This window comes from Ascaphus truei, chromosome 13 (assembly GCF_040206685.1).
Source record: "Ascaphus truei isolate aAscTru1 chromosome 13, aAscTru1.hap1, whole genome shotgun sequence".
Classification (NCBI taxonomy): domain Eukaryota; kingdom Metazoa; phylum Chordata; class Amphibia; order Anura; family Ascaphidae; genus Ascaphus; species Ascaphus truei.
Window position 1 is genome coordinate 13,146,258 of NC_134495.1, and position 224,372 is coordinate 13,370,629.

General features: G+C 45.1%; 4 protein-coding genes, 1 long non-coding RNA gene and 1 other non-coding gene across 12 annotated transcripts; 4 read left to right on the plus strand and 2 right to left on the minus strand.

Moving 5' to 3' along the window:
• Nucleotides 1-39,764: 39,764 nt before the first annotated feature.
• On the minus strand, nucleotides 39,765-103,795 carry LOC142464915 (uncharacterized). The gene is made up of 3 exons (XR_012787752.1): nucleotides 103,654-103,795; nucleotides 43,716-43,761; nucleotides 39,765-41,208 (listed from the first exon to the last, which is right to left on the minus strand). It is a non-coding gene; the product is annotated as an uncharacterized LOC142464915 (long non-coding RNA).
• Nucleotides 103,796-109,862: 6,067 nt separating this feature from the next.
• Nucleotides 109,863-165,321, plus strand: TANGO2 (transport and golgi organization 2 homolog). 3 transcript variants are annotated; one of them, XM_075568579.1, is made up of 9 exons: nucleotides 109,863-109,951; nucleotides 122,089-122,191; nucleotides 128,969-129,057; nucleotides 129,385-129,504; nucleotides 129,813-129,927; nucleotides 152,147-152,217; nucleotides 156,784-156,937; nucleotides 158,964-159,068; nucleotides 159,746-165,321. In XM_075568579.1, the coding sequence occupies exons 2-9, from the start codon at nucleotides 122,136-122,138 to the stop codon at nucleotides 159,864-159,866; spliced, it is 831 nt and encodes a 276-aa protein (XP_075424694.1). In that variant the 5' UTR covers nucleotides 109,863-109,951; nucleotides 122,089-122,135; the 3' UTR covers nucleotides 159,867-165,321. The 3 variants fall into 3 exon arrangements, with proteins under 3 accessions (XP_075424694.1, XP_075424693.1, XP_075424695.1); XM_075568578.1 differs by lacking the exon at nucleotides 109,863-109,951 and adding an exon at nucleotides 110,898-111,011; XM_075568580.1 differs by lacking the exon at nucleotides 109,863-109,951 and adding an exon at nucleotides 110,898-111,011 and having other exon boundaries at nucleotides 152,150-152,217.
• A 1,957-nt stretch (nucleotides 165,322-167,278) lies between these two features.
• Nucleotides 167,279-185,509, plus strand: DGCR8 (DGCR8 microprocessor complex subunit). 3 transcript variants are annotated; one of them, XM_075568584.1, is made up of 14 exons: nucleotides 167,279-167,394; nucleotides 169,821-170,848; nucleotides 171,339-171,498; nucleotides 172,920-173,062; nucleotides 173,394-173,691; nucleotides 174,321-174,518; nucleotides 174,892-174,993; nucleotides 175,929-176,027; nucleotides 176,312-176,394; nucleotides 176,885-176,985; nucleotides 177,355-177,461; nucleotides 178,570-178,697; nucleotides 179,256-179,369; nucleotides 180,326-185,509. In XM_075568584.1, the coding sequence occupies exons 2-14, from the start codon at nucleotides 170,105-170,107 to the stop codon at nucleotides 180,407-180,409; spliced, it is 2,361 nt and encodes a 786-aa protein (XP_075424699.1). In that variant the 5' UTR covers nucleotides 167,279-167,394; nucleotides 169,821-170,104; the 3' UTR covers nucleotides 180,410-185,509. The 3 variants fall into 3 exon arrangements, with proteins under 3 accessions (XP_075424699.1, XP_075424696.1, XP_075424697.1); XM_075568581.1 differs by having other exon boundaries at nucleotides 167,280-167,421; XM_075568582.1 differs by having other exon boundaries at nucleotides 167,287-167,390.
• Nucleotides 184,805-198,996, minus strand: TRMT2A (tRNA methyltransferase 2A). 3 transcript variants are annotated; one of them, XM_075568585.1, is made up of 12 exons: nucleotides 198,766-198,996; nucleotides 197,261-197,896; nucleotides 196,621-196,729; nucleotides 192,908-193,089; nucleotides 192,285-192,399; nucleotides 192,075-192,190; nucleotides 190,596-190,707; nucleotides 189,438-189,560; nucleotides 189,026-189,101; nucleotides 188,392-188,508; nucleotides 187,010-187,106; nucleotides 184,805-186,591 (listed from the first exon to the last, which is right to left on the minus strand). In XM_075568585.1, exons 1-12 carry the CDS (start codon nucleotides 198,777-198,779, stop codon nucleotides 186,345-186,347), a joined length of 1,944 nt encoding a protein of 647 aa, XP_075424700.1. In that variant the 5' UTR covers nucleotides 198,780-198,996; the 3' UTR covers nucleotides 184,805-186,344. The 3 variants fall into 3 exon arrangements, with proteins under 3 accessions (XP_075424700.1, XP_075424701.1, XP_075424702.1); XM_075568586.1 differs by lacking the exon at nucleotides 198,766-198,996 and adding an exon at nucleotides 198,651-198,756; XM_075568587.1 differs by lacking the exon at nucleotides 198,766-198,996 and adding an exon at nucleotides 198,466-198,588.
• Nucleotides 198,943-210,412, plus strand: RANBP1 (RAN binding protein 1). The gene is made up of 6 exons (XM_075568588.1): nucleotides 198,943-199,209; nucleotides 202,702-202,838; nucleotides 204,055-204,212; nucleotides 206,803-206,931; nucleotides 207,490-207,555; nucleotides 208,358-210,412. Exons 1-6 carry the CDS (start codon nucleotides 199,195-199,197, stop codon nucleotides 208,480-208,482), a joined length of 630 nt encoding a protein of 209 aa, XP_075424703.1. The 5' UTR covers nucleotides 198,943-199,194; the 3' UTR covers nucleotides 208,483-210,412.
• Nucleotides 207,605-207,736, plus strand: LOC142465322 (small nucleolar RNA SNORA77). The gene has a single exon (XR_012787850.1). It is a non-coding gene; the product is annotated as a small nucleolar RNA SNORA77 (small nucleolar RNA).
• Nucleotides 210,413-224,372: the final 13,960 nt, after the last annotated feature.

The following is a 224,372-nucleotide window of genomic DNA, read 5'->3' on the forward strand; positions in this document are numbered from 1 at the left end:
CTAGAATGCATGTGGGCAGCTTAAAAATGAGATCAGAGACAGAACCCTAAATAAAGAATGCCCCGCACCCCCATGCGGAAGGTGTAGCATGACCACTATGGCACGACCCCTATACTATGTGCTTGAAGAAGGAAGGGGGGTTGGCAGCTAAGGAATTAACAGGTTGGTGGTACTGGTTCCGGGCTAAGGAAGTGGGCTGAAGCAGAGGGTGGAGGTGGGTTTGTTCGGCTATAAAATGAGGTGGATCTGCATTGGCTGATATAAGAAGAGGATAGAGTCATTAAATAAGGAGAACATCCTACAGCACTTCGTCTCAAGTTATATAACTCCCGGGCCAAATATCAGCTGAATTAGAGCCCGCCACTACAATCACCAGGGAACAAAAAAAAACGTATCTTGATGGAATTTTAATGGGATCAAAGCATTTGCCACAGAACACAATGAAGATGTCACAGCATAAAGCGACGCATTGCTGCACACAGATCTGTGCACGTCATTTTAGCATAGGCAGCTTTGTGCTGCGTCAGCACAGCGATCATATCCGCGCTGTTAGCAGAGGGGCTCGCGATGCGCTCGCCTTTGCAGCGGGTTGCAGACCTCTCTGGCAGAGCGAGGGTTAAAATCCAACCTTTAAATCTCTAGGCAAAGTTACAAAATGCAAGGTAAACACTAAATAAAACAATAAGGCCCAGCATCCCGGGGAAAAAAGTCAAGTAGTTTAATTATGTTTTTAGTGCATAATTAATGCCGTGCAGCGCTTCCTCCACAGCTGGGCTATGCGGTGACATCTCCTTAGAGGTAATCATGGGATTCGAGGCTCTTATTAAGTCTGTTCAAGGATTGTTGTAATGCAATAAGGAAATTTACAGTCAGAAGGATTTGTTCATGAATTAAATATTATCTGTTAACTGTTTGGTGGAGCCGGGTAGAGAAACAGATGAAACAACTGGAAATGATGAATACGGCACCGTCCAGTCGTCCAACAATGAACAACCTCGTCGGCCACAACAAGAACAATTCATGTTACGTGGCGCACACGTATGCAACATACCACCCTGGAACCGTCTTTTTTGACGCCATAAACTGGAGCAGAACCCTACATAACAGATGTAGGTTAATACCGAGCCACAAAAGGGGGATTCACTAAAGGTCGATAAATGAAATAAATGGCAATATTTGTATTGTACACCAATGTTACTTATCGGCCAATTCACTAAACCCATGTGACAAACTGTGCATGCAATGTCTTGTATATAATGTATAACTCTGTTCACTTAATGTAACTATGTGTTTGTAACCATGTATTTGTCATCATAACTCTGTGCCCAGGACATGCTTGAAAACGAGAGGTAACTCTCAATGTATTACTTAAGTATTAATCCCCGAAGACTAGGGCATTACTGGCCAATAATGCCGTGGGTGGAAGAGTTGAAGGCCCGAGGCACTGCAGCTATCTATATCCATACACTGCCGCCCCCTCTGTGTACACACACACACACACACACTGCAGCTGTACACACACACACACACACACATACACACACTGCAGCTCTACAGACAAACACACACACACACACACACACACTGCAGTTCTACACACACAAACACACACACTGCAGCTCTACACACAGACACACACATACGCACACACTTCAGCTCCACACACACACAGCAGCTCTACACACAACACAACAACTCCACACAAAAACTGCTGCTACACACAAACTCTGTAGCTACACCCAAACTCTGCTGCTGCTGCTGCTGCTACACACACATGCAACACTGCAGCTCTACATACACACACGCTGCTGCTACACACAAACTCTGCAGCTATACCCACAATCACTATGGCTGCTGCTGACACACACAAACGACAGACAGAAACAGCAGCTACAAACAAACTCTGCAGCCAGACACTTACTTTGCAGCTACAAACACACTCTCTCCCTCCTCTCACTGTGTCCAATTCTGTGCACGGAGGGAGGGGGAGGAGTCACTGCCTGGCTGCTGCCTCCTGACCAATCCCCTGCCCTGTCTCAGAGCTGTTCCAGCCTCCTGACCAATCCCCTGCCCTGCCTGAGAGCTGTTCTGAAAAGGAAAAAGCTGATTGGCTAGAAATAAAAACTTGGCAAGCTCCCAAAAATTCCGGTCATTACTGTATGAATAATGCCTGGAATTTTAACCGATCAGAGAGCAGGGATTTCAATAATGGCCGGAAATTTACAGCTTTAGTCTATATTTCCAGGTAAAACATTTTATAAATAAATAAATGTCGCGCCCCGCCCCCAAGGCTCAGCTCCCGCGTCAAATTACGCTCCTGCGCCCCCCTGCCTTGTGTTCCCTGGTGCTCACGCCCCCCCTTCGTTAAGTGCGGCGTCAAATGACGTCACCCGCAGCGTCATTTGGCACAGCATTGCTATGGCAAAGCACGTGTGACGTCACGCCGCATGACCCTGCGGCGTCATTTGCCATAGAGACGCGTCCAGATGCTGGCTGAATCGCGGTAAGTTGATGTTGCAGGGGCCTCACGCGATCCCCCGCCATTTAATTTGAATGCCTTGGGGAGGTGCGCGGGGCCCCTGCAACTGCCCGTGCCCCTCCAGAAAAATCTCCCGCCCCCCAGTTTGTGCGCCCCTGCACTAAATGGCTGTCGGTGCAGCAGAAGAGGACCAAAGATGTAAAGTTCTGTGGGGAAGATCATGTGACCAGGCAGTCACTAGATACAATTGGTGCACTGCTAGAGAGAGGGCAGGGCTCAAAAAGTGGTGTGCCAGAGCCTGTTTCAGAAGAGGAAGGGGATGTGACTCTGTAAATGGTTGCTATAGAAATAAAAAATGCTTGTTACATTAAAATACATTAAAAATGTCAGAGTGGTGTTAAAAAAGAAAAAAATGCTACAGGTATTTTCTCATAGTACAGATCTGATTTATTAAATAAAAAAAAAACACATGTAGGATATTGCTTGGTCTGCAGCTTTAAGTTGTGATAATTATATTTAATCTATGACCAACTCTTTAGTTGGCGCATGAAAAAGAACCACATGATCTGAAATGCGCAATCCTGCTGGCCATTGTTTTGTAAGCCGATGGATGATGGTCACACTGGTTGAATCTCTCCTTCTCCTTCTTCCTTCTCGTGAGTGGGACATCAGTGACACAGGACATGAAACGTCACTTAAATCCTGAGGTTGCTATAGAGACGGAAGGAGTTAGACTCCCTGTGAATTTCGCAGTCTGTTTTTAGGATGATTTCCAAAAGAAGCACATTTTTCAGCATCTACCGGGACTGCCAACTACCAATAAATATGCTAAGGTGTGCTGCTTTTTTTGACACTGCTGCTTTAACTTATGAAGGGACCTTCAAACCTGGTCATTAACAAGCAATAACCGTATACTGCGGCCATAAAGCAGAACAAAAACAGGCCTGTGAAGGTCAAAAACACATGCTAGGAGACTGCCTTCCGAGCTGAAATGTAAACCAGGTACATATGCTTAAAATGAGAAACGTTTCACCTTAAAGCTGCAGTTCAAGCTGTCGGTTTTATTAAATGTTTTTTTTTTTTTCATTCAATATGTGCATCAATACAATATGCACACTGACTAGTGATTAGCTAAGTTGCCGATCGATCGGCGAAGATTCGGCTCGGGGTTCACTAAATGCATCTTGGGTCCTCTTCTGCTGCACTGACAGCCAAAGTTCTGTGAGGAAGATCATGTGACCAGGCAGGTACTAGATTCAATTGGTTCACTGCTAGAGAGCGGGCACGGCTCAAAAAGGTGATGCTGCTTCAGAAGGGGAAGGGGATGTGACTTTGTAAATGGTTGCTATAGGAACAAAAATGCCTGTTACATTAGAATACATGAAAAATGTCTTAATTTTTTAATGCTACAAGTATTTTCTCATAGTACAGAACTGATTTATTTTTAAAAAACAAACAAACACATGTAGGATATTGCTTGAATTGCAGCTTTAAAGGGGCAATCCCACAAAGTTGTGCAATTACATTTCTTAGGGGGCATCTGAATGGGGATGTTTGTCAATCAATTGTTTCCCTTATCCCACCTTATCAGACACCCCAAAAGATAAGGGGGGGTGGGAAGAGAGGACTCTGGATGTACAAGCTCTTGCTGAAGACAGAACGAAAGGCAGCAGCCAGAGGAAATCACACCCCTCCCAGGTTTCACTTTAACAAATACATTATAAATACTTCTAGATGTCAGATTTGGGTAACACATGTTTTATCAATTACCCATTTAAGTACAATGGGACTGGTCACTGGCTTTGGAAAGAAAAGTTCTGAGAGGAAACATAGACAGAGTTCAAAAAAAGTTGACAGGTCTGGGACAACCAGCTAAACTGCCCAGAGAAGCAGGGCTCATAACGGAAAATGAGAGCACCTCTATAATGTAAGAGCCGCCATCATCTCGCTTCTACACTTAATCATCCCGCAGCTCTTTGTTCTACAAAGATGGCTGACATTTGAGATCATTTTGCCCTCAGCTAAAATGACCGAAATGGCGTCATTCCACTCTTACCCAGCATGGAGCATGTAATTGGCTGCGTCTGTTCCTGGCCTTTAAAAAGCAGACTTTCACTTATAGTTGGTGCATGAGCAAGGTGTCTGATCCCTGTGTTCCTGGACTCCGACTGTTTTCTGCAACGCTTTACCTTCGCGGAACCTTTGCCTGGACTTGGACTCTGTTTGCCACTCTCCTGCCCTGACCTTGGAACTGTGACCCCGACTATGCTACCACACCCTGCCTGACTTTGGAACTGTGACCCAAACTACGCTGCTGCACCCTGTTCAGACCTTGGAACTGTGACCGTGACCACGCTGCCACTCTCCTGGCCTGACCTTGGAGCCATGCCCCCGACTACGCTGCTGCTCTCCTGCGCTGACCTTGGAACTGTGAACCTAACTACGCTGCTGCATCCTGTCCTGACCTTGGAACTGTGAACCTAACTACGCTGCTGCATCCTGTCCTGACCTTGGAACTGTGACCCTGACTATGCTGCCACTCTCCTTCCCTGACCTTGGAACCGTGACCCTGACTATGCTGCCGCTCTCCTTCCCTGACCTTGGAACCGTGACCCTGACTAAGCTGCCACTCTCATGCCCTGACCTTGGAAATGTGACCCTGACTATGCTGCCGCTCTCCTTCCCTGACCTTGGAACCCTGACCCTGACTAAGCTGCCGCTCTCCTGCCCTGACCTTGGAACCGTGACCCTGACTAAGCTGCCGCTCTCCTGCCCTGACTACGCTGCCATTCTCCTGCCCTGACCTTGGAACTGTGACCCTGACAACGCTGCCGCTCTCCTTCCCTGACCTTGGAACCGTGACTCTGACTTCGATGCCGCTCTTCTGCCCTGACTACGCTGCCTTTCTCCTGCCGACCTTGGAAATGTGACCCTGACAACGCTGCCGCTCTCCTGCCCTGACCTTGGAACCGTGACATGGACTACGCTGCTGCACTTTGATCTGGCCTTGGAACCATGACCCTGCCCATGCTGCTGTTCTCCTTCCCTGACCTTGGAATGGTGACCCTGACCCCGCTGCCGTTCTCCTTCCCTGACCTTGGAACCGTGACACTGACTAAGCTGCCACTCTCCTGCCCTGACCTTGGAAACGTGACCTTGACAATGCTGCTGCACCCTGCTCTGACATAGGCCTGTGACCCGAATATTCTCCTCGATCAGGACTCAGCCCCTAGGCCTGTGGTCTTTTCTCATATCCTAAGGGTGGGCCTCCTGGTTAGAGACTAGCACTGTCACACATAGTACTTCATGCAAATCACAGCAGCCAGCTGCTTCATTATCCAATGTCAAGCGACACAAAATGAATGACTAACAACAATTATTTACACTGTATTTTTTACTTGTACCTGTTTCCCCACAAAATAGAAGCATTCAAACTGCACTTTGTATCCCTGAAATGATGAAAGAACAAATGTAGCTTGTCAATATAAAATATACCTAGTCCAATAAAAAAGGTGTAACAAACAACACAGGTAGATACATTTTATTCAACATATGAGAGCAGTAAAAGGCAATATTTTTATTTTTCAGAAAAAATGTCATGTTGGGGGCTGCAAACCAGGACCAACTCAAAGTATCTCAATATCACCATTTAGATCAGGGATGCGCAATCTTTTTCCCCTGCGCCCCCCTGCCGTGGCCACGCGGCGTCACGCGACCCCGCGGCGTCAAATATGGCGACGCGTCTCCAGAAGCCGCCTGAGCCAAGGTAAGGGACCTTACAGAAGCCTTCGCCGCTCCCCGGCATTTATTTAAACGCCCCCCCGGGTAGAGCGAGGGGCCTACGTAAGCGCCGTGCCCCCCTAGTTTGCGCACCCCTGGCTTTAGATGTTGGTCAAAAACAAACCCCCATACAAAACAGATTTTTTTTTTATTCTGAAAGCCAGAATTGAAATATTGAATCAGCTGTAACATTTTTCGGCAGCGCTGTTTTCTAACTAGATCCCATTAAACCAGTTCTAACTGGCTGAGAATGTGGCAAAGCAATTCAAAGATGTATAAAAGAAAAAAGTACACATTTTATAAACTGCTGCTCGTTTGGTTTTATATGCTGCTGATTCTGCCCTGCGGGGAAATCTGAGCCACACTGCGATAATTGAAGCGTCATTTAAAAAAAAAAAAAAATTAAACAAAAAACTTAAATCATTCTCAAGACAAAGGTACGACTGACCTTTTTAACCCTTCAGTGCTTGAGGAAAGCCTTTGCCGGACCTCTCAGCGCAAACAGGGTTAAAATATTAGCGTTTAGAACGTCAATGTGGAATCAAAATCAATATTATCTTCAACCAGTGTTAGGCTTCGCCCCCCCCCCCCCCCCGGTGGCCGCGGCTGTGTGCGTGCCGCACACAAAGTACAGCCCTCTATAGGGCAGGCCAGAGTCGGCGTGTCTGCGTGAGCGCACAAAGTGCGATTCTTGTCTTTTGGCGCGGCAGCCACGCCACGGCGGCGGTTCGGCCAATGAGGGTGAACCAGCCGCGTGAAGTCATCGCCTCACCTCCCCGTCGCGAGTTGCCTGGAGTCCATCAGATCGCGCTGATGCAGGGAACGAGCGCCGCCAGGCACCCCGTCACGCACTCGATGCGCGCACTGGGGCCGTAGCCGCACCCCTCACTGCTGCCAGAAAGGACTGCGTCTTTACAAGCGTCTCCAGTACTGTACAGACTGCTGCTTCTGGCTTACTTGTCATGTCCATCCTTCTACACCAGGAGTGGCCAACTCCAGTCCTCAAGGGCCACCAGCAGGTCATGTTTTAAGGCTATCCCCGCTTCAGCACTGATTGAGCCACCTGTGCTGAAGCAGAGATATCCTTAAAACCTGACCTGTTGGTGGCCCTTGAGGACTGGAGTTGGCTGCCCCTGTTCCACACAGTGTACAATACAAAATAGATAGTCACTGTCCAGTACGTGTGCCTTCTAATAAATGAAGCATCTCTGAAATGATGGATTGTGTGTCTCCTTCTTGCTGCACCATTTGTATCCATAACTCGACCAGTGTCCTGTATTGGATCCGTAGCATGCTCTCTGCATTGACAATATGTATAATAGGATTTTTAATGTGCCATTTAATTAAAATCTGGGTTCCCAGGCTGGACAGACAGCTGTGTTAGAAGAAAGAGTAATGGTGATTTCTCTGCAATGGGAGAAACCAATGCCAATTACATGGGCAGCAAAACTAGAGTGTAATATCTTTAGAAAAATAGTTTATTGTGCCTGTAGAAGCATGTACAGAGATCCGTAAAATTATAATTGTTTTTAATTTTTCAATTCTATTAACCAAACACTAAATGAGAAACTGAAGGAACAGTTCACAAACGAAACGAGTGAAAGCTCAAGTTTCTGTTTCTAGAATACCAAATCTCTTTCAAATGAAATATATTTAGTTAAAAATAGCTACGAGGTTACCCGAGGTCTTTCTGGTGTTGTGTAGAATTATACACTAATTAGAAAATGAATATAGAGTAGGAATTTCATTAAAGGTTTGTGGAATGTGGAATGATTTTATAGCATATGACTCGGTCAAGCCTGCAACGAGTTACGTTCGCACTTTGCACGTCCCATCTTTTTAATGGCTTTTTCACCGTTGAACCAACACTGCGGCGCTGTGGAACGTATACCTGGAGTGTACAGGAAACCTGCAGTCGAAAAAACCACTGGAAGAGTGCAAGCCAGTGCGAGGGAACTGGTGACACGGGGTCAAGATGTAGCTTCCTGGGTTATTAAATCCAGGCCCCAACACTAGCAGAGAGTCAATGCCGGCAGGAGAGACAATTACTGGGAATGACGTGTAATAAAGAGACACAGGGCAACAGAGGACTGGAATAAATGAAAAAGAAGTGGAATATGGGAGTGGGACAAGGTGTAAAGGATATGAGAATGTTGCTTCCTATTCTTTAAATCGATGACTCAGAGGTTTACTTAACTCTAACAGGGGTGCGCAAACTTTTTCCCCTGCGCCCCCCCTGTCTGCTCTTCCCCCCTGCTCGCGCCCCCCCCCCCCTCCTTACCTTGTCTCCGGCGTGCTGATGCGTCACGTTGCCATGGCAACATGACCTCAGGTGACCCCGCAACGTCGTTTGACTCCGTGTTGCCATGGCGACGTGTCACCAGAAGCCGCCGGAGACAAAGTAAAGGAATTTGCAGAGGCCTTGCGCGCGATCCCCGGCATTTAATTTAAAGGATTTCGGGAAGAGCGCGGGGCCTCTGTAAGCGCTACGCCCACCCCTACCCCCCCAGAAAACCTTGCGCCCCAGTTTGCGCATCTCCTGCTCTAACATTTGCCTGTTTCAAAAGAAGTGGCAACTGATTTCACTGGTAATTTAAAAATTTCAAGTAAAGTGTAATTATTCCTGTCCGTAAAGGAGAAATATAAAACGTAAATAAAATTGAATAATGACTTATTAAGAGCTGGTGGTGTGTACAGTCAGAGCCTCGGGGATATGATAATGAGCCCGTAGTACGCGGGGAGATGCTAAAAGGAAACAGTTCAAAGCTTCAGGAGAGGATGGAGTACAAAATGATGACTGTGTATATGTGGCTGAAGAATTCCTCTGTAATAAGTATCTTGTTGCATATATGTCTAGCTACAGGTGTTAGCAATTCCACAAAGCCGGCGAGCCATGGAGCGGGGTTACTTTAGCTGTACAGGCACGTACATCTTCATCAACAGCAGAACAAAATACACGAAGCAACTTTATTTCCCACTTGCAATGTAAACTGTACCCTGGGCGATCTCAGAGGCTCTCACACCAGAGATGTGTTAGGAGAATCGCAGATAATTCTGTTCTGCAGCAGGTTCTGGAGGAGCGGTTAGGAACATACGAAGGTTTGGCCCTTCAGGTCTGCTTGTTTTGTGCAAGACAGGTGTGTGACAGATTCTCAAAAACCCCATGTGCCCTTCGGCCAGTTGCAAAGAGAAAGAGGGGCCATCGAATCAGAGAGATTCATGATCTGCAAAGTGCACAACCAACGCAGACCATTTATATGTTACTCCACTGAAAGAGATCAGTAAATTATTTTACCAATCGGCATAACTATAACATAACTTACATTTTTTACTCTTTTATAGCATACTATAGAAATACTACTACAGAACCCCACAATACTATGGGCAATAGATTGTAAGCTCTCAGGATCCAGGGCCTTCATTACCCTTTTGTATCTGTTTATTCTTATTTGGTACGTCATTCTGTTTACCATTGTAACGTGCCGCGGAATACCATGGCATTGCTTGTAAATAAACGTTAATAATAGGATACTATTGTATTATACCTTTCTAATGGCAGTTCTTGCTATTCTGCGAATGACCGTTCTCCCCCCATTAGAGAGGTTATGAGAGCTTTTTGCAGGCGCAGCAGTGTTAGGACCTACAGATGGGCCATAGCATGACATGGTTGTAGGCTTTAAATACTTTGGCCGGAGAATTGAACTAAATGACTGTAGGAGGACATGTGCAGAGGTACACAATGGAGACTGTTGTAAGGTGAAATCATAACAAGGCTTTATTGTGCCTGTCGCTTAAAACACAGCAAAAAATCAACATAAGCGAAATAGTGAGCCAAACAAAGAAAACCTATCTCCACTTTGGCATATATGTATCTTTCTATTCCAGCCCCTTTTAACTGGGTGGCTACCCAGGCTATTCATCAGCCCAAGTCATATAGATATATATATATATATAGACAACAGTCAATGGAAAATAAAGTCTTATCTGTTTCCAGGGTTGCTGCCTTTTCTCCGGATTATCAGCATCCAGGATTAGAAGTCTTATTTGTCAGCTCCAGAGATCTGTGTTCTCTTGGTTAGTCTCTCCTGGGAGACTCAAGAACCTCTGCTCTGTTTCCTTGTTCAGCTCACACGTGAGCTAAGGAGTCTCACTTCCTGTCTCAAAAGACATGCTTTTCTAAGCCATCTAAATCAGGCAGGTGGTGTTAGTTAATTGCCTACCAGCAGTTAACCACCACACTGCTGGATTAGAGGCACATTTGTGAACAGGGATAAGTCCCCTGTTACAATGACCCTTGTTTATGAGAAGGTAAACAGATGAGTATTTAACTATACAGTATAATTTGTCAGATTGGATGTAGCACTGGGTCTTTTTGTCCTTTGTTCTATACACAAGGTCACAATCCTAGTGGCATGGCTTTTGACACAAATATATATGATGTGGTGGGTTTGGGCTCTGAGCTTACAGGGGGCTGTGTGTTTACTATTGTATATATTTATTAAGCAGCCTTCTGCCATTAGACACAATCTGGCACTGGTAGACACCTCAAAGACAATTGACTTGAATTGGCTTGTAATGTTTTGCCCAGTGCCAGAGTGTGTTCTATGACGGAAGAAAGAAACAAAGGGGCACATCAGAGACTACTCAACAGTGATATATTAGTCAGACAAGCACAGGATAAAGAGTGATCACATGTCCCGGTTTAGCCGTTTGTCCTGTGTCCCGACTTTCTGGTCACTGTCCCGTTTTTTATCTGCGTTGGCCTGTGCGACGTGCAAGTTCCAATCGCGCATGCGCTGTTGGCAAGTGTGGATTACCTTTGTGCGGCCGGCAAGTGCCCCATCGCGCATGCATGGCCGGCAAGCACCGTTCGCACATGCGCTGTCGCCGCTCGCCCATGTGTGGTCTTGTTCTCGCAACTGCGCATGCGCAACATTTGCCCTGATTTTTTCAAGGACAAATATGGTCACCCAAACCATGCACAATATGAGGCCTCACAAATAGGAACAAAAATTAGGCATTTCAAGTTTTAAAATCGAATGATAAATAAAGAAGATCTTTGAAAAAGAAGATTCTCTATAAATATGGACGCTCGCGTTCAAATATGACCCGAAGCGTTATGTGCAGCCTGTGACGGATTGAAAAAAATGCCGACCTTGGGCACTTACTCCTCCTCCAGCGTCGCGCCGTCCCTTTGCCATGACAATGCGACATCATGCTGCCGGCCGCGCTTGCGTGATCGGTGATTTCCAGCCACGCATTCGCCATCGGTGCGTGCCGGCCAATCGTGTGCATGCACAATCGCCACTTGCCAGTCCCGCAAGTGCGATCGACGCCTGCCGCGCAGGTGGCAATCGCGCATGCGCACGAGTGGCTGGCAAGTGCCGATCGCGCGTGCCGGGCCCAAATTCTGCCGCCCCAAAAAGTTGCCGCCTTAGTCCCGGGCCTCCTAATGGGAAACGCGCCATGGCGTGCAGCGAAGGTGACAAACTTCGTAGCTTATCATTTGAAGATATCATCAATGTCTTTGCTCTCCACAAATCCCGAAAGAAAATGTTTTAATATTGCAATGAATGTGATGGGCAAGCAATGCTCATTTTAGCTTCACACCGGCATCTTTGTCTATATATAACAACACTAATATAATGCTTTCATTCATTTCAGTTTCATGTTTATATTTTCCATGGTCCCTTCAGTCAGAATAATGCATCTATTTTTACTTTTTTGTGGGGCCTCTTAAACCTGACATAGCCCAGGGCCTGGGAAGATCAAAGTCCAGCCCTGCATGCACACTGTAATCCCCAAAATTAGCGTGACCAGCTCCCGTCGACTATGACGTCAGCATGTAGCGTGACATCTACGCGCTTTGCATTTAGTTTTCTCTTATGGTAAAAGACGGCTAACTAAATATAGTCCTATATCTTTCCCAACCACTGTTCTTTAAGGTCAAAGCTTTAGGCAAACATTTATTTTTATTTAACAACCCACAACTCACATACCATTTTACAAAAGACTTTAGCTGTTCTTCATTAAACGGCTATAGTGCCCCAATCGGCACTATCAAGCTTCAACAACATTGTTTTTTAGGATAACCACCAAACTGAATGCACAAGTTATTACCATTTATCAGCCACACAGAAATAAGTTTCCACTGTGCCGAACAACTATCATATCCCAGGACTAGATTTGGAAATAATGGATCCATGAATAATTTTCTAGTGCCCTGTATGCGGCATAGCAGTTGTGTAACCAACATGTCCAAAAGGGGAGGATTGTCGCATGGTTACCCATCTCCTGCTGTGCCTTATGGCCAACAAGTTAAATAAATTGTGATAGCAGCAAATCCCAGGAATGCCAACTTCTACACGCAAACTAGCAGATTGTGATTCAGCGGGATGTAAGCCAACACAAGGCATGTCATCAATATGCATGGGTCTGGCAATCATTGTAACCAAACTAATATTTTGATCATGTTACCCGGTAGCCTCTCGATGAAGCTATTCAGCCTTTAAACACCCGATGCTTTTGTGCCCATGAGCTCCGACACTTAAAAAATGACGAAAAGCAAAGAGGAGCAACCTATGGCATACAAATAAATAAAGTTATTTGTACGTTTTACCCGCACGGGAAATCACCAGGGATTTATCACGCGCTCCATGCTTTTACTTTATGGGGGGGGGGGAGTTTCCACCCCAAGCATGTCAAATTAATTGCAAGCCAGCAGGGGATGTTTCTACCTCTGATTACTGTGCAGTATTCATAGAAAATGGAATCCGACAGCTCTAAATAAAAGCTATCGAAGGCTAGGAAACTCACACCCACCGGCACACTGTTTATTTAAGCTTGCTGTGAAGTGGAATGAAAGCAGTTTGCTGGACAGCAGCTACTGAAACACTGCAGAGGCAGCATGCATCTCATTACTCTGCAATGGCCGGCTAGAGCCTCTGACAATGAGAGTAACATGGACAGGACAACTGACCGCAAACACGGGACATGTAACACTCCTAGAGAGGGAGTCCAAAAAGGAAACCGGCGCACAGCTGAAGAATGCAACTTGGACAGAAATGACCATTTGAAAAGTATTTATTAGTTAAAAAAAACATACAGGTAGAGTCCTGACAGATCCTCTAACATGTTTCACGCACAGGGCGCTTCGTCAGAGAGTGATCTTTGGCAATGTTTAAATACACACTCCCTTGCCGTTATTAGCGGGTCTGTCGGGGGCGTCTCACGACACATATACACGAGGAGAAGGTGATTTATTAAAGTGTTTATTTCTAAAGAGCGCAGCCATTGTCCAGCTTTAAATTCAACTTCAAAGTTTTTTGAGCACCGGATTTGTGGATTACTTAGAAGCCCACAACCATATATACATTTAACACTCCTAGACTGCCTGTTACTGTATTCCTCTCTCCTCCTGCTTGATGTCGAACTTGTATTCCATATTTCTGAACCTTGATGGTCTCCGTGTGCTTGTCCTTTGTGAATCTCTTTACTGCCCACCAGCCATAGTCAACGGTTATTTGACGAATCCATTGGCCTCCTACATTTCTGAAGTCAACTTGGCCGTAGTTTTAGGCAATCGGATAGATTTACTAACAAATCCAAGTATGTTTGCATGTGCAGATGGTGATTAGGGGAACTGCATGCACAAAAGAACCTACGCCGTTTAACCATTCTAGCTGCAGGACTGACTGTCCTGGCATTTATTTTACTCAAAAACAAAAAATATACACAACGCTTGTGTGTTATTTATCATTTCCAGTACTGAAGCACTCTGCTGGTCACCCACCCATCTACATACCACAATCCTCTACGGTGTTGTATCCAATCAACAACTTACAGTTGACAGCTTGTTCACGCTATTGCTTTACTGTGATTCCTTATTCTGGTTGCCAAAATATTTTCATATGGTCTTGCCCGATTAAATCCATGGTGCTTTGTATTCGGATCTGAAAGGCCACTTCCTTTCTTACTACAGTGTATCTGTTCATTTCCCAATCGCCTGTGCAATACTCAGAACTACTCTGTCCTGCTCATTTTCGTACAGATAAAACAAACTACTACTTTACAGCAGCAATCTTTTACAAAACCAAGTGCATTACTTTATAAGAACCAGCCCTTTGAGTTGTTCGGTTCACCTCCAAAGTTGCGGGGACACCCCGATTGGCAAGATACAGTATTTATCTTTTGACTTTTGAAAGTGCTTGCAGGGAAAAATAAAGATGGCCCTGGGTCAACCTTGGGAAGGAGCAGTGTCATCTAACGATTAAGTCACAGGTTTCTATTGGCTGCCAGATAGAAAAATTGGCAAAAGCGCTCCAATGCCAGGAAAGACAAAATATAGTATAGCCAAGACCACTTCCTCCAAAGGTATTTGTAATGAGTAATGGTTTTGATGGTAATATATAATAACCAAATGGGTACTATCCTCCTGAAGACAGGTGGTGGGTGGTGCAAGCCCATCCACAATCAGTCTCATTGGCAGGTTCCCCTGAATAATAGCTCACATACTCACATATCCTTGGCGTGGTTGACAGGCTGTGCTGCTTCCAATGATGATATTAACCAGAAGTGAAACGATGAATGGAGCGCACAAGCCAAATGGAGCAGGAAGGACCCAAAGTCAAAAATGAATAAAAGGGCACTTTAATGTGTCATGAGACCCATCCAACACGTTTCGAACGTCACAGCGTTCCTTATCTTGAGTGCCCCTTGTGTGTATACACGTGTTTGTCCCCCTTTTACACAAAACAAACCCTAGAATCCTAGTGTCAGGAAGAGCCTGGGCAAGCGGCAGCGCTACATAAAGGGAGCAGTTTGCCACAATATATATATATCTTATACTATATTAGTGAAAGCACTGTATGTTTGCCTGCCTGCCTGCCTGCTGGATGTCCGGTGTCCCTAGGGGAAATCTCATTGGTCCCTTGGGCCGCCCCCGCACACCTCTCATTGGCCTGAGGCGGAGTGACGGCCCAAAGGACACACAGGGACACAAACACACACACAGGGACACACACAGGGACACACACAGGGACACACACACGGACACACACACGGACACACACACACACACACACACACACACACACACACACACACACACAGGGACACACACAGGGACACACACAGGGACACACACACGGACACACACACGGACACACACACACACACACACACACACACACAGGGACACACACACAGGGACACACACACACACACAGTAGGGGGGGGGTGTACATTAGCAGCATGTATAACCCGGGGGGGGGGGGCCTCACATACCCGCCGGAGCCTCCGCCTCTTCCTCCCCGAAATCAGCCTCCACACCCGCGCGCACCTCCTCCTCTCCCCGTGTCTCCCGCGCTTTCAAACCCCCCCCCCCCCCCGGCGCCGCTACAGTCAGCGGAGGAGCGAGTGCCCGGGACACAGCGGGGGAGCGGCCACAACAAGCTGCCTCCCGCCTCAGTTCCACGTGGGAGCGGCCGGACGGGTGAGTGAGCGGCCTTCACCCACCCCTCACCCCCCTTCAAATCACCTCCCCTCCACCACCCCCCCCCCCCGGCGCCGCTACAGTCAGCGGAGCGAGCGAGCGCCCGGGACACAGCGGGGGAGCGGCCACAACAAGCTGCCTCCCGCCTCAGATCCACGTGGGAGCGGCCGGACGGGTGAGGGAGCTGCCGGACGGGTGAGTGAGCGGCCGGACGGGTGAGGGAGCGGCCTTCACCTCCCCTCACCCCCCTTCACCTCCCCTCACCCACCCCTCACCTCCCCTCACCCACCCCTCACCTCCCCTCACTCCACTTCCCTTCCCTTCCACCTCCCTCCACCCCCCCTTCACCTCCCCTCCACCCCCCTTCACCTCCCCTTCACCCCCCCCCCCACCTCCCCTTCACCCCCCCCCCACCTCCCCTTCACCCCCCCCACCTCCCCTTCACCCCCCCCACCTCCCCTTCACCCCCCCCACCTCCCCTTCACCCCCCCCCCCACCTCCCCTTCACCCCCCCCCACCTCCCCTTCACCCCCCCCCCCACCTCCCCTTCACCCCCCCCACCTCCCCTTCACCCCCCACCTCCCCTTCACCCCCAAACTCCCCTTCACCCCCCCACCCCCCCTTCACCTCCCCTCCACCCCCCCCCCCCTTCACCTCCCCTCCACCCCCCTTCACCTCCCCTCCACCCCCCCCTTCACCTCCCCTCCACCCCCCCCTTCACCTCCCCTCCACCCCCCCCTTCACCTCCCCTCCACCCCCCCCTTCACCTCCCCTCCACCCCCCCTCACCTCACCTCCACCCCCACCCCCTTCACCTCCCCTCCACCCCCCTTCACCTCCCCTCCACCCCCCCTTCACCTCCCCTCCACCCCCCCCTTCACCTCCCCTCCACCCCCCCTTCACCTCCCCTCCACCCCCCCCTTCACCTCCCCTCCACCCCCACCCTTCACCTCCCCTCCACCCCCACCTTCACCCCCCCTTCACCTTCCCTTCACTCCCCCCTTACAACCTCCCACCACCTCCTCACCACCTCCACCCCCCTTCCCACCTCCCCCAACTCCCCACCACCTCCCCCCCCTTCCCACCACCTCCCCCCCACCCCCCCCCTCCCCACCACCTCCCCCCCTTCCCACCACCTCCCCCCCACCCCCCCCCTTCCCACCACCTCCCCCCCACCTCCCCTTCCCCCCCACCCCCCTCCTTCCCACCACCTCCCCCCCCACCCCTTCCCACCACCTCCCCCCCACCCCCCCCTTCCCTGAGGTGGAGTCACGGGCCAAAGGACACACAGGGACACAGACACACACACACACGTAGACACACACACACACACACGTAGACACACACACACACACAGACGTAGACACACACACACGTATACACACACACACACGTATACACAAACACACACACGTAGACACAAACACACACACGTATACACAAACACACACACGTAGACAGACACACACATAGACACACACGTAGACACGCACGTAGACACACACACACGTACACGTAGACACACACACATGTACACGTAGACACACACACACATGTACACGTAGACACGTACACACACACACACATGTACACGTACACACACACACATGTACACGTAGACACGTACACACACACACATGTACACGTATACTCACACACATGTACACGTACACACACACATGGAGACATACACACACACACACATGGAGACATACACACACACACATGGAGACATACACACACACACACACATGTACACATACACACACACGTATACACTCACACACGTATACACACAGGTATACATACACATAATGTATACACACACACACATGTATACACACACATGTATACACACACACACACATGTATACACACACACATGTATACACACACATGTATACACACACACACACGTGTATACACACACATGTGTATACACACACACATGTGTACACACACATGTGTACACACACACATGTGTACACACACACACACATGTGTACACACACGTGTATACACACACATGTGTATACACACACATGTATATACACACACATGTATACACACACACACATGTATACACACACACACATGTATACACACACACGTATACACACACACACACACACACACACACACACACACACACACACACACACACACACACACGTGTATACACACACATGTGTATACACACACAAACATGTGTACACACACACACACACACACACACACACACACACACACTTATATACACACACACATACAATGTATACACACAAACATGTATACACACACACAAACATGTATACACACACACGTATACACACACACAATATATACATACACACAATGTATACACACACACATGTGTATACACACACGTGTATACACACACACGTCTATACACACACACACGTGTATACACACACACACACGTGTATACACACACACGTGTATACACACACACGTGTATACACATACACGTGTATACACATACACACACACGTGTATACACACACACGTACACATACACACACACACACATGTATACACACACACACATACAATGTATACACACAAACATGTATACACACACACACACCCCAGCACCACCACATCAGCACACCGGTATCCCATGCCCCCCCAGCACACTGGCATTCTCGGCTCCCCACCATTCCCAGCCCCCATCAACACCATCAGCACCCACACATCGCCACCTTTGCACCTCCCCCATCGGCACACCCACATCCGCACCCCCACATCAGCACCAAACCCTCCCAAATCAGCACACCAATACAATCACCATCAGTACAGCCAGAGCAGCACTACCACCGCACATGGGCCGCGTGGACCACTCCCCACCCAAATGCCACACCCACACCACAAACATCCCGGGCAACGCCGGGGCTCTCAGCTAGTATATATATATATCACAAGTAGCATTGCTGCTTTAAGAGGAATATGAATAAAATGAATGCAGAACCAGAGCAACTTAAAGTGCAAAGTAGCATAAAAATAGCAATCTGTAGCAGTGCCCTGTGGAATTTATATTAATGCTGTACAGCTGAAGAAGAGCGGTGGATGTCACATTGAAGCCAGATGCCATCAAGATTAGAAGACTTTTTCTTGCTGCACTGAGCACACACACTCAATAACCAGAGCACCTGCGCCATTTGTGTCATGATATAGGTGATAACGGCTTACCATATTGTTCACCACCTGCTTGTTAAAATACTTTCAGCTCTCAGACACTTCCTACAACACAGCTTATCAAACGCTTCAGTGCCCGGGGACCTGAAATCTCACTGTACGGGAATGGTTAGAAGACCCCATTCAGTCCTGAAAGGCATGGCATTATGCAAACAATATAACGCGGAAGTGCAAGATAAAAAAAAACATTAAAAATAATAATCTTCCCTGTTCAGTGTGGGCATTTTTGTTGTTGCTAATCACCCCTCCTTCATTATCCCCTGAATAGATTGCTCGCTGGCAGGTGCTCTGCTTATGGAGTCATGAGCAAATATCAACATCAGTGATGTCATGATGACCTAGAGGAAGTTCAACTGTGAGAGAAGAGGAAGGTATGACGAAAGCAACAATCCCGGGTCTAAAGATTGTTTTTTAATCTTACCTGCCGGTCCCCTGGAGCTCTTTGGTGGTTCCCCCATATCTGGGGGCCAGGGCCGGTATGCCGAAATTCAGCGCCTTAGGCAAGCGCAGAGAGCCGCCGCTCCCCAAGGCCAAACCAATTATTTTTCAATAAAACATAGACAGGGAAATAAAACACAGTATATTTGCATAAAAATCAAAACGTACATATATTTTAAAAAAAAAAATCAAACAAAAAAGAAATTATCTTCATAAACGTAACCTTCACAAAAATAAGCGCGTTTATTATAGGTATCAAAACAAATATAATAAACAATAATAAAGTATATGTTAAAAAGAGTCTATTTTAGGTTTATTCTACGTACTTTATCTGTCGCAAAATCATCAATCATGTCGTCATAACTTAAGTTGACGCCGTCTCAAGTTCAACTGCTAAAATTGTTCATTCTACATACTGTACCTATCCTGTGACATGGGTGACCTTAGGTGATTTTGAATCAGTTTTCATTTTGAAAATGACCGTTCACTGCTGGCAACATACACGGGAAAGGGTTAACAAAATACGCAGCGCAACAACAATGTCGGGACAATTCTCTACCAAATTATTTCCATAAATATAATTGAGGGCGTCTACGGGTGTCATTCCATCGTCCAATAATCGACAGTTCGTTCTGCAAATGTAAAGGTTCAATATCAGAATGGCCGCCATCTGTTAAAGCCAAGTGCAAATCTTCACTGAGTTAACATAGTGCACAAGATGGCGGACTCAAGCGATTCGAGAGGGAAAACTAAACACCTCTGGTCCGCTTGAGAGCTCGTAGCGTTATGCTGCAACAAAGCCCAACTCGAGCGCGGTGGGGAGACGCAGTTGTTCCGCGCGCACTCACGTCTGGTTTACACTTGGAAGCGCATGATAATTATTTCGCAACATTATTGGAGCTTTTATTCTTGATGTATACTTTTACATTTTGAAGATCAGCTACAATCCCTACCATAAATGATCGTTTTAAACTGGAAAACGCCACCTTAAGAAAGTGCGGCCTGGAGCCGTCGCCTCTCTTGCTCACCCCTGGCGCCGGCCCTGCTGGGGAACCCTCAGTTCTGGAGCGATGAGCCTGGGCCGAACCAAAGCACCCTTAAAAACTAGCAAAGAAAACTATTTTAAAATGTTTCATTACTAAAGTTAATTGATCGGTAATAACACGTTATGTTCATGATCTGTTTCTGTTCTCTGCTAAAGCATTGTATTTGTGTGTTTTGTGCCATCTGATATTCTTTATTCCACAGAAACTCATTCTTAAACAATATATTTATTAAATCCACATGTTGCACTCTGTTAAAAGTGCTAATAAAAAATGCTACAAAAATCAATTCCCCCATTTGTATATAATGTGTTAAGGAGATGGTCAATGATTTTCTGGTAATGCAGTCATGATTCATGCAATCTTATTTAACACAGAGCCACAGGTAGCAATTACCTTGCATCAGTAAAGAAAAGGAAAGAATAGGTTTTAATCTGAAATTCTTCAATCTCTGATTAGCATACCCAAGAATCTAGACAGACGTAATTACAAATCAATAGAAGTTTAGGATGAAATATACACCCTGATAATGAGACCAATGGATCTCTATTTCTCAAGCAATGTGGTCTTATTAGCAAATCAGTTTTCTATTTCAGCCTTTGGTCAAACTCCGCTAATATGGGCTGATAATCAGAGCAATATTATTCTATTGTCTGCTCCATTCCTTGTTTTAGAATGATAACAGAGCTTTGCACATTGTGTCAGAGTCTTGGGGTAAATGTGGATGAGGCATAATTCCTAGACATTAAGCCTACTTTATGTTCTGATTGTAGGGTTCGGTCTCTAGGACTTGAGGGTAAAAGAGGATATAAACATTTCTAAGTGGACGCAAAAACAATGTATTTTTAAGCTTTGATTTGTTTTTAACTGCCACATCAAAATATATATAACAATTTATCCTTACACTGCCTACATCCCTGCGATTGTATCATGTGTTGTAAATCTCCCCAATGGGTGTACATTATTGAAAAACAAATGTACAATCAACTTTGTTCATTAAAGAAAACTGTCATTGGTGGAGAACGGCTTCCCAGCCCTCGGAGACCGAGAGGCCAGGCTCCACCTCTCCGTCCTGCTCCCCGCCCTCCCTCCTCCCACCCGCACCAGGGGGGAGTGGTGCGGGTGGGAGTAGCCAGGGGCTACTTAAAGCCCAGCTGGTGGGGAGCGCGGCCTGTTCGCTGCCCATCAGCAATTTCCCACCCACCCGTCCCTTGTTAGGGTGAATCGTTCGCGGACAACCATGACAATGAAATTGATCTTATCTGTCATGGAACAGGAATACCCCTGTCTGCACTTCTGTTTCACCCCCCCGCCCCTTTTTCCTCGCAGCCCTGCTTGCCAGCATATTAGTGCCAGCTGTATGTGTTTGGTTCTGCACACAAACACAGTGCTTGTGTGATAAACACAGTGCCATTTCCTCCCTCCCAGCAGCTTGCTGTATTAAAGATGCAACATTATTGCTACATGTTGTAGCTCCCCCAGACACTCCTGTGAGTTGCCATAGCAGCCCCAGCCTTTCTCTCAAATGGGCTAGTCTGCTTTCTCCCCCTCTGCTCTGCCCACAGATGGTCTGTCCCCAGACTATCTTACTACCCAGCATACATTGCCATTTCCTTTCCACCATTCCTCTGGACTCGTGAGTACCTGGCTGTAACCACTGTAATGGTGCTGCAGGATTATCTTTTCACCTCCCTTTACTACTAAGCACACACAGAGATATTTAGACCTACACCTCTACACAAGAGACTGTTTTTACCTGCTTTCTCCAAAATAAAGTAAGAAAAGAAACAGACCTTGTCGTGCTTGGAAAAGAGGGCGAGTTGACACTATCTGAGCTAAGTCATCACCACGTGACCCTCTGGCTTCCAGAATATTATCGTTCACAATCGCCACTGTTTGCCTGTCGTATATTGCTTGTGAATATTGACGTTTCTCGTTGTTCTGCTACAGTGCGAAGTCTTTATACTTTTTCAAGAAAATCGAAGGACTGAAGTTCCTATGAGGAGGGGTCGTTTGACCAGTTGCTTTTGTCGCGGTGGCTTTTGGGGGGGTAGGTGCTTGTTCTTACCAGACTGGGAGCTGGGCTGTTAAAGCCCTGGGGGAGTGGGCAGGGCATTCGGACAGGACTTCCAGGAGCCCACTCGTGACAACGGCCGGCTCATGTGGGCCCGGCCGTAAGGGTCACGGGGTCAGCGGTTCAAGGACCGGCTGACAGGTCCCTCCCCTTTAAAGGAGCACTCTGGCAGGCAGTGTCATTTACTCTACTATTTATAAAATAAAACAGCCGCCGCCTTTATACCTCCAGATCCGGTCTCTGTCTTTATTTGTATGTGTCTATGTGGGTACTGGGCAAGGCGCAGAGGGGAACTCCCTCGCAGCCTCCCTGGTCAAGCATTGGCCAAACTCTCATCATTATATAGCAGTCACAGACCCCATCTCAATAGAACAAGCAGGTCAACTTCTACTTTGGGAGAAAACTGGGATTCTCCTTATGTGATTACAGGCTGCAAAGATATTCTAACATTTGGGTCTGTTAACATATTAATCTGGACTGTTATTCTCCACTGATCTGGACTGTAACCCCATATTAATATCACCAATATCATTTTGTATTAATCACGGTTTTCTGGATTTTGTAATAGTCTCCATTAGGAAATTTCTGTATTGATGTATTGATAACCCACTGCTGCATGAAGCCTCACTAAGGATCTTCTCTCTTATCTACGTACTCCACATTTTCTGATCTCATCCTCCCATATTACTTTTGGACCATCGTCTTGGTCTTTTAATCCCTCTTGGAATCCAGTCGAGTACCATCTTTGTCCAACGACGGTCATTTCTTCTTGTGATATGGCCAGCCCACCGCCATTGCAATTTCTTCACCCTTGTGATGATATCACAGACTTTTGTTTGCTTTCGAACACCATTCATTTTTTTCCCTGTCACCTTGATACCCAGAATACATCTTTGCATACTAGAGTTGCCTAAAGTTTCTGAATTATCTTCACATTTAGGCTCCAAGTTTCACAGCCATACGTGAGCACAGAAAGAATACGCAGGATGAAAACGTGAGGCACAGTGGAAGTTTCTTTCAAAAGATTGTCTTGTTTCTTCTAAATTAGCTTAATTCCATCTTCATTCTATTGATTTTGTTCAAAAGGTACCGATACATTTTGACTTGCTGGTCATAGTAGACATAGTCTTTGACTTCTTCTAGTTGTATTTCATTTATTTAGATTTTTGCAGAGTTGACACATTTCTTGATCACTTTGGTGTTGCTGAATTCCTACAGAAGCCCTCTTTCTTACTTGGTCTTCTGGGCTTGTGACAAAAGTAATGTACTAAACTGTACTATGTAGAAGAGTAAAAAAAAAGTGAAATATATAGAAGGGCCCAAAAAAGCAGACACACCAAATGGCACAATAAATGTCTTTACTAGCTCAACGTTTCGGCTTCCCAATGGAGCCTTGTTCTCTTTAAAAAAAAAAGGCTCCATTGGGAAGCCGAAACGTTGAGTTAGTAAAGCCACATGTATTGTGCCATTTCGTGTGTCTGCTTTTTTTGGCCCTTCTGTATATTTCCATTATTTTTTTTCTTTTCACTTTTTCAGTGTGAATACATTTTAGCGCCTACACTGACTTCTAGCTAAAACAATCTTTTGGCGTGCAGTAAAGGGAAATAGTTTGTAAATCCTGTATGCGCTGCCTCCAAGTAGGTTTCTAATTGGATTAATTAGTAGCAGACTGAATGCTTGTAAAAAATTAACCCCGTTCAGCACCAGAGTGAAGTGCAGAACGGACGAGTGGGTTTAATATGAGCTGATCGCTGCATATATACAAAGAGAAGAAAATGAAGTTTACTGCAATATGTGAACTGCTTTTATTATTATTTACTACTTTTAGCTAATTGTTATAAGACTTTAGAAATCTCACATAATCCAATGACCTGACTCCATTATTTTATGTTCATGTTCCGCTCACTGACCTGACCAATCTAGAAAATTACATTCTTTCTAACAGAATAGGCAGCTTCTGCAGTGATAACCGTACCCATCTGTCAAGCTCTTCAGAGCCACGGGTGAATTATATCACTGATGATCTTCCATGTGTGCCATTTACATTGTAAACCCCATCATATATGAAGCTCTGTGTGGTTTGGGCTATAGGTCTGCCCTCCTCCTAGCAGTAATACCTGGGTACGGGCAGGTTTGCCAGGAGCAATCATGGGTTTACCCCACTTCATGCAGTGCAGTGAGTCAGTGAAGGCAGTGTCATCAGGCTCTGTGTCCAATTAGAGACACAGGGATGGTGCCTGTTGGAGTTTGCTTAATGTACTGAAACTTCCTATTTAGTCAGTTGGTCCGTACCTTAATAGAGACAGGGTACCTGTGCCAAGCTGCCAGGGAGCTGGTAGGCTTGAGGCCTCCCTTAGGGGAGTTTGAGGTAGACCCATACCTCCTACCATAAAAAGGGGGGTAGGGGAAGCGCAAGAACCACTCTTGGTGCCCTTGGCCAGGAATGAGTTCAGGGACATCCTGAAGGTGAAGGGCCTTCTGTCTGCTGTGATTGAGACTGCTGCTAAAGAAGAAGACCAATAAAGACTGCTGCATTTTACCTATACCTCCTGCCTGAGAGTGAAGTATATTGGGAGGAGTGGGACAAGTTCTTTTGCAGATACTTCACCCCACACCACTGGGGGCTGCACAAGATGGAGGCGCTGCACCTGTAAGTAGAAATCAGACACAACCCCAGAAGCCTGTCCTGTTATTCCACTACAACATCATGCGGGAGACCCAGGGCCCCCTGTTGCCAGCAGGTATGCACCAACCAGACCGATGTAACAAGAGCAGTATATCCCCTAGGAGACCCTATGTTAGATTGGGTGGAGGAAACAGAGTTACATAAAGAACAAGGGTGCGCAAACTGGAGGGCGCAAAATTTTCCGGGGGGTGGGGGGGCGCGGTGGTTGACGAGGCCCGGTGCTCTTCCCCAAGGCCTTTAAATTAAATGCTGGGGTATCATGTGAGGCCTCTGCAACTTCCCTTACCTTGTCTTCGGCGACGCCATGGCAACGTGACCCCGAAAGACAAGGTAAGGAGGGGGGCGTGAGCAGGGGGGAGAGCAGGCAGGGGGGCGCAGACCATTCCATTTTCTACATTATGCAAGTTAGCAAGCTCAATATAGTAACGGAGTGCTCACCACAAACAAGGCGTGAGCGCGGGGCCGAGGTGGGGATAAATATATAACGCCACCCACAGCTGAGTGGGCGCGTCTGGGGTGTTAATTGGTCGAGGTAGCCGGGTCGGAGAAGTAAGGATAGTCAAAGATACTTGCCGAGTTCGGGGGTTGGAGAGGTGCGGATCGTTGCAGGTACTATAGCCAAGGTCAGGAAGGGAGAGATGCGGATCGTCGTGGTACTTTGCCGAGGTCGGGGTTGGAGAGGTGCGGATCGTTGCAGGTACTATAGCCAAGGTCAGGAAGGGAGAGATGCGGATCGTCGTGGTACTTTGCCGAGTTCGGGGGTTGGAGAGGTGCGGATCGTTGCAGGTACTATAGCCAAGGTCAGGAAGGGAGAGATGCGGATCGTCGTGGTACTTTGCCGAGGTCGGGGTTGGAGAGATACGGATCGTCGTTGGTAGCCGGGGCCAGGGGTATAGAAGAGCAGAGTCCAGAGAGATAGCCGAGGTCAAGAACATAGAGCGAGGAACCAAGGAGCAAGACAAGACTGTGGAGGCAAGGGTAGCAGTGAACACTTCGAAACAACAAAGGTTTATGCTCAGCCAATTTGCCAGAGGGCAGGCTGAGCATAGATAGGGAGCAATGACCAATGAGAACAGCAGGCTGTGAGGAGACACGTCAGTAAGGCTGACTGTGGTAGGCTGTTCAGATGCAGGAGACAGGTGTGGGGAGAATCCCTGATGAGGACAGGTGATGCGGTGCTTGCACGCGTTGGTGCGCTGCGCGACAGTGATGTCACCGCGTGGCCGCAACCTGGAGGCGGGATCAGAAGAGTCACTATTTACCTCCGCGCGGGATGCGTGCGCGCCCGTAGTGCAGCGGCTGGTAGTGGCTGGCGCACATGACATGCTGCAGGAGGCGGAGGAAGCGGAGCACCCGGTCGCGGGTTGGGGTAAGCGGCGAGCGCGCCGAGGGCGGCGCGGCGGGCGGATCCTTACAAATATATATTTAGCATTAAATCATTGTACTCAGAAATATTATGAAAAAGTCACACCTAACATCTACTGGAGTCTATTTGTATTACTATAATCCCTGACATTGCACCTACTACCCTAGTTTTCCTCTCTACCAACCATTCCTATTGTCCCAGTCCACTACTGTACAGTATGGGCAAACCATTACAATAGCATGATCGCGTTTTATTTGTGTAGTGATATTCTTCATGATCACGAAGCGACTTCTGCAATGAAAGGGTTACATTCATTACACTTTTGTATTTTTAGAGTATACGAATATGAACAACTGTAAATGTAGACGGGATCATGCTGGAGCTTTACCTGCCTGGCTTAATGGTTGCGTTACAACAGATAACGAGATGAAGTGTCAGAATACACTACTGCTAGGTTTAACATGGGATGTGACAGGTGAGCGGGGAGAGATGCTTAGGTGCACAAAACCTGCAAGCTCCTAATTATCACTGTTAAAGATGCTGCTGGCAAGCATTTTTCTTTTGAAACATGAGCAGGAATACACATTGTGACCATTTTAACAAAGACACAAACACACATATGCACCTACTGCACACACCAGAACACAGTCACAACTGTCACATCATTGCAAATGCCTTCATGTGTTAATAAGATCTCTCCTCTTTCACAAAACCTGAGGTGTTAAAACATTTAAAATGATGGTAAATGAATACAGTGCCTCTCATGGTGATCACATGAAATGTATGCCAACCTGCGAAGATTTATGATCAAAAGCCAACACAGCTGCAAACACTGTGAAGTACATTAACAGACACAAGAACACACACATAATTGATATAGTCTAGTAAAAGCGTCGGGATACATTTATCAAGCATGTAATTTCAACACAGGGGATAAATCATAGCAGGTTTAAACGTCCAGAAATCAACTACCATATGAAAAAAAGGTGTTTTTTTATTTTATTTTTATTTATTTGTTGGACATAGTACCTGAAAAAAAAAAAATTCCAGCATTTCCACTCTTGTATTGCAGTATCATTCACTACAGAGTAAGTCAAAGTGAAACCCGTAGTTATTAACACACGAGACTGGCAAGTTATTAAAAAAATCAGCTTAAAAAAAAACTCCAAAACGTTAATTTCTTCTTTTTCTGTAGCTTAGCATCTTAAAAACTTCCGCAGTTAGAATGTGGACTGAAGGCAGATATGAAAGAAATTCCTTCGGGACCCTATATGCAGGTAGAGCTCGGTATCTCATACTTTGATGAAGACACAGCCATACTATTAAAGCAGGTTTTCTGAATCTTTCTCTACAGTCGACTTCATGACAGTTCCAGCCAGGCATCAACATATCATATTAAAATCCTTTGACCATAACGTAAAATGCTGCAATGGGCTCTCTGTGCTTCCTGACAGCGCGACCTTCTTAACAAGGTTAGAAAACCATCAGCCAAGTGAGACAAGACCATTTTTAAAGTAGTCCATGTAAGCATAGCCTTTAAATCTATGTAATATAGATACTGTGTACTGCTTCCATGTGCGCACTTAAAACAGCATTTGCACGGCGTGTGCCTTTACTTATCAAAGTCTATTTCACAAGTTACACATATTGGTTTTATTACCTAGTGGATAGTCTCTTATCAAATTAGTTTCACCTTTCAAGGTGCGGTCTAGTCAAAATATTCACTTACCAAATTAGTGGGCTAAATCACTGGCTTACATGACTATCAACTCTTCAAGGTCAGCGACGAGCAGAAAATTCTCAATTGGCAGATCCTAAATAACAGTCATCAGGGAGCTCCCACATTACTAATGTGCTTAAAGCTGCAGACCAAGCAATATCCTATGTGTGTGTGTTTTTTTTTTTTAATAAATCAGTTCTGTACTATGAAAAAATACTTGTAGCATTAAAAAAAAAAAAAAAAAACTGAATTACATTTTTAATGTATTTTAATGTAACAAGCATTTTTGTTTCTATAGCAACCATTTACAAAATCACATCCCCTTCCTCTTCTGAAACAGGCACACCCCTTTTTGAGCCCTGCTCTTTCTATAGCAGTGCACCAATTGTATCTAGTGACTGCCTAGTCACATGATCTTCCCCACAGAACGTTGCATCTTTGGTATTCTTATGCTGCATTGACAGCCATTTAGTGAACCCCCGAGCCAAATCTTCGCTGATCGATCACAGGAGAATGGATGGATCGATTTGCAACTTAGCTAATTACTTATCATTGTGTGGATTGGACATGTTTGGGGGGGGGGGGGAGAAACGGCAGCTTGGACGGATGCTTTAAGAGAAGAAAACGTGTCCCTCCCCCTTTTAAATGTTTGCTCATTCGATGGATTTATAGGGGGAGTAATAGGGGGGGAAAATAGCATTTTATTGCCAAAGAGCAGGTAACACATTGTTTTATGAACCATTTCAACAACAATGGGTTTTAGTTAGATCTTTTGCTGCTAGTTAAACTATGTGCTTACAGAGCTCTTCAAAACCAAACATCTTCAAGCAGTTCAGAAACATTTTTACACGGGATATGCATTTCCGGGCGAACGTGCTAAACTTTGCACCAGCAGTGGATAAAGTTTTACTAAAACACCCCCCCCCCAAAAAAAACTCTACAGTTTTGGCTTGTTTTCCCATAACAAATGCAATACAATGTCAGCGACACATTTAGCAGTCTTTCATGCAAACACTCATGGAAACGCTGATTATGTGGGCAGCCACCATTGGTAACAGACACGCATTAAAGGCCTAAATAGCTCATTAACTTGCTTCCTGTTTCAAAAAGGGCAGCTGGCAGAGGAGCAGTTGCCGGGCTGAACCACAAAATCTGTGGCTCCTAGTATTAATTCCAATTATTTTATCATCAAGAAACGAGGCGTGTGATTTTCTCCTTCAAGGCTTCGCGTAGCAACGGCAGAATGCTGGCAACCTTCTCTTCTTGTGAAGATGTTGGGTGGGGGGGGGCGCCTTAGTGTAAGAAGTACTAACAGCCTTAAATTTGTTCTATCTATACCAGGCCTGCACAACTCGTAAAGCGAGAAGGGCCGAAATGCTCCAAGGAAAAAAAATTTAGGCCGCACGGGTAAAATCATCATCATCATCATCATCATCATCATCCTCTCTCCTCCAGCACCTCTCATCATCATCCTCATATCTTCCCCAGAACCCCTCACTATCAACCTTTGCGATACTCCCCATCTATCTCTCATACCCCCATCTCTCCCCCTCACCCACACACATAATACTCCCTCTCCACAAACACACAATACCCCCCTGCACACCACACACATCCCACCCACCCCTGCACCTCACATCCTTCTCCCCCCCTGCACCTCACATCATTCTCCCCCCCTGCACCTCACATCACTCTCCCCCCTGCACCTCACATCACTCTCCCCCCTGCACCTCACATCACTCTCCCCCCTGCACCTCACACCACTCTCCCCCCCTGCACCTCACACCACTCTCCCCCCCTGCACCTCACATCACTTTCCCCCCCTGCACCTCACATCACTCTCCCCCCCTGCACCTCACATCACTCTCCCCCCCTGCACCTCACATCACTCTCCCCCCTTGCACCTCCAATCATCCCCCCTGCACCTCCAATCACCCCCCTGCACCTCCAATGACCCCCCTGCACCTCCAATGACCCCCCTGCACCTCCAATGACCCCCCCTGCACCTCCAATCACCACCCCCTGCACCTCCAATCACCCCCCCCTGCACCTCCAATCACCCCCCCTGCACCTCCAATCACCCCCCCCTGCACCTCCAATCACCCCCCCCTGCACCTCCAATCACCCCCCCCCTGCACCTCCAAACACCCCTGCACCTCACCCCCTGCACCTCACATCACCCTTCCTGCACCTCACCTCCCCTGTACCTCACCTCCCCTGTACCTCACCTCCCCTGCACCTAACCCCCCTGCACCTCACCTCAATGCACCTCACCTCAATGCACCTCATATCACCCCCGGGACCGCGGGGAATCGCCGCCATTTTTTAAAAGTTTTTTTTTTTTTTTTTTAATCTTATTGCGGGCCGCACAGAGAGGCCGGGCGGGCCGCATGTGGCCCGCGGGCCGTATGTTGTGCAGGCCTGATCTATACAGTAGGTAGGGTTTCCAGTTGGCTTCTCCAAAAATAATGGACACAATGGTGAAAGGTGCGACGCGCTCGAGACACACACACATACACACCTCTCCATGCTGTTTCCTCCTCTTCGCACCCCCCGGGCTCCTGACACCACCTCCTGATTAGAGGCATTACCCAGCAGCAGCCAATCAGCATGGAGGAAGCGGCCCAGCCCCCTAGCAACAGCCATGCTCGGGGAAATTCTGTGCCCCCCCCCAAGCCGGTCCAGTCACTATGTCCCGAGAGGTAATACTGTCCTGTATTACCTCTCATTTTTTACTGGACAGAGTGTCCAAATACAGGACAGTCCGGTTCAATACTGGACACCTGGCAACCCTATTTAAGGCCGCGATTATAGTGCCCAGGCGCGCCGCGAACAAAAGGCCATACCTCTATGAGTCAGGCCATAGACTGCGCGATTTTTGAAAAATACAATTTAATTTGTTTTTTTTGCAGCGTGACGGCCACATCACGTGAGTGGTTCAGCCAATGAGGGCGAACCGCTCACGTGACATCACGGCCCCGCCTCCCGGTCGCCTCCAGCTAGAGTGCATGTTTCGTGCGCGTGACATCACGCACGCCTCTACTATAACCTTCGCCTACCCCTCAGCGTGTGGGCCTTTAATAAATGCCTGTGCTATTAAAGGTAGAGGTAGTGCACACGACACACTGACTAAAGAAAATAGCCACCCCAAAAACATTGAGCCTAAGCCATAATGACCTTTATTTATTTAAAAGATAAAATAAAAAGGGGTGTGCTATTTAGTTTGGCCACTGCCCCTTTGTTGCTTCTACCCCCACTGGTCACTCTTAAATGTGCAGCCAATATATCTTGTATATTTAACAATAACAACATAGCAACCTGAGGAGCGCCTCAGCTGGGGAGACTTCCAGAAACCTCAAATCACAAACTTTTTAGAGGAATGTTAACGGAGCACAAAAAAATAAACGCATTGTTTAATTGTTTCTTTGATCTAGGCCGGTCCCAGAAGCAAAGGTTCAAGCGAGTGTAATTTCCACCACAATCAGTACACACACCGCAGTGTTACGTTATCCTCAGCTAATGCATCACTGATTATTTCAGACACTTTTTCATTTCTTCAGTGTTACAGTGTCACTGTTTTGCAAAGCCGTGAAAGACGTCTGTTATTACTATTAGTATGACATGTTACATTACATCAGGGGTCTCAAACGCAGTCCTCAGGGGCCGCCAACAGGCCAGGTTTTATGGATATCCCTGCTTCAGCACAGGTGGCTCAATCAGTGGCTCAGTCGAAGACTGCCCCACCTGTGCTGAAGCAAGAGATATCCATAACACCTGGCCTGTTGGTGGCCCTTGAGGACTGTGTTTGAAACCCCTGGCTTACACAGTGAAGAAAGATAAGAGAAAATAAGGAGGTTATTCATCCAGGTTCGTTATAGATGAACGCACCCAAATGGGACTTAACGCCCGGTTGGGTCTGATAAACAGTAGCAGCTTGATGAACCTGGGGGTAAGATGGTACTAGAAGCGGAGGTGTTGCCATTTGAGACCAAGTACACAAAGTAAGTTATGGTGTGTAAAAAAGTGACAAAAACCCTTCACCGTACAGCAAATAAAAATAGCACTTATGAGCACATTCACAGGTCCACACACCCTGCCTCTCCCTATAATCACTCAGCGAACAATGCTTCCACTCCAGCCAGGGATTCTGGGTAATGTCACGTGCAATGCGGCAGGCATACATACATACGTTTATAGGGATCCACGTTAACATGAACAAGATGCAAAAAGTGACACACTGCAAGTGCTCATTTGCATGTCATTTCCCAGAATCCCTAGCTGCAGTGTATGCTAAGAGATAATGGCAAAAACGGTGACCTGTCTGAAACGTGTAAATGTGCTCACAAGGGATATTTTTATTTGCTATTTCAGACCCCCCCCCCAAAAAAATGAAGACATTCAAGAGCACTCCTTTTCCAGATTATTCTGTGTAGATGATAATTTTCACGGGAGCTCATCGCTCAAACACTCCCTGCCTCTCTGAACTAAAGTACATCCAAAAATCCTGTGGCATTTCCTGCAGAAAAAATAAACTGCTCATTTAAAAATTAAATAAGGAAGTATTTCTTCTTTTGGCGACTCCTTCTGCATGTCCTGCCAGAAATGAATCCTGCTTTGTCAGTGGGTTTTAAACAGCAAGAAAATAGTTCTGCAAGCAGCCAAAGGCGTGTAAACATAATTTGATCTCATAGAAGTAAGGGGGGGGGGATAATTTTTTTGGGGGAGGGTGGGGTTAAACGTACTTTGGTCAAGGAAAAGGAAATAGCAACCCCAAACATTCAGCCAAGACTGAGGAACTAGAATGACTGTTTACGGTCTGAAATTCTCTGATTATACTCCCTAGGAAACTGGTCATTAGCATAACTTTGAAAGCAGAAAAACTATCTTTCACTACTGAGCTGTAGCTATGGCAACAGAATCCAAGAAACTGCAATAAGTATGATACAGTGTCAATAACCAAGCCTTTTATATGGAAATGTACGGGGCGCCTTTTTTGGGCGGACTTGTTATTGAGGGCTTGCTGTGGGGCTTAAACCGCTTTCTTTAGAAAAATCCCTAGCAATATGAGATGTTTATTCTTTCAAAGCAGATCAAGTCCTTCTAAACTGTACGTGCATATGTTTAATATGCAGCTGGGTGGACGAAGTGTTGCTTAAACTCATTGCATTTCGATGCCAAAATCACAGAACTAGCAGATATGGCACAGTACAAATGATGGGTGAACGTTTATGCAGCCTGTAAGAGCTGCCTATATACAGGCATACCCCGGTTTAAGGGCATTCACTTTATGTACACTCGCGAGTAAGGACATATCGCCCAATAGGCAAACGGCAGCTCACGCATGCGCCTGTCAGCACGTCCTGAACAGCAATACCGGCTCCCTGCCTGTACCGAAGCTGTGCGCAAGCGGGGAGACTATAGAGCCTGTTACACATGTGTTATTTACATCTGTTATGCACGTATATGACGATTGCAGTACAGTACATGCATCAATAAGTGGGAAAAAGGGACTGCTTCACTTTAAGTACATTTTTGCTTTACATACATGCTCCGGTCCCATTGCGTACGTTAATGTGGTGTATGCCTGTACATAGGACATTCTTCCATTAGTAACCCTTTCGATATTGAAGCTCATTGCAATATTAATGGAAATATCTGCAATATTTATGCCAGTGTGTTTATTCAAATTATTTGTTTTATTCACGCAAGCAATGCTGTTGCCTAACGGTTTTCAACACAATAAATATATAAATGCTTGTATACACACCAAGTTCTGCAGTCCACTTAATATTGGTCAATGAAATAACTTATAACAATCGAGGAGCTATCATTATGAATGCTTCAATTCTGCCAACTTATAAAAAATATATACTCTGTGTAACGGCATGATCCATAGGCTTCACGGGCAAAACATAACGTGGGTTATTTCAGCATTTATATTCGACTGGCTGAAAGTACGGGCGTTGCTCGGGACTTCTAAAAAAGCAAAACATACTGAGATTTATAAATGGATAATTACATTTTTTTTTGTTTCTTAATCAAAAAATGTTTATGTATTTTTATCCTATTGCTGTTGGGTAAACTATATTTTTGGTTTTCCATCTGGTGCAAAAACATACCAATTTTTTTCCAGTTCCTACTATGGAGCATCCGACATAAAGTTGAGCAATTTGCAAAAACTGGATTTTCTCAATTCAGTCCAGCTACTTTACAATCCTGGCGAATTTGGTTTAAATCAGTGCAGTTTTGAAAGGTTCACTCCGCCATCTTGATTCAAAATGGCATCCAATTGTATCCAAACATAGACAACAACCTGCTCCTTGATCTCAGGAACCATCGTGCTAAATGTTGTTACGATATATTAAGAGGTGTCCAAATGCAGAGTGAACAGATACACAACGTTCCAAAATATCAAGCAGCTAATAGTTATAAGGTAATATTTACTGCAAGCCTTCCCTATATTACAAAGGGAAGCTCAAGCACAAAACATTACTATGCTAACACAGGTGATCTTATAGTTGATAACATGTTATGAGCTGAAGTCTTTAAGTATAAGAAGAAGCCACTTCACCAATCAATGTTGATATTTATGTTGCCTTATTCCTACATGCTCCCGTCCTCGCCTGCCACATGCAACTTCTACTCCTTCTGGTGTCAACCCCTCCAACCTCATATCCATCCCCTGCCACCCTCCCTCTCTCCCATTCTCCTGTGCCCTTTGGAATGCTCGTTCCCTTTCTAACAAGTCCCTCTCTGTGCACGACTTCTTTCTCTCTCACTCTCTGCTCCTATTCGCTATAACTGAGACCTGGCTGACTCAGTCTGACTCTGCTCTGGAAGCTGCCCTCTCCTATGGTGGCCTTTCTTTCTCCCACACTCCACGCCCTGATGGCAGGGGTGGAGGTGTGGGGCTCCTGCTCTCCTCTCTCTGCCGTTACAGAACCCTTCCTATTCCCCCCTCTCTTGCTTTTCCCTCCTTTGAGGTTCACACAATCCAGATCCTCGCCTCTCTCTGTCCACGTGGCGGTCATCTATCGCCCACCTACCTCTACTCATCCCCCTTCTGCCTTTCTCTCCCACTTTGAATCCTGGTTCTCTTTCTTTCTCTCATCAGACTCCCCTGTTCTTCTCCTTGGGGACTTCAACTGCCACATTGATGACCCCTCTCTTCTTTGGGCCTCCCGCTTTCTCTCTCTAACCTCTTCTTTTGGCCTTCAACAGTGGACTGCAGCCAGCACCCACAAAGATGGCCACTACCTAGACCTGGTTTTCACAAAAAACTTTTCTCTCACCGATTTCTCCATTTCTCCTTTTCCTCTCTCTGACCATCACCTCGTCTCATTTGCTCTCTCTCGCTTCTCCCCCTCTCCATCTCCATCTAGCCGTCGCTTTTGCAGAAACCTGCGCTCTATTAACCTACCAGCTTTTGATTCCACATTACGCTCCTCCCTCTCCTCTCTCAGTTCTGACTCAGATCCTGACAACCTGGTTAGGAACTACAACTCTGCCTTATCCTCCTGTCTCGATCTACATGCCCCGCTTTCTCTCTGCCGTCCTCGCCCTTCTAACCCCAGACCCTGGCTAAATTCCCACACTTGCATGCTGCGTTCCTCCACTAGCTCCTCTGAAGAAAATCTCAAACACTCGCAGACTTCGTTCACTACAGATTTATGCTGTCCTGTTTCAACTCTGCCCTCTCTTAGGCTAAACAAACCTACTTTTCATCACTAATCAACACGCACAAGTCTAACCCACGCCGACTCTTCTCTGTCTTTGACTCTCTACTCAGACCACCCTCGGCTGCCTCCTCTTCTTCCTCCATCTCACCTCAGGACTTTGCTGACTTTTTTAAGGAAAAGGTAGAATCCATAAGTTAGAACATCCCATCTGTTGCCGCCTCCCATCCCACACCGCTTCCTAACTCTCCTCCTGCCTTTGTTGACTCTTTTTCTGCTATCTCGGAGGAGGATGTGTCACTGCTGATCTCCTCTTCTCCCTCTACCACCTGCCCTCTTGATCCCATTCCTTCCCATCTCCTAAAACCTCTTGCTCCTTCTATAATCCCTATGCTCACACAGATTTTGAACTCTTCCCTCTACTCTGGTACCTTTCCATCCTCCTTCAAGCATGCAACCGTTATACCATTACTCAAAAACAGCAAGCTTGACCCTACCTGTCCTTCTAACTATCGACCTGTCTCCCTCCTACCTTTTGCCTCCAAACTCCTTGAACGTCTTGTATTCTCTCGATTGTTACATTTTCTCAACACCTATTCTCTTCTAGACCCTCTACAATCTGGCTTCCGCACTGCTCACTCTACTGAAACAGCCTTCACTAAAATAACCGACGACCTCCATGCTGCCAAAGACAGAGGTCATTACACTCTGCTCATATTGCTCGACCTCTCTGCAGCATTTGACACCGTGGACCACCCTCTTCTCCTCCACATTCTCCATACTCTTGGTATTCGGAATAAAGCTCTATCCTGGATCTCCTCTTACCTCTCCCATCGTACTTTCAGTGTCTCTTTTGCTAACACCTCCTCCTCTATTGATCTCTCTGTGGGGGTACCCCAGGGCTCTGTCCTGGGACCCCTTCTCTTTTCTCTTTACACACTCTCTCTAGGTGACCTAATCACATCTTTTGGGTTTAAATATCACCTCTATGCTGACGACACACAAATCTACCTTTCAACCCCTGACCTTACACCTGCTATACAGGCCAAAGTTTCTGAATGTCTATCTGGAATATCATTCTGGATGGCCATCCGCCGACTGAAACTTAACATGGCAAAAACAGAGCTCCTTATACTTCCTCCCAAACCTGGCCTTACTACCTCCTTCCACATTACTGTTGGAAATACGATCATTCACCCAGTAGCCCAAGCACGCTGCCTCGATTCCTCTCTCACATTCTCCTCTCACATTGAAAACGTTTCTAAAACTTGTCACTTTTTCCTCTGCAATATCACAAAGATACGCCCTTTCCTCTGTTACTCGACTGCTAAAACTCTGACTCAGGCCCTCATTCTCTCCCGTCTCGATTACTGCAACCTCCTGCTGTCCGGCCTTCCTGCCTCTCACCTGTCTCCCCTACAATCTATCCTAAACGCTGCTGCCAGAATCACTCTACTCTTTCCTAAATCTGTCTCCGCGTCTCCCCTCCCGAAATCCCTCTCCTGGCTTCCGATAAAATCCCGCATCTCACACTCAATTCTCCTCCTCACTTTTAAAGCTTTACACTCTTCTGCCACTCCTTACATCTCAGCCCTAATTTCTTGCTACGCACCATCCCGACTCTTGCGTTCTTCTTAAGGATGTCTTCTTTCTACCCCCTTTGTATGTAAAGTGCTCTCCCGCCTTAAACCTTTCTCACTGACTGCCCCGCAACTCTGGAATGCCCTTCCCCTCAATACCCGACTAGCACCCTCTCTATCCACCTTTAAGACCCACCTTAAGACACATTTGCTTAAAGAATCATATGAATAGCACTGTGGATAATCCTCGACATGATACATAAACCTTGGCCCCCTGCAGACGCACTTACTAGAATTCCCTCCTACTGTCTTTGTACGTTCTCCCTACCTACCAATTAGATTGTAAGCTCCTCGGAGCAGGAACTCCTCTTCCTTAATGTTACTCTTATGTTTGGAGCACTTATTCCCATGGTCGGTGGTGACGCTACTCACAGCTCTGAACAGAGAGTTCCAAAAAATAAGTAATAATAAAATGTTAGGTTGGACTACTGAGGTAAGCAACGAGGGAAATACAGACTGCCTTTTTACTTGATTGTATACACTTTCTGCTTACACATAATTATTTCCTATTTTCTGGCACTTGCTACCTCCAGACACGTGGGACCGCTATGGGCACATGCTTCGCACCTTCCTATGCGAATCTTTTCATGGGTTGGTGGGAAGCGACCCACGTGTTTGGAGATAGCAATCCCTTTCGGCACCACATACACTTCTACCGCCGCTTCATTGATGACTTACTGATAATCTGGAGCGGGACGGTGGAAGAACTGCAATTGTTTATTAATTTCATCAACACCAACACGTTTAATCTACACTTCACATCACACCATCACTCCACTTATATACACTACCTTGATTTGAAACTTTATGTAGGTTTGGACCAACGGATTCATACTGACATTTTCCGCAAGGATAATGCCAAAAATACCTTGCTACATGCAGGCAGTGCACATAGTCGTACTCTCATTAAGGGGATACCCTATGGGCAATTCATTCGTCTTAGGAGGAATTGCTCTAATTTGGAAGATTTTCATAAAAGATCAATCGAGTTAACCCATCGTTTCCTCGCTAGAGGATATACAAAAAACAATCTTCAAGAAGCATATCAAAATGCACTCCAACAAAATAGAGAGGGGATGATCAATAGATCAACAGAACAAGCTACTAATAGATTTACTGATAGTAATATCTCTAGAGAGAAAAATAACACAAACACAGACACCCCATATTTCATTACGAAATACAGTAGGCAAGCTGAAGCAATTCGAAATATTGTAAATCAACATTGGTCTATATTAACCATTGACCCCCTGCTCAGGAGCATTACCACCACGAGACCCAGATTTGTTTTTCAAAGATCACAAACAATAGGAAATATTGTAGCCCCCAGTGTAATTAAAAAGAACATATCAATTACAAAAAAAAGAATTTTTTCCTAGATTAAAAGGATGTTTTGCATGTGGGCGCTGTAAAATTTGCAAATATGTTACGAAATCCACAATTTTTACCAACATTGACAGTACGAGATCTTATAACATTCCTATGTTCATAAATTGTAGAACAGAGTTTGTGATCTATATGCTGACTTGCGGTTGTCAAAAGAAATATATAGGTCTAACGACACGCATGTTTAAATTGAGAATTCTCGAGCATATGCGATTAATACTTAAAAAAGATGAGATACATCCTGTATCAAAACGTTTTAGTGTATGCCAAGATGGTTCCTTAACAAACTTCAGATGCATAGCAATTGAACAAGTCCCCATACATTACAGGGGCAGTGACAGAATTAATACACTTTACATTAGAGAGGCCCACTGGATTTTTACACTCGATACATTAGTTCCTAAAGGGTTGAATACAGAGTGGGACCTTAAATATTTTCTTTAACATGTTCATTACTTTAGATACAAATTGCATAATGTTTATGAATATTTACATCTGGGTTTTCTATCCAGCATCTGTCTTATGTTGTGACTAACATTGTTTGGTAATCTTGTTGTTCATTTCAAAGCAATCACTTGTGATTATGTGATTATTTGTCTTATAGACATTAAGCATTATTTTATGATTGCTATGACTACCCTTTGTTATCCAATCATTCCACCGAATCAATCCCTTGTTATAATTCCTTCCCCCCCCCCTTTCCCTTTGTATTAATGGACTATACTATGTCGCTTTATAAATGTTATCACTATTATATGGGATTGCACCACTGAGAAAATACTCAAACATAAGAATTGTCTTTTTTTAATCCGTTTTTGTAATTATATGAATTGTTTTATTCTTTAATTACTTTGATTATTATTAAGCATTTTGGTATGTTCTCTTTAATTTTCATTGGTCATCTTAATATCCACAGGCATATAAGATGTTAAAGTTAGCCAATCAATGTAATATCAATCCATTCCAGCTGCGTGTTAATTGAACAGGAGGGGCTATATATATCAGATGTACTCTCAGTCCCCATTATCCCCCTTGAGAAAGGGCTCTGAGGAGCCTGAAACGCGTAAGGTTGTTATGTATTAGTTTTTTGTTTGTTTCCTTATTTTCATTTTATGTAGTCTTAATAAAACTTTTTTAGCCCTCCACTTGGTGAGCTGATGGTGCAATTTTTTGGGCTTTGGCGATTCTACCTTCCAATCTTCATTACATACACTTATTCCCATGACCTGTTATTTATATATTATTTGTTATTTATATGATTACAACATGTAGTACTACTGTGAAGCGCTATGTACATTTATGGCGCTATATAAATAAAGACAATACAATACAATACAATTTATTACAGCTGTCAGATAAGCTTATAATGGAAATTTGATTACCACTTCAACATTTGTCTCAACATTTTTAATATCAGTCTACTCTATGAAACATATTTCACAACTCACCATGACACTGCTCCGCTATAATAGTCTGGCTCCAATGACTGACCCAATTACCAAATTCACAGTGATAAGGGCAATATAGGCTAGCAGGACACATAGTGTCTCGGGGCAATCCAATAAAAGCAATGTTCATGATTCAGGGCCTTTGAGTGATGTGTCATAGTAAGAAACAATGGGAAAAGTATGATTCAACCTTTATCTATATTGTCTTGTAAGACTGACTACAAAACATTTGCCTGTGGCTGTATGCACTTAGCATGTGAAATTCTCAGACTCAGACTTGATCACAGAGGTCAATATCCTCACTTGATTAAATCTGCAAAGCAGTAGTGAGTTAATGTACTTGATAAAGTACTATTGTCTGTGGTAGTCCTGCTTTTAAGATGGACGATTATCCTCCTGAGCGCTGGCACTTAATGAACATTCTAAAAGTATTCAGCAGCAGATAACATTCCAGAGTCGCTTTTAAAATCTCGGCATCTGATAAGGATAGCCATAAAAATGATGTTAACACAGTACTGGTGGAAGATATTAAAATTCAATTTTGTTTTTGTTTTTTTTTTAATTTAAATGTGTAGTTGACATTCTCATATGACCAGCAACAGCCACCGTACCCTCCATTAATCTGTTCCGAGCACCTTATACAGTGTATCACATTGTCTGCTTTATATTAGATGCTGCAGTGATGATGATGGCTTTTCTTAGCACACGAACCATACAGGAAAGTCACTGCTAATGGATGCTTTGACAACTTCTGCTTAGTTTCTCTGTTTGAGAAATGTAAATGTAAACAAAAATAAAAAAAAAACAATTGATAATGTAGTTAGGGAACTGTATGCTGGAGAAGCTCATACACAACTTGAAACGTAAGGAACATTATGGTTCACGTTTATATGATTAAACACTGTAATATTCATTTTGAAAGTGGCCTTAAGAAATGTAACTTCCTCCATGACTCTGTGCCAAGCCATTCTACCACACAAATCACTTTTACTGATTAAAACTATGCAATACAGTGTTGTTGAATATTGATTTTAAAAGTACACAACACCAATGTGGAAAGAGTTTACAAATTCTTACTGAACGGTCATGTTTTGAGCCAGATCGGAATTGAAATGTTTGGAATCTGAAAGTATGAAGCCACCAAAACACTCTGTCTGGGGAGTTATTATATGTAAAGGTACCACAATTCTGGAGGGGTGAACCGGGAAGCAGGTAATATACTGGGGATTAGGGTCGCCGACAGGGGGGGGGGCAGCTGGTACTGCCGTCTCGGGCCCCGCGAGTCAAGGGGCCTGGCCTCCCTGTCAGCAACCCTACACTCTGCAAGCAAGCCCGACCCTCCTCTTTCCTGGCTCCTGGGCCCTCCCCTTTCCTGGCTCCTGGGCCCTCCCCTTTCCTGCCTGCCTCTTCCCTCCTGCAGGACTGAATTGCCCTCTCCTTTGCTCAGCCCCGCCCAACTGTCCCTCCCTTCTCCAGCTTCTTTGCCGGGCCTCTGCGGGCCTGCTGGGCTCTGCCTTGTTCTGGCCATGCTGCTCCAGCAGGCCCATCCAAGGGACCCAGGTAAGCCCATATGCCCCCTTATACCAGCCTGCCATGGGGGGCTTATTTGTGTGTGTGTGTGTGTGTGTGTGTGTGTGTGTGTGTGTGTGTGTGTGTGTGTGTGTGTGTGTGTGTGTGTGTGTGTGTGTGTGTGTGTGTGTGTGTGTGTGTGTGTGTGTGTGTAGGGGGGGCTTACTTGTGTGTGTCAGGGATAAATAAGGGATTGCTCTAAGAATGTAATAGCTGATCATTTATTTAGAGCAGGGGTGGCCAACTCCAGATCTCAAAGGCAACCAACACGCCGGGTGTTAAGGATATCCCTGCTTCGGCACAGGTGGCTCACTCAGAATGAGCGACCCACTGATTGAGCCACTTGTGCTGAAGCAGGGATATCCCTAACACCCGGCCTGTTGGTGGCCCTTGAGGACTGGAGTTGGCCACCCCTGATTTAGAGGGAGACCGTTTTAGGAAGCATTGGTGTTGCCTACTGGTATTCCTGACCTGTTTGTTCTTTCCCACAAACGTGCAGGGTGGAGCTTCCCCAGGTAAACCAGGTAAACCAGGACATTTGGTAGCGGTGTATAATGTACGTACATTCACAGGCATGCGCATGCATACACTATTTCAAATCCTTGCTTTGCAATCTAGCAGAGGAAGGGTTGATAAAAACAGATTCCCTCCAGTACGGATTGTGGTTGATTAAAAGTTGCTGCTCTAAGGGTTGTCAACTGGGATGCATGATTAATGTATTTGCTGTTTCACTCTGTACTAAGTGTCCTCTTTCTAATAACACTCAGACATTATAAAAAAAAAAACCTTTTGGCTCTTCTGTAGCGTTCCCTGTGTTATAAAACAACTGAATAATTACAATTAAACACAATCTCATTAGCCCCAAAGCGATATCTATATCATCATTTTAACATTCATTTGGGGGGTCTGTATTTTCTTCATGGAAATGTATCGGAGACACCTACAGCAGTCTATCTAAATACATTAGGATCAGGAACTATGGATAATTGCAATGGACCCAGATCACAAGATTGAGAAGGATTATCTTCTATCCACGAGAAGTGAATGAGTTTTAAATCCCTTTGCAGATTGTATTTATAGACCCAACGTACACATCTTGTGGATCACTTATTTAGTTCAGTACCCTATTGTTCATGCATCATTTCCAATTTGGGTCAACACGTCAGACACCCAGGGAGACCATTAGGTGTGCAGAACAAAGAGAGGGAATATCGCACAGAAAGCGGGCCAGGTATGGTTGCAGGCCATGCAACAAAAAAAACCCAGTATATCTAGACACATCACTGCAGAGAGATTTGATTAAGGGCACTGGAGTGTGACCATATAATTGTGTTCAAAGTCCATTCCATGTGAACGTTGCATTAGAAATATCAAGAGCGTCTTTGTGTAATCAGAACGAATCCGTTGCATTGTTGCATGCGAGTGGCACTTTTCACTGTATGCGATTTATATAATTGTATACATGAGAGAATACACGTATAGGTCTATGGAAACAGAGGTAGATTTGTGCACGTGGTACATGAAAGGTTAAGCTGGCCAAGTAAAGAAAGCAGGGGAAAGAAGGACACAGAGAGATGGTCTTAGACTTTATCTGGAAGTTACCGCAGTTTGAATGATTTCAGGTTTCTATAGGTTTCAGTATTACAGAGGAAGAAAATGTGCGTTAGTAGCAAGCAATGAAAGAGACACAAAGAACTCTTACCGTGGGTGTTACTTGTCTAGTAATGACGCCCGCGTGATCGGGAACTCTAGAGAGAGAGAGAGAATATATACAGTACATTAGAACAGGTAACTACCATTGGCTGCTTGTTAAATCCTTGGCTGCTGGAAGTGTGTTTTAGATAGTCAGCTCTTTGGGGCAGGAACCAACTTCCTATTTCTCAGCTGATATGTACTTTTTGCGTTATCGTCCTTCCTCGCACATTGTACTGCGCTGCAGAAAATGTTGGCGCCATGGGAATAAAAGATAATAATCCAAATATTGAAGAGCAAAACCTTACTGAGACCTTTCCGTTACCAAGGGGTTAGGGGAGGCATATATGAAAGCACATTGGGTTAAAGAAGAACTCATTGTTGGCTTAAGGATGCCCACAGGGAGCTGGGACCTCTCGCTCACATTATAATGCCAATACAATACTGTTTTGTTGCAGATGCAGTTGGCTGGCTTGATATACAAAAACGATCATTTAACCACAACCACAGTATATTTTCTTGTGCATGATGACATACAAGTCAGATGAAGTTTAGAGGTCTGAATGGCCAGCTCTGACATTCCTTCCATTCCAATACGATCAGACACCTATACATAAGTGGAGAAGGAGCGGCTCAGTGAGTAAAGACACTGACTGACACTGAGATTGTTGCAGGGGAGCCTGGTTCAATTCCCGGTGTCGGCTCCTTGTGACCTTGGGCAAGTCACTTTATCTCCCTGTGCCTCAGGCACCAAAAAAAAAAAACAGATTGTAAGCTCCACGGGGCAGGGACCTGTGCCTACAAAATGTCACTGTAAAGCTAGTAGCGCTATACAAGAACATGCTATTATTATTATTACATAAGACTTCAGATTCACTTAATTGACTGCTGTCTACTAGCAATAAGGTCTCAGGGGCAAGAATTCCTTCCCGTTGTGTGATTTTACGTTTGTAACACTTATTGCATTATACTTTCTTGAATTCTAGTCTATCTTTGTAAAGCTCTGTGCATTCATTGTTGACGGTATTTGAATACAAATACACACATTGCAATTTTATGGCAAAATATGGTGAATGTTACGGTAATATCCGGTGTACTCTTTATCTGCAAGTTCTCCAGGTGAGGAATAATGTTAGATATTTTTTTTAGGTAGGGTTTAACATGTACAGTATTACCCTCCTGTCAGTAATATATTAAGATTAATACTTTTCTGAGCTAATGGTGACTCTATAGTAGACGTGCCATGTACAGAATATATAGACGACGAGTAATACAACTTGTGGGATTCTTGAAGGAACGTGATTAAAATGGTTCATTACCCAACCCCCCTGGACAGAAAATAGCACAATTCCTTATTCCTTTTAACGGAAGAAGGAAGAAATCTGCCCATTTTCCCACGGTGCTGCAATAAAAGCCAAAATAGTCTATAAAAGTGAGTTATTGCAAGTCTATGATAATTTGCTCCATGCAGCCTTAAAACAATGAACATATATTGGTCTAAAGCAGTGTTTCCCAACGTCAGTCCTCAAGTAACCCCAGCAGGTCAGGTTTTAAGGATATCCCTGCTTCAGGACAGGGGGTGAGCCACTGATTGAGCCAGCTGTCCTGAAGCAGGGATATCCTGAAAACCTGTCCTGTTGGGAGGGTGGGGTACATGAGGACTGGAGTTGGGAAACACTGGTCTAATGCATTGTCAGGTGTTGTGATCCAAAGTTAGTTATCTAACTATATTATGCTACTTAGGGCTCTGCAGGACTGGTTTAATGAACTTGGAATATACCTTGGACCATTGGCAACGTACAGTAGGAACCACCTCAGACCTGAGCTGCCGTCTATTTCTGCTTTTAATACAAAGCACTTTGAAATGTGTTTGTTCCGAAACACTTTTTTTTTTCAGGCTTGCTCAACAGAGGGGAAAAGACAAAATGTAGCAAAGCTGGAGACGTTTTAGCTGCTTCGCTGAGCATGGAACAAATGAGCACAAAATTCTCTGTGGAGAGGTTAGCGTCACATGAAGGGCTTTTACCCGTGTCCACTTCACCAATTCTGCGCTTCTCCGATTACCTCCGTGTGGTCTTTAATAGCATTTAGCATTTCGCTACAGTACATGAATGTTAGCTATCAGATATTTTCCCCAATAGTCCAAAAGCAGGTAGTCCTCGCTATCCAACGTTTCACTTTACAACGAATGGCATATCCAACGCTTTACAATGCCACCCTAAGGGCCGTTTATCGACGCCGGAATGCGTTATCCGACGCTCACCGCCACTGATTAACATGGGACTCACTTTACAGCGGTGTCACTATCCAACGCTACTTCCAGAACGGGTTCCGTTGGATAACCGAGGACCGCCTGTACTACACTCATGTAGACGTGATAAACTGAGTGCAACATTTCTCACTTGTTTCTAACATAGTTTGCCAGGGTCATCTTCTTGGCTCTTATTACTAACTGACCAACGCATCCACCAATGAAAACCACGACCAATGCCTGGAGGCTTGTGAAACAATGTCATGGCCGCAGGTCTCTGGTGTGCGGGCCGGACGTGGTGTGCAGGCCGGACGTGGTATGCAAGCAGGACGTGTCCTGCTTGCTAGCCGAACCTTGTAGTGGTTATTACAGCCAATCTAATTAACAGATAAATAGGTATCCCATAGGTAAAAATGGGAGGGTGCACATCTGGGGTTGAACAATTTGAAGATGAAAGTTTCCTTGCAGCAAAATCAATGAAACATGCTGCTGCAACACATCTATACCTTTCCAATAAGTGTGTGTGTTTTAAAGCAGCAGTTCCATTTGTTGTTGTTGTTGTAATTCTGCTTTTTAAATGAAACTGAACCAGGGAGTACCCATGATCTTATGCATGGTGTCCTGAACTCGTGGGGGGCGGGAACACACGCTAAATATGGCCCCCAAACTGCACCTCGGTGTGTGCAGGCAGCATGGGGGGGTATAGCTGTTAACCATTGCGGGAGCTTCCAAATTCAGCGCCCCACAAAGTCTTGCTGCTGTGGGTGCAAAGCATTGTGGGGAGCGACTTGGGAAGCTCAGGCTATAATTGACAGCTGCAAGCCCGACGCTAAGGTGCTGTTTGGGGACCCACTGGCTCAGGAACCCGCTATACTGGCAAAACCCTTGGAGACACCTTACAAACCCCTAGAGGTTTGTGAACGCGCTTTCGGGAACACTGCTCTACGTGGACTCTTTCCTAAAGTCTCTTGGCTGCAAAACTTCAAAAACACCAGCCCAATTGCACCAGATTTGTAGAAGGGAACAAACTAATTGCTTTCAATGGGATACGTTTTTTTTTTTAAATTAATTTGGTAATCTTTCCTGTACTGGTTTTGCCGTAAGATTTTTAGTAAATAGCCCCCTTTGTTTTCTAAATATCTTTAGAACAAGGGGATCTGACTTTATAGGAACATTAGGTGAACCCCACACCGTCCAAATACTGTGTAAAGGGGGAAAAAAAAACCTAAAGTATTTCTAAGCGAAGCTGCTCAATGTATCCAAGGACAGCGCTGTGAATGTAACGTGCCGCCGTCTTCAGCGTTCAATAAAATAATGAATACATGTATGAAGGAATGATCAATAAATAATGATGTTGCTTATTAGTAAAGCACTTCCAAGTGTTGGTTTTATGAAGCTATAAAAAGATCCGCGTTATATTGCAGTAACCAGGCGATCACTCTTCGGCAATGAAATGCATTTTTTCGGGGGTTTTTTTTTTGTAGAAGATGGACATTATTGCAAGGATCATCAGAGAGCTCGCTAGTAAAATGGAAGTGGTGAAGGTTTTTAGCATTCGCTGCCCGAGAACCTCTCTGGTACAAGAGGGGTTAATAACGTTCTTTTATAGGCTGTTTAAAAGTCTTTTTTATCCTCCATCTTAAAAGAGCAATCCATTCCCCTTCTCTTTTCATTTTTTTAATACTGGTTTGAAATAGTGGGGGTCTCCGGAGCTGAACCCCATTCATTTCGGCACCGGGGAGCCCGTTTCCAGAGATACTTCCCTCCACAGGGGGTGCCGGTACCTCGGCAGTTTAAAGCTCCCGCGTCACATGGGCCAATAGGAAGCCGCACAGGGTGACGTCACGGCTTCCTGTTGGCCTCCATAATGTGAACCCTGGAATGCGAGCCGGAGCGGCTACCGGGCACCCACTACGGAGGTAACGAATTGTTACTTTAATGCCCTCTTTAGCAAAAGGCCGTCATGTCACAAGGCTGGTGGAATGTACAGATATATAACTTATCCGCAATAAATAGATAGCAAAATGATAAATTATGTTAATATCTCTTCCGCAACAAGCAGCAATAATCTTGGCCGGAGGGACACAGACAAATATGCATGCTAGAGTATTTTCATCTGCGACATGTCTGTGTAAACTATCCATTCCGCTCTCTCTCTGGGGTGTGTGAACAGCAAACTCAGAAATTCTTCGCATATTTGCATATGACCCAGTGCAGACTCATCGCTCCCCGGATCGAAAACAATCATTTTAGGATCTGTCATTTAATCAACTGGATATTTTGGAGATTAACTTCCGTACCAAGGTTCCATATCTTGGGTCTTTCACTGACTACAAAAGTTGTATGTCGTCTTCCAGGTAGGGGGAGCGTTTGTGGATCACGTGATGAAATATATGAAATAAAGAATACAAATGAATGGAGTGGCTCAGTGAGTAAAGACCCTGACTGGCACTGAGTTAGAGCAGGGGAAACTGGTGTCGGCTCCTTGTGACCTTGAGCAAGTCACTTTATCTCCCTGTGCCTCAGGCACCAAAAACATAGATTGTAAGCTCCACGGGGCAGGGACCTGTGTCTGCAAAATGTCTCTGTAAATTGCTACGTAAAACTAGCAGCGCTATACAAGAACATGCTAAAATAATAATAATAATAATAAAAAATAATTTCCTTGATCTCTTGAATCCCTCCTCCCCCCTAGTAACAAGTCTCAGTAACAGCAGTTTGACGTTAGTGTATTCTGTATATCTTTATATACAGGCTGGGTGAATGCTTATTTATTCATAATCTTTAAATACAGGTTGAGTGAAGGCTTATTCATAAAGAACCAGGTTGCATTTTGTACTGCATCAATATATTTATTTGTCAATATCTTATTATTTAAACATTTTCCTATTTTAATGCATTGCTTTTATTTTATTATATATGTTTAACGTGTTAATATAATTTTATGTAAGGTGTTTGGGATAAAAAAAATTTTTTATTGAGTTGTCGTTTATGTAACTTGTATTTTCGGTACATCTTATCAGCTCAATAAAAGTGATTGGGGAGGAAAAAATCTGGGGAAGATTTTTTTCCCCTGGTTCTGCAAATGGGAGACTTTGATAAATGACCCTTTAGTATTAGGCAAATATCTGCTATGTGACCTGCCAGTTTTTTTCATGAGCGTGATAACAATCCTCTTGTATTCCCTTGATCCCCGTTATTGTGCCATGTGCTACTTTTCACTTTATCAAAGCTAAACTCAGTCCTTGATCACATCACTTTTTTGAGGTGCCATAGTTTTGCTTTTATGCAGATTTACAGCTATCTCACACTACTGTGTAATCGAGTTGTCAGATTTCAGTGTTCGGTAAAATCGACGTGTCAAATTCCTTGCATTTCGAAATGTCCTTGAACATTCTTTTGCAAACTGTTCATTATCTTTGAGTGCTTCATTTTCTGCTTCATATCAGAATTTACAATTGAGGTAATGATGCTCGAATATTACCACCTATGGCACTACAGAAGAATTCCAAGTCATACCAAACTCAGCCACCACAAGTCCCCTTCCTTCACCATCTTAACCGAGCTGAATAATGTCCTACCTTGCCCTACAAGGCATCAGCTTTTGGTATTTCCTGACAATGCCATCACAGTCAAGTACTTTACGGGATTCGATGCTGATCTTTGATCCTCTCTCTAGAGACCTCAAATGGCCGAGATGTGACAAAAACAGCCACGTCCATTGCCACTTAAGCAGCCTACATGCACACCTGCTATTTCTTTTCAACATTCTGCTTTAGATTGGGTATCTTGCAACACACTTTTTGAAATTCCTTAGGCTGAGGCCCCACTACACGCGTCCGCACAGCCGCGTGCAAGTCACTGCACCGCGATCTGCGGTCTGCAGCTGACTTTTTTCAGCGCGGGGGGTGTGTGGCCAAGACGGGTCGGGGGGGGCGGCCATGACAGGGGGTAATGTCCCTCTCCAGGCAGTGCGGTACCGCGGATGTCACAGCCCCCCCCCCCTCCATATCTGCAACTCCCCACAAACCACAGCCAGAGAGAGACAGCGAGCGGATCTGTGCCGCCTCCCTCCCGTAGCCGCCTCCCCTCCTCATTGGCTGACTGCCGCATCACGTGACGCGTCAGCGCTTCTGATCACCAGAAGCTTGCAGCATCGGCCGGCAGACGCGTCACAGCTCGCAGTCAGCCACGTCGGAACGAGCCAGCGGGGACCTCCACACTGGAGGAAAGGAGCTGGTGGCCCGCGGTCGTGCACGCCGCCGACCGCAGCGGGTCCTTAGCCTTAGAAAAATGTGCGTGGGAATGCTAAAGAAAAACAACATATCATGCATGATAACAGAAATAATTCCATTTGCTTTGCAACGTGCCGCGAATAACTTTGTGTCATCTTTGAGAAAATAATTATGTTTCATTTTGTAAATATATTCCAGCCATATAGCAAAACGTGGGCGACCCGGCTTAAATCGAACATTACAACATGTCATTTTAATGGAAATGTATATCGATATTTTGGAAGTAACGCAAACAATGAGAATCTCAGTTACTGTATATGTGGTAACAGCTGTTGTTGACAGTGCAATTCTACCGTTGGTTTGTTTAATGCCTGCAGGAAATAGAACATGAGTTCAATTTTTTATTCGCTAATTTAGTTTGAGGAATTTAGTGAAGCAGCTGCTGAAATTTGAATTAAAATAAAAAGTCTTAACTTTTCTTTGATACCACACTCTTAAAAATGTGAGTGCTTCACAAATAAAATCTGATTCCTTCCATGTTGTGATCCCTTTTAGTAGACTGATGTTCTTCATAGATTCAATAATAATGCATAGTTTGGAAGCTTCACAGGTCTCTTTTTCAAAGGTGCAATAGAATCAATTAAGAACTCTTGTTGTTCCCCAAAAGGTATAACAATTTGCAATAATCCACACTTCTCCAGGACCAATACAGCTACGTAAAAATGGACATTTTGGGGATTGAAAAAATAAGTGTAAATGCATTCTCTGGGTACAACATTTCAAATGTCTCAAAACATGAGATGATGTGCATGTGTGTGACAAATCATATTCTTTGTTACATTACAATGTGCAAGGCATGTGCATGGCCCGAACAAAGATGGCGGTTTAGGTTTCGTGCTCTGTATAATCTCGGCATTACATTTAGCCTAGAGCAATAATCCAGACCCTGTCAACACCTAAACCAAACGGAAATATCGTATCAACAGCATGCCTCCAAAGGTGGATAAAACTAAAAAGGAAAAAAAAAAAAACCAAGGCGAACTCGTAGAGTTCTTTAAGAAGAAGGAGCTCGCCAGGTACCCACCATCAGCGGATCCCCAATCTCACGGATGCAATGACCGCCTCAAAAAAAAGGGTATTAGACCTCTATGGCAATATTAAGCTCCTGCTGCAGACAGAGGTAACTGGGAGCTGAAAGAAGACATAACTTCGTTAGGCGAGAGAACCGAACCCCTAGAATCCAAGATGGATGTCTCGATAAGAAACCAAAACCGCATGGACTTTGAATTATATGAGGTGAAATTACAGATCGGTCCAGGGACCATCATCCATTGAGTCCTGAGAAGTACTGCACAAGGCAGAAGCCTGCTTTGTGACTGTGTTGCACAGAAGACAATAAACCGTTCCTGTTATTATACCTCCTGCCTGGTGCGTGACCTTACTGGGGGGAGAGGTAATAGTTCTACCGTGGGAGATCACCTTCAGCTCCTGGAGCCTACGGCAGACGGAGGAGCTGCACTGCCAACGAGATAATGTAGGATATGAACTCCAGAAGCTTAGTCCTGTGTCCCCACTACCACCGGCGGACGACTCAGCCCTCCTGTTACCAGCAGGTATCATGCACCACATGGCCACATCTCCCACCGGGTGGGGGCAACACCGTTACATGTGATATGTATAATTTTCCAATTTCATGGCATGCAGTCGACCGCTACTTTGTGTATATCTTTTACACATCCGAATCTCTAAGGGACGGTTGACCAGGAATCTTTATTGTGCCAGGAATCCAACAGCAGTTGAAACCGGAAACAAGTTGTCAAGCTTATATTTCTACAAAGACTGACAATCTGCTTGTGTGAGTGATGTTGCAAAGGAACAATCAGGCACCGGCTACAGACTTTGCCCATTAAGGTTGCATTGTTTTGTAATGGTGCGTTTGCATGCATAAGTCAGGCTTTCCAAATATTTTCGCTCGCGATAGAAATCATAATTGCAGAATTCATTTTCTCTGAAAGGAACTGCTATCGTTTGATTTTTAAACAGCTGTCCCAAAGAAGCTCCCGTTTCACATTTTTTTATTATCTTTAGTCTGAAAGGTGGAAAGAACCAAGACAAAAAGAGCTGGTGAAGTAAGATTAATTGGATAGGATCTGAGCGGATTTCCCAACTGCTGCAAAGGTTTAGCAATTCCGGCACTTTATATAACTGGCATAAAGTAACTGGCCTCCTTGGAAAAATTAAATCACCGTTAAAGTGAACATTTTCTTCTTGGAGTCTATGAGAAGTATGATTGAGGTTAATTATGACATCAACATTGTTTATAACCAAATAACAATGCAGATACTGTAGTAATTTAGCTACACCAGTGTTTTTCAACAGGGGATCCGCGGAAATCTAAGTGGTACCCTGCAATTTTTAGGTCATTTGAAAATGGTACCAAATACAGAAGAATTTACAATGCATCAGATCTCAGGCGCACTATTAGAGAGGTGTGTGTAATCGGGTAAACAGGGTTAACCCATCAGTTGCTTCAGAAACAAAGTAGTGGTTGATGCACGTAGATAATCACATTCATGAGGCAAATCACGGCAAAACTACTATTAAATATATGTGTGGTCTCTCTCAGCAACTGACTCAGCTATGAGCACCAATCGTGTTGTGTTTCAAAGGGACTCACGGTTCTGTAGTTTAAGATGCCGAGCCTTGGTAATCCAGATGATGGTGGTTGCATCGCCAACCCTCTCGCAACCGTTCCGTCGCGTAGGGCGGTCACATGACCAGCGGTGATATCATCAGAAAAGCCAGCAACCACCCGGCGTGCTATCCGGAAGGGGAACAAGGTAAAAACTCCTCCCACAGGATCCATCAGCTGTACACTGTCGTCCAATAAAGTTCTTTAGTCACCACCACTGTTACCCTCGCTTCTTTGACGACTGTGCTCCGCTCCAGCCTCCTGTGGGAGGAGTTTTTTACCTTGCACTATTAGAGAGGGTTGTGGATCCTTACACTGCATCTGATCTCAGACGTGCTATTAGAGAGGGTTGGGGTTCCTTACAATGCATCTGATCTCAGACGTGCTATTAGAGAGGGTTGGGGTTCCTTACAATGCATCTGATCTCAGATGCGCTATTAGAGAGGGTTGGGGTTCCTTACAATGCATCTGATCTCAGATGCGCTATTAGAGAGGGTTGGGGTTCCTTACAATGCATCTGATCTCAGATGCGCTATTAGAGAGGGTTGGGGTTCCTTACATTGCATCTGATCTCAGACACGCTATTAGAGAGGGTTGGGGTTCCTTACACTGCATCTGATCTCAGACGTGCTATTAGAGAGGGTTGGGGTTCCTACAATGCATCTGATCTCAGGCGCGCTATTAGAGAGGGTTGTGGTGCCTCAGAATTTCACAATATAATTATAGGGTTCCATAACCAAAAAAAAGGTTAAAAAACACTGACCTATACAGTGTCAGCAGGAAAGCCCAGGAGATGGGCACTCTGTGTTGAGTGTGTGGTTAGTGACATTATATGTGTGGCTTATGTCAGGAAATACCCCCATGTCATGGTGTTCCCCTGAAAGGCAGCAGACTGTTGAACTACGGGCAACCAAAACTGGTTGGTGGCCTGCCATACAAAATCAAGCAATGCCTGCAGTAGATGCGAAGGTCCCCAATTAGTCTCATCATGAGATCAAGAGATATATGTACAGTATGAATGTATATTTCTATTTATATAGCACCAAATTTATACAGCGTTTTTGCAGCATAAACATTAAAATACAGGAAAATTATACTACAAGTTAAATAAAACATACAAGATTGTAATAGGACAAGGAATCCCTGCACCATTATTCAATTAATATTTCATTATCTGAATTACATACTAGTAAAAATGCATGATAAACCGATTTTATTTTAATCCTGTATTCACTGTTTCATTCTAATTGTTTTTTTTGTTGTTGTTTTTACCTGGTTCGTCAATGTTTAGTGAATGAGACCCTTACAAATACCAATTCTATCTCACTGGAACCAGCCGATATGTAAATTTGCAATTCAAACAATGTCCAACAATGTAATTTATAGTATGAAAATATTACACGTTCCTCTATGGAAAAAGCGCATTAAGAAAGCATTGCAGCAAAGTATACCAAATCTATTAGACGAGGGGGTACTGCATGGCATAACAATTAATCATAATTTGCTATGTGGAAACCTTTAAAGAACTATCTGTTATAATCTTCTTGCCACCATATTTCTTTCTGGATCAGTCACTCATCTTCTTGTTTATCAATGAAGGTTTAATTCCCTAGCGTGCACTAGCCATTGGTAGAGTTCCTCGCTGCCGCTGTATTACAGCTGTGCTTGGGAAGCACGTGAGGTCCTGACTACAAGGTCGCCTTGTGTTGCCCCGTGACGTCAGGCAGCATGCCCGTGGTGTAAGGAAGTGACTGCTTTAACAGTGTAGGAACTTCGTTTGTACCTGCAACGAGCCTCAGCAGAGCAGCAATGGGGAAGAAAAGGGTTGACGTATCCCTCACACCTCTCAACATAATGAATTGTATGTAGTAACAAAAAGAGGGAGAAGGACCCCGAGAGGTTGGAAAGCTTGTAACAGATCAACTACTTTTTGGTCCAATTAAAAGGTATCATACCCCGTACTCCCTCTCCCTCCTTAGTTACTACGTGAGAGAAAGGACAAACCCACCCTTCTTTGCCAACATAAATAGAAAGATGCAACGTACCACCCATCGAATAAGTAGAGAAAGGGTGACTCCAAAAATAACAAATGTTTTCTGGATCGTGTAAAACGGAGGTACATACGAACCAACATGTTTCCTGCCAAGCGCGTTGTCAAGGTCAAGGACGAACGCGGTGACCCACCCTTCTTTGCCAACATAATGAATGTGTCTGCCATGTGAAATGACTTGATCGCCCATTAATGATGGACAACGGCTTTAGCACCTTAGTAAAACGCACTCCTTACGCTGTGCTATGGCGACGGCGATGCGACCGATGATGTCACCAGTCGCCATTGCGATAGTTGTATTTTAAAGTTTAGGCGACATCGCTGGATACAAGGCCAGCGACGTCAGAAAGGGGGAGGGCAGAGGGGCGGAGAAGCTCCTGATTGGCCACATGGGGAGACCCTTTCTCGAAAAATCAAATAACAGTGACTACCACATTTTTGGTAGCGCTGTCGCTCCGTCGCGCCATCGCCGTTGGGTCCACTATAAGCGCCGACGACGGCGACAATACATTTGTTTTGACGCGACGTCGCGTCGCTGTCATCGTCACTATAAGCGCAGCCTAAGTTTCAGCGTTTTCATATGAAAAGTAAATCAGAGCTGTAGAAGCATTTACTATGGTACATATAGAAGCGCTATGTACATTAATGGCGCTATATAAATAAAGACATATATAAAATAAATATACAAAATAAATACATACATATTATGGTAAAACAAAATGGCCCACAGACACTTGTTGTTTTTTTACCATATATCTTCGTGGATTTTGACCTAGCAAGTCTCTGTAAGATGGTGTCTTGGTCTTTGCCAGAAAATACTTGTGTATGCCTCCTATTCACCGCTATTCAAGCCGTGAATCAAACAGTTTTTATGACAAGATCTATCATTTCTGTCCTTCCAGTTTATTAAATACTAGTTTATCAGGAAGTAAAACAGAATTCCCTTTTCTTTGTGTCAGCAGTAAAGTGGAATATCGATAATCAATTCAACAAGGACTTGTTTATGTGCAGCTGTTTGGTGATATATGAATTATGAAGTGAGAACTCGCTGTAAAAGTCATCGAGCTGTTAGCGAATACATATTGGTCAACCAAAGAAAGTAAACAACTTGGAAATACAATATCCTGCAATACTAGTCTGTGAATCCATAATGTGCGTGAACCTGAAGGCTACAATACATCACTTTTGTTCGTCGCAAACACTTCATTCAATACGGAGCTGCCAATACACAGTAAATATGCAGATAAGTTCGTTTTACTGGGCGAAAGTTACATAGTTACAGTACATAGCAGTTAAGGTTGAAGAAACACATGTCCATCGAGTTCAAGCTATGTTACATTTAGCCGACAGATGCTTATCCTATATTTGCATTTACAGTATATTGACCCAGGCAAACAAAAAACTCGCAGTGAAGTCCTTACCATAGGATGGATATAATGACAGAATACCCTAGCTGCTGCTGTGACGACTCTTGTGAGCAACAGCAGAGTAATTATCACAGCAGCCCTGACATTTTAAAGGCAGCACCTCACATCCTTTTTTAGAAGACAAGTGTCAGGAATCTGAATAACCGAAAGTTCCATGCAATGTTTTAATCATTAATAAAATGACTGATCTTTTTACCTAATTATTGGGAGTCAGGAGGTAGCGATCTTGGATTTGTGATGTCATTCCTGACATTTCATTAATAAGAGAGGCTGTAATTTATTGCGAGTCCTCGCTAAACCTGTCCAGATAAAAGAAGGAACACGCAGCTTTGTAACTCAGACAAGTCTTCAAGGAATCCCCATCCGTTTCTGTCTAGTTGCCGTTTCTCTAATAATATTTTGAATGCAAAATACGCCCTTCGTCGTGATCGCTGCAACCATACAAATCCTAATAACAGCATGTTCTTGTATAGCGCTGCTAGTTTTATGTAGCGCTTTACAGAGACATTTTGCAGTCACAGTCCCTGCCCCGTGGAGCTTACAATCTATGTTTTTGGTAACGGAGGAACAGGGAGATAAAGTGACTTGCACAAGGTCACAAGGAGCCAATGCTGGGGATTGAACCAGGCTCCCCTGCTTCACACTCAGTGCCAGTCAGTGGCTTTACTCACTGAGCCGCTCCTTCTCCTATCATCACATCGTCTCCCATCGGACGAGTTTCTATTCCAACACCATCTGAAGCCAAAGATCCTTAATGGCTCCGTGTGCTCAGATATCGTTGCTAACGTAAAATCCAAAAGGGCCCGGCAAACATATAAACCAGAGGTGGCCAACTCCAGTCCTCAAGAGCCACCAACAGGTCAGGCTTTCAGGATATCCCTGCTGCAGCACAGGTAGTGCAGTCAAAGACTGAGCCACTGATTGAGCCACCTGTGCTGAAGCAGGGATATCCTGAACCTAACCTATAGGTAGCTCTTGAGGGCTGGAGTGGGCCACCCCTCATATAAACACTACAGGCATACCCTGGTTTAAGGACACTCACTTTAAGTACATTCGCGAGTAAGGACATTTCGCCCAATAGGCAAACGGCAGCTCGCGCATGCGCCTGTCAGCACGTCCTGAACAGCAGTACCGGCTCCCTGCCTGTACCGAAGCTGTGCGCAAGCGGGGAGACTATAGAGCCTGTTACACATGCGTTATTTACACCAGTTATGCACGTATATGACTATTGCAGTACAGTACATGCATCGATAAGTGGGAAAAGGTAGTGCTTCACTTTAAGTACATTTTCGCTTTACATACATGCTCCGGTCCCATTGCGTACGTTAATGCGGGGTATGCCTGTGTTGCATACATGCTCCGGTCCCATTGCGTACGTTAATGCGGGGTATGCCTGTGTTACATACATGCTCCGGTCCCATTGCGTACGTTAATGCGGGGTATGCCTGTGTTACATACATGCTCCGGTCCCATTGCGTACGTTAATGCGGGGTATGCCTGTGTTACATACATGCTCCGGTCCCATTGCGTACGTTAATGCGGGGTATGCCTGTGTTACATACATGCTCCGGTCCCATTGCGTACGTTAATGCGGGGTATGCCTGTGTTACATACATGCTCCGGTCCCATTGCGTACGTTAATGCGGGGTATGCCTGTGTTACATACATGCTCCGGTCCCATTGCGTACGTTAATGCGGGGTATGCCTGTGTTACATACATGCTCCGGTCCCATTGCGTACGTTAATGCGGGGTATGCCTGTGTTACATACATGCTCCGGTCCCATTGCGTACGTTAATGCGGGGTATGCCTGTGTTACATACATGCTCCGGTCCCATTGCGTACGTTAATGCGGGGTATGCCTGTGTTACATACATGCTCCGGTCCCATTGCGTACGTTAATGCGGGGTATGCCTGTGTTACATACATGCTCCGGTCCCATTGCGTACGTTAATGCGGGGTATGCCTGTGTTACATACATGCTCCGGTCCCATTGCGTACGTTAATGCGGGGTATGCCTGTGTTACATACATGCTCCGGTCCCATTGCGTACGTTAATGCGGGGTATGCCTGTGTTACATACATGCTCCGGTCCCATTGCGTACGTTAATGCGGGGTATGCCTGTGTTACATACATGCTCCGGTCCCATTGCGTACGTTAATGCGGGGTATGCCTGTGTTACATACATGCTCCGGTCCCATTGCGTACGTTAATGCGGGGTATGCCTGTGTTACATACATGCTCCGGTCCCATTGCGTACGTTAATGCGGGGTATGCCTGTGTTACATACATGCTCCGGTCCCATTGCGTACGTTAATGCGGGGTATGCCTGTGTTACATACATGCTCCGGTCCCATTGCGTACGTTAATGCGGGGTATGCCTGTGTTACATACATGCTCCGGTCCCATTGCGTACGTTAATGCGGGGTATGCCTGTGTTACATACATGCTCCGGTCCCATTGCGTACGTTAATGCGGGGTATGCCTGTGTTACATACATGCTCCGGTCCCATTGCGTACGTTAATGCGGGGTATGCCTGTGTTACATACATGCTCCGGTCCCATTGCGTACGTTAATGCGGGGTATGCCTGTGTTACATACATGCTCCGGTCCCATTGCGTACGTTAATGCGGGGTATGCCTGTGTTACATACATGCTCCGGTCCCATTGCGTACGTTAATGCGGGGTATGCCTGTGTTACATACATGCTCCGGTCCCATTGCGTACGTTAATGCGGGGTATGCCTGTGTTACATACATGCTCCGGTCCCATTGCGTACGTTAATGCGGGGTATGCCTGTGTTACATACATGCTCCGGTCCCATTGCGTACGTTAATGCGGGGTATGCCTGTGTTACATACATGCTCCGGTCCCATTGCGTACGTTAATGCGGGGTATGCCTGTGTTACATACATGCTCCGGTCCCATTGCGTACGTTAATGCGGGGTATGCCAGTGTTACATACATGCTCCGGTCCCATTGCGTACGTTAATGCGGGGTATGCCTGTGTTACATACATGCTCCGGTCCCATTGCGTACGTTAATGCGGGGTATGCCTGTGTTACATACATGCTCCGGTCCCATTGCGTACGTTAATGCGGGGTATGCCTGTGTTACATACATGCTCCGGTCCCATTGCGTACGTTAATGCGGGGTATGCCTGTGTTACATACATGCTCCGGTCCCATTGCGTACGTTAATGCGGGGTATGCCTGTGTTACATACATGCTCCGGTCCCATTGCGTACGTTAATGCGGGGTATGCCTGTGTTACATACATGCTCCGGTCCCATTGCGTACGTTAATGCGGGGTATGCCTGTGTTACATACATGCTCCGGTCCCATTGCGTACGTTAATGCGGGGTATGCCTGTGTTACATACATGCTCCGGTCCCATTGCGTACGTTAATGCGGGGTATGCCTGTGTTACATACATGCTCCGGTCCCATTGCGTACGTTAATGCGGGGTATGCCTGTGTTACATACATGCTCCGGTCCCATTGCGTACGTTAATGCGGGGTATGCCTGTGTTACATACATGCTCCGGTCCCATTGCGTACGTTAATGCGGGGTATGCCTGTGTTACATACATGCTCCGGTCCCATTGCGTACGTTAATGCGGGGTATGCCTGTGTTACATACATGCTCCGGTCCCATTGCGTACGTTAATGCGGGGTATGCCTGTGTTACATACATGCTCCGGTCCCATTGCGTACGTTAATGCGGGGTATGCCTGTGTTACATACATGCTCCGGTCCCATTGCGTACGTTAATGCGGGGTATGCCTGTGTTACATACATGCTCCGGTCCCATTGCGTACGTTAATGCGGGGTATGCCTGTGTTACATACATGCTCCGGTCCCATTGCGTACGTTAATGCGGGGTATGCCTGTGTTACATACATGCTCCGGTCCCATTGCGTACGTTAATGCGGGGTATGCCTGTGTTACATACATGCTCCGGTCCCATTGCGTACGTTAATGCGGGGTATGCCTGTGTTACATACATGCTCCGGTCCCATTGCGTACGTTAATGCGGGGTATGCCTGTGTTACATACATGCTCCGGTCCCATTGCGTACGTTAATGCGGGGTATGCCTGTGTTACATACATGCTCCGGTCCCATTGCGTACGTTAATGCGGGGTATGCCTGTGTTACATACATGCTCCGGTCCCATTGCGTACGTTAATGCGGGGTATGCCTGTGTTACATACATGCTCCGGTCCCATTGCGTACGTTAATGCGGGGTATGCCTGTGTTACATACATGCTCCGGTCCCATTGCGTACGTTAATGTGGGGTATGCCTGTGTTACATACATGCTCCGGTCCCATTGCGTACGTTAATGCGGGGTATGCCTGTGTTACATACATGCTCCGGTCCCATTGCGTACGTTAATGCGGGGTATGCCTGTGTTACATACACGCTCCCGTCCCATTGCGTACGTTAATGCGGGGTATGCCTGTGTCACATACATGCTCCGGTCCCATTGCGTACGTTAATGCGGGGTATGCCTGTGTTACATACATGCTCCGGTCCCATTGCGTACGTTAATGCGGGGTATGCCTGTGTTACATACACGCTCCCGTCCCATTGCGTACGTTAATGCGGGGTATGCCTGTGTTACATACATGCTCCGGTCCCATTGCGTACGTTAATGCGGGGTATGCCTGTGTTACATACATGCTCCGGTCCCATTGCGTACGTTAATGCGGGGTATGCCTGTGTTACATACACGCTCCCGTCCCATTGCGTACGTTAATGCGGGGTATGCCTGTGTTACATACATGCTCCGGTCCCATTGCGTACGTTAATGCGGGGTATGCCTGTGTTACATACACGCTCCCGTCCCATTGCGTACGTTAATGCGGGGTATGCTGTGTTACATACACGCTCCCGTCCCATTGCGTACGTTAATGCGGGGTATGCCTGTGTTACATACATGCTCCGGTCCCATTGCGTACGTTAATGCGGGGTATGCCTGTGTTACATACATGCTCCGGTCCCATTGCGTACGTTAATGCGGGGTATGCCCTGTGTTACATACATGCTCCGGTCCCATTGCGTACGTTAATGCGGGGTATGCCTGTGTTACATACATGCTCCGGTCCCATTGCGTACGTTAATGCGGGGTATGCCTGTGTTACATACATGCTCCGGTCCCATTGCGTACGTTAATGCGGGGTATGCCTGTGTTACATACATGCTCCGGTCCCATTGCGTACGTTAATGCGGGGTATGCCTGTGTTACATACATGCTCCGGTCCCATTGCGTACGTTAATGCGGGGTATGCCTGTGTTACATACATGCTCGGTCCCATTGCGTACGTTAATGCGGGGTATGCCTGTGTTACATACATGCTCCGGTCCCATTGCGTACGTTAATGCGGGGTATGCCTGTGTTACATACATGCTCGGTCCATTGCGTACGTTAATGCGGGGTATGCCTGTGTTACATACATGCTCCGGTCCCATTGCGTACGTTAATGCGGGGTATGCCTGTGTTACATACATGCTCCGGTCCCATTGCGTACGTTAATGCGGGGTATGCCTGTGTTACATACATGCTCCGGTCCCATTGCGTACGTTAATGCGGGGTATGCCTGTGTTACATACATGCTCGGTCCCATTGCGTACGTTAATGCGGGTATGCCTGTGTACATACATGCTCCGGTCCCATTGCGTACGTTAATGCGGGGTATGCCTGTGTTACATACATGCTCCGGTCCATTGCGTACGTTAATGCGGGGTATGCCTGTGTTACATACACGCTCCCGTCCCATTGCGTACGTTAATGCGGGGTATGCCTGTGTTACATACATGCTCGGTCCCATTGCGTACGTTAATGCGGGGTATGCCTGTGTTACATACATGCTCCGGTCCCATTGCGTACGTTAATGCGGGGTATGCCTGTGTTACATACACGCTCCCGTCCCATTGCGTACGTTAATGCGGGGTATGCCTGTGTTACATACATGCTCCGGTCCCATTGCGTACGTTAATGCGGGGTATGCCTGTGTTACATACATGCTCCGGTCCCATTGCGTACGTTAATGCGGGGTATGCCTGTGTTACATACACGCTTCCGTCCCATTGCGTACGTTAATGCGGGTATGCCTGTGTTACATACATGCTCCGGTCCCATTGCGTAACGTTAATGCGGGGTATGCCTGTGTTACATACACGCTCCCGTCCATTGCGTACGTTAATGCGGGGTATGCCTGTGTTACATACATGCTCCGGTCCCATTGCGTACGTTAAATGCGGGGTATGCCTGTGTTACATACATGCTCCGGTCCCATTGCGTACGTTAATGCGGGGTATGCCTGTGTTACATACACGCTCCCGTCCATTGCGTACGTTAATGCGGGGTATGCCTGTGTTACATACATGCCTCCGGTCCCATTGCGTACGTTAATGCGGGGTATGCCTGTGTTACATACATGCTCCGGTCCCATTGCGTACGTTAATGCGAGGGTATGCCTGTGTTACATACATGCTCCGGTCCCATTGCGTACGTTAATGCGGGTATGCCTGTGTTACATACATGCTCCGGTCCCATTGCGTACGTTAATGCGGGGTATGCCTGTGTTACATACATGCTCCGGTCCCATTGCGTACGTTAATGCGGGGTATGCCTGTGTTACATACATGCTCCGGTCCCATTGCGTACGTTAATGCGGGGTATGCCTGTGTTACATACATGCTCCGGTCCCATTGCGTACGTTAATGCGGGGTATGCCTGTGTTACATACATGCTCCGGTCCCATTGCGTACGTTAATGCGGGGTATGCCTGTGTTACATACATGCTCCGGTCCCATTGCGTACGTAATGCGGGGTATGCCTGTGTTACATACATGCTCCGGTCCCATTGCGTACGTTAATGCGGGGTATGCCTGTGTTACATACATGCTCCGGTCCCATTGCGTACGTTAATGCGGGGTATGCCTGTGTTACATACATGCTCCGTCCCATTGCGTACGTTAATGCGGGGTATGCCTGTGTTACATACATGCTCCGGTCCCATTGCGTACGTTAATGCGGGGTATGCCTGTGTTACATACATGCTCCGGTCCCATTGCGTACGTTAATGCGGGGTATGCCAGTGTTACATACATGCTCCGGTCCCATTGCGTACGTTAATGCGGGGTATGCCTGTGTTACATACATGCTCCGGTCCCATTGCGTACGTTAATGCGGGGTATGCCTGTGTTACATACATGCTCCGGTCCCATTGCGTACGTTAATGCGGGGTATGCCTGTGTTACATACATGCTCCGGTCCCATTGCGTACGTTAATGCGGGGTATGCCTGTGTTACATACATGCTCTGGTCCCATTGCGTACGTTAATGCGGGGTATGCCTGTGTTACATACATGCTCCGGTCCCATTGCGTACGTTAATGCGGGGTATGCCTGTGTTACATACATGCTCCGGTCCCATTGCGTACGTTAATGCGGGGTATGCTGTGTTACATACATGCTCCGGTCCCATTGCGTACGTTAATGCGGGGTATGCCTGTGTTACATACATGCTCCGGTCCATTGCGTACGTTAATGCGGGGTATGCCTGTGTTACATACATGCTCCTGTCCCATTGCGTACGTTAATGCGGGGTATGCCTGTGTTACATACATGCTCCGGTCCCATTGCGTACGTTAATGCGGGGTATGCCTGTGTTACATACATGCTCCGGTCCATTGCGTACGTTAATGCGGGGTATGCCTGTGTTACATACATGCTCCGGTCCCATTGCGTACGTTAATGCGGGTATGCCTGTGTTACATACATGCTCCGGTCCCATTGCGTACGTTAATGCGGGTATGCCTGTGTTACATACATGCTCCGGTCCCATTGCGTACGTTAATGCGGGGTATGCCTGTGTTACATACATGCTCCGGTCCCATTGCGTACGTTAATGCGGGGTATGCCTGTGTTACATACATGCTCCGGTCCCATTGCGTACGTTAATGCGGGGTATGCCTGTGTTACATACATGCTCCCGGTCCATTGCGTACGTTAATGCGGGGTATGCCTGTGTTACATACATGCTCCGGTCCCATTGCGTACGTTAATGCGGGGTATGACTGTGTTACATACATGCTCCGGTCCCATTGCGTACGTTAATGCGGGGTATGCCTGTGTTACATACATGCTCCGGTCCCATTGCGTACGTTAATGCGGGGTATGCCTGTGTTACATACATGCTCCGGTCCCATTGCGTACGTTAATGCGGGGTATGCCTGTGTTACATACATGCTCCGGTCCCATTGCGTACGTTAATGCGGGGTATGCCTGTGTTACATACATGCTCCGGTCCCATTGCGTACGTTAATGCGGGGTATGCCTGTGTTACATACATGCTCCGGTCCCATTGCGTACGTTAATGCGGGGTATGCCTGTGTTACATACATGCTCCGGTCCCATTGCGTACGTTAATGTGGGGTATGCCTGTGTTACATACATGCTCCGGTCCCATTGCGTACGTTAATGCGGGGTATGCCTGTGTTACATACATGCTCCGGTCCCATTGCGTACGTTAATGCGGGGTATGCCTGTGTTACATACACGCTCCCGTCCCATTGCGTACGTTAATGCGGGGTATGCCTGTGTTACATACATGCTCCGGTCCCATTGCGTACGTTAATGCGGGGTATGCCTGTGTTACATACATGCTCCGGTCCATTGCGTACGTTAATGCGGGGTATGCCTGTGTTACATACACGCTCCGGTCCCATTGCGTACGTTAATGCGGGGTATGCCTGTGTTACATACATGCTCCGGTCCCATTGCGTACGTTAATGCGGGGTATGCCTGTGTTACATACATGCTCCGGTCCCATTGCGTACGTTAATGCGGGGTATGCCTGTGTTACATACACGCTCCCGTCCCATTGCGTACGTTAATGCGGGGTATGCCTGTGTTACATAGACATGCTCCGGTCCCATTGCGTACGTTAATGCGGGGTATGCCTGTGTTACATACACTGCTCCCGTCCCATTGCGTACGTTAATGCGGGGTATGCCTGTGTTACATACACGCTCCCGTCCCATTGCGTACGTTAATGCGGGGTATGCTGTGTTACATACATGCTCCGGTCCCATTGCGTACGTTAATGCGGGGTATGCCTGTGTTACATACATGCTCCGGTCCCATTGCGTACGTTAATGCGGGTATGCCTGTGTTACATACATGCTCCGGTCCCATTGCGTACGTTAATGCGGGGTATGCCTGTGTTACATACATGCTCCGGTTCCCATTGCGTACGTTAATGCGGGGTATGCCTGTGTTACATACATGCTCCGGTCCCATTGCGTACGTTAATGCGGGGTATGCCTGTGTTAACATACATGCTCCGGTCCCATTGCGTACGTTAATGCGGGGTATGCCTGTGTTACATACATGCTCCGGTCCCATTGCGTACGTTAATGCGGGGTATGCCTGTGTTACATACATGCTCCGGTCCCATTGCGTACGTTAATGCGGGGTATGCCTGTGTTACATACATGCTCCGGTCCCATTGCGTACGTTAATGCGGGGTATGCCTGTGTTACATACATGCTCCGGTCCATTGCGTACGTTAATGCGGGGTATGCCTGTGTTACATACATGCTCCGGTCCCATTGCGTACGTTAATGCGGGGTATGCCTGTGTTACATACATGCTCCGGTCCATTGCGTACGTTAATGCGGGGTATGCCTGTGTTACATACATGCTCCGGTCCCATTGCGTACGTTAATGCGGGGTATGCCTGTGTTACATACATGCTCCGGTCCCATTGCGTACGTTAATGCGGGGTATGCCTGTGTTACATACATGCTCCGGTCCCATTGCGTACGTTAATGCGGGGTATGCCTGTGTTACATACATGCTCCGGTCCCATTGCGTACGTTAATGCGGGGTATGCCTGTGTTACATACACGCTCCCGTCCCATTGCGTACGTTAATGCGGGGTATGCCTGAGTTACATACATGCTCCGGTCCCATTGCGTACGTTAATGCGGGGTATGCCTGTGTTACATACATGCTCCGGTCCCATTGCGTACGTTAATGCGGGGTATGCCTGTGTTACATACACGCTCCCGTCCCATTGCGTACGTTAATGCGGGGTATGCCTGTGTTACATACATGCTCCGGTCCCATTGCGTACGTTAATGCGGGGTATGCCTGTGTTACATACATGCTCCGTCCCATTGCGTACGTTAATGCGGGGTATGCCTGTGTTACATACACGCTCCGCGTCCCATTGCGTACGTTAATGCGGGGTATGCCTGTGTTACATACATGCTCCGGTCCATTGCGTACGTTAATGCGGGGTATGCCTGTGTTACATACACGCTCCCGTCCCATTGCGTACGTTAATGCGGGGTATGCCTGTGTTACATACATGCTCCGGTCCCATTGCGTACGTTAATGCGGGGTATGCCTGTGTTACATACATGCTCCGGTCCCATTGCGTACGTTAATGCGGGGTATGCCTGTGTTACATACACGCTCCCGTCCCATTGCGTACGTTAATGCGGGGTATGCCTGTGTTACATACATGCTCCGGTCCCATTGCGTACGTTAATGCGGGGTATGCCTGTGTTACATACACGCTCCCGTCCCATTGCGTACGTTAATGCGGGGTATGCCTGTGTTACATACACGCTCCGGTCCCATTGCGTACGTTAATGCGGGGTATGCCTGTGTTACATACACGCTCCCGTCCCATTGCGTACGTTAATGCGGGGTATGCCTGTGTTACATACATGCTCCGGTCCCATTGCGTACGTTAATGCGGGGTATGCCTGTGTTACATACACGCTCCCGTCCCATTGCGTACGTAATGCGGGGTATGCCTGTGTTACATACATGCTCCGGTCCCATTGCGTACGTTAATGCGGGGTATGCCTGTGTTACATACACGCTCCCGTCCCATTGCGTACGTTAATGCGGGGTATGCCTGTGTTACATACATGCTCCGGTCCCATTGCGTACGTTAATGCGGGTATGCCTGTGTTACATACACGCTCCCGTCCCATTGCGTACGTTAATGCGGGGTATGCCTGTGTTACATACATGCTCCGGTCCCATTGCGTACGTTAATGCGGGGTATGCTGTGTTACATACATGCTCCGGTCCCATTGCGTACGTTAATGCGGGGTATGCCTGTGTTACATACATGCTCCGGTCCCATTGCGTACGTTAATGCGGGGTATGCCTGTGTTACATACATGCTCCGGTCCCATTGCGTACGTTAATGCGGGGTATGCCTGTGTTACATACATGCTCCGGTCCCATTGCGTACGTTAATGCGGGGTATGCCTGTGTTACATACATGCTCCGGTCCCATTGCGTACGTTAATGCGGGGTATGCCTGTGTTACATACATGCTCCGGTCCCATTGCGTACGTTAATGCGGGGTATGCCTGTGTTACATACATGCTCCGGTCCCATTGCGTACGTTAATGCGGGGTATGCCTGTGTTACATACATGCTCCGGTCCCATTGCGTACGTTAATGCGGGGTATGCCTGTGTTACATACACGCTCCCGTCCCATTGCGTACGTTAATGCGGGGTATGCCTGTGTTACATACATGCTCCGGTCCCATTGCGTACGTTAATGCGGGGTATGCCTGTGTTACACACATGCTCCGGTCCCATTGCGTACGTTAATGCGGGGTATGCCTGTGTTACATACATGCTCCGGTCCCATTGCGTACGTTAATGCGGGGTATGCCTGTGTTACATACATGCTCCGGTCCCATTGCGTACGTTAATGCGGGGTATGCCTGTGTTACATACATGCTCCGGTCCATTGCGTACGTTAATGCGGGGTATGCCTGTGTTACATACATGCTCCGGTCCCATTGCGTACGTTAATGCGGGGTATGCCTGTGTTACATACATGCTCCGGTCCCATTGCGTACGTTAATGCGGGGTATGCCTGTGTTACATACATGCTCCGGTCCATTGCGTACGTTAATGCGGGGTATGCCTGTGTTACATACATGCTCCGGTCCCATTGCGTACGTTAATGCGGGGTATGCCTGTGTTACATACATGCTCCGGTCCCATTGCGTACGTTAATGCGGGTATGCCTGTGTTACATACATGCTCCGGTCCCATTGCGTACGTTAATGCGGGGTATGCCTGTGTTACATACATGCTCCGGTCCCATTGCGTACGTTAATGCGGGGTATGCCTGTGTTACATACACGCTCCCGTCCCATTGCGTACGTTAATGCGGGGTATGCCTGTGTTACATACATGCTCCGGTCCCATTGCGTACGTTTTTAAATGCGGGGTATGCCTGTGTTACATACATGCTCCGGTCCCATTGCGTACGTTAATGCGGGGTATGCCTGTGTTACATACATGCTCCGGTCCCATTGCGTACGTTAATGCGGGGTATGCCTGTGTTACATACATGCTCCGGTCCCATTGCGTACGTTAATGCGGGGTATGCCTGTGTTACATACATGCTCCGGTCCCATTGCGTACGTTAATGCGGGTATGCCTGTGTTACATACATGCTCCGGTCCCATTGCGTACGTTAATGCGGGGTATGCCTGTGTTACATACATGCTCCGGTCCCATTGCGTACGTTAATGCGGGTATGCCTGTGTTACATACATGCTCCGGTCCCATTGCGTACGTTAATGCGGGGTATGCCTGTGTTACATACATGCTCCGGTCCCATTGAGTACGTTAATGCGGGGTATGCCTGTGTTTACATACATGCTCCGGTCCCATTGCGTACGTTAATGCGGGGTATGCCTGTGTTACATACATGCTCCGGTCCCATTGCGTACGTTAATGCGGGGTATGCCTGTGTTACATACATGCTCCGGTCCATTGCGTACGTTAATGCGGGGTATGCCTGTGTTACATACATGCTCCGGTCCCATTGCGTACGTTAATGCGGGGTTATGCCTGTGTTACATACATGCTCCGGTCCCATTGCGTACGTTAATGCGGGGTATGCCTGTGTTACATTACACGCTCCCGGTCCCATTGCGTACGTTAATGCGGGGTATGCCTGTGTTACATACATGCTCCGGTCCCATTGCGTACGTTAATGCGGGGTATGCCTGTGTTACACACATGCTCCGGTCCCCATTGCGTACGTTAATGCGGGGTATGCCTGTGTTACATACATGCTCTGGTCCCATTGCGTACGTTAATGCGGGGTATGCCTGTGTTACATACATGCTCCGGTCCCATTGCGTACGTTAATGCGGGGTATGCCTGTGTTACATACATGTTCCGGTCCCATTGCGTACGTTAATGCGGGGTATGCCTGTGTTACATACATACTCTCGGTCCATTGCGTACGTTAATGCGGGGTATGCCTGTGTTACATACATGCTCCGGTCCCATTGCGTACGTTAATGCGGGGTATGCCTGTGTTACATACATGCTCCGGTCCCATTGCGTACGTTAATGCGGGGTATGCCTGTGTTACATACATGCTCCGGTCCCATTGCGTACGTTAATGCGGGGTATGCCCTGTGTTACATACATGCTCCGGTCCCATTGCGTACGTTAATGCGGGGTATGCCTGTGTTACATACACGCTCCGGTCCCATTGCGTACGTTAATGCGGGGTATGCCTGTGTTACATACATGCTCCGGTCCCATTGCGTACGTTAATGCGGGGTATGCCTGTGTTACATACACGCTCCGGTCCCATTGCGTACGTTAATGCGGGGTATGCTGTGTTACATACATGCTCCGGTCCCATTGCGTACGTTAATGCGGGGTATGCCTGTGTTACATACATGCTCCGGTCCCATTGCGTACGTTAATGCGGGTATGCCTGTGTTACATACATGCTCCGGTCCCCATTGCGTAATTAATGCGGGGTATGCCTGTGTTACATACATGCTCCGTCCCATTGCGTAAGTAATGCGGGGTATGCCTGTACAATGTTTTTCATAAACTTATATTTTTTATGTAAAAACTCTTGTGTTGTCCTCCCTCAATGGACATCAAAGTACTGAGTTTTGTAGTCGTTTTCTCCAGAAACGCTTGATTTACATTAAAAAAAAAAAGGGCAAAATGCTAATGGAACTCAATTGAAGTATTATGGGCTCGTTTTGTAACATATCAGTAATAACAGGAGACTATACATTAAAAATAGATTTACTTTTAAGGAAGAAAAAAACAAATAAATGCCATTAATATGAATAGTGTCACCAAAGACATTTTGTGAAATTTCACATTTAAAGCAGCAGGTCTGCGCTGATCGCCATTTTTGTTTGCTTACTTTATACTTTACTTACTTTAAGGTAACTCGTATTGTCCTTTGCACAGCTGTTTGTATTTATTTTTTGATTCTGATGCTTTGTTCAGGAGGTATAAGCATTTGAAATATTAATAGAAAATTTATATTATATTAATAGAAATATTCATTTTAACCGGGAGGTTACAATGAAATTCTCCCCAGAGCGCAGAGCGGTCTAAAGATTACCAAGGTAACCTCGGACGCTAGAGATTAAGAAAATCGCGTGTTTTTTTTAACACTACGAAAGCGTTTTCTATATCAGCGGTGCGCAAAGTGGGGGGGGCGCTAGAATCTCTAGGGGGGGGCGCGGCGGTTACAGGTGTCCCGTGCTCTTCCCTACGGCATTTAATTTAAATGCCGGGGGAGGCGGGAGGCCTTTGTAACCCACTTACCTAATCTCTGCCTGGTCTTCTGCGACGCATCGCTGTGGCAACGCGGCGTCATTGGTCATGACGTCAAGCATCGCCATGGTAACGCGCGTCAAATGACGCGGCGGGTCACATGATCCGCGACGTCATTTGACGCCGAGTCTTAGGAGAGTGGGGGGCGCGAACGCTGAAAAAGTGAGTGCAGGGCATTCTAAGTGAGATAAATGCCTTTATTTCTCAATATTGCGTGCAGCGTGATCGCAAAGCAGTGATAACACTGCAGTATCGCGCGTAAAAGGCTTTTTATCATCAAAACACAGACATTGCTAAAAAAAAATGCGCCATAAATTGCGCCACAAAGCACTTATCTCACTTACAAACACTTATCACTGCTTTGTGCATAATCCCCTATATGCGTTAAACTCATCCAGGCTTCTGAGAGGGGTTGCTGCTTTCAAAATGAAATTGTCCCCTTATTTAAAAGTAAAAAATCGGTAGTATGATACCTTTGAACCAATAATGTGTTACTGTGTCCCCACTTCTGAGCCTGACAGGTTCAGGGCTGGCAGTTGTAACGCAAGTCAGAGATTATATGCAGTTTGCCTTATGATGATTTGGAGTGGTAGTTGGAAGAGGAAAATATGCAATTGAGAAACATTTGGGGTTAGTACGTTTGAAAAGTAATGTAATTATACTACAGACAAACTAAAGTCAGGATGGACAGAAATCAAGGAGACTGAGACGCCCACAAGTATACATACATAGATTCACACACCATGTTTGGGGAAAAAAGGGACCCCAATTGTTTTTTCATCATATCGTACATATTTCTCGCTCCTTCCCCATGAAAATTGTAGGTCTGTTATGTAGATTAACACTACATAAGAAGCACAATGTAGACAATCAACTGAATTGATTGTTGTCACTGTCTTATGTCAACAAGTACCAGATACCCTGCGGGAGGTCAATGTTCAATAAACGAGAAATAAGAGGTTTTTCTTCATGTTTCGTAAATGTGTTCCATTTCAAAATGTCCTCCACCTACAGAAACGCGCGCTTGAAGACGAGAACGCCTGTGATTGTATAATCGATAACGCGTTGATCCAGCGGCTCCCACTGCAATACGTTGCTTTGTGAATTCGTCTTTCCAGGCCTCTGAGCGACCGTCCTTCATCAGGAAACATTTTATGGACGCGTTTTGGACTATAATTCTTGCTCTGTCTCAAGCATTTTATAACTTGCTTATCTTCTTCGCTAAACACCATTTTGTAACTATGCACTTGATAAAGTCACCACGCTGTGCCCAATTCTAAAGAATATTTATTAGATTATCACATCATTCTGAGATGTAATAATCTATTGTGACAGACCTGTAATTTTCATGAAGATTGAGTGATTTTTCTGACAGCTATGACGAAAAATAAATGGGATCCCGTCTTTTCTGAACACATTGTGTGTGTGTGTGTATATATATATATATATATATATATATATATATATATATATATATATATATATATATATATATATATATACAGTGTGTGTGTGTGTGTGTGTGTGTGTGTGTGTGTGTGTGTGTGTGTGTGTATATATATATATATATACACTCTTATCTCATTTGAGCAAATGTCAGCAAGCCAACCTCACACTGATGATACCCATCAAGGTTGAAACATGTCTGTGAGTGGGTTAACTGACTTTGCATCTCCCAAGTCCTTGCTTAAAAGCTGTGTTTAAAGCAGCATGCATTGGCTAAGGGTTGCTCATGTAATGTGAGCATGAGATAAAAAGTGGCACTGTGTGCTCGTTTGCATGTCATTTCCCAAAATCCCTTGCTGCAGTAGAAGTGCTGTTTGCTGGGTGATAATTGTGAAAGACAGGGTTGCAGACCTGTCTAAGACATGCAAATGAATATACAGGAATATTTACAGTTGCTATATATATATATATATATATATATATATATATACATTCATACATACAGACACCAATGCAGGTCTGCACCCCGGTATGTACGGTATATGTACAGTATATCTATGTATATCTATGTCTGTATATTTGTGGATGTCTGTCTCCTAGGTCCCTGCCCATCCTGACTCCAGTTTGTCTGCAGTGATTGCATTCCAGAAGACGTTGTCACTTATTCCTCCTGATACTTTTCACGCGTAACTACATACAGTACATATATGCGCAGCAACACATAGAAACACATACACACTCATACTCAGATAGAAAAAAAATGTGTGTGTTTGTGTATCTTACCACCTTGTAGGTTTGGGAAATAAACTGAAACTTAAAAATGTTTTGCATTATTGTTTGTAACCCGAAAACAAGCAGTGGACCGTGTGCTTGTTGGGAAAAATAATTTGACCAGTAAATGTAAACATCGGGTTTTTTTTTTAATCTTTTTACATGCAGGAGACCATAACATTCATGACCTGAACTGTTACTTTTATGTCTGAAGCACTTCTTCCCTTTATGTGTTATTTGTATGATTTGTTATTTATATGATTGTCACGTGTATTACTGCTGTATACATTAATGGCGCTATATAAATAAAGACATACATACATGACCTTTGATAACCACATGACACCACTGTATTGTAAAACTGTAATACCAAAAGCAAGCCTTCTGCCAGCAGCCAAAGAATGGCTCGTACTCCCAGAATGCATCCCATTCATACAACTCTGGCTCTATTCCTGCTAGATTTAGTGCTCCTTCATAGTGCTTCTGCCACTTTGCCAAAAATGTAAGTGGAAGGAAAGAAAGAAATATAGTACGTCAGATTTGATGAGGTAATCCTATCCATTCAGGGTAACTCACTGCAACAGAAAAAGTCAACAGGGTAACAGGAAAACAGAGAGAAGTAAAACAACTACAAATCAGTAGATTCAAGCATATTTGACTAATCGCAGGCACCAGAATACCGCTTCAGTTCCAGTAATGTGCATGCAGATTTTCTTGAATTTAATCTCCCTTCCACCTGCTGCTTATGAATAAAATTGATAAAGTCATGGCATTTAGAAAACAAGATTGTTTAAGGCTGGGAATACAAGAAATCTGGCACCCGCTCTATCTCCGGCCAACAGGAACACTCAAGCTTATGGAAACCAACAGCGGGCACACGTAATAACAAAGAAAGTGCATGTCTCTGCCTCACAGCTGTCATATTGCTCAACGTTCGTACATCTTAAAGATAGCAGCTCAACACTAAACTCTCTGTGCAATCTCCCAACTTCTCACAGCAAATCCAGTCAAATAGTGCAGAGACAAAGCAAAGCTTCTGTATGTTACTGTGCATCCATCTTTAGAAGCATATTGATTGAGAAATCAATGTTATAAACCCTAAGCAGAAATATTTCATGAGTATTATAGACTGCCAGCTCCAGTTATAATAAGGCCGCAGCGCGTGCGTGCGACACGAACAACATGCAGCACTTTTATGAGGCCGGCCATAGTGCGCGCGACGCGAACAACATGCAGCACTTTTATGAGGCCGGCCATAGTGCGTGCGACGCGAACAACATGCAGCACTTCTATGAGGCCGGCCATAGTGTGTGCGACGCGAACAACATGCAGCACTTCTATGAGGCCAGCCATAGTGTGTGCGACGCGAACAACATGCAGCACTTCTATGAGGCCGGCCATAGTGTGTGCGACGCGAGCAACATGCAGCACTTCTATGAGGCCAGCCATAGTGTGTGCGACGCGAACAACATGCAGCACTTCTATGAGGCCGGCCATAGTGTGTGCGACGCGAAACCCATGCAGCACTTCTATGAGGCCGGCCATAGTGTGTGCGACGCGAACAACATGCAGCACTTCTATGAGGCCGGTCATAGTGCGCGTGACGCGAACAACATGCAGCACTTCTATGAGGCCGGCCATAGTGCGTGCGACGCGAACAACATGCAGCACTTCTATGAGGCCGGCCATAGTGTGTGCGACGCGAACAACATGCAGCACTTCTATGAGGCCAGCCATAGTGTGTGCGACGCGAACAACATGCAGCACTTCTATGAGGCCGGCCATAGTGTGTGCGACGCGAACAACATGCAGCACTTCTATGAGGCCAGCCATAGTGTGTGCGACGCGAACAACATGCAGCACTTCTATGAGGCCGGCCATAGTGTGTGCGACGCGAAACCCATGCAGCACTTCTATGAGGCCGGCCATAGTGCGTGCGATGCCAACAACATGCAGCACTTCTATGAGGCCGGCCATAGTGCGTGCGACGCGAACAACATGCAGCACTTCTATGAGGCCGGCCATAGTGCGTGCGACGCGAACAACATGCAGCACTTCTATGAGGCCGGCCATAGTGCGTGCGACGCGAACAACATGCAGCACTTCTATGAGGCCAGCCATAGTGTGTGCGACGCGAACAACATGCAGCACTTCTATGAGGCCAGCCATAGTGTGTGCGATGAGGCCAGCCATAGTGCGTGCGACGCGAACAACATGCAGCACTTCTATGAGGCCGGCCAAAGTGCGCGCGACGGCGTTTTGAACTGACAAAAGATTTCGATTTTTCGTGCGACGGCCGTGTCATGCGTTAATCAAAGTCCATTCATCGCTCAGGCGACAGGCGCGCCCGACTCCCTGCGCACCGTCGCGCACCTGCAGTATCTCCGAGGCCGAACACTTGTACAGTTTTATCCGTATCAGTTAGTTTAGTGAGTACAGATACAACCTAAGGCCGCCCTTATAGTCCTTGCGACGCTGAAAAAATCTAATTGAATTGACTTCCAGCGATCGCGCCGCCGCATCGCTCCTACTATAAGCGCACGCGACGTATTCAATACATTTGTTTTGACGCGACGTTGCGTCGCCGGGACTATAAGCGCGGCCTAACATTGTGTGGGAGACTGCACAGCTTAATGAGTTTATCATCACAATCTGTGCTCTCCCCAATAAACTCCCACAGATTAAATTGTAGCGTTCAGGCTTTGCACCAAATAATCGCAAGTAATTTCTCCAGAATAATTTACAAATGCGGACAGGGACAAAGACTGGAAGCGGGGTACAGTATGTTCAGGGGTCCCACACCACTAGGAAAACTGTAGGACTGCGCTGAAGTGGTGTTAGATTTTTTGCAGGTCACTGTCCAAGATCATACAAATACATAGAGAAACAAAAGGCACCGGGACACACTGCAATTGTTATCAAAACACAAGTTACATTTTATTGAAAAATTACACAGGGACAGGCTGGCTTACACAAAAAATAATCACGGATGGTTTTCAAGCAGCAAAACATGAAAAAATCTGATATGTTTTTATTTTAAATAAATCAGTTCTGCAGTATTAAATACTGTCTGCATTATTTTTTTTTAACTCTTACCATTTTTTTTATTTTTTTAGTGTACTGATCATCCTTTGGTTGCTACAGCAACCATTTAGCAAGTCATACCCGCTTCCTCTTTTGAAACGGGCTCTGACACACCTTTTTGAGCTCTGCCCTTTGGCAACAAAGTATCACAAACAGATCTGTCGCTGTGTTCCAAACAGCAGACTGTCTATTACTCTGAATGCTGTAACAACAATGTGTTACACGTAGTAATATAATGTTACATGTCAGCTGCAGCATTTCACATACTGCAGTGCAAAGTTAGAAGGCGGCCATTTAGTTAGGCACATAAATCAGGATTTTGACAGATTGTTAACAGGAGCACCAGATGACTGCCAGCTTAGGTAAGAATGTAGAATTATACATTGTCTCACGCTTTAAAGAACGAAAAGAAGAAGAAAAAAAAGTGGTGGGGGGGTGGGGGTTGGGGAGGGTTGAATTGCTGCATTCAGCCTACACAACCTAATTCCATCACGGCTCAGCGGGACCATAATGCCACTTGCCTTAGGATTGTGAGATTCACAATTAGAAGTGTATCTATCACAAATCAGGCAGCTCTCACTGTGCAGGCTATTAAATATCAATTCAGTTTTGAGCACTAACAGGAGCTGATGCAGAATGCTATGTGTTTCCCCTTTAACCTTCTTACCACCTATTGTTTTACAGGTATAACAACAGAGAACTGCTCGAATGGAGTCATTGTAGGTGTATGTATTCTGTTTACACAAATTGGGTTATCAAAACAATACGTCACCTTCAGCTCCTTTTGGATATTTACATACAGTACAAATGAAGAAGTGGCTCTAGTGGGCATTGCCAACTTAAATCAGCATATGTCTATACATTTGGTTACAATATTTAAAAATCATTCATACCTGTTAAGGTCTAACTCAGGGGTGGTCAACTCCAGTCCTCAAGAGCCCTAACATGTCACATTTTCAGGATATCACCGCTTCAGCACAGGTGGCTCAATCAGTGGCTCAGTCGATTGAGCCACCTGTGCTGAAGCAGGGATATCCTGAAAACCTGACTCGTTGGTAGATCTTGAGAACTGGAGTTGGCCGCCCCTGGTCTAACTATTGAGACTTGTATGTTTCTGTACAAATAATCCATGCACTATCCTACATGTGGTTTTTTGTTGTTGTTTGTTTTTTAATAAATCAGTTCTGTAGTATTAGATAATACTTACTACATTATAGTTTTCAATTCAACTCTTAATTACATTTTTAATGAGTTTTACTATACTTAGCATCCATTGATTTCTATAGCAGGTTTAACACACCTCCCCTGCAGTGCAAGATCATTGCAACAGTTTCCTGTTTGTGATAATTTGTTGCCAATATTCCCAGCAGTTTGAGCAGCAAACTGTAACAATAGATAATGTTACTGTTGAAATATCAGGATACATTGTAGCTGCTTAGTTACACTGATTGAAGGATTGTTTGAAACTGAAAGGCGGCCATTTAGTGAACCCTGGGAAGCAGGAACTTTGCAGATTGATCACGGGAGAACTAATCGATCAGCAGCTTAGGTAATTAACTTTCAATAAAGGTAATCAAATGCTGTCTATATTAAAACAAAGATATACATTTCTTTAAAAGTGCCATTTGGATTGTCTCTTTAATTGAATATTTCAGAAATCCGTGGAGGAGTATTGATGCTAAAACTGCTTTACAATTACAGAGACTCGCTCCAAGTTAAGCAGACACACATACACAATGTGAGTTTAGAAACCTAATCTTCCAAACAATAATTAGATTTTCAAACATCAATATAGAAAACAATACATGAATGAACACCATACGCACTGTGGAATGAATAGCAGAGCTGTACTGATAGTCTGATTAAGATCTGTTATAACAGCAATACCATATCCAGTGGTCTAAATTCGGTCCAGAGCTGTCTAGCATTAATAGAGAAAGTATACAAACAAAATGTAAGCCGATGTGGTAATCTTGCCAACTTTAAACTTCTATTTCAATGCTTTGTATTAGTAAACATTTTTCTCATCTTATTAATAGCTTTGCTTCCCTCGCACAGTAATTAACAAAAGGCTGAGAGAGAACCTCCCCCCCCCCCACCCACCCCCTGCATAATTCCTAAACCAGGCTGTTTGCAGAATTAGCCAGAAATAACGTCATGCTATTGTGTGGGAATTCATAATAACCTCAGGAAACTGTCTGATGTGCGTTCAATTTGTGCAATCAGTAAACAGGACGCATTGTTTACCCACATCGGCATGGAGGGGAATGTTCTTTCCCGTTAACATTTCATTACCAGAAGGCCGAGAGAATAGAAATGTAGTCACAACGCTAGGGTCTTAACGGGGACCGATGTAAACTAGTTTGCTAGAAAGATGCAAATCAAGGACCATCTGTGCAACTACACACACACAAAAAAATGAACTTTGCATGCTTTCTACACTGATTCTATAACACTATTCGTTATTGTAAAAATTGATGCTGTAAGCAATTATTCTAATGTAGACTGATTAAGTGCATATCGTATGGTGCCTCCCGAGACATTTAAAAAGAAAAACAGAGCACACAATAGCATTCACGCTGCTTTCCTGTCAATCCCATGTGCATTTCATGTGCCGAACCCTCTACTGACAGACCCCTTGAAGATAAACATGTTGCATCACACATGAATAACAAGTAAGACGTGTATGCTTTGCCTTACTTCAGTGGTGTCTGATTCAGTTTGTCAGGACAAACTGTACTTGAAAATAAGATTGATGCCACAGTGTCAGAGGGAGGTAATGGTAACATATATTTTAAAATCTACAGCTCAACCCCCTTATAACGTTGTGCTTGGGGTCCAAAGAATCACATTGCGCTATAAGCAGATCGCGTTAGAAATAATGTACAGTTGTATGCATTGTACAATAAAGTATTTAAGACACCAATAATCGTGGTGTAAAGTATTCATCAATACGAAAATTGGGAGCCGTGCTCGCATCGCGTTATAAGCGGATTTGCGTTGTAACGGATCGCGTTATATCGGGGTTTAGCTTGATTAGTAAGGGTAGTTTTCCATAAAGAACAATGCAACAAATAGGAAATCTCAACATCGCGACAACACAAAAGTGCATAAGAAAAGCTACATTTTATACGACCAACAGGATAATAAAACAGTGAATGATGCTAAAGCAGCGGTGCACAAAGTGGGGGGCGCGATACTCGCTATGGGGGGTGCAGGGTTTACAGAGGCCCCCACACGCTTCCCGAATACAGTTAAATTAAAGTCGGGAGGGGGTCATGTGACGTTGCTTTGCCGTGGCAACGTGACGGCATGACACAATGACGTCTGAAGCAATGTAAGCAGGGGAGGGCGCGAGGAGAGGGGGACAGACAGCAGGGGGGCGCAGGGGAAGAAAGATTGCGCTCCTCTGTGCTAATGTACCTTCTTTCAGGTCTTACCTACACACTATTTTCACCACCAACAACGGGGCGCATGTATAAAGTGCTGCTAAAAGTCATTTGGGCATCAAACGAACGCAAAGAGGATTAGGAAATGTGAGTGTCGTGGTGCGCCAATGTACAAAACCAATTCTGATGTCTTGTGCGGTAACGTATTTCACAAAGGGGGAAAAAAATGACGCTACGGGTTGGAGTTATATTGTATTGTATTGTATGTCTTTATTTATATAGCAGAGATCCAGGGTTTGAAGGGAGCGAAATTTCAGGAACTCCCCAGAACAGAAAAGATAAAATAATGGTGCAGTAGAATCACAGATGACTGCACCATTATTTTATCTTTTCTGTTTTGGGGTGTTCCTGAAATTTCGCTCCCTTCAAACCCTGGATCTATACTGTAACCATAGGGACTGTGTACATTTCCCTCTGAAGGTCGAGAATGTTTCTAATTCACCTTACAATTTATTTTATTATTCACATCACCGTATTCATTATGAATTTTGCACATTGTGTTGTTTCGCGCCGTTCTAAATCACTTGGGTTACTTTATTTATATAGCGCCATTAATGTACATAGCGCTTCGAAAGCCGCGTTTAGATGTTGTCGGTGGCACACACATGTAAACGACAGGCCTATGTAATAATACATTACAAGGATGCACCACGTCTGTGCAGCATTAAACGCGTCAACACTGACAAACGCAAGAATACACCGACAATTCCTAATGCATCCGTGTGTCTGAACTAGTGATGTACCGAGTACCCGGAATTACCCGGTTACCCAGCGTTACCAAGCAGGTTTTCAGCTACCCGGACATTACCCGGTCCCGGCAACTGAGAAGTGGGCCCGGCGCCGGGTAATACTCGGCGTCGAGTAATGTCAGGGCAGCTGAAAAATACATCATCACTTACCTGCTGTCAGCGATGGAAGGCGAGGAAGACCCGTGAGGAAGACGGCGGCGACATCTAGGAAAGTCAGCAGCGGTCCTGTGGCGGTGGCAGCATCAGCAGTGTGTGTTCAGCCCGCGCGGGAGCTGCAGGAATCCATAGCAGTGTGAGCTGGGGAACCATGCGACCGGAGCAGGAGCAGAAGCGTTCCTATTGGACAGCCGGCTGTCCAATAGGAACGCTCCGGTCACATGGTTCCCCAGCACACACTGCTATGGATTCCTGCAGCTCCCGCGCGGGCTGAACACACACTGCTGATGCTGCCACCGCCACAGGACCGCTGCTGACCTTCCTAGATGTCACCGCCGTCTTCCTCCACCCCCAGGTAAGTGCCAACCGGGTAACCGGGTAACCGGCCGGGTAGATCATTTAATTTTGTCTGGGTACCAGTTACACGTTTTTTTTTTTAAAGTAGGACCCGGTCCAACACTAGTATGAACATAACACACACTGCAAAGAATAGGAAACCGTGCGCCAAATGGAACAACATGAATAATGACAACAACATATCCCGCTAATGATTTTAGGTGAGAAGTTGATTTGTTGACGCCCCACCGTGCACTCTTTCCAATTTATCTTTTAAAAAAAAAAAAAAACTATTCTGTATACGTAGCTTTCAACCTTTTTTTACATTTACAACCTGAACACTATCTCTAAGAGGGAATAGTCCTGTCGAGAAACAAGCCCTATATTTTCTGATAAAGATGTTTAAATTATAATATCGTAGCAATAAATATATTATAACCAGGAGACAATGATCTCCAAAAACCTTTCTCCGACCAAGAATTTAGCTTGTAATACCGCATTAGACATTCTTCAGGTCAAAGAAGCAGATTTTTGGCACAGGGCTGGAACATCTTGTTCCTTATTAACTACTTTTCCTATAACGAAAAATGACATTTCCTCGCCAATTTTTACTTGTCACTGAGCCAATACTTCCAAATCAAATACCTAAAAATAGAATATATATCTATATATATAATTTATATATAGAGAGAGGGTAAACAATATTGAAACATATTTACTTTCTCAAAACATTGTCCCTTTAGATTGGTAATGTAATTTCTAATACAGAAAGCGTTATTGATGTTACTCTGCAAACAGATTCTTCACTACTCACAATTTTTCTTATTAAATTACATATTTCTTCTTGGAAGTATTTATGCAATTTCAATAGCTTTGCAGCTACATTTAAAAAGGTGTAGCCTGCCTTTAACTGCCTGTCACTGAAGCCATGATTTTGAAATATACATCTCATTCCTCTAACATCTCACATAAACTCACTTAACATCATGTTGTATGAAAGAACCATAACCCAGTGTGAAGAATTGAACTGGGGTACAGTAGGAAAACCAAAATCACAGTGATATTGGACTGCATTACCATTTTTACAATTGTCAATTCATCCGTTTCTATAGTAGCTGGAATGCAATAATGTTACCTTATTCTGCACATACAAATCTCATTAACATTTTAATTAATACAGCCACATTGGATAAACGATTAGAGCTTAATGTTAATGTAGAGCAAAACGTTGATTTATATAGCAAAAATAAATAAAATAAAAGGATATCATATAGTCAAATAAATGGCGATGTCAATATTTTGTCTGCCAAATATACTACGGTGAGAATGTATTATCTAACCGTAAAGCCGGTTAACACCTTATTATGCGTTTATCCTTTGTATTTCACTGAGGTACTTGGTCCGGATTTGCCATTTTATAATATAATATATATATTTTTTTGTTATTGAAAGTTTTTAATTGAATAATTATTGTTACAGAAGGAAAGATAAGGTGTCGATAACTCTCAAGGAAAAGCATTATTTGATATCCTTTTTTCTTTTCTTGTGTAAGGTCCAATATAGATTATTCCATGGGGCGACACCAAGTACAGCTCAACCCCGTTATAACGCGATCCGTTACAACGCGAATCCGCTTATAACGCGATACAAGCGCGGCTCCCAATTTTCGTATTTATGAATACTTTACAACACGATTATTGGTGTCTTAAATATTTTATTGTACAATGCGTACAATAGTACATTATTTCTAACGCGATCCGCTTATGGCGCGATGTGATTATGGCTGCTTGGTGCAGGGTTTCTCAACCTCTGTTTTCACGGAGCACCCCTATTGAGATGATCCAATTGCAGGGGTACCCCATTAATTTTATGATTTGTCACATTTATTTAAATTCCAAGAACACTGGCTAGAAACTGCAAATATGTGTCGAATGACAATATAATCTTTCACTTACAATTACAATGTTACCTTGATGACTTTTAGTAACTGTAATTAAACATTTTGTAAATGTAAGTGTAAAATTCAGCTTTTCTCCCTAACACAGCAGATATCTTTAGGCCACTGACCTTTAAGCACCTTCTTTTAGAATACCACAGAGCTCCGCCCCCCAGAGGCCGCTGCTGCTGCAAGCGCTACGGCGTGCACGTCACACACCAGAGCACTGGCCTCTATGGGGCAGGCCCCAGTAGCCGTGTGTGTAGGCGCGCAAAGCGTGATGACGCGTCCGCAGGCAGGGAAGACAGGAAAGCTTCTAAAATGGGTGTTCAGAGCAACGCCTCCATTTTGTAAAAGGTCATTTATTTAAAATGATCTAAAACTTTCAGTTCAATTTTTATTTCAGCACACACTCTGCCCTCCTTCCCAGGCAAGGAGAAGGAGCGACTCAGCGACTAAATACACTGACTGGCAATGAGTTTGAAGCAGGGGAACCTGGTTCAATTGCCTCCTTGTGACCTTGGGCAAGTCACTTTATCTCACTGTGCTCAGGCACCAGAAAAATAGATTGTAAGCTCCACATGGCAGGGACTATGTCTGTAAAATGTCTCTGTAAAGCGCTACGTAAAACTAGCAGCACAATACAACGTTATTATTATTATTAATAATTTCAAGCGATGAAACCGCCAATTTAAATTGCTATGTGAGGTGTGAAACCCAAATAAGATGTTACTTTCGCGGATCCTTTTACATTCCATTGTTTGAATATATTGTACCTTGCATGAAAAACCCACCAGAAAGACAAACAATATCTTGTAGACACAAAGTATTTACTATGCTAATGATTTACACGCATTAAAGACCTCATTTCCTGACATATTGCATACTAAATTGTACAAGAGAGATCATTCTCAAAGCTAATTACTGTGTATGGGTAGTGATAGTTACAGTATATGATCATAACATAGGGGAAGCAAGTATAATATGGATGTAGTTTATTCATAAAGAGACATTTGTCTACTGTTCGTGTTCCAGTTATAAAACGTAAACAGTTTTGGATAGAGATGTTATGAATATGCATTTCAATACAATCTCACTAAAAGCTTGTCATGTATACTATTTACATTTCCAGCTCATGTTTGGGAGAAGATGGGAAGGCAAATGTCCCCACTTTATTAAACAGTCAGTGCTGCAGAGTACAGTATCTGCCCCTGAAAAGTTCCCCGTACTTCATATGGGTAAAAAAATCTTGGCAGCCGCCAAAATTACCACCAAGCTCTACGTCATTCCAACGCAGAAATAACGGAGCTGGTGATACCGAGTCCCAAACACTATATTATCAGATACATGAAAACAGTGGAAGAAAGTACTCACACAATACAATCTGGGTAATTACTAAAACAGGACTTACTACTCCACATTGTATTGTATTTTATGTCTGTATTTATATAGCGCCAAAAGTGTACTCGGCGCTTCACACAGAATACAGTACAAGGGAATTATAATAATATACTAAGCGCAGCAAAATGAGACAATAGAAAAGGAAATCCCTGCCCCGGAGAGTTTGCAATCTAAGGCTGCGTCCATAGATGGACCAGCCGTGCTGAGGCGTGCGGACGCTCAGGGCTGAGCCCCTGCATCTTCAATGAGGATGCCTTGAGAGGGGGCTCACGCGAGCGTCCGCAGGCATGCTCAGGCTTTGGAGTTTTCAGCCGAGCGCCAAGCTGTTTTTCAGCGCGCTGTAGGCTGAAAACATCCAATCAGCCTTCAGCAGCGTCAACGTCACGGCGCGGTGACGTCGGCGCAGTGACATTGACGTCAGTGCATCGCGGGCGATTGGCCCAGCGACGTCACTGCCCCGCCTCCAACCACCTCCCCCCCGGCTCCCTTCGTGCACGCTGGCTCGCCTGCAAGTCCGTGCAATCGCGCTGACTGAAGCAGGCGAGCCTCAGCGTTAGCGCGCCTCCGCTCTCCCCACCCCTCTATGGCCCGGGCCTAAGTGGTATGATGGGAGGCTTACAGAGACAGCAGGTGAGAGAATAAGTGCTGTAGATGGCAGCGCTTGGCCACAATGGTTGGTAGGAGTGACTGTGGGTGTGGGACAATAGCCATGAGTGCAGGCTGTTGGGATGCTTGATTTGTGGGGTGAGTTTTAAGGGTAGTCAGTATTAAATCAGAAGGTTAACACTATTTACAGGGGAAGAGATGGCAGGGAGGCATGGGTGACATTGGTAAGTAAAAGTAAGACTACTTACTGGAAGGGGGTTGTGGCTTAAAGTATGAATAGCCACTTTGCCCCTCAGAAGAGCAGATTAGCTGCAGGTTGATAAACATTTTAGTTGAACAACATGTGAGTTCTTTATCATTTTAAATGGTAGGGTACAGAGCAATGAATCTAGAGGAAAGTTGGTAACATGGCTAATATAATGTTCTCTCTATTTCCTGTGTGAAACTTCACAAATACTTCACATAATTTGGGGCATTGTAGGAGGACTGACCTGCAGATGAGGTCAAAGAAACATATAGACGCAGATCTTGTGTTTAAACAAGCCCTTGGCAGGGTTTATTTACCACACCAAGCAGCATAAAGTATCGGGTACTGTCCCTTTAAGCCAAAACATAACGCATAAAATCAAAAGCCTACTCCATTTTGGAGACTATCTTCCTCCATAGAGGAAATTGTAGATACAGTACAATTAAACATCTGAAAGACAACAAGGCCCCAGGTCCAAACAGGTTTGGAAATTCATATTACAAAAAATTCAGCAACATTTTGGAACCTCATTTGTTTAACAAAATTTGAGATGGAGCCCAATTCCCGCCCTCCATTTAGAAACGAAAATGATCTTAATCCCCAAAGGAGGTAAGGATCCTGCTTGCTGTAATAGTTACAGGCCCATCTCATTAATAAACGTGGTTCTAAAAAAATAATAATTCCAAAATGTTCCTACCGGATCTAATTCCCACTGATCAAGTAGGCTTTATCCCAGGACGTCAAGCAGCTCACACCACTCGCAGGGGTCTAAACCTCATTCAACTAGCCACTAATAGGCGGACACCTACAATGTTGCTATCCCTAGATGAAGAAAAAGACTTTGATCGCATAGACTGGTGATAAATGGTTGAGGTTCTCAGAGCTTTTGGTCTTAGAGGGACATTTTTCCAAGTAGTCTCTTCCTTATATAAACAACCATCGGCTAGAGTTGGCTACCAAAATAGGCCCGCAGAATCTATATCCATCCAGAATGGTACCCGCCAAGGATGCCCTCTTTCATCGCTTTTTTTCTCCCTATCTATATGTAAGGACCATGGAGTCACGCCGCCCTCGGCACGCACCCCACTCACCTCCGCTCTCCGCTCCCACCGCTGGTAGGGACGCCGCTCCGTCGGGGACTGCTCCGCGGGTGACTCACTTGCGCGCACCCCGCTCCAGGCTTTATGCCTCCACTGCTGATTTGCGTTCTCGCGCCAACGTCGGGGGCGCGCAGAGCGCGCACGCAGCACATGTTCAGCTCCCACAGGTCTCTCCTCCTCAGAAATTATCAGGAATCCTCTTCCCACCTGATTCTTGCTCCGGATTCACCTACCACGTCCCTCGCTGCTGACGCACCTCCACGCTGCTGGTTGCTCGCTCCTACTCATGCTCAGCAGCCCCATTGGCAAATTGGCTGAGCATAATTCAATGTTCCGTTGTGTTAATTGTTTCCTAGCCTCGCAGTCTTGTCCTCTTGTTCGCAGTTCTCTGTCATTGACCCGTCTTGTTTTGGACTCCAATCTTCTGTACCCCTGACCCCGGCTATCTACGACAATCCGCACCTCTCCAACCCTGACCTCGGCAATCGTACAACGACCATTATTCTCCTCTCTCCAACCCAGACCCCGGCTAATAGTACCTGCAATGATTCGTACCTCTCCAACCCAGACCCCGGCTACCTCGACCAACCTACACTCCAGACGCACCCCGCGGCTGTGGGTAGTGTTTATATCCATCCCCACCTCGGCCCGCGGCCACGCCTTGTTTGTGGTGAGCACATTGTCACACTATAGAACCTTTGCGGCACATATTAGATTAAATGATAACATTAGAGGATTCCAAATGAAAGAACAATTCTATAAACTATCCCTGTTCGCAGACAACATCACGGACATCAGTCCGTAATCTTTTTGCTCTCATGAACGCTCTCCTAGCTATGTTTGGTTTAAGAATAACAATAATAAAATCGGAAGCATGAAATATAAACATACCAGAACTCCATGTAAAACGTATTTCTCTGAATTTAAATTTTAAGTGGAAGCCTCACGTGCTCAAGTATTTGGGTATCTTTCTCACGTGCTCCCCGTGGACCATCTATGAAGCTAACTAACCTTACATGATTTCAAAAAAATGAACATAACATCTTGAAGAATGGTTTAGGTATTAGATCTCCTGGACAGGTCGTGTGTAAGGAATCCACACCTGAGTTTACTGGTTACCTTTGCCTTGCAGACCTGGGCAGTCCTGGAACACTCCCCCTGGTATCTACAGCAGCTGTGCAAGCTATTTACTGTAGCTCCAGCCTGTGCTCTCTCATTGGAAGAAAGCTCTTACACTCCCCATTCTGAGATTGGCCCGCTGACTTTTAAATACTGCATTCCCCACAATCCCTCTCTGCCGAGCATAATCCTTCTTGGATGTTACCTGTGTTTTGCCACAAGCCGCTGGCTTGTTATCCCTCGTTACGTATCTCTCGTTATTGTTCTAGTTCATTGTACTCGTTCCAGTTTCCACCAGGCCTGCTGCTGCCATGCTGAGGCCTGAGTTCCTGGTTCACAGAGGCCTGTGTTTTGCCTGCCTGGAGTCTACCACCTGCTGCATTCACCCCCAGCAGAGGTATTGTTTGGATGTCGTGGCCTGCTGCTCTCTCTCCCTTTGCAGAGGCCTGCTTGAACTTTTGCGCTGAAGCACGGGGTTACCAGTACTGCCTGGCGGTGTGCCCACTCCCGTCAGTCTTCCCTCTCCTAGACCGGCACCATGGGCAGAAGGACCAGCTTGATTTCCTATTGCCGACTCCCTGCTTGGACCACGGCTATCCGAATATCTCCTACCCCGACTCTGGCTCGTCCAATGACTACGCTGTTCTCTCCAGCCCTGAACCCGGCCTGTTTGACTATGAACTTCGCACTCCAGACCAGTCTGCGCAGTCTAAGGTCGGTGAATATATAACCCCACCTCAGCTCCGCAGTCCGGCCTCAGTTTGTGGTGAGCACAAACGTAACATCATGATATTTCGGTCAAAATGAACCTCCTGCCCATTGTACCTATTTCATACACTACCCATACCAGTTAAATGTAGTGATATCCAAGCTTTCCAAAAAGGTATATCACAATGAATCTGGAATAACAAAAAACGAAGAGTTAAAAACACCTTGCTATAGCAACCCACCAGTTGTGGAGGATTGGCGGTACCGGATCTAATGCCTTATTATTATGCAGCCACTATATAATAACTCGGACATTGTGCCGGGTCTCTCTTCTTGTGAATTTGGGAAATGGAGCTATGGTGGGGGTGGGGTTGGGGGGGGGGGGGATACTGAGAATTTTACATCTATTGCAAAATAGAGAGGTTAGACAATTTGAACAGTGGGTCAGAATCTTAGGGCTTCCACACTCCAAATTCTTTCGTTTCCTCCAAGAATCAGCATTCGCAAAATCAAAAGCCCCTTTTTTTAGATCTAACATAATTTGAGGATTTGTCTATGGTTACGGAACCCCGGAAGGGACTAATTTCCCAGGTATACAAGCTCATAACACAGGTTGACTCAGCAGTCAAACCACGCTTTATGTCGAGATGGGAAGATGATTTAGGGATAGAATTAGACTCCGAAGACTGGGAGGATATCTTTGAAGCAGTAGCAAAAAGCTCAATTTGTGTGGCTATTAAGGAAAATGCTTTAAAACTTTTACAACAGTGGTATCTTACACCCCTCTTACTATCTGTTATTTACCATACATCTTCTCCTCTATATACCAGAGGAGGTGGGCTCCTTCCTCCATATGTGGTGGCAATGCCCAAGAATGAAAGCATTGTGGACAATAGTCCACGAAATGTTACAATATATCTTGGATGTCTTGTTCCGGCTGGATCCTTGGTCGGCCTTGTTATGTAGACCCAATGTCATGCTTAATAAGAGAATAAACTTATGGTATATATCTACACCGCCACGAGATGTGACATAGCGGTGGCATGGAAGAAGATTAATGCCCCATCCATGACCCAAATTAGAGCTAGGATATGGAGAGTTTTCAGAATGGAAACATTGACCAGTATACAATCAGAATCTTTACATAAATGTATAGGGGTTTGGGAACCGTGGCGAGTTTATATAGGTGCAGCTAATTTTAAAAAAATGTCCTGGGGGGACTACATGACCTTTCTGGCGCCGGTTCCATCTTCACTAAAGCTTGGGCGTGTAGGGTTTTTTTGTTGCTAAGTGTGTACGTGGTCCCAGTCTATGATCGAGCACCATGGAGGGAAATACGTATGAACACTTTTGTCAGGCCCAATAAGACCTTTAATGTAATGTGTTTATGGGTTTAAGCACTGTAACCTTTTGTTTTGGTGTTCCCTCTTGTGTATTATTCCCGTCTTTTACCTTCTGTGTCCCTTTTATAACTTCAAAAGAAACTTAATAAACATTAAGGTTAAACAAAAGTATTTTAAGTTTCCCGGCTACAGAACTGGGGCAAAAAAAAACTGCCCCAGGGTGATAAAGGAAAAGATGTCAATCAAAATGAATGGGATTTTCTTGATGATTAAATCTGTTGCTGTCTTTTTCCACTATTTGTGCTTAAGTTGTGAAGCTGGGAGACTTTGATAAACTAACCAATTGCACCCTACCAATAACCCCTAAAGACTTTAGCATTATGCTCTACTGCAGGGGTGCGCAATCTTTCTCCACTGTGCCCCCTTGCCGATTCTCCCCCCCCCTTCTTACCTTGGCTCTGGCATTCTGACTTCACGACGCCATGGCAACGCAGCGTCACATGACCCCGCCACGTCATTTGATGTCGCGTCGCCAGAAGCCGCCTGAGCCAAGGTAAGGGACCTTACAGGGGCCTTCGTCGCTCTCCCGGCATTTAATTTAAATGCCTGTGGGAAGCGCGTGGGGCCTTTGTAAGTCCTGCCATCCCCCCCCCCCCCCCGGAAAATCTCACGCCCCCCACTTTGCGCACCCCTGACCTACTGCATGGCAGAAAGGGGCTTAATTAGTACAGTGCAAAACGGTGGGCAGTAAGCACCAGGTGATCCAAACCAATTCTGTATAAACAGCCAGTGTTTCTCAGTAACTTTGCGTCCCTGATTTCATGCACATGTTTAACCCAGCTGGCAACACTAGCACAGCAGGAAATTGCACATCGGGCCTATGCCGTACTGCACATTTGGGAACACAAGGTTAAAGATTGACTTCACTTCCAGTTGTTTTCATGTTGTGAGTGAGAATAGATATGAGGTTTGCTGGGTGAGGATTGGAGAGGATTACAGGATAACAGGTTAAAAAGTAAAGTAAAAAAATATCAAAATAACACAACCCCGTTTTCATTTCGGAGGTAGGCTTCAGGGATTCTTGCTCAATATTCTTCTGTTGTTCAGGTCTCTAGTAACCAATAACAATGATATTAGGGGCTGATTAAATAAAGATGAAGAACGCATTGAAAGTTGCTGGCAGAAAGAAGGCGAGATGTATCTATTCCCAGTTACTCTTTATTGATTAATATGAGGATATTATATTGCAGAACCTCGGGTCACAAATAGGCTTTGGCATATGCTGGTCCAATAACTACTGGATCTATTCAACTGATATTAAAATATACATCAATCAGTACTGCGGCATGCGTGCTTGGTGAAATGTAGCTACATCCCCTAAATAAGCTGGCCCCCTCTATATTTACCAGGTGGTCTAAGACAGCGGTGCACAAACTAGGGGGGCACAGTGGTTACTGAGGCCCCGCGCTCTTCCCCAAAGCATTTAAATTAAATGCCGGGGGAACGCGCGAGGCCTCTGTAACTTCCCTTACCGTTATTCAGTCGGCTTTGGGCAAAGCGTCGACATGGCAACGTGGTGTCAAATGATGGCGCGGGTGACGTCACTTGACGCCAGCACAAAGATAAGGGGGGGCTGCGAGCACTGGGGGAGAGCAGGCAGGGAGGCGTAGCACCAAAAGTTTACGCACCCCTGGTCTAAGACATTTTGCCGCGACCAAATCTCTGCTGGTGTTTAGCCGCTACTCACCTCGCCGCAGGGACATCTCACTTCCAAGGTAAATCCCTAGCCTTACCCCTCACCCTAAAAACCCATCATCTTAATTTAACTCCTTAATTTAACTTAATCTTAACTACTTTCACCCCTTACCCTAAAACCTCTTACCATAAACTCTTACCCTAATCCCCTACCCTAATAACCTAACTCCTTACCATAAAACCCATACCCTTAACCGCCATTAACCCTTAAATTAACTTACCCCGGCAAAGCGGTCGGCGGCTGAGTTTTTAGCAGTGGAGCAGCTGCAGCGGAGTGTCCCCCTGGGGCTGAACGCGGCGGAGAATTGGTCGCGGCGAGATGGCCGCGGTCTAATGTCTAATTCCGTTACCCGGATGGGAAGCAGGGGGTCCTTCCGCTGTTCAGCTCTGGGAGACCCTCTGGTTCCCATGATACATCCCTGGAAAGTTGCCGTCAGTTCTTATTGGTTTCTTAAACTCACACAGGCCAATAGGAATATGGCATTGCAGCTTCCTACCGGGCCACGTAAGGCCCGTAATATAGTGGGCGCGCGCGCTGCACCGTGCGCGCGCAGCTGTTATAGTTGGCTGTGGTTAGCCAGCCATTGTATGCTAGGGCCGCGCGCACACGGCAGTAAGCGTGGAGCCGGGCGATAGCGGGGAAGACTCCGAAAAGTAAGTATTCGTGCCGCTACTGCAATGTATGTGTGTGTATGTGTGTGTATATGTGTGTGTATGTGTGTGTATGTGTGTTATGTGTGCACAATATTAATAATTTATTCTCATAGCATGTTTTTTTTAATTTGTAATATACACACACACACACACATATATATATATATATATATATATATATATATATATATATATATACACACACACACACAATTACACACAGTGACTTACACACACAGTACCTTCCAAGCCTGTCGCTCACAGCAGCACGGACTGTACACACAAAAAGTGTGCGTCACGTGCACGCGCGTTCGCACAGGCACGCGCGCGCCCACTATATTACGGGCCTAACGCCGAAGATGTTTTGCTACTGGCGGCACCTACCCGGTACGTATCTCCGAACCAGGGGGGCTCGGAGGTGAAATTAACACGGTTTAGGCCGGGGACCCTCTGCTTACCATCTATGCAAAAAAAAGGGATTTGGAAATTAAAAGAAAAAAAACAAAAAAAAAAAAACAACAAGCCGAGAGAACTGCATCTTATTCAGAGAAAAGTATTCTCTGACACACCTCTGAGGTCAATATTACTATGGATAAAAACAGGCTGAAAATCAATCCCAAAATGACTCTCTCTTGGCTTCATTCTATGCTCAAGAGCAAGTTTCTGCTACTATTACTATATATGGTTCCTGTTCTATAAACCAAAAACACTCACAATAAAAGTAAAATATTTTGTAGCAAGTGCTACCTTTTAATAGAGCAAAATAGGAGCTTGTCATAGATGTAGTGTGTAGATAGCCATTCGATAGCTCGCGTTTTTTCCCTCTGGATTATCTCTTTGAAAGCTCTTAAACAAACGACACCCATTAGGAACTCGCACGTTGCTTCATTAATAAAGAGCGCTGCCTCGAAGAGAATCTAGTTTTCTTTCAAATCAATAAAGGTGTAAGAGAGCTTCCGTAGTCATCCTGACACAAGCACTTACAGAAAAAACCTAGGACATACCAAACACACAAGAGACGTTTCCACTTGTAAATGATGTTTAGCATCATAATAAACACCACCAGCAGTTCCAGATGTAAAATCCGCTGCATACGTCTATAAGACAATGTGTGCCTAAGTCAGGGTAGCGATTGACTGTTAAAAATGCACAAACAGCTCCGGTTCCTAACATTAAACCCAGACGTGTGCAACTCATCAACCATTTCCATCTTATTGATTATTAACACGGCTCCCTTTATCAAGCAATTGTTATTCATCGCACATCATATTAAATCATTAAATATTCAAAGCTCTATAGTAATACAGCGGTGTTAGTGGAACAGGAATAGTCTGCATTTCCCATATTACTTGTAGTAGTATTTATTTTTATATATATATATATATATATATATATATATATATATATATATATATATATACTTAGAGAGATTTTATATGATATATATATATATATATATATCTTATACTATATTAGTGAAAGCACTGTATGTTTGCCTGCCTGGATGTCCGGTGTCCCTAGCGGCAATCTCATTGGTCCCTTGGGCCGCCCGCCCCCGCACACCTCTCATTGGGCTCACACACTCACACCACCCCCTTGGCCCGCCCCCCACACCTCTCATTGGCCTGAGGCGGAGTGACGGGCCAAAGGTCCAAAAAAACACACACACACACACACACACACACACACACACACACTGTTACATACATTAGCGGGGCTCACAGTGTTAGCAGCACATCTCCCGCTCTCTTCCCCACCGGTCCCGGAGGCTCCGCCTCTTCCTCCGTCTCTCCCTGTTTCCCGCGCTTTCACCCCCCCCCCCCCCTCCACGTGGGAGCTGCCGGACGGGTGAGTGAGCGGCCGGACGGGTGACTGAGCGGTCTTCACGTCCCCTCACCCCCCTTCACCTCCCCCCACTCACTTCCCCTCCACCCCCCCGGCGCCGCTACAGTCAGCGGGGGAGCGGAGTGATCACCTCCCCTCACTCACTTCCCCTCCACCCCCCCCCCCCCCCCGGCGCCGCTAGTCAGCGGGGGAGCGGAGTGATCACCTCCCCTCACTCACTTCCCCTCCACCCCCCCCGGCGCCGCTACACTCAGCGGGGGAGCGGAGTGATCACCTCCCCTCACTCACTTCCCCTCCACCCCCCCGGTGCCGCTACACTCAGCGGGGGAGCGGAGTGATCACCTCCCCTCACTCACTTCCCCTCACTCACTTCCCCTCCACCCCCCCCCCCCGGCGCCGCTACACTCAGCGGGGGAGCGGAGTGATCACCTCCCCTCACTCACTTCCCCTCCACCCCCCCCCGGCGCCGCTACAGTCAGCGGGGGAGCGGCCACAACACGCTGCCTCCCGCCTCAGATCCACGTGGGAGCTGCCGGACGGGTGAGTGAGCGGCCTTCCCCTCCCCTCACCCACCCCTCACTACACTTCCCCTCCCTTCCACATCCCCCCCACCTCCCCTCACCCACCCCCTCCACCTCCCCTCACCCACCCCTCACTACACTTCCCCTCCCTTCCACATCCCCCCCCTTCACCTCCCCTCCACCCCCCCTTCACCTCCCCTCCACCCCCCCTTCACCTCCCCTCCACCCCCCCTTCACCTCCCCTCCACCCCCCCCCTTCACCTCCCCTCCACCCCCCCCCTTCACCTCCCCTCCACCCCCCCCTTCACCTCCCCTCCACCCCCCCCCCTTCACCTCCCCTCCACACCCCCCCTTCACCTCCCCTCCACCCCCCCCTTCACCTCCCCTCCACCCCCCCCCTTCACCTCCCCCCCCTTCACCTCCCCCCCCTTCACCTCCCCTCCACCCCACCTTCACCTTCCCTTCACTCCCCCTTACAACCTCCCACCACCTCCCCCCCTTCCCACCTTCCCCCCTTCCCACCTTCCCACCACCTCCCCCCCTTCCCACCACCTCCCCCCTCTTCCCACCACCTCCCCCCTCTTCCCACCACCTCCCCCCCCCTTTCCACCACCTCCCCCCCCTTCCCACCTTCCCACCACCTCCCCCCCTTCTCACCTCCCCCCTCCTCCCCCCTTCCCACCACCCCCCTCCTCCCCCCTTCCCACCACCCCCCTCCTCCCCCCTTCCCACCACCCCCCTCCTCCCCCCTTCCCACCTCCTCCCCCCTTCCCACCACCTCCCCCTCCTTCCCACCACCTCCCCCTCCTTCCCACCACCTCCCCCTCCTTCCCACCACCTCCCACCACCTCCCCCATTCCCCTCCTCCATCTCCCCCTTCCCCTCCTCCATCTCCCCCTTCCCCTCCTCCATCTCCCCCCTTCCCCTCCTCCATCTCCCCCCTTCCCCTCCTCCATCTCCCCCCTTCCCCTCCTCCACCTCCCCCCTCCTCCACCTCCCCCCTTCCCCTCCTCCACCTCCCCCCTTCCCCTCCTCACCTCCCCCCTTCCCCTCCTCACCTCCCCCCTTCCCCTCCTCACCTCCCCCTTACCCTCCTCACTTCCCCACCTCCCCCTTTCCCCATCCCCCCTCTCCCCATCCCCCCTCTCCCCTCTTTCCCCCCCTCCACCCCCTTCCCCCCCTCCACCCCCTTCCCCCCCCTCCACCCCTCTTTCCCCCCTTTTCTCCTCCCCCACCTTTACCCCCTTCACCCCTCCCCCCCTTCACCCTTACCTCCCCCCTTTCCCCCACCTCCCCCCCTCCCCCCTTCTCCTCCCTCCTCCCCCACCTCCCTCTTCCCCCTTCCTCTCCTCCACCTCCCCCTTCCCTTCCTCCCTTCACCTCCTGTCACCCCCCCCCTTCGCCTCCTGTCACCCCCCCCCCTCCCTTCACCTCCTGTCACCCCCTCCCCCCCTCCCTTCACCTCCTGTCACCCCCCCCCCTCCCTTCACCTCCTGTCACCCCCCCCCTCCCTTCACCTCCCGGCAACCCCCTCCACCTCCCGTCACCCCCCCTTCACCTCCCCTCCGCCCCCCCTTCACCTCCCCTCACCATCCCCCACCACCCCTCCCTCACCACCCATCCTCACCTCCCCTCCGACCTCCCCTCCGCCCCCCTTCACCACCCCCCACCACCCCTCCGACCTCACCTCCCCTCCTTCAACGCCTTTCGTCCGCCCTCCCGCCTCTGCCTTTCGCCCACCCGCACTTCTGCCTTTCACCCGCCCACCGCTCACATCCCCGCGCCACACAGCCGCCGCACGCACTCAACAGACACCCGCCACTCGACACACACCCGCCGCCTCTCACCCACCCCACACACTCGACACACACCCGCCGCCTCTCACCCACCCCACACACTCGACACACACCTGGCGCATCCTGCCCCTACGCAACAATATCACTGACCAGCTGTCACCCGCACTCGCCACACACCCTAGCAGGACCCCCACTCGCAGACAGCACTCACAACCCACGCGCCACCCGCCGCCTCACACCCTAGCAGGACACACGCCTCACATTTTCACATCACTTATGTCACCAAAATATACATTGTACTGTGGTGTGTTTGCAATAAACCATTTTTATACAACATCGTATTACATTTTCTTCCATCTTTCTTTTCAACATTATTATCCAACCTTTACAACAAATAGTCACCTATTGTTCCACCATTTATAAATAATACTACCTATTACGCATTTACATCCCGGGCAACGCCGGGTCTCTCAGCTAGTATATATATATACACAGCTCAACCCCCTTATAACGCTGTGCTTGGGGTCCAAGAAATCACATCGTGTTATAAGAAGATCGCGTTAGAAATAATGTACAATTGTATGCATTGTACAATAAAGTATTTAAGACACCAATAATCGTGTTGTAAAGTATTCATAAATATGAAAATTGGAAGCCACGCTTGCATCGCGTTATAAGCGGATTCGCGTTGTAACGGATCGTGTTATAACGGGGTCGAGCTGTATATATATATATATATATATATATATATATATATATATATATATATATATATATATGTATAGGCATCAGTAACGTGTTAGCCGAGCTTTAATAATCAAAAATGAACAGACTATAGCTTTCTGTGGCTAACGAAATGCTTTTATTTGTGCGAGCTTAATATATATATTATATATTATATTATATTATATATATATATATATATATATATATATATATATATATATATATATATATATATATATATATATATAGTCAGATAAAGCAGTTGGCACTCCAATAGGTGCTGGTATCCCCCTGAGGAAGGTCCCATTCTGTAGGACCGAAACGTTGGGTTTCTGGATGTATTTTTGCTATCACTAATACACTTTGATTTTCAACATTGAGTGCTGTCTCTTGTTTACCAATCCTTGGAACGGTAACGTATAACTATATATATATATATATATATATATATATATATATATATATATATATAATGTATGTATACATATACTGTACTGCAAGAATACATAAATACACACAAATAAACCAAAGCTCAAACTAAATGAGAGACATGTTGATCTGTAGAATAGTCATTAAATAATAGACTGTTCTAGTTAATTAACAAATCTAAATCCTGCCAGCATGCAAGAGTAAAAATGATATGGGCCTTATACAACTGGTGGCAGTTCTTTATTAATAAATAGTCTTGTCCTTATAAATAAGCACAGTGCTTACAAAAACGACAACTTTCAAATACATAATTGGTCACATCTGTGGTTGTTGATACATCCCACATGGTTTACTAAAGTTTAGTTGTTTATTTGTAACACAAATGACATCTATTCTCAACAAGCTTCCAGTAAGAATTTGTTGCAAGAAACTAATGGGGAGAAAAAAAATCACTTTTTCACCAGTGTCTCCATTCTTTATTGCAATAATCTGCGACTGCAATACCTAGTGACGTGAGGATAAACTACGTTATGAGCTGTGGGAAATGACAGGTAACACTGAAACATTAATAACAGAATCAGCTACCTGTCTTGAAGTGGATGATCCTCCCCCACATAAGGGATGCAACTGATATGAAATATACTATGGAAGGCAAGGAAACAATTAGCCAAAACTGCCTGCGGCAGTTACTGTCAATGCTGGCTACAAATTGGACAGAAGTTTTGTCACCCCTACAGCGAGTACATGGCAGCAAATTTACACAATTAAAATAACTGCTGCAATGCTTGAAAATATTGCAACGCATCACATGCACTTTGAATCTGAACTTACTAAACATGTTCCCACCTGCTGAGATCTAAACAGCAGAAGGCATATGAGTTTATCACAAAGATACACATAACTATGTATTTAATAAATCCCAAAAGTGCTGTACCGTCTGGCACTAATTGCATGGCAAAAAGAGTCCTGGTGCGTTGAATGCATCTGACTGTCCTTTCACTACCATAGAGAAATCAAGGGGTTAAACAATTCTGCGTTTCTTGCAGGCAATTACAAAGGCTTAGAAGGATGAGTACCTACAGACCTCTATTAAACCAAAGGGTATTAGTACTGTAGGTAGCAATTATTAGCTTTGCAGTTGCATTATGGTTGATCTGATACATACCGTGTATCATCACGTACATTTCTATATTATCTGAACCATGCTACAATAAAATCCACTAATAAAATAGAGTAAGCATAAACCTGACAGCTACACATCAGCCTGCAGCTTCACTTTTATCACCATCGCCAAATTAATTTATTCCGCGTTTAATTAAGTGCAAATGTCAAAAGTAAGCATGAGTACCTTCTAGTGGACAAAGCACAAATAATATATTAGAAAGTCCCATTCATTGAAATGCACTCTCACTCATCGTTAGTATCCCAGATCTAAGACTTCAATTAAGTCTCACTAACAAGTCAAGATTTTTCCATATAGATGTGTTATGGGGGATCACGCCTTTGGGTCATTGGACTTTGACAGCTATGGATATGTTGGTTTTATTAGGTATAAATATTTAGTATCACAGCTTGCAGATAGAAAGGAATACAAAAAGCAGAAGCAAAGCTTTGTAACCTCATATAACGAAATGTAACAAAACCTCCAACATATTGATCTGAAATAAAAATTCAACCAACACAATAATCCTTGTCACAATCTGCTCTTCATCCAGCAGCTAGATTCTAGCTCTTTCACAACAAAGCTGCATCTCCATCTCGTTTTTCAAAGGAATGAGGATATAGGGGTACTCTGTGAACCCCACACCCAGCTCTGTGCATCCTCCTTTACTGGGGTGTTATGCAGCATGAGGTCTCCCCCCCCCCCCCCCCCCCCTCCGCATCATCGCTGCAATATTGCTGTAAGCTCCACTAACCTCACATCCACAGCTGCTCAGTTTCCTCTCCAGCCGCCTCCCAGCATCTCTCCCCTGCTCCTGTAGCATGGCATGGAGGCGGGCTTACAAACTGACAGCAGCGTAACTGTCAGGGCTACCTCCCCCTCCAAGCATCAACTGCACAGAGGCTACCTACCTCCCCTCTGTGTATAAAGAGCCCTGTACTAACCACACAGAGGCTACCTACCTCCCCTCTGTGTATAAAGAGCCCTGTACTAACCACACAGAGGCTACCTACCTCCCCTCTGTGTATAAAGAGCCTTGTACTAACTACGCAGAGGCTACCTACCTCCCCTCTGTGTATAAAGAGCCCTGTACTAACCACACAAAGGCTACCTACCTCCCGTCTGTGTATAAAGAGCCTTGTACTAACCGCACAGAGGCTACCTACCTCCCGTCTGTGTATATAAATAGCCCTGTACTAACCACACAGAGGCTACCTACCTCCCCTCTGTGTATAAAGAGCCTTGTACTAACCACACAGAGGCTACCTACCTCCCCTCTGTGTTTAAAGAGCCCTGTACTAACCACACAGAGGCTACCTACCTCCCCTCTGTGTTTAAAGAGCCCTGTACTTACCACACAGAGGCTACCTATCTCCCCTCTGTGTATAAAGAGCCCTGTACTAACTACACATAGGCTACCTACCTCCCCTCTGTGTATAAAGAGCCTTAAAAAATGGTACATGGGCAATCTGCCCACCCCTCCATGAATAAACAGCTTAGAAATAACTGCACAGAGACTACCTACCTCTATCAACCCCACCTTGCAGGATCCACCGAGAAGCTCCCATCCATGCACAGAGATCACACCCCACATACCCCATACATCACTGGTTACCTTACTCCAACTTCTGGATTTAATTGTAAGCAGTTGAGAAAAGGGGTGTGCGTGCCCACCAGGAACTTAAACGCAAATCTCCATATTATACCAATGAAACCCTGCTTCACACATGCCTGCCCCCTGGATGGATGGGGGTCACTGCAGAGCTCTCAATCTCAATTGATCCCCCAAAAATCTGAGTACCACAAGCCCCTTTGCTAGGGTTGCCATGTGGATTCTTCAAAAATACTGGTCACAATGTCAAAAGGTGAGATGCACTCTAGACACACACAGACCTCCTTCCTCTTTCCACTCCATGCTGTTTCCTCCTCTCCTTGGCCCCACCCACAGGCTCCTGACACCTCCTCCTGATTGGCTGCATCACCCAGCAGCAGCCAATCAGGATGGAGCAAGCTGCCCAGCCCCTAGCAACAGTCCTGCTCTCTCCCTGCTTGGGGAAATCCCGCAACCCCCCAAGCCGGTCAGTTCACTATGTCCAGAGACGTAATACCGGACACATACATTTCCAGTATAGCCTCTCATTGTTTACTGGACAGTGTCCAAATACAGGACAGTCCAGTTCAACACTGGAAACCTGGCAACCCTATCTACCAGGGGGGGCCAGAAATATACTGAAGGCCATTCTGGGAGAAAAGGCCTTCTTGGAGTAATGCTCATCTCCAAAAGTGAAACCCCTCTGAAGTTTATGGGGTCTATTTAACAAGCTCCAAAAACGGGGTCCCCAACATTGAATAGACGCCAAGAAAGTAATTTTGGAATAAACATCATATAGGGTCAATTTATTAAACTTTACTCCTTACCTGTGTATGCTTTACTAGTGATTGGCGTGGCGTTACATGGAGTACAAGGAGAGTCAGAGATGTTATGATATATATTGTATTACAGGAGAGTCCAAACTTCCCCTGCTGCGCCCCCTGCCTGCGCCTCCCCTTCCTGCTCGCGCCCCTCTCCTTACCTCGTCTTCTGTGTCAGATGACGCCGCGGGGTCATGTGACGTCACCATGGCAACGTGACTTCATTTGCCGCCGCGTTACCATGGTGACACGTCGCCGAAGATTTGCGGAGGCCGCACGCGATCCCCCGGCATTAATTTAAATGCCTTCGGGGGAGAACGTGAGGGGCCTCTGCAACCGCCGCGCCCCCCCTGAAAAATCTTGCACCCCCCCCCCCCCAGTTTGCGCACCCCTGTTGTATGATATAGTTATAGTTCTGTATTTAATTTCTCTTTTTTTGTGTGTGTGTGTGTGGGGAAAACAAACGTACCAGGTAAAATCTAAAACCAAACATATCTGCATCCAGAGGGGTTCGTCTGCAGGGTTACATAAGAGACGTGGATGAAAAAAAGACATATGCCCATCAAGTCCAGCCGATGCTAAATGTAGACGACGGATACGTATCCTATATTTGTATTTACAGTATTTTGATCCAGAGCACGGCAAACATGGTAGAGAAACTTTATTAAACGAGGTTCCAAAATGAGATATAGCTGATAGCGGACAGAAGAGGATGACTTTGTTGCACATATCCAGAGCTTGATCAATAGAGCCCTATATACAGAATACTCTGTGAAGACATCTTCCCCTTGTTCAGGAAGATTTCCGCTCTATTTATCTGAAAGGGGAAGGCAGCTTCACAGTACATGGAAACCCAATGAGAGCTTTGATATTCAGACTCCCTCCAAGTGACACTTCAATGGCATGTGCAAAATAAAAGGGAACATAATACAAACTACCATGTTGTCAACATTTTACTTTTATCTGCTATTAATATTCATATTGTATTTTCTCATAATTATTCACATTTATCTCATATCACGTGTTCTCAAAGGGTGGTCCCTTGACCATCAGTGGCCCAACAAGGCTTCATTGGTGGTGCTTGAAAGCCTTTCAAATTGAGCTATGGACCCGGTTCGAAACCCAATGTGAGACCTTGGGCAAGTCACTTAATCTCCCCGTGACTCAGGCAATTAGATTGTAAGCTCTACGACACAGGGACATGCCTGCAAGAATTATATGTATAAGGAAAAAAAAAACATTATATTATAAGGCTACGCTTATAGTGCCGGCGACGGCAACGTCAGGCTGCGGTCACTGGAAAAATCAAATAGAGATGACTTCCAGCGATCGCGACGGCGGCAATGCATTTGTTTTGACGCGACGTCGCGTCACTTTCTCAAGTGCATCGCATAATACATTTAATACATACATTGAAAGCTATTAATGACCATAGATAGGCAAGTCATTAAAATGGCCCATCAAATGATTAATACCACTGTTAATGATATGGAACATGTTGAGCATCCCTCTATTAAATATTTAATAGAAGCTATTTTACTGATTTTTAGTATTTACCTATTTGTTATAGTGATTTAGATTTTTTTTTTAAACAATAATAATAATCTTTTTTTGTTCATTGGTACTCTTTTGTGTTTTTATAATTATCCTCCTGAATATTATTCTCCTGTTTCCCATTATTTACATGTTATATGCATCATTATCCTCCTGATTCCCAGTATTTACATGCTATATGTATAATTATTACACTGATTCCCAGTATTTACATGCTATATGTATAATTATTACACTGATTTCCAGTATTTACATGTTATATGTATCATTATCCTCTTGATTCACAGTATTTACATGTTATATGTATCATTATCCTCCTGATTCCCAGTATTTACGTTATATGTAATATTATTACATAGATTACCAGTATTTACATGTTATATGTATCATTATTACACTGATTCCCAGTATTTATTTTATATGTATCATTATACTCCTGATTCCCAGTATTTACATGTTATATGTATCATTATTTCACTGATTCCCAGTATTTACATGTTATATGTATCATTATTACACTGATTCCCAGGTGTACATGTTATATGTATCATTATTACACTGATTCCCAGTATTTACATGTTATATGTATCATTATTACACTGTTTCCCAGTATTTACATGTTATATGTATCATTATTACACTGATTCCCAGTATTTACATGTTATATGTATCATTATTACACTGATTCCCAGGTGTACATGCTATATGTATCATTATTACACTGATTCCCAGGTATACATGTTATATGTCTCATTATTACACTGATTCCCAGTATTTACATGTTATATGTATCATTATTACACTGATTCCCAGTATTTACATATTATATGTATCCTTATTACACTGATTCCCAGTATTTACATGTTATATGTCTCATTATTACACTGATTCCCAGTATTTACATGTTATATGTCTCATTATTACACTGATTCCCAGGTGTACATGTTATATGTCTCATTATTACACTGATTCCCAGTATTTACATGTTATATGTCTCATTATTACACTGATTCCCAGTATTTACATGTTATATGTCTCATTATTACACTGATTCCCAGTATTTACATGTTATATGTATAATTATTACACTGATTCCCAGTATTTACATGTTATATGTATCATTATCCTCCTGATTCCCAGTATTTACATGTTATATGTATCATTATCCTCTTTATTCCCAGTATTTACATGTTATATGTATAATTATTACACTGATTCCCAGTATTTACATGTTATATGTCTCATTATTACATCGATTCACAGTACTCCCCAGCATAACCCTAGTGATTCCTTGTGGTCTTTACTCTTTACCTACATTGGTGTGTATGTGTGAGTCCCGGTCCTCTCCCGGTCCTGTCCCTCCCCTCTCACGGGCCGGTCCTGTTTTCCTGTCAGTGCCTGCTACCAGGCCGGCCCCGCCCCCTCCTCCCAGGCCGGACCCGCCCCCTCCTCCCAGGCCGGACCCGCCCCCTCCTCCGGGAGCACAGCGGCCTGCCTGTGAGGGGCGGGGCTCCGCGGGGAATCACTCACCAAGGGGGTGGGTTTTACCCGTTACTAATTAGCCCACGTCACGTTCTCTCCTTCCCGCCCCGTCACCGTGGCGCCAGGGCAACCGCAAGGCTTGTGCCCGCCCCTTTCTGCCTAGCAATAGCAATAGGATGGGCAACTTCAGTACCTCTCCTGCCTAGTGTTCTCTTTCTGCCCGTTGATTGGTTACTGTACATGTCCGTCATAATTTAGCCCACTTTGATTGGTGGAAAGTGGCAGCTGTCACTGCAGGGAGCCCGCTTCTATGTTAAGTCAAAGTCGGTAACAGAAGGTGTGCAGGGATACAATACAGTGTATTGAATACACTGTGTCCAGCACCTTACACCATGAGATACAATGTGTATACTTCATTAGGCTTGTTTTATAGTCCTCGCTGCTGCGCGTGCTCCCGGCGTTGCACATGGCGTGCGCGTTTAGTTGGTAGGCTGCAAGCGGTGACGCGCGCGCGGTTAGGGGGTGTGACTCTGACGTCACAGCATTAGGCCGCGCTGTGATTGGTTCGCGGCATGGCAGCTGCGCGAAAATACAATTTGATTGTGTTTTCCCTGGTCAGCCGCGCCACCGCTCACGGCCGTGCGCGTGCGTCCCTAGTATAGAAACGTCTGGCTAACACAGCCAAGTATAATTGACGCGCGCGCACGGTGGAGCACGCTCGCGCAATTTATTACACGCCTTGGGCTATGGCCCCGCTCACTGCACGTGCCGGCACACCCGCCATGCGTCTGTAGGGAGCCGTTTTGAGGCGCAGGGGTGTGGCCAAAACGGGTTGCGTGGGCACGGCCATGACGGGGGGCGAGGCCATGCTGCACATTTTCTGATCCATGTGTGTGTGTCCGTCCGTCTGTGTGTCCGTGTCCAGCATTGAGGGCTGAGCATGGTTGAGGAAGGATCCACCCCCCCTGCCAGCGATCTCCCCTCCTCATTGGCTCCCTGCCACACCACGTGACGCGTCGCCGCTCGGGATCACAATCCTGCTGTAGCCCCTGCTGGCTGACGCGTCGCAGTGCGCAGTGAGCCGGGGAGCGAGGCGCCACAGGGGACAGCTAGGGGCTGGTGAGAGGCACGCACCACCGGCTGCAGCGGGGACCTAGCCTTAGGGCCAGCTCAGACAGGATGGAACATGCGCGCTTACGTGCGCGCGCACGTCCGTCGCAATTTTGGGTTCGGTGGGAGTTTTCAAACTGAAAACTCCCACCGGCGACAAAGTGCAGCGTTGTCGCTGCGACATTTTGCCGCCACAACCCGAATTGAAATTTGGTGCTACTGTCGCGTGACGTGAGCTGGTTCAGCCAATAGAGGCGTGTCCGTTACATGCCCCCGCCACGTCCCCAAACACCGCGACCCAACGCCTGCAGTTTGAGCAGAGATCGCTGGGCTGCAGGAGCGCGCGGCGGAGGCGCCAACGCAAGCACGGTCCCGCAGCATCCTGTCTGAGCGAGCCCTAAGGCTGCGTCTATACTTACTCAGACGGAGCGGAACGGAGGGGAGGCGCAACCACGTTGCGCGATCACATGTATTGTCCTCTTTGAAGTTGCCTATAGATGGCGCCAGCGCTCACATCAGACAGAGCTCAGAACGGCGCAAAATTCAAGAAGACAGAGACAAGTGATTTTTTTGCGCGATGGCATCGGGATGTGAGGTAGGAAAGTGACGTCCCCGCCGGAACGTCATTGACACGCCTCCAAATTTTCATTGCCACGCCCCCAAATCGCGCCCGCTGCATACCCTGCAAAGCCATGAAAAAGCACAGGCTTTAGCAAGAGTATTGCAGCGTGTGTGCGCCTCCCCTCCGCTCCGTCTGCCTGAGTATAGACGTAGCCTTAGAAAGGTGATTCCACATCCATGGCCTTTTAACCCGTTGGTGGCATTGCAGGCCCCTCTCCCTGCCAAATAGATTAACGAGACAGTGAGACGTGGGTAACAAACAGATAACAATGCATTAACTCCTCTCCCATTCAAGCAATTGAAATGAGGGATTCAAAACAACAAACACCGGAGAAACACAGCCAATCCTCTTGCATTTCTGTAGTAACACATGTAGCAAACAGCACAACTTGATCCAATATGGATAAAAGTAACACGACAAAATACAATACTTGATGCCCAGGACACACTTGAAAACGAGAAGTAACTCTCAATGTATTACTTCCTGCTAAAACATTTTATAAATAAAAACAAGGAGGTGCGATGGGAACACACAGGGGCCACTCCGTTCCTAAATCCAATACTATATACACGAAAAGGGACCCCCGCGCTCACTTCATCACCGAGAAATAAAGCAATGGGGACGAGGAGATCATTACTGAAAAATACCATCTTTACTGAAGTAAGGGAAAGAATTTAGACATAAATACAGACAAAATATAAATAAACAACATATGTTGCTCGGCGGCGGCGCAGGGTGGCGTCACCGGATCGCGCTGCCGCTCAACGGCATCTGGTATAATCAAGGCCTAAGGCTACGATTGTACCAGCTCCGGCTGGGCGGCAGCGCGATCCGGTGACATCATCCTCGCGATGCCGCCGAGCGGCATGTGAACTGCAGGCGGGAGACAAGCAGAGGAGGCAGGGAGGTGTGGTGGAGGCGTGGCCGTGAGCGGTTCGCCCTTATTGGCTGGATCCGCTCACGTGACGCGGCCGTCGCCTGAATAAAACACATTTTCAAGTCTGTTGCACAGTCTGCCGCCCTGCAGTTTGGCGCTGCGCGCGCTTCGAGCACAATATGTTCCCTTTAATTGGATTTCTGCATTTTGTTTTTGAGCCGCAGGCCGAATTTTGGTATAATCACGGCCTATTGGATCAAGTAGTGCTGTCTGCTACACGTGTTACGAAAGAATCTTGCACTTCTGGTTAAAACCAATATTAGCATCATGACAGCAAACATCATTTCCTATCTCGCAGCAGCCCGGGCGGAAGTAGAGACAAGGCCAAAACAAGGGGAGTATGGAAACAAAAAAAAGCACTCGTAAGCACAGAATTCAAATATATGTCAATGTTTTTTCATTGCTAACACTGATAAACACTGATTTTTAAAATAAAATAACTGTGTGTTTACACAACTTCTTGCTACATTCAATTAGATGGCATGTGAAAGGGCAGTGCCTGGCCCAAGAGCTCACAATCTAATTTACCCATTAAAGTTAGAAACCTTTTTTTTTTTATTGGCGTTTCTTATGGTTCCAAAAGCAAATTAATTCAGATCCCTTTTCCAAGAGTCTGCTATTTTACCATAACATTGTCAGGTTGTTTCTGTACCATGGTATAAACAATATAGGGAGAGGCAGTGGCTCAGTGAGTAAAGACACTGACTGTCATTGTGTTTGAACCTGGTCCAATTCCCGGTGTCGGCTCCTTGTGACCTTGGGCAAGTCACTTTATCTCCCTGTGCCTCAGGCACCAAAAACATAGATTGTAAGCTCCACAGGGCAGGGACTTGTGCCTGCAAAATGTCTCTGTAAAGCGCTACATAAAACTAGCTTCTATACAAGAACATGCTATTATTATTATAGAAGGATGTAACAATACATTTGATTTGTGTAGGAGCTTTGTATAAAATATTTAAACCGGCTTTATTTCACTTCGTATGGGATAGCTTTTTTTTTTTCTGTGAGTATTCAGTGTGCTAAAAAAACAAAACATTGATTAACTTATTAATCTATTTAACTGCGCAATATTTTATTTATAACCAAATTCTATATGGCCGGGAGAACGGTATGTCTCCTAGGGACCACATTGCTGCATAGTGTTGTTTCGGGAATGTACAATCCATTAATATTATTCTTGGACGTAAAAGGGGGTTTGCTGAAGATATTGCAAACATTGAATTAAACAGAGAGGGGACACGTTAATGCTTTCTTGCTTCCTGTGTGTATTCATTTCAAAGCTCTGCCAGACAAATTATTAATCCTCAACCAAAGCTATTGCCATTCAGACCTGAAGATTCAGTCAGTGTGGTGTTGGAAAGCTGATCTTAGGTAACATCTATTCATCATTTTCATGTTGATCCAATTAAATGTGTCGCATGATGCAGCCACATTTCACAAACCTCCTCTTCAAACGCCTTTCACTTAACAGGTGCACGTACCTGGGGAGCTTGACACTCGCCGGCTGTTTCATGTATGTCAGAGGCAAGAAGAAAGATACAATAAAGGATTAAGATGGTCAAGATAATGGCGCTCATGTATCAGTTTTCCAGTTGTTAAACTGGGGCAACAAAGGTACAACAAGATTTGTGCAGCAAAATCCTAAATCCAGATGAAATCGATAGAGTTTCTCTTTGATCAAGCTGGTGGTATTATTTTGCCCTAGAGTTGAAGCCGAGAGACATGATAAGCAATATCTCATATATGTCATTGGTAATAAATGTTGAAAGTGCACGTTTTTAGTAATGTTCCTATCTTTTCTCATACGTATGAAAAAGGGTCCGGTCAAGTCAAGGATTTGCATTTAAATAAAAATGACTTATTAAAGAGGGTTTTCATTTCACCCCCGCTGTTTACAAAAACGGCATTTTATGGTCTAGTGCAGGGGTGGCCTATTCCAGTCCTCAAGGGCCACCAACAGGTCAGGTTTTAAGGCTACCCCTGCTTCAGCATAGGTGGCTCAATCAACAACTGAGACACTGATTGAGCCACCTGTGCTGGAGCAGGGATATCCTGAAAACCTGACCTCTTGGTGGCTCTTGAGGACTGGAGTTGGCCACTCCTAGTCTAGTATGTCAACAGTGATGTGTTACATGTGTGTCCAGGTTTGCCAAAATATTCAACATGCACATACATTTGATGAGAGTTTTAAGTGAGGGAAATATGTTAGGGATCCTTCGTGAGGTGCGGGCCTCATTAAACCCTTTGTTTTAACATTTAAAAAAAAACTCGTTATAAAACCCAGCTGAAAAGTCACCTCTTAAAATAAGCATCTCATTAAATGATTCCTGATTTTCACTTTTAATAAATGCCGTTGTACTGCTAGTGTCTTAAAGTGTCCCAAAATCTTAGATTGTAAGCTCTTCAGGGCAGTGGCTTCATCTTACTGTATGTTGTCATTTACTTGCTGTGCCTATATCCATTGCTTGTACTTTATTTCCCCTGTATTGTATTATTTATTGGGTTTTTTATAGCGCTGCGTTCATTGTCTGTGCTATGTAAATAAAAGTATACATTACACATATAAGTGCCCCTGATCCATGTAATCAAAATATAACATCATATATATCCTAACTATGATGTGTGCTTTTCCGCCACACTTCTGGTGGACAATTCAGTAAACAAAGTATCTGTCCGCTCCTCCTCCTCATACCGTGCACCCCACAACTGGAACAATCTACCGGAGACTTTTCTATTCTTTTGTTACCTGACTTAATATATATATATTTAGTACATACTGAGCGTGTCAGTCTCTTTTTGTTGAGTACTTGGGATACCTTGAATTTGGATAAGTTATTCTGGTTGGGTTTATTTCCTTGTGCACCATTTCTAGACATACATACATACTTGCATGCACACATACTGCTTTTGTGTAGTGCTGTCTGAATTTGCATATATTAACAAATTCAGTTCTCCCTATGTCATGTTTTTACTCTTACATATCCTGTACATGTTACTGTATGTCTTCTTTTGTATGGAACAGTTCAAAAGAATAATAGGCAATGGGAAAATATTTGTTTCTAGACCTGATAAGTTGCTGCTGTTTCTGCTGTTTCTCTAGAATAAACCTACTTTGAATTGGACTAATAAGAAGCTTGTAAGTACAGTAGTGATCTACTTTTGCTTGGGGATAGCTGTCCCTTGTTTTTGTATTCTCTTGTATGGTGAATTAAAAAGACTTTGGCCCAATAAAGAAGTCACTTAAATAGGCTATAGGCGTCTTTTCCAAATGCCCTTTGATAAGACTTCAATTGTGCAGATAAGAACATTTTGTAACACTTTATTTCTTGAACTCCAGCCCCATTGCTCAACATAGCAAGCCCAGCTGGTGCATTGTGAAATGTTTCACATTTTATTTCTCCTAAACAGCTAAAAGCCTTAAAGAGAAACCGTGGAAGGCGCAGGACGTCAGGAAATCACAAGGTAATCAGTAGAGTTTGTTAAGCTGTTGTCTTTGTCCCGCAACTTTCTATGGGAGAATCTGACACCCTAATTACCTATTTGTCATATAGTGCAAAAAAATGTAGGCGTCTTTGAAACGCCACCTTGCATTGTCTGTTGTGTAAACCAGCTCACAAAATAATTTGCCAGCCAAGCACATAACCATCGCCTGTATGGTAATATATGAAACTAAAAAGGTTAAAAAGGTAAGGGCTTGCATTCACAGGTTTATGGTTAGTATATCAATCCTTGTTCTCTGAGGTCAATTGGTTTTTAATATTTTTGTATCCAATAAACATAGTGATCTATTGTCCTTTCAGAGGTTGGGGTTGGATCTGGCTCAAAAAAGAGAATTAGTACTATTTTTTTAAGAGGGTTATGTCCTCCATCAGGTTATCACTTACTTGCTGTATAAATACCTAATAAAGACAAATGTTTATTCCAGCAAATATTACTTTGTGTTGGACAGAATAGCAAAATTAGGTTTTTTTTTTACAACGTAGTGCAAACAAAACATCAAGGTTGCATTAAAATGACAGATCTTAAAGAGCCAATATAAATGATGAGAGAGAGAGAGAGAGAGAGAGAGAGAGTGTGTGTGTGTGTGTGTGTGTGTGTGTGTGTGTGTGTGTGTGTGTGTGTGTGTGTGTGTGTGTGTGTGTGTGTGTGTGTGTGTGTGTGTGTGTGTGTGTGTGTGTGTGTGTGTGTGTGTGTGTGTGTGTGTGTGTGTGTGATTATTGCTGATGCTGACTCTGTGGGGCTGCCCCTCAATTCAATTGATTGACATCTGTCACAACCACACCAGCGTGTATTTTGCAAACTATCTGGAGCTTTGAGAGACTGCAGCAGCAACCAGTCAGACGCGAGGGAGGCGGGGATAACCCTTCGCTCGCGCAGCCTCACAAGTAACGCCCCCCTCTCTGTTGCTAGGCACCTCGGGGAACCAATGGGAAGGGCTGTTGTTGCCGCTCACCAGGGGCAGGAAGTGCATGGTTTGTGTGTGGCTCTCACCTGGTGAGGTCAGTGCGGCTCTGGATGTCCGGTGAGTGTCCGGAGCGAATAATTCGTGCCAGGTCAACTCCCCATCGAGGAACTGACCTCTCCCCTCTCTATTATTACTCTGGCAGCCTATAGGGGAGGTAACGCAGGGTCCCCTGGCAGTCAGGGGGTTAACAGGCTCCCTTCCAGCTGCTACACTCTATATAAGTTAGCTGGTATTGTTTATGGTATACACTCTTAGATTGTTAGCTCTTCGGGGCAGGGATGTATGGCTCCCGGCGGGCCCTCCGTTTTGTTTTTTAAAAAGTGTTATTTCACGGTCTTATATGTTCAGTTTATATGGCGCCAACGCATTTTGCAAGCGCAGCACGAAATCGAGGTAGGGCAAGAAGTAAACGTCAAGTACGTACAGTTCAAAACAACATGTAATGTGGTCCCTGTTGATAAGCTGACGTCCTCAGAACCGTAAGGTTAAAGTGAAGCCGCTAATGGTTAAAGAGTGCAAGCCCTCAGAACCATATAGGTTCTCGAAGGATTTTTTTTTTACGGATATATTTATATTGGTGGACAAAAACAGGGGTGGGGCGCGCGGGAGGGGAGAATTGTTACTGCCACTGCGTTCCCCATTCAAGGCTCTCGGTGTGTGTTACAGATATTTGCACTGTTTGAGACCCACACACACACACACTCTCTCTCCCACAAGGTAACTGCAGGGACACAGTCTCGAAGTGCTGCTCCCCGCTCCCCCGCCAGACTTAAGCAGTGCAGTGCTAACACCTGTCAGTCACCACTGCAGCCGGCATCGCCACTCCCAGTCAGTCTTTGCGCTTGCATTAGGCTAGGGCCATGGTGCCGCAAACCGTATGGACGCGTCCGCACACTGAGCAATCAGACTGCCTTAAGGCAGTGATCGCAGACGGGCGCGGGTTGCGCAAGTAATCAGTTGAAACTGACTTATTGGCGTGACAGGCCGTTCACGTGAGCGGTTCGCCCAATGAGGGCGAACCAGCTCTGTGACGCCCACTAGGCACGCCCCCATGGCCAGGGAAAGCACCCGCTTCACGTTGGTCACTTCCCAGCCTCCGCACGCCTTTGCGCGGGCGAAGGCACCATGGTCCCAGCCTTAGTAAAGCATGACTGAGCGTGCTGTTGCTGGTCTCAGTGGTGACGTGTCAGTCTGCACTGCCAGCACAGAAAAGTTAAGTGACCAGGCGTTCGAGATTTTTCCATCCTTTGCCTTATATACGTGTGTGTGTGTTCAGATAAATATGTATGAAGAAGGGACCTGCGTGATCCTGAAAGTTTGCACTTTTTTTTTAACCATTAGTTCGCCGTTAAATGTATCGCTTCTACCTTACTTTTGTTCTGTATATTCACCCTCTTTGTCATTATCCCCTCAGTGAGAACATGCGTGTGGCTCGTTTGAACCATATACACACATCGTTCGTTAGCACCGTATATGCATTTAATGTGTTACAGCAGACGCATACAGACCAATTTACATGCAGTATGGGGATAGATATTTTAACCCCTTTGCTGCCAGAGGGGGAAAAGTAATGCATGGCAGGCTCCTCTGACAGCGAAAGGGTTAAATGTGAAGGGAAGCCTGGGGGAAAGGTGATCTATGCTCTACAAAGATTACACTTTACATAAATACACACACACACACACATTAACAAAACTGTTCTCAGCCTGTGATACGAATACCTGCAAAGTGAGATACAGAGAATGGTATAACGTAAATAACATTTAAAAATATACTTTGCATTAGTCAACTTAAACTAAGGGAAAAATAGTAGATTTTAGGTATGCTTTAAATATTGACATCATACCCTCCAACTGTACTTTTTTTTTTTTTTTAAATAGCAAATGCTGTACCTATTTAAACCACGTGTACTTAATTCACCTATTTCTGCCTGTGTGTGAGCACTCCACTGTCTTTTTTTTTAAATTTATATACATACACCGGCTTATGCTTGGAACCAGACTAACAAGAATGTCAAACAAGATATTGTGAAGTTTCTCATTCCTGATATTTGCCGTTTCTGATTTAACGAGCAGAGATGCAGTGTCCTTCTTAAGCAGCAGTCCATGTGGATTACTGTTGTTTGTTTTGTATTTTAAGAGGTGTCCTGTTGTCCCTTTCCACAGCTGTTGTTATTTTTAACATCTGATGCTCGGTTCAGGAGATGTAAGCATTTGAAATATTAAGTTTCCGGGCGGTTAAAATGACGTTCTCACCAGAAGTCTAAAGGTTACCACGATAACCTTGGAAACTAAAGATGAGGAAAATCATGTTTAACACTAGATCTAAAAAAATAAATAAATAATTTTTTTTTAGGGGAGAATGTCTTCATGACTCTATACAGAGTATTTCACTTTTAATGGCAATTACAAAAATACATGAAAAACAAACTCGTCAAGGAGATTTCATACTGCTTGTGTCCTGCCCCGATATTCTTTGGAATTCTTAAACACGATCCCAAATGTATAGAATGCAATGTGCAAACACTCTGACATTCTGCTATTACCCAGTCCACTTGAAAATAAGCAGCATGCTCATTGCTGTCTGTTAGTAGTTTACCTGTGTAGAGGTTGGACTGTAAAGTGTTGCCGTTGTGGGCCTGCACTTGTAAGCACTAGTTTCTAGGACACCCAATGCATTCTCCGTATCATATATCAATATTTGACGTAAATAAACTGCAAAAGGCTTTGTCTTTGGCTTCCTACTCCTGTATCTCCCATTGGTCCCTATTAAATATGTTGGGAAGTTTGAGGTCCCATTTGATGCAGAGTAACACCCATTTGTGGTAATTGAAATTGTCAATGTATAATCAATAGGGATTTTTATTGTTGCCTAGAAACGTAAGAATAGACCACAGATAATGACCATCTGCCCACCATGTCTAATTCGCCCTACTTGCTACAAAATCATTGACTCCACTAGAACACTGTGTGTATGTGTATATATGTATGAATGTGGAACAGGGCTAGATTAAAACATTATAGGATTCTTGGGGGGAGGAGTGGGCTGCTTTGAAACCATTTATCTTTATTGCGGGCTTCTGTGGGAGTAAATATTATGGCTTGTTGTTTTGTGATGAACTGGTAAAGGTTAATGGTTACTTGGTTTAGGATAGTATACAGAACTGCTTTAGTTAATTCACTATAGAAATATTTACAGTAGCTGTGGAAGAAACATACATGATCTGTTTGGGGGTTGTTCTGTATAGCTATTTCGGCTTCTAAGATTTTTACATAATGAATATAACACTGAGCTTTATTATGCAAGCGTCATTAGGTCCCGTAATTATTCTTTTATCTTTTGAGTTGTGCCCGTGTAATTTACAATGCTTTTTCATATTTTTTCCCCATTCCTTTTATTTTTTATTTTTTAGTTCAGTAGTGCTCTACATGTTGTATTCTAACATGCAACGTACCCCTTTAATTGTTAATATATCTAATTATTTAGGAAGCCTTTGAGAAACGGCAGGACATCCATCCTTGCCTTCTGCAAATTAGTCTTTATAATTTGTAGACATAGATGTTCTAATAGACTAAAAAAAACAGAAATGTTTCCTATTAAAGTAGCAGAACAGGCTGGTTTGCGTGTTAATTTTTTTTTTTAAATTACAGTTTTGAAGCGGGGGGGGTCTCCAGAGCTGAACGGTGTTTATCTCAGCTCACCTTCTGCTTCCAGAGATACTTAACTCTGTAGCGGTGTCAGTATCTCTGTAGAGTTTAAATTTCCCGGCCACGCTGGCCAATATGAAGCCTCCCTGGATGATGTCACGGCTTCCGATTGGCCCGCATGACGCGGGATATTTAAAGCCGCCATTATGTTAGGCACACAGTGCCCTGCCTAGATGCTGGCACCACCTACAAAGGTAAGTGTCTCTGAAAGCAGAGGGTCCTCAGAGCTGAAATTAACACAATTCAGCTCCGGAGACCCCCTGCTTCAATTCTGTATTTAAAAAAACATATTTTTTATAATACTCAATGCAGCTTGTTCTGCTGCTTTAACTCACTGAATGCTGGGGGTTGAGGGGAGGGGAGGGGGGGGGTGGTGTGGGAGTCGGGCAGCAAAGATGTTCAGGAATGAGTGGTAATAGTCTTGCTTGGAGCCCGGTTTCCTGTTGTATTGCAGATGCTGTAGGTGAGTGTAAGTCAGCCAGGTATTCTGGCCTTTTTGCTCTGCACTGTCAGCTGGTTGCTCCTGCCTCAGCACAGGACTTGGTTTGCCAGACACGTAATAGGCACAGCGAGAGGTCTTATGAAGCATCTGTTACTAGCACCCTATAAATTGTGTTACACTTGCAATGTTTACGACCATAATATATTTCAGTAGAATAGGACTCCTGGAAAACTCGGCCACAAAATAACTTTTAGACAGTTTTATGAAACAAAAAATCTGTAGGGGAAGCTTAATACTGTAAAATTAAGTTGTCACCACATACTGAAAAAAATCTGTTGCAGGTACAACTATGCTGTATTTTTATTTTCATTGGTACATTGAATTACTCGGAGGGCTTTTGTTTTGAAGAGTAGCCGTACCAATTAAATACATGTCAAACTGTGTGATGGCTGAAAATGTCAAATGCACGAAGTAAAGTAAGTGATACCTTTATAATATTGGAACAAGGTGAAAAGTACCTCCCTAACATTTGATGTGTGCAAGCAGTGCGCTGCATGCCACTCTAGCACTGAGATCTGTGCAGTGCCGTGTAACACTAATTGAACCTGCTTGTATTTTTCTTCATCAGCTAAGTATTTAATCAAATAGACATGTTTTTCTTGGGTATGGGCCTGAGATAAAGCTGTGAGAGCCAACATTTGCTTAGTACTGTATGATGGCTGATAAGGTCTCCGGCGTTGTGGTGCTTAAGGCCTGGTCCCCGCTGGATACTGCAGCGCCCGCTGTGGCGGACGCTGCAAGGACGAGAGCTCTCCCCTCAATGGCGCCGGGCCTGCTGCGAGGGGGGGCCGCAGCGCTGTGGCGAGAGTTGCTCCTGCTCTCAATAGAATTGATCGCTCTCAAACGTCAGATCGCGGTGCAGTGAATTGCACGCGCCGCCAGCAAGCAAGGCAGCCGTGCGGGCGCGTGCAGCGGGGCCTTAGCCTTAGGCTGAGGCCAAAGTACCTCCGCTATTCATGCAAAGTGCTTCACTAGTTTTTATCATCTCCAAAGCTTCCCATGTGTCAGTGACATCTTGAAGGGTTAGTAACAAATAGTAACTTGTAGTAGAAAATACAGTTAAAATATAGACTGTCGCACACAACTCTCCCAGCAAATTATTTTCTTCTGAGATGTATCTGCTGACAGAATAGCTCTAGCTTCCTCTTAGAATTAGTTGCAATAGAAGTCATATGATGTAGAAAGTCAAACTGAGAGGCTTCAGGATATGTCTGTTTCAGTTCTTTATGAGCTCCAGTTTTCGAGCACAGTAGAAGACAATTGTCTGTAACCGTTTCCTCTTTGCAGGGTGACCTTAGCCATGCATTTCCTTTTCCTTTTGGCCCCATCCACAAGGGAGACATATCAGTTAATTATGGTGCAATGTACCAGAAACTTTCAGAAACCAGAAGGAGATGTCCTGTTCTACACAATATTGATCATATTAAGCATAATAACGATAATGTTGTGAAGCAAATGGTGTGAAATGGGAAGTTCTTTTATATGCCAAGCCTAATGGAGCCATAACCTGTTGACTTATGTTGTGTGTGTCCTAGAAAATGAGGACTAAGCAGATACATTGGTAACAACATCAGTATGATCTTGGTTGGGTATCATTAATTTATTATCATTGCAGTGTTTCACAGGCATCTAAACGAAATAGTTTGGCATTAGAGAAATAAACAGCCATCCCATTGGAAATTAATTTAGATTTCAGTTTAGGTTACTCTGTCTTGGGTACCTGAGCCAATAAAGCAGCATTTAAAAAAACAAAAACATTAACTAATGTTTTGAAGGCCGAATACTGTGGGCTGATTGGATTGCACTTGGAGAAATCCTATATTCCCTGGCCTTTTTTCAGGGTGACACGTGCAGGATTAGTGCTGTGGGACGCGCAATAAATTATATTGGATGGTTTTCAATTTCCAATCTCTTTTCGGGAAGATGTGATTATAAAAATGTGTCTGTAATACACATGAATGTAGATATATATTTTTATATAATCTGGCAACGTTAAAGTGGATTTCTTTTTTCTTTTTCAGCGACGATAGCTGCCGTAAAATGCCATGACTTCATTGGCGGAGTATAAAGAGCTCTCAAACAATGTTTTATATTAAAGATACGTTGAGAGAATTAGGAGGAAAGATGGTCTCCTGTCCGATTTGGACTCGTACATTTCGTTTTAAAGTGGCATTGGCCCTGTTGCCTGCGCGTGCCGAATTCAAATAACTAAAACGGGATGTGTGCAGAGCACGCGCGTTCCAAGTGAAACTTCTTTGCGTTTTGTCACTGAAACTACAATTTCTGCGACTTTGGTGCGCACACTTTTTTTTTTTTTCAATTATTTTTTTTAATTGTATTTTTTGAGACATATACCTCTTTACATTCCAAAGGGAACGTCACACTAGAGACGGTACACATTACACAAAATATTTTCAGACAATATTAAGATCCACAGTTAAGGTATATAATTAGTCACGCACAACATTTCTAACTATAGTTTAGCTAAAACATGCTGAGCATTGCCAATCTAAAAATCACACTATTAAAATAAAAACAAACTATCCCTAACTGTATCCTAACCAATTGCATCCTATCAAGTCAAGACTATAACTGAGAATGACAAGAAAATCGCAGAAAAACTACACTAAAGCTACAATTCTAAATAAAAGCTCTTGACTCGTGTTGCTTTTGTTTAGTTTGCACTGGAATGTAAGTATGAAGCGTGACGCATTTAGCTAAAATCAAGAAAACCAGTAATTTGGGTAGTTTGATTTATGTCTCCTCCAAATATATACCTACATGCCAAATTTAAAGTTAATCAAACAATTCCCTGAGGAGGCAGAGTGGAAAAAACCCAAAGTTTTCACAAACATTTGTTCGAGGGCTTCCCGATGCTATGGGCCTAGCACACCCAAACCCACCTACGCTGTTCCTTTTGATCCTATTACATAGCACGCCAAGTTTGGTGGCTCTACGATTTAAGCGTGTGGATTTGTGTAGCCGGACAAACCAATGTTCTGAATTATAGTACAGTATAGGTAGCAGCCCCATGTCCATTTTCCATCGTACGTTTCTGTGTATGCAATGTTTTACCAAAGCTTCCTGTGCATGCTAATGTCGCTCTCTTTTATATACTGCTAATGACGACTTTGCAAGCCATGTTATCCAAACTAAATATGGCTTCCATTCCTTTTCAGAAGAAGAGTTTTTACACCCTGGCAATTATAAAATAGATATTATATGTATGTATATCTTTTTATAGTGCTTCACGGCAGTAATACACGTGATTATCATATAAATAACATATGATGGGAAGCTATATAGGATTTCTAAAGACAAATTGCAGACCATGGTAGGTTTGCCGTATTAGAGGCCGCCTGCTTAAAATGTGCAGTTTTGTAGGAAATCCACTTGTTTGGCAATAGAACAAATTAAAAAATGTGTGCTGAAGCACCTTGTCAGTGCACAGAGGACGAGAGAGTGGAGGGTGTGGAGCCCTTAAGGTCGAGAATCCCCCGCTGAGGGTAGAATTAACACATGCCTGAAATGGTCCAGCTGAAGGGCCTATGGGAAAGTGATATGTATCATCTCTATCCTCTTCAGGGATTCTCTTTGCATCACCACTTAATGCATTATCTCTCGCTGGGCCAGATGCAATAAACTCCACTAAATCAGGGCAAATAACAGGTTACCTAAAATAGCAATGGAGGTTACGTCCCTGAATTTAAAGCATGCCCACAAACGTAATTATATGCAAAAACAAAGGTCGCTGTTTAACTCCTTAGCATAGGCTTTCCCGTCAGGTTAAATTATCACTGCCTTGCGCTAGCTTCAAATAACATGGCGTAAAAGTTGCGTTATTCCCATCCAGGCCACCCCCAAAAATACATAGAGAGAAACAACTGGGTTTATGTTCGGTTATTCCCTTTTAGTGGATAGGTGGCACTACTAAATAGCCTAACGTGTATCTGGGCTTCTGTATTAGTCGTTTCTAAATCTCTCTCAGACTTCTGTGGGTATGCTCTTATTTCTGTATTCAGCTTGAAGTATTTGTCAATGGGGTTTTGAAAGTCTGGGGACATTTTCCATTGTAATGGTTTAGATTAGGGATGCTGAAGATGGACAGCCCCGTGATAATGTCATCAAATATATTCCTACCCCCTGCAAATACTTTGAGTACTCTCTTTCTACACTCTCAATCTTCTCCTAGTTTTATCCTATTTAAGGTAGCGATGCCATTGGATTTAATTTGCTCCTACGTGAGACTGACCTTTTCAAGCAACTTGTCTGTCCCACAGGTGGTGTTTCTCTGCAAGTTTGCTCACAGTTACTAATATTGTATTTTACGTAGTGTTTTACGCCCTAGCAGTACATTATTAATGCTTTTTGTTATTCGGGAGAAAATTGTACAACATCTTAACCCTGCCACGGCCCCTCCGGCACATCGCGATCACGTGACCGCTCTGCTGAGCATTCTCGCGATGGCAGCGTCACTGATTACAGAGGAGTAGGCGTCCCGTTCTTTCATTTCCCTGCGGGACAGATCTAGAAAACCAGCTACAAAAAAAAGTCTGTTGTGTAGTGTCTACAATCATGGACCCCATGACATAGTGGTAACATCATGAGAACTAAAAGGGTTCAAAGACCTCGGGCCACACACAATCATCTTCTATAAACGCAATCCACCTCTGGAACTCGCTGCTAATGGAGGTTGTGACAGCAAATGGCAATTAAATGGTTTTGAAAGAGGACTGGGTCTATTTATGCGCAGGAAGCCCATAAATAAATACATTAGTAGCATGGAGGTATCTGGAGGCAGGGCGGGGAGTGATGCTTCCAAAGCTTGCCACTGAGGGTCTGGCCTAGTATTGGAAGTTCCTGTGCTCCGATGCTGTTTTCTGGAGCAGTGCACGGGTTAATGCCGGGATTCTCTCCCGGTTATGCTGGCGGAAAATGAGATCCTCCAAGTTAGTGAAGACACATTTATTATTATTATTATTATTATTATTATATTTCTTCCTGGCAATTTGTTCTGCCGTGTTAGACGCGCACACTTAGTAATTCTGCAACGTGATGTGACGGGGGTTCCTGCAGGAGGCGGGATGTACGTGTGCAAAGGGGTACAGATGCTGGGCTTGTTCCCTTCACCCTGATGCTGCAGATTATGGAGAATGTCTCGGGATAGAAAGCTGAAAGCAAGGTGGGGAGAAACAAAAAAAAAAAAGAGACCCTCCTGCACTGGATCATTAAGTACTTTGTGATATCTAACCAATCCTTAATCAGAGTAAAACGCATTTAGGCTGAAAATGAGCAGGTCGGACACACTGTCTGATTTAAATATACCTATGCACCGCCAGACTTATTGGGGACGATTCATTAAACTGCGATAGTGCCGATCAGGCATTGACTTCATTGAGAGTTGCTGTGCAAACATGCCCCAATCCGCACTATCCCAGTTTGATGAATGACCCTTTTGACTTATTACTGTGTGCGCTCATTTGCATGCCACTACCCAGAATCCCTGGCTACAGTGGAAGCACTGACATGCTAAGAGATAATGGGGAGAGGCAGGGTTGCAGACCTGTCTGAGACGTGGGAATGTGCTCACACGCGGCATTGTTATTGTACTGGAGTTTCCATGGAAGAGACATGTCTATTTCTTATGAAGCCTTTGCCCACATGCAGCAGCTGCAGGATCTCTCCGACATTCAGTATATTGGCGCACTATGTGAATTCCACTAAAGTCTCCATAATTAGGCGTGAACGTACCATTAACCCTTTGCGCGAACCCATGATGTAGTTACCACGTCGCGGCGTCTGGAACGCCCTATACGTCCTACACTATTGGCTCGTTTTCTGGGGGAGTTAGTGCTGAACGTGATCATGCCGGCTGAGGCACAAAGGAAGAGCGGTGGTCACGTGATGATGAAGTGCCGCGAGGGGCTGCTGCCTCTCCGGCACTCAAAGCGTTAAAGCGCCACGCCTGCTTACTATTTTTTTTTTTAATATATATATAAATTGCTTCTGCTCCATTTTTTAAATATTTGTTATTCTTTCATTCTGATTACGCGCGCCACAGGGAACCCGTCCAGCGGTTTTTTTTTTTCGTTTACGTGAAGATATCAAATATTTTCTGGTGGGGCTCTTAAAGATGGCTGCCTCTGTGATTTTCTAAGAACGACACTTGTACTCCTGTTCTTGTGACTTTGGAATCGCTGCAGCATTTATTTCTGGATTAGGTTTGAGACCCTTGGTCGTCACATCATGTGCGTCTATTGGTCACATTTGCTGCTGCGCTATTCACAGGCAGAAGGGCTTCGATTCACCTAGCTGTTAAACATACCTAAAATTGTGCAAACAAAATGTTGTGTGTGTGTGTGTACGCACATACATACCCTATGCCTGGGCAAATCTGATTTTATGAGTGAGAAGGTAATGTATTGTACTTTTTATTTAATTTTTATTTTTTTAAAGGCATCAGGCCTGAGATGTCTGCCTTCACTCCCTCCCCCTGCCTCATGCTGTAAGCACTGCTGGTCCCTGCAGAATAGTATATAACACAATCTCCCAGGAAGAACAAGGTGTGAAAGTCTGGAGAGAAGCAGGTCTCAGGCTCATTTCTGATGAAGAAATTACAATGCGCCAGTCTCTCTCTGAGGATTTGTTAATATTCACCTGCCAGTGTTTTTCTTAGAAAAGCACCATATTAAATTCCCATTTAAGTGAAACTGTAAGAATGCATTGGCTTAATACAGATAAATGCTGCTCATTAAGACAAATGTTCCTTTGGTGTCCTGTTGGTTTTAAAATTGAGTGCTGCTAATGGAAACAGTGGGAAATTTAAGCGCCTGCACTGATTGAAGGTGATATTTGTTTTTTTATTTTAAATCTGAGAGTAAAAAGCATGTCTTATTATTTCTGTTTATTTTTTTTTTGTCCACAGACCTCTGAAGGTTTCTTCTTGCAATAACACAAGTTGAAAAATTACTGATGTGCATCATTTTTTTAAAGTTTGATCCTCGCCCTGTTTCCAAAAATGCATACAGGTAATTGAACATGCAATCCCGTTTTTACGATTGTTGTGAAGGTTGTTGAATGGGTCTGACAAGCTTGGAGTGGCACTCTAGGAGTTGCGGCTGCACTTACTGTAATTGTATACTTTGTATTCAGATGAAATTCCCATGAAAAATCGCTGTTTTTTATTAGTATTTGTGGGTTTTTTATTTCTACATACAGTATATTTAATCAAGAGTGAGTGACCGTGTATTTTCAGGCTTCTAGCTTTCACAGGTGTTTTTGTTTAAAAAAAAATGATCTTCCTTTGTTAATGACACAAGGGAAAATGTGGGCACACTGTAAAATGCACAAATACTCTTATCTGCCGGTGCCCCAATCCACGGGGGCATCCAAGGTCCTAAAAGATCAGCAGTGAAGATGAAAATAAGATGGGCACACAGACTTGCTTATCAGAATTTATTCTGCCAAAAACTCCAACGTTTTGGCTGTGTACCAGTCTTTATCGAGGGGAGGGCAACCTCCCCCTTGATAAAGGCTGGTTCACACAGCCAAAACGTTGAGAGTTTTTGGCAGAATAAATTCTGATTATAAGCAAGTCCGTGTGCCCATCTTATTTTCATCTTGCTTTGTTTAATGACATACAAGAAGAATTTATTTAGTGTTGCTGTTTTTTAACGTGAATTCCAAGTGGAGAAACTGTTCAGAACAATTCGTGGTAGTTCCACTGGGACCTCTGTTTCGCGATGGTTTTGGAACAACAATATCCATTTTAATTGTGAGATGTCTGGAAGCAGAGACTCTATATTTATTGATTACATGCACCTCATAGACTAGTAATGAACATTATAATAGGGATAAACATATTGCAATTAAGAATGTACCGATGAGGCTTTCATACACATGTCAACCTTTCACGTCCACCTGGCCATAAAGGGTCCCTCTCCAGTTAACACATGTAATTGTTCTTGGTTGTTTTTTCTGGACCACACCGCTTTTCACAGTACATCTTGTTTTGTCTTGGCGCAAAATGCCTCTTAACATCTCTACTCCCGCATCAGTGCATTTATCAGAGCGCTTAATTGCGAACAGGTGCAATCTTGCATAGGGCAGCCAGTTGTTCAGTGCAAAGACTTGATAGGAGATGGCACTTCTAAGTTGAGAGCATTTGGCCTTCGTTTCACCAACCTTGCATATTTGGGCCAAGTTTGTAGTGAGCCAGTGAACCCTTCCAAACAGATGGGCATCCGCGTAGACTGCCAGAATGTGTATGTAGTCGCGCCGTGAAGCTATATTACTGATAGAACTGTCTACCTAAAGGATGTCTTCCCACAATGGTAGAATATCATGTAAACACACTACATTTTCTGAAATGACTTTTAATCATTGCATCTATGGTGGAACAATATTGACCAGGGTTCTGCCTCTGAAAAGCTTGTGGGTTATACCCAAGGTCATATGAGGTCGTTGAGCTTGATTCTTGTCTTAACACCAGATTTAATTTGTCCATTTATATAAAATAGTTGAAAGAGAACTTTAATCCAATTCTGCATTCTTTTCAACAGCACAAATCATGTTTAATTTTCTGAGTCCTGGAAAGAAGGAAGTTGGAGATCATTTTATTGGAAAGAAAATTAAACGTTAATTGAGATTAAGCCCATAACGTATTAAAGATAAAACAAGTCGAGTCAATGGTTTCGGTAGTTCATTATTTACAGCTACATGGAGCCTCGCTGAGAATGGTTTTCTTATAATTACTTTTGGAGTAACAGGGAATTGCAGATGAGGGATAATGATCTGATAACAAGCGAATCCCCTTAATAATTAAAAAAAGGAAATTGCTCAAGGAACATGGACCATCATATAAAACCGCTTAATTTGCCATTTGTAGCCACCTATATTTTCTGCAGACTCCGTCTACCTGTCAGTTACACGTTTTCCTGAAAAACCGTTGGTAGATTAGCAAAGGTTGGGATTTCCCAGTCCTGCAGCAAATTGCAGTAGGTTCCTTTTTGAGGAAACAAGGAGGCTGAAGCCTGTTTTACTGCAGTGACAGATTTTGTAGGAGGCTTTTGCCTCCACTGCGGTTGTACATATACACGCCTACTTACAGAAGTAGCCAGCTTTATTGCTCCCGTTATCGTGCGGTAAGCTACATTCATTTGTGTCATTTTGCAACTTGCGGCTCCTTTGTAAGCAATGACGCGTTAAAGCAGCAGTCCAACCTGCCGTTGTTTTTATTTTCCCACTGTAATATGTGCATCAATACAATCCACACAATGATACGTAATTAGCTAAGTTGACAATCGATCCGTTCTCCCGTGAGCGATCGGCGAAGATTTGGTTCGGGGGGGGGGGGGGGGTTGACTAAATGGCTGGCAGTGCAGCAGAAGAGGAGTAAAGATGCAACGTTCTGTGGGGAAGATCATGTGACCAGGCAGTCACTAGATACAATTGGTGCACTGTTAGAGAGAGGGCAGGACTTAAAGGGGTGTGGCCTGTTAAAGAAGAGGATGGGGATGTGACTTTGTAAATGGTTGCTATAGAAATAAAAAATGCTTTTTACATTATAATACATTAAAAAGTCAAACATACAGATACCCAACAAGCTCTGAGAAACCCCAAACATTACCACATAATATATGTATATAAGTGTCAAAAAGAGTGCTAGTGGGTGTGGCTACATGTATAAAACAAATACAGATGCCCAAAGCTACTTCCAATGTGACAAAAATACACAGTGCAATACCTATATCATATGTATGATATGATTATTCTTCCTGTAATTATACCGGTAAATAAATAAGAATTTTTACTCGGGGAGTGTTAAGACCTGCTAACGGTCATGCCTTTAAAGTGGCAGCAGGGTTAAACTAAATGACCGTTTTTCAAGAGAATATATAGGTATTGCACTGTGTATTTTTGTCACATTGGAAGTAGCTTTGGGCAACATGAAAAAGTCATTCAGAGTTGTTTAAAAAAAATACTACAAGTATTTTATCATAGTACAGACCTGAATTATTTAAAATCCCCACATGTAGGATATTGCTGGGTCTGCAGCTTTAAAGCTGGCACCATGGGAAACACGGGAACTGTTGGTTACATCTGTAGGTGCACATCTTGTACATTGTCATGTGGGTTCTTATAATTTGAATGTAACCGTGGCATAGCCGTGATCTAAATCGGTGGTTCTCGTGCCACTTTTCAGTGGTCACTGGCAACACCATATAATTTAACACCTACCTGTTATAAGGGTATACATTGGTTGTCCATTAAACCTTATTTGGGTCAGGGCCCTTAGGAGATTTTAAGGTCTAAAGTCATTAGACCAAAGACTCCATCAGAGTTCAGAGCCAAGAAAGGTTTGCTTTCTGTTTTTGGCCTCTCCAGCCAAGTGTACATGGTACAAGGACTGTATATACCGGGCTGCAAGTTGATTTCATAACATACAAGACTTTATGCCCCCTCTCAAATATCATGATATGACTGCATCCTTAACTAGGTCAGTTTAGGAACTGTTTTCAATATTAAAATACTGTTTTTCCAACTCTTCTTCTTGTTTCCCTCTTTTTGTGATAACAACATTATAAATGTAAGGATAGAAACTGGTTGCATATGTATAATGTGAATGTATAAAGATCTTTAGATAAATACAGGTTATCTCCAACATTTTCTCTTGCTTTTTTTTTTTTAATTACCCTCTGAAATTGTTTAACTATCAGATAATTCTGATCCATTATCACACACACACACACACACACACACACACACACACACACACACACACACACACACACACACACACACACACACACACGTACACATATATACGTGTACACACATATACGTGCACACACATGTACGTGCGCACACACATGTACGTGTGCACACACATGTACGTGTGCACACACACACGTGCACACACACACACGTGCACACACACACACGTGCACACACACACACGTGCACACACACACACGTGCACACACACGTACACGCACATGTACGTGTGCACACATGTACGTGTGCACACACACACACGTGCATGCACACACACACGTGCACACACACACACGTGCACACACACACACGTGCACACACACACACATGTGCACACACACACACATGTGCACACACACACACATGTGCACACACACACACATGTGCACACACACACACATGTGCACACACACACACATGTGCACACACACACACATGTGCACACACACACACACACACGTGCGCACACACACGTGCGCACACACACGTGCGCACACACGTGCGCACACACACGTGCGCACACACGTGCGCACACACACGTGCGCACACACACGTGCGCACACACACGTGCGCACACACACGTGCGCACACACACGTGCACACACACACACGTGCACACACACACACGTGCACACACATACACAGCGTCTCCGGAGCAAGTTAATTTCAGCTCTGGGGACCCCCTAGTTCCTGAGATGCTTATCTGACGGTTCCCCCGGTACCATCTCCTGCTAGGGAAACAAAATGGAGTTTTAAATCTCACGCGACCCAATAGTAAGCTGCAATGCCTGTTGTGTTCCATTGGGCCGTGTGCCGTGGGGGCTCTTCAGAACCAGGAAGTACCGGGCAGCACCTACGAAGGTAGGTATCTTGAAGAGCAGGGAGTCCTCGGAGCTGAAATTTAACGCGGTTAAACCCCGGAGACCCCCCTGCTTCATACCAACTGTATGCTGCAAAAATATACGTGGAAAGAACCTTTTAACTAAGCTCCACGGGCGGGGGATGTATTAGGCATCTTCTGCCAGTGCTTCGGTTTTATTTTTAATCCTGCAATAAGATATGATCATTTTAATGCCAGTGTATTTTGTGTGTGTGTGTGAGTGTGTGTATACTGCATTGCTGCAGCCCACTTGGAGCAGAATAGCAGCCACAACAATTAGATCAGTCATACTCTTCTGAGGCCCTTTGAACATCCTTTTATCCCCGCTCATTGTTGGCACCCTGCGCCAGCCTAACAGGAGGTCGGCCTTGTGTCGGCGTTCAAACAAACGCTAGGACAGACTCCTTTATCAGTTTGCCAGGAGACGGATAACGGCACATTCCGTGTAAGCTTGGCAATCACACGGGTTACCAGCGTGTAGCTTCAAAAGCTGTAAATTAGCAGATTATATCATGGATCAAAATATTCTTCCTTTTCAGCAGAATGCAATGTAGTATTATAGCAACTGTACTGGTCTTGAAAAATAATCATTGTGATGGTATTGATACCTTCTAATGCCTTTGCTGCCAGAGGGCAGTAACATAATGCTGCCAACACAATAATTTGTCAGGGATCCGGCTGTTACATTTTTATAGGATGCCATGCCTGCGTTACACACAATGTCATACAGTATCGGTCCCAAAGACCATAAAAACTAATCACATAATAAATCAATTAGTACAAAACCACTGCCTCTTCTATTATGAAACAGGCAAAGATTTGAATCCGTGTGCTGAACTCAGTCCGGTGTATTCAAGGCCTCTGGTGTATTCATGATAATTCTTTATCCCTGGGGCCACAATCGTAAAACCAGGAGATTGGATGGTTTTGGTGTAATTTAAAATACACCGATCTCACGTTCCAGTAGCACGGCATCGCCAAAGATTCCTTCGATTTTGCCAAGAAGAGCCTGGTTTTACCAACTAGTAAACCTGTCCATAGATAAACCATGACGATGACCACTTATAAGGCCGCGCTTACAGTGCCGGCGACGCGACCGATGCCGTCGCCACTAGCGAAAGTTATATTTCAGATTTAAGCGCCGTCGCTGGTGACAAGGCCAGTGATGTCACGAAGGGGGCGGGGCAGTACTCTCGGGTTTAGAGACGGTCAAATGTGGCAACTGTCTCTAAAAAATCAAATTTACCCTGGTTCAAAATTTTTGGTCGCTCCGTCGCTGTCGCGCTTACTATTAGCGCTTGGGACGGAGTTAATGTATTTGTTTTGAAGCGACATTGCGTCTCCGTCGCCAGGCACTATAAGCGCAGCCTAAGAAAGCTGTGATGGCGCTGCTACAGAAGAACCTAGCAGCTGATTAATGATGTGCTTTATTCTAACAATAAAAAAGGTTAAGGCCCTAAATTTAAGGAAAAGGTCCCAACTCTGTATTTACTTATCGTAATGGGATGCGCTGACTCGAGCATCAGATATTACTCCTGATGCGATCAGCAAAGACCGCATTTCTAATGGCCATTACCGCTGAAAAAGAGTTGGAGCAATTCAGGTGCTGTCGTGTAGAACCTCGCCTTGTTTCACCAGGACAAGGTAGCACTGAGAATGGGCAAAATCCTTCTTGCCAAAATTTGTATCTATTCCATCCCCCCCCCCCTTCACCTTTTGGATTTTGGAATTCACGTGTCTATGGATTGTCCAAGAGAACAGTAGTACTTGGTTAGTGAATGTGTGGTGCTGAAAGTGCCTGCAATTTACTTAAATGCAATTTAATTTACTTGAAGGTGAAAGAACTTCTTGACGTAACAATTGCTTAAACACACATTGGAGCATTGTCCGCCTTCTTATTTTTTTATTTTGTAATGGCTGCTGAAATCCAGAGACCTAAATGAGTAAAATTTGGGTATTGGCTCAACAAATAACACTTTAGAACTACTCTGTCATGTACACACAGGTCCATGTTTATGAAGTGGTAATATGCTAGGCATCTTATAGAATAGCACATCTTGGTAAATATGGGCCGTATGTCTTTTTGCTGTTCTCATTTTCTTGTGGCAGTGTGCTCTCACTGATGTTGATTCATCTGTCTGAATTTCAGGCTCATCCTAGCAGCCAATCGGGATGAATTTTATCACCGGCCTGCGAAGCCAGCCGATTTCTGGGGAAGCAATAATGAGATCCTTAGTGGTTAGTATAAGCTTGGCATTGAAAAAAATACTTTCCTCTGTTCAGTCCACACATACTGTAGCATAATTCCATGCTCACTATCCTCTTAACTACAGTATTTATAATCTTCTCCCTTCTTATCCTTGCTCCCACCTCTCCAGTATGCAGCTGTGCCACCTACCTGATGTTTGTTAGGTGGTATAGTGGGTGATACTAAACACAGATATTCTAATCATGGCAGTACAGGCTGGCACAGTGAGAAACAGCCCCACTCTCTCTCAGCTTGTCTACCCACTGGGAAGGTCTATAAATGTCTGCTGTTTGTGGTTACTCTGTCTGTCTTCGCAGGTTTGGACATGGAGCCCGGAAAGGAAGGGGGGACTTGGCTTGGGATCGGTAAGAGAGGGAAGCTGGCAGCTCTAACAAACTACTTGCAGCCTAAAATTGATATTCATGGCAAGGGCAGAGGTAAGGAACATCTTGCCTAATGTCACCTAGCATACTGACACGTTACAGACAAGAAGTTAATCATGGTTCCCCTGCAGTCAAGCACAGATACAGATACACTTACTGTATGCTCTTAATCAAGCTGCACACACGGATCCGATATACTCACAAAATCTTAGTAGGAAATGTGTTGGGTAACACATTTCAGAGAGAGAGTTGGAAAATCTGGAATGCCCCTTTGTTTCTCGTGACTGCAGCTTGTTTACACAGGCACTGTGATGGATTCTTAGTGTATACATTTGTTCATGATTGTGGTTTCTCCTCTTTAGGTGCTCTAGTGACCAACTTCTTGACATCAGATCTGGATAGCTTTTCATACCTGAAGAAGGTATCTGCAGAAGGACATCTTTACAATGCCTTCAACTTGATTGCGGCAGATTTTAAGTAAGTCCAAACCTATTTAGCAGGACAGCGCTAAGATAATTGAAAGTTAAGGACAGATTACAAGTCTGAGACACACACTAAAGGCTTTGCTAATGTGCTTGTTAACTCCTTGGTAAAGAATGCAAAACGAAAGAAAATACTTCTATATCGATGCACCGTCTATAATCGTTATGATGTGTAAAATTAAAACATAACCTTTATTGATATTAAGATGTAAAATAGGTGGTAAGAAAATAAGGCCATGTAAACGAAATAAAAAAAAGTTTTAATGCATAAAAGGAAAAGTGACAATCCCTGACCTTGGGATCCGTTATTCTCGCTATATCTTATAATGACAGCATTTCTGTATAGCTGAGCTGGCAGTGCCATGTCTCCACGCATGGGACTCATGTTTCTGTTTCCTTTTATGCATTAAAACAATTTATTTCTTTTTTGTTCAGTTTACATCGTCTTATTCTCTTACCACCTATTTTATCTGTAAATATCAATAACGGTTATGTTTTAATTTTACATCATAACTCTATAATAGACTGAGTGCATCGATAAAGTGTTTTCTTTCATTTTGGCTTCTTTGCTACGTTTACACATTTGCTTGCAAACCTGCTACACCCCTCCGGCTGACACGCATAGTGGTTCTCTTCTAAGTCCTTAGTACTCAGAGGACTGATCGCCTGCAGCTATGATACCTTTGGTTTCCTAGTCTAACAATCAATAGTTGAACAGTGCATACTTTTAACCAATCAATAAAGAAACGACCCAGGAAAAGACCCTCATTGTGTTTTATGCCACAGATTGAGACTGTCAAGAGAATGGGAGATCGATGAGCTAAGGCAGGGCTGGCCAAGTCCAGTAGTCAAGGGCCACCAACGGGCCCGGTATTAGGGATATCTCTGCTTCAGCACAGGTGGCTTGATTGAGCCACCTGTGCTGAAGTAGGGGTATCCTTAAAACGTGGCCTGTTAAGGGTGCTTGAGGGCTGGAGTAGACTACCCCCGAGTTAAGGAAAGTGTTGGCTTAAGTAGTCTGTGTTCCTGTCATCGTATAATTAGAGAGTGATGCCTTCTGCAACTTTGAAGTAGTAACATACTATAGAAGAAGTATATAAAACACATGGTCATAGGCACAGTAGGTTAGGAGGAATTTAAGGTGGTGTTGGAGAGACGGACTGATTGAAATGTGGCCCGGGCATTTTGCCTCCTCCCCAGCCTCCTCCCCAGCCACCTCCCCAGCCTCCTCCCGCGGTGACGCAGCCTCACATGACATCGATGGAGGCGGGCCGCTCCTTTACCCAGGCTCCATTCTCGCCCCCGGCAATCGGTTTAATTGCTGTGAGGAAGAGCGCGAGGCCTCGGTAACGGCGATGCATAGCGCAGCACCAGTCTACAGCAAGCCCCGCGGGCATGCTGTGGCACCGGGCATTTGCATAGTGTCCCGATGGGCCAATCCGCCCCTGGTTTGGAAAGACTGGACACACGATGGTGTTCAGTGACACTCCAGCTTTTGGATTGGACAGTGTCTTGTGATATCAGGCTGCAGAGGCAGAGGGCCACATGAGCTTCCTTAAACATATGATTATATTATTATTGTTAATTAACTGAAGTTGATTGGCTTTTGGTCGGATTATGTGAAATATCCCATCTAGCCACTGTAGTTATTCTGGTTTACTGGTGGCGGACTGCGGCCATTTTCTTTCTCCCCCAAAAGAAATGTGCGTCACAAAAAGAAGAAATATCATCCCTTTAGGTAGAGCGTTCCACTTAATTAGCTTGGTGTTAGTGCACCTGTAAGGGCTGTAATATACAGGATGCGGCCGTGCGTTTCTATGCGAACGCGCGTGCACATACTGCATGCTTTTCCTGTATATAGTGCCGGGAGCTGCAGGTAATGTGTGTGTGTGTGTGTGTGTATGTATGTGTGTGTGTATGTATGTGTGAGTATATATGAGTATATGTGTGTGCATGGGTTGTGTGAGTGAAAGTAAGTCCTAGACAAGATTTTTTTTTTTTTTTTTTTTTTTTAAAGAAAAAAAACTTTAATAAATATTTTTTTTTACTTCTGCAATTATTTACACACACACACACCACACACACACACACCACACACACACACACACACACACACACACACACACACACACACACACACACACACACACACATTTGAGAGCAGGCAGCGGCGCAAAAAGATGAATTTCCTCATCTTCGCCGCTGTCTGTCGGCTCCCCTCTCCCTGTCGTGCGCGCGCGGCCCTTCTATAGAAAGGCTGACTGGCGTCAGCCAACTAACAATCCACGGGCCCGGCACTATAGAACGTGCCTAAGCCAACCAGTGCAGAATGAGCTTGCTGTATAAAGCTTTAAGTGTCCCCCCTATACTGAAAGTGTTCGTGTGTTGCTTATTTTTGTGTCGTTTGCCAACCAGGTATTCTTTAAAAAAAAAAATACACCTACACACACCTACACACACCTACACACACCTACACACACCTACACACACCTACACACACCTACACATATATAATTTTTTTTTTTTTTTTTGAATCTTGGATGTGAGTGTCTGGAGACCATTTGATTGGTCCGTCGGTCCGCCCGCCCTCCCTCCCATGGCTCTCATTGGCTGGTGTCTGCGCCCCCCCTGTGTCCCGCCCCCCCACGGCTCTCATTGGCCCCCCCAGAGCACGCTCTCTCCTGCTCTCTCCTCCCACATGCCGCTCCCTTCCCCCGGCTCTCACCCTTCCCCCGGCTCTCACCTCCCACAGGCCGCTCCCTTCCCCGGCTCTCTCCCTCCCCCGGTGCTCTCCCTCCCACACACCGCTCCCACTCCAAATCCCCCCCGCCCTCACACAGAGCACGCTCACTGCGGCTCTCTCCCTAGAAGGGCATGTTCAACGGCGGGGCACAGCACCTCCTCACCGGAGCTTCTCAGCCTCGCCTGGGGTCACGGACACCGCTGAGGAGCCCGAGGTGGAGGAGGAGGGCGGCCGGTACCCGGAGGAAGAGGAGGAGCGTGGCCGGGTGCAAGGTGAGGAAACGCAGGGGAATGGGTTCTTTCACGCGTCCCTGATTTTCTCTTCTGCTGTAAAAGTCACGACCAATAAGGCCGGATTCATGGATGCTAATGGCACATGTATTTTTTTTTTTCTTCCTTTTATTTATTGAAGTAGATTTAAAATAAATAAAATAAAAAAGAGCAGAAGTAGGACTAGGCAGGGCCTGGGATAAGATTAACAAGCACCGCATTGTTCTTCCTTTTTTGTTTCATGTTCTTATTATTAACATAATCCATATGGTAAGGTAGTGCTCGGGGAATGAAAATTGCTTCCGCAGTATTAGGAAGCAAGATTTAAAGCCCCTCCGATCCGGCTGCTCTCGGTTATTTGGCATTGAAGCCAGTGGCTCCCTTGTGATATTTCTGGATTTGAGCAGTAGACGTTCGGTTAACCCCTTCACTGCTTTTGCTGAGGGAGGGAGCTAAAGCTCTCTGTCTAATGCAGTGTTTTTCAACAAGGGGTTCCTGTAACACTTGGGTTCCCCGGGCATCCCCTAAAGGGTGCCCTTCAGTTTTCAGGTAATTTGAAAATTGGACCAAGTACAGAAGAATTTAAAGTGAATCTGATCTCGGACGTGCTATTAGAGAGGTTTGGAGTTCTGCAGAATTGCACAGTCACAGTATAGGGTTCCTTAACCAAGAAAAGGTTTAAAAAAACAAAAAACGGGGATCGAATGAATCAGAAACCTGGTCGAAGATCCAACATCAGTTTCAGTGGTTTACATTCTTAGAGCTTAGATTGCAAGCTCTGTGTGGTAGCCTACGGGTTTCAAGGATACGTTGTTGGCTGCATTACATTGCATACAGTGTATACTACATGTAAACACATACTATTATTATTACTGCTATTTATATTATTCTGCTAATTGTTTCCGCACTTGCTCCACCACTGGTCAGTCTGTGTCAGAAGTAAAATCTCTTATTGCCTCCCTTTTTCCACTGCCCATACTTGGCATTGCAGGGTTAATTCCTCCAGCTCTCTTTCCATCACATGGTCCTCCATTCACAGCCGGCACAAATCCCCCCTCCCACCCCCCTGGTGAGTGTGACCTGTCTGTCCTGTAAGTGAAGGCGCTGGCTCCAGCGGGAGAGGCAGACCTGAAAATAGAAACAATTAGCCCCATCATGCAGATGACCGAGGGACGTGTCGGGCAGTCCGTTTCTCTCCTGTGTCCATAATAAGAGTCGGGAATGGCCTCACATTTCCATTACCCACACATGCATCTCTGTGCCGTTTTAAAGGGCAGTCATATTATTTATTTTTTCGCCATGTAATTAATTTTGCTGGAAAGATTCAAGCCCCCCTCTAGAGCAGATCTTTCACTCGCTGCTTGTATAACAATGGGTCAGATTCTGTTTTCTTCTGGCCCACCTGATATGAATGTTATCTGGTAATTATTGTTCTTTATCATCATCTCCCGAAAGCAGGGGGTGTGCAACTCCAGTCCTCAAGGGCCACCAACAGGTCAGGTTTTCAGCATAACTCCCGGCTTCAGCACAAGTGGTTCAGTCAACGACTGCACCACCTGTGCTGAAGCAGGGATATCCTGGAAACCTGACCTGTTGGTGGCCCTTGAGGACTGGAGCAGGTCACCCCTGCCCTAAAGTAATGGAGCTGTCATCATTAACTGAGAGACACGTGAGCGAGGGAAGACTCTGGGGGTATAATCTCCCTGCAGTATACAGTGTTATCACAAAAGGTATTTAACATATGGGAGGTGTGGTTGTATAGGAGGCAGGGGGTCCCCACAGGTGACCCACGTTAATGTCAGCTCTAGGGACCCCCTGCCTGCGGGTACTTTCCCCCAAAGGAGAGGTTGAAAGTTCCCCCGTGCCCTAGGAAGCCGCTATGTCACCTGTCACGGCTTCCTATGGGGAGCGGGGGGAAATAAACCTCCATTTTGTTTCCCCTGAGATGGACCGTACCGGAGGTAGGTGTCTCAGGAAGCAAGGGGTCCTGCGGAGAACCTCTGCTTCCTGTACAGTTAAAAAGGGGGTCTTTGTTCTTGGAATTCTCCTTTAAACATCTTCCATTATTTCACTAGGTGGGACCGCCCCTTTATCTTGCACACAGAAAATATTTAAAGGTCCAAGAAGTGTGTTTTTTTTTGTTTTTTTTTTTCAATTTTTTTTATTGTGTTTCGATCGTATAACATGTTTTTTTTTTGTAAACTTATTCTTTATTTGTTTTTTGTTTTTGTTTTGTTAAGAAAAGTGGGAGTGGGGTACAAAACACAAAAAGGGGAACATGTTACTTGCGAGTCACATACAGTTGTATCATATGGATAACACATTCAATGGGGAGACAATAATGACATCACTGTTATTACAGTGTTTAAAGTAATGAATACAGAAAATTAACTCAAAAGACTTAAAAGGGGAAAAAGAAAAAGAAGGAATTGTCATTGCTTTTATAATATTCATTTCTTTTGTTGTCATACCAGCTTAACCTCCATGCATTTGTAGAGCATCCGACACTGGATACTGGATACTGGATACCCTCCAGGCCCACCACTGCAATCTACACCACTACGACTCCCATCACACCAAGGTTGTCTCAGTAGCGAAGCTCTTGATTCTTTTTTTTTTTTTTTTTTTATATATTTTTTTTTTTTTTATATAATTTCCCTAGCTAGTGTGTTTTTGCCTCACCCATTTCTTGATTTTCAGGACTGGAGAGTAGCCCTTGAAAGATATCTATTTCCTATATAGGTTCTCCACGGTTCCCAGACATCTATGTATTTCTGTACTGTGTCGTTTTGTATCCCCGTCAGTTTTTCCATAAGACAGATCCTCCATAATCTTGCTTTTACAGCGTGTATGGCCGGCTGCTGTTCCTGTTTCCAGGCTTTGGCTATTTCGCATCTGGCAGCTGTGTATATGTGTGTCAGGAGTTTGTCATCAGTTTTTTCTATGTTTTCAATTGGCCTGCATAGCAGTACCTTCCAGGGGTCCAGGGGGAAGTCATACCCAAGAATTGTCTGCGCCATATCATGTGTGGCCCTCCATAGCTTTGTTACCTTTGGGCACGTCCACCACATATGTATAAACGATCCCTGCTGGCCACACCCCCTTGTACACACTGGGGACATGTTGCTGAAAAATTTGGACAATCGTAGTGGGGTGTAGTACCATTGGTGGAGCATTTTATATGCATTTTCTTTTATTGATACACATGTGGAGCTCTTTGCTATTCCTTCATATATGTTATCCCACTGCTCTTGATCTAGTTCTCCCAGCTCTTCTTCCCACCTCGTCCTCCATTTGGTCTGTATCCCCAATTCCTGTTTGCCTTCTGCAAGTATGCTGTATACTTTAGAGATTAGGCCCTTTTTGTCCTCCCCCATGAGGCACAAATCCTCAAATGTTGTGAAGTCGCTATACGGACCTGACCTCTGTATGTGATCTCTCAATTGGAGATACCTAAAAAAGGCCGAGTCAGGGAGGCCATAGTCTCTCTTTACTACCTCAAACGTCTTTATAGCATTGTTTGCCCATAGATCTTTTACCCTTATGATATCTGCCTTGCTCCAGTCTTTAAACGCTATTGGTTCCGTGCCCGGGGTAAAGCTAATATTTTCAAATAGTGGTGCCATCTGAGATTTGTAGGTGGTTAGCCCGTGTTTAAGTTTCAATGAATCCCACATGGTTAGCGAGTGCGTGATCGATTCCAGGGGCACCCTCAGAGCTGGTCTTTCTTTTTTTGTTAACCACAGTATCATTTCTATGGATGACCCAGATATCACATCGGACTCAATTTCCACCCACTTTTTCCTCTGTTTGTGTGCATGCCAGTGAACCAGTTGGCCTACATGCGCCGCTTGGTAATATTGCCACAAGTGTGGCAAAGCTAGCCCTCCTGACTGTTTGGATCTATATAATGTGGGCAGCTGTATTCTCGCTTTTTTGTTATTCCATATAAATTTTGTGATAGCTTTCTGCAGCTCATGCATGTCCCTGGCTCTGACCTGTACTGGAAGTGTGTGGAAAAGGTACAATATTCTTGGCAGTAAGTTCATTTTTATGGCATTTATTCTACCCAACCATGATATATGATATCTGGACCATTCTTCTAATTCTTTTTTCAGCGTTTTTATTAGTGATGGGTAGTTGGTCTCGTATATAGTGTCGGGTGAGTTAGTCAACCATATTCCCAAGTACTTTATGGCCTGTGTCTTCCAAGCGAAATCAAAGTTTATTTTTATTAGCTTTAGTTGTTCCTGAGGGAGGTTTATATTTAGGGCTTCGGATTTTTCGTTGTTTATTTTAAATCCCGATAGTTTCTGGAACTCTGACAAGTTACTAAATAAGTTTGGGAGTGAGGTGAAGGGTTTTGAAATGGTTAACAATATGTCATCGGCAAACAATGCCAGTTTGTATTCTTTTTGTTTGACCTTAATCCCCCCGATATCTGGGTTTGCCCTGATTTGGGCTGCTAGCGGTTCTATCGCCAATGCGAACAATAGGGGCGACAGCGGGCATCCTTGTCTTGTGCCATTCCTTATGTGGATTGTCTCAGACTGCATATTAATATAGGATACTTTAGCTGTGGGTGTGCCGTATAGTGATGTAACAGCATTCATAAATTTGCCTTTTACCCCAAATGCTCGAAGTGTCTCAAACATATATCCCCAGTCAACACGATCAAAAGCCTTCTCCGCGTCTAAAGATAGTAGCATCGAAGGCGTTTTATTGTGTTTGGCTATCTGGATTAAGTCAATTGTTCTTCGTGTGTTATCCACTGCCTGACGACCTCGTATGAATCCTGCCTGGTCTGCGTCTATCAGTTGCGGAAGATACGTATTCAATCTTGTGGCTAATATTTTGGAAAATATTTTGAGATCGTTATTGATCAAGGATATCGGTCTGTAGCTTTTGCATTGGGTGGGGTCTTTTCCCTCTTTATGTATTAATATTATTTTTGATTCCAGCATCGTTTGAGGAAACTGCTCTCCCTCAAGAGCTTTGTTAAATATCTTTAGTAGTTGGGGAACTAATATGTGGGCTAATTTTTTATAGTAAATGTTGGATAGGCCATCTGGTCCCGGGGCCTTGGAGTTCTTCAACCCCTTTATTGTATCTAATACCTCTGTCGACGTAATTGGCTGGGATAGTTTTGTTATATCCTGTTCTGTGAGTTTAGGCAAATTTATTTTTCTGAGAAATGCTCTCTGTTTTTTCATGGTGGAGTTCCCTTTTTCTACTTTGTCTCCATTGTATAGCTCTTTGTAATATGTGGTGAATTCATTAGCTATTGTCTGTGGGTTTGTTGTGCACACTCCGTCTTTTCTTCTGATGCTATGTATTCTAGATTGAATTCTATCCTTCCTTAATCTTGTGGCCAGCATTGTGTCGGCCTTATTGGCCTTCTCGTAGAATTTTTGTTTTGTCCATGCTATGGCCTTCTCAGCTTTATCCGTAAGTAGTAAATTTAGTTTCCCTCTGAGGTCCCGCAATTCAGTCTCCCTGGCTATACTATGGTCTACTTTATGTGCCTCCTCTAGGGTCTTTATCTTTTCTTGCAGGCTTGTTGTTTGTTTCTGTCTCTCCCTCTTTCTATGCGAAGCGACACTGATAAGCTTTCCTCTCACCACCGCCTTATGGGCCTCCCAAAGGATATAGGGTGAGTTCACGCTACCTTCGTTTATTTGGAAGTAGTTGGAGGCCTCGTCACTGATCTCAGCTATGACTTCTGGCATCCTTAATAGAGACTCGTTTAGTCTCCATGTCCCTTTACTTGTTTGTTTGTGTATGTCGACAATGTGCACTTCAACAGGACCATGATCTGACCAAGTAATAGGGTGTATTGTAGCCTTTGTAATTTTTGGGATCAGTAAGGAATCTACAAATATGTAGTCTATCCTTGTGTATACTTTGTGGGGGGCTGAATAGAAAGAGAAGTCCCTTTTCTGCGGATTCATCTCCTTCCATGCATCCCTTAAATCAAACTCTTTAAGTCCCTCTCTGAGGGTTTTTCTCTCCCCCTTTCGGGCAGCCATTGTCTTAGCTAGGGCAGGTTTAGATCTGTCTTGTTTTTCATTTAAGGCTATATTAAAGTCTCCCGCCATGACCAGGCGGCCCCGGGAGGTTGTGCCCAGCAATCGAAACAATTTTGTGAAAAATATTCTCTTATTTTCATTTGGTGCGTAGACATTAACTAGGGTTATTTGTGTATCTTCTATGCTCCCCGTGATTATTAGGTATCGTCCTTCTGGATCCCTTTTTACCCTGTCTACCTTGAATGGAGAGTTCCTTGTTAGGAGTATGGCCACCCCTCTTTTCTTTTCGTCCTTTGCCGAAGCTGTGTATGTCTGGGGGTATAATTTGTCCCAATACGTGGGGGTGGAGCCAGCAGTGAAGTGCGTTTCTTGTAGGAATATTATGTCCCCTGAAAGTCTCTTATATTCTGTCATGGCTAGCTTCCTTTTTACCACATTGTTCAATCCCTTGGTGTTATGTGATATTAGTGTTAGTGTCATTTGTATTTACCTGGGTGTGAGGTCTTCTCCTCTAGTGGATTCGTTTTCTGGTGTCCCTTGAGGGTCGGCCCGGAGGGTATCTTTGCACCTCGTACAGTAATGACAACATTCAAACATGTAAACATCAAAAATAAAACAACATATATAGGGTAATCCAGGTGACTAACATAGCCTGGATTTGTGTGTTCACTGGACGTGAACGAACTTTCTCTGCGATTGCGCAGTAGCGCTAATCCAACACCCATAACCTTGGGTGTGTACGGACCGTACTGCGGTCCCAGGCGGCGGGCCCGCTCAACAAATCAACTTTTTTTTTTTTTTTTTAACAGTTAACATTTCTATCCCTTTTTGTTTATTTTTTATTTAATATAGTAGACCTTTCTTACCAAATGTGTACCTCTATACCATTGTGACCAGCTTTATATAGAGCAAGCATGACTCAGCAGTCGGGATCATATATTTACCCTATCTTGTCTACAACTCCCCCCTCCTACATTTTTTCTGTTTCATTTATTTATTTTTGCCTAGCTACATGTATTCTGCGTACTGTACCAGTACTTCTACTTCTACCTTACGGGTTACCCGCTCAACCATGGGGGAGGGAATGACGCTGGCCCCTTCTTATTTCTTATCTGGATTTATATAACACATCTCAGTCTATCATTTGGGCATAGTTCCTTATGTCGGGATTTACGGGTCTTCTTCACTTTAGCAGGTTTTGCATAGACCTAAGATTTAAGATTTCTGGGGTTCCTTTGGATTTCTTCTGTGTGGAGTGGCTCCTCTGCCCACTTCTTTCCATACGGGTCTGACGGGAGGCGGTCTGTGTTCTTCGCTGGACATGGAGTCTGGGGGTTGCAATCCCAGTCTTTCTAGGAAGTCCACTCCCTCCTCAGGAACCCTCATGTAGGCTTGCGTTCCATTCCTGGTGGCGATGAGGCGGAATGGGAACCCCCACTTGTATCGGATTTCGTTGTCTCTCAGGACTTTTGTGATATGTCTCAGGGCCATCCTCTTCAACAGCGTTGATGGAGCTAGGTCGTTGTACACGTCTATCTTCACATCTCCCCATTTCAGCCCTCCTTTTTCCCATGCCAGTTTAGAAATCGCTTCTTTAGTTTTAAAGTAGTGCATCCTCACCACTACATCTCGAGCTCTATCTCCGGCTTGTGGTCGCGGTCTGAGCGCTCTATGCACCCTGTCCAGGATCAGTAATGCTGGGGGCGTTTCCGGGAGAAGGGTCTGTAGCCATTCAGTTGTTGCTCTCTCCAGATCTGTGACCGTCTCTGGAATGTTTTTGAACCTGAGGTTGTTTCTTCTTGCCCTATTTTCTTGATCTTCCTGTTTTTCCTCCACGGCGGCCATTCTGGCTCTTAGGGCCAGGATCTCCGTATCCATAGTGGTCTGGTTGTTAATGGTTTCATCCACTTTATGTTCCAGCGTATCTGTGCGTTCTCCTATAGAGCTGACCTCTGTTCTGAGGTCTTTGAGAGCGCTTTGGAGCTCTTGGTGGAGTAAGGTTTTTAGGCTTGCATATAAGTTCTCAATGTCTTTTTTGGTTGATGTTTGTTCACATACCTCAGGTTCATGTTCAGTGTCTGACTGGGTGGGAGATGGCGCTCTGCTGTCTGACCTGCCCGCTTTACTTTTCTCTTTTGTCTTGAAGAAGTCTTGCGGCGTTGGTTTTTTCGGAGCCATTCTAGGGTGTTGTATATCCAACGCCTCCAATCTATGCGTTTCCTACTTCTTTTGTTTTGTTAGATGCTTTGGTATGCCCGCCGCCTCATGGAACCCGCTTTAGGCGGTCATTGTGGACTGCGCCACGAGCGCATCTCCGAGAAACATATTAGTGTTATGTACTCTTGTTTTGGTAATTTTCACTTGCGTAGGGTGCTCAGGGACGGGCCCCACCAGCTGTAGTAGTGCAGATGAGATTTAATTATTATCTTTAATTTGTTTGTCACAGATGAGATTTAATTATTATCTTTAATTTGTTTGTCTGTCTCTTTTCTTGCTAATGGTGGGTAGCCCCAGTCAATCCACAGTCCTTTGGCTTGGTGAGGCTGTTTTTTTTATTAAATTTTCTGTTTTTTTTTTTTTTTTTTATTCTGTGGGGATCTGCACCTTTAATTCAAATCTGCGGCGGCCATCTTGGATTTTGCTGACACGCAGTCTGGAACGCATGGAGCAGGCGGCTCCGCTCCCCGCAGCAGCTCCGTCTTCACCTCAGAGGTACAGGCAGGCGGGGGGTGCGGGGGGGGCGCAGGTAAGCAGGGGGTAGGTTGGTACAGCTCACCCCGAGCGGCCGCCTGCCAGGAGAAGTTTCTTTTGATAGTGGAGTCAGCCTCGGCCGGCCGCCATTTTAGGCTGCTCTGAGACCGGAGCCCCACGCTCAGTGCTCTGAAAATGTTCCCGCTTGTTGAGCACCGGAGCCCTCTATTGCCCACCGCCTGTGGGGAGGCAGGATCGTGTGTCCCAGCGGGGGGGGGGGGGGGGGGTACTGGCAGGTCGGATGTCAGCTCCTTTCTTTTCCTCTCCCTACACATTAGCGGCCATCTTGTTAGCCGTCCAGCACCTTGCGAGGCCGCCACAGTTCGGAGTCAATGTGGGGGGTGGGGGGGGGGGGGCCGTGGGACAGCGCCTGGACCGGCGATACAGACCTCCCGGGAGCGCACTGGCAGCCCTTTTCTAAGGGGTAAATAGCTGCTGCGACCCCTCTCTAAGCTTGCCTGTCTGCAGGGGATGAGGGATGGGTCTCTATGTCTAGCTCTGGAGAGTGCTCTGTGTGTGGCACAGGACTCAGAGCCGCAGTGAGTTGCAGGTCCAGATATAAGTTTCTGCAGCCCCTTCTCCTCGTTCGCCTCACTCTCCCACTCACCTCTGTAGCAGTTGATGTCGGGCAGGACAGGTTGCTCTTCTATGGTGGAGCTCGATAGGCCCCTGGAGCCACTGTTTATTTTTCTTTACTTTTGTTTATCTTTGTAATGTCCATGTATTACATTTTTAGGCTCAAAATAATCTGTATGGTGTGAGCTGACCAAATTCGTGGGAATTTAGTTTATTTGGCTGGCGATAAGCAAGGATTGCTGTGGATTGCGAGTTAAGGCTTGAGGAGCTTCAGTAAAATGCGGCCATCTTGGTCTGACTCCAAGCCACGCCCCCCGTATAACATGTTTTAACATACATCTGTTACAACTTCAAATTTTACAGCGAGAAGAAATATTAAACCTTTCATTACACCATAAATCGCATTTTGTTGTCTTCATTTCTTACATATTTGTTTTCATCTGTTGTATTCTACAGAACTTTTGTTATTTTGTTTTCAATGTTTACAACATATTGGGGAAGCAGCCGCTTCCAGACATATCTCTCAGAGATAATCAAGAATAGTGGAGAGAAAAGCAAGAAAAAAGAGGGTGGGAAGGGGGTGAGGAGGGATAAGAGAGAGAGGGGGGAGCTGTCTTATTGTCTCCAGATTTGTGACCCAAGGGGTATGTTTTAACCCTGGTGGAAGTCCAATTCTGGCAGGCCTTTAAGTATAATCTTTCTCTCTGATATTTAGTGATTTTGGGGCCTGGCTGCTTCCTCCTCAGATATTTCTTTTCACCCTGTGTTGTGGAGCAAGTCTCAGCTGTTGTTGCTTTTTTGTATAATAACCATACTATGGCTGGACAGAACTGAGCTAGGCAAAGGTATACTGACCTAAAGAAAACAACACGGTTGTAATGAGGCTTTATACAGAGTCCGTAGTCCACAATAATGGCCAATCTCTATTCTGAATCACGGATTCTGCAGGCACACTTTCACGCTGCTAGTGCAGCTGCTGATAATGTTTGCAACTGGGAGGAGGTGGGAAAGTGATCAACTTTATTGCCAGATATATATATTTTTTGGTTTTTAATTATATTATTTGAGCTTTATTACTGTCAATTAAAGAGAATTACGGGCGGTAGAAATCCTGTATGTCAGTGCTGTGGCAGACACTATCTGATGCTTTATCACTTCCTAGTACAAGTGGTCTCCAAGGGATATAACGGGGCTGGATTGGAGATTGAAGAGAGGCCTGTAAAGGTGCTCAGACCTGGATTTATCAGCTGCTGAAAGTGGAATAGGGAGGGGTCAGAGCAGATGGTGAAAATATTTGAACTTCTGTATAAATTAATGTACAATAATACCAAGTAACTATGCAGCTTCCAAAAAGACCTGTCTTTTTAGGGAACATTTAATCAAAGGTGTTGATTTACGTTAGTAATAATAGTTTTTTTTATTTTCTTATAAAGCACTGGCGGTGTATGCTGTGCTGTACATATAATTTTGCTGGCTCAATCTGTCCCTGTCCCGTAGAGTTTTCAATCTGGTGTTTTGTGCCTGAGGCACAGGGAGATGAAGTGACTTGCCCAAGGTCACAAAGGCAACGTCCGCAAAAGCCCACATATAGGTGAAATCCAGCTAGCAGGCTGTATGTATGAATGTCCAAACTGCAGCGGAGAGTAAAACGACCCATCACAACGCGGTTGGATTGCGTCACTGACCCTGAAAGGTGGAGGGCCGTTTTACTCTCCGCTGCAGTTTGGACATTCATATATACAGTCTGCTAGCTGGATTTCACCTATATCTGGGCTTTTGCGGACGTTGCCTCCTTGCCTGCAGGAGGGAAACCGTCTGTTCCGCTTCCAGTGAACATTGCTGCAGGGTCGACATCATTCCTGATGCAGCTGACTGCTGGATATTATAATTCACAACTGCTTATCTTTCATCTACCCTTGTGAGTGCATTTGGTACTCTTTATATTAAAATTGTTCACACAGATTTACCCTATGGAGGGTGCGCTTTTATATATTAATATACTGTACCATATCTCGCCTTTCTCTCTCCACACTCCTTACAAGGGAAACAAATAGCTCACATTGGCAAGTCGATGTATAAAAAATCTGTAGACCATAGAAGGAGGCACAGGAGTTAGATGAAAAAATGAATTGAATACTTATCCAAGGGTTTCTGAGCCAACTCTGGGTGTATCTACACACCCCACACATTAAATTCAAAGATCTTCACTCCCTATTTGCGATATGCTGCATTCCACTACCGGTGCTACTACATGGTTCTTTAATGCCTGTCCAGCGTGCAATCGATTTGACATTTCCCCATACGTCGTCCTTTAACTAATGACCTGTGTTTGGCTTCGGAATAGGCTAGGTCCCCTTTTAACATCTAAGCTGCATTTGTACATTCCCCTCGGGAAGGAAATGTGTATTTAATATTTTTGGGATAACCATTGCTTTGATTAGAACTGGCCTCCAAAGTTTGAGGACCTATTTTGACATCCTGCATTGATCCCCCTGTAAATAAGAGAATCGGCTCACAACGTGCAGCCACCTTCAGTCTGAGTAGCCAGAAATATTCCATTTGGGTCCCTCATTTGCACTAACCTGTATAACCAAATGATTTGCAGTCTCACATTGCATATAACTCATAAACACATAGACGGAGAAGCAGAATCTCTTGTCAAACGGGTGCTGTTGTTTGGGCCATTTAAACGCCTCTAATGAATTCTGCCTCTCGTTCGCAGCAATGCTAACCAAGTTATGACCCAGCCATAAAATGCCTCGCACGGGCTGTAAACTATTCACAAACGCTCAGGCTTTTTCTCCCCTTTGATTTTTTTGAGCTGGAAAAATGATTTGTACCCTAAGCTTCAGGCCCATAATTTATCGGTAATGCAGCAGATATATCCGAAGGGTCTGAGATGTAGTAAATTATTAAGTGTGTGTGTGTGTGTGTGTTTTGTATATATTCTGATCTGCTTCATAACTAATGGTAATTGCATGGTGTACAATAAAATAGGGGCCGAGCAGTTTAATTTCTCATGAGGAGTACATGTAGGTGCCACTAACACAGGGGCATGATGCTCAAAGTTAGTGCACGGGCAATTCTTGTTACATTGCAGAACACTGGGTTTCTTGGTTAAGGGTTCTGGTATATGTATGTGTATCTATATTTACATCTATCTCTATCAGACCTCAACCGGTGAGGGCCGAAACATTGATGCCCTTGATTTTAATAAATGTGCACCCTTTTCAAGTATCCCTGAGTGCCTGTATATAACTTTTTTATTTGTTTGTATGTATGTCAATAGGTGGGCAGTCTCGAAGGTGCAATTTGGTGTATCTCAAGATACAGAATGTGCAGACAGGGCCGCCAACAGATTTTTCGGGGCCCAGGACAAGTTTTGACTGGGCTCCCCCTTGTGTCAGCAGCCTTGCAAGCCCCCCTTCGCACCTTCTTGCTCACCCCCTACTCTATTCCCCCGTCCCCTTCTCCCCGTGTATTACTATCCCCCCCTTATCTCTCACTCTTCCCCCCCCCCCTCTCTTTATCACTCACTCCCTCCCCCCCTCTGCTATCACTCAACTGCCCCCCTCTCACTCCATCCCGCTCCCTCAAGCCCCCCACCTCGTCACACTCATTTCCCCCCTCCTCCCCCTTGCCACACTCACCATTCCCCCCTACAATAATACACACAACAATACCCCCCTACCCCCCCACACACACACAATACAAACACTACCCCACCCCCCAAAAAAATACATACAACACACACTTACCTTGGGAGGGGTTTCAGGCCTCTGGTGCCCCGGCTCTCCCCAGTTGCTGAGGGCCTCTCTCCCACGCCAGGCCTTTCTCTCCCGCCCAGAGTGTGCACCAGCTGGAAAGAGAGGCAGGCCCGGCAGGAGGCTCAACGTGGCAGAGCGACCCGGCACAGCTGGGGTCTGTGGGCAATCAGAGGCCTGGCAACTGGATGCAGAATTTGGGCCTGATCTGGGGCCAGGCCCAACTTCATGCAGCCACCGGGCCTGGGACACTTCTCTCAACTCTATTCTCCTGTCGGCAACCCTGTGTAGACGATCACCCTAAATACCCACACCCAACACCCAAGTGGTGTGTTTTTCACATTATGGTTTTTGGGGGATTCCATAAAATGATTATTCTTCAACAAAGACCTACGAGTGTGTATGTATACAGTATATCTACTCTGTGTGTAGATAACCCCCCTCCCCCCCCCAACCCACTGGATTCTCTCAACATGTCTTGAAGCTTATTTACAACAGGTGTGTTTAATTCACAGGGCAGCGTGTTAACCAGAGCTTCATGGAGCAATTGATAGGCAGAGATTAGAACATGACAAGTCTGCTTTATGGTGCATGATTACAGCGACCATTAGCTCACTGAGGCTTAAAACAAAAAGCGCTTGTGGGAGGAATATTGCAAACATGGATATTGCTAACTGAATACGTATATGCCAATGCAAGCAACAGTCCATATCTAGAAACCGCCAGTGACTCTTATCCCATCCGCATTCCTCAGCGTTGGCGCACTCTATAAATTAGCATCCTGCAATATATAGCAGTGCTGTGAATGTCTGTACATTTGAAACCTTTAAATTCCACAATGCATTGACTCCAGACAGAAATACTAATCCCGTGTCGTCTCTCTCCATTAAAGAATCCCCTCTTTTTTAGTCTCTCACTTATTAGACATAATATTTATAAGCGCATTATTATCTTGTTAATTAACCATACGTTGTAATTATCAATGCTTTTAAACCTACTCGCTGCCAAGCTGTCCTGTAGGGACAATGCTTGCGATGTTGAAGAGCGCCTTGCAGGTACAGACAATAACTTGCAGACTTTTTAAAGAACTTGTGTAGGACCTGCCATCTTGATTTAATGAGCGCTGCCGTCTGTGATGTGTAGTGGAATCAGAAGCCGGCTCTGTGTTAGGGCTGCAAAGCCTTATAAGGAAAGGTAGCGGCTGCCGAGTGCCCTACCTGCTCTGGCACCGCTGTACAATACTCTGTTTCCAAGGTTTCATTGCGCAAGCATGCAGATGGATTGTAATCACTTGGTGCTATCTGTATGTGTGGGGGGGATAACACTGTCTGGAAGACGTAATCCACGAACAAACAAAGTTACCGAGCAATGTTCTTTGCTTTTTACCTTTCTACGAGGTCACACTCTTGTGTATTATTCTGCTGCCTTTCCGGGACAATGGTATGCTCTCCAAACACAAGAAAATATTGATTTAACGAAAGCTGTGTTAAGTTAAATGACCTACAATTGCTACAGTTTATGCCCACTTTCGGAAATGATCTGGTGTGAGAAAACGGTTTGCATGTGCTTTATTTTCCTCCATTAAATGCCACAGCACATAGGAATACAATTCTGTCTCCCTAAAGGGAATCGTAGCTGTAGCAGCCTGTTTTTATTTTCTGTGTTGCCTGTTTGTTAGGCATCAGTTCACATTTGTTTTAGACGTGATAATTCTTGTTGCTGTACTTTATAACCAGACCGTATGAAAGTTATGGTTTGTAAGGAAAAGTGACAAAAAAAGCCCTCCGCCATGCAGTGTACAGCAAATAAAAATCCTACTTGTGGTGCATTTGTGTATCTCAGACAGGTCTGCAACCCTGTCTTTTCCCATTATCGCTTAGCAAACACTGCTTCCTTTGCAGCCAGGGATTCTGGGTAATGACATGCAAATGAGAACAGTGCGTCACACTTTTCTACTTATCCATTTTAACACGGACCCCTATAAGCTTATGCCTGTTACATTACACAGCTTTTCAGCACGGCCTGGGTTAAAGAAGTGCAGAGCCTGTAACCCTACTCACAGACAGGTGTTTGAGCCTTTTTGGGTCTCATCAGTGTGAAGTTGGTATGTGTACTTTAGAAAGATTTTAGCAAGATTTGGACTATAGAAACAAAGTTGTAGAAGATTTAAAAATAAATCCCCTTCTTTAAAAAGAATGTGGAAGTAATAAAAAAGCAGTGTCCTGTAACTCCCAGCGCCATCACTTTTGACCACTGTTTAACCCCTTTGCTTTCAAAGGGAATGAGTTGTAGCTTAAAAGGGTTCAAATTTCCAAGGTGACCAATGGAAGAGCGTAAAATATGTAACAGAGCAGCATATTGCATCGGTTTCAGCCGAAAAGGGGTTAACGGCCCTTAGCCCTGACAGAGGTTTTGAAATGGACACATGGCTATGTCTGATAGAGAAAAGGGAACCCGCTCACAGTCGCATTGGTCATTTTCAGAACCCAGCTCCATTCAGCTGCTGGTAATCTCACTCCTGGGGTTTCTGGCAGCTTGGAGATTCTGCATGGAGGTGTCTGAATATAAGGCGGGGGCACAGTGTTACAAGTGAGACATAATAGGAGGACAGAAACTTTAATAGAGCCTGGAATAGTACAAGATGATGGCGCACTCAGAGCATGAGATTGTCTGTCTGCCAAGTAGGTAATGTTCAGCACATTACATTTCTGCTGATGGGATTTCATTCATCCCATAAAGTCAATTGGTTTCTCTGCTTTCACCTAATAAGAAAGGCTTGAGTGTCTGAAAATTGCCCTCCGTAGCTGCTGCCTGCATTCTCTCGCCTAATGCCAGACCCAGTCACTGTAGAGAAATGTTCCAACAGACTGTTTTCAAAACACAACACCTCCAACTTGGCTGCCCTCCCTCCACCAATAACCAAGCAGTTGTAGACCCCTAATTTGGACAGCGTCCTTCCTCCTAACCCAACAGTCTTATACCACCTAGAAAGAACTGCCGGTATTCCATCAATCTTTACACCCTAATCTTAGCTGCCTGACCTCCAACTAAAACCCTACAGCCGTGTCCACCCCACTCTCCCAACCACTAGGAATGTAACCCTTCCTTTACAACATACCTATGTCGACATTTCTCTGCATTAAAGTTTTGGCAACAAATGGACATATTTTAAGGTGTTGCTGCTTCAGGATGTTGTGTCTTAAGGGGTTCGGTGTAGGCACCATAAATAATGGCGGAAAAAATAACTTGACTATCTGTTCTCCAATGATTCTGAGAATTGGGAGTATCCTTTTTGCACCTCTCTGCATCTAATTATTCCCCCCCCCCCCCCCCTAAACAACGGATCTTTGTGAAGAGGTGTTTAGATAACAGGGCCATATGTTCTGCAGGCTCGTTGTAAAAGAACACTCACATTTGTCCCAATGAGCAAGTTCTCCCCATATTCTCTGCGATTTGTAGTAGGGGCGTATAATGACTCGGGTCTCTCGGGTCACCAGCTCAGGTGAGAGAGAAATTCCTGATGTAGTCCTAACATAGATTGGAAGATCTGGGCAGGGACTGTCTGTAAAAAAAACAATTCCTATGTGCTGTGCTGTGCTGTGCTGCGTACCGCGCACTATACTGTAAGTTTGACGCGCTTTGAGTCCCATTGTCAGAAAAGCGCTATATGAAATTAAGTTATAACTCCCTTTTGTACCCCCGGGGGATTTTGACACATTTTAAAGCAATGTGTTCCACACCCCCCCAGCACAGAACAATTAAAGTAACTCCTCCCCTTATTTTTTTTTTTTTTTACTTTTCTCCTTTCTGTACCCACCCTCTCCAAAATGTTTTATTTTTTTTAACTTCCCATGAAAATCTCAATAAAAACTCTGTTCTAAAAAATACAAAAGTAACAACTTGGGCTGCTCTGTCTGCTCACAACAAACCTAATTAGGATTTTTGAACCCCTGCTTTTGTGTGTATGTAGCGTCGTAGACTGCTCCCCAATAAATTCTAGTTCACTCCTTGGCTATACACGGTATAGGTGTCGTTCTGCTTCCTGGCTTCAAATCTTTGATCCCGATTTACACCCAGTATGTATATGGAAAGTTACCAACACTTCAGTTGTTTTTGTGATACTTTTGCAATGGACTGACAAACCTCTGCTTCCTTCGCTACAAGGTCAAGACCTCCGGGTTATGGCCTAAATATTCTGTGTGTTGGAAAATAAAATGTGCAGAACATTCAGTACGTGCTCCTAATCTCCGTCCTGATGAAGGGGAAAAGGGGGCTCGGCAGTGTCAACTGTTAGTGTTAAAAATGTATCCCGTGCAACAAATGAATGGATCCATCTCCTCCTCTATACCTGATAGATTAATATGGATATTACATTGTATGTTACTTAAATTGTGAGTCTTCCATTAACTTTATTTGAAACATGTTGATATTAAATCTATTTGGAAGGAGGCGATCACATATCCACCACTGTGACTTTCTAAAAAAACTGCTTTGTTACCAATTACTGCAAATATATGCTTGCTACGGCATTATTTCTGAACTCGGGGATGAGTTTTTAGCAAAAAAAAAATATTTATTGAATGCCATGCAAATTTTAACCTGAAATCAAAATGGCAAAGTTGTTAAATAATGCCTTTTAATTATGACGCAACAGCTATTACTGTACTGGTAAAGGAGATACATGGTTGGAGACCAATATATGTTACTAATTGTGACTGCGTTCCCGCCACAGGGCCGGTAACGAAAGTATCTGCACAAACAAGAGACTGGTAGAAGTGATACAGCTGAATCCCGTTATAAAGCGGTGCTCGGGGTCCACATAATGAGACCACGTTATAAACGGGATCGTGAAATGGCCGCCACAATCAGCAAGGACTTACCCGGCATCTGGAGCTCTCTCCTTTCCCTGCTTCATCAGGCTGCGTCCACGTGCGTGGCTTTCAATTTGACTTTCGAGCGCAGAGGGTCACATGACCCTTTTCTGACCAATGACGGCCCAACAGTGAATTCATTTTTATATAATGCACATGAAGGAATCGAGCCCATAACCCCTCATATGCTAGTAGCAATTCTCTAGCTGCGACACCACAGGGTTGGTGGTATGATGAATCTGACTCTCTAAACAAACTTAACATCTACAGCACAATGCAATCCAATAGATGTTAAGTGTGTTTATAGCGTCGGATGCTTCACACCAACCCTGTGGTGTAGCAACTAGAGAAACGCTACTAACATATGAAGTGTCATGGGTTAGATTCCTGCATGTGTATTATATAAAATGCATTCACTGTTGGGCTGTTATTGGTCAGAGAAGGGTCATGTGACCCTCTGCGCTCAAGTCATTGAAAGCCGCGCACGCGGGTTAAGTCAATAAATCATTGAATGTTGTTATTTTTTTTTTTAAACCTTGGAGATGTTTATAAATCGGGAGCCACACTCAGACTGCGTTATAAGCGGATCCGCGTTGTAGCGGATCACACTAACGGGGTTGAGCTGTACCCTTTTAACAGCTAACTAGTGGTTAAAAAGCATGCTTGCTTTTAGGATCACAGCGGTCTCTTTTTCAGGCACATTGTTAGACATGAAGCTGTAATAGCATGTCCTATTTATACAGGAATTTATATCCCGGTGTGTCTGAATATACAAAGTAATGACAGTGCAAAATGTGCTGCCTTACACAAACCATCTGCCTAGAGACCTCACGCCAGTAATTCCTGACCAATTGCATTTTGATATTGCTTGTATATCACACTAATTAACATCTGTATATCCAGGCATAATAGGATGTAATCCTTGTACAAATGACATGCTATTTTAGCTATTCACATCAAATGGAAAACCGCTCACCGTGCTATTTTACCTTCATTTCTTACAATCTGCCTGAAGAAGAGACCTGTTGTGGTCCTGAACGCTTGCACTCTAATCACTAGTTGACCAGGAAAGGTATCCCATCTACCCTACTTTTGTATGTCTATTCTAGGACTAACACTGTACCATCCTATATCTGTGCATGTATCTAGTGTCACTCCAACACTTCTGTCTTCACCATTCTGCTTGGAGAAACATGTTTCTATTTTTTTAGCAGCACGAAGGGGGATGTTATTTACTATTACGGATCCAAAGGAGAAGCAGAACCAGTCCTCTTAAAGCCCGGTGGGTCACTTCCGCAAGTTATTTTGATATGTCTGCTTTTGCAACGAGAATTGGCATTAACACAACTGGCAAAATCGGTGGTAAACTAACAGCTTCAACAGAGAAAGTGTTGACGATGTTGTTTCTCACTGGCAGCATAATGTGTTCTGTTTTGGTTATAACAAGTAACTGTTTAGTAGATTAATGTGACTGCATTTTATTAATTATTTAACCGGTAATAAGAAGTCACGGAGGCTAGCCACACTATATCATGTCGCCTTTAGATGGCGTATCCTACAAATTAGATGGCGTATCCTACAAATTTGCATAACATTACATGTAATGTGAAAATAGGAATGGTTGAATGGAAGTGTTGTGAGACCATGTCATGTTTTGCAATGCACCGGTAAAACGGGTTGAAGACGACACACAGATTCTGCCCCGTACCTCGGGTAGACGAATATGTTCTTTCCTGTGGGTATACTACTCTAGCAGTCCGATCCCAATGATTTTTCAGACGTTAATCGTAAAACGTTGGTTACAGAATGCACATCGCTTCTGAACCCAGCTGTAAAAAGCCAGCTTCTCCCGTTGCGGAGTCCCTGAGCTCCAGCTTTTCACATTGCTAATAAAAGTGCTACTTGGGCAGACCATTATCTGAAAGGGGTAGAGTTGAGGCTTTAGCCCTTTTACTGCTAGGTGGGTAGAAGGGTACGAAGCATTGCTGCCCCCCCCCCCCCCCCCAACCCCTCCTGGCAGCAAACGTGTTACCAGGACACATTCACACCTTCCTACATGGTATTCCTGTTTCATGTTTAGTGTTCATTTATAAGCAGATGTTTTCATGACATGTTTATTGCACAGTGTGGGTATCACTTCTGTATGATGTGTTCATTGTGACAGTGTTATGATCCCATTATATATAGTGTGTACGAGAGAGAAATGTCAGGCACTCGCAGGTCTGACATGTGGAGGATAAAAATGTTGTTTGAACAATCAACATTTCGGTTCGATCGTTAACCTTTTCTCAAGGTGCTCAAGATGGAACCAAACGTTGATCCACTTTTCAGACCTCTGAGTGCCTGGCTTTTTTTCTATGTATTCATTGATCTACTATCCAGTTCCAGTCACAATGCTAGTGTGTGTGTGTGTGTGTGTGTGTGTGTGTGTGTGTGTGTCTTCATGGAACTCCAGGGAAGACACACGTTAAAGGCTGACTGGGTTAGATGCCTCCTTGGTCTTGTCCTGTGTAGAGCATCATGCGTCTCGGCAGTTATTACACATTGCAGCCTGCATGAAAGCGATGGCGTCCTGGCATTGCATATAAATAATTTCACAGGAATGGTAATGCTCCTTAACAGCAGCTGTGGCATCGGAAGCAGAAACTGAATGGAAAATATTACATAGCATAAGAGCTTTGTGCCAGACTTGTAAACCCCTGTGAGGCTAAAGTGGCATGCAACCCCAACAGAATATATACAGGAATAGTGTATAATATATATACCTTCCTTTTAAAAGAAGGTTTCTGAACAAAAATCTATTGGTGCTGAGTGATACTGTATCATTTAACTTCAGCCATTGTTTATACGTGTAACCAAAAAATAAACGCGTGTGTCCACTTTCCAATGTGTTGGGAAGCAGTCTTCCCCTTCAAATGAACCTAGCTGAAATCTTCCCGAGCATGGGGAAGACACCTCCAGCACTTATTGAATAAGGGGCCCTGGTGATGGCTGCGCTGCTTGTATACAGTGCTAGCATACTTTGCTAATAGTGCCTGTTCGGCTTCATTCCGACACAAGCAGAAGAAGCAGGACGCCTGCGCGCAGAAACCTGACCCCATCCGTAGCAAGTGCTGCTCTGTGCTGTCACCCTGCAGCAGGATCCCACAGACCGGAAACCTGCAGAGTAACAAGATGTGAGGTAGAAACCCATCCAGGATGTAGACGGGTACCGAACACGTTTTGACACATCCTCTAAAATAGTTAATCCTTTTATTTTAAATAAATAGTGCGTGTTTACAAGATTAGGGAAGTGATCTACTGTACCCCTTATCCTCCCAACATTCACTAATTGTTACTCAGACTCACGATTCCTCGTTGCCCCATCACGCTCAAATGTATCCGTTTATCCTCTTCTCTGGTGGAGAGGGGCTGCCGATGCATTTCTTTACAATGAAGGTGCAAGGTTGCCTGGGACTAAGCGGATTTCAATATGGGCAGTTCAAATGAATAGGAGAACTAGCAAGAAAAAGGATCTTGGTCATCCCTGATATAGGGCACATTAATCTACTATGGACACAGGTGCATCAGGAACCCAACACCTGTAGTGCCTTATAGCCAACCCAGCAGTGCAAAATAAATTATAGATCTATTCACAGCCTGACCAGGATCAGGATTATTCTTTGCAGAAAGCCACACAAAAAAAAAGAACCAGAGGTATAAGGGTTAATTTCCGCACCATACAATACACGGTCACCAAGCACTGCTCTTTGTGCAATCCAATCTACCGCTTTTCTAAGGGCTGTATGTTTTATAGCACACCTAATGATAACAAGATTAGCTGGGGAGCCATTGGAAGGATATTCAATTTGGGGACAAAATGTTACCTGACACCAGTAAATGAGGAAAGAAGACTCGAGAACGATATGGATTTTCTCCTGATTGTTTCTCTTTCCATCACGGATGTCCCTAGACGCTCTCTATATTTGCAGCTCACCCACACACACCGAGAGCGTTTAACTAGTCTTATTCCCCCTGGGAAAAAAACCCACAGTTGATTAGTTACAATTTGTGATTCCTGTTGATCAGACCCTAGAGTTGACTTGTGTTTATATGAGGCTGACCGTGTGCTCAGCACTTTAGCAGTTAAACTTAATGCTGGCAGGTAGAACAACTTGCATTTGTAAAGACTTTAGAGCCATCGATGCAGAAAGCTCTGGGGCAGGGTTATTTCAGCACATTTTCACATCCCCTATGGCAGACTCGCAGGATAAAAATAAATTGTTACTGTTACTTTGTTACCCAACTCAAAATGGCTATGTTAAGATACATGGCAGTGTTAATGACCAAAGCTGGGCCTGACCCCACACGTTTGTGAATACAAGTACCCCAACAATCATATACTATAATACCAATATTCCAATAATGCTATATCTATCTCAAACAAAGTACTATGGATGTGTGTGAGCAATTGGTAAAATAGCTTCCAGGTGTCACAGAGAAATCTAAGTATTTTATACTTCCTCCTAAGAGGGTAGTTCTTGGGAAAGATTAAAGAGATCCTAGAACTGTCAAGCGACACATTAGCCTGGGGGAGGTGAGTGCTAAACCCAGGCCCATCTCATTTCCGACTCCCTAACCATGAGCTATCGGCTCCCACCTCCTAAGTAGATCGTTGGAAGTTCAGTATAAGTCTTAGCTGAGGTCTCAGGGCTTTATCTTCATTCTGTGCAGGTGGATTCCCACTGGGACTTATGACAGGCCATCTGATTGCAGCTGTTCCAACGACATACATCTTCATATTCAGTTTTCTTTTGTTATCCCTTTTATGTTCTATCCGGCTTTCTTTCCCTCTATTTATGGTTTCTATGTAATGTACTGCCACTGTTTTCATGTTGTTAAATCCTAAAATGAACCTGTTCTGTCTTTGTCTACTAAGAAACCTTTTCACTCCTGAGGGAAATTGTTGGCCCGCACACCCAAATAATATTTTCGTGTCTTTTTAGTGCAGAGAGGTAGCACGAAGCACGGTGTGTTTTTAGTCAGTTTGTGCAAGCAGGGGGTTCAGGGGTGACCAGGGACCTTTCGTGGGAGGGCTCAGAGTAAGAGCACTCAGGCAGACAGGGTCTAGGGTAGCAGCTTAAGGTACACCGGTACAGTTGTCATTGGTGGAGACAGTGATTTAGAGGGAAACCTGTGAGTTTTGGAGTGTCTGTTTCCTATAGTGCAGGGGTGACCAACTCCAGTCCTCACGGGCCACTAGCAGGTCAGGTTTTAAGGATATCCCTGCTTTAGCGCACGTGGCTCAGCGACTGAGCCACCTATGCTGAAGCAGAGATATCCTTAAAACCTAACCTGTTGGTGGCCCATGAAGACCGGAGTGGGCCACCCTTGGTACAGTGTCTCTGTGGGAGGTAACGGGAAGGCGATCATGATGAAAGCAGTCGGTGCGTGTGGCTCTTCCTAGCCGGAGCGCATGGTGGCAGTGCTCCTTCGCACATACAATCAGAAAGCGAACTCCCTTTCTCCCAAATAAGCTAAACACGGTAATGACGTGTAACAAGCAGAAGTACATGCGAGTGCATTTACTCCGCGTGGCATAGCTCAGAGCAGCAAGACTTGGATTAAATGATACATTAATAAGTGATCGGCCAATGATACTTTCATATACTTGGCTGATTTTCTCCCCCCTTCTTGTTAAAGCCTCTGGTTCTTGGCTGTAAACCCTTGTGCTGCCAGGGGGAGCGTGGCCCCTCTGGAAGTGAAAGGGTTATGGCTGTGTTCCCCCCTCCCTGGTCGTGGCTCTGTTTCCGTCCCACTTATGCCATTTCCCTGACTCTCCCTCCGTTCTGTCTCTCGGTACCTGCAGGTGTGTACGGCCTGAGCTGCAGCCTGCTGGACACCCCCTGGAAGAAGCTCCAGCACGGGAAGCATCTCTTTGCTGACACCATCAGAAAGAGCCAGGACACTGCCAGGGAGGACCTAGTGCAAGAGCTCATTAAAGTGATGAATAATGAAGAACAGTAAGAACAGAACGACCCACATTCCCCTCACAAAGTGCCACGGCAGCATTTCTCTCCACAGGTCCCTGGCACACCACTCTGTCCTCTAACGCTGCAGTCCCCCTACGCAAAGGTTTTATTGTCCAGAACTTCCCACTCTGTACCCTCGCCCCTAGAGGGTACAGACAGGCTGTCCTGCAGGACGCCAGTAATCCCTGTGATGGCACACTGCAGAGGGGTCCAATACAAGGCTCCCTGGCATAAGGCAGATGTGGCACGTTTACTGGTTAGTGCTAGAGGTAGATTGATTCAGCTGACTGCCCTTTGACCTAGGTACTTGGATTAGGGCAGGCGTGGATAACTCCAGTCCTCAAGGGCCACCAACATGTCAGATTTTCAGGATATCCCTGCTTCAGCACAGGTGGCTCAGTCTTTGTCTGCATTACCTGTGTGAAGCAGGGATATCCTGAAAACCTGACCTTTTGGGGGGGGGGGGGACGGACTGGAGTTGAGCACCCCCTGAACTATAGCATGGTAATGCTAAAGAACACTTGGCACATTCACGTCTGACACGTTCCCGGCAAACCTGCCTTACCCCATAACCACACAACATACAGTGTTCACACTGCAGCCAGGTATTCTGGGTAATATGCAAATGCGCTCACGCAGTGCATCACTTCCTGCTTCTTATCCAATGCATTGTGGAGTTCTTTCAAGCGTATTATGGCTGCTGTGTAACACGCCTTGTAAAGCAAAGCCTGGGTCTGAGAAGTGCATGGCCTGGTTTTGCTGTGAAAGGTGTGTTTTAACAGCAGGCATAATCTCCAAGGGATCCGTGTTACAGTGGCTATGAAGCCAAAATGGATGCACTGCCAGTGTGTCATTACCCAGAATCCCTGGCTAAACACTGCATGTTGTGTGGCTATGGGAAAGGTACAGGTTTGTGGACCTCTCACAGACATGTATTTATCCATTTCTGTACTCTGTACAGTGGAGGGGTTTTGTCACTTTTTTTTTTACTCGCCATAACTTGTTTCTGTGTCTGGAACACTACCATGAAATCACTGGTATTTGGAGTCAGGAGGCAGCCATCTTTTGATGACATTTGTGACCAAATCTCAAACGTTGCAGTGCATTCATAGTCCTCACTAATCACTCCCAGGGGTTCTCAACTCCAGTCCTCGAACAGCCCCCAACAAGTAATTTCAGGATATCCCTGCTTCAGCACAGGTGGCTCAATAGGTCCTTGCTTCATCACAAGTGGATCGACCAGTCCCTGCTTCAGCACAGGTGACTCATCAGTGGCTCAGTCTTTGAGCCACCTGTGCTGATGCTGGGATATCCTTAAATCCTGACCTGTTGGGGGGGAGGGGGTCTTGGGGACTGGAGCCGAGAACCCCTGCTTTAACCAGATCCTGCTCTCACACTCCAGTATTACACGATAGCAGTACAGTATTACCATTGTATGTTCTGTTCACCCTGTGCTATCATTCTACCATATGCCGTGAGTGCCATCTAGTGCCATTTACGGAGCACGACTCCGTGACCTGGCGCCCCTCTCCGAGCTTCGGTCCTTGACTTGTACAGAGGGGAACATGCATTTTTGACACTTCACATACACGCTTCTGATGGGATCTGTACATAGAGGAAGAATCTTTGTACAAAGTGCGTCAACGCAAATAAAAATGTATTTGAAGAGCATCATGAATGGTAAAATATGCGGTTTCTCCTCTCTAAACCTGGAAATTTGCTTCGGGGCCACAGTATGACCTTTCAAATTGTGGGCAAACCATGGGATTAAAAACTGTTCTGGAACATAAGTCATTGAGGAGGGTAAACTATTTGGGTGATGTCCATGAATTACACACTTATATTCAGCTGTTGGTGATCAGCGTTGTTGTTTTTCTCCTTTTGGACACTCGCAAGCCGCACCTCACTATGTAATCTCCAGCATGGCCAATTCTTCCTCTCCCAGTGCAGCCTTTTGGGTTTTTCAGTGGGAGGGTTCGAGACGTTCTCTGTAATACTTTGTGCATTTGTGTTTCAGGCAGTTGCCAGACCCAGCTATTGAGGAGCAGGGACAGGATTTTGTGCGGCCAATCCTTAACAGCTACTCCGCAGTGTGCGTGCGCTGCCCGGGGTATGGAACAAGGTATGATGGGGCATATTTAAAGGTACATGGTGCCCTAATGAAGTCTCTGTATTCTAATGCTGTCAAACTGGACCCATAAGCATCTGCTTGAAAACAGCAATATGTTACATTCTGTGGCCACTGGCATTCCTATGCAAGTCCTAGAAATATGCCAGAGAGGTGACGGCTGCACACGGCCACACAGACTGATCACCGATATGAGTGTGACCTGGTAATTATGGGGATGGAAGACAAACACTGGACAGACGTACAGGAAGGAAATTCAAACATGCTTGGGATAGACATAAGACTAAATCATATATAATCACAGATCAAGTGGGACTGAGTCTCTACAGTAGATTGGGAGATGGTAGGTCGGTTAGGTGGTTAATATTCTGTTTCCATATAACATTGTTTAAGTGTCACAAACGTCCGTTTTGTTCCCAAATTGACACCGAAGTCCATATTTATTAAATGGTGGTCACACACTAATAGTTTAATGGGCTGCTAGGAAGGCTACCACGGTTTGAGTGAGGCTGGGGGTTAAATTTGATGTTCCATCAGTGTATGAAGATACTCATTCCCTATTTAATGTATAACAAATGCAGCTTCCACCTTTTACATTTGAACATTACTGTCACAGCCCATTTAATCTGTGCCTTCTTTTTGTACTGTTATAATATTCTTTATTTTTAAAGGACCAACACGATTGTTCTGATTGATGGGGAGGGTGAGGTGACCTTCTCAGAACGCACCATGCTCAACTGTGACGTCACTCAGTGGAAAACCAGCACGTATCAGTTTAAACTGCAGCACTAGCAGCTTTCCACGCGAACAGGTCTCCGTTAAACAGGAGAAATACATATATACGGAATGCAATGAATTCCAGAGGTGCTCTGGAGCCTGAAAAGCTAAGTTAAAGCAAACTGAATTACTGATGTATCCAATCAACCAGCACTGACCACATCACAGACCCAAAAACAGGTTTTAGCACAAGATAAAAAAAAATACGCAATGCAGCTGAAAGCAAAATCACCCGACCACAGGTTCTGTTGGCAATTTTTATTTTATTCCTCAGCTGCTTAATTATTTTTTTTTTTTTAAATGCATTTTCTTCTAATTTAATCTTCTTTGCATAGCAACTGCATCTAGCAGTGCAGGGGTTAACAAAATGGTAAATATGCTTAAACGAGACAAGAGTGTTAACACATTGCGTGCCCCAAATTCCTACTTTTTTCGGGGCAAGAGCATCAAATGATCTGGTTCCTGCGGGTTGAGTGTTAACAATGACTGAACTAGATTACTAGCCTAAGGCTATGGCCCAGTGCTTAGTGCCTGTTATCATAGTGCGGGGTTCTGTATACCTTCAGTTCACGCAGAAGGAATGTATATAACGATGAGTGTTATCTTCTGCAGTTCATTGGTAACAGCAAAGGGTGAAATGCGTCGGTTTAAATTATATTCCAACCCACACTGCCAGGTAGGGTTAAGGAAAGTATACTTGGGGAAAAAATTGAGCTGTACTTTTAAACACAAGTACTACCCGATGAATACAGAGAGGGTGTGAAAATGAGTAGGTGCCATCACGCCCTTAACATGCTTCAAACATATATATGTGTAACCTCAGCTTGCACTGTTTGCTGTGGAATCATGCTTCAAACGTCCAGGATTTTTATCTTTACGATTTGCTTTTGGGTATTTTGAATTATACGTATTTAAAATGTTTCCTGTATTCAGCGAACAACCTTTTATTTCAGATTTTCGTTTTATAATCATGTTTTGCTTTAGTTTTTACACTGTACTGTCACTGTAAATAAGCAGTGCCTTATTGCGTATGTATAACTTATCCTCATGTTAATCACTCCAGTATAGGTATTGGGGGAGGGGGGGAGAGGATATGTATATTACATCTTTAAAGGAGACTCATGAGGTTCCAGATTCTGTTTAAACAACATATATGGAAAAAGTTAATGTTGATCCATTAAATGTATCACAACAACAAAGATTTCTCCAGGACCAATACAGCTGCTACAACTACACAATGTAAAATAAATTGTTGATCAGCCCTATCGGATATTATTTGACGTGTCACAAAAATTACACACAATTTTACAGTCGCCTTTTTGTAAGTCCAGAAAATGTTGCATTGAAGGAAAGGTTGTGCATGTTATTTGCATGCTACATATGTTGGTGTGAGATCTGTCCTAAATCTGTTTATACAGGCTGACTGACGTAGCCGTAACCGGAATACCCACAGGCCTCCAAGAATTCCCCAAATCGGTCAGCTTTACCAGGGATTTCGGTTTTCAATGTTTTATTTCTTTGTAAAAAAATCTGTGTTTTTCAGTGTTTTCATTTTTTTTTTTTTTCTTAAACTCCTTAGTGTAAAGGGGAAAAAAATTCTCACATTTAATTTAAATGTGATGCTTATCTGTTCACTTGTGTTCGTTTTTCAGACTTACTCCTGTGTTTGCTACCAGAGGTGGCACACAATGGAAATTATGCTTAATTTTGAGGTTAAAGAATAAAAAAAATCGGTTTTAACCGGAAGGGCACAGGGATTAATCTGTGCTGTTTTTCCGTTAAATCCTAACACCGGAATCTCTATGCGTAACAGTGATCTACCGACACACACTGCCACTATCACAAAAACTACCTCTGAACTGATGTAGCCGGGACAAATTATTGCAGTTGCTGGCCCATCTGCTATTAAAGGTGTTTAATCAAGATGTGACAGGCATGAGCTTTTGAAGAAAGCCCTGTAGCACTGCGCTGTAGTAAAAGGGATGGATCCCGCATTTAAAATCTATTTAAGTAAAAAGAAACATACAGAAGTGGCTGCAATTCTGCTTAGGAAAGCTGGGGGTAGGAAGGGATTCCTTGGTGTGGCAGCGAGAAAATAATAATTAGCATGTTCTTGTATAGCGCTGCTAGTTTTACGTAGTACTTTACAGAGTTTACTTTGCAGGCACAGGTCCCTGCCCCTTGGAGCTTACAATCTGTTTTTGGTGCCTGAGGCACAGGGAGATAAAGTGACTTGCCCAAGGTCACAAGGAGCCGACACCGGGAGGTGAACTGGTTCCCCTGCTTCAAACTCGGTGCCAGTCAGTGTCTTTTTCCCTCTCCTCTATTTATAGCTGTTTGCTATAGATTCAAGGTAACGGCCATTCATGCTTTTCTGCCACAGTTTCGTTGCAGGGACTGATTGAGCCACCTGTGCTGAAACAGGGATATCCTTAAAACCTGACCTGTTGGGGGGGTTTGAGGACTGGAGTTGAGAACCCCTGCTCTATTGCTTCTTTGTGGACGATTCTCTAGCCCAGTTTAGCGCAAACTGGGGGGCACTATATTTTCAGGGGGGGGGGGGGGGGAGCGCAGCAGTTATAGTTATAGGTCCTGCGCTCTCCCCCCAGGTATTTAAATTAAATGCCGGGGGACCGCGCGATGCCTCTATTGGTCTGTGGCTAGATCAGGGGCGCTCCGACTTTTCCCCGTGCGCACCCCTGCCTGCTCTCCTCGGTGCTTTGCGCCCCCATCCTCTCTCCCCTGCCCCCGCTCGACCTTGGCAGTGGGGTAACGTGGCGACGTGATGTCATTTGATGCCAGGGGGGGGGCGCAGAGGAGAGCTGGTAGGGGTGCGCACAAGGATATGTTGGCGCACCACTTCCCTAGCCACAGACCTACACAACAGCTTGTTAGTCAATGTTAACAAGCCAACCTGTTGACGATTTACCCCACAATAGCCACAACCCCCTTAACGACCCTTATTCTGGAGGCTGTGAATACGCTCCTCTGCCCCGGAGAGCAATTCACTAAAATGAGTGGGACTGCAGTGTTCTCCTGCTAGGCGGTGTGGCATATTTAATACAGGGCTTGGAGGAAGTGCACCAAATGAAGACTGGTAAATAAAATATGTTTTGGATTACTAGGAAATCACAGCCCAGCACCGTGTGTTGTTTTTAGTACCTGCTTTCAGCAAACGTGACTTCATTTTCATCCGAGCAGGGTCCAAATCCCAAACGATCCTCTGCAGGATGTTCGTTAGATATTGTTCCCCCCGGTGGCATGTGCTTTTCGTGTTTAAATTATTAGGGAGCAGATGTTCAAACCTGCCACAGGCGAGACTGGCACTTTATCAAATCAAACACATTGTGTTCTCACTGATAACCACATTAAAACAAATGTATGCTTCAATAAACGTGTGTACTTATTGTAAGAGTATATTTTAGGTAGCGATAAAAACGCCAGAAAAGCAAATTTAAAAAATCTATCAATGAGGACCCCAGTCTGGGCCGTTAAAGGCGCAGATCTTTGAAGAGGCCACAATTAACAAATGGCAAAGATGTTACGTTTGCCTTTCTCTGGAACAATATACTGTAAGTACGGATATAGGATAACGTATCTGTCGTTTACATTTAGCATAGGTTGAACTTGATGGACGCATGTCTTTTTCCAACCTCATCTACTATGTAACTGTGTTGCAGAGGTGCAATCCGAGTTTGTGATCACGTTTTTTGCGCAGTATCCTTTTAATGTGCGTTTCTAAATATTGGAAGCTGAAACATGGGAGGGGTTTCATGTCCCCCGGCTCCTCCGTTCCGTATGATATCACTAAGTTGAGAAGGACCCTGCACTGACTAAGTTCCCCCTATTGGTCCTATAACAGGGATAGAATGGGCTGAAGGTTAAAGCTGTACCCAACAATAACCTACATGTGTGTTTTATTTTAAATCAGTTCTGTACTATGAGGAAATGCTTGTAGCATTTTTTTAAACAACTCTGAAAGTCATTTTTAACGTATTATAATGTAACAAGCATTTTTTTTTTCTATAGCAACCATTTACTAAGTCACATTCCCTTCCTCACCTGAAACAGGCTCTGGCACACCCCTTTTTGAGCCCTGCCCTCTATCTAGCCGTGCACCAATTGTAGCTAGTGACTGCCTGGTCACATGATCTTCCACACACAACTTTGCATCTTTGGTCCTCTTCTGCTGCACTGACATTTAGTGAACACCAGAGCCGAATCTTCACCGATCGATCACAGGAAAACAGATCGATCGACAACTTGGCTTATTACTTATTGTGTGGATTGGATTGATGCACATAATAAAGGGGGGGGGGATAAAAAAAATTAAACGCCAACTTGGACTGCAACTTTAAAGGAACCACTTGATTTAACATTTTCCCTCATTCAAATTCCATGTTGCAAAAAAATGTATTTCTAAATGTTTTTCTTTAGCAAGTTCACATTTGTTTTTAGGAAGCAAAGGACAATTGGTATCTTTGTTGCAATATTTTTTTCCTGTGACCCAAGATGCTAAATCGGGGGTGGACCACGGCAGTTCTTAAGGGCCACCAAACAGGTCATGTTTTCAGACTATCCCAGCTTCGGCACAGATGGTGGTCTTTGACTGAACCTCTCATTGAGCCACCTGTCTGAAACAGGGACTGATTGAGTCACCCCTGCTGAAGCAGGGATATCCTTAAAATCTGACCAGTTGGTGGCCGTTGAGGAATGGAGTTGGCCGCCCCTGTGCTAAATCAACACTTTAGAAAATGTCTTATTCAAGATGGTGCAGGATTTCATTAAACCGTGAGCTACATAAGTGTCCTCATTGAATGTCTTCTTTCCCCCGTACAAATATATTTGCTTTGCATATTTATTTTTGTTCTTGGTCAGCCTCACCTTCTTGATCCCTTTGGGAATGAGTAGCAAACTGGTTATTACCTTTTAGCGTTTGAAGTCTTCTGATTGAAAATAAAAATTGAAATTCATCACAGGGATGTGGGATTTGCGCATGTAGCAATATCATTTCCGATTGTAACTCAGGTCTCATCAGGATGTGTGAAGGGAGCATGTAGGTAAACGTTATAATTACTGCGGCTGTCACATTGTAGTGACCATTGCATAAGTAAACATTGGTGAGAAATTCCGTGAGGGACGAAGTAAGATTAATACAATCTGATGGATCATTTAAACATGTATTTTACTTTTTGTACTGCTTGTTGTTTTTACATTTAAACTACTAATAGTAAAAAAAAAAAAAATGTCATTACGTGATGGAATTATTAATGGTGTGTACTTTAATGAAGGAGATAAATGTTGCCCGGTAATTATCTGTAGCCTAGAAACTGACAAGCTTTGTTGAAGCCTTATTTCTGTTCAGTGGGGCAGATTTAGACTGCATTGGGTTGGCCACGGAGTTACCCAAATAGAAATGTTTTTAATGCAAGTGTTTTACAACCAAAATAAAGTTGCTACTCCAAATGTATGGCTGTCTAATCTCTGTTTTATAGGACAGTACTAGTACATTGATCCATCTGAGGCCAGAAACTGCTATTTTATGCAAGCTACATGTGTAATGATCTACCCAACAACTGTAGGGTAACATTTTCAATAAGAATAAAGCATCATATTCATTTGACGCCCAAATATTCCATGTGTAAACTGCACACACTGAGACTGGTCAAATTGTCTCAGCTCAGATGCTTATACAATGTATTCCAAATCTGGCACAGAGTGACGATACAAATGTGCAAACTAGAGAAAAGTATAACAAAGAAAAGGGGAGGAGTTTTAAATAATCCCAGAGGAAGCATGTTCTAAATCAGGTGACCGAGCCTGGGGTAGCGAAGTGCGCGTCGGAAACCGTTTCATATGTATGTGAGATTCTAGGATGCATAACAACTTGTGGACTTCTTCACACGCCTATCATCACACCCTGCGCTGTATATAGTGCTTGTAGGTATAGCAGACACTATTTAATAAACTAGTATTATAGCTGAAGTAGTTGTGCAGGCCCACTTTCTTATTTATTGATTTGACAACACTGCAGTGACTTGGGATACCTATGGAAATATATATAGAAAACTTTACATTAAGGGAGACATTTGCCTGTTTTGTTGTTTTTTTTTTAACAAAGGAAGCAGGGGGTCTCCGGAGTTTAGCTGCATTCATTTAATCTCTGGGGACCACCTAGTACCTGAGATGCTCACTGGTGAAGGTGTTGCCATTATAGTCCTCTCCATGGACTACTGAATTGAGGTTTAAATCTCCCACAGGACGTGAGCCAATTGGCCTGCATGGTGCAGAGATCTTAAACTTCCATGAAGTAGTGGCAGTACATTCTCCTCCGGTAAGTCGCTCGAGAAGCAGGGGGTCCCGGGGCTGAAGTAAATGGGGTTCAGTTATCGAGACCGTCTGCTGCACTCCTATATTTAAAAATAAATAAATAAAAAACCGGTAAGGAATGGAGGAGTGGTGGAACTGGTACTTTAACCATTGCTCTCAAATGTGAAGAAGAAAGTTATGGCACTTGTAAGCTCCAGTCTCACAAATGCTGTTTTCCCAGCAACTTTCTGAGAGATGAAGAAGAAAGTGCAGTTATTTTGTGGTTGTAGGTTGCGATACCTTTTAGCAGGCCAGTGGTGGAGTTCTTTGTAGATTAAAGTGTGTTGAGCGTTCAAATTGGGTGTCTCTTGTGAAAGCTCTGTACACTTTAACCCTTTTGAGTGCCCCGCGAGTTTTGCTGCTACGTCATGATTTCTGGCACCCTGCGTTACCTCATTATCGTTGCTACGTTTATTATATTTTAAAAAAAAATGAATGCTTGTTCTTTTTAGGGGAGATCGTGTCTTGATCTTCGACGCAATCTGCATTGATGGTAAGCAAAATGGTGATGACACTATCTGGTCTGTCATCAGTGATATAACGATCACGTGACCGTGAGTGCTGCAGGGGCCATGACACTGGCCATGTGAGCCCCCTCTGGCACGGAGAGGGTTAATGTAACTTGGTCTGCTAAAAGGTATCACAACATCCAACTGATCTACATTTATCCAGGACCAATACAGCTACTAGATCGATTAACTACATCTGGCAATTATTAGGAATGATGTTCCAATACTGCTTTTTATGCCACCAAGTATTTAAAGATAGATTATTTGCTGTAGTTAAGATTCGAGTTGGGAGGTGTGTGATACAATGTATCGCTCAGGGTCACGTGGTGCCTAAAACACCTGCCCACGTGCAGTCCCCATGCTGCTCCCTATGACTTCCGAGGTCATCGAAGCCACGCCTCCCCATGGCACCTATTGGTTGTCTTTACCCAGACGTCCCGCCCCTAACGCTTTTTTTTTACTTCGCTATTGGGGAAGAGCGGCCACAGACAGGGCGCCCATTGGTGGAGAGCGGTCACGGACAGGGCACGCTCTGCGTGCCTATTGGTGGAGCGCCCTCCGCTCCGCCTCCCTGATTGGAGGTCGGATCGATGCTTCTGTCTAGAGCCGGCTGTTCGGTCCAAGATGGCGGCGGCGACTAGGAGATTCTGCCTGGAGCCCAGTGAGTGAGTGGCGGTCCTGAGTCACGGGAGGTGGGTGCGAGATCGGGGAGGCAGGCCGCTCACAGCGCTGGGGGTGGAGGCTGGAGGAGGAGCAGCGCCGGAGGGTGACCGGAGCGGGCCGCGGCCGGTGCGGGGCCCGAGAAGGGAGGAGGCCGCATAGTATCATCTGTCTGTCAGCTTCAAACTGTGTTACATTCAGATTGTGTGCCGAGAAGGTGGGGGGGTGCTGAGGGAGAATCGGCGGGGGTGGGGGTGCTGAGGGAGAATCGGCGGGGGTGGGGGTGCTGAGGGAGAATCGGCGGGGGTGGGGGTGCTGGGAGAATCGGCGGGGGTGGGGGTGCTGAGGGGGGAGGGGGGATGATGAGGGAGAATGGGGGAGGGGGGATGGGGAGGGAGAATCGGGGGGGTGCTGAGGGAGAATCGGGGTGGGGGTGCTGAGGGAGAATCGGGGGCGTGCTGAGGGAGAATCGGGGGCGTGCTGAGGGAGAATCGGGGTGGGGGGTGCTGAGGGAGAATCGGGGGGTGCTGAGGGAGAATCGGGGTGGGGGTGCTGAGGGAGAATCGGGGTGGGGGGTGCTGAGGGAGAATTGGGGGGGGTGCTGAGGGAGAATTGGGGGGGGGTGCTGAGGGAGAATCGGGGGGGTGCTGAGGGAGAATTGGGGGGGGGGTGCTGAGGGAGAATTGGGGGGGGGGTGCTGAGGGAGAATTGGGGGGGGGGTGCTGAGGGAGAATCGGGGGGGTGCTGAGGGAGAATCGGTGTGGGGGGTGCTGAGGGAGAATCGGTGTGGGGGGTGCTGAGGGAGAATCGGGGGGGTGCAGAGGGAGAATCAGGGGGGGTGCAATCTCGGGGGGGTGCTGAGGGAGAATCGGGGGGGTGCTGAGGGAGAATCGGGGGGGGGGTACTGAGGGAGAATCGGGGGGGGTGCTGAGGGAGAATCGGGGGGGGGTGCTGAGGGAGAATCGGGGGGGGGTGCTGAGGGAGAATCGGGGGGGGGTGCTGAGGGAGAATCGGGGGGGGGTGCTGAGGGAGAATCGGGGGGGGTGCTGAGGGAGAATCGGGGGGGGGGTACTGAGGGAGAATCGGGGGGGGGGTACTGAGGGAGAATCAGGGGGGGGGTGCTGAGGGAGAATCGGGGGGGGTGCTGAGGGAGAATCGGGGGGGGTGCTGAGGGAGAATGGGGGAGTGCGGAGGGAGAATCGGGGGGGGTGGCTGGGTGCTGAGGAAGAATGGCTGGGTCTGTGACTGTCTTTTTAAGGATGCGCCAGCTCCCCTAAATTCCACTTGCTTACATCCCCTGCACCTTGAAACCTGTACAGGTTGTGGGCTCTGTGACAGGATTCAGTTTGTGCGCTGTTTAGCGTAGGAAGATTTTCCAAAACACAAAATAAAGCTGTCATGCAAATATGGGGTTCAAAATGTGAACATTTGGGTGCCATTGCTGCCTGCACCTCGTGTGTCTGTGTTTTTATTAGTGTTTAGTATTTGATATTAAAAAGGGATTAAGTACACTGATAATGCTATAAAATAACACATCTTAAGGGGCCGAGAGAACACGCATGACACAAAGCGCCTGCGTGGAATGGAGACCGTGGCCTAATCACATCTAGGTGGCCTGCCGTGGATTACTAAAAGTGCGGTCATAGCTTGACCCCACTTAGCAGATATCTCTAGATAAGAAAGATGCAGGTGCTATGAACCAAAGAGAAATAATGGGGGGGGGGGCTTGGCTGCAGACCACAACATACATTAAAAAAAAGCATATTGCAGACAACGTCCCTTTATTATAACCATTACGTCACCGTTTTGTTTCCCCATGGACCTTTCTCAAGACCTGGGGGCCGGCACATTGTTGTAATGATTGAATACATCTCACTTTATTTTGTGTGGATGGGGCTGTGCCTGCAGATGTACACTCGCATATACACTTCTTTTATTGTGTCTGTATTCCGGTCGGTAGTGTTAGAAAGTGTGGAAAGCGGCACCTTGTTTAGCATGTCGGTGACTTTATGTGAGCATAATCTTTAGCTATCGAAGACTATTTTAGCATCCAAATTAGCCATTAAATTAATGCCTAATCTCCCAGGAAAGGCTAATTGTTCTTTAGGACTCATCACTGAGAGGTTGTATTTTACTTGGCAACAATATAAATATAGAACTGATGCATATGTACTTTTAAATGTGTACAGTAGTTGATATACAAACACTAATCACTGTCCGTGTACCAAAAAATCTTTACGCCTGTAAAGGGTTAGACCCAATTTAAAGCATGTTACATTGACTATTCTTCGATCTATAACTGGAGTTTTTCAAGTAGTATGATGAAACAAAGGTATATTTTCTTATGATTGTTTATGATTGTTAAACTGGCATTCAAACATATTGTAACGAGATGAAGGTGAAATATATATTTTTTGTTATCCTTTTGCAGGTTGAAGAAAGCTTCGAGGTCCAAAAAGATGTCTGCTGGCTGGTACTTGCTGTCCTTAAGATGAATACATTGTGATTTCCAGTAATAGAGACAGTATTTCTGAAGGCTGTCTACATTCATGAAAAGAGCAATGTAGTCAACTTAACTGAGTCATCGGTGTTGCCTATTGACAAAGACATGGTGCATACATATTGCTGGACAGTTGCATGTTAGGACTATAGATCACATACGTCTGTTAATAAGCTTTTTGTTTTAAATTTAGTTGTGATAAATTAGTATTAAGTATGGAGCAGTGTGAGGAAGTATCCCCGACCGTGCAAGGAGATGACCATGAAGTGACTGAGATAAGTCCTCCTTGTCCCCCGCCTCCGCCACCCGATGAACAGCCTCCGCCACCTGATGAAGAGCCTCCACCACCTCCCCTGCAAACGTCCAGTGACGCAGAGGTAATGGACGTTGGCTCTGGTGGTGATGGACAGTCACAAACCCCAGCTGAGGACATACAGCTAAACTACGCCGCACAGCTTCTCACTAAAGGATCTACTTCGTACAAGAGTCGTCTTACAATGCTAGGTCCCTCTCACAATGACCCAAGTCCCAGTACAGCTCGCCATGCACCACCAGTTAAGAGGTTTACCCCCGATCTTAAGTTGCTTAAAGATGTTAAAATTAGTGTAAGCTTTACAGATAGTTGCAAGAGCAAAGACCGGAAGGTTCTGTACACCGGAGTAGAGTCGGAGGGTAAGGCAGACAAAGATAGCAATAAAATAAGTGTCAATGGAGACTTGCATGTTTGTCCTTTTGCCGGTAGTAGCAACGGTAATGTTGCATCTCAAATAGAGAATGCAAATAAGGAAACCGACGAGGCAGAAACTGATCAGGAGAAGAAAGTGGAATATGCCGTTCTGGATGAGCTGGAGGATTTCACGGAGAACGTGATGGACGTAGATGAGGAAGGAGTAGAGTTTTCCTCTGAAACCATTCTTCAGAGAGATAAGGTTGAAGAATCCCTGATATACTCCTACGAGGTATGTCTGCAAACACTTAACACCAGACTCCCCGTCCTCCGGAGAGACACCCAATGCTAAATGTGTTTTAATTCTGCTCGTGTAGTTTCCCAGCATATCGTTTCTGTTTGGACTTGTGCTAACGCATGCAATGTAAATTAACACCCTCCAGCCGTGCGCAAATCTGCTATATTTTAGCTATCAATTTGCTTTTAACCCTTTGGCTGCACCATCGGTCAGCAATACATGGTATAAGAATCCTTGTCTATGCTCCAACTCTAGATTGGAGGGGCATATGCAGTTGTATAAGCCCCCTAAACTAACAAGTTACTATTAATGTCTTTAAAAAAAAAAATTATTATGTGTTTTTTAAAGTAAATTAGTGTCCTATTTTGTGTGATCGTATATGTGTTTTTTGATCACAAGAACGGGTTGTTAAACGCTGGCAGGAGATCTCGCCTCTCCTAACGGCCTGCGGGAGAGGGGACGTGTCTGACCGTTTGTTTTATAGGATGATTTTGATAACGACGTGGACGCCCTATTGGACGAGGGTCTTCACGCTCCCAAGAAGAGAAAGCTGGACGACAAATACGAAGGCGAAAGTGACCATCATTCAGAAGGCGAAACAAGTGTGCAGCCTATGATGACCAAAATAAAAACCGTTCTGAAAAGTAAGCTGCCGCGGGCAGACTCCTTTACGTCTGCATGCTTTCCGTACGTTTATGCGCAAGACTTTCCTTTTGACATGCAAGAATAGCACCGTGCTCTCTTCTTCACTGAAAATGTGGTGAGTGCTAGGGCCAGTTTCCAAGCAGAGGTGGCCTGGGCAAAAAAGGCACAAAAACATTCCATTGGGCCCAAGTTAGTTTTTAAAGCAGCAGTCCAAGCTGCGTTTTTTTATTTTATTTTTTTGAAGTGAATCTTCTTTACTGGCACCTACAGGGTTTTGATAGGAAAAATCCCATGTGTTGTAACAAAATTCCATACCGGAAGTGATGTCACTGCTGGCAGAAGATGCCATCAGCGACTTCTGGGGAGGGAGAGGAAAGGGACACACACACCCCTCCAGCCAGCCGTGTTCCCGCAGCAGTGTTGCCAGCTTCCCCAGTGCGGATAAAGGCAGCGCTGGGTCCATGGGGGGAGAGAGGAGACACACACAATCTGGCCGCCGTGTACGCAGCTCCGCCGGTGGGAGGAGAGGGGCTGGCTACGGCTGGGCATGCCTGCGCAGTAGGCTCCAGCGCACCTGCAGCAATACGCAGAGACCACATACTGACTGGCGCTCGCGCGCTGGCTGACACTCGCTCGCGCTGACTGGCGCTCACGCGGTGACTGACGCGCACTCACACCATAGTTACTATAAATATAGAAGTGCAAATAACTAAAACATGCGTTCTAAGTCAAACTTCTTTGCATTTTGGGACTAATGGTGATGTTTTTAATTAAAAATCACAAATACAATTTGTGACAAAAGACAAAAGTTTCACTTAAAAAGTGCGTGTTTGGCACACACTTTTTGTCCCCTTTAATATGTGCATCAATAGAATCCACACAATGATTAGCTAAGTTGACGATAGATCCGTTTTCCTGTGATCGATCGGCGAAGATTCGTCTTGGTGATTCATTAAATGGCTGCAGAGGAGTTTTCTGCATTCCAGTGGAATGCACATGAATATTAATATGACTGTTCTGTGGGGAAGGTCATGTGACCAGGAAGTCACTAGATACAATTGGTGCACTGCAAGAGAGGACAGGGCTCAAAAAGGGTGTGTGCCAGAGCCTGTTTCAGAAGAGGAAGGAGATGTGACTTTGTAAATGGTTGCAATAGAAGCAAAAAATGCTTGTTGCATTATAATACATTAAAAATGTCATTCAGAGTGGTTTAAAAAAATGCTACAAATATTTTCTTATAGTACATATCTGATTTGCAAAAAAACCCACAGGTAGGATATTGCTGGTCTGCAGCTTTTAAGGGGTTAGGAAGTAGGCAATAAAAGCAAGTTATAGGTAGAATCTCTACAGGTTTTACAATACAGAGATGTCAGACGATCATCAGTTGCTTCAATGTGTCTTTCTTGGGTTTTGCATGAAGGTCGTGGCCGCCCTCCCAATGAGCCGTTACCCGATGGATGGATCATGACATTCCATAACTCCGGCATTCCTGTATACTTGCACCGAGAAACCAGAGTGGTCACCTGGTCTCGACCTTACTTTTTGGGGACTGGAAGCATAAGGGTATGTACCTGAAAAGGCCACAGAGCGGTTTCTGCGATTTGTGATGGAGATAATGTTTACAGCTCAATTACGACGAGCTTTGCAGTTACACTCCAGAGACGTTCTGACACTCTTATCTGTTATAGCAGAGTATGATATGATCTTCCAACCCTAGACTGCCATACACAGAACTCCATCTTTGTATTATTCACATTAAATTCACAGTAACGCTCGCTGTAAGCGCGCATTGAATCGTGACACCTCGGGTGACGGAGGTACGCGCGACGTGTTGGAGAGGGCTTAAGGAGACAATTGTGCACTACTATTCCTGACCTGTCCATTGTCCCTGCAGAAGCATGATCCGCCCGTCAGCACCATTCCTTGCTTACATTACAAGAAAATGAAGGACAATGAGGAGAGGAGCCACAGCATTGACATCCCCCCTGCCCCGGGCTCCCAGTCCCCTGGGAAACCTTCGGAGGAAAGTTTAGTAACGGACGTCCAGGTGGAGCCGGACATCCAGGTGGAGCCGGACTCCACTGCTGTCGACACTGTGGCCGCTGATGACCGAGAGAGTGTGGTTGAGGTGGCACGGGGGGGCCTGTTTCAGGTGAAGGCCAAGGTGGAAACCTGCAAGGATGAATCAATTGGTGAGTAAATGTTAGGATGGAGCTCTTAACCCCTACTGTGCTGGGTCTTGCATTGGATATAATTGGAGCTTAACATGGCGGCAAGCAAGTCATTGGCAGACGTCATTGTGTTAACATTGTAGATCTTTTAGCTTTTTGGTTATCAACGGTCTTGAAGGCCAGCCACGTCGGATTTTAAGAATAATCAATGTAGAAGCCTGAAACTGCATCACCTCGATGACGAGCAGAGTACTGCCTGGTTATTCCCAGAATGCACTGTGGCTCCTCGGGGGAGATTGTTTGAAACCAGTTTCTCGTTGGCATGTCGGCTATAAACCTATGGGTGTAGAAGAGGTGGAAGTGTAGTGAAATACTTCACTGAAAAGGTGGAGATTAAATGAAATATTTCTCCCGACCCCCCCCCCCTGCAGCAAGTGGCTGTGACTAACAATTAAACCATACACTGGAGAACCATCAAAGCGGGGATAGAGATTCAAGCCAGAGACTGTATGGGGGGGTGGAAAGGTCTCGTGTCTTCTTTAGCAGTAGCTGCAAGTACCTTCATTATAATTTCAACGCGTTCACACTGTGCATTTCCAATACTGCAGTTACTTAAACGTCGCTTATTTTTTCTATGTGTGTATATATAGACCTAGAAGATTTTCGGAGCTACCTTGGCAAGCGTTTTGATTTTGAGCAAGTTACGGTGAAGAAATTCAGGACCTGGGCCGAGAGGAGACAGTTCAACCGTGAAATGAAACGGAAACAGGCCGAATCCGAGCGGCCGATTTTACCTGCCAATCAGAAACTCATCACCTTGTCTGTGCAAGACGCCCCTTCAAAGAAAGGTTGGTTACCATTACAAAGGAAGGCGATGGTCCAATCAGATTACCTATAGCCGGTGGAGTTAAATTCCACTTCAGCCTGGGACCCCTCTTTTCCCTTCTACAGCCCACAAGACCTACATCTCATTGCAAGTTATCTTCTATTGAGCTGTTATTGATCATAGGGGTTTTTTTTGTTCAGCTATAAAAGCCCAAGCTGCTGTCCCAGGTCGTTGACCTTTTATCTCTCAGGGCTTCCAACACCACATTTTGACGTTGCTTACCTGGGATTACAGAAGGTTGCGTCTCGTCTTCAGGATAGTAGTCATTGCAAATGTTAGAGCTTGTTCCATTAGTTTGGGTCCACCGACTCATCGTGATCTGTTTATCCACGCAGAGTTTGTTATTAATCCTAATGGGAAGTCTGAAGTCTGCATCCTACACGAATATATGCAACGAGTACTGAAAGTTCGTCCTGTTTACAACTTCTTTGAATGTGGTAAGTTGGTAGGAGAGGGTGTTGGCGACGTGATGTGCAGAATGGCAGCAACCTGCCTTGTATTCTAAATACTAATGTCAAGGACTTGGGGAGCGCAGATAGTGTAGCCAAAAACTGAAAAAGAATATAATATAGTGCATATAATATAGTGCAGTTTGTCTGAAACCCCCCAAAAAAGATGTTTTGGAATTGATGGGGAATATACTCACATTCCCTAGTAATAAAGAAGAGAACCTTTCCATAGAGGAGACCAAATAGTGCAGACTGTAAAACTGTTTATAACAATGTAAAATGTAACACTCACATTGTGATGAAAATAATAAAGAATGGGTGTTGCACAGACCGCAGAGACCGGTAGGGGGGATACACATTCTAAATACTAAGAGATCATTACAAGAGCTGGGGCAGAGTTAGGCTTCACAAAGGGTTAGAGGGAAATTATAAAGTCGTTTTAATGATTCTGGATTGAATGTTGCCTTCTATATTTTTTTTTTTTTTTTTTTTAATCTGTAAAATTGCAAAGTACTGCAGCGAATCGACTTGTATGTCTCTAAATATTGAGACATTAATAAAGATTTGGAACTGATTTAAAAAAAAAATACAATTGTTCCCAAACACTTTTTACCAGTTTATGGCACATACACTGACACCCCATCATTCAGTGGGGGGCAGGGGGGGGCGCCATCTGGGCAAATATAAGATGAATTCACCGAAAGGGAAGGGAACATTTGTATTCAACAAATATACATGTGAAAGTGGTCTGCCTCTATTCACAGCAGTATTAAATGGGATGATGTTTTGTAATGCGTTTATCTTTACCAGTAATAGATTATTTATTTTTTTCAACATTTTTATTTTATTACTCTTCATACATTTAGCAGACAAACTGTACTTCTGTTTAAGTGCTGTCTAAGGATCCGATTGATGTTTTGTAGAAAACCCAAGTGAGCCTTTTGGAGCGTCTGTGATTATTGACGGAGTGACGTATGGTACCGGAACTGCAAGCAGCAAAAAACTTGCAAAGAATAAAGCTGGTAATGTCGTATTCTGTTGCAAACCAAGTACAATACATCTGGATATTGTTTTCTTTATATGCGTCTGCTCTATTTGTAATCTCCATTTGTTATAAAGTCCCCAAAACCTTGTAACCTCACGGTACATGAGTACCAAGCCTTATTTTGTTTTCCAGTTGGTAAATGAAGTTCTTTTTATGCATTGCATATTTTTTTTTCTTTTCTTGGAGGTTTTTATAGTCACCGTTGACAGCATGTCCCATTATTTTTAACTAAATGTAACATTTGAAGTGATTTCTTTTCAGCCCAAGCTACACTGGAAATCCTTATTCCGGACTTCCTTAAGCAGACCACGGTTGAAAAGCCCAAAGACAGCGATGAGCTTGAGGTGAGCGCGGCAGCGCTGAAGTTTGGGGAGGGGAATGCCGCGTGCATCCGTTAAACATGCATATCACTTTGCTGGCAGGAAAACCTGTGCCGTTCATTGCTCAGTCCTCCGGCTTGTAACCATAGAGCACGGGGTGGGCCAACTCCAGTCTTCAAGGGCCACCAACGGGTCAGGTTTTCAGGATATCCCTGCTTCAGCCGTCATAATGACTGAGCCATCTGTACTAAAGCAGGGATATCCTGAAAACCTTACCTGTTGGCGGCCCTTGAGGCCTGGAGTTGGCTGCCCCCTGCAGTAGGACCTGCTTACCTTTTAGAATATCTTTTAAAATGTTTTCTGATTGGTGTAAAAGGGGCTCTGATTGGGGTCGAGACGTATAGCAGTTGTTACAGAATGATGGCGAGGGCCCTTTTTTTTGGAAGGGACGGGTGGATAACACGTTGGCCGGTGCATGGGGCGTTCATGGCTGCTGTTTCTGTTTTATTTCCAGTATTTTAACCATATCAGTATTGAGGATTCCCGAGTTTATGAGCTGACCAATAAAGCTGGCCTGTTGTCTCCTTATCAAATCCTCCATGAGTGCCTTAAAAGGTAAAGAAAGTGCTCTCCTTCCAGCTTGCTTTTTCCATGTTGCGATGTGGGACAGCCTGTCCTGTTGGTGGCCCTGGAAGACTGGCGTGTGCCACCCCTGTCCTGGCTGGTATATAATCTCCATCCCAAACCAGTAGTAAGCACAGTGACCGTATTTTGCACTATTCTTGCGGTTTGTGCACATCTTTTTTCTGGAAGCAGCAATTTGGGGTATTTGGAAAAGGTTGCCATAGATTCTTCATTCGGTAATACCTCCATTTACATTAACATGGATAATATAACACATTGGGGTATCTTGATAGAGCTACATAGAGCATTTGAATGTAAGTTGCTAGTTGTGCATCGCGTCTCTATTCTTTCTCCTTACAGAAACCATGGAATGGGTGATACGGCAATCAAGTTTGAAGTGATTCCTGGCAAAAACCAGAAGAGTGAATATGTAATGACTTGCGGGAAGCATAGTGTGCAGGGCTGGTGTGAGTACTGCTGTGCCTGCCCCCATATCACTGGACCCGGTACTGCTGTGCCTTCCCCCCATATCACTGGACCCGGTACGGCTGGGCCTTCCCCGTGTGGCCGGGCTCGGTACGGCTGGGCCCTCCCTGTGTCACAGGCCTCGGTACTGCTGGGCCCTCCCCGTGTGGCCGGCCTCGGTACTGCTGGGCCCTCCCTGTGTCACAAACCTCGGTACTGCTGGGCCCTCCCTGTGTCACAGGCCTCGGTACTGCTGGGCCCTCCCTGTGTCACAAACCTCAGTACTGCTGGGCCCTCCTTGTGTCACAGGCCTCGATACTGCTGGGCCCTCCCTGTGTCACAAACCTCGGTACTGCTGGGCCCTCCCTGTGTCACAGGCCTCGGTACTGCTGGGCCCTCCCCGTGTGGCCGGCCTCGGTACTGCTGGGCCCTCCCTGTGTCACAGGCCTCGGTACTGCTGGGCCCTCCCCGTGTGGCCGGCCTCAGTACTGCTGGGCCCTCCCTGTGTCACAGGCCTCGATACTGCTGGGCCCTCCCTGTGTCACAAACCTCGATACTGCTGGGCCCTCCCTGTGTCACAAACCTCGGTACTGCTGGGCCCTCCTTGTGTCACAGGCCTCGATACTGCTGGGCCCTCCCCGTGTGGCCGGGCTCGGTACTGCTGGGCCCTCCCTGTGTCACAAACCTCGGTACGGCTGGGCCATCCCCAGTGTGGCCGGCCTCGGTACTGCTGGGCCCTCCCTGTGTCACAGGCCTCGGTACTGCTGGGCCCTCCCTGTGTGGCCGGCCTCGGTACTGCTGGGCCCTCCCTGTGTCACAGGCCTCGGTACTGCTGGGCCCTCCCCGTGTGGCTGGCCTAAATGTTGGAAAGGGGATATTTCTTCTGACACACCCACCAATGTTTAATCACGGGGGGAAGAATGGTCTCGGGTCCTCCAATATTTTATATGCCCGTTTACTTAATAGTAAAATGACTTATATATGTTTGTCCGCAAAGCTCCGCAGCACATGCGTTCCTGCTTTTGTACAATCTCCGCCCCATTGCGGTCATTCATGGAAATACTTTCATGTTTCGATTCCACAGTGACTGAGTTTCGCCTTTCCTCCTAGGTAAGAACAAGAGGGTGGGGAAGCAATTGGCATCTCAAAAAATCCTGCAGCTGCTTCACCCTCACGTGAAAAACTGGGGCTCCTTACTGCGTATGTACGGGAGGGAGAGCACCAAGATGGTCAAACAGGTAAAGTACTTTGCGTTGCACGTGCTAAAATACATTTTGTCGTAATCGTGGCACACCGCAGGTTAACGCATGAATGCGTCCTAGTGCGCCAATGTGTAACACAGGCGTTGATGTATTGTGCACAGTCTCACGTTGTGTTTTACAAAGCAAGGCGTTGGAGGGTCGTTTGTGGCGCAAATAACACGTAATCTTAAACTTCACGTATGCACCACTTCAAGTTTTTTTTTTTTTTTCTTATTTCTTGGCATACGACAAATGCAAGAAGACACAAACCGTTCTTAATGCGTTTGTGTGTAAACGTGACCCGCGCCACACACACACACAGAATAAAGCGCGTGCCACATCTAAGAACATGAGTAATCACCTACCAACGTGTCCATTTTACCGCTAGTGATTTTAGGTGGGAAATGTATTTGACGCAATGCACTTCAACCATCCATTCATTTCCACAGATTATTTATACACAGCCCCATAAATCTGCAGGTACAATCACAGGGGCCTCAGAATTTGGGAAATGTATTGTTGAGACCATGGTGCTGACTGTTTGTCTGTACTCAGGTAACCAACGACAAGAGTGTGCTAGAACTTCAGCAGTATGCCAAAAAGAATAAGCCAAATCTGCACATCCTGAATAAGCTACAGGAAGAGATGAAAAAGATGGCACAGGAGAGGGTGAGTGGCGGGTGTGCGGGAACCTTGGCATTTTGTGGCACTATTTATATTTGGCCTGTTAAGATTCTTCTTGGGCGGGGTAGCCAACTCCAGTCCTCAATAGCCACCAACAGGTCAGGTTTTCAAGATGTCCGTGCTTCCGCAGTCTCTGACTGAACCACCTGGGGTGAAACGAGGATATCCTGGAAATCTGACCTGTTGGTGGCCCTTGACAACTGGCGTTTGCCGACCCCTATTCTAGATCAGCTCAGTTTTATATGTTTGCTGTCAAAAGCATGTTTGGTCATTTTTAAGAGTTACAGCACCAACAACTCAGTCCTCTCTCACCTGTATGTGAGATCGTGTGTGTGTGTGTGACCTGTATGTGAGATCCCGTGTGTGTGACCTGTATGTGAGATCGTGTGTGTGTGTGTGACCTGTATGTGAGATCGAGTGTGTGTGTGTGTCTGTGACCTGTATGTGAGATCCCGTGTGTGTGTCTGTGACCTGTATGTGAGATTCCGTGTGTGTGTGTGACCTGTATGTGAGATCCCGTGTGTGTGACCTGTATGTGAGATCCTGTGTGTGTTACCTGTATGTGAGATCCCGTGTGTGTGACCTGTATGTGAGATCCTGTGTGTGACCTGTATGTGAGATCCCGTGTGTGTGACCTGTATGTGAGATCCCGTGTGTGTGACCTGTATGTGAGATCCCGTGTGTGTGACCTGTGTGTGAGATCGTGTGTGTGTGTGTGTGTGTGTGTGTGTGTGTGTGTGTGTGTGTGTGTGTGTGTGTATATGTTGTACCTCCTTGCCTGTGAGCTTATTTTAGCTGGAAAAATGGAATTGGTGGTTCTTTTGGGGGAATGGGGGAGAGGAATGGATTTTCCTTTGACACGACTAGATAATTACCAAGTGTACTAATCTTCTTCACGTGGGACCTAGAGGTTAAAATACGCTACGTCTCTTGTGTTTAAGGAGGAGACTCGTAAGAAACCCAAGATGACCATCGTGGAATCGGCACAGCCGGGGATTGAACCCCTGTGCACCGTGGATGTCTGACCAGTAAACATAGGGGAGCAATAAGAAGTGCTAGAGACTATTCAATGAACTTGCTATTCAAGCAATGTTTAGCGCAGGCGATACTACTTACAGACAGGCTACTTTCCTTATGCATTGTCCTTTTTTTATTTTATTTTTTGCATCATCTCTGGGCAATATTAACAGAAACAAAAAAATGACCTCCTATTTGAGCGATGTTGGCTGTGGTTTTTTTTTTTTTTTTGGTCTTTAAGCGATCCAAAAAAAAAAAAGCAATGCTGAGACATGTACAAACAAGGGGCTTATGCATCACGTAAATGACACCAAGCACTTTTTCTTCCTCGAAGTCATTTAGTGTCTTAAAGCATGTTTTTTACATTCTAAGCTGGATCCTGACGTGTAACATTACAAAGATGTGTGTGCGCGTGCTTTCTCTCCCCCCCCCCCCCCCCCGCAGAAATGGAAGGGTCTGTTGCATTTCACTATTCGCTTTACACAATGCACTGAACAGAAGGTTGGGGACGCACGGTCATTTCAATGAAGTTTTACTTGCACAGCCCGTGGGGCAGGTATGCAGGTGCAGTTATATGCACACACCTGTAATGTTTCTTTTTATCAGCCCTATCATTTGTGTTGCCCCCCCTTCTAACCCAGAGGCGACCAACTCCAGTCCTCGAGGGCCACCAACCGGTCATGTTTTCAGGATATCCCTGCTTCAGCACAGGTGGCCCTTGAGGACACGCGTTGGCCCCTCCTGCTCTAACCCTATTTTCATGCTGGAGAATACAGCAACATGTCAGATTTTAAAGCAGCAATTTCCATGTTCTGAAAGTTGGTTATTGCTCTACATACGATGAGGATACTTACAATGCATGTCCTGTTATTGATCCAGATGGCAATAGCCCAGTGTAATATTTTATCGTGGTTCCAGTAAAAGTATCTTCACCGCAGACAAGATGTTACTAAAACATCCTCTGCATTACTGTACACAATCAACACAACGCGGTGGCCAGGATATAAAACGCCGCTGCAGTCCCTTGCTCTGGGGGTAGGAGGGAATACAGCACAAAGGTCAAAAGCGACCAGTCCTACTGATACTGGAATGGTAACATTTCAGTTAAAACATACCATGCTGCTCTAAGCTTATTGGGTATATATGCTGACTATCTGAAAATTGCTTTGTTTTTGCCACATTGCCCTGTGGGTGCGCCTGCATCCCAATTCATTTTGGTCTCTCACATGACAGGTTTTACTTGGGAAACGACATAATAATAGGCTTGTAAGCACAGCCCTGCGTGCATACTGAATGAATGCTATTGTCTAACCAGGGGGGCGCAAACTTTTTTCCCTGCGTCCCCCTACCGGCGGTCTCCTCAGTCCCACGCCCCCCCCCCTAACCCCCACTTACCTGCGCTCCGGCGTCATGACGTTACGTTGCCATAGCAACGTGATGTCACATGACCTCGCGGCGTCATTTTGACGCCGCATTGCCATGGCGACGCAGGAAGGAAGCCGCCGGAGCCTAGGTAAGTAAAGGTTTACAGGGGCCCTGCAGCTCCCCCGGCACTTAATTTAAGTGCCTTTGGGAAGCGCGCGGGGCCTCTGTAAACCCCGCACCCCCCCCCCCCCCCGTTTGCACACCGCTTAGACTCTAAGCCCTGTAATAGCTGCAGCAGTCTGCAATGCAAAGCTCGCTCTGTTAGTGGCGCAAGCTGTGTGTGGGGTGTACAGAAGGGCCTCGGTGCTGTCACACACTGCCTTGTATGTTAGAGGTTGCCTGAGAAGAAAGGGACAGTAGAAAGGATGCGGTTACTCTAGCAGCTGTTTAACTGATGTAAGCACATGGGAGGTTCCCACACCCATGTTAAAATCTAACGGTACAACAGAAGTATCCAGTGAAAACATTGAAATATTAGTTTATTGATGACGTTTTTGTTGCATACAATGAGCAGTTCCTCAGCGGCATGTTAACGCAGCAGTCCCTGGCACTGATCTTTTAGCCAAGGGGTGGCCGTCTCCAGGCCTCAATGATTGAGCCACTTGCGCTGAAGCAGGGTTATCCTGAAGACCTGTTGTTGACCCTTGAGGACTGGAGTTGGCCACTCCTGTTTTAGCCCATCAAAGGGAGCCTTTAACTATTTGGGATTTCCAGTCATTCTTACTGGGGGTTAAAGTGAAATGTCCTACTTTCACAATCAAGGTCTGTAATTGTAGAATATAGGGAATTGGTGTGGGCCATATATAGGATGTGGATGTCAGCCCCTATATACCCTATCAGCATGCTTAATACATTCTGCAGCATAAACTGTAAGTAATAAGATTGACTGTTTGTTAGGAGCCATGGTGGAGGGATTTCCAAGTTAGCAAGGAGTGTAGTAAAGACCTGGTGTGATTATCTGCACAAGCCCAATGAGCCCCCTATGAGCAGACACACGGGAATAATGGGGTTATTAATAGGTACAATAGGGCACAACTGCATGATAATGCCTACTTAAGTTGTGTGGTAATGCCGGATTTGGCATTAGTGCACGTTAATGAATAACACCCTTTTTATTTATGCTCCGTTTTTTTTTTTAATCTGAATGTGGACTGCTGCTTTAATCGAAAGCTTTTGTCTTCTAATTTTTGGATTTAAACACTTCCTGCAGAGTGGCGGCAGTAATCACTGCAGTACTTGCGAAGCACAAAGTAAATCCAATGTTCTGATTTAGGTTGGGGGGGGTGGGGGGGGGTGTTAAAGCACTGACACCCTCAGCCCCTGAAATGTAACTGTACACTGAAGATGTTGATTAGAGTAATGCCCAGTGTCAGGATGGTGAGTACAGGAGGCCTTTGGTGTGCGTTCTGAGTTATTTTCCATGAGAGCACACTGACACTTCCAATGTATTGTCTCTTCTGAGTGTTTCCTAAACTAATTGTCCATGTTTGGGCCAAAGGCTAGTGTTCTTGGTATGATGCGCTGTACGAATGTAACCAACCTACATGAAACACTGCTACTACTGTAGATCTGATACCGTGTACTTGTATTAGTCTGCTTTAACTACTTGTGAAATACATGAAGGAGACATCATTTCTGTGCTTAAGGATCATGAAATATATTAAATCTGTAAATGGTGTTTTTATGAACATTACACATCAATTGCATAAAGTTTAGAAAGTAGGCAGTTTTTGTTATACTTATGTATCATTGTTATTTTTTACATGGATTAGTGTTGCACTTGAATCATTGAGGTAGACATGCTGCTAAAATTAGCTTAGACCATTATAAATGCTTTTTTTTTTTTTTTTTCAGTATTAAGAGACCCGTTTCTCTGCAGTTTGACACAAATTACGTTGCAGAAGTCTTTCATAAATTATAATATTACTAAACGTGTCCTTTAAGTCGCACTGACTCTTACTAGCAGAATGTAATTTTCAGGAGGCTGTTATATGGGGGGATACTTTGCTCTGGAAACTCCAGTAATCTGCCCACCAGTATATCAACAACTCAACCTTAATGTATTCCTGCGTTTGTTATTTTGCAATCTGTTAAGCAATGCAAAACATGCCTCCTACAGGGTTCAAAAGATGAATCCCTGCCTTTCTGAAACATTTTTGCTTTAGAAATCTGAAGACGCATGCCTTTTTGACACTGTGCATTTTGAGCATTGCTGTTGGTTCCTTACATACAAGTTAACTCCCCGTTCTCCTTTCCAAATACATGCTAACACCAACCAAAGCTTTAAAGGAAAGCCTGGGATGAGTGGCAGATTTGTGTTGTGCCATGGGTGGGCGGTAAGGTGAATGGGTAGAATACAAAAATAATGCAATAACTGTTTGCCTAAATCTTAACTGCTGTTTGTCATTAGTGTATTTGTGAAGTATTCATTTGTGTGAAATGATTGTGTTTGGACTACACGTCTGCATTTGCACACGAGCAGGTTCAATTTTTAAAAGTGCAGTTCCATGCAATTCTCCTTACTCAATGCTTTAACTTTACCATTTTCGTACATTTCTTGTGACCGTATCAAGTAGGTTTCTGTTTTAGAGAAATGTTGATACAATAATCCATTTTTTTGTGGATCCTCTAAAAATGGCGGTCTTTGAATATTGTAACGGCCTTAATCACTGCAGCGACTGTGTGTTTTTATATTCTCTAGTACTTGACACAGGTTTTCAGGCCTCTTACAAAACAAATGGTAATATTAGGTGTTACATGCTTATTTGTTAAGTTACACTGCACAATTTAAGACCTGCCATTTGTTTCTGTTGCATGAATAGTTTGACCGTGTAATGCAGACTTTTTTTGCTTTCATTTTGTTGGACACTTATGAGTATGGTATCGTTCCAGCATATGCAAAATTCTAGAGTATTATGAGTTTCAGGCATTGCAGTCAACTTGATTTTAAGAAGTGTTGTGCTTTTTTTTTTTTTCCCCCCCTTTACCTGATGCATCAATTTGAGTATATTTGAAGTCCTTTGGATGTGGTAACGCAGTCAGTGCTACAGCTGCATGCAAGGCAATTCCAAGTCTGAAGGTGTCACGGTAGGGTGACCAGTTTGCCACGGTGTACATACAATGCTTGTGTGGTTTGCCTTGGTTAAAATAGTACGTTGTATGCATTGACATGTCTGGTCCTGGCCTTGCTATAGATGTAAGAATTCAACACTCGTGGCTTTTTGAAAGATTTTATTTCACTTAAACACAGCCATTATCTGGCAAACCTCTCTGCCGTTCCCTACACATTGCGATATGTATTAGGACCTCTCCCCCCCAAGGCCCAGGTTGAACATAGTGGGAAAGCTTACAGCTTTTCTACGTTGAATATCATTTTGAGGGGACTGTTCCATAACATTGGATCATGTAAACATGGCTGAATTATGTCTCGGCAAGACTTTCAAAGTGGTTCTGTGACCAGTAAAAGTATTGTGTGTCAGTGGGTGAAAACTAATACATTAATTATGCCCAGGTAAATTTAATGGTTGCTGTATGAATTGTCGAGTGATTGAGTTATTAAACGTGTAAGCCTCTTACAATAGGTCTATGCTTTCAGCACTCGTAAACCATGTGTGTTTGGTCTAAGTATTGTGTTAAAGTTTTTTTTGTTTGATTAGTTAAGCAATAAAGTTTGATATTACAAAGTGGTTTGTCATCTTTACATCCCAAAATAAGAGAACATGTTAGATTAAATGGATTTGATTTTTTTTTTTTAGGTTGTCGCATTATCCATATGTATTTGCTTAAGACACTGGTGTGAGTATTGCACCAAGTCTGAGTTTGTGATATTATGTAGATGGAAGTCTAACTTCTCTACAAAACACTTGATTCTAGCATTTAATTTAAAAACATGGAAATCAACTTATTGAAGTGACACTGAGTAACACTTCAGCAATGAATGGTCGCCTCTGACTTATATTCTACAAGTGTCTTGAACCCTGAAAATCAAGAACTGCTTCTTGTTAGACCTGCCATTTGCTCAGACCTCTGCAGAAACCAACCAAGCAAGTAAATACATTTAAGTGAAAACATTCAAGAGGATATTTTGACTTGTTTCTACATAGCAAAATGTAGAGATCACCCGTGTGTACATACTAGAGACTTTGAAGATCAAAACAGCTTAGAACTAATACACGTTATAAAACATTTAATCCAATGATTTCCTTTTCAAACATTGTGGCATAATTACATTCACTGCTGGGGGAGCAGCTAACAAGAAATCTCACTGCGGCTCCTCAATCACTATTACATCCCACGAGGATTATGCAGGAAGACATTGATAAATGCAAACATAATGTCTGGGTAGGGCATACTCAAGTTAATTTGAGAATAGGTCAGAAATAAATGCCTAATTTTGGTCCGATGTGCTAAGACATTCTAAACAAATGCATTTAACGCGGGTGGGGTGGAGAAAGGTGAAAAAACATCCCACACACTGCCCCAAGAAGCGGATTTAAAAAAAAAAATTGCACCCCTAGTTCAATGCCTGTTCGCACTGCCTTCTGCAGCGTTCGCACTGCCTTCTGCCAGAGGCTCCGCCATGTTGCTGTGTTCAGATGTTGGCTCTGGGATAGTGGCAGCCTCGCTGGTCTTATCGGTGTATTCCAGCCTCTCAAACAGGATGAGCATCTCGCAGTGTGGCGTCTGCGGAAAGAGATCCACCGCCATGGCTCGGATGGGGCGGAAAGCTCGCCCTCTGACGCGGTTGGAAGGAGCACGACACAGACTGGAAAGTGGGAGAAGGATACAGGTCAAGTCTCGATCCGTGAGACCGGGATATAAATAGTACAATGCAAGGCCCATGCGTTTAGGTCATTTTCGTATCTGTAACAATGACCTCACGCTGAGTGGAAGACAGAGGATGGGCACACTTTATTGTAAGATAACTGTACTTATCAATATACAGACAATGCAACGAAGGATGCGGGATACAACATGCATTAAATAAACTTCTGCCATTGGGGTCAACACCATATTGCAGCCCCTGTAGCAGCTGAGGAGTTAAATACTTGTAAGCCAATTCAATTAAGCATTGATCTGGTCCCAGTTGTAAAGAAACCGCTAGTAACCAGCACTGTAACGCACGGAGTGAACAGGTGGATGTGCATTCTCGCACTACACATTCTTAAAACCACAGCACTTACTCAATAAAGTTGCTCATTGCAGCTTTGGGGTTGCAGGAGACGTAGATCAGCCTCTTCAGATGTTCGGCTCTTCTGATGGCAATAACCACCTTGGAATCTGGAGGTTTGATCACACGACAGGGATTCAGGGGAGGTCTGCTGGTCACAGTGTAATCAAGATGAAACGGTTACTGGGAAATGCTTTCAGATGCGAAGAGAAAGAAACTCCCCATGTGTAATGGACTCTGAAGTGGGACCTGGGCTTTAATCTTGTGAAACAGGCAGGAGACCAAGTGAAAATGGAATTGGAAAAAAGTACAGAAGAGCCACCTAATTAATAAAGGGGATGGATAATCTGATTTGAGGAGAGACCAACTAAATTAGATTTGTTTACATTAGAAAAGAGGTGCCTAAGAGAACTATATACAAATATATATTGGGGTCAATAAGGGAACTATTCATCCGAAGGGCAGTACAAAGGATGGGGACATCCCTTATGGTTGGAGGAAAAGAGATTTCACCAGCAGCAAAGGAAAAGGGTTCTTTATAGTAAGGGCAGTTACAATGTGGGATTCATTACCCATGGAGACTGATGGCAGATACAATAGATTTGTTAAAAAAAAAAAATGGACATTTTTTTTTTTTTTTACAAAAAAGGAAAAGTTATACAGGGATATACCAAATAAGTAAACATGGGAAGGATGTTGATCCAAGGAGTAATCTGATTGACAATATTTGGAGTCAGGAAGGAATTTATTTTTCCCCTTATGAGATCATTAGATGATGTCACTGGGGTGTTTGTTTGCCTTCCTAGATCAAAATACTGCAAGTACAAATATAGGATAAAGTATCTGACGTCTAAATTTAGCATAGGTTGAACTTGATGGACATATGTCTTGTTTCAACCTCATCTACACTAACTATGAAAACACAGTAACTCCAGCCATTATTCAAGTCGAGTCTAATTGAGCTAGTGGACTGATCTGAGCAGAAAGGCTTATAAAACCTACAGGTATTTTCTTTTATTTAATGATGGCTACCGGCATTAATAAAATGTTATTATTAACTGGCGTGCACATAGTACATCTCGGTCATTATTTTAAATTGTTACACTGAAATAAAGGCTGCAGATACAATAGATATAATAGTAAGGCTATTTAAAGAAGACCAGTATAGGGACAGCTGTCAGTGTTATTCAGCCAGAATAGTGATGCAATAAAATGTAGTTCCAATTAAAATGAGTGGCAGGTGACAATTATTTGGCTGCCTCATACCCGGCTTTCCACCTCGATATAACTGGGCACAGATGGAAAGATGACACTAAAGCCGTCTCCTGTGGATTCTAGGAAGGCTGGCAGGGTTGTGTGGCGGACAGCTAACTACCGAGACAATGCAGTACTTACGCAGGCCGGCTCGAGGCGGGTCCACAATAGCCACAGGGCTCTGAGACGTGAAGGAGTTAATTAAAGCAGGAAAGATGTCCTCTGCTTTTCCGCATCGAAATTCCACATTGTTCAGATCTGCAGAGGGGAGGTTACACAGCAGGGGGGCTCAACGCCAGTCCTCAAGCCCCGCCCTCCCCCTAAAAGGTCAGGTTTTCAGGATATCCCAGCTTCAGCACAGGTGGCTCAATCAGAGGCTCAGTCAAAGACTGCACCACCTGTGCTGAAGCAGGGACTAATTGAACTACCTGTGCTGAAGCTGGGATATCCTGAAAACCTGACCTGTTGGGGGGACTGGAGTTGAGCCCCCCTCGGTTACAGTATTCTCAGGGAAGTTTAACCCTTTTGCTACCAAAAGGGGACAGCAAACACATAATGAGGCCCTCTAGTTGAATGACTTCCCCCCACCATCAGCAAACCTTCCAACATATATGTATCTTTTCCACTGCTTCCGTTTCTTCATCCGTTTCCCTCCTTTGATACAGGTTTGGCAAACATTTTAATACAGCCGAGCAGAAATAATCTGCAATTCCCAGCAGCGCTTCTACGCAGATGTAAATTTGAGGACGTGAATAATATCCTGGGCACTACTTACTGTTAATCTGGGCATTAGCTTTGGCGTCTTCAACGGCTTCCTGGCACAACTCGATTCCAACCACCTTCTTCACTTTCTATTAGAGGAAAGCCAAAGCCCTTACAGGTGTGTACATATTAAATAAAAAAAAATCAACGCTAGCTTTCAAGTGCAGGTAACACCCTAAACCTGGACACCCAACGGTTTGCCAGGTGCATGATACACTTCTATTCATTTTACTGCCATTTTCAAAAGGTTACAGTTATATTATTTAGTATTTGCCCACTCTTTCTTGCTGTAACTTTATGGCACAACTGGATGAGAGTGAGATGAGAATGGATGGAGCCGATCTCTGCTCCAGCTCTGGGAAGCAGGTTCATTGTACATTGAATACCAGTCTTCATGGCAGTATATATGTTTACACATCACTCACCTTGGCCAGAGAAATGCCAATGGTTCCTGTCCCACAGCAAACGTCCAATACGGTGCTGTCTTGGTTCAGCTGAGCCCAGTCTGCGATGGCGGAATACAGAACCTCTGCTGCCAGTGTATTAACCTGTTGGTCACAGCACATGATGCAGCAACGCTCTTATACTGGGGTGGCAAATTCCTGCCCTCAAGATCCACCAACAGGGTTTCAGGATATCCCTGCTTCAGCACAGGTTGCTCAGTCAACGACAGTCAATATCCTGAAACCCTGACCTGTTGGTGGCCCTTGAGGACTGGAGTGAGCCATCCCTGCCCTTATATAAAATCACTATCGCATCTACACTCTATATGATGAAACAAAACCACACTGGCAGTGCAGTAGCTAACATATGTCATGCTCTCAGAGGAAACTACAACACAATGCTTTGTAGGACCCTCAGACAGGTAAGGGGGCTACAACTATGTTTCATGCTTGCTACAGAGGTTCCTTTTCGTATCATGTAGCTGCCTGGAAACAGAGAGGGGTGTCATTTCCTTTTGTGAAAGTCACTGGAAATGTGTATAGCAATTCACTACAAGGCCCTGTAATAAGAGGTTAAAAGGAACATTCCACCAACAATACACACACTCTTTTTTTTTTTAATAGCTAGAGAGCAGGGGGTCTGCGGAGCTGAATCGCATTAATTTAGGCCCCCCGAGATACTTACCGGGGATAGTGCTGCCAGTATTTAATGGGGGTTTTAAGTTCCTGCATCACGCTGGCCAATAAGAAACGGCGACAGGTAACGTTGCAGTTGCCTATTGGCTCCTGTGCCGCGGGACATTTAAACCTCCCTAGTCTTCACCCAGCCTGGGTTGCTACTGACATGGCCTACGGAGGTCAGTATCTCAGGAAGCTGGGAGACCCCTGTGCCAAATTAACGCGGTTCAGCTCCAGAGACCCCACCGTTTCATATCTTTTTTTTCCCAACCTAGGCAGAATCTGACATTTATATATTTCTATTCCACCTTTAATAACGTTGCTGAATGATTTGTTTTATTGGCTGGAGTAGCTCAGTGGTATCGCCACATTCGAATCCCAGTGTTCGCTCACCTTGTGCTCTTGGCCAAGACCCTTTTAACCCCCCCCCCCAGCATGCAACATAGAAGAGCCTGGGAGTACCTGGAAGAAGGCGTGGGGGGATATGCGGAAGGTGAGCCCCAGCAGCTCCTCCTGAATGTATCGGTCTCCAGCCACATGCTCCACGGGTAAATCCTCCAGGTTTGGCGACTTCCTACAGGATACACACAGCCGTCACTTTGTGCAGGTGGGAAGCGATGGAAACAGTTGAAAGAAATGAGTATTCCCTGTTACTTGGCCCAACCCGACCCATGCCACGGGTGGCTGGCATTCCTGTGCCATGATTACGGAGCAATTCAGTGTTAAACCCACTCACTGTTAGAGGGGGCTGCAATGCATTGATTTGGGGTTTCAAATCCAACCCTTCCCAAAACCTGAGCTAAACACACTATACTATTAACACTCTGTGGCTACTATTTCATCTCCCAGAATCCCCAGCTTGTCTCACACTCGCTGTATAAATATAATCTCTCCCTCCCAAGTGACATTTTCAGACTGGAATTTCACTTTCTGGTTCGATGCTGCCATGTTCTATCCCAGGTCACAATGGATTTCCGGTGGGTGGGGGGTGGGGTGTGGTGTGGTGTGGTGTGTGTGTGTGTGTCTCCCTCCCCCCACTTACAGAAAAGTTCCAAGAAAGTTTTGTAGAGGCCCGCCCTACAAAGGGAAGGACAGGCTTCTGAGAGGCCCGCCCTACAAAGGGAAGGACAGGCTTCTGAGAGGCCCGCCCTACAAAGGGAAGGACAGGCTTCTGAGAGGCCCGCCCTACAAAGGGAAGGACAGGCTTCTGAGAGGCCCGCCCTACAAAGGGAAGGACAGGCTTCTGAGAGGCCCGCCCTACAAAGGGAAGGACAGGCTTCTGAGAGGCCCGCCCTACAAAGGGAAGGACAGGCTTCTGAGAGGCCCGCCCTACAAAGGGAAGGACAGGCTTCTGAGAGGCCCGCCCTACAAAGGGAAGGACAGGCTTCTGAGAGGCCCGCCCTACAAAGGGAAGGACAGGCTTCTGAGAGGCCCGCCCTACAAAGGGAAGGACAGGCTTCTGAGAGGCCCGCCCTACAAAAGGGAAGGACAGGCTTCTGAGAGGCCCGCCCTACAAAAGGGAAGGACAGGCTTCTGAGAGGCCCGCCCTACAAAGGGAAGGACAGGCTTCTGAGAGGCCCGCCCTACAAAGGGAAGGACAGGCTTCTGAGAGGCCCGCCCTACAAAGGGAAGGACAGGCTTCTGAGAGGCCCACCCTAACAAAGGGAAGGACAGGCTTCTGAGAGGCCCGCCCTACAAAGGGAAGGACAGGCTTCTGAGAGGCCCACCCTAACAAAGGGAAGGACAGGCTTCTGAGAGGCCCGCCCTAACAAAAGGGAAGGACAGGCTTCTGAGAGGCCCGCCCTACAAAGGGAAGGACAGGCTTCTGAGAGGCCCGCCCTACAAAGGGAAGGACAGGCTTCTGAGAGGCCCGCCCTACAAAGGGAAGGACAGGCTTCTGAGCTTGATGGTCAACTGTATCAGGAGGCGAAAACAACCGACCTTTGACCTTCTTGAACAAAATACAGGGAGGTAACGCCGCTGTCCTTTCCGGATCCATCCATGAAATCCTTTGCCAGAGAAACCTTCAGTTCCGACATTTCTTCTGTGCTCAGTTTCTGCAGGGAAGCAAAATCCTAGTGTGTAAAAAATTATTTTTAATCTTACGAACAGTAAAAAGAAAAGAAACACCCAGAGAAAAGGATTGTGCACCTGGGGGTTAAAGTACACGATGGCCATAACCTGCCCCTTCCTGCTGCTACGGACAGTGAGCTGCTTCCAGTGGCCCTCATACGATTCAGGGCTGTACACGGCGTACGGAGTTGTCCTGCGTGCAAAGAAGAGACGTGTTATCCTGCTCACCCGAGCCCTGAAATGTACCCTAGTATCCGTTCTCATCAACTGGGCAGTTTCAATGCACATTTAAGGCTGCGTTTATAGGCGCGTGCGACGGAACGCATGGCGTTGCGCATGCCTGCCGCCTGAGCGATGTGTGCACCTTAGATGGAGGCAATGGGGAGGCGTGGCGGACGCGTCACCAGACTGGTTCGCCCTCATTGGCTGAACCGCTCACGTGACACGGCCGTCGCGCGAAAGTACAAAATAAATTGTATCATAAAAAAAAAAACTGCCACACGGTCGCTCTTCATCGCGCTCGCACGCACTATGGTTGGCACGATAGAGCTGCTGCACTTTGTTCACGCATCACGCAGACTGAGCCTCTGATTGAGCCAGCTGTGCTGAAGCTTGGATACTTTGAAAACCTGACACGTTGGGGAGGGGAACTTGAGAATTGAGCCCTCTGCACTAGAAGTTATAGCAGAGCTGCACTGCACCTGATATATTCCTGGAAAGCCTTCACCACCTTCTTGGCGACAGTGGGAATGTGAATAGTGTCATACGGCTCCACAACGGCACACGTCCCACCCTTATACTTTCCAAGGCGGCAGCCGACGGTTTTATCTTCTTGATTGACACCGACACCGATCAGGAATTCACATTTGTTCCGATACTCTGTCTGCGATGGGCGAGAAAACAAAATCTTGACATAGCCTCGTGTCTGGGACTCACAGGCAGGGGCGGCCAACTGCAGTCCTCAAGGGCCACAAACAGCTCAGGTTTTTTTTAGGATCTCAGCTTCAGCACAGTTGGCTCAATCAGTGGTTCAGTCTTCGACTAAGCCACTGATTAAGCCAGCTGTGCTGAAGCAGTGATATCCTTAAAACCTGACCTGTTGGTAACCCTTGAAAACTGAAGTTGGCCGCCCCTGCTCTAAGGTATATCCATATAAAAAGACCACCGGTCTTTAAACCAAACACCTCCAACTGTTAACCAGATAGAACCTTATAGGTGCTGCTCCTGATAGTTTGCTAATATTTTGATAACAATTTAATGTGGGAGGAGCGGCTCAATGAGTAAAGACAGACCCTGGTTCAATTCCCATATCAACTCCTTGTGATCTTGGGAAAGTCACTTTATCTCCCTGTGCCTCAGGCACCAAAACCATAGACAGTAAGCTCACCTGGGCAGGGACTGTGTGTGTATACATTCCTATGGTCCCGGTTGTAGGTCTGGGATGGGTGTTCTCCCTAAATTCCTGCATACGCCCTAATACAGAGTTTCTTGGCGAGTAGCGCATTCCTTAAAATGTAACCATGTGTATAGCAAATACATTCAGTGATTTTAATTTCCTTAAAAATTAGGATACCTTCTTATTTGGTCCTCTGAATGAGGGGGGAGGGGAATGAGGTGCAGGTCAATTAACCCATAGGCCACTTCAGGAGCTAATAAAGGTCAGGAGGGAGGAGAGTGGGCCCTTTCCTGTGCAAACCCCTGTTGAGCACATTGGGATTTCACACAAAAGGCAGCAACTAGGACTCCTTAAACCCGTTACTGCCATTGGTTTATTTAATTAGTAGGGTGGACATTTTGGATCTCCTATAGTGCAGGAGGGGGAGGAAAACAGGCATGGGGGGTATTTTGATTCCTCTCCTTGAACATACAGAAAGTATGAGGTATAGGCAGCACTACCGTGGGTGAGGATGTTACAACTAAATGTAAGGAATAGGTGCCCCCAATTCTACCTAAATAAACTATACAACAGAACTGGTGTTCCCAGCACTCCAAATAAAAGACTACAAGACGTGTGTGTATGCCACAAAATAACTTGCATTCAAAAATATTATACTACAATGCAACAAACAAGGGCTAAAAGCTTGGTGCAGACTCAGGCTGAGGGAGAGTGGAACGGGATGTCACACACAAGGGGTATTCCCCCCCCTCCCTCCTCACCTTGTCTGCTTATTGCATATGGTTGCGTAGTAGAATACTATTTTTTTTAATACACGTTATATTTTTCAATTTTCAATTTGGCCCAGTATCTGAAGGGGAGATTACACAAGTGCTCAAATTAACTAAGCAGCCAATGTGGACCTGACTTACTGCAATCTAAGTTCCTAAGACTTGGTGCCCCAGCCATTGCTTCCCTAGCCAACTCTATCCTGTCTGCAGGCCATATCCCTAAGTCCTGGAAAACTGCCAGAGTTGTCCCAATCTTCAAAAGTGAGGACAAAAACACAGTCTCAAACCACAGGCCAATCTCTTCTCCCAATACTATCCAAAGTCATGGGAAAATGTATTCACTCCCAATTAAGCGATTACTATACCAAGACAAATTTCCCTAGCCAATTCCAATCTGGCTTTCGCCCCAAACACTCCACGGTAACTACCCTGCTAAAAAGTTGCAATGAAATCCAGTGTGGAATGGAACTGGGACAACTCACTGGTGCAATATTCCTAGATTTTGCAAAGGCTTTTGATACTGTTGAGCGTGTTATCTTGCTTCACAAACTCCAGTGCTCTGGAATAGAGAAGCATGCTTTAAACTGGTTTCATTCCTACCTATCTGGTAGATCCCAACATGTGTCTATCTCAGGCTCTAACTCCAACCCCTTGGATAACACATGTGGTGTCCCGCAAGGCTCTGTTCTGAGGCCCCTACTCTTCTCAGTGTTCATCAATTATCTTCCTACAGCTTGTAAGGGAGCTTCAATACATGTAAGCAGATGACACAATCTTATATGCACACCGCCATAGCCTCTCCGACCTTGAACACATACTTCAGTCTGACTTTTTGAGACTTGAAAACTGGATTTCCCAAAACAAATGGTTTTTAAACACTGACAAGACTGTAACAATGGTATTTAGGACCAAGGCTACATTTTCAAAGCTTCTAATGACTGAGCTCCAGATCAGAACTAACGCTAATACCACCCTAACTTATGTTACTAGTTTCAAATATTTGGGCATATGGTTTGACTCCCATTTAACATTTTGGATGCACATTGATACCCTGACGACATCTAAAACCTATGCCAAATTATGTGTAATTTATAGGGGAAAAAACCTCCCTAACTCTGCTGGTCAGGAAGAGCATCGCACAGATGATACTAATGCCAATTATCGAATATGGGGACATATTATATGACTCGGCACCCCAAAACCCACCTTAGCAAACTTGATACCCTCTACAATACAATATGCCATTTTGTTCTCCAATGCAACAACAACACACATCACTGCGAAATGCTCAAAGAACTAGACTGGTCATCACTTGAGTCTCGGCGCAAAGTTCATCTTTCCTGTCTTGCCTTCAAATACTTTCTGGGCAAACTACCCGTCTACCTGAACATGCTCCTCACCCCTACCACATGCAGCACTTATCATCTGAGATCTGACTCCAAGAGACTGTTCATGGTCCCAAGGTTCAACAAAGTATCCGGCCGCTCCTCCTTCTCTTACCGTGCACTGGAACAACCTACCAGAGACTCTCACATCCACCACCAGTCTAAGTTCTTTCATAACTAAAGCTGTCTCACATTTTAATCTGGTCTGTAACTGTTACATACGCCTATAATATATATTATCTCTAACTGTGCATGCTATGTCTTGTATATAATGTATACCCTGTTCACTTATGTAACTATGTATTTGTAACCATGTATTTGTCATAACTAGGACATACTTGAAAATGAGAGGTAACTTTCAATGTACTTCCTGGTAAAACATTTTATAAATAAGTATTCCATAGGACCTCCCATTGGTAGAAAATCAATGTTTATGTGCAGCCTGACTGTATACATATGCCACTACAGTATGTAAACTGTATCTTCAGCCTGCCTAGTACTCTGGAATGTGAGGCGACTAAATACAATGTTAACAGGTAGAGATATAAATATACACACACATATACATACAGTGGTCGACAAATCACAAAAAAAATCTACTCGCCACCTAGTACCACACACGTGTGCTGCTTGGGCCAATAGGAGCTCGCCACGATGTTAAATCCACTCGCCCGGGGCATGCAAATGTATAGGTTTGTCGAACACTGTATGTATATATATATATATATATATATATATATATATATATATATATATATATATATATATATATATATCTCAAACATTGATTCTTTATTAAAAAATAAATTTTAAAAAAAGACGCACCCTCATACAAAAAAAAATAAACAAATTGTGGGGTATACCTGTGTGGGTGATGGTCTCACACCCTCCAGGGGACAGCATATTTTATCGTATTTCTGCTTCTGTACAAAGAGCCAGGGTAAGAGGGCTTTATTGGTGTTACCTATTTCCCTGTAAAACACAGACACACAAATTACATTGGTTGTTTTAACATCACATCAAAGACCGCAATTGAAATGTAAGAGTTTGGTTTCACTAAATCTAGAACAATGTCTCACAAAAAATATATGTATATAGCAGTTACAATAGACAGAGCCCTGCCATGTGCTATTTGTTGTGCTATTTGTTGTCAGAAGTTAGAACACATTTTTTTTGGCAGTTATATGAATGGAATAGATGTACCAAGTGGTTCTCATCTGACGTGAAATGTCGCCCCCTTGTTCTGTAACCTCCGTCGTCGAACCGACACGATCACATGGAAAGACCAATTGACGAACTGCCCTAAGCAGTTTACAGATGAAGGGCCTATGTTTCCATGTAACGATATCAGCACATCTGATAATCAGAGAACTGATGTGTTTGTGTCTGCCTTCTCTGAGCAGTATTAAACGCTGCTTCAAAGTTCATGTAAACTTTAGTCTTTACAAAGCAGGACTAGAATTGTTAGATCTTGTGTATGAGAGAAGAGGGAGCCCCAATTACTTTGTTAGCTTCTGCAGCACTTGCTCGCACTCTTGTTCCTTCCTTTTCAGTTGCAACTCGTACGGAACTTGCCACAGAGGGGTCACCACATCTGCAATCTGCTTACTGAGCGGCTCCTCCTCTGTGCCCTCCAGCACATGCTGGCGCTTACTCTCCGGCTGCTCCTTCTCATCCTCCTCTTGTTTCCTCTTTTTCATTATCGGATCAGCTTTGGGTTTTGCCAGTCGGACGCTCAGAGCACGGTTCTTCCACATGACCCTGTGTATGACTTTCATTGCCTTGTCCCTCTCCTCCTCGCTTTTAAAAGTCACAAACGCAAAGGTCTGCTTTCTAATAAGTTTTATCTTGTGAGGGGTCAGGCCGTACTTGGCAAGGAATTTCTTGAGGTCATTAAAGCCTATGTACTTTGGCAAGTTCTGTATTTCGACTTTGAAAATCTCTGATGTGAAAAGATCTTCCTTGATGTATCTGTAAATTCCAGCACTACCTGTGGTGTCTTCGCCCCCAGCGCCCTCAGTAGTGTCTTTCACTTGCCCTTCTGGGATTATGTTGTCATCTTCTGGGGAGCTTGTATTTTTCTGCTCTTCAGGAGCGCAGACACTTCCAGCACCAGGGACTTCCATCTCATGTTCAGTTCTGCAACGGTGAAGATTTACAATGAGCGACTTTGACTGAGCAACCGGCAGACAAGACGCACCATATCAGATAACTGCCTGCATCTCATACAGCACGTGTGCCTACATCACATACAGTGCGTGCCTACCCCTGACTACATCACATGCAGCACACGTGCCTACCTCCAATCACATCACATACAGTGCATGTGCCTACATCACATGCACCTACCTCCGCCTACATCACATGCAGCATGTGTCTACCTCCACCCACATCACATGCAGTGCATGTGCCTACATCACATGCAGCACGTGTGTCTACCTCCACCCACATCACATACAGTGTGTGTGTCTACATCACATGCAGCACGTGTGCCTACCTCCACCCACATCACATGCAGCACATGTGCCTACCTCCACCCACATCACATGCAGTGCGTCTGCCTACATCACATGCAGCACATGTGCCTACCTCCGCCTATATCACATAAAGCATATCTGCCTACCTCATGTATACAACAGGAAACATCCTCCTAAAAACAAGAAGAATTTTAATCCAGACAGATCAACATTTCAGTCAAACACACTGACCTGTGACCGAAACGTTGATCTGTGTGGATTAAAATTGTTTTTTTTTTTTTTGTATGAAGACCTCTGGAGTGCGTGATCTCTCTGCACCTGAGGCAGTTACATAAAACCAGCGAGTGCACCGAATTCTTTCGTCTACCTCCTGTATACCTACATCACATTCAGCGTGTGAGCCTATATCTACTTACATTAAATACACTACACAAAAAAGCCAACATGAATCAAACAAAGCAGCAACACTCTCTCGCAATGCTCAATAATACTCGCTCAATAATACTCGCTCAATAATACTCGCTCTCTCACATGGAAGCCGCCATGTTAGTGACGTCACAGGAAACTGATTAACAGTTTTCCCGGTCGCCATCTTGTAGCAGAACCGGAAGCTGCCCGCTTTTTGTCGCCAAACAATCGATTAATTCGTTCATCAGCCCCCGACGGATACCGAAGCGCCGTGACGTCATCAGCATATCTGCCAATATTTATTATTATTATGTATGCGTAATTAATTATGGCGTTGGCGCCGCGGAAGGAAGGAAGTGACGTCAGCGCGCTAGGGGGAGGGGAGACATAGTTCCGGTGGAGGGAGGCGGCGCGACGCACGTTACGCACGGAGCTTACGCACGCGACGCACAGAAGGGGAGGAAGGGAAAACAGCGCGAAACCCGTGGAGAGCACTGCGAGACAGAGAAGAAGCCGCCGTCGCCCGCACAATCCGACTCCATCCTCCGCCCGATGGCTGACACCAAGGTACAAACCGGACCCCGCGGCTCACACACTCCCCCGCTGCCACCGGGGCGCTGTATTATCCCGCCCGGCGGCTTCCTGTGCGTGCTCCGGCCCGGGAGGGGCAGCCATCCCGGCGACCGGATACACTCAGGCATGATATGTATATAGATATACACCCACGTGTGTGTATATATATATATATATATATATATATATATATATATAAAATGAGGTGTGTGTATGTATATATATATATATATATATATATATATAATGAGGTGTGTGTGTGTATATATATATATAATGAGGTGTGTATATATATATATATATATATATATATATATATATATATATATAATGAGGTGTGTGTGTATATATATATATATATATGAATATGATGTATGTGTGCTCACTACAGGTCTGGGTCTACTCTATAGACACGTGTGTATGTATATATAGCTATCTATATATATATATATCTTATTCCTTATAATCCCCGAAGTTGATGTATAAACCAGTACAGAAGTCTTCCCAATCTCAGGTTTGTTTGTACCACGCCAGGTATATGTGCCACTGCGAGAGATTTATGTTGTTGCATCTCTCCCATGAAAACTGTGTAGAAACCTCTTCAATTCTCTTCTGCTTGTAATGTGCTTGCCCTTCCCCTTTAATGTGCTCCGTGTGATTTATATATATATTTGTACATACAGAGCAGAGGCTCGTGAGGTCCTTCAACCTGCACTGGTGAAGGAAACCTCATGTGCCTGGTGTGCTGGTCACAATGAGGTCTACAGAGCATTGCACGCCCTATTTAATCCATGAAAATCCATGAATAACGGTCTTCTTAGCCCTGTTATAGGTCGCACCTACGAGGAATGTAGACTGCTACAGGATGAGTACAGCTTCCAAAGGGTTTAATTACATGGCCAGTGGAAAAACAAGTCTTTACAAGTTGTTATAGCAGATAATTGCTCCTAATCTAATTGTATATGAGCTTTGCACCTATAACACTCTCCGCCACCCCCATATAAATATTTGTATTTTCACTATACCTGATTTGGGGTCCCCTGGAGCTGATCGTTCCTCAACCTTCAGGTTCTCCCCCTTGTCCCAAAGATATTGTGGTTTTGACACTTAAACCAAGCCACAAGTATTACCACAGATTCACCTTCCAGTATTCTTGCCTGGTGGACAAACCTAGTTGATCAGGAATCTGGTGGTCCATGTAGGTTAGGGGAATACTAATCAGCTCATGAGGGAGCCCCATGATGCAGGAAAGCTAAAAAAAAAAAATATATATTGACTGGATATACATTTTTAAAAGTAGAGCGGTGTGGACTTCTGCTTCCAGAACCCTGAATATATTATGCAAATGCATGTCTCTAACAGGTACAATATACAGCATATAAATAAGATACAGGCAGTAGAAACTGTGAACATCTGTTCCTGGAGGTTTTCTTGTTCATTTTGTACTGGGCAGGACCATATCACATTGTGCTCCTCTGAGCATCATAGGGGGTGTCTAGCGTTTTGATACATGAAGGGAACATATAATGACCCGCCTTCCATCATTCAGAAAATAAAACCAAAGCCTATCGTGTTCTGTAATACACATCATACAGTTTACATTTATTATCTACCATTTCAAGGTCTCTAGACAACCCATTGTGTAATTAATGGAATCGTTTCTCATGGGTTGACGTTTAGCACTGTGTTTCACTGCATGTTCATCACGCCTGGCATCAGTAATGTAATATAGAAGCCACTGAGCCAACCTGACCTCAGAAAACATAGCTTACAGAGCCTCATTCATTTCTCACCCCCTCACCACTTGCAACACTAGTTATGATTTGATCTTTTAACAGAAAGAGGCATTTAATGTCCAAAATCTCTTAGTGTGAAATAACTTTAATGGAGAATCGTAAAGATGGCAACCGTCGTCAATTTTGTACTGAGTCGTTTGGTTCAATGAAACTTTCAGGGTCTAGAGCCGGGGTAGCCAACTCCAGTCCTCAAGAGCTACTAAGAAGTCAGGGTTTCAGGATATCCCTGCTTCAGCACAGTTGGCTCAATGAAGTCGAAGACTGATCCACCTGTGCTGAAGCAGAGACCCAGAAAACTTGACCTGTTGGGATCTGTTGAGGTCTGGAGTAGGCAACCCCTGTTATAGATTGAACCTGATGTTCTATAGTAGCTGTGCTGATCCTGGAGAAACGTTTTGAAGGACTAGCAGAGTTCTTCATAGATGCAATTTGTGTCTACTGGACTTGGCCGAAGTTTGCAGAGCTCCTCATAAAAACAGTTACAGAGACCTAGGTGTAAAACGTTGTCTGAACATTAAAGTTCTTCCCTATTGCAGCATAGCTGTATTGATCAGAAGGATCACACATTGAACACTTGCTGTGCAATGTCTTCCAGGTCCCTTTGGTAGCAAAGGGGTTAATGGGAGGTTAGTGCTGCTATGCCTTTCCTACAATACTCTTGTTCATCCTCTGCTATTCTGTTGACAGAGCACTGGGTCAGCACAATTCCTGTTGAACTTTTTGTTATCACTGGCTGGAAAGACATCTGAGTGGTATCTGCACGTTTTCTGCTTTGCTGTGGGCAGAAAATTGGTGTTGGGGATGGAAATTAACAAAAATCAAACACTTTCAAATGTTGGGTTCATTGACCAAATGGACAAGCCTTCCAAGCTCGTTGGAATGGCCCAGCAGCTGAGACCTCGTCTCCCCCAAGTTGAAACTATTGTGGGGACACCCACATGTTATTGGTTGGATGTTTAAAAAAAAAACTGAATTTTGGGTTTAAGACTGGGCTAAGTATGATCTTCCAGTCCTAAACACGTTTCTGCAGTTTGGCGACTTTCACGGCCTGAAATGGCAATATACCATCTGCCAATGGCGGGTCCATTCGGTCACTTAGTCTAATGCAGGGGAGTGTAAACTTTTCCTGCTGCGCCTCCCTGTCTAGCTTGCCCCAGTAAGTCCTCCCACCTTACATCCGCGTCAAATGACACTGCGGGGTCATGTCACGTGACCCGTGGCGTCATTGGACCCACGTTGTCTTTGACGCCGGCGACGCGTAACACAGCTGGCTGAAACAAGGTAAGTGGAGTGTTGAAGCCTCACGCGATCCCCCGGCATTAAATGCTTTGGGGAAGAGCGTGGGGCCTCTGCAACTGCCTGTGGCCCCCAGAAAAATCTCCCGTCCCCCTGTTTGCACACCGCTGGTCTAAAGTAACATGTTAATGTTGGGCCAGTAAAGCTTGCCGGGCTCTTGTTTGATTCGGAGGCGCGGCTATTCATTCTGCAGCCTTTGTAGAAAGTGCGTCTCCAATTCTTTTGGGGGCAAACTGATGTGTTTTGGATATCTGAAAGTGTAATGGTGGGAAACTGATGCCCCTGTCTTATGGAAGATCAAAAAAAAAGCCAATGGCGATAAGACTGTAAATTAGCCTGTCATGACTAGTAGCCATTTGGAAGAGAGACAATGCATGTCTTGTCTTCGTTTTAGGATTCTAAAGAGGAGCTTGAAACCTCTACTGACAATACAGAGGATACCAACCACGACCCTCATTTCGATCCTATAGTTTCACTGCCGGAGCAAGATATCAAGACACTTGAAGAAGATGAGGAAGAGCTGTTTAAGATGTGAGTAACACTTTCACTGTCTCGGAGCCTTTTTTTGGATTGGTTGTTGAAACCACTTTATTGCAATTACATTACAAGGTGAAGCACAGTGCCCACTCGGTTATTGCAGTTAGTGCTTCTCTGTTCTGCTGTTAATGCAGAAATCGTACCAAATTTTTTTTGTTGAACCCCAATAGTTTCATGGTTCCCAAGATACTCTGATGTGCCCACGTTCTCCGAGGTTTTTTAAATGGCTGCTCAATAGGAATCTGCAAAGGATGGTATTATCGTTGATTTTGTGAAGCGCCAATATATTCTGCAGCGCTGTACAAATGGGGTACAGAGTTATGTATACAGCCGGGCCCCGCTTTTCGGCGATACGGCGGTGCCGTGAAGGGGGCCGCCATGATCGCGCATACGCAGAACGGCGCATTGCCGGTCTGCGCATGCGCACCTAACGAAAATCGCCGGTTCCACTTTATGGCGATTTCCGCTTTGCGGCGGGTCCTCAGAACGGAACCCGCCGTATTAGTGGGGCCCTGCTGTATTACATAAATGGTTACATACAAGTGAGGATAAACAAAGGTAATCAGGGCCTGATCTTGAGAGCTTACACTCTAGAGGGAATGAGGGACAGTGTTTAAACAATGTGAGGTGAATGCTCCATTGTAGGATCAGGTGTGGCTCTTGTTAGAATATATCACACGGTTCAACTGTAAATTACGACTTTAAATTTGTCAGAGTGTATGCAACTCTCGTAACCATGTTTTATTCCTTATTTCTTTACAATAAAACATTTAACTACACGAGGAATAATATGAGTTACTTGCACCTTCAATATTTGGGTTCTTTTAATTCTAACACATATAATAATGTTTTTCTTAATGGTACCATCTAGCTAAATTGTCATATGGATTTAAATAATTTTTTCCCCTGTTAGAGGTGCTATTTTTATTTGCATACCAATTATTTAGCGATGAGGCTAATTTCAGAATTGGCACAAAGTAATGTTAATACCTGCAGAGTTTTTGGGGTTCCCATGTAATACGTGCCTTTGACGGGCACGGTAACCAATCATCCGCTTTTGCACATTGGGGAACTGGGCGAGCTCCGCTGCATTTTGAGTTGAGAAATGGGCATATTGTGTTTGATCAGCTTAAACTTCCCTGCTCGCCTAAACCAATACAAGTGCTAAGCCTTCTGCTATAAAAGTGCTAACCTGCTCTTCCTCCTGCAGGCGTGCAAAGTTGTTTCGATTTGCGTCTGAAAATGACCCACCTGAGTGGAAGGAACGAGGCACTGGGGATGTGAAACTGCTGAGACACAGGGAGAGGGGGACAATTCGCCTCTTGATGAGGAGAGATAAAACCTTAAAGATCTGTGCAAATCACTATGGTAAGGGTTTGTTGTTCAGGAATCTCAGAATGTGGGACATCTCCCCCGTGTAATGGGCAGGCATTGTGCAGCAGCGGCGTTTTGGGTGATAATTTCTATGCGGTTTTAGGTCTGTTATAAACCAGTATCATTTTTTTTTTTTTTTTTTAATTGTAAGGGTGTGCAGCAGTTTTCCATGCACGAAACTTGGCATATACAGCTAAACCCCGTTATAACGCACCTCGCTATACCGCGATTCGGTTATAACGCGGTTTTCCTGTGGCTCCCGTTTTAAGTCATGCAATAGCAGTTCTCTTGATGAAATACAGCTGAACGACATGTATGTTTTTTTTTAAAATAAAGAAACAATCCAAAACTGAAAGTATTGCATGTAAAAAAAAGTGTTTACAAATAATTACAATGGTGTGTTTCTATAGCACAAATAGATTACAAATGACACGCTTACTATGAAATTGAATTATGCATACAAACTGGTGCCACACACCTCTCCCACTATACACATTTTGCTTGCACAGCCTTATACTGGCATTTTGTTTGCATTTTGCCAAAGACTTTAGAAAAGGTCTACGTGCACAGCATTGATGTGACATTAGCCTAAATTCCTATATCACGGAGCAACACAAGTGCAAAGACAGATCTTGTCCTTTTGTGTCATACAGCTAAGAACGGTTATACATGAACAAACTGACAGATATCCAACTCCTCCTATCGGAGGGGCCCAGTCGGTCAAACTCTTCCCCCCCTTCTAATAAATAATGGCAGCTGTCTGAAAAACATTATAACAGCTGGGCAAAACAGTCAACTCGAACATGAATAGGTTTACTAAATGAAATCTCGGAAAGCAGACAAAAACAGCAGCTCACGGCAGTCCGCTGCGTGGCTTTCTACCTGCAGTTGCATAAACTGACGCTCGTAATCTGCAGGACTAGAAAATTCATTGCAAAAGGAGGGGGGGAAAAAATGGCTGCAGCCGTGAGCTCAGCTAGCTGCTCTGAAAAATATCTCCACTGTATGTCAAGCTATTAACTCCCTGAAGCCTGCGCTAGCTACACTGCCTGTCTACACAGGAATTGATCGCATCCTCAGTTTTTTTCCCCTGCATTCTTCTACAGACTACAAAGGGTCCTTAACTCCTCTCTAGGCTTTAAACAAAAATGCAGGAACAGTGGTTGAGTGGTAAACAAAACAGGCTGAAGGGTTGGAGCAGTAAGCGACACTTGATTAACTCTTGCAATGCCTTGTTGCATGTGGGATTTCAAAATGCATAGACCACCAAGTAACACAGACAAACCTATTTACAACAGAAATGCGCAAAGAAGGCACTAAAGATCACATGTAAACCATTCTACTCTCATAAATTCACTACAAAGGAAACTGCATTGCCAGTTCACCTTATGGAGTAAAACTGCCTTGAAATAGAAGAAAACATTTCTGTTTATTTTTTATTGAACAGCACAAAAAGCAGACAAAGGTTTAATGTTAAACTGCTCATCACTTGACCTAGTCAAGAGACAGAGATATACACACATGTAGAGAGACAGAGATACACACACACATAGAGAGAGACAGAGATATACACACACATAGAGAGAGACAGAGATATACACACATATAGAGAGACAGAGATATACACACATATAGAGAGACAGAGATATACACACATAGAGAGATAGAGATACACACACATAGAGAGACAGAGATATACACACACACACACATGCTCTGACCTCCCCGGCAGGCTGCCATTGAAGAAAAAAAACCACACGGCTGCCGGAGGGGGCTGGGAGGGAGAGGGGAGGGGCTGGGAGGGAGAGGGGAGGGGCTGGGAGGGAGAGGGAGGGAGGAGAGATGAATCGTCGCCATTTGTAGGGCTTCCGGCCACCTCTTCCTTCCTTCCCTCCTCACTCCCTCCCGATCAGGTGCGCGGCGGCCATTTTTTTTAAAAAAAATTAGCGCGACCCCGTTACTAACGCGGTGGTCTCGGGGTGGACCCCGAGGACCGCGTTATAACGGGGTTTAGCTGTATTCATAAGTTTCTAATTACAAGTGAAGTAATGATGTATTACAGCAGGCCTGCACAGCTCCAGTCCCTCGGGGGCTGCAAAGAGGCCAGGTTTTCAAGATATCCCTACAGTCGTACTGAGCCACTAATTGTGCTAGCTGTGCTGATGTAAGGATATCCTGAAAACCTGGCCTGTTTGTGTCCCTCGAGGACTGGTTGTACAGGCCTGTATTACAGTATCATTATACGAGGTGTCAGACCAAGAGCAGATGGGGAATTTTGCTGACTAAATACCGGGTACCAAGTTGTGACATGTTGAAACATGATTTTTGGCAGAGTAAGCGAATGCTGGTGTGTGTTTAATATTTGTATTTTAGAAACCATTGTCTTAATAGCTAATAATGAATGGTAATTAGTCAAGACAAATCACTAATGGTGAAATAGAAACTTCATTGGAGTGTCACACCCAGCATTGACTGCACATGAACTCCTGGTAGCTTGGCAAACCCTCCAGGTGTGTTACTGTTGTAACCATAATGCATTCTTTAATGATCCTTTGCAGAAAATACATTCTCTCCTGTCTTCTAGTTACACCGCTAATGGAACTGAAGCCCAACGCGGGAAGTGACAGGGCATGGGTCTGGAACACATACGCCGATTACGCAGACGAAGCCCCTAAACCAGAACTCCTGGCAATTCGCTTTTTAAATGCAGAAAGTGAGTACTGCTAAACAGAAGCGGTTCTCTTAATCCAGGGGTGCTCGACTCCAGTCCTCAAGCGCCCCCCCCAACAGGTCAGGATATCCCAGCTTCAGCACAGGTGGCTCAATCAGATTGATTCACCTGTGCTGAAGCTGGGACTGATTAAGCCACCTGTGCTGAAGCAGAGATCATGGAAACCTGGTGTGGGGGGGACTAAAGTTGAGCACCCCTGTATTAATCAACTCTTGTGTTACACAATGCCACGGGCTTACAGAATAAACTATTAATATTCCCCTCTTGCACAAGACCTCAATTTAAGTGTCCAGGTTCTGTATTATTGTGTTGGATTCTTGACCTGGAAAAATATGCTACACAAATAGCAATTCTTCATTTTGACTAATTTATAGAATACCTTGGCAGGGCCCGTGCAGATGCCTACATGCCCCAACGCTATAACTTTCCTATCCCACCTTAAACCCGCGGAAACATGGTGCTTTTTTTTTTTTTTTTTAACAGTAGGATGCAGAACCGTTTTTTTTTTTTTGTTTTCATTTATCTCCCTCTAATAACCAGATGCCCAGAAGTTCAAGGCAAAGTTTGAAGAATGCAGAAATGGTGTGAAGGAGAGAGGACCGAAAGGTAAGGAGGATTCAAGGTCACCAGGTCGACCTTGGTGACCTGAACCATTGCAGACTCACTCTGTGCCCAACTGCAGCCTCCAGTTACGGCGCTTTTTCTGTCTGCTAAAGAAAGTCCAGGATCTTCAGAACGCTTCTCCTGATCTAGAGGAAAGCGGCCTAGTAGATCATGGAACACAAGCCAAATGAGACATTTTAATTAAATGGGTGTACCCACTTAACGTAGCTGCACTAACCGCTTAGCTGTTTTTACTTGGGAAGCTGCTCCCTGATCTGTTCCACTCATACATTGCCTGATATAATATAATTGGGTTTGGCGCAGCACGCTGAGCTCCAATTAGGAAAGGTACCTGCTCAGTCTACTGTTCCAATCCTGTTCTAACTACTGTGGCGGTTATCACGTGTCAAAGAAGCTGTCCCTGCTACCTTTTTATGGTGGTTAAACAGTGAGGGGAGGTTGGGGGGACAACAAAGTAATTGCTACCACAACATTTTTACACCTAGTTTGTGTTGGACATGGGGTGGGCAATTCCAGTCCCCCAAGAGCTACCTGGAATAACTCCAGTATTCAAGGGCCACCACCACGTCGGGTTTAAACGATATTAAACATGTCAGAGTGCACCACCTGTGCTGAAGCAGGGATCTCCTACAAACCTGACCTGTTGGTGGCCTTTGGGGACTGGAGTTGCCCACCCCTGTATTAGATGCTACTTTGCCATTTCCTGGTACAGAGTTGTGCTTTGAAATGGTCTCGATCACGGAGCAATAGTGAATGTCCCAACAAATCCCTTTATTCTCGGCAGACACGACCAAAAATGATAGCCCTGACAAGGTGGCTGAAAAACTAGAAGAGCTGTCGGTAAAGGAGAATAAGGTGCAAGAGAAGGAAGAAGAGACCAAGCCAGAAAAAGCAGAAGACCCACAATAAGTCATCTAGAGCCTTGTACTTTTATTTTTTACAAGGGACTTTATAACAAAGAAAAAAAGCACTGAGTTAAACCATTCAGGTTGTTTTTTTCTAAGCTTTTGCCCTTCAGACGTTTTCTTCAGACAAAAAAAAATTCCATTCCCCAGTCATGCAAATGTACTGTGCTAACTTTCTTTTTCCATAGTGGAAACACTTTATTTAATAGGCATCCAAAAGAATGAATAAAACTAGTTTGAAAAAATGCATCAAAGGACAGGACTGGATTCTATAATTGTTGTGCTAAAGTGTTGTATCTTTCAGAGGGGGAGGATAGTGTGTTTGTGTGTGTTTGTGTGTGTTTGTGTGTGTTTGTGTGTGTTTGTGTGTGTTTGTGTGTGTGTCATAGACTCATGTATGTGTCTATAATATACGCAAAAATAACTTGAGCCTACCATTTCTTTAAGGGTGGGTGTGTCCATTGGAAGGTTTGAATTATGGTGTTTTTTTAAGGGGCCCTGTTAGGATGATTTGTTAATTGAAGAATCGATTTGAGCGGAGAATGAATACATTTTGTGAGTTTTCATAAATGCCTGAGGATGCTTTAGAGAGAACATGTTACAAAACGGTATTTAATGTGTCTGTTTGAGAATCCCTTTTATCCTATGTAACATTTCAACAAACCCCACATTTTTTTGGTTCTCCTTGGTACCTAATCACCAAAGAATGAATTTAGTCTTGTGTAACGGGGGGTTTTTTTGTTTTTTTTCCTTGGATGGGTGGAGGTGGCGTTTCTATCTCTGACGCACCTCTGCTTTCTAACGGTATTAGTACTATAAAGTCGTGCTTGGAATGTACACCATGTCTATTTCAAAATAAAATACCCTATTTGAAGTGGAACACATTGCCTGTGAGATTTGGGGTTTGCCTTTGAGGTCGGCTTCGATTGTTTAACTATAAAGTGCTTCTTTAAAAACAAAATACATTCAAAGTGGCTTTGCGTCCATTGGGTAGTATCCCAAGGCAGATGAGACTGGAGACTCGGCTTTGTGCCTTTCCGTTTGGCTAATAGACCTGCTAGCACAGGGACGGCCAACTCCAGTACTCAAGAGCCACTAACGGGTCATAGTTTTCAGGATCTCCCTACTTCAGCACAGGTGGCTGTCAGAATGTCTAAGCCACCTGTGCTGAAGCAGGGATATCCTCAACCTGACGTGTTGGCTACTGCTGTGCTAGAGTGTTCTTGTGCTGCAAGGAAATTCTCCCACTTCACGTTCTTTAGAAATTAATAAATCGGCCCGGGAATGCCTATTTTGTTTGGCTGCTTCTGATCTTGAATGCTTATGTCGGGAAGCCTCAACTCACTGGCAGTTTGCAGATAAGCTGCATGTCAGATATTCCTCCTTCCAAGTCTGTCTTTTTTTTGAGTGTAATGTGCTGAATCTGTGTGTTTGTGCTTGGCGGTGCCAACGTTGGGATTACTAGAATCCCTACGAGTGAGTAAAAGGGCCCGGTGAGTGAAGACTCTCCTTTTGTTGAAGATGCGTTCCGTTCACCAGCACCCTCACTGAAATAGCTACGTTTTTGTCTTGATGGTTTGAAGGCAAAAATTCCCTTTTCAGTCCTGGCGGTGCTTTGGCTCAATTTTTCTATTTCAAGAGATTTTGCTTGTTAACAAATGTTTTCTGTGCTTTGTGAGGTTGGTGGCTTCCAGCCGCTTTAAGGCGTTCTGAAGTTTTGCGGTTATGAAGTGTGACCACCCGTTCCAACCCTGGTCCGGCTCGCAAGGGACCAGTGTAAACTGTTTGCACATAACCTGCTGGTGTAAATAACATCCAGACTTTAGTTTGTTAATGTTTGAGAATCTTATAACGAGTTCTTCACGTTTTTCAGAAATATCTTCAGTGTGTTATGAAGTACAATCAATAAAGATCCACTCGCTGTTTCAGGAAAATTTGTTCATTTATTTTTTTTTATTTTTGTAAGCCTTGTGTTACAATAAATGAACATTTGAAATACATGGATATCTCACCAGTTGGCGATTTAATACACTATATCAGTGGTTTCCAACCTTTTTTGTGGGGGTTAAGGAAACTTAAGTGAAATTCTGAGGAACCACCAACCCTCTAATATTGCGTCTGAGATCAGATGTATTGTAAATTCTTCTGTATTTGATACCATTTTCAAAGGACCAGAACATTACAGGGAACCCTTTAAGCATGCCAGGGGAATCCAAGGGTTCCTAGTAACCCTGGTGGAAAAACACTGCACAACTGCCAGAGTTGTCCCAATCTTCAAAAAGTGGGGACAAAAACACTATCTCAAACTACAGGCCAATCTCTCTTCTCCCAATACTATCCAAAGTCATGGGAAAATGTGTTCACTCCCACTTAAGCGATTACTATACCAAGACAAATTTCCCTAGCCAATTCCAATCTGGCTTTTGACCCAAACACTCCACCGTAACTACCCTGCTAAAAGTTTGCAATGAGATCCAGTGTGGAATGGAACGGGGACAACTCACTGGTGCAGTATTCCTAGATTTTGCAAAGACTTTTGATACTGTTGATCATGTTATCTTGCTTAACAAACTCCAGAGCTCTGGAATAGGGAAGCATGCTTTAAACTGGTTTCATTCCTACCTATCAGGTAGATCCCAACGTGTCCATCTCAGGCTCTTAACTCCAACCCCTTGGATAGCACCTGTGGGGTCCCGCAAGGCTCTGTTGTGGGGCCTCTACTCTGTGTTCATCAATGATCTTCCTACAGCTTGTAAGGGAGCTTCAATACACATGTATGCAGATAACACAATCTTATATAGCCATAGCCTCTCCGACCTTGAACACATACTTCAGTTTGACATTTTGAGACTTGAAAATTGGATTTCCCAAAACAAACTGTTTTTAAACACTGACAAAGACTAACAATGATATTTGGGACCAAGGCTAAATTTTTAAAGCTTCTAATGACTGAGTTCCAGATCCGAACCAAAGCTAACACCACCCTAACGCCTGTTAATGGTTTGAAATACTTGGGCGTATGATTTGACTCCCATTTAACATTCGGGATGCACACTGATACCCTGACATCCAAAACCTATAAAAAACTAGGTGTACTTTACAGGAGCAAATCCTCCCTAAGCCTGCTGGTCAGAAAGCGTATTGCACAGCAGATACTAATGCAAATTTTCGACTATGGGGACATAGTATATGGCTCGGCACCCCAAACTCACCTTAGCAAACATGATACCCTCTACAATTCAATATGCTGTTTTGTTCTCCAATGCAACTACAACACACATCACTGCGAAATGCTCAAAAGAATTAGATTGGTCACTTCCTCACTTGAGTCTAGGTGCAAAGTTCATCTTTCCTGTCTTGCCTTCAAATACTTTCTGTGCCAGCTACCCATCTATCTGAACAAGCTCCTCACCCCTACCACATGCAGCACCTATCTGAGATCTGACTGCAAAAGACTGTTCATGGTCCCAAGGTTCAGCAAAGTATCCGGCCACTCCTCCTCTTACCGTGCACCCCAAAACTGGAACAATCTACCTGAGACTCTCACAGCCACCACCAGTCTAAGTTCTTTCAAAAGATTTTAATCTGGTCTGTAACTGTTACGCCTGTAACATATATTATCTCTGTGCATGCAATGTCTTGTATATCATGTATACCCTGTTCACTTATGTAACTATGTATTTGTAACCATGTATTTGTCATCTTAACTCAATGCCCAGGACACACTTGAAAACGAGCGGTAACTCTCAATGTATTACTTCCTGGTAAAAAGAAATTATAAATAAATACCTCTGCACCACTAAAGTGCCTTCCTTATCGCCCGATTGTTGCACGGTATTCAGACCGGTTAAGTTGACCAGCAATGGCATTGGTGCCAGTAGTGTAGGCAAATGCGGCAAGGAGAAATATTGGTTCCACAACCAGCCCTTGTGCCGATGCTTTTGCTCGCAAACTGCCTTTGTATTGCATGTTTCCCACCAAAGCCCTACGGTGACTCGGTGTCCGGATGAACGTGGACCTTTAGGTATAAATCTTGCATGTGCCTTCGGTGGGGCAGTAAGTGCTGGTCTCAAGCAGCTTGGGGGCAGGCTGAGTCTGTTTTGGGTGCGGGCCCTTGAAAAGTTAGCACCTGGACTTCAAATGAGCTGAAAGACTCACTGCTATTAAAAAAGAGCTGTGATTAAAGCGCCGATGCTTAAAATAATACAGTATTAATAATACTAAAAGTGATTACCAAAAAAAAACTTAAATATAGAAAGGCTAGGCTGCCTGGTGATTAGGATCGATACAGATCACTAGCAACATACATAAAACAACACAGTGACGATAGTCACTTCGTCAGGGGCACGAAACGCGTAGGGTGTTTTTGCAAACTACAGAGGACATTTTAGAGGACGGCTGTGTGGACGTTGTATAGTTGTATCCCCTATCGAACATTTGTGGAGCTTTGAGAGGTTTCTGGCCGGGTTCCGTGTTCGCGGTGCAGTCCTAGGATTCCCGGTGACGGCGCATGTTCCAGTCACGTCATCAGAGTGCGACGAGACCAGCGGGTCTGGGATCGAGGCAGCAGTGAACGTGGCGGTGGCGTCCGAGTCGTGGAAGGACCTCGTGGAGTGCCCTCCTTGGAATTTTGCACCAAGGGAGGGATCGAGCTGCTGATAACGCCAATTTATTTTCATATTGTCGTGAGTAGGATTCCAATTTTACAATATCCGGATTGGATCCCCTCAGCTTGTGCTCCTCTTTTTAGACATTGGTTTTGTCTGTGTTGTGTTTATTAAATATCACTAGTTTATTTTTTGGCTATTCTGTGGTTCATGCTGTTTTATGTAGTGTCTGTGGTTAGTGGTTTTTATTTTATTTCAGTTTGTGTCAGTGTTGCACCATGATCTTTATCTATTTCCACATGTCATGAGACTTCAATCAAGATCCATTTGGACACTGGACACTAAGGACTGTATCATCTTCTGGTCAGAGATCACCTTAGGGTCACGGGTTTTTTCTAGGCGCCAGTATACTGTGAAAAGAAAATAAAGTGCGCAGCTAACTAATTAAGTGACGTGATGATAGGTGTTAAAAAACATAACCTTAAGCGGAGCGTCTGCAGCTGCGATGGAGGGGGGGCTCAGAAACCCCCTAGACTAGCAGATAAAGACAAAAAAGACACAGCGCACAACGCTCATAGTGCATAAAACAATATAATAAAGGTACAATTGATTAGGGTAAGTAATGTGCGTACATCAATAAAGATAAATAAATGCAGTTAGGGATAATGTTACCCAACGCCTCAGGAAACCGGAAGGAGTATCCTCTCAAGGGTTATGGCGCTGGTGTCTCGGATACAGGATCCTATTGGTAAGTAGGTAAGTAGATCGCCTCTAAAAAAGTTCTTATTCCCCAAGAGCATGAGTCCAAAGCTGCTGCTGCCACTTGCAGTCCTTTGCCAGAGCACAGCTCCACACCGGCCGGGTCCTCTCACTCCCCTCTGTGCAGAAGCACTTCCGGGTCGATGACGTCACCACGGGGGGGAGCGCTGGTAATCGCGCCGTTCACACTCGATCAGCTCAGATGGTGGGGTAATAAATTAGAGGTTGAGCTCTTGTCCAGTCATCCAACGCGTTTCGAAACGAAAACGTTTCTTCATCAGGGATATCCCTGATGAAGAAACGTTTTCGTTTCGAAACGCGTTGGATGACTGGACAAGAGCTCAACCTCTAATTTATTACCCCACCATCTGAGCTGATCGAGTGTGAACGGCGCGATTACCAGCGCTCCCCCCCCGTGGTGACGTCATCGACCCGGAAGTGCTTCTGCACAGAGGGGAGTGAGAGGACCCGGCCGGTGTGGAGCTGTGCTCTGGCAAAGGACTGCAAGTGGCAGCAGCAGCTTTGGACTCATGCTCTTGGGGAATAAGAACTTTTTTAGAGGCGATCTACTTACCTACTTACCAATAGGATCCTGTATCCGAGACACCAGCGCCATAACCCTTGAGAGGATACTCCTTCCGGTTTCCTGAGGCGTTGGGTAACATTATCCCTAACTGCATTTATTTATCTTTATTGATGTACGCACATTACTTACCCTAATCAATTGTACCTTTATTATATTGTTTTATGCACTATGAGCGTTGTGCGCTGTGTCTTTTTTGTCTTTATCTGCCAGTATACTGTGTTGTTTTATGTCACTGCTATTAAAGCTACCCCAAAAAAGAAGAGATCCCTAGAGCACATGAGGTCGGTATAACTGGGACTCATCACCCAAGTTTGCCATATTGGTGATAAGATCTATACCAAGGGTAGCCAATGCCAGTCCTTAAGAGTTACCAACAGGTCAGGGTTTCAGGATATCCCTGCTTCAGCACAGGTGGCTCAAGGGCTTACAACACTTTGGCCAAAATGTTAAACTAAAAGACCATTTTATTTAATAGATATCTATACATATATATTTAGGCACTGTACGGTGTATAGGTTTCACTGGATGTGCACTGAGCTCTGTCTGTGTTTCATGTTCTGTCTCTGGTTTTAAATATATATTGCCATGCTCAGTAGCACTCCTCTGTGACACACATACGCTTATATATATGTTGTGGTTATTTTGGAGGCTTCAATATGAGCTTGTAGGTGTCCTGCATGGCTCAGTCAAAGAGCCTGCTTCAAGACAAGGCTCGGTCTTTGAGACACCTGTGCTGAAGCAGGGATATCCTGAAAACCTGTCGCTAGCTCTTGAGGACTGGAGTTGGCCGCCTCCTGATCTACAGTCTGGTGGAGGAGCTTTGCGGCGTCTTCCTCCTGCCTATGCGCTTCTAATGTATGTTCTGGCTCCCAAGCTGTTTCTACGCTGCACAAAATAGATTGTGTTTTGTTGAAACTTCACTGTTCCACGAAACCCTTGCGTGAGAACGGCGTCAGTCGTAGGCTGCATAGAAGGGTGGGGGGGGGGATTAATCTATGGTGCAAGGAGTGTTAGAAGTTCCACCGCCGCTGGCCCCGTCCTCCTAAAATTAGAGCGCGTAAACCGCTTGTGAAAAGAACAAGTGTGTGGAAATGTAACCCCACAGCTATCTATAGCAGGGTTAGCAGACCAACCCACACAGTTTAATGTGCAATATAGGCGTTGCTCTGGTGCCGGCATCTTTTAGCCATTAAGCCCTGTTAGAGTATTTTGTGCCGAGCAAGCTCGCAAGCGCTCTCTCTCTCTCTCTTCGCCTTAGTCTCATAATTGCTTTAAATTGCACTGTGGACTGAAACTAGAACTATTCTGCTGCAGGCTCCCATTTGAAGCCACAGGGGTGCTTGGTATCTCGATGAGAGCGTTCCCAACCTTTAAGTGTGGCCGTACAGATGCCTATAATGCTGTTAAAGCTGAGCTTGTTGGAACAAAGTTCTCTCGGGCAATATGATGGGGTCTGATGGAAAGATGGGGGCAAGAAAGCAATAGGATGCATCGGGGCGAGCACAGGAACCCCTTATAATACGTCTGGTGTCCTCAGCGCCGTTCCTCATCAAGGGCACATTTTAAACCCAGAAGATCTTATAATCTCACGTTCGTTCTCGAGAAACACGGGACGATAATGATGTTGCCAAGGAACTGTTGTGTATCCTCGGCAGGATCTCTTAATCCAGGGGTTCTCAACTCCGGTCTTCAAGAACCCCCCGTCAGGTTTTAAGGATATCCCTGCTTCAGCACAGGTGGCTCAGTTTTTGACTTCGCCATCTGTGCTGAAGCAGGGATATCCTTAAAAAAACTGACCTGGCGTAGTTAAGAACCAACCCGTCTTAGGTCAGCGCTTAGGCGCTAAGGCGCGCTGACGCTTGTCAGTGAGCCCCTGCAGCCGCAATGAGAACGGCTTTAGCAGGGGCTCGCGCACGCGTCCGCAGGCGTGCAGAGGCATAGGTCTTATACAATTTTTAGTTTTTCGCGCTCACGGGAGCGCAGGGCCGGTCACGTGAGCGGTTCGCCCAATAAGGGCGAACCAGCTCCGTGACATCACTGGCCCACCCCCCCCGACACGCCCCCCGACAGCACGCAAACTAAGGCCAGGGAAAGCACCCACTTTCCCTCAGCCTCAGCGCGCCTCCGCACGGCTGCAGTCTCTATGGACTCAGCTTTAGGCTGAGTCCATAGAAGGCACGTCCGTGCTGAGCCGTGCGGACACTCCGCGCTGAGCCCCTACATCCTCCATGAGGATGTCTTTAGAGGGGGCTCACGCGAGCGTCCGCAGCCGTGCTGAGGCGCTGGATTTTTCAGCCAACAGCCAAACTGTTTTTCAGAGCGCTGTCGGCTGAAAACATCCAATCAGCGCGGAGCAGCGTCAACGTCACGGCACCGTGACGTTGGTGCGTCGCGGGCGATTGGCCCAGCGACGTCACTGCCCCGCCTCCCTCAGTCTCCCCCGCCTCCCGATCGCGCCCGCTGGCTCGCCTGCATGGGCATGAAATCGCGCAGATTTCAGCAGGCGAGCCTCAGCGTTATCGCGCCTCAGCCCTGCTACCCCCTCTATGGCCCCAGCCTTAGGCTGAGTCCCCGCTGGCGCTGAGTGCGCTCATGCTTAGAGCATGAGCGCCGGGTGTCCTGCAACTTGTGCGGGGGGGAGGAGGAGGGGCGCAATTGCGGTCTGTCTGAGCAAGCGGGAAAGTTTAAAATGTTATTTACAAAAGCGCCGAGCATTTGCCGGAACTTGTATGTATATATATATATATATATGTATATATATGTGCACGTAACCGCGCCAAGCGCCGCCCGCTCAGCACCAGCGGGGACTCCGCCTTAATCGTCAGAATACACCGAGAACTGCTACAACCACATGTATCTTCTAACGTGTGCTGCCTTTACTATTGTATTGTATTGTATGTCTTTATTTGTATAGCGCCATTAGTGTACGTAGCGCTTCACAGTAGTAATACACGTGGTAATCAAATAAATAACAAATAATATAAATAACAGATCATGGGAATAAGTGCTTTAGACATAAAAGTAACATTAAGGAAGAGGAGTCCCTGCCCCGAGGAGCTTACAGTCTAATTATATACACTATAGAAAGTGCGAATATAATTGAAATAACACAGAATCGCGTGAAAGTCTAAGCAGCGTAGATACGCAAGGCTGGCTGGAATGGGAAATAACGTCCTTTCCCTTTTATCCCAGAATCCGCATGGAAGAGTTTATACTCCTTGAATTCCTTCCTAGAGACGGAGACTTCTGGCAGAGCACGCGGCGATGGGGAATCCAGCGCGCCACCTTTAAAAAAAAATGGCACCCGCCTGTCCTAGGGGCGGGATTTCCTGTGTTAAAATCAGACTGCAAATCACAGCTCAGTAACTGTCTCGTTTTCTTTCTGGCTGCTGATGCCTAGGTTTTTGGGAGAGGCTTGCCTGTGCTTATCCCAACGCACACAAATCAGCGAAACATGTGGTTTTAATCCCTTCAGTGCTGAAGGACACACACACACACACACACACACACACACACACACACACACACACACACACACACACACACACACACACACACACACACACACACACACACACACACTCTCTGTCTCTGTCTCTGTCTCTGTCTCTGTCTCTGTCTCTGTCTCTGTCTCTGTCTCTGTCTCTGTCTCTCTCTCTCTCTCGATGTTCCCATAGGGAGAAGTGGGATGCATCACTAGCTTCAGTCAGCGTGGGTACAGCCTGGCAGCCTCTCTGTGGTTAAAAACCGTGTGCCCTCCATACAACTGGTTTAAGAACCCCAACCGAATGTTAACCCCTTCGATGCCTTGAGCAATACGTTGCATGTCCACCTAGACTAGAAGGTTTAACCCAGTCCCTGTTGTGTGGGGCCAGCAACACAGAGAGGTGTTTACACACAGTTCCCTTCATCAGAAAAGAGGCGTAAGAACCCCCCCGTGGGCCGTGGGCTATCGCCCAAAAGGCTGGCACGGTTGCCAACCTGGAATATTTTGCTCTGATTGGTCACTCGTTGTGACTGGCAGAAACGAAGGACCAATCCCTGCGAGCCCTTTCTCTTTTTGAAAGTGCTTCATCCACCATTTTAAAGCTCAGCTGTCCAAACACACATGTTGCTGGGTGTGGATCCTGTAGATTGTAATGTGTGATCAAAACACAAATGTAAGGGGCGGGGGGGTTATAGGGGGTCCATCACACTTTTCCCAACTCCAGCATTTCGATTGAGCCTCTGATTGAGTCACCTGTGCTGAAGCAGGGATATCCTGAAAACCTAACCTGTTGGGGGGGGAGCTTGAACACTGGAGTTGAACGCCCCTGTATTAGAGCGTATGTCTAAGCATCCCATAGCTTTGTGTTTGTACAGGGCCTGGTGGTGCCCTCAGTGTTGCATGTTGCTTGAGCCTAGCACTGGTACTGCGGGGGTTAAAAAAGAAACAACCCATTCCCAAATGTCATTTAAAAACCAGGCCTGACCTGTTTATCTGACATGAAGTTACTGGGAGGTGGAGTCTGGGCTTAATGATGTGAATCACTCGGTAATAAGATGCTGTGTAGTTTGCGATCCCTATTAGCACACACTAACTCACTAATGAACTAACTCAACAACACCTAATGAACTCCTGTGCTTAATTAATTCTCCGCTGCTTCCCGAACCGCAGTGTTTCCGTGTAAATCCTAATTGTATCCGCGGTAAGGTTCTGCACACCGCACCCTCAGAACAAACACCCTGACATAATTACCGGCAGAAAATACACGTTAACAAAACAAAGCTAAAATGAAAGCTGTGAAACAGTACAACAGAATTATACATAAAGTTCAAATGTATAAAGGTAGGGGTGGCCAGCTCCAGTCCTCAAGAGCTAACAAAAGGATATCCCTGCTTCAGCTAACAAAAGGATATCACTGCTTCAAATAACAAAAGGATATCCCTGCTTCAGCTAACAAAAGGATATCCCTGCTTCAGCTAACAAAAGGATATCCCTGCTTCAGCTAACAAAAGGATATCCCTGCTTCAGAGCCACTTGTGCTGAAGCAGGGACATCCTGAAAACCTGACCTGTTGAGCTACCTGTGCTGAAGCAGGCTCTTCGACTCAGCCACTGATTGAGCCACCTGTGCTGAAGCACGCATATTCTGAAAACCTGACCTGTTGGTAGCTCTTGAGGACTGGAGTTGGCTACCCCTGGTATAAGGATTACTGTTATGATGCCGCTGATACAGATTAAGGATTAGATGCATTGCTTAGCTGAAACTTCTTATAAATGCATCTATGTTTGTATTAAATACTATTTTTATATGTTGATCCCAGTGTATTCAGCATACATAGCAGAACAGTACAACACTGGGCAGAAGCCGTTGAAGAGCAATGCGAGATTTTGCACCCGATTTGGAGGTAATCGCCATTCAAGTCAACTGCAGTTTGCGCCAGTTCTGGCGCAGTATCCCACATCGTGCTCGGACGACTCCCGGTCAATATATTCCTTCCCCTGGAGATACAGCAAAAATAGATTGTTAGCTTTTGGAACAGTGTCTGCTGTGCCTTTACCCCTCACTACCTCTGCTGGCAGTAAGCCCCATGAATCCACTACCTCTTCAATGAAAGACTTTCTCACCCCATCTGACTTCAACCAAACACAATTTTTCTTATACTGTAATGACCATTTTAATGGCATTGTGTTGGGAAAACACTTTCATTTTCCATGATCCTACGTCAGCCCAGCTGCCCTGAAACTTTTCCGTTCCACGGAGAGGACACGCGCCCTGCTGCGTCACCCTACCAAATGTCCCACAGGCCTTTGGAAAAGTACAACCACGTCAGAAATAACAAATCGCAGCGAATAGAAAGCGGGTGAAATAAAATCCCAAACAGTTATTTCAAAAGAAAAGAAAGTATCAGTGGTTACACTTTAGACCAGCGTCCCACTTGGCCTTCTACTTGTCGTTGGTTCGTCTAAACCTGACCCAGATGAGCCTTCCCAGAACGTGGTGGCATTGTCATAGGGCAGGCGTGGCCAAATCCTATCCTCAAGGGCCACCAACAGGTCAGGTTTTCATATCCCTGCTTCAGCACATGTGGCTCAATCAGTAGCTCTGTCTTCGACAGATTGAGCCACCCGTGCTGCAGCAGGGACTGATTGAGCCACTTGTGTTGAAGCAGGGATATCCTGAAAACCTGACCTGTTGGTGGCCCTTGAGGACTGGAGTTGGCAACCCATGTCATAGGGCAGGGGTGCACAAACTTTTCCCCCTGCACCCCCCACCCTGCTCCCCCCCTGCTCGCGCTCCCCTTCTTACCTTGTCTCCGGCGTCAAATTACGCCGCGGGGGTCACGTGACCCTGCGACGTCATTGGACGCCGCGTTGCCGGAGACAAGGTAAGGGAAGTTACAGATGTCTCGCGCGATCCCCCCGGCATTTCATTTAAATGCCTCGGGGGGAAGAGGGTGGGGCGTCTGCGCACCCCTGAAACAGGTCATACGTTTTCTCTGACCCTACAAGGGTTAAATCAAAAAGAGTCTGGATGAGGGTCGGGGGAGGTGTGGCTGAAACTAGTTAGTGTGAGGCCACGCTCGCTCGCAGAACGAGACTGTACCGTGAGTGCCGGTTTCGACTCAGAGAAAGGAGTAATTAGACATTCGCCACAACTGCTGAATCACTGGGATGTTGGATCATGAAAGCGCAGCGCGAGTCACCATCTTCTGTTTGAAGATTGCAACCCCCTCCCCAAACGGGGCGATTACGGGACGCCCCGATCACCCAAGTGGTCCCCTTGAGACACCCACCATCCCTGTTCAGCAGGACACATTACATACCCGTGGCTGATACATTACACCTCATACATAAAGCTTGGCCCCCTGCAGACGCACTTACCAGAACGCCCCCCTACTGTCTCTGTACGTTCTTCCTACCAACCTTTTAGATTGCAAGCTCTACGGGGCAGGGACTCATTTTCCTAAATGTCACTTATGTCAGCACTTCTCCTCTTTGTGTTATTTGTATTATTTGTTATTTATATGATTATGTCACGTGTATTACTGCTGTGACGCGCTATATAAATAAAGACATATATACATACCTTTAGCGTCAACCAGGAATTAGGGCCATATGCACTACGCACTGTCTTTCTGTGCCAGAAAAATACCTTTTTCAATAGCACCACTGAATAAATATTATTTATTTATTTATTTATTTATAAAATATTTTACCAGGAAGTAATACATTGAGAGTTACCTCTCGTTTTCAAGTATGTCCTGGGCACAGAGTAAAACAAATAATACATGGTTACAAATACAGTTACATAAATGAACAAGGTATACATTTATATACAAGACATTGCATGCACAGTTAAAGAAAATATATATTATGAGCGTATGAAACAGTTACAGACCAGATTAAAGTGTGAGACAGCCTTAGATTTGAAAGAACTTAAGCTGGTGGTGGATATGAGAGTCTCTGGTAGGTTGTTCCAGTTTTGGGGTGCACGGAAGGAGAAGGAGGAACGTCCGGATACTTTGTTGAGTCTTGGGACCATGAATAGTCTTTTGGAGTCTGATCTCAGGTGATAGGTACTGCATGTGGTAGGGGTGAGGAGCTTGTTCAGGTAGCTGGGTAGCTTGCCCAGAAAGTATTTGAGGGTGAGACAGGAAAACTTTGCGCCTAGACTCTAGTGATGACCAATCTAGTTCTTTGAGCATTTCGCAGTGATGTGTGTTGTAGTTGCATTGGAGAACAAAACGACAAATTGAATTGTAGAGGGTGTCAAGTTTGCTAAGGTGGGTTTGAGGAGCCGAGCCATATACTATGTCTCCATAGTCAATAATTGGCATTAGCATCTGCTGTGCAATACGCTTTCTGACCAGGAGACTTAGGGAGGATTTGTTCCTGTAAAGTACCCCTAGTTTGGCATAGGTCTTGGTTGTCAGGGTATCAATGTGCATCCCGAATGTTAAGTGGGAGTCAAACCATAAGCCCAGGTATTTAAAACTAGTGACAGGTGTTAGGGTGGTTTTAGCGTTGGTTCTAATCAGGAGCTCAGTCACTGGAAGCTTTACAAATTTAGTCTTGGTCCCAAATACCATTGTTACAGTCTTGTCAGTGTTTAAAAACAGTTTGTTTTGGGAAATCCAGTTTTCGAGTCTCAAAAAGTCAGACTGAAGTATGTGTTGAAGGTCAGAGAGGCTATGGCTGTGTGCATACAGGATTGTGTCATCTGCATACATGTGTATTGAGGCTTCCTTACAAGCTGTGGGAAGATCATTAATGAACACTGAGAAGAGTAGGGGCCCCAGAACAGAGCCTTGCGGGACACCACAGGTGATATCCAGGGGGTTGGAGTTAGAGCCTGAGATGGACACATGTTGGGATCTTCCTGATAGGTAGGACTGAAACCAGTTGGCCCTTGATACGTTGCTGATGGAAAGTTATATGAACACGGATACGTCTCATTATAGTATTTTCATCAAGTAGCTATTGTCCTATATATAAACCCTTCCATAATGCTCGCCGAGTGGAATGGGACCTTCTGGCGTGGCCATCTCGCCGCAGGGGACAGTTAGCCGATGGATGTTTCGCCGCGAAAGTAAGTGCTTAGAGGAGTTGGTGTTTAGGATTAACTTTAGGGGTTTTAGGGTAAACGGCCAGATTAGGGTAAAGGGTTAACGGGTTAGGTCAAGGTTAGGGATTTTAGCGTAATGGGTCCGATGGAGGATTAGTGGTTAATTTTTGGCATAAATTGTGTGATTGGGGATTAGGGTAAGGGGTTAAGGTTAGGTATTGTAGGGTAAGGGATTGAGGGATTTTAGTGTAAGGGGTTAAGGGTTAACGGGTAAGGGATTGGGGGATTTTAGGGTAAGGGGTTAAGGTTAGGTATTGTAGGGTAAGGGATTTTAGGGTAAGGGGTAAAGGGTTAACGGGTAAGGGATTGGGGGACTTTAGGGTAAGGGGTTAAGGTTAGGTATTGTAGGGTAAGGGATTGAGGGAATTTAGGGTAAGGGGTTAAGGGTTAACGGGTAAGGGATTGGGGGATTTTAGGGTAAGGTATTGTAGGGTAAAGGGTTAACGGGTAATTGATGGGGGATTTTAGGGTAAGGGGTTAAGGTTAGGGATTGTAGGGTAAGGGGTTAAGGTTAGGGACCTACCTTCGCGGTGAAACGTCCGGTGGCTAGTTGCCCCCTGCGTCTGATCAGCGGGAACGAGATGGCAGTGCAGAAGCATCCTAGACCACCTGCTGAGAGGTAGAATTGTAGCGAAACATCTTTATACATTAACATAAACTATTCTACTTACTGAATGTCGCCTCGTTTTCACGTTACACCCCCAAATATTGTCATTATTGTACACAGGATGGCTGGTGCTGAAAACCTGTAACCCCTTTACGTGACCCCCCCAATACCTCCTGACACCAGGAATGACCATTTAGGGAACTTTACGAAGGTAACATCACTGCTACTTTTTATCTTCTCTGCAGCCCTTCAGCTGAAGTAAGAGGTGAACAATATCATGTCAAATATTGCTGTGCTATTATTGCTAATATATATATATATATATATATATATATATATATATATATATATAAATATAGCTGTATGCTCATCTGCATGTCAGATGAGCATACAGCTATATTTGCATATTTGCTTTCCTGTGGAGGGTTTTTGTCACTTTTTTTACTCACCATAACTTAACTCAGTATTATATATATATATATATATATATATATATATATATATATATGTATATATGTATATATGTATATATGTATATATGTATATATATATATATATATATATATATGTCCATGAAAGATATATAGGTAATTCTATACATATACACATATATATATATATATATATATATATATATATATATATATATATACACACACAAATAAATCCATGAGAAATTATATATATATAAATGTTTCCATGAGAAATAATATATATAAAAATA

Coding starts and splice junctions, on each gene's coding strand:
- TRMT2A (XM_075568585.1), bottom strand. Junction 193,090..196,620: donor TGAGACCATCACCCACACAG/GTATACCCCACA, acceptor CGCCCATCGCAG/ACAGAGTATCGGAACAAATG. Junction 187,107..188,391: donor CCCGCCTCGAGCCGGCCTGC/GTAAGTACTGCA, acceptor TCAAACCTCCAG/ATTCCAAGGTGGTTATTGCC.
- DGCR8 (XM_075568584.1), top strand. CDS start 170,105: ATGGAGCAGTGTGAGGAAGTATCCCCGACCGTGCAAGGAGATGACCAT. Junction 174,519..174,891: donor AGACGCCCCTTCAAAGAAAG/GTTGGTTACCAT, acceptor TTATCCACGCAG/AGTTTGTTATTAATCCTAAT. Junction 176,395..176,884: donor AAGACAGCGATGAGCTTGAG/GTGAGCGCGGCA, acceptor TTTTATTTCCAG/TATTTTAACCATATCAGTAT.
- TANGO2 (XM_075568579.1), top strand. CDS start 122,136: ATGTGCATCATTTTTTTAAAGTTTGATCCTCGCCCTGTTTCCAAAAAT. Junction 129,505..129,812: donor TATTCATGGCAAGGGCAGAG/GTAAGGAACATC, acceptor TCTCCTCTTTAG/GTGCTCTAGTGACCAACTTC. Junction 152,218..156,783: donor ACCAGTCCTCTTAAAGCCCG/GTGGGTCACTTC, acceptor CGGTACCTGCAG/GTGTGTACGGCCTGAGCTGC.
- RANBP1 (XM_075568588.1), top strand. Junction 202,839..204,054: donor GAGGAAGAGCTGTTTAAGAT/GTGAGTAACACT, acceptor TTCCTCCTGCAG/GCGTGCAAAGTTGTTTCGAT. Junction 207,556..208,357: donor GAAGGAGAGAGGACCGAAAG/GTAAGGAGGATT, acceptor TATTCTCGGCAG/ACACGACCAAAAATGATAGC.